At 45.5% G+C, this 243,793-nt stretch overlaps 2 protein-coding genes and 1 pseudogene across 5 annotated transcripts; all 3 read left to right on the forward strand.

Moving 5' to 3' along the window:
* The first annotated feature begins 4,119 nt into the window (after positions 1-4,119).
* Positions 4,120-4,272, forward strand: LOC309816936 (large ribosomal subunit protein eL39-like; annotated as a pseudogene). The gene has a single exon. The product of its transcript is annotated as a large ribosomal subunit protein eL39-like (transcript).
* A 71,953-nt stretch (positions 4,273-76,225) lies between these two features.
* On the forward strand, positions 76,226-93,046 carry SALL4 (spalt like transcription factor 4; the record flags this gene model as incomplete). 3 transcript variants are annotated; one of them, XM_082644586.1, is made up of 4 exons in its annotated part: positions 76,226-76,355; positions 86,613-88,949; positions 89,794-90,074; positions 92,627-93,046. In XM_082644586.1, the coding sequence occupies 4 exons, from the start codon at positions 76,226-76,228 to the stop codon at positions 93,044-93,046; spliced, it is 3,168 nt and encodes a 1,055-aa protein (XP_082500712.1). The 3 variants fall into 3 exon arrangements, with proteins under 3 accessions (XP_082500712.1, XP_082500713.1, XP_082500714.1); XM_082644587.1 differs by having other exon boundaries at positions 86,613-87,632; XM_082644588.1 differs by lacking the exon at positions 86,613-88,949.
* A 10,437-nt stretch (positions 93,047-103,483) lies between these two features.
* Positions 103,484-239,021, forward strand: ATP9A (ATPase phospholipid transporting 9A (putative)). Its single transcript, XM_082600340.1, has 28 exons — positions 103,484-103,625; positions 130,853-130,997; positions 134,379-134,492; positions 141,998-142,106; positions 153,735-153,793; positions 155,315-155,366; positions 157,423-157,517; positions 160,301-160,381; positions 161,160-161,235; positions 168,861-168,937; positions 170,458-170,618; positions 172,949-173,091; positions 174,084-174,196; positions 184,995-185,207; positions 198,252-198,413; positions 206,568-206,660; positions 207,863-207,946; positions 209,313-209,483; positions 211,013-211,111; positions 220,600-220,689; positions 220,784-220,928; positions 221,761-221,825; positions 225,078-225,233; positions 228,395-228,459; positions 229,927-230,035; positions 230,708-230,765; positions 232,870-233,073; positions 234,369-239,021. The coding sequence occupies exons 1-28, from the start codon at positions 103,558-103,560 to the stop codon at positions 234,503-234,505; spliced, it is 3,144 nt and encodes a 1,047-aa protein (XP_082456466.1). The 5' UTR covers positions 103,484-103,557; the 3' UTR covers positions 234,506-239,021.
* Positions 239,022-243,793: the final 4,772 nt, after the last annotated feature.

A 243,793-nucleotide genomic window follows, 5' to 3' on the forward strand; every position in this document is an offset into this window, starting at 1 on the left:
TGTCTGATTATATATCAATATAGGGTAGAAGAAAGGAAAATGGTCTGTGGCTTTGGGTAATTTTACTATCCACAAATTATAGCGGTACAATTTGTGAAGTTGCATCTTAAATGGAAATTTAGTTTTAAAGCCGTGTGGAAGGTAAAAAACACACAGAGTCATAAAATTGCCCTCAAAAAATCCCTTAACTTGTAAATAAACGTCATACCTTCTCTTAATAAGTCCGACATAGCCTGTCATTCCTCTGTGGCAGGAAGCACTGAATGTTTAATGGGCCAGAAGCCAGATGAAGAAAAGGCCCCACTTTGGCTATCAATTTTCCCATCCATGAAATAAGTAGGTTGAAACTCCCAGACACATTTCCAGACAAAATGGTCCATGACTCCCAAAAATGTACTGGCTAGACAATATCCCTTTAGTGACTGCCTGAAAGAAATAAACATAGCACCAGAAAAGCCAGATGTATAAAGAAAGTCAATAGTCATTCGATCCTAAAATGTTGTTAATGAATCCAGTATTATAACACAATGCTTCTCAAGCCACTCACTATTTTAGAATATTCAAATAGATTGTACATACACAGATTTCCACTTCTGGCCATGATGGAATAACAGAGACTAGATTTATCCTCAGTGCTTAAATAATTAAAAAACAGAACCACACTAAATATGTGAAGCCTACCTTTTCAGACATTGGGCAATAAGAAAATCATGACAGGTTGTCTGAGAAAAAGGAAACAAATTAGTGAAACTTTGATTGCTGGATTTCTGCCTGGAGGCACAGTCAAGAGTGCAGAACATTTCTCCAAAGAAGGCATACAGGTGGCCAACAGGCACATGAAAAGATGCTCAACATCACTAATGATTACAGAAACGCAAATCAAAACTACAATTAGGTATCACCTCACAATGGTCAGAATAGCCTTCATCAAAAATTCTACAAATAACAAATGCTGGAGAAGGTGTGGAGAAAAGGGAACCCTCCTATGCTGTTGGTGGGAATGTAAATTGGTGCAGCCACTATGGAGTTCCAGTATGGAAGTTCCTTCAAAAACTAAAAATAGTTACCGTATGATCCAGCAATCCTACTCCTGGGTATCTATGCAGAAAAGACAAAAACTCTAGTTTGAAAATATACATGCACCCCAATGTTCATGGCAGCACTGTTTACGATAGCCAAGACATGGAAGCAACCTAAGTGCACATAAATGGATAAAGATGATGTGGTATATATATATACATACATACACAATGGAGTATTACTCAGCCATAAAAAAGAATGAAATAATGCCATTTGCAGCAACGTGGATGGACTTAGAGATTATCATACTAAGTGAAGTAAGAGAAGAAAAATATCACATGATATCACTTATATGTGGAATCTTAAAAAAAATGATACAAATGAACTTATTTACAAAACAGAAACAGACTCACAGACATAGAAAATAAACTTACAATTATCAAAGGGGTAAGGAGTGGGGAGAGATAAATTAGGAGTTTGGGATTAACAGATACACACTACTATATATAAAATAGATAAACAACAAGGACTTACTGTATAACACAGGAAACTCTATTCAATATCTTGTAATAACCTATAATGGAAAAGAATCTGAAAAAGAATATATATATAGTACTGAATCATTTTGCTGTACACCTGAAATTAACACAGCATGGTAAATCAACTATACTTCAATTAAAAAAAGAAAAAATTTAATATTGTAAATATTAAATACACTTAAATATAAAACAAGAAAAATTAAATTTAAAAAAATTTTTAAGAATTAAAGTAGAACCTACACTTGTGTCCACATGTTGCCATTTATGGTGCTCATTATCATTTTGTAAATCTGTTCACCTCCAGTATTGGTGCCTTCAGAGGAGGAAGATTCCCCTTTCCTTTCATCACCAGTAGACCTGCCATTCATAACCCATCTCAACTTCTATCCATCTTAAAATATTTTGGGCTTCCCTGGTGGCGCAGTGGTTAAGAATCCGCCTGCCAGTGCAGGGTACATGGGTTTGAGCCCTGGTCTTGGAAGATCCCACATGCCATGGAGCAAATAAGCCTGTGTGCAACAACTCCTGAGCCTGCGCTCTAGAGCCCGTAAGCCACAACTACTGAGTCCACGTGCCACAACTACTGAAGCCTGCGTGCCTAGAGCCTTTGCTCTGCAGCAAGAGAAGCTGCCACAATGAGAAGCCCACGCACTACAATAAAGAGTAGTACCCATTCACCACAACTAGAGAAAGCCCATGCACAGCAACAAAGACCCAACACAACCAAAAATCAATAAATAAAATAAATAAATTTGTAAAAAAAGAAAGTAAATAAGGGAAGAGATCCCCCATCCCTTTAATTTAAAAAAAAATCTTAATTTCACTTGAATTTTTCAAACATGTTGGACAAAGTTTTTATTTTATAAAATGGTAATAAGCTGTTATAAAAACTACTAATACCCCAAATAAAACTGGATGCATGTCATAAGTAGATGATTCAAATTAAGGAGTGCCAATCATGAAAATATATTCAGCAACATGTAACCTTTTTTACAAATAAAGGAAATGTAACAGTAATGAAAAAAAAGAATGCAGAGCACAGAGGAAAATATCCTGAACAGCATGGCTGTCTCACTAAGTTAAGGAGACAGATATTGGAGTTCAGAAAGTCTGAGGTGACTGGAAGTTGTTGGACAGAATTCCAGAAAGAAAGGAACAACACAGAAAAAGAGCTCTAGTGACTTACATAAGGAATCCTTTTCAGTCTTTGCTGAATATTATGACATGTGTCCACAATATTGAGCAAAGAGTGACTGGGAAGCTTTAAGCTGAACAATTCTCAGATCTCAGGCAGAGCTGGATATTTTCAAATTCCTGCCATCCCGACTGGAGAGCTCTCATTGATCACTCAGGATATTTAGTAAAGACCACAAAAGGGCCACATCTTAATAGTGAGGCTAAACTACCCCTAGATATCCCTGGACTATTCTAGTTCTTTCCTGACAAAGGTTATAAACAAGCCTCAAAAGTATCACACTGAACTACAAGTAACTTAACTGCCTGCTAGAGCAAAGTCTAACATTCTTCAGAGGAAGGCAATGAAATACAGATATTCAACAATTTAAAATCACAATGTCCAGCATCTAATAAAAAAATTACTAGACAAGCAATAAGGAGGAAAATATGACCCATAACCAGGAAGAATATCAGTCAATAGAAACAGACCCAGAATAGAAGAGATGAGGGAATTTGCAGACAAGGGCATTGAAATAGCTATTATAACTCTGTTCAAATATTTAAAGGAAAACATGAAAAGTGGAGAGAGAAATGAAAGATAAAGAACTAAAAGGAGGGCTTCCCTGGTGGTGCAGTGGTTAAGAATCCACCTGCCAATGCTGGGGACACGGGTTCGAGCCCTGATCTGGGAAGATCCCACATGCTGCGGAACAATTAAGCCCATGCACCACAACTACTGAGCCTGTGCTCTGGAGCCCTCAAGCCACAACTACTGAAGCCCACACGCCTAGAGCCCGTACTCTGCAACAGAGAAGCCACCGCAATGAGAAGCCCATGCACCACAGTGAAGAGTAGCCCCCGCTCGCGGCAACTAGAGAAAGCCCACGTGCAGCAACAAAGACCCAACTCAGCCATAAATAAATAAATAAATAAATAAATAAATAAATTTTTTAAAAAGAAATAAAAGGAACTGCTAGTGGAAAAATTACTGTACGATATTAACAGTTTTTTAGATACTGCAGAAGAAAAGCTCAATGAATGAAGACATAGCAATAAAAACCATCCAAATTGAGAGACAGAAAAGACAAAAGATTGAAAAACATGGACAGAGTCACAGTGACCCATGGGCCAATATCAAGTAGTCTAACATATGTGTAATTGAGGTCTCAGAATAAGAGGAGGGAAGGAGGCATGCAGAAAAAATATTTGATGAAATAAAAGCCAAATATTTTCAAAATTTGGTGAGAACTATCAATTCACAGAACCAAGAAACTAAATGAACCCAAAGCAGGATAAAAATAAAACCGCAAGAAGATATATCATAATCAAATTCCTGAAGTTTTCCTCCACCATTCTGGTGTGTGCGGTCGACTCTGTTCTCACCATGTCTTCTCACAAGACTTTCAGGATCAAGTAATTCCTGGTCAAGAAAAAGCAGAATTATCCCATTCCTCAGTGGATTTGGTTGAAAACTGGTAATAAAATCAGGTACAACTCCAAAAGGAGACATTGGAGAAGAGCCAAGCTGGGTCTATAAGGAATCGCACGTGAGATGGTACACATATTTATGCTGAATCAAGGTCATTTGCGTCTTACCATCTCACCCTGAAAACCACTACTATCTGGACAACTGGATGTATTTTATTGGGAAAATGATTTTTCTCTATTTTAGTTTATCTGCACTAGTAGTTTGGCTCAGAGAATGTGAGAATCTTTTGTTGGAAACAAAAACAAAAAACAAATTCCTGAAAACCAATGACTAAGAGAAAATCTTAAGAGAAAGCAGAAAAAAAAAGTCATTGAATATACAGGAAGAAAGAGTTACATTTCTTGTCAGACATTATGCAAGTCAGACACAATGGAAGTGCTGAAACTGTCAACCTAGAATTCAATACCTAGTGAAGATATCTTTCGAAAATGAATGCAAGATAAAGATCATTTCAAACAAACAAAAATGAGAGAATTTGTCATCAGCAGAATGCACTGCAAGAAATGATAAAGAAAATTTCTCAAATGGAAGGAAAATGATACCTGATAGAAAATTGGATTACACAAAGGAATAAAAAAATGCCAAAAAAGTGATAAATATGTGGATAAACATAAAATACTTTTCCCCCCTCTATTTTTAATGTCTTTAAAAGATCATTAAAAAAAAAAGATCATTGAAGTACAACATGGATAAAGGGGAAAAGAAGAAATTTTACAAGGGAGAAACCTAACAAATACTACCTCAGATAGGCACTCAAAGTTAACATAAACAGTGTTGATAGTTCATACCCTTGATGTGATGAGAATGGCTTTACTGCCATGGTCTTCCTCCCACAAACATATGACATCAGACAAATCCCAGTTGAGGACATGCTACAAGATACCTGCGCAGTACTCCTCAAAACTGTCAGAATGAAAAAACATGAACAGTCTGAAAAACTGTGACAGCCAAGAGGAGCCTAAGAAGACATGACACTAAATATCATATGATATCCTGAATAGGGGTCCTCGCACAGAAGAAAGACATCAGATAAAAACTAAAGGAATCTCAATACAGCATGCACTTTAGTTCATAATTAAGTATCAATATTGATTCATTAATTGTAATAAATGTACCATGCTAATGTAAGATGTTAATAATGGGGGATACTGTTTTTACTGTTTAAAGTAAAATTGACTGTTTAAAGCAAAAATGTCAAAGTATTTTAACATTTATAACCAAAGTAGTAATAAAATTTATGACAAATAAAGCACAAAAGACATGTGGGGGAAATGGAAATATCTTACTACAACTATTGTATTTGATGGTGGACTGCAATGAATTAAAATACATGTGATAAACCCTAGAGCAACCACTAAAAAATAAAAAGATATAGCTAATAATCCAACAGTGAAGCTAAAATGGAATCCTAAAAAAAACTCAATTAACCCAAAAGAAGGCAGGGAAGAAGAAATACAGAGAAGATGAGACAATAGAAAACAAAGAGCAAGATTGTAGACTTAACTCCAATCATATCAAAAATTACTATAAATGTAAATGACCTAAGTATTCCAATTAAAAAGTCAGAGATTGTCAGCCTACATAAAAAGGCAAGACTCGGGCTTCCCTCATTGTGCAGTGGTTAAGAATCCGCCTGCCATTGCGGGGGACACAGGTTCGAGCCCTGGTCCGGGAAGATCCCACATGCCACAGAGCAACTAAGCCCGTGCACCACAACTAATGAGCCTGTGCTCTAGAGCCCATGAGCCACAACTACTGAGCCCATGTGCTGCAACTACTGAAGCCCACGCACCTAGAGCACGTGCTCCGCAGCAAGAGAAGCCACCGCAATGAGAAGCCCATGCACGGCAACAAAGAGTAGCCCCCGCTCACTGCAACTAGAGAAAGCCTGCGTGCAGCAACAAAGACCCAACTCAGCCAAAAATAAATAAATTTAAAAAAAAATACATCATGCTAAAAAAAAGGCAAGACTCAACTATATGCCATCTCCAAGAAACCCATTTTAAATATAAAAATATAGAGATTAGAAGTAACGAATTGAAAGAGATACACAATGCAAACACTAAGCAAAATAAAGCAGAGTGGCTATACTAATTTCATACAAAGCAAACTTCAGTACAAGAAGTATTACCAGGGATTAAATGGGACATTTCAAAATGAAAATGGGGTCAGTTCACCAAATGACATAAACCTAAATCTGTATATCCTTAATAACACAGAACTGAAAGAATAATACAGGTACATAGTATGGAACTCAAAACAAACAAAAATGTGAATTGTTTGTCACATTGGGAGTTTATCTGTGAGATAAATTTCTATCAATTGAAGTGCTGGGTCAAAGTACATATTGATTAAAAATTTGATGGATCCTGCCTAACTGCTGTCAAGGGGAGATGGTGGGGTAAAGGAACAATTGCTGTTAGCAATAACCTAATAAGAATAAGAATAATAGCTAAGGGACTTCCCTGGTGGCGCAATGGTTAAGAATCCACCTGTCAATGCAGGGAATGTGGGTTCGAGCCCTGCTCCGGGAAGATCCCACATGCTGTGGAGCAACTAAGCCCATGCACCACAACTCCTGAAGCCCGTGCACCTAGAGCCCATGCTCCACAGCAAGAAAAGCCACCGCAATGAGAAGCCCGTGCACCGCAACGAAGAGTAGCCCCCACTCGCCGCAACTAGAGAAAGCCCGCGCAGCAACAAAGACCCAACACGGCCAAAAATAAATTAATTTTTAAAAAAAGAATAATAGCTAAGATTTTTTTGAGTACCTACCATGTGCCATACTATTCTCATTTATTAACTTTTTACTCTCATGAGGGAGGCACTCTGCCTCTCTCCCATTTTATAGAAGACTTCTGGGCTAGCGGATTATAAAAGGGAGTGTGAATGCAGGGAGGGCAGATACTGCAGGTTACGCTTATCACAAATCCTGGAAATCTTCGCTTATACACATCTTTAATTTTTCCTGTGTGACTGGATAGCTAAAAATGGAGAATAGAGTAGCCAATTCATCTTCCACGACTCTCTCAGAGGATTGCTTTGCTTTGCGTTGCTTTGCATTTTAGCTCTAGAGGCTGGAAACTGCCTTCCAATACAGTTTTCTTAATGGACATTGAAATGTGAAATTCATGTAGTTTTCATGTATCATGAAATAATCTTCTTTTGATTGTTTCTCAACCATTTGGCCAGAATAAAGTGCTTCACCTCAGTTGAACACCATACCCCTCCCTTTCCAAGATTTTCACCTCAGCACCACCACCCTGCCCCCACCCAGCTTAACATGCTTCCTTCTATTGTGAAAAGAAAATTCCATGAATGCAGAAACAGAGACTCATGAATTTTCTTTTTTTTCCTCCTCAAGGTGCTTACCTAAGATGAGCTTTGTGATTGGAATGCAAAGGGGCATCAAACGGACTCCCAATCGCATTAGGGAAGATAAGCAGTTATCAGATGGTTTGACCGATTGGGTGGTTAAGTATTTTCCTGAGGAAGCCACTTTCAGTATTGCCTTCAGAGGGGCTTAACAAACTGGTTCTCGCCTCCTAAAGCTATGGTTTCTAACTTTTGCTTTTGGTGTACTAATTTTTTTTTCTGATCAGTTGCAGCCAACACGGGTTTTGATTTTACAAATTAGAAGGGCTGGAAAATTTCCCAATTATTTTGCCCACCAAGGCAATCTCCAAATCACTGAATGTGCTCGCCACTGTAATAACGGGTCATCTGTTTTCTAAAATGAGAGTATGGGACAAAATAAGTTTCTTTTAGGGCTTTCTTTCAAGATGAAATCTTCCATTTCTAAAAGGAAAATTCTAAGCTGGATTGAGAGCCACTGGCAATGCCTCCTAAAGTGAAAATTCTTGGGGACTTAAAAAAAAAAGTCTCAACTGCCCCCAAAACATACTAATCATTTTTAATCAACTTTTTCTTTTCTTTCTGACTACAGACATTCTCAGCATTTGGAAAAGCCCATTCACTGGACAAGTTGTAATATTCATTATAATCATAAAAATGACAAGGATTTTAAAAGCCAGATGCCAACCCAGTGAGAAAGAGCTTAACAGGACTTTTGGGCTGAGAAGCCCAGGGAGATTTTGAGTCTGCAGTCTTGAAGGGAAATCCTGACTCCAATTATAAAGCAAAGACAAAATCCCCTCAATCCTTTCAATACATCCAACTTCTCTGGCCAAATTGTGTTCTTTCTCCTCCCCACACCCTACCCCCTCCAGCATTTCCATAAACAATATGGCTATCGGGCCAAGCCTCTTGGTCAGCAAATAAAGGCAGAGAGCTAAGTAAATTTGCTTCCCAGCAATTATTTTTGTGAGGTCACGGAGTTAAGCATTAAAAGAATACTACTGCGGATGGGGGTATTCAGTAACTGTATGATTTGTGCTGCAAAACTGACAAAAGGAGCCAGCCACTCTTCTACTTTTATACCCACAGAAATCATTGACTATGGGGTCTTTGTTCCCTAAATTCATCTAAGAGGAATCTTTCACATGAACGCCCCTGCATTCCTGCTAATCCCCTCCTGCACTCTGCTTCCCAAAGAAAGTCCATTTGGTCATTTGGTCTGAGTCTCCACCTGCAATTTATCAGGATAATTATGACCTGAAAAGAAAAGAAAGAAAATAAAGCAAGAACAAAGAAAAAAAATAAAGAAAAATCCACCAAGATCTATAGTAACCAGAGCGGGAGTGAGCAAACTTTTTCTGTAAAGGGGCAGAGAGTGAATATTTTTAGCTTTGCGACTCATACAGTTTCTGTGGTGAGACTGCCCACCAATGTATGTGGAATAAAAACAGTCACAGACATCACTTAAGTAAATGACGGTGGCAGCTGGGTTCCAATAAAACTTTATGGACACCGAAATTGGAATTTCTGTAATTCTTATGTGTCATAAAAGTAGTATTCTTTTGATTGTTTCTTGACCATCTAAAAATGTAAAAACCATTTTTAGCTCATGGGTGGATTTGGTCCAGGGACTGTAGTTTACAGACCCTTGATCTAGAAGAATCTGGCCTTGGAAACCCCTTTTGGTCTGAATGATGTCGTTCATGTTTGATGGGTCTTGCTCTTGTCACAGGCACAACACAGCTGGACAATGATTTATGGATTTTAATATCCTATTCAAAAACGTAGTGAGGAATTCCAGGAATTTAAGCCAGGAAACTGGACTTCATGCCACATACACTGAAAAGTCCTCACCGGGCTTTTTTTATTTTTATTTTTTAATTTATTTTTGGCTGCATTGGGTCTTGGTTGCTGCGTGCAGGCTTTCTCTAGTTGCAGCGAGCGGGGGCTACTCTTCATTGCGGTACGTGGGCTTCTCATCACGGTGGCTTCTCTTGTTGCGGAGCACGGCGCGCGAGCTTCAGTAGTTGTGCCTCACGGGCTGTAGAGCGCAGGCTCAGTAGTTGTGGTGCGTGGGCTTAGTTGCTTTGCAGCATGTGGGATCTTCCTGGACCAGGACTCGAACCCGTGTCCCCAGCATTGGCAGGCAGATTCTTAACCACTGCGCCACCAGGGAAGCCCCTCACCAGGCTTTTAATTACAAATTAACCCATCCAAATCCTAGGAAACTTAGCATTCTGGTCAAACAGAGAACTGTCACCCAAGTGCCTTCCTGTAAACCATGTTTCTCAACCTCAGCACTATTGATATTTGGGGCCAGATAATGCCCTGCTGTGGGGGCCATTCTGTACACTGTAGGATGTTGGCAGCATCCCTGGCCTCTACCCACGCTAGATGCTAGTTGCATCTCCCAAGTTGTGACAACCAAAAATGTCTCCAGCTGTTGCCAAATAACCCCCAGGGGGACAAAATCCTCCCTAGTGGAGAATCACTGATCTAAATCAGCTCTGTCAGTAGGACTTTCTGTGATGATGGAATCAGTCTATATCTGGACTGCCTACTAACTATGAGACACTTGTGGGTACTGAGACGTGAAATTTGCTAGTGCACCAGAGGAGCTGCGTGTTTTAATTTATTTAACTTTAATTACTTTAAAGTTAAGTTTAAGTAGCTACGTGTGGCCAGCAGCTACTGTATTGGATGTGCTGCTCTAACTCGTGACCACCGCCCACCTGCCCAACCCCAAGGTAGGACAGGAGAGAATGCACGGCTTTGAGTTAGGAGCAGGGACTAGAGTCAGACACTGATTCTGACGTTCATTCATTTATTCCATCAACACGATTTATTGAGCACCTAAAATGTCTGGCACTGTGCTAAGGATACAAGATGAACAAGAGGAATACAGTCCCTGCCCCTATGGGGCTTTCAGTCTAGTGATGAGAAGAGAGAAAAATATAAATTTAAGTAAAGTAATTGGAAGTCATGATAGGGGCTCTCTGCAATAGAAAAAGCAGGTTGGAGGAGGTTCTCTTTTAGATCAGATGTTCTAGAGATGGCTCTCCAAGCGATATGTAAATTAAAATTGCAATGTGAATTGTTTGACACAGTACACAATGGAATAGAACAAAGGCCTAATGAATGTTAGCTGCTCTTCTTAAAAGCCAGCATTCCTTTTATGACCTTTTATGACATTTCTTCCTTGCCTGGAACGTTTCTAATCCTCACAACAGTGTTACATCTATTATCCCCATTTTACAGATGAGGAAAACTGAGGCATGTTAACTTGTTCAACAGTGCACATCTAAGATGTGATAGAGTTAGAGTTAGAACTCAAGCAGCCAAAAAGGGTATCTGTGTCTGCTATTAGATGAACTTTAGCAACTCATGTGAATTTTCCAGAGCACCCTGGGACCAAAATATACTGGTGTCAGTTTTTAAAGAGCCAGGCCTTACAAACTTATAATAATAAGATGTGCTTTTCTGTCCTGGGGAAGGACTTCTGCATTCCTCATCTCTTGATTAGAATCTCCCAGCCACTGAGAACTCTATGTAATAAATTGTAACTCGTCTTGAGTGTGTGAAATCTCTTGTTTCTGGGTGCTAGGAAAAACACTGACTTTGCTGCATAATTTCTGGTGAAATATGAGGCACTGAGTCAGCTAGGAGACTCTCAGCTGAACATAAGTGAGAAATTTCAACCCTCCAGTAATAGCCCTGAAACCTTGACCATCAGAATGAGGAGGCTGCCTCTTCTGACTGCATTCACACCAAGGTAGTCCTTGAAAGAGAGTCAATTCTCATCATTCCAGAAGTGCATATTTTAGCCTGCCAACTAAAATGTATTTGTAACCCCCAAATCAACACTCCCAGTTCTTTCTCGGTCTTTTGCAGACATGTGCAGAGCTGTCCAGACACATGCTCTGCCTTCTCGGTTCAGCTCTCATACTGTAAACGGTGTCCTTTTCTCCATCCATTTAGTGCCATATTTCTCACATCCTTGTGCTTTTTTTGTTGATTTCATTGTTCAAAATGGTCCCTAAGCGCAGGGCTGAAGTGCTGGCTACCTACCATTCCTAAGCTCAGGAGGCTGTGATGTGCCTTAGGGGGAAAACACACGTGTTAGATAAGCTTCCCCCCAAAACCAGTACTCGTCAGCAGTCACTCCCCGTCGTCCCCTCCCTCCAGCCCCTGGCAACTGCTGATCTAATTGTGTCTCTGTGGAGTTGCCTATTCTGGACACATTTCATGTAAATGGAATCATACAGAACATAGTCCTTTGTGTCTGGCTCCTTTCACTTAGCGTAACATTTTCAAGGTCCATCCATGTTGTAACACGAATCAGTACTTCATTCCTTTTTTGTTTTTATCAGTTTCTCCTTCTTTGTTTTTGTTTTGGCGTTTTTAAAATTTACCCTCTTAACAATTTTCAAGTGGACGTTATAGTATTGTTAACTATAGGCACATCCTTGTACAGCAGATGTTGAAAACTTTTTCATTTTATATTTATTTTTTATTTATTTTGGCTGCACCGGGTCTTAGTTGCAGCACGTGCGATCTTTAGTTGCGGCAAGCTAACTCTTAGTTGCACAGCGTGCATGCGGGATCTTGTTCCCTGACGAGGGATCGTACCCGGGCCTCCCGCATTGGGAGTGCAGAGTCTTACCCACTGGACAACCAGGGAAGTCCGAAAACTTTTTCATTTTGTTCGGCTGAAACTCTACACCTATTAAATAGCAACTCCCTGTTTTCCCTTCCTCCTGGTGCCTGGCGACCCTAAACCTGGCAACCACCCTTCTGCTTTTTATTTCTATGGGTTTGATTACTTTAGATACTTTATATAAATGGGATTATGTAGTAATTGTCTTGTCATTGGTTTATTTCACTTAGCATAATGTCCTCTAGGTTCCTCCATGTTGTAGCATATGACAAGATTTCCCTCTTTTTTTAAGGCTGAATAATATTCCTCGGTATGTATATACACTTTATTTATCCATTCATCCATTGGTGGACATTTAGAGTGTTACCATCTTGGCTATTGTAAATAACATAGCAATGAATATGAGTGTACAAGTGTCTCTTCAAGATCCTGTTTTCAATTCTTTAGGATATATACCCAGAAGTGAGATAGCTGGATCATATGGTAGTTCTATTTTTAATTTTTTGAGGAACCTCCATACTTTTTCCATAGTAGCTACACCATTTTATAATCACACCAACAGTGTATGAGAGTTTCAATTTCTCTACATTCTTGCCAACACTTGTTATTTTCTGGTTTTTTTTTGATAGTAGCCATCCTAACGAGTGTGAAGTATATCTCCTTCTGGTTTTGATTTGCATTTTCCTGATGATTAGTGATGTTGAGCATCTTTTCATATGCTTCTTGACCATTTATATATCTTCTTTGGAGAAATGTCTATGCAAGTCCTTTGCCCATTTTCTAATCAGGTTGTTGTCGTTGTTATTGAGTTGTAGGAGTTCTTTATATATTCTGGATATTAACCCTTTATCCAATATATGGTTTGAAAATATTTCATTGTTTGCCTTTTCACTCTGTTGATGGTTTCCTTTCCTGTGCAGAAGCTTTTAAGTTTGATGTAGTCCCATTTGTCTATGTTTTGCTTTTGTTATCTGTACCTTTGGTGTCATATACAATAAATCATTGCCCATTCCAATGTCATGAAACTTTTCCCCTATATTTTCTTCTGGGAGTTTTATAGTTTCAGGTCTCATGTTCAGATTTTTATTCTGTTTCGAGTTAACTTTTGTATATGGTGTAAGATAAGGGTTTATCTTCATTCTTTTGCATGTGAATATCTAGTTTTCCCAGCATCATTTGTTGAAAAGACTATCCTTTCCCCATTGTGTTATCTTGGCACCCTTTTTGAAGATCATTTGACCATATAACGGGTTTATTTCTGGACTCTATTCTGTTCCTTTTTTTTTTTTTTGCGGTATGTGGGCCTCTCACTGTTGTGGCCTCTCCCGTTGCGGAGCACAGGCTCCGGACGCGCAGGCTCAGCAGCCATGGCTCACGGGCCCAGCCGCTCCGGGGCACGAACCCGCGTCCCCTGTGTTGTCAGGCAGACTCTCAACCACTGCGCCACCAGGGAAGCCCTATTCTGTTCCATTTTTCATTCCTTTTTATGACTCCCTTGTATGAATGTACCACATTTTATTTATCTATTTATCAGTAAGTAGATGATTGGATTGTTTCCACTTTTTGGCTATTAGGAATAATGCTGCTATAAATATTCATGTACAAGTTTTTGCATAGGCATATGTTTTCAATTCTCTTGACAATATACCTAAAAGTAAAATTTCTTGGTCAATGGAAATTCTATGTTTACCATTTTGAGGAATTGCCAAACAGTTTTCCAAAGTGACTGTACCATTTATATTTCCATCAGCAATGTATGAGCATTCCACTTTCTCTATATCCTTGTCAACACTTGTTACTGTCCATTTTTTAAATTATAGCTACCCTAGAGGGTGAGAAATGGTATTTCATTATAATTTTGGTTTGTACTTCCCTGATGACTAATGATGTTGAGTATCTTTTTATGTGCCTACTGGCCATTTATGTATCTTCTTTGGGGAAATGTCTATTCAAACTTTTTGCCCATTTTTTATTGAGTTATTTGTCTTAAAAATAATAAAAATTTTTAAGTTGCAAGAGTTCTTTATATATTCCAGATACTCATCCCTTATCAGATATATGATTTGCAAATATTTTATGGCAAAGAGTTAATCAGGCAGTTAAATGATCAGATTAGTGTTTTACAAAGATGACTTGTAGGGCTTCCCTGGTGGCGCAGTGGTTAAGAATACGCCTGCCAATGCAGGGGACACGGGCTCAAGCCCTGGTCTGGGAAGATCCCACATGCCGCAGAGCAACTAAGCCCATGTGCCACGACTACTGAGCCTGCTCTCTAGAGCCCGTGAGCCACAACTACTGAGTCTGTGTGCTACAACTATTGAAGCCAACGCAGCCAAAAATAAATAAATAAAATTTGAAAAAAAGAAAAAAGATGACTTGTACAAGTTCATTCATCCTTAGCTGTTTACCAAGGGATAGAGTTGATAATGGTACCCCATGGATTTCTCTTTATGTTCAACTCATCAACTAGGAATGGTATGATTTTTACAAATATTAGTTGTGGCTAGAATAATGATACATTTATATGTATATAAGTCACCATGTATTAGACACTGTCTTAAGCATTTTACATGTTTTAAACTCATTTCGTCCTTCTGTAATTATTCTATTCCATTCCATTTTATAGATGCAGAAATTAAGGTATAGAGAATTTATGAACCTTGTCCAGGATCACACAGCTAGTGAATGATGGAGCTCAGATTAGAAGCCAGGTTTCTGGATCCCAAGTCTGAGTATTTAATCACAACACTGCAGTGAGACTCGGGGGCAGCTGGGGATCTTTCTTCTCATCTGAAATCTCATTCCTAGTTTGCAACCTAAGGTAGGCTCTCAGCCTCATCATTCTAAAATTGGGTTATTTAATTAGGTAATTCCCAGTGCCTTTTTCTTCTCGAAAGTCTGCGATGCCTTGGCCACATCTCTCTGAACCAGGCGTTTAGAGATGGCTTTACAGCTCTCAATCAATCTCATTTACATCATCCCAGAGAGGCAGTTGAGTGATTTGGGGCAGTTTCTGCAGTCACATGTTCTCGGGTTCAAATCCCAGCTCTGCCACTTGGAGGCTGTGTGACCGTGGGCAAGTCAGTTAACCCTTCTGAGGCCCAGGATCCTTACCTGTTACATGAGTATACTAACAACTGTCCCCCTTTTTAGGTTATTTAGGAAATTAAGTGACGTAATGCATTCACAGCACCTTGCTCATGGTTTACACCCAATTACATAATTGTAAATGAAAATAAATAATAGTAATTTAACAACCAACGGCATAGTTATAATTGGTTTCATTTTACTAATAAAAACATTTGGGGTCAGTGACAGTGAGTAACGGGACAGTCCCAAGGCCACACTGTTGCTAAGTGTCACTTCAAGACTTTCACTCTAGTCTTCCAACATCAAATCTTGTGGGGTTTTCCCCCCATAAATCTCCCCAGAGGACCTAGGAAACAAACATAGAGTTCACCTATGAATTATTTATTCAGTCAGACTCTGGAAACACCATAAAATCTTGCATGGCAAAATAAGTCACACACTTTTTCTTTATATTTCACTCAAGGGAACTATAAACATATGTTTTCAAGTTAAATATAAATGGTTTTCCATTGAAAGGAACTATGAAAATCAAATCGGGATTGTGTGAAATACTGATAGTACAATTTAATAGCAATGAAAAAATATCAATCTAAGATTCAATTATGAGATTTTTATTTTTATTTTTTTTTATTTTTTTTATATATATATTTTTTTGCGTTACGCAGGCCTCTCACTGTTGTGGCCTCTCCCGTTGCGGAGCACAGGCTCCGGACGCGCAGGCTCCGCGGCCATGGCTCACGGGCCCAGCCGCTCCGCGGCATGTGGGGTCTTCCCGGACCGGGGCACGAACCCGTGTCCCCTGCATCGGCAGGCGGACTCTCAACCACTGCGCCACCAGGGAAGCCCATGAGATTTTTAAATTGAGATATTGACATATAACATTGTGTAAATTTAAGGTGTACAACAACAACATGCTGATTTGATACATTTATAGACTGCAATATGATTACCATCAAAGCCTTGGCTAATACCTCTGTCACATCACATACTTATCTTTTTTGCGTGTGATGAGAACATTTAAGATCTAGTCTCTTAGCACTTTTGAAGTATATAAAACAGTGTTATTGACCAATTATAAGGTTTAACTGAGTAAAGTTAGGAAGGGTCAATATATATTGTGATATACAGGATTTTCTTTAAAGAAAAAAAAATTCCAAATGAGAAGGATATGAAGGATTAAATTATTTCCTTTTTCCTCAAATTATAAACTCCAAGATTAAACCTGAGGTATCTCTTCCCATTCCAGAGGCTGATTTGTTTTTTTTTTGTTTTTTGGGGTTTTTTTTTAACTAATTTATTTATTTTTGGCTGTTTTGGGTCTTCGTTGCTGCACGTGGGCTTTCTCTAGTTGCGGTGAGCAGGGATACTCTTGGTTGCGATGCGTGGGCTTCTCATTGCCGTGGCTTCTCTTGTTGCGGAGCACGGGCTCTAGGCATGCGGGCTTCAGTAGTTGTGGCACGCGGGCTCAGTAGTTGTGGCTCATGGGCTCTAGAGCGCAGGCTCAATAGTTGTGGCGCACTGGCTTAGTTGCTCCGCGGCATGTGGGATCTTCCCGGACCAGGGCTCGAACCCGTGTCCCCTGCATTGACAGGCGGATTCTTAACCACTTCCACCAGAGAAGTCCCCTGATTTGTTTTTCATCACTAATAGGTAATATATCTTTCTGCGGCGGGAGAAAAAACACCCAAACCCTCAGCCTTGAATGAAGCTTATTTCAGGAAGAATGTTGACTGATTAGGAAGGTATCACTGTATTTATTTGCCAAGGAATTCTTCTCCTTGTTGAGAAGCAAAAGGCATTGCTTTTATTTTCTTTCTAGCAGCATCACTGTTCGGTCCCTCACCAGTGAGGAAAGAAACATGAACAGTCAATCCCTAGGGTCCTTTGGTCCAAACTCAATGTAACACTGAATTCGTGCCGGGTGGACCCAGCTGAGTTTCTCTGCAGTGAGCAGCTTGCCAAGGAGAATCCTCGCAGGCATTTAATAAGGTTTAATTCAGCTTGTAGCTGAAGCAGCTTGGGCGTGTAAATTGCCGGAAGCACCCCAGAACTAAGGATGCGCCCTCGGAAGCTTTGTCAGGAAGGGGTGGTATCAAGGATCATAAATTGCCCTGTGGCTTTTCAGGATTTTATGAGCTCCCAGGCCTCTTGCACAATAGGCTGCAGGATGACTCTTAACACCTCATTAAGGTTGTTTTTTACCAAATGCTAATAATAAAAAAGAGCCCTAAAAGCCTGGCTCATTTTTATTCAGAATCCTCTCCTCTGGAATATAAAAAGATGTCATAAAATGGAAATACAATGGAGAGCCCACATCTTGGGTAGACTCATTAAAATGTTGGTGTTGACAGAAATCTGAGGAAGTCAAGGCTGGGCCCCTGGGTGGGAAAACTGTCTTGCCCTCCTGGTCAAGGGGCCTCCAGTCTCTGGAGAAATGAAAGGCCAGAGAGGCCTGTAATCCCAATATGGCTTCATCTCCAACTGAGAAATATCATTTCAAACTTTTTCTTTCTGATCACAGGACAGCTTTGCCAATGGGGCCTTTTCTTCAGCTGTCTCCAAAGTTCTTTTATTTATTGTATATTCTATGGCACCTATTAGGGCCAGAACGAATTAAAAAAAAAAAAAAAAGGTCAGTGCTACAAAGAGGGGTATATTCATAAATCCCAGGACAATGAGAAAAGTTACTGCATCTGAGCCCCAGAATTTGTTCTTATTTCTGGAGACTGTGGCGTGACACAAGGCAGTAGAATTGGAGACCCACTACGTCACTGTCCAGCTGTGTGACCCTGGCACGGGACCTCTTCTCCCTGTGCCCTGTCTCCTGCTCTGTAATCTAAGACTGGGAGTCGCAATGCCTACCTCTGAGATAGGTTCTGAGGATTGAACAAGATGATGCTGGTAATACGCTTGGTATGAAGCCTGGCAGACAGAAAGCCCTCGATGAATGGTACTTGGTATTCATTCATTCATGCATGCAACATGTATTTCCTGGGCACCTATTTCGTGCCTAGCACTGTTCCAGCATCAGATGAACACAAAATCTGTACCCTCCTAAACTGACCTTTTTTTTTTTTTCTTCTCTTCTTTCTTTCTTTCTTTCTTTCTTTCTTTCTTTCTTTATTTTGTGGTACGCGGACCTCTCACTGCTGTGGCCTCTCCCGTTGCGGAGCACAGGCTCCGGACCTGCAGGCCCAGTGGCCATGGCTCACGGGCCCAACCGCTCCACGGCATGTGGGATCTTCCCGACTGGGGCACAAACCCGTGTCACCTGCATCGGCAGGCGGACTCTCAACCACTGCACCACCAGGGAAGCCCCTAAACTGACCTTTGAGTAATTGTTCTTCGAGGTACGGGAAGCTGAGGGCAGGAGGGATCTAATAGCTACTGTGCCCCTTGCAAGGCGTGAGATTCTAGGTGAATCCCTCAAGCTCTGGGGTGACAGGATCCATCAGAAACCGTGGGCCTTTTCTTGGTTTTGACCAGAGTTTCCCAACCTCAGCACTATTGCCATGCACAGCAGAGAATTCTTAGTTGGGGAGGAAGGGGACCGTCCTGTGCATTGTAGGACATTTAGCAGCATCCCTGGCTTCTACCCACTAGATGCCAGTAGCACCTCCCCCCCAAGTTTCGACAACCACAGTTGTCTCCAGACATTGCCACGTGTCCCCTCGGGACAAAATCGATTCAGTTTCCTCATCTCTGAGCTGGAATAACAATCTTATCTATTTCACAGATAGTGAGATGTGGGAAGGGAATGAAATAAAGCCCTGCCTGGCGCATGTAAGCCTCAATAAAGGGATGCTTTCATCTCTCACCTCTGGAGGGGACTTTGGTGTAGCCAGACTTTCCCGTTGGTCACAGGTGCTCTGAACTCCAAGATATGCTGAATTTGGTGGGGAAATTTCACCTTGTCCTGTCTCGAGAGCACCCAGGCGGTGAGGTGAGCAGGAAGGGGTCTGTGCAGCCATGGCCAGGGTACATCTGTGAGTGATTTATTGACCACCTTTCCAACTTGGCCTTTGCTAGTGAAAAGGTCCAGACAGTTATAGAAAATTAGACTTGACTTTTGAACATGCAAACACAGTTCAGGTGCAAGTCTGACCCTCTGGGGCCTGCTCCTGCCCTCCTGGTTAACGAGGAAAGCATGCTTGCTTCCAAGTCCTTTTTGGTGGGAAGCTTCTGGAAACCCCAGAGATCCCCATTTGTGCAGGAGGCCAACTAAGAAACAAGAGGAAAGAGAAATAGAGCAATTCAGAGCATGGACTGTGGAGACATGGATATTGTTTTCAGTGTGACCTTGGGCAAGTCATTTCCACTTTCTGAGCCTCAGTTTCTTCATCTGTCAGATGGGAATCATAATAATAACACCACCCCCATTTGGTTGTGAGGATTAAAGGAGAAAAAGCAAGTAAAGAGCTATCTTGGCCTAACCCACAGTAGAACCCAATAAATGGTAGCTAAATATGAAAAAAAAAAAAATCTGTTGCCCTGCTGAGTCCCAGGCATTGCTTTGTCCTCAAGGCACAGAGGAAGTAGGTTGACCAAGCCACCCAGGTTTTGCCTGTGACTTTCCCAGGTTTAATGCCAGGAAATTCTTCACTACCTGGCAAACTAGGGACAGTTGGCCACCCTAAGGAATGACTTCGAAAGTGATTTTCTGGTTCAGTGTCCTGGGTAGAGAGCCCAGTAGGATACCACTGTGACTAGCTGGTGGTTTGGGAAAAGCTGTGAGCCCCTCACCACATGGGCGGCTCCAGGAGAGAAGATGCTTTGTTAGTTTCGAGGGGAGGTTTACAAGCACTCTTCTTGACGGTTTAATGGCCCCAGGTGATTTATCTTATCTGGGGAGCCATTGCTATAAGGAGAAACCTGCTTCTCCGAGCTTCTGCTTCCCTTTACCATCGAACCTTTCATCTTCTCTGAGAGTCGTCTCCATGCTCCATAAATAACCTTATTACGGCCACACAAAGGCAGGGCCCTGCCGCCTGCAAGACTGGACTTCTCCAATCGTGGTTTCATAAACCAGTGTGACCAGAACATGGGAATACTTCATAGGATCTACTGGGATATTTTAAATGCATGGAGAGATGCAGAGGGCCTAGGGTGGCACACGACCTGCTCTCAAAAGCGGGGACTTAGGGAGAAGTTATCCACTGAACTACCTTCCCCTGGATGTCTCTGGGTGCTTAAAACAAAGAATGCCTTCCCACAGTAAAAATCCTAGCAAGTGAGGTCAACAACAAGAATGTTTGTATATCGTTGTGCTTTAAACCAGTACTGTCCAATAGAACTTTCCACATTGACGGAAATGTTCTATAATCTACATCATCCAAGATGGTAGCCACTAACCAAAGTGACTCTTGGGCCCTTGAAATGGTGCTAGTGTGACTGAGGATCTAAATTTTTAATGTTATTTCATTTTAATTAATTTAATTTTAAAGAGCCACATGTAGCTGGTGGCTACCATATTGGGCAGTAAAGTTTTAAAATAATAAACAGAGATTTACAATAAAAAATATCACTGTGAAGGCTGTGCTTATAATTTCCTTTTCAGATCCCAAAAGTATGGAGGGAATTTAACAACTGTATCAGAACAGTGGTCCTATGCTTTTGTAATGTTACGTGTGCTGGTCATGTCAGAGTTACACATCAACTCAAGGTTAGGTATGAACCAGGTCACTGGAGCTTTGCTTTGCTTTTCATACCTGTGATGGTCAACAGAAAATTTGAACACTTAGAATGAATTAAACCTCAGAAAAGTTTTTGCTAAAACATTATTAAAATGTTAAATTACAGAATGAATGCATCTTGTATTAAAGATTGAAGAAAATATTCAAACAATTAAAAAGGTGTATAAAGTGAAAAGTGAACAGCAATATATACCACCTGTAAATTATTTCAGGCTTTTTTCTCCATACATTTTAAAAAGTATGTGTGTTTATGGAAAATCACTTATATATATATATAAATCACTTATATATATATTTTATATATATATAAAATATATTTTTATATATATCACATATATTTTTTTTTTACAAAATCACTGAGTGTTACCCCTCTTTTCTTTTAAGTAAATGTTTTATTTTGAAATAATTTAAATTTACAGAAAAATTGCAAATATAGTACAGAGTTCCCTTATGTCCTTCATCCAGCTTCCCCCAAAGTTAACATATTACTGTGTTATTGTGCATCTGTCAAAACTCAGAAATTAGCACTGGTAAAATAACGCTAACTAAACTACAGACTTCATTTGGATGTCACCAGTTTTTCTGTTCCAAGAGCCAACCCAGCAAACCACATTGCATATAGACTCTATTTTTTTAAATATAGATTTTCATTTACTACGTGGAGGAAAGCAATTTGAGAAGAGTCCTTCTTATCTTTTAACAAAAGTTTTAATAATCGTACATTTGGAACTATTTCAAATATTCAGAGAAATGCAAACAAATAATGGAACAGATAAACCTGTTTTTACACCATCCAGATTTAATAAACGTTAATACCTACAAGTCCATGATTCTTTACACTCACAGAATATAAAAAGCCCTGAAAACCAGTACCTGTAGCTGATGGAAGGCTATGTATAATCCTAATATTTCACCTAATTTGAAATACAGAGATTTTGTTGCAAATATAGCAATGTGTTTGATTACAGGGGATGCCCCAGGTTCCACGGGGAATATTGTGGATCTCTATCAGATTAGTTTCAAAAATCTTTTTATACAATTTTGAAAGGAAAAATAGGGCTTCCCTGGTGGCGCAGTGGTTGAGAGTCTGCCTGCCGATGCAGGGGACACGGGTTTGTGCCCCAGTCCAGGAAGATCCCACATGCCGTGGAGCGGCTAGGCCCATGAGCCATGGCTGCTGAGCCTGCGCGTCCGGAGCCTGTGCTCTGCAACGGAAGAGGCCACAACGGTGAGAGGCCCGCGTACCGCAAAAAAAAAAAAAAAAAAAAAAAAAAAAAAAAAAAAAGGAAAAATATTATAACAGATAGAGCTAACATTCCACCCATCTTTCATGAGCTCATTTCCCTCTATCCCTCCCCCAGGGAAAACCCCCAGCCTGAAGTTAGAGTTTCTCTTTCATGGATGTTTTAATGATTTTTACTTACATATACTTATGAAAAGAAAAGATACCATTTTGTATTCTTCACTACAAAAATAAGGCACACTTCATGAAGTTTCAGTTTTATCATTCATACTATGTCCTTTGATTAAAATGTCAGAAATCAATAGCAAAAGGATGACTATGGAAACCCCACACATTTGGAACATTTAAAACACATTCTGAAAAAGTCATGGCTAAAGGAAAAATCCTTATGGAATTTGGGAATTATTATAACTCAACAATAATCAAAATGCTACACAAATCTTAGGGGTTGCGACTAAAGCAGTGCCTAGAAGACTGTGAGGGAATTAAATGCTTAAGAACATAAGTCAGAAAAATAGCAGAATAATCTCAAAAAAACAGAGGAAGGAAATAATAAAAATAAAGGCAGAAATTAACAAAATAGAAAACAGAGATACAAAAGAAAGGATCAACGCAGTCAAGAATTTGTTCTTTGAAAGTCTAAGATTGACAGATATCCAGCTAAAATATCAAGGAAAAGAACAGAACAGAACAAATAAACAATATCACAAGATGGTAACTATACATACAGCAAAGTTTTAAAGCACAAGGACATGAGGAACAACTTTATGCCAATAAATTTGAAAACTTGGATGAAATGGTTTAAATCCTAGGAAAATATAACTTGTGAAAATGAGCTCAACCTGTAGAATCAGATTTTTAAAAGAATTTAACAGGCTGATTCTAATGGTTTTATGACAGAGCAAGTGGCCAAAAACAGCCAAGGAAAACAACTTGGGAGAAATGCACCTTGCCAAATATTAAAGATCATTTTCTAAATCTATAGTTAATAAGACAATATAGTATTGGTGTAGGGAGAGAAAACAAAACCAGTGGAATAGAGCAAAGAGCCCAGGAATATAGCCATGGAAAAATTTTAATTATAATAAGATTTAATCTATTATTAAGATGATAGTGTACCTCTGTGGGGAATGAAAGAGAGTCAATGAATGGTGCAAGATAATTAGTTATCCACAGGAAAAAAAATAAAATTAGATCTTGTCCTCATACCAGACATAAAAATCTATTCCAAAGGGTGAATTTTACAGTATGTGAATTATAATGTCAAAACCAAAATATATTCCAGGTGATTAAAGACTAAAATGTGAAAAGCCAATATTTAGGAGATAATATAAGGAAATATTTTTATAAGCTTGGGTTATGAAATGATTTCTTATGTAAGAACAAAAGACAATTCATAAAGAAAAAATTGGTAAATACAACTACATTAGAATCCAGTGAATTGATAAATAAAACTACATCAGGGGACATGACAAAGAAATTGAAAAGATGAGCTAGGAGAAGATTACATTTATAGTTATTAGAAGATTATCCAGAATATGTAAAGAACTTCTACAAATCAATAAGAAAAGACAAAGATTTAACTGAAAAATGGACAAAATACTTGAATGGGCACTTCTCAGAAGAAACATAAATGCCCAATAAATGGGTAAAGGATGACCAACCTCATTAATAATGAAGAGAATGTAAATTAAAATAACCAGGTTGGCAAAAACTAGTAAATTTGAGAGCATCAAATGTTGGTGAAGACATAGGACAGGGACATCCCTGGTGGCACAGTAGTTAAGAATCCACCTGCTAACTCAGGGACATGGGTTTGATCCCTGGTCCGGGAAGATCCCACATGCTGCGGAGCAACTAAGCCTGTGTACCACAACTACTGAGCTTGAGCTTTAGAGCCCTTGAGCCACAACTACTGAAGCCCATGCTCCCTAGAGCCCATGCTCATCAACAAGAGAACCCACCAAAATGAGAAGCCCGTGCACCGCAATGAAGAGTAGCCCCTGCTCGCCACCACTAGAGAAAGACCGCACACAGCAACAAAGACCAACACAGCCAAAAATAAATAAATAAATAAATTTATAAAAAATAAAAATACTCATGCCTGGGTCCCACCAAAGGAATTCCAGTTTAATTTGTTGGGGGTGAGGCTCAGGCGTAAGGATTTTTTGAAGTTTCCTGAGTGATTCTAAAGTGCAGAGGTTGAGGGAATTCCCTGGCAGTCCAGTGGTTAGGACTCTGAGCTCTCACTGCCGAGGGTCTGAATTCAATCCCTTGGTCCGGGAACTAAAATCCCACAAGCTGCACGGGGTGGCCAAAAAAAATAAGTAAATAAATAAATAAAAATAAATAAAGTGCAGAGGTTGAGAACCTCTGATGGGAACAAATAAAGGTAAAGAGGAGAAGAATTTTGAAGAGAGTCCTGGGCATGCTACACATTGCCCACAAGGTCTACTTTGTAGTCTGCTCTCCATTTGTCAGATCTCACCTGCCCCTGTATCTCCTCTTCCTGAGCTTCTCGCGTGGAGCTCGTCAATATCCATGGATGGATGAATTTACTGACTCTGAGGACACTAGAATCACTGGGCCATTGAATCTCAGAGTTTGAGGTGATGTTAAAGGTCATGTCACCTCTGTGACATCCCCACCAGGAAGTTTTCAGCCTCTGGTTACTCCTATCAGTGGGGGACTCAGTATTGCTGAGATGAAAGTGGGAAGGAGAGAAAAAGTCAGAGAAGAGCATCCCAGGTAGAGATTGGGTGGCAAGCTGGAGGCAAGAGAGACCACTTAGCACCAAGGGCATCTGTCTGGGGACAAGGCAACACTCCTTGTCTTGTCCTGAGGAGTGCTGTTCCCTGGAATGAGGACTCCTCCAGGGAATATTTATGCCATTCCTGGAGACATAATGGCCTTTCCAGGAAAAGGAACTTCTACTGTCCTTTGATTTCTTTTCTGTGATCAGATGTGGTCCTGGCTTGTAAGTATCTCACCAACCAACCCACGACCTGTTCAGAGAATCTTTCCCCACCCTGACCTGAGCCTCAGGTCCAGGCCAGTACATTCAGAGGGAGCTCACATTAATTTAAACGAATGGTATGGGACTTCCCTGGTGGTCCAGTGGTTAAGAATCTGCCTGCCAATGCAGGGGACACGGGTTTGACCCCTGGTCCGGGAAGATCCCATAAGCCCATGCGCCACAACTACTGAGCCCACGTGCTGCAGCTACTGAAGCCCGCATGCCTAGAGCCCGTGCTCTGCAACAAGAGAAGCCACCACAATGAGAAGCCCTCGTGCAGCAACTAAGAGTAGCCCCTGCTCACTGCAACTAGAGAAAGCCCGCGCACAGCTACAAAGACCCAGCACAGCCAAAAATAAATAATAAATAAATGAATGAATAAATAAATAAAAGAATACAGTATTTAAAATATTTTTGAAAAGAATCTTATGTTAGGGAATTCCGTGGCAGTCCAGTTGTTGGGACTCGGCGCTCTCACTGTGCGGGGCCAGGTTCAATCCTTGGTAGAGAAGCTAAGATCCTGCAAGCCGTGCAGTGTGGACAAAAAAAAAAAAAAAAAAAAAAGAATAGTATGTTAGTAAAGCTTAGAGAAAGACTATTATACCTTTCTCTCCACATAAAATGTTATGATTCTTGTAAGGACCCATTATACTTATGCAAATCCAGCTATATTAGCTCGACAAAAAACTAGATAGATAGATCGATAGATCAAAAGACCGGTCGATAGATGGATAACATAGATGATAGATAGATAGGTGGATGGTAACAATAATGACAAAGCGCACAATAATTTATAGGACTTTTTCCCTTTCAAATTTTACTTGGTGATGCAATTTGGCCTTCTCAACAACTCTGTGGAAATCATTTATTTTTTTACCCCCCTTCACTGAGGCTCAGAGGTTTTTCATTGCTGAGTCCAAGGTCCCAGACCCAGAATTAGTAAAGTTCAGAGACAGCCCTGGGTCTTCCCACAGTTCTCCCCAGGGACCCACCTCCTCCCCGCTGAAAAACCAGAGGGTCTGCCATTGGGGCACAACATGAAGATTCTTAATGCACCACCCCTTTTGCAGCCCTGGAGTTGTGTTCGCAACAGAAAAAGGAGCAGAAAAACGAGAAACTGAGACATCCACACAAGGGTGTGTGGGCTGCCATCAAGTCCACAGAGGGTGTGACACAGTCGGCTAGTGCTGCGTCCACTTTTTAGCAGAAATAGAGATAAGCTCCAGCCACCCTAAGTGATGCGCACACGCCCCATCCTCCCAGGCCCTTCCTTCAGGATCACGCCCTCCCTCCGCCCTCTCCCCTTCTGGAGGATGTGGAGGAGAGCCAGCTTGGACCATGGGGATGAAGGCACCACTTCAGGCATGACAGCAAGAGGGAAGGAGTGTCCCAGGCAATGGAGCTGCTAGCCCAGTCCTGAATTGCTTATATCTGGACGTTGCTACGTTTGAAAGAAACGACTAACATTGTAGTTTAAACCTTTGTTACTGTGAGTCTCTGTCAGAGCAGCTAAACCCACATCTTTTTTTTTTTTTTTTTTTTTTTTTTTTGCTGCATTGGGTCTTTGTTGCTGCACGCAGGATTTCTCTAGTTGCGGTGAGAGGGAGCTACTCTTCGTTGCAGTGCGCGGGCTTCTCATTGCGGTGGGTTCTCTTGTTGCAGAGCATGAGCTCTAGGCTCTCCAGCTTCAGTAGTTGCAGCCCGCAGTCTCAGTAGCTGCACCACGCAGGCCCTAGAGTGGGCGGGCTTCAGTAGTTGCAGCATGTGGGCTCAGTAGTTGTGGCGCACGGGCTTAGTTGCTCTGCGGCATGTGGGATCTTCCCAGGCCAGGGATCGAACCCGTGTCCCCTGCATTGGCAGGCAGATGCTTAACCACTGCACCACCAGGGAAGTCCCTAGATGCTGAGTTTTGAGTAAAAACCTGCAGGAAGTAAGGAGCAAGCCATACAGATATCTGGTAGAAAGGAACCACAAAGGTAACAGCAAGTACAAAGGTCCTGAGGCTGGAGCATGCATGGAGGCTTCAAGGAACCGCAGTGAGGCCAGTGTGATGGAATTGGAGAGAGTAAGAGTAAGACTAGCAGGAAATTACATCAGAGAGGGGATGGATCTTGCGTATCATAGTCGAGATTTTGGTTTTTATTCTGAGTGGGGTGAGAGCCAGGGAGGGTTTGGAGCAGAAGAGGGATGCAGGCTCATTTGGGTTTTAACAGGATCCCTCTGGCTGCATGAACAGACTGTGGGCTACGAGGGTAGAAGCGGGAGGTGGGTAGAGGAGGGAGGCAGTCCTACAGGGTGTTGTGAAGGTCAGATGGGTTAGTTCATGCTCAACCAGTTTTATAATGTTAAAAACCCCTGTCTGGCTTAATCTGTTTCTGTCACTTACAACCCCAAAATAAAACAGGCCCAATACCTCACATTCAGATACTTAATAACAGCTCATGGTAATTCCAAGCTTCTTTCTTCAGTCTCTCCTATAGACACTGAATCTCATAAGGACAGGGCCAGTGACCAGTGTCCAGGCCGTGTTAAGGGCCAGGATGAAAAATGGCAGCTCCTAGAGGCGGAGGCAAAAGACGGTCTGTGAAATGCTTCCCTGCCATTGAATGGTCGCCAGGAGGGAAATTTAAGAGTCAGTTTCTCTGGAGAGTTACTGCGGCCCCCAGCCCTGCTGCTCGGCCCTCAAGAGAGAAACCTGGAATTCCTTTCTAGGAGAGCTTTCCTTTACAAATCCTGTTAATCTAAGGAGTCCTGTTTTCTCTATAAATAAGGCAACAATCCCCAGGGTGGCCTGGGCAGTATCCTCTCAATGCATATGGTATTTGGTACAAAATGGAGGTGAGGGAGTTTGTGGAGAGAAGCAAGGAAGATGTGGAAGAAAGCCAGAGGAGCCTTTTACTTTTGAAGAGCGTGATAGACTGTCACCCTTGAACCCAAATTATGCTGTTTGTTTGTTTGGTGGGGGCTCTTTGACAAAAGGTGCAGCATCGCACTGTTACCGACTGTGTTGATTAAGCCATGTTCATCCACTGAGCTCTTAGCCATCCAGAGCCCTGGGAGATGAGTGGGTATCACATATCTTCCTAAACAACTGCCAGCGCAGGGACGGAAGTTAAACAGTTTCCCAGATTTTCTCTCTCTGTTCCCTTCAGGATGAAATACTCCCTACAGCCAGAGGCCTAATTCTGTCTTTTCATCTAAACTGGGATCTCCTGGGAGTCAGGGGTTATGTTTTATTTGTTTTTGTAATCTCAACGATCTGGCATAGAGCACCAGGCAAGGGAGGCATGAATGAGTGGATGATGGATGGATGGTTGGATGGAGAGATACGTGTATGGAAGGAAGGTAGGAGGAAAGAGAAAGAAGGAAGTTTGGAATGATGGGTAGAGGCAGGGAAAGGAAAAAGGAAGAAGGAAGGAGGGAGGGAGACACAGAGGGAGGGAGGATGGATACATGGATGGATAGAGGGATGGTGAGTGAGTGAATACATGGATGGATGGATGGATGACAGATAATAATAGTGAAATTATTTTTAAATTTTTATTTATTTATTTTTGGCTGCACTGGGTGTTCGTTGCTGCACACAGGCTTTCTCTAGTTGCAGCGAGCAGAGGCTACTCTTCGTTGCGGTGTGCAGGCTTCTCATTGCGGTGGCTTCTCTTGTGGTGGATGGAGCACAGGCTCTAGGGCGCGCGGGCTTCAGTAGTTGTGGCTGGTGGGCTCTAGAGCACAGGCTCAGTAGTTGTGGCGCATGGGCTTAGTTGCTCCGCGGCACGTGGGATCTTCCCGGGCCAGGGCTCGAACCCGTGTCCCCTGCATTGGCAGGCAATTCTTAGCCACTGCGCCACCAGGGAAGGTCAATAATAGTGAACATTTTTAAGCCCTTATTATGTGCCAGGAACTTTACACAGATTATTTAATTTCATCTTCCCCACCATTTTCAATATATGGAAAATAAGCTTCAAGAGAGCTAAGTCACAAACCCAAAATGACATAAAATTCTGCCTGACCCCTGAGTGAGCATGCTGAACCATTATATCCTGATGCTGAATATATGGATGGATAAATGAATGAATGATTTGTCTGCAGGCAGACTTTTCTTAAAGGATATACAAAAGCTAAACAAGAACAAAACGGATGTGTCCACTGTTACCTTTTAAAGCAACAAACAGAAAGTTTTCTTCCCATTGCTTTGCAAACCAGACAATGGAGATTGGAGCATTAAGAAGGAAAAAAAAAAATATATATATATATATATAGTGTGGGTGTTTAAGGAGATTCCAACTTATAAGTTGTTTTGGGGCCCTTGACCATAAAAGGGCTAGAAAAACTATGGATGGAGCCGTGGTCAGAGAGCCTAGGTAGAAAGTGGATTCTTCCCCTCGTTGTCCCCATGTGACCATAGAACTCACTTGGACTCTCCAGACCTCAGAATCCTATGGGTCCAGTGAGTTGCATGGACTGGATGATTGTGAAGTCCTTTTCCCAGACTGTTCAGTTTAAGATTTACACTCACCCTTGGCCAGGACAGGACAGAGTCCCCACTGTGCCAAGAGGCAGTGATGGGGAAGTGACAGCCTGCAGCCTCCGAATCAATCCGCCTGGGTGCCTGATTCTGACTCTGTGTGGCCTTAGACTACTGATTTCACCTCTGTGCCTCAGTTTCCTCCTCTGTAAAATTAGAGTAGACATTTATATCTTACAGGGTGGTTGGGAAACATTCTCACAGTGTCTGGCCACCGGTAACCTCAATTTAATGTTAGCTCTTGTTGTTTTCTTAAAATTTTTATTCCTTTGGGACATCCCTGATGGCGCAGTGGTTAAGAATCTGCCCGCCAATGCAGGGGGCACGGGTTCAAGCCCTGGTCTGGGAAGATCCCACATGTCACGGAGCAACTAAGCCCGTGTGCCACAACTACTGAGCCTGTGCTCTAGAGCCCGCGAGCCGCAACTACTGAGCCCGCGTGCCACAACTACTGAAGCCCGTGCGCCTAGAGCCTGTGCTCTGCAACAAGAGAAGTCACCGCAATGAGAAGCCCGCGCACCACAATGAAGGGTAGCCCCCACTCGCCACAAGTAGAGAAAGCCTGTGTGCAGCAACGAAGACCCAACAGAGCCAAAAATAAATACATAAGTATTAAAAAGAAATTTTTTTGGTTTCTATTATTCATTACAAAATTGAAGCTACGTAGGTAATTCATCTTTATTTTAGACTAAAGTTATTCAAATACAGAGTTAAAAATAAATCAAAGGGGGGAAGTGGCGGGGGAGCGTTGGTAGTGTGATGAGGAGATTGGGATTGACGTATATACACTAATATGTATAAAATGGATAACATAAGAACCTGCTATATAAAATAACTAAATAAAATAAAATTCAAAAACAATAAATAAATAAATAAAAGCTTACCTTTAGTGCCCCACAGGCCATTACTCTCCCCAGAAGTAACCACTTTGTATATATCCTTCTAGAATTTCTTTTTCCATGAATACAGTCATTCTGTGTAAAGGAGGGATTTCTGCAGAGTCGTCATGGATCTGCCTCACTATTTTTTTTTTTTCTTTTTTTTTTTTTTGCGGTACGCGGGCCTCTCACTGTTGTGGCCTCTCCCGTTGCGGAGCACAGGCTCCGGACGCGCAGGCCCAGCGGCCATGGCTCACGGGCCCAGCCGCTCCGCGGCATATGGGATCCTCCCAGACCGGGGCACGAACCCGTATCCCCTGCATCGGCAGGCGGACTCTCAACCACTGCGCCACCAGGGAGGCCCTGCCTCACTATTTTTAATGCTGCATTGTATTTCATGGGTGGTTTGTGTTACAGTTTATCTAGCTATTCTTCTATAGATGGACTTTCTCCTTTTCTTTAATTTTTAGGTTCATTAATAATACATGAATATATTCTCTGCAAAAAAGCTAAAATATTCCAAATAAGACTGAAGTCCCCTTTGATGGCCTGCTTGCCCATCTTCTCTTCCTCCCCTCCCCCATTAGAAACCCCAGCCATCCATTCGGAATGTAGGTTTCCAGGACTTTTCCAATGCATGTCCGTAATTATGCATTGTTTTGTGTCTTCTGTGTTTTGTCTTGCAACTTGTTCTAAGTCACTCAGTAATATATGTAGAGTTTCCCAAGTCTATATAAACCTGTCTCTTTCTCTTTAACTCCTGCAGAATATTTCTTTATTCTAGCTAGAGTTTGGATATATCCCATGGCTTAATCGTTTGGTTCCCTATTGATTGACATTTAGGTGGTTTCTAGTTTTTCTCTCTCAGCCCACTCCCGATCCACCAGTGCCAGGGACCTTCATCCATCAGTAATTTGAAAGCAGCATATGTGGTACAGAGTAACCAACCAATGAAAGCCCTGTGCTCATGGGACTTTAAACTTCGTTGCTTTTAGAATCTGGTGTATTTGTTTTCCATCAATTTAGACAATGTGACCTGGTGGGCTGCAGGACCAAATAGAGTTCATTTCATCCTAGTCTTACCACCTCCAGCAAAGTTACTTCTCCTTCAGAGTTTTCATACCCTCAGCTGCACCCCTCATAGGACTATTGTGAAGGCTGACTTAAATACTGTGCGGGTCACCTGCCCCTTGGGGGACCCTCAATAGACACGGAATGTCACTATTAAAATACAGCCCATCTCTTTCTATCTCCCAAAGGATCTGAGGCGCCTAGCTTAGACTTTTCATGCTGCTTTTTTTTTTTTTCACATCTTTATTGGAGTATAATTGCTTTACAATGTTATGTTAGTTTCTGCTCTACAACAAATTGAATCAGCTATATGGATACATATATCCCCAAATCCCCTCCCTCTGGAGCCTCCCTCCCACCCTCCCTATCCCATCCCTCTAAGTTGTCACAAAGCATTGAGTTGATCTCCCTGTGGCAACCTCTTTCTAAATTGACACTAAAATAACGAGCCAAAAAAAAATCTGAATATTTAGATTTCCTGCCAATTATAAATCAGCGTTATGTGGTGATGCATGACCCTCAAGAGAGAAGGACACTTCTAGGAAGCTAATTCTGACGATTTCGGGCTTTTCCCACTCACCCCAACCCGATAATTAATAGGAGCCAGGAAGAAGCCCCTGTATTTCTAAGTGCCGATTCCCGCTGTACTGGCACTCCAAACATCTGAAGGAAAAACAGTTTGTTAATTGCTGTCTAGACAGTTTATTGCAGCAATAAGATCAAAACCCAGAATCCTAACGTTTGTGGTATGAATCATGCAGACTAAACAATTGTTTTATTGCACTTACAGAGAAGTTGATTTATAACATCACTGGGTAATAAAATTCCTTCATGGTTTATCCAAAATTATTTTGCTTCTTTTACACCACTCTGTGATAATTCCACCTCTCTGGGCTGTTGAAATGTGTTCTCTGTCACATGTAAAGAGCTTCTTATCCGATGTCTTGTTGTCATCAAGGGCCAGGGGTCCATCCGTCCTGGTAAAGCCTTTGTGAGAACAGGCAGCCTGAATGGCGCGGTTGTCATAGCTGCATCTGCCCACGCCAAGACATCTGGCAGTCCCTGAACCTGACAACCTCTTGTTTGTTGGCAAAGGCCAATCTGATGGTTTCACCCCATTGACTAGTTCCTGGATGAAATGGACAGAACTGACCAGTTCTTTGGTGCCTCTGCAACCCTGGGCCAATGCTCCCTCTGCTTGCAGCCATGTCTGCACCCTGATAGCCTGTGGAATATGACAGAAAGAAGGAACAATCCAACCTGCATCCGTTATTTCCTCCCAAACCCCACAGCTGCCAGTGGAGCGGGGCTGCCTCCCTGAAACAGTGGCTCAGAAAGTCTAAGTGTCTCACTCAAGGTCAAATATTGGGAAGCATTTCTTCTTCAGGTTCTAAGCCCAGAGCTCTGTGACATGGGAAGCCAAGTGACTTGAGAGATTAGTATCAAATACATTGTAGTATCTTTCCTATAGGAGATATGTCCGTTTTGCTCTTCCCTTTTTTATCCCTGCCCTGAAGACAGTACAAATCCACAGTGAGGGGCAGCGAATCTCCAAACCCCTGGAATCAAATGATAATTTCAAAAATTGATGTGAAATTCATAGGACATAAAATTAACTATTTTAGGGCTTCCCTGGTGATGCAGTGGTTGAGAGTCTGCCTGCCAATGTGCCCACATGCCGTGGAGCAGCTGGGCCTGTGAGCCATGGCCACTGAGCCTGCGCATCTGGAGCCTGTGCTCCGCAATGGCAACGGGAGAGGCCACAACAGTGAGAGGCCCGCGTACCGCCAAAAAAAAAAAAAAAAAATTAACTATTTTAAAGTGAACAATCCAGGGGCATTTAGTACCTTCGCAGTATTGTGCAACCACGACCTCTACCAAATACAAAACATTTTCATCACTTGAGAAGAAAATCCCATATCCATTAAGCAATTGCTCTGTGTTTCCCCCTCCCACCCAACCCCTGTCAACCACCAATCTGCATTCTGCCTCTATGGACTTACCTATTCTGGATATCTCATATAAGGGAATCCTATAACACATGGCTTTTTATGTCTGGCTTCTTTCACTTACTGTCATGTTTTTGAGCTTCATCCACATTGTAGCATGTATCAGTACTTCATTCCTTTTTATGGCTGACTAATATTCCATTGTATTTATAGCCCTCGTTTTGTTTTGTTTGTTTGTTTGTTTTTTAATTTTTGGCTGCGTGTGGGCTTTCTCTAGTTGCGGGGAGCGGGGGCTACTCTTCGTTGCAGTGCGCAGTCTTCTCATTGCAGTGGCTTCTCTTGTTGCGGAGCATGGGCTCTAGGCATGCGGGCTTAGTATTTGTGGTGCAGGGGCTTGGTTGCTCTGCAGCATGTGGAATCTTCCTGGACCAGGGATCGAACCTGTGCCCCTGCATTGGCAGGCAGATTCTTAACGACTGTGCCACCAGGGAAGTCCCCCTCATGTTGTTTATCCATTCATTATGTGATGAGAATTTAGGTTATTTACAGCTTTTGTCTGTCGTGCACTGTGCTGCTATGCACATGCGTGTACATGTATTTGAGTGCCTGTTTTCAATTCTTTTGAGTATTGTACTTAGAAACAGAACTGCTGGATCACATAGTAATTCTATGCTTAGCTTTTTGGGGAACCACCAAACTATTTTTCAGAGTGACTGAACCACTCTACATCCCCACCAGGGGTGCATATGAGTTTTTAATTTTTCCACATCCTTGTCAACACTTATTATTTTCCATTTTTATTTTTGTGTTTTGTTTTTGTGAAGACAGCTGTCCTACTGGATATGAAGTGGTATCCCGTTGTGGTTTTGATTTCCATTTCCCTACTGACTAATGCTGTTGGGCATTTTTTCATGTGCTTTATGGCCATTTTGTATATCTTCTTTGGAAAAGTCCTTTGCCCATATTTGTCTTTTTGTTGTTGAATTGTAAGCGTTTTTCTAAAAATATATTTTAGATACTAGACCCTTACCAGAAATAGGATTTGCAATTATTTTTTCCCATTCAGTGAGTTTTCTTTTCTTTTCTTTTTTTTTCCTGTTTAACAATAGGAAAATTTATTGTATCACATTAAAAGAACGTGCCAAGGTAAGATGGCTCAAAAATGACTAATTTAGGGCTTCCCTGGTGGCACAGTGGTCGAAGGTCCACCTGCCGATGCAGGGGACATGGGTTTGTGCCCCAGTCTGGGATGATCCCACATGCCACAGAGTGGCTGGGCCCGTGAGCCGTGGCTGCTGAGCCTGCACGTGCGGAGCCTGTGCTCCACAACGGGAGAGGCCACAATGGTGAGAGGCCCGCGTACTGCAAAAAAAAAAAAAAAAAAAAAAAAAAAAGACTAATTTAGTATCTGAACAATGAATTAAAGATCCAGGTTTCTCTTCTCTTTCCATTCTGATGTAATATGTGTCTACTCTGCTCTTGGTGGCTCACCTCACGATTGCCCAGTGTTCTAGAGCCACCCTTGTTCTAGAAATCACATGCAAACATGATGATGTCTAGAAGAAATATATTTCTTCTGTGAGTCTCTAAGCAAGAATCTCTGTTACAGAAGCACCCATTCCCAGTAGAAGTCACCTCATCCCTCCTTAGGCAGGATTTCATGACATGCCCAGGCCTAAACTAGTCACAGATGAGGCCGTCAGGACTTGGAGTTGTCTTTTTCTAGATGATGTCCTTTGATGCACAAAGTTTTTTATTTTGATGATGTCCAAATTTATTCTGTCTTTTGTTGTTCATGCTTTTTGTGTCACATGTAAGAATCCATTGCCAAATCCAAGGTCATGTTTTCTCCCACAATTGTTAGGGTTTTAGCTTCTGTGTTTAGGTCACTGCGTCATTTTGAGTTAATTTTTGTATATGGTGTGAGGGAAAGGTCCATTTGTTTGGATATAGATTGCCAGATGTCCCAGGACAAATACTAAATTTTGTGGATACTCTTCAGGTGTGATTTTCAAAGGCACCTCTGAAGCTTGAAAAGGTTGAAGAACACCTCCTCCTGTACTCTACGATTCAAAATCCCATTCTCCCCCACTACAGGTTGTGACCTTTGCAGGCCACTTCACTTCTCAGAGCCTTCGTTGCCTTAGCTATGAAAGGGAATTATACTAATAGCATATTCCTCCTGGGATTTCCTGGAGCCCCCAATAAGAGTAGGTGCAAAGTGCTTGGTGTGATAACTGAGACATGTTGGACAAAGATAATTATTATTCATTCTTAGTATTAATAATTACATTATCAATAATTATATTATAATTATTATTTAATTCCTACCACTGTTATCAAGGTGATGTGTTGAAAGGACCTTTGTCCTTTGAAATTCCAAACGCTGTTGCCTGCTAGTAATATGGAGAAGAAGTCTGAACTATCTTCCTGAAGGGAACTTGCTGGTTTTTCTGGAACAATCTATTGTAATTACAAAGTACAAGGTCAAAAAGAAAGAAGAGGTGAGGAATCACTTCTTCTTAACTTCACATATGCTTCCTTGCCCTCCATGATACAAATGGAGACTTGGCCAAACCTGGTCCCCTCAAGATCCCCTGCTGCCAGCTCTGCCATTATCTTTAGATGTTCTGGAGAGCATGTTTGGGAAATAATATAAACTGTCAAACTTTCAGAAACAAACATGGGAGAAAATCTTCAGGATCTATGTGTAGGCAAAGAGTTCTTAGACTTGACACCAAAAGCACAGCCCATAAAAGGAAAAAGTGATAAATTGGACATCATTAAAAGTAAAGGCTTTTGCTTTGTAAAAGACCTTATTAAGAGGATGAAAAGACAAGTTACAGCCTGTAGAAAATATTTGCAAATCACATACCTGACAGTAGTATCCAATGTGAAGGCTCTCTGTGGTGGTAGAATATATAAGGAACTCTCAAAACTCAACACTAACATAAACATACCAGTTAGAAAATGGGCAGAAGACAGAGATTTCACCAAAGAGGATATACAGAGGACAAACATGCACATGAAAGATATTCAACATTATTAGGTATCAGGAAAATGCAAAATAAGATCACAAGTAAATATCACTGCTCACCTATGGGAATGGCCAAAAAAACAACAGCAAGGAAAAAAAAAAAAAAAAACCAAACCACATACCGAATGCCAGTGAGTATATGGAGAAACTAGTTCACCCATAAGGTGCTGGTAGGAACGTCAGAAGTTACAGCCGCTTCAGAAAATTAGTTCGGCAGTTTCTTAAAAAACTAAACATGCAACCACAATATGTCCCAGCAAGGCACTCCTGGCATTTATCCCAGAGAAATGAAAATTTATGTTCATACAAAAACCTGTACCTGAATGTTCATAGCCGCTTTATTCACTATAGGCCCAGATGTTCCTCAACAAGTAAATGGTTAAACTGGTACATCCATTCCGTGGAACAGGACCCAACACTGAAAGGAGCAAGCTCTTGATACAATCAACAACCTGGATGAACTTCCAGAGGATTATATGCATGAAAAAAGCCAATCTCAAAAGTTACATCCTATATGATTCCATTTACTTAATGTCCTTGAAATGACAAAACTGTAGCAATGTAGAACAGATCAGAGGTTGCCTGGGGTTAAGGAGGGGGTTGGGGGAGTTCCCTGGTGGTCCGGTGGTTAAGAATCCGCCTTCCAATAAAGGGGATGCGGGTTCAATCACTGATTGGGGAACAAAGGTCCCACATGCCACAGGGCAACTAAGCCCATGAGCCTCAACTACTGAACCTGCACGCTCTGGAGCCCACGAGCCACAACTAGAGAAGCCTGAGCACCACAACGAAGAGCCTGTGTGCCACAACGAAAAACAAAGATCCCACATGCCACAACGAAGATCCCACATGCTGCAGCTAAGACCCAATGCAACCAAATAAATAAATAAAAATTAAAGAAAAAAAAAAAGGAGGGGGTCAGGCGGGAGGAAAGTGGGTGTGGCTATAAAATGACAACATACAGGATCCTTGTCAGAACAGATGGAAACGTTCTGTATCTTGACTGTATCAATGTCGACATCCTGGCTGTGATAATTATACTAAAATTTTGTAAGATGTTACCATTATGGGAAGTACTTGGGTTCTCTTTGTATTAATTCTTGCAACTTTATATGAATCTACACATATCTCAAAACTGAAAGTTTGTTTAAAAAACATATAAAATATATAAATTTATATATATTTATATAAATATATTTAAAAATACATATAGTATTTAATCTTATTGAATTGTGTTTATATGTCAAAAATGATCTAATATTGGCACTTTCATATGGTTCAGCCTAATATTTTTTTTCCACTCAACTGAATTGGTAGCATCCAAAACACGGTTTGGCAGCTCACTTTTTCATTTCACTCCACCACGGATAGAATATTCCATATCAGTCCAAACACAGATGCCTCCAGCTGCAGAAATACAATGCCATGTTATAGGTGACCATAACTTATTTTGACAGTTTCCTCTAATGGACATTTTGGTTGTTTCCATTATTTAGCTTTTACATACAATGTTGTCATGTATTTCCTTGAACATATATCATTTGTCATGTGTTGAATAGAGGGTCTGTAGGATAAATTTCCAGCAGAATAATTACTAGGTCAAAGGATATGTACATCTTTTCTTTTAGTAAATGTTTCCAAATACACCCCCAAGGAGGTTGAACCAATGTTTACTCCCAGCCTCCCACCCACCAAGGCCATGTATGAGAGCCCATGGCCCCATGCTTTGCAAAGACAGTGTTATCAAACTTTCATATCTGCTAATCTGATAAGTGAAAAAAAGATATCTCATAATAATTTATATTTGCATTTTTCTTATATGCCTAGGTCAAGAATCTTCTCTTATACAGCCTACTAACCTAATCCACAGAATTCATTTGCCATCTCCTGAAGGGATTTTGTTTTATGTTTCTTTTTATCGCATAGAGTATTTGCATACAGTGGAAGATTAAGAAATACTTGAAGATTAATTGTCACACCTGGAGCCAAACTCCTACCCCCCCCCCCCCCGAGCCTCCCCCTCACCTCCTGAGGCTCCAAGGACAGAATGACAAGGAGAAATCAGAAATGTGCCTTAAGATGAATAGCAAATGGAACCGGACAGCAGGTGGGGTCAGATTCACTAGAAAGCCAAGGGTTGCTTTGCCTGAATTTTCAGGGATATTTTTATAGGCTTCTGGGGCACTAGGTTGAAGAACCCACAGAGCTTTGCACCAGCTAAAGAAAATACAGAATTCATAAAAAAATGGGTACAAAATGTATCATTATGGCAACCGGCACCTGCCACTGACCTGTACTTAGTTTTTAGGAGTCTTTCAATCCCAAGAGCAAAAGGTTCTTAACAAAATCGATAATTGCACGTTTAATTTTTGAACATTTCAAAAATTAAATGTATATATATGTGTATTATATATATATATATGTATATATATATATATAAATTTACAGGGCTGTTTATTACACCTGGTCACTTAACACAAACAATGAGACATTCATTGAAATGCTAACATTCATTGAAAAGGTATTTACATGAATTTACAAATGCCCTGGACCTCTCTTGATCCAGAAGAAAATAGCAGAAGCTTCTTATTTTGAAAAATGCGTGGAACTCAGGCTGATAAGAAACCTTTCATGCATTCATGAATGCTAACTAGGAAGATAGTTGGGAACATTCCAGATGTTTATTCCTTTCTCTCTCCCCTCCCCCCCTTGCATGCTCCTTGATAACCAGGATGGAACTTGGAAAGCTCTTTTATGAAGCTGTCCCATTGTATGCTAAGTTATGGTGGGCTCCAGACTGATCCCCTCACAAAAGTCCTTTGTTTGGGGATTCCCTCTATAAACTGGGACTCAGTGAATTATGCTCCTTCTAGGAAGCTTTCCTTGGCTGATTATATTTACCTAAGCAAGCATTATTTTCTGTCTTGTTCTCTTCTTTTTCTCAAGCATAATTCAGATCTCAGGAAAGCATGAGAAAGACAAGGCAATTGCTGGCAAAACAACGAGGTACTTCTGGCTCCTCTACCCTGAAAAGGATTGAGGTGTTTTCGTAACAAGCATGTGCCACTTTTTAAAAAATTGTATTTTTCGATAGAATTTTTTCCCTGGGTACTAGGTTTGTGGGCTACAGAGGACATGAAACGTCCTGATTTTGACATATTTTCCTTGTCTGCTGTTTCTGTTCACTTTTAGTTTTATTTAGTGTTATTCCCATAGTTGAGGGGTGGGGAAAAGAAGGATGAAAACAGCTATTTCCTATTCATCATTTTAATCCTAGAATAAGACCTTTATTGTTTTTTAAATGAGATGGGGGGATGGTTTAAGAGGAAAATTACAAAGATTTTTATTTGGGGTGCTCTCTTTAAAGAAAACTAGTGGGACCTTTAAGAAAAAAGGTTGAGTCACATAAAATGAGAGAAGCAAAGGACAAAATGGTAATAAAGGGGGCATTGGGGGATGTGCGTGTCCCGTTAGGATGGGGACCATCCCTCTTCTTCCATGCAAAGCAGCCTTCTTTTCGTGAGAAACCAAGCCCCTGGCTTATTAGGTTCACAATGAGTTCCCCAGATGTAGTTCCCAGGAGTAAGGATTCTCAGAGGAATAAAGAGAACCCTAGAGGCTTCTGTTTGTTTTGTTTTGTTCTTGTTTTAGTAAAGTTTTGGCGAGGTAATGCTTCCAAGTGGTTCAAAAATCACAGAGTATAACAAACAGTGAAAAGTCTCTCTTGACTACTGTTCTACAGTCACCTGTTTGCCTTCTCAGAGTCGACCCCTTCTAGTTTATTTTGTGCATTATAATATTCGGAGATGTGCGTGCATCAGCAAATATAAATATATATTCCTTTTCCAACTTTTCTTACGCAGTGTTAACGTATCTTATGGATTCTTTGGCACTTTCTCCCACGGACGACACATTGATCTGGGCCATTGTTTCATCTCAGTACGCAGAGAGCTCATCAATCTTTTCTGTGGCTGCATACTGTTCCACTGTAAATGTACCTTAACGTATTTAACCGTCCCCAATTGATGGGCGTTTAGGTTGCCTTTGATCTTTTGCTATTACAAACAGTGCTCCCTTGGTTGATCTTGATGGGACATCATTTCACACATGTGTGAGTAATTCTGCAGGGGCGGCCCTCCAAGTGGAAATGGTGGGTCAAAGAGTGTGTTATTAGCCCATAGGCGGAGAGGGAAGACTTGAGATGTTCGTTGTTATTTACAGGGCTAGGTTTTCCTGCCTTCTTTTTTTCACTACCTTAATATTTACATTTAGGTTACCCAAATAATACATTAACACTGTTCCCCCTGTAGCTTAAACCAATAAATAAACAATCCAGAAGGATACATGGTAAAATGTGAAAGTCCCCTTTGAATTCTCAACGCCCTACCCTTCACCTCCACATTCTCCTTCTCAAAAGCAATTCTCCGGGCATCCCTGGTGGCGCAGCGGTTGAGAGTCCGCCTGCCAATGCAGGGGACACGGGCTCGTGCCCCGGTCCGGGAAGATCCCACATGCCGCGGAGCAGCTGGGCCCGTGAGCCATGGCCGCTGGGCCTGCGCATCCGGAGCCTGTGCTCCGCACCGGGAGAGGCCACAACAGTGAGAAGCCCGCGTACTGCAAAAAAAAAAAAAAAAAAGCAATTCTCCTTCTCAAAGTTAACCACTGTGAGTTACTGCATGTAATTCCAGACCTGTCTATCCATTTACATTTCTATTCACATACATATTTCTATATAGGTCCAGATAGATAGATAGAATACACAAATAGGTGTTCATATATGTATATATAAATATAAAAGCTTACCGTAGTGCTTGTGAAACTTTTACGTGCTGAAAACTCACCTGTGGATTTTGTTAAAATGCAGAATCTGAGGGAATTCCCTGGTGGTGCAGTGGTTAGGACTCGGCGCTTTCACTGCTGGGCCGGGTTCAGTCCCTGGTCAGGGAACTAAGATCCTGCAAGCTGCATGGTGCAGCCAAAAAAGAGGGGGAAAAAAAGGCAGGATCTAATTCAGTGTGTCTGGGGTGAGATCTGAGCTTCCCCGTTCCTAACAGTCTCCTAGAGGATGCTGATACTGCTGAATTTGGGTATCTTTTTGGGTTCTATTTGTTTTGTTTTGTTTTGTTTTTCTATAAGGGAAAGCATATCTACTTATTGTTTTGGAAGTCACATTTTTTCCTGGCCAGGCCATTTGGGAAGGTAACACGGATAAGGCCTTGAGAACGTAATGAACAGTGTATGCATATTGATACTATCAACTTTTATGAAAGAAAACCCACTTTAATTGATTTTTCAACCTGGGAAGCCTCTGAGACCTTCCTAAGTTGATTCCATTGAATTCCAAGCATCAGGGGTGGTAATAGAAGCAGTTTTTATTTGCTGATGAAAGTAAGCCTCAAATGACTTGAGAATTGTTTCTGATCGGTTCAGTCTTGTATCTTGGCCCTGATAGTGTGTCTTTTGAGAATGCAACAGACACAAAGAGAAGGAAATGCTAGTTTCTCGACATCATTCATGTCACTGGCCAAAACCAGTTTCCACTGGGCATTTTAATTAACATAGAGAAAACCAAAGAGGACCACAGAGTCTTTCTTCAACGAATAGTCTCCTATGTCATTTCTCATCCATGCAAGGGAGGGGCAGATGGTTTGCATTTGGGAAGGTCACTGGAAGGTCGCTGCAGGATCTACAGTTGTTCTAGTTGCTTTAGCCGGAGGCCGGGGATCCCTCACTCACCTGCTCACCCCTGCTGCGCTCTATCGCCAAACCTCCATGCTACGTCAGGAACCCATCCGTCTGCACCTCCATTGATCCCACCACTGTCTCAGCTGTAGATTGGCAGGAACTTCCTCAATGGTCTTCCTTTTTTTTTTTTTTTTTTGGCCACACCGCACAGCATGAGGGATCTTTGTTTCCCCAACCAGGGATGGAACCCGTGCCCCCTGCACTGGAAACTTGGAGTCTTAACCACTGGAGCGCCTGGGAAGTTCCTTCCCATCCACTCTTACTTCCTCCAGTGGGTTCTCCAACTGCAGCCAGGGTGGACTTGACTGAATGCAAAATGAATGAATTCCCTATGTAAGACCCCGAAGACGTGCCCCATCAGGGCTTGTAGACTGACCTCAAGGCCTTTCCCACGTAGAACTCCCTCTTCCTCTCCAGTCTCATCACTGGACCCTCCTCCTTGCTCAGCATCGTCCAGCACCAAGGGCTTCAGTTCCTTTTACTCACCCAGCTACCTACAGACCACGCCGTTCCCTCTGCCTGGAATGCTTTTCCTGCCCTCTTCACCCAATTACCTCATCCTATAGGTTTCAACTCAAAGTTCCCTTCCTCAAAGAAGCCCCCTTGGACTAACCCACTCCCCCAGTAACACCCTGCACCTCTTCTTCATACCAGTTATGCCAGTGTGCAATGGTATCTCTCTAAATATTTGAGAGCCATTACTTGATTGAGATCGGTCTCCCTCCAATAGACTATGGGTTCCATGAGGATGGGAACCATGTCCACTTTTGTTTATTGGTGTGTCTCAGTGCTAACCACAGGACTTGGCATATAGTAGATGGTCACGTAATAATTCTGTTGTTCGAAGGAAGGGAGGAGGGAGGACTCATGGCACGTCGGCTGTTATTATTGCTGTGGACGCTGTAGCTAAAGTGATTTGGTGAAGATTCTGAGAAAGGAGGTAACGGTTTGGGGCAGATTGAGTTGAGTTGGTGGAAGGGACCAGAAAGCTCAGCTAAAACGTTTCTTTGCGGCTGGACCAATAGGAAGGATGGTGGGGAATGGTGGCATCTCAGGCTCACCTGGATTAGCACTTGACAGGGAGAAAGAACAGCCCCTGCCTGCATTTCAAGGCAATATCCTGACCTCCTGTCCACACACCAGGAAGTAAGAGTCAACCAGTCTCAACCAATCTTAAGTAACAATGTGTAGCAGGGAAGAGCACCCACCCAGGGGCTATTTGGATCCACACCAAGGTCAAATCTTGTCTTGGCCAGTCTTCTTTCACTTTGCAACCTCTCCCAGGTTACACACCAACCATGCGTGACCTCAGCCTGGAAAGATGGTGACAGTCAAGGGTCTCACTTTACGGGGTGCCACATAGATTAGAGTGGTCCACGCATCTATAGCACCAGGCATTGGTAAGCACTCAGGAAGTGGGATGTCCCATTGTCTGAGCCAGTCGTGAGCCACAAAGAACCACCTGGGGAAGCAGAGTGAAAAACCAACCAAGGCAAAACTGCGCATGAGGTCCTTTAGTACCTCCAAAGGGAAGGGTGGACAAAACTTCTGTCTCTAACAGAACCAACTGACCACCATAACATAGAGCCCTAAAATATAAAGACTTGATCATTTGTTCAGCTTTTTTTTCCTCCCTATGTATTTGTTTTGTTCTCTGCTATATCCACAGTGCCTAGAACAGTGCCTGGCATGTGTAGGGATGAGGATGGAGCAAGGGAGCCCCCTTACCTTGGATGCCCCAGGCACCCTCTTTGCCTCACCCTAGTCCCCACCCTGGCCTGGCATATGGTGGCTGCTCAGTAAATAGTTGTCAGATGAATGAATCCAGGTATGTGGAAACCACCAGATCTTTGAGCTGACCTCTTCTCCCAGGTGTTTTGACCTCAAGTTTGAGCAGCCTCAGGCTAACTGGATGAGTTTCTCTGATCCTTGCCTCCCAGGAAACAGACATGATGATCATCAAAACATCAGCGATAATATAGATATTCAGCCTTTCTGGAGCCCCCCCCCATCTCTGTCCTCTGCAGTTCTTCCCAGAACACTTGAAGGAGTTATATTTGTCTTTAAGGCACCAGGACTGTGAAGTAGGTCATGTAGGCAAGTGGGAGAAGAGACAGAGAAAACTGCTTGACCTCCCTGATGAAGATAATTTCCGTGTAGATAAGGCAGTAGGAGGGGCGACTTCATCAATGTGTTCATCCTGCTCCAACCTGCTTGCCATCTAATTTAGTTCTACAATTAACCTTTGCATCAGAAGCAAGGTTATGCTGTTATAAAATGTTGGGACATATTGCCTTTGCATTCCTGAATGCTTTCCTTCATTTCCTGTTATTTATTTAAAAAATTTTTTTTGCATCGCATTTTTAAAAATTTGATTTATTTATTTATTTATTTGGTTGTGCCGGCTCTTAGTTGCAGCAGGCGGACTCCTTAGTTGCAGCTCGTGGGCTTCTTCGTTGTGGCATGCAAACTCTTAGTGGCAGCATGCATGTGGGACCTAGTTCCCTGACCAGGGATCGAATCCTGGGCCCCCTTCATTAGGAGCGCGAGTCTTAACCACTGCGCAACCAGGGAAGTCCCTGCATCACATTTTTTAAAAACTTTAAAATTTATTATCTCCACGGAAGATTTTTTAAAATAATTCAAATTGTTGAGTAGGTAATATAGTCACATGATCCAAAACCTGAAAAGAATGGGTAAAATGGAAAGAACTCCCCACCCCCGCCCAGCTCTTGTTCCTCCTCCACCCAGGTCCCCTTCCATCATTTCTTATAGACTCTTTTTTTTTTTTTTTTTTGTGGTACGTGGGCCTCTCACTGTTGTGACCTCTCCCGTTGCGGAGCACAGGCTCTGGACGAGCAGGCTCAGCGGCCATGGCTCACGGGCCCAGCCGCTCCGCGGCATGTGGGATCCTCCCAGACCGGGGCACGAACCCATGACCCCTGCATCAGCAGGCGGACTCTCAACCATCGCGCCACCAGGGAAGCCCTAGATTTTTGCAAAATATCTCTACACAAATACAAATATGGATTCTTGTTTCCCTCTGTTTCTTTTACATATGATAGCATACTGTACACATTTTTCCCCCCCCGCAGCTTGCTTTTTTCCTCTTAATCACGTTATCTTGAAGATCATTTCATACCTCTTCCTAGGAGCTTCCTCATTCTTTGAAAGGACCACATTATAATGTACATAAATGTATACTGTATATAAGGAATATAAGGTAAAAACTCTGCATCTGTTCCCAGTCCCAGTTCTTACTGTCTGGAGTTTTTAACTCACCACTATTAATAGTTTGTAGTTCTTCTGTTTTTTTTTTTTGAAGTATAGTTGATTTACAATATTATATTAAATTGTGTACAACATAGTGATTTGATAGTTTTATAGATTATACTCCATTTCAAGCTATTATAAAATATAAGCTATATTCCCTGTGCTGTATGTGACATCCTTATATCTCATTTATTTTATACCTTGTAGTCTGTACCTCTTAATGCCCTTGCCCTATCTTGCCCTCCCCCACCCCTTTCCACACTGGTAACCACTAATTTGTTCTCGGTATCTGTGAGTCAGTTTCTATTTTGTTATATCCATTCATTTTTTTATTTTTTAGATTCCACATATAAGTGAAAATATACAATATTTGTCTTTCTCTGACTTATTTCACTAAGCATAATACCCTCTCAGTCCATCCATGTTATTGCAAATGGCAAATTTTCACTCTTTTTATGGCTGAGTAATATTCCATTGTATATATATACCACATCTTCTTCATCCATTTATCTGTTGATGGACACTTAGCTGCTTCCATATCTTGGCTATTGTAAATCTGTGGCAGTTCCTCTAGACCTTTTTGCATTCCAAATATATTCCAATAATTTGAGAATATTTTTGTAAACATTGTATTGGAAATACTAATTTTTCTGCAACTTCTTAAACATAATAATACGTTTTGGGCATTTTCCCCCTATCTTTATCTATAGTTTTAACTCTTTAACTTGGTTTTATTTTTTGATAGTGCATAGTATTCCACAGTGTGACTGAAACACACTTTCTTTAACCCTTCTTCAGTCGATCTGGCCAAAGATTTTAAATAATTTATTTCACAAGGAATAAAATTTTCAACATATTATGAAGGATAAGTACAATATGAAAAAGGAGGAATTCTCTGCAGCAGTCATGAGGAAGGAATCACACTTAGTATCATCAATAGAACTGAAAATGATAAGGATAATACCTTAACCAAGGGATGAAGGTTAACATCACAAATCCTATGACACATTGACAACACAAAGGCCTCAATAAGAAGCACTAAGAATACACTACTATGTGTAAAATAGATAACTAACGAGAACCTACTGTATAGCACAGGGAACTCTACTCAGTGCTCTGTGGTGACCTAAATGGGATGGAAATCCAAAAAGGAGGGGATATATGTATACATATAGCTGATTCACTTTGCTGTACAGCAGAAACTAACACAACATTGTAAAGCAACTATACTCCAATAAAAAAAAAAAGAAGCAGCAGCACTGAGAAAGACACATCACTTCTGTAGTATCCTTGCCAAAATTGCGTGGCATCTAATTATGAGAAAACATAAGATAATCTCAAACTAAGGAGCATTTTACAAAATAACTGACGAGAATTCTTTAAAAGTTATGAAAGACAAGGAAAGATCAAGGAACTGTCACAGCTGCCATACAGGATCCTGAAACAGAGAGAAAAAACCATCATTGGGAAAACTATTGAAATTTGAAAAAAGTCTGTAGTTTAGTTAATAGTGTTGTACCAATGTTAATAGTAATATACCAATGTTAATTTCCTAGTTTTGATCGTTGCAGAGTGGTTATATAAGATATTAACATTAACAAAAGGGAAAAGTGGTGAAAGGTATAGAGAAATCTTTGTAATATTTCGCAAAACATTATTTATATAAATTAAACATACGCAAAACAGTACTGTATATGCCTATACATACATATGTGTATATTTAAAGATATACAACATAAATAGAAGATGCAGAAAATGGATTTGAAGGACTCATTTTAAATACACAAGGGTGGCTGTACATGACAGAAAAGGAAATGGGATTGGAGATGGAGATGAAGGGGAAAATTGTAAAATAATTTGTAAAGGGCACCAATATTCTACTTCTGTATATTGGTCCTATGGCTATCCTTGCACATGTATGAAATTACATACACACATCCATATATACAAAGTTATACACACACTGCCCCACACTCACCAACCCAGAGCATTGCTTATAATCACAAAGTACTAGAAACAGCCTAAATACTTAGGTAGCAGTTAGGGCTCTGACCACCTTCATCATGGTCCATCCATATGGTGAAATACTATGCAGCCATTAAAAAGAACGTTGTAAATCTATAGGTGGGGCTACAGAATAAACTCCAAAATACACTGTTAAACAAACAGAAAAAACAAGTAAGACAGTGTGTAAACAGAAAAGCATGTGTGTGAACATATGCATGTTTGTTACCTGTGCATGAATTCTCACTCTCAAAAAAGACACAGAGAAACTGATTCCAGAGGGACCTGGGGCAGGGAGAATGGAGTGGCTGAGAGAGAGGGTAAGGGAGAGGGAGACCTTCTATCCCCACTACCGCCTTTTGAACCTTTTAAATTTGCTAACGCATTCATTCATTGATTACATAAATAATAATTTTAGGGACTTCCTCGGGTGCAGTGGTTAAGAATCCACCTGCCAATGCAGGGGACACGGGTTCAATCCCTGGTCCAGGAAGATCCCACATGCTGCGGAGCAACTAAGCCCATGCGCCACAACTACTGAAGCCCACACACCTAGAGCCCATGCTCTGCAACAAGAGAAGCCACTGCAATGAGAAGCCCGCGCGCCTCAACAAATGGTAGCCCCTGCTCACTGCAACTAAAGGAAGCCCACGTGCAGCAACAAAGACTCAACGCAGCCATAAATAAATAAATACATTTATTATTATTTTAAATAAATAATTTTAGAAGCATTTTCATGCGCAGACCAACAATGCCGAATGGAGGCATGTGATGCATTCCACTGTGTGCCCTGGATTCCTCAGAATAAATCCAAAGGCTCAGTGATAAAATGCAGACGATGATATCAGTGTGCATTTTCTTTCCTTCACTAGAGCATCCTTGGAAGAGCTCAGGCTCTGGAGCCCCCACTCCTGCTCAGTTAGCTTTGTGACCTTCAGCAAATCATCACACTTCTGTGCCCCAGTTTCCTCATCTGTGAAGTGGAGACAATGGTGTGACCTTCCAGGTAGTGGTATCGGGACGCTGAAATGAGATTGTGCACACGCACCGTTTAGACCTGGCCTGGCACAGAGCACCCTCCTAACGGCGCCACCTCTTCATGTTTCAACACAGATGACTTCAGGAATCCAAAGCACTGAGCATTAGGAGAAAGAAAAAAATATGTCTAATTCCACAGATTGTTCAAGAATCTGCTGGTGGTGGGGGGTGCCCTGGGCTCCCCCTCCTCGTCTCCGCCTGCTTTAAATAAAGAACCGAAGTCTCTGGGTTTCTGCCTGAGGCCATCGGGCCAGGGCAAATCTGGGCCATTTATTCTCCCTCTTTCAGCCTGTTCCTGTGTTTACACTACCCTGTTTAGTTTAATGCACATCCCAAGATTACCCCTAATACACATCCTCAGAAATGTTTATGGAAATTCTTTATAAGCAAACGGCTTTATTTCCCTTGAGTAGCTGCAGATACAAAGCAGCGGTCACTTTTTTTTATTGACGGGCTTAAACACCTCGCAGTGCTCCCGGCCTCCACCCCGAGTGGATCTGTCACCCCAGCCCACCCACGCTTTACCTCGTGCGATACCGCAGTTCTCAGGAGCCAATGCGTGCCCGTTCTAGGCCGGTCCCGGCTTCCCAGCCCCTAGCCATCTTTCCAAAGCAAGAATCTTGACAGCTCTTTCAGACAGCTGGTTCTTTCCTCTGCTGCTGGTTTTGTTCCGTGGGGGGGCTGAGGAGGGGGGAAGGAAGAGGGAGCAGAGAAAGGCCTATCATTTTGTACTGGTTTCCCCTCCCCCTCCCCACACAGGTTTACTCAGTGCCTATCAGGCGCCAGGCGCTGTTCTAGGCTCTGGCGATTCAGCCATGAGCAAGGGAGTTCTCAGCTATTAGATAGAGAAATTGCGTTCTGATGACAGAGGCAAACCATAAATAAACAAGTATAGACATGTGGTAACTCCTGAGGGTAAGTGCTATGAGGAAAAAACTATAAAATGATACAGTTAAGTGGAGCAAGCAGAACAGCCAACACCATCAGGAAAAGGTGGCCAAGGAAGACCTCTGTGAAGAGGTCATATTTGAGCAGAAGCCAGAATGGAGTGCGGAGAAAGCCAAAATTCTAGGAAGGGCATTCTAGGTGACAGGAATAGCATGTGCAAAGGCCCTGAAGCTGGATCTCCTTGTTGTATTAGAGGAAGAGCAAGAAGGCCCATGTGGCTGGAATGTAGTGATCAAGGGGGAGAGCTGTAGGGACTCGTGAGGGAGAGGCAGGCAGAGGCCAGCTCGTTAGGGCCTGGGAAGCCAGAGCAAGGAATGGTAGAGTTTGTCCTAATTTTAGTGGGAAATCATCGAGAGTTTTGAGAAGGAAAAGACATGATGGATCCATGTTGTTTTTTTTTTTTTTAGTTAATTTGATTGGAGTATAGTTGATTTACAGTGCTGTGTTAGTTTCTGCTGTACAGCAGAGTGAATCAGTTATACATGTACATATATCCACTCTTTAAATTATTTATTTATTTATTTTTGGCTGCGTTGGGTCTTCGTTGCTGCGCGCGGGCTTTCTCTAGTTGTGGTGAGCAGGGGCTACTCTTTGTTGCGGTGCACGGGCTTCTCATTGTCGTGGCTTCTCTTGCTGCGGAGCACGGGCTCTAGGGGCACGGGCTTCAGTAGTTGTGGTGCACGGGCTTAGTTGCTCCATGGCATGTGGGATCTTCCCAGACCAGGGCCCGAACCCATGTCCCCTGCATTGGCAGGTAGATTCTTAGCCACTGCGCCACCAGGGAAGTCCTGTCCGCTCTTTTTTAGATTCTTTTCCCATATAGGCCATTACAGAGTATTGAGTAGTGTTCCCTGTGCTGTACAATAGGTTCTTATTAGTTATCTATTTTATATACAGTAGTGGGTATGTGTCAATCCCAGTCTCCCGATTTATCCCTCCCCCCCTCCCCCCTTGGTAACCGTAGTTTGTTTTCTACATCTGTGGCTGTATTTCTGTTTTGTAAATAAGTTCATTTGTACCATTTTTTTAGATTCCACATATGAGCAACATCATATGATGTGATCCATGTTTTGAAAAGACCCCTTTGGCTCCTATATAGAGGATGAGTTATAGAAGGCAAAGCCACTGTTTTGTTGAATTTACTGTCTGAGAGAGGATGTTGATGACTTGTTTTGTGATCTAACTGGGAGAGAGGGAAGGAAGGGAATAAATTCAGAATATGCAGAGTAATAAAAGCCCACCCTTAGTCAACACTGTTCATGTGCCAGGCACTTCTGAAGCATTCTCCCACCCATTATTTCATAACATGCTTGCTGTCATCCTGCAAAGTGATTACAGCATTATCCCCATTTTTCAGATGATGAGATGGAAACACTGAATAGTTTAAATAACTTGTCCCAGGTGCTCCAGCCTGGATTTGAACTCATCTATGTTGGACTTTGTTATGGGTTGAATTGTGTCCCCTCAAAAAAGATATGTTGTCATCCTCCCCCCACCCCAGAATGTGGCCCTATTTCGACATAGGGTCTTTATAGAGGTAATCAAGTTAAAATGAGGGCATTAGAGTGGCCCTGATCCAGAATGACTCATGTCATTTGGGAGAAATTTAGACACAGAGACAGAAATGATAGAGGGAAGGTGATGTGAAGAGACACAGGGAAAAGATGCCCATCTACAAGCCAAGGAGAGACGCCCAGGACAGACCCTTACCTTGCAGCCCTCAGAAGGAACCAGCCCTGCCGACCCTTGATCTTGAACTTCCAGCTTCCATAACTGTGAGACGATACATTTCTGCTGTTTAAAGCACCTGGTTTGTTACAGCAGCCCTAGCAAACTCTAATGCCAGTGCTCTTTAACTACGAAGGCATGCTCCTCCTATTTTATGATTTCTTATTGAGTTGTCTGTCTTCTCTGCTAAAGTAGATGTTTCCTGGACAGTTGAAATCACGTAGAGCTTTCACCTCTAGTGCCTCCTATGTACAAGGCACCTGATGGATATGAAAGATTTGGGGGTTTTGGCTACAATATTGAGCTTGGCCTCTCTACAGGAAGCGTTTTCTTTCCCTTGGGACAGGAAGCCACAACAGCAAAAAAGTTCAAGCTCCTCTAAGGGTTTGATTTCTAACCTTAATCCGATTTTAATAAGTAAGCCCATTTCAGGGTCCCAACAAGAATTAGATGGCTCACTCCAACAGGCTAACAGGAGAGTTTAATGAAGGGCGTATTTACAAAGGTGCAGGCAGGTGTAGAGAAACCAGTAGGGGTAGGGAAGCACCCTGGGGCTATCAATAGCAGGGGGCTCTTGCCTCCTCTAGGCTGGAAAAGGCAACAGGAAGGTTGCCAGGTTAGAAGCACCTGGCAAAAGCTGCAGGAGAGGGCCACCCCACAGGAGCTGTGCCTTCAGTAGAGGGACACAGCCACTGCTGAACCATGGCCGGCCAAAGGGTCAACACCCCAAACTCACTACCTCCTGACCTCCCATCTCCAGCCCCTGCTCACTATTGTCTGAAGCCAACAAAAACCCAGATGTCACAGGAGCCAGGGACTACAGTCCCCGAAGGTCAGCCTCCTTGGCACAGAGCAGGAAAGAGAAAATGGAATCTTCTGTACACTTGGGATGTCTGCAGAGCTGACACTGGGAGCCAACAGACCCCATCTCTTGAAAATCGTCCTATTCCTGCTGGTTATTTATGTTGCTACCCTTTTGCAAGAACCACATAAAATATTTTACATGCTTTTAAAACTCATAAATGTAATTAAGCCAAGATGTTTCAACAAATGTTCTTGACAGACAAATCCTGCAGAAGATTCACTCTTAGCTGACGTCAGGACCAAAGGCACATCTCACGACCCACAGAGCATCTGACATGGAAGCCAATAAATTCATCCCCTGACCCACTCAGCCCCCAAGATGTCCAAGCTGTGGTTGGATCTCGAGACTGTATCTATTCCTTCATTCACTTCCTGCCGTCCATCTCTTGCAAATAATTAGTGCTCTTTGAAAAGCGGAATTCAGCCAGTTGGAGATGCATCGGTAAAGAGAGGTCCCTGCACTTTGTTCAGGCGTTGTGCCTACAACCTCCAATTCAAGCTTTCTGAGACATTAATAGAGACGCATGCTCCTGAGGCTTGGGCTGATAATCTCTAGGGGCTCAGAGTAAAACTCAGTAAGAGCGTAACGTGAAACCTGGTACATGGAAAGAGTAGCTAACTTGAGTACACACCATGTGTACGCGATTGCAGTCATCCTCGTAATGGGTGTATAATGTATGTATTATTATCCCCATTTTACAGATGAGTAAGTGAGGCCCAGAGGGAGCTGAACCAACTTGACTGGGGCCACATAGATGGCAGACAGAGCCAGGAGTCAAATCCAGGCAGTCTGATTCCACAGGACACTCTTAACCTCTATGTAATATCATCTCGATAAATGAAAGATATTCTTGGAAAAATAGGGCGGTAACGAATGTGTATGGCATGGGCTTGTGTACACGATAAATGGGTACGGATGATATATTTTGAACCTCAGTCTTCAGATATGGAACTCAGTCTGAGCCATGTTTCTGACACATGAGTATGCCCAATGACTACAGCTTAGCGTACCTGCAAGGTGTCTGGCACACTATACCAGGCACTGGAGATACAAGATTGGGTAAAATAGTTGTGGCACCTACTCAGGTGGCACCTTTACTCTAGAGGAGATAGATCTTGGTCATATAAACTCACAAAGAAGCAAAATTGTAGCTGTGATAAACGCTAGTAGAGAGGTATCCGGTTCTCCAAGGGTCATGTGTGAGGGAGCCTGAATTAGTCAGGGAGGAAGGGGAGACAGGACTGAAGACAAGATGCCTGAGCTAGGGCCCAAGTTTGAGTCATTAACAAGATCAGGGAAGGCAGAGGGTTCCAGGCAGGGAGGCGCAAAGGCCCTGTGGTAGGGAGAAGATCTGAAAAGAAGCTGGTGGAGACTTGGAGGCTGAAAGTAGGGAGGTCATGAAAATTTGATGAGAGTTATGACTTCTTTCCCTGAGAGAAGGATATGCCGGTATGCACAAAATTTGTTATACCATGGCAAAGGCTTCATGGTCCCATCCACAGACCTTGGACTTCAGCTTAAAAATTGCTGCCTTAAAGAAGAGCTTCATTTACACATGTAAAGGGCTTTGACGGAGAAACTATTATCATAATAACTGGTGATATTAAGTTACCTGATAACTTGAGCAAGAAGCTTCCACGCCTCCAGTTTAGATTTTTTTTCAGCCACACCCAACAGACCTCAAGCAAAACACTAAAGGAATTTAAAAAATAGAGAGTGGGGAGGAGACAGAAATAATTCAGAGGATATTGAAATGTAAGCATAACAAAAGAGATCTCAGAGACCTGAAATCCCAAAAAGAGATTGTTTTGTCCCACCTTAGAACACACCTAAAACCCCACCTGGGGATGCTTCCCTTTGATTTTCCAGCTCAGAAACCAGAATCATTTTAGGTAACTGGCCTGAAATCATGCCTTAAAGCCAAGGCTGAGGAGTCTGGCTATGGAATGTGGCAGATCTGGGTTCCAATGCAGACTGGGTCCCAGCTGTGGGAACCTCGGAAGGTCACTTTACATTTCAGTGCCTTTGTTTTCTCATCTGTAAAATGGGGAGAATAGTACATAGCACCCACCCTCTCCTCCTTCCTTTCTTGCTTACTCTGGGATTTTCTGGTATTTCTGCCAAACTAGTTTTCATCCTTCTGTTGCAGGAAGGGGAACCCCTTCCAGGGGCCAAGAGTGGGCTCTTGTCTAACCCTCAGAAATGAATTGTCCGTGGAGACACACGTGCTGACAAAGCAAGAGCCTTTATTGGGGAGGGGCAACTGGGTGGAGAGCGGAAGGATAAGGGACCCCAGGAGGACTGCTCTGCCATGTGGCTCGCAGTCTCAGGTTTTACGGTGATGTGATTAGTTTCCGGGTTGTCTCTGGCCAATCTTCTGACTCAGGGTCCTTTCTGGTGGTGCACGCATCACTCAGCCAAGATGGATTCCAGGGAGAAGGATTCTGGGAAGTTGGTAGGACACGTGGACTGGTGTCTCCTCTCTCCTTTTGACCTTTCCGGAATTCTTCCAGTTGGTGGTGGCTTGTTAGTTCCCTGTTCCTTACCAGGATCTCCTCTGTAAAATAACTCATGCAAGTGGTTACTGTCTTTGCCTGGGGAGGGTGGGCGGTTTCTGTCAGTGTTTCCCCTAACACTTCCTCACCTAGCTTGCAGAGACTTTCATTCCAACAACACTCTCGTCAAGACCCTTATGAATTTCCTGCCCCAAACGCTGATGCACAGCCCCAAATTAAACCAACTCTCCACTTTCTCCCTACCTAGTCTCACAAGTCCTCAAATCTCTGACTAGCTGCTCCCCAGTCCACACCCCATCACCACAAGTCACGATCTCATGCCCTTTATTGTGGGGGAAGGGGACTCCATCAGAAGGGGACACCCCCAACTTGCCCCAGCCCAGTACGTAAACCACTTATCCCTAGATCCATTCTCAGACATATCTGCCTGGCACTGTACCAGGCGGTGGGGCTACACCCCACCTTAGTAAACAGGACAAAGGCATTAAGAGGGGACAGGTAAGGAATAAATGTGAGTAAAATGCATGCTACACTGCTGGATTGTGCTGAGAAACCCGAGCAGGACAAGGGCATGATGCTTAAGATAACAAGGACCTTGATAGCAGGAGGATGCCAATACCCAAGGGGGGCAGGGGTGTGTCAGGAAAGATCTCTGAAAAAGGGACGGAACTGCAGAGACCGAAGAAGTGAAGGACTGAGCCCCATGGATCTCTGCACATGTCCCAGGTAGAGGAAGAAGCGAGACAGAGGAGCCTGGTTGGAGGACTTGGAAAAAGGCAAGGGAGCAGGTGGCAGAGTGGATGAGAGGCCGAGGAGGGAGACGGGAGATGAGCTGGAGAAGAGGCAGGGACCCACCGTGGAGGGACTTCACACCCTTGGAAGGCCTTCAGCTTCCCTCCTCCTGTTAAAGGACCTTCCAACTGAGATCAACCCCGTCTCCCAGCCCCTCCTGACATCTCAGAACCTTCCTTACTCCTTCTCCCTCTTGAAGACTCAAGCCTTTCTTTTCCTTTTTTTTTCTTAGTTCCTTGACCAGGGATCAAACCCGTGCCCCCTGAAGTGGAAGCACATACCCCTAACCACTGGACCGCCGGGGAAGTCCTTCGAGCTTTCCTTTTGAATTGTATCCTTCCCTCCAACATTTAAATCTCTCCCATCTTTAAAAAAAATAATAGGGCTTCCCTGGTGGCGCAGTGGTTGAGAGTCCGCCTGCTGATGCAGGTGACACGGGTTCGTGCCCCGGTCCGGGAAGATCCCACATGCCGCGGAGCGGCTGGGCCCGTGAGCCATGGCCGCTGAGCCTGCGCGTCCGGAGCCTGTGCTCCGCAACAGGAGAGGCCACAGCAGTGAGAGGCCCACATACAGCAAAAAATAATAATAAAAAAAAAATTTAAAAAAATACTCCCTTGCCCCCCATTCCCCTCCAGCTACTGTTCCATCTCTTTCCTCTCCGTAATATCCTCCTTATCAAAAGGCTTTTGCTACCATAGCCTCACTTCCCCTCGCTTTGGTCTCCATTATCCGTGGAAACTGTCCTTACACATGTCACCAAGGGTGCTCCCTGGCCTCCTGGCCTTTATCTCTAAATACAATAGGCATTTTCTCCAGCCCTTATCGTCATCTCTCAGCAGCATCGAGATACTCAGGAGTGTAGACAAGTCCTGCTTCCCTTCTGGAGAAGGCCCTCCGTTAACCATCACTCACCCCTCTGGGCTCCGCCTCCTTGCTGGGACCACATCGAAAGCCCCAAGGACCTTGTCACCTCTCACTGAACACTCTCTCCCCGGGGCCCATCTGCTCCTGCAGGTTCTAAACCACCTGTTCACCGGTGTCTCCCCAAGTTCTCTCTCCACCCCAGATATCCCGTTTAAGGTCCAACAGACTTCTCCAAAAAAATCCCTGCTGTGAGCCAAGCCCTGTTCTAAAGGCTGGGATTTATAAGTGAAAGAAACAGTCCAAAATCCCAGCTTCTTGCTAGTGGACGAGACAAATAAATATGCAAAGAATACAGTGTCTGGTATGAAAATTTTCTGCTATGAAAACAACAGAGCAGGGTAAATAAAGACAGCAAAGGATGGGGGTGCCATTCACTGCGGGGTTGCCCTGTGGATCTCGGGGCTTGGCACATAGCAGGTATTCAGGAAATAGCTGCTGAGCAGGTATAAAGTTGTAGTGGTACAAGGAGACTGATGAGATACAGAGTGTGTCATCTGCCCCGCACTTAAGAAGAGTTCAGTCTAAAATATTGATTGATGGGATCGATATTTTACAAATGTTTATTAAAATAGTTTCTCTTTGTGGTGACGATGACATTTATCATGATTCCTCTAGTGCCCTTAGTGCTCATAGTACACGTTTGGTGGCATGTGCAGGATCTCCTTGGATCCTTTAAAGAGTTCTTTCGGTTGGGTCAAAGTAAGCATCGTTAGTCTGAGTCAGGGGCCCTCTGGGAAGGACCGTGGTTTAGGAAGGACTGGTTGAAAGCGGGGAGGGGAACAGTGCTATAGGGCAACAGGGCCGACATGCATCAGGGCTGGCAGCTGTTGTCATATTTCATGCCTCAGTATCCCCACGAGCCATCTAGAGCAGGGGGTCTCAACTGGGGGCCATTTTTGTCCCCCTCTCCAGCAGACATGCAGCAATGTCTGTAGACATTTTTGGTTGTCATGCTGAAGGGACGGGGTGCTACTGGCGTCTAGTGAGTAGAGTCCAGGGATGCTGCTAAACATCCCAGAATGCAAAGGACAGCCCCCGGACAAAGCATTATCCACCCCCAAGTTGTCAATAGTGCGAAGCTTAAGAAACCCTGATGGAGAGTTTAGATGTAGGACAGTGGGAGGGGCACAAAGGCCCTTTGAGAATCTTAGGAGAGCTTCTCGCCAGGAAAATGCACCAGATTTGCTATACGTGGTCAGGGGGCTCAGTCATCCAGGGACCCATCTCCTGGATACAAGGCTGAGGTTATGAGCCCTTAATTTCACCAAGGTCCTCATTTCCATAAATAATGGTGTTCAAAGTCTCGGCAACTATGTGGCAATTTTTTTTTAAAAAAGCAGATATTATGTTTTCCTGACAACTGAGCAATTCATTTCAAGACGTTTATTTTTTATTATTATTATTTTTTTTGCCATGCCGCACGGCTTGTGGGATCTTAGTTCCCCGACCAGGGATCAAACCCGGGCCCTCGGCAGTGACAGAGCGGAGTCCTAACCACTGGACCACCAGGGAATTCCCAGAGCAATTCATTTCCACATGGATTATTCTTCTATAACCAGTGAGACCTCAGGGCCAAAAAACACAAAAGAAAAAGAAGAGGAGGGAAAAAATGGCATAGAAGAAATGATTACGAATAATAAAAGAAAGATCCATCCCAAAGGAGACCAGTCCCAGCCAGCTTTCAACCTTTCTTGAAACCTTGACACGAAGCTCACTCCACCTGGGGGCACTTCCTTTGACGAGACGGGAGTACCTTTTCTCCTGTTGGGTGTTGTCCAAGGAAGGCGGCCTCATTTCTGATCTTCAACTTGTCCAAGCTCATTCCCGCCTCAGGGCCCTTGCTGTTTTTAGAACATTCTTCCTTCAGCTCATCAGCTCTGGACTCAGAGTGGTCACCCATGAACTTCCTAACTCTTGGGACTCCCTGGTGGTCCAGTGGTTAAGACTTCGCCTTCCAATGGAGGGGGTATGGGTTCGATCCCTGGTCGGGGAGCTAAGATCCCACATGCCTCCCGGCCAAAAAACCAAAACATGAAACAGAAGCAATATTGTAACAAATTCAATTAAGAATTTAAAAATGGTTTTCCACATCAGAACTTCCCAACTCTTGTGGTCTCCATCTCTGGTCACTCTCTAATTATCTTACCCTTCACAGCATGTGTTTGTGTGTTGGTTACGTGCCTATTGTCTGTCTTCCCCACTGGGCTCTGAGCTCCAAGAAGCTGGCCCTTCATTGTTGAATCTTGGGGCCTAGAACCTTGCCTGCCCCGTGGGTTGCATGAAGGAGCAAATGGGTGACCGGCAGTCAGAGGAGCTGATAGAAAGCCTGGATTGGCTGCCTCCAAGTTGTGTGCCCTGAGACAGGTTACAGTTATTCCCATCCTCGGTTTCTGCATCTGCAAAATGGGAATAACAATACCTCTTTCTCAGAATTGTGAGGATAATTACATAAGGGCCCCAGCACATTGTGTTTAATTTAGTTGGAACCTGATAAATACTGGTCTTTCCTGATAAACTCTTCTCAAAGGTCCAGCCTTCCAGAATCTTCCCCCCATCTGCCCAAACACACCCAGTTCTTTTATACTCCCTATAAAAATATCCCAGAGGTATACAGGGCTTTCTGCATAGCTATGGAATTTTCTCTCAGGGGTCAGATACCGAGGAGAATGGTGGATTTGCTTAGATTCAATTAGCACTCCCTGGGTTTACGCTGACCTAATCGACTCTCATCTCCAATAAAGTTTCTGAAACTGAACTCACCACTTCTGACCCTCCCCATCTTGATATGCTCTCTGTCTTGGTGAAAGATGCTATCAATGCCCACCCCCACTTCTTGCCTCCTTCCCTCCTCCCACCCACTCATTCATTCATTCTCCCATTCATTCAATAGCTAACATTTATTTTTTAATACCTTTTGGGTGACACCACCCACAAGATAACTTACAACCAGGTTGTTTCCAGTCCTATGAATTAGGTGCCAAAGATGATGAAAATAACAACATCAGCAATAACGACTTGACATTTATTGAGCATTTCCTCTCCTGAGAGAGATTGGAATAGAAAACAGAGTTTGGCGAACATTTTCTGTAAAGGACCAGATAGAAACATTTTAGGTTTTGCGGACCAAGAGGCAAAACTAAGGATATTATGTAGATACTTACACAAGAGAGAAAACAAAATTTTAATTGATGAACTTCCAAATATAACCATACTTGATTATAATTTTTTTTTTCAATATAGGTTTGTGAGTGAGAAGAATGGAATTCTTTTGGAGAATAACATTGCTTGATTGGAGTTCAAAGTAAGTGTTTCTTATCCTCAACGAGATGGTGAAGGTTCCCTCTGTAAAGCCCATTGTTAGCTTGCAGGTCATACAAAACCATTGTCAGGCTGGATTTGGCCTTTGGGCTGTGGTTTGCTGACATGGTCCTGAGGAAGTTGCTTAGTTCTGAAAGTTGGCCCTAACCCTGTGAGACCTTGGTTGAGTCATTGACCTTTCTGTACCTCAATCTGCTCCCCTGGAAAATTAGTCTGATAGTAATAGTAATTACCCCATAGGGTACATGATTAAATACATGCAAAGTGGTTAAAACAGTGCCTGGTCCTGAATAACCAATTGCATAAACCCAGGTACTTATTCGACCCGATCTCCAGCCCCATCCTCAATACCCCCAACACTCCTCCAGGGCCTTCTGGTCCCTCGTGGCAAAGTCTCCTTTATCCTCACCCCTTTCTCTGAATGTCCCCACATCATTTTGCTCCAACTGACCCTGGGTTTTCCCCTGGGGACACAGCTTCCCCTCCGGCTCTCTCAAGGGGTGGCTTCTTCCCTATGACACCCAAGTCTACCAGCCTGGACTTGGGCTACCTGAGCTCTTTGCTTCTCTTCTCCTCAAACCATTCAGCCCTTGGAGACCCAGAATTCAGGTTTTCCTGTCCTCAGCCCTGTTCTCACTGCGTCCTCTGCAGACCTGGAGATCCTGCTCCTCAGCTTTTGAAGGTTTTGTTACCAGGCTCAGTATCTCGCTCACCTGTAATAATTCTTGACGTTTTCCATCTCTGTGAAGATAACCCCTTTGATTCCCAGCTGCTCCTTTCCTCGACGCCCCCTGCATGAGGGATCTTGTCCACACCCCGTCGCAGCGCGCACTCCTGGGCTCAGACTCTCCTCGATTCCAATAGCGGCATCACCCCCACCAGCTCAATGTCAAACACCTCTCTCTCTGACCCAGTACCTTTCTAGCTCAGTCCCTTGGGGACCCCAAGTCCACCAATTCCTTGACCTTCCTGTAACCTCCCCATTTACTGACTGTCATTGTTTCACTCTTCTACAGCCCTGTCCCATCCTATCAGGCTTGGGCTCTACGGTCCATCATGATACCCCCCTCATGTTCACCTGGGATGCCACTGCTCTTTTCCTGCTTTGTGGGCTTTCTGGGCTAAAACCCCATTCTGGGTGAAATGCAACTCTTAGCCCATTCTGCACCGGCACGGAAACAGCCGAAGAAGGTTGGGGGAAAACTCACAACCGTGAGAACTGGCTTCTCTTACCTGCATGACCCACAGTGGGGGCCGAGCTGCCCCCCACACTTCCCTCTCCCATTCATTCTCCATCTCTCCCGGAGGGCTGTTCTACCCCTCCTTTCTCTCCTCTGACACTCAGCGCTCTCTCCCCTTCTGTATACTCTTGTTGGTGGAGTACTTCCACACACACCCCCGAAGCGAAATCAGCCCACTTATCTTGGTGTGGGCCCAAGTGTTCTCCCTCTCTGCTGTTATGGATGGACTGTATGGGACCATATCATAGGCCAACACCACATCCCTCCCCACCTCCTTTAGATCACTGCTCGGTAATTGTTTCTTTTCTCTCCTGCATCATCAAGAACTCCTCTCCACTTGAATCCTTGCCCCCGTCATCCAACACCTGCTATAATACCTCCCTTAAACTCATATTTCCCCCTGAAGCCCCCCTTCCTGCCCCACTCCACCCTTCCCTCTGCCTACTTACCATGAAATATCTTCAAAAGGGTTGGTCCGGGCTTCCCTGGTGGCGCAGTGGTTGAGGGTCCGCCTGCCGATGCAGGGCACATGGGTTTGTGCCCCAGTCTGGGAAGATCCCACATGCCACGGAGCGGCTGGGCCCGTGAGCCATGGCTGCTGAGCCTGCGCTTCCGGAGCCTGTGCTCCGCAACAGGAGAGGCCACAGCAGTGAGAGGCCCGCGTACCGCAAAAACAAAACAAACAAACAAAAAACAAGGGTTGGTCCTACTCACTACCTCCTCCCATTCCTTTTCAACCCTTTCCCATCAGCTTTTGCCCCTACGGCCCCACTGGAGTCTCTCCGGATGACTAGCCATCTCTACGTTGCCCAACCTAACCACCAGTCAGGTCCACCTGCCTCGACAGAGCAGCACTGTGTTCAGACCGTGGGTCACGCCCTCCACTGTGAAGACTTTCCCCTCTCGGCCTCCTGGATGGCTCAGTCTTGGTTCTGATTAAGGAGATGACTGCCCTTCTCAGTCCCCCTTGTAGGTTCCTCCTCACCTCCCCCCCTTTAAACCCCAAGGTTCCCCAGGCCTCATCTTTGCCCTTGTTTCTTCCTTATCTCCCCTCACTCCCTAGTTGATCCCAACCAGTCCCAAGGCTTCAAATCCCACCTTACCCATGCAGATGTCTCCAGGCTCCTGGGCCTCACCCCTGAAGTCCAGACTGGTCTATCCAACTCCTGCTTTAACGTTTCCACTTGAATCTACAATTGACATCTCCAGCATAACAAGTCCCAAGTGAGTAATGAAGCCTCCACAGCCATATTGACTTCCCCCCGCCTTCCCTATTTCTGGACACGGCACTTGTTTTCTTCCAGGTGCTCAGGTTAAAAACCTAAGAATCAGCCTTGACCTCTCTTTCTCCCACCCACATCCAGTCTGTCAGCAAGTCCTATCAGCCACACAATCACAATATATTCCCGTCCAAACATTTCTCCCACCTTGAGCCAACCCTTCATCTTTGCCCTCCTGGACTATTGCTGTAGAGTCTCCACTGCCCTTTCCCCTCGAGCTGCAGTCCATCCCAGCATTCAGAGTCCTCCTTCTAAAACCTAAGGAAAGTCACATCATTCCTCTGCTCGAAACCTTCCAACGACTCTTCATCTCACTAGACAAAAAGCAATGTTCTTTTTAAAAAGGGAGGGCTATTTTACTGGGATTGTCTTAGCAGTCATATGAAGATGAAGCCCAGGGGCTTCCCTAGGGGCTTCCCTGGTGGCGCAGTGGTTGAGAGTCCGCCTGCCAATGCAGGGGACATGGGTTCATGCCCCGGTCCGGGAGGATCCCACATGCCACGGAGCGGCTGGGTCCGTGAGCCATGGCCGCTGAGCCTGCGCATCCAGAGCCTGTGCTCCGTGGCGGGAGAGGCCACAGCAGTGAGAGGCCCGCATGCCGCAAAAAAAAAAAAAAAAAAAAAAAAGATGAAGCCTATCTAAAAATTTCGACTCTTATGTGTTTTTGGTGCAGGACAATTAAGAGTTTCTTAAGCATTCTGCTAGTTACCCTTTTTGAGTTATTCTTTACAACTTTGAAATGTCCTGGCAGTTATTTGGGTATCTATTTGGTAAGGTGCCACTGTGATATGACATTTAAAATAAATGGAAGGGGGGAAAAAGAAAATAAAAAAAAAATGGTGGGAAGAAAAAAAGAGGTAATAGCAGCTTTTATTTGGGATAGATATATAATATACACAAACCTAGAAAAATATACTCAACACGCTAATCATTAGGGAAATGCAAATCAAAACCACAATGAGAAACTACCTCACCCCCATTAAATGGTGAGTATCAGAAACCAGAAAATAACAAGTGTTAGTGAGGATGCAGAGAAATTGGAACCATTGTATACTGTCAGTGGGAATATAAAGTGGTACATCTGTTGTTGAAAATAGTATGGCAGGACTTCCCTGGTGGTGCAGTGGTTAAGAATCCGCCTGCCAATGCAGGGGACATGGGTTCGAGCCCTAGTCCAGGAAGATCCCACATGCCATAGAGCAACTAAGCCCGTGCGCCACAACTACTGAGCCTGCGCTCTAGAGCCCGGGAGCCACAACTACTGAGCCCACGTGCCACAACTACTGAAGCCCGTGCACCTAGAGCCTGCGCTCTGCAACTAGAGAAGCCACCGCAACGAGAAGCCTGTGCACTGTATCAAGGAGTAGCCCCTGCTCGCGGCAACTAGAGAAAGCCCGCACGCAGCAAACAAGACCCAACACAGCCAAAAATACACAAATTAATTTTTTAAAAAAAGGAAAATAGTACGGCAGTTTCTTAAACAATTAAAAATAGAATTATACACACTACTATATATAAAATAGATAATCAACAAGGACTTACTGTATAGCACAGGGAATTCTACTCGATACTCAGTAATAACTTGTATGGGAAAAGGATCTGAAAAAGAATAGATATGTATAACTAAATCACTTTGCTGTACACCTGAAACAAAAACAACAATACTTCAATATAAAATAAAAATTAAAAAAAATTAAAAAATAAAAATAAAAATGGAATTATCATATGATCCAGCAGTTCCACTTCTGGGTATATGTATACCCCAAAGAATTAAAAGCCAGATCTTGAAGAGATATTTCTATACTCTATTCATAGCAACATTATTCACAATAGCTAAAAGGTGGAAGCAACCCAAGTGTTTACTGATGGATGAAGCTATAAGCCAAATGTGGTATATACATACAAAGGAATATTATTCCCTTAAAAATGAAAGAAATTCTGATACTTGCCACACCATGGATGAACCTGAGGATATTCTGCTAATTGAAATAAGGCAGTCACAAAAAGACAAATACTGTATGATTCCTCTTTTTATTTATTTACTTATTTATTTTTGGCTGCGTTGGGTCTTTGTTGCTGCGCGCAGGCTTTCTCTACTTGCAGCGATCAGGGGCTACTCTTCCTTGTGGTGCGCAGGCTTCTCATTGCGGTGGCTTCTCTTGTGGAGCATGGGCTCTAGGCACTTGGGCTTCAGTAGTTGTGGCACGCAGGCTCAGTAGTTGTGGCACACGGGCTTAGTTGTTCCACAGCATGTGGGATCTTCCCAGACCAGGGATCGAGCCTGTGTTCCCTTCATTGGCAAGCGGATTCTTTTTTTTTTGCGATACACGGGCCTCTCACCGTTGGGGCCTCTCCCGTTGCGGAGCACAGGCTCCAGACGCGCACGCTCAGCGGCTATGGCTCACGGGCCCAGCCACTCTGCAGCATGTGGGATCTTCCCGGACCGGGGCACGAACCCGTGTCCCCTGCATTGGCAGGCGGACTCTCAACCACTGCGCCACCAGGGAAGTCCCTGTATGCTTCCTCTTGTATGAAGTACTCAGAGTAGTCAGATTCACAGACAGAAAGTAGAGTGGTGGTTGCCAGGGCCTGGGGTGAGAGAGAAGTGGGGAGTTGCTGTTTAATGGGTACGGAGTTTCGGTTTTGCAAGATGAAAAGAGGGATGGAGATGGATGGTAGTGGTGTTTGCACAATAATGTGAATGCATTTAATACTGCTGACCTATATAATTTTAAATTATTAAGATGCTAAATTTTATGTTATATGTATTTTACCACAATTTTTTTTTTTTAATGAATTAGTTTATTTTTGGCTGTGTTGGGTCTTCGTTTCTGTGCGAGGGCTTTCTCTAGTTGCGGCGAGCGGGGGCCACTCTTCATCGTGGTGCGTGGGCCTCTCACTATCGCAGCCTCTCTCGTTGAGGAGCACAGGCTCCAGACGCGCAGGCTCAGTAGTTGTGGCGCACGGGCTTAGTTGCTCCGCGGCATGTGGGATCCTCCCAGACCAGAGCTCGAACCCGTGTCTCCTGCATCGGCAGGCGGACTCCCAACCACTGCGCCACCAGGGAAGCCCACCACAATTTTTTTTAATTGAAAAAAAAAATTAGTATCACTATCTCTAAGGCCATACATGTGCTTGCCCCCCATTACCTCTCACTCACTCCACTCCAACCCCAGTGGCCTTTTTAAAGTTCTCCAAACATGTCAAACACATTCCTGCCTCAGGGCCTTTGTACTGTCTGTTACCTCTGCCTGGAATGCCCTTCCCACAGATATCAACGTGGCTCTCATTTCCTTCATGTCTCCGCTCACATGTCTTCTTATCTTTCCTCATTACTCCACAAAAAAAGCATCCTCTGACGTTCTCTGTTGCTTTCACTGTCTTCATAGCATTCACTTCTAGCTGACACATATTAAAGGTATTTGTTTACGAAATGGCGAGTGAGGTGACCAGGGCCCCTTCTGTCATGGAGTGACTAGTTTGCAAGGCGACTTATGCCTTTCATGACTTCATCCCATCCCAGCCCCACTCTAGGCAGAGTGCATGTACCCTAGACCACCATTTTTGCATGACCCAATAGTGTTGACATTAGCTTTTTTTTGCCTTTTTTTTTTTGGCCACACCTCTTGGCTTATGGGATGTTAGTTCCCCCACCAGTGACTGAACCCGGGCCCTCGGCAGTGGAAGCACAGAGTCGTAACCACTAGACAGCCAGAGAATTCCCTTTTGCCCATTTTAGACTGTGACCACTTGAGTTTTTTCATGCTAAAATCCTCAGCACCCAGCCCAAGGCCTGGTACCTAGTGGACAAAATAATCCTTTGTTGAATGAATGAATGAATGGCCAAGTAAATAAAATAACTCTGGCCCCAAAACTATCATGTATGTTGCAGATCTACTTAATATTATGAGATAAAAACCTTAGATAAATATTCCTGCTGTAGCCTGAAAAAATGTGTATGATGATGATACATGTTTCCTGAAAACCAGTTTAAGCCAGAGGCTTTACGACAATCATTTCTAATTTTCGGGGCAATGCCACAAATAGAGATTAGTCTCCCCATTTACTGGGGAAGGAAACAAGGTCTGGAGAGACTGAGACAGGCTGGAGGGAAATTACAAAGGCAGGACCCACACCCTGGCTTGTCCACACTGCCCAGTTTAAGAAATGAACTTTCAGGGAATTCCCTGGTGGTCCAGTGGTTAGGACTCTTTCACTGCTGGGGGCCTGGGTTCGATCCCTGGTCGGGGAACTAAGATCCTGCAAACTGCATGGCAGAGCCGGAAAAAAACAAAAACACACAAACAAAAAAAACCCCAAAAAGCCCCCAAAACAAAACAAAAACAAACAAAACAACAACATTCAGATCACCTGAAAGGTGGAAAATAGATGAAAACCATTCTTGTTCTTCCCTGGGCTTAACTCTCGTTCTGCTTCTCAGGAGTTTTATTCCTTCTCTTCTGGTGTCTGTATTTCTTCCCCTACACTTTTCACCCCTTCCTCTCCCTCTCCCTCCTATTTTTCTTCTTCAACCTTTGCTTCTTTCTGCTCTCTTTGCTTTTCCCTCTTTCTCTCCATTTAGGTACCTCATCTCAGTCTCTGTAACCAGACCAGAGCCAAGTCATTTGTTTATTTGGGAGTCGGAGCTGAGAAAAGAAGTCAAAAATCTCTCCGCACATTAAAACCAAGAAAGGGACATTTTATATTCCCTTTCATGGTCAAAAGATGGTCCTTTCTTTTTTCCCCTTCACAAAATCCATTTAGGTGTTTATAGACCAGTTATCTTAACAATGACTGTCCTTTGCTTTTCTCTCTGTGACAATTAACATTCTTAATTGCCTCGCTCTCACTGGCTCACTTTTTGCGTGTTGGGCAGAGTTCTCCGAAAAGTTTATTTTCAGTTATAATTTATATTGCAATGACAGATAGATATTTATGACAGTAAACTTTCCTGTGTGCTGGGCTTTTAGCTCTTAAAGGTTTGTTATAATAAAGAATGCTCGTGGCAAATGGACCGAAGTGCCTCCTCGGTGATATTTTTTTAAAGACAAGTTCAGAATAGGTATTTTTTTGGAAGGGGGAGGCAGGATGTGTGTCTGGTAGGTAATCAAAAAAAGAAAGAAGAAAAAGCAAGAGAAAACTTTTAGGAAAGGTTGCAGGGGCCAGTACAGAAATGTTTAAAGAATGAATCACAACTGCTACAAAAGGGAATGCAGTGGAAAGCGCTTTTAGCAGAAAAATTGTTCAATCAATTGAACCTTCAACTTGTTTTTGAAAATCTATACATTTCTCCGGTCCAGTTACGAAATATGTGAATGTCCCGATAAGCATGTTTATGGTTTTACCCTTTTAGCTTGATCACTCACGTTACCCAGGCTCATGTCTTGCACAAGAGCCCACAAAGGAATAAGAGAGTATTTTCAAAAGCTCTTGAAGGGTTGTGAATTTGTAAAACACCAACATTCACTGCAGAAAGACTCATGACACGAGGTCTTAAGAAAAGAAATCCAAAATTTGGACAGAGCTGTGTGAACAGAAAGTTCATGGACTTTATTCTCTACAATAAAGACAACTCAGATATATAACAGGGATTGGTTAACTAGATTAAAGGTTCATCCACAAGTGAAAAAAATTACATGGTAAAACACATTAACAAAGATTTGTTTTTAGTGAGGTAGAAAAGGCTGATGATATCCTATTCAAGTGAAAGAAACAGAATGCCAAAGATGTATTTTCAAATGCATCTCAACTCTGTAAAAGTTATGATATTCATGGAAGAAAGATCAGAAGAAAATTCACTCAAATGTTATCTTTCTCTCATCTGCAGAAGAAGCAGAAAAATTACTCAAATCATCCCAACGAGTGAATATAAGATTGTATAATCTTTGAGAGAAAAGGCCAGAACGCAGGGCTTTGATTTAGTCGGGGGAGGTTAGGAAGGTTCCCCTGGAGAAGCCAAAAGGATTTTTTTTTAATTGAAATATAGCTGATGTACAATATTATACAAGTTACAGGTGTACAGTGTAGTGATTCACAATTTTTAAATGTTACACTCCATTTATAGTTATTATAAAATATTGACTATATTCCCTGTGTTGTACAGTATGTCCTTGTAGCTTTGTAAAAAATTTTTTATTGGAATATAGCTGATTTACAATCCTTGTAGCTATTTTATACATAATAGTTTGTACCTCTTAATGCCTACCCCTTTATTGCCCGTCCCCCCTTCCCTCTCCCCACTGGTAACCGCTAGTTGGTTCTCCATAGAAGATAAGAGGACTTTTTAAATTTATTTATTTATTTATTTATTTATTTATGGCTGCGTTGGGTCTTTGTTGCTGCGAACATGCTTTCTCTAGTTGCCGCGAGCGGGGGCTATTCTTCCTCGCGGTGCGTGGGCTTCTCATTGCAGGGGCTTCTCTTGTTGTGGAGCATGGGCTCTAGGCGCATAAGCTTCAGTAGTTGTGGCACGTGGGCTCAGTAGTCGTGGCTCGCAGGCTCTAGAGCGCAGGTTCAGTAGTGGCGCACGGGCTTAGTTGCTCCGGACATGTGGGATCTTCCCGGACCAGGGATCGAACCCGTATCCCCTGCACTGGGAGGCGGATTCTTTTTTTTAATTTATTTGTTTTATTTATTTATTTTTGGCTGCATTGGATCTTCATTGTGGTGAGCGGGCTTCTCATTGCGGTGGCTCCTCTTGTTGTGGAGCACGGGCTCTAGGCACGCGGGCTTCAGCAGTTGTGGCACACAGGCTCATTACTTGTGGCTCACAGGCTCTAGAGCTCAGGCTCAGTAGTTGTGGCACACGGGCTTAGTTGCTCCGGACATGTGGGATCTTCCCGGACCAGGGCCCAAACCCATGTCCCCTGCATTGGCAGGCAGATTCTTAACCCCTGCACCACCAGGGCAGCCCTGACAGGCAGATTCTTAACAACTGTGCCACCAGGGAAGTCCAGATAAGAGGATTTGATTGTGATTTAGTACCTAGTTTTATTAGAAAGTATTTTACTATTGGGGAAAAAAAAAGGATTAGGTATTTGCTAATATGGCCTTGAAATCGTGTTACCTATAGACCTGGTTTCTCAACTTCGGCACTACTGACATTTTGGGTCAGATAGTTCTTTGTTGTCCGGGGCTGTCCTGGGCTACTGTAGGGCATTAGCATGATCCTGGCCTCTACCTCGTATATAACTAGCACTCTTGTGTTGCCAAATGTCCCCAGTTGGGGGAGGAGGTAAAATTGCTCCCCACTGAGAACCACTGCCATGGACTTAGAGAGTCAACCTTCTCTGCAGCATGTGAGTGCTCCAGACTGACCTAAAGACCCGCATGCATGGACCACAGTGAGCCCGGCAAGGGACTGAGGGACAAAAAAACCCAGTAGCCTCAACTCTTTTATTCCTAGTCCATCTCCTCTTCAACTGAAGAAACTGCAGGAGAAATTCTCATGTCTGGAAATTCATTCCTGTTTTAATGAACTTGCTGGAATAGTTTTACTTTTTTTCTCTTTTTGAGTACACAGTTGTGGGCTTCAACATATCAGGGGTTATATTAACTGGGAAGACTAATTGGAGCTAGAAATTGTTCAGTACAAATTTTGGGAGTGATAAAATGGCAACAAGCAGAGAGATATCAAAACGAGGAGGCGGTATCATCAGTTAAGTAGTGATGATTGCAATTAGCCAGACTTTGCAATTATAAATCATCCCAGTAGAAGGGCTCTGGGCCAGGACACTCAGAAAAGTGGACGTTTGGCCCCATAAGAAAGCACTCCCAGTGAATTACAAGCATGATTTCTGAAGCAATATTAGCTCAACTTCTAAATCTCTAGATTTGAGCAGCTGTTTCCAGACATATAAAGCCTTCTCTTTGAGGCAGAAAGATATCAAATCGATGAGTCCATAGCCTCCAAGAAGTTGGTCCACGTTGAGAAAAAAGCCACTCTTTATACTTCCCGAATCCAAACTGTGTATTTCCCAAATTAAAGCAGCAGCGGTTACCACATCGGTCCACTTGACCATTTCCTGGCATGAGTAATTAGAGACCCAAAGGGGCAATACTTTTGCAGTGGCAGAACATGATTTATGGACACCAGCCTTGCCATTTCAGTTTTTTCAAGCTTAAGATGCTGGGAATCCCACATAGGAAAAAAAACCACACATGTAATTATGGCCCTTTCAATTATAGGGACAACCAAATATCTAATAGCCTTTTTTTTTTTTTTTTTCCCCCCGCATGGTTTGCGGGATCTTATGCCCCCGACCAGGGATTGAACCTGGGCCCTGGTAGTGAAAGCTGCCGAGTCCTAACCACTGGACACCAGGGAACTCCCCCAATTGCCTTCTGTTTTTTTTTTTTTTTTAACATTTTTATTGGAGTATAATTGCTTTACAATGGTGTGTTAGTTTCTGCTTTATAACAAAGTGAATCAGTTATACATATACATATATCCCCATATCTCTTCCCTCTTGCGTCTCCCTCCCTCTCACCCTCTCTATCCCACCCCTCTAGGTGGTCACAAAGCACCGAGCTGATCTTCCTGTGCTATGCGGCTGCTTCCCACTAGCTATCTACCTTAGTTTGGTAGTGTATATATGTCCATGCCACTCTCGCTTTGTCACAGCTTACCCTTCCCCCTCCCCATATCCTCAAGTCCATTATCTAGTAGGTCTGTGTCTTTATTCCTGTTTTACACCTAGGTTCTTCATGACATTTTTTCCCCTTAAATTCCATATATATGTGTTAGCATACGGTATTTGTCTTTCTCTTTTTGACTTACTTCACTCTGTATGACAGACCCTAGGTCCATCCACCTCACTACAAATAACTCAATTTCGTTTCTTTTTATGGCTGAGTAATATTCCATTGTATATATGTGCCACATCTTCTTTATCCATTCATCTGTCGATGGACACTTAGGTTGCTTCCATGTCCTGGCTATTGTAAATAGAGCTGCAATGAACATTGTGGTACATGACTCTTTGAATTATGGTTTTCTCAGGGTATATGCCCAGTAGTGGGATTGCTGGGTCGTATGGTAGTTCTATTTTTAGTTTTTTAAGGAACCTCCATACTGTTCTCCATAGTGGCTGTATCAATTTACATTCTCACCAACAGTGTATGAGGATTCCCTTTTCTCCACACCCTCTCCAGAATTTATTATTTGTAGACTTTTTGATGAAAGCTCTCCTGACCAAAAACAACTTCATTAGATATGCTGTACATATCATAAAATTCACCCATTATAAGTGTACATTTCAGTGATTTTTTAATAAACGTATATAATTAGGCAACCATCAGTTTGTAATTGCCTTTTTTCCCCAATTGTGGTAAAATACACATAACATAAAATTTTACCATTTAACCATCTTTAAGTGAACTCTTCAGTGGTATGAAGAACATTCGCATTATTGTGCAATCTCCAGAACTCCTTCCATTTTGCAAAACTGAAACTCCATACCCATTAAACAGTAACTCCCCATTTCCCCCTCCACCCAGCCCCTGGCAATCACCCCTCTAATTTCTATCTCCATGAATTTGACTTCTCTAGGTACCTCATAGAATTGGAATCACACAGTATTTGTCTTTTTTGTGACTGGCTTATTTCCCTTAGCATGATGTCTTCAAGGTTCATCCAGGCTGTAGCAAATCAGAGTTTCTTTCATTTTTTAAAAAAAATATTTATTTATTTATTTCGTTGCACCAGGTCTTAGCTGTGGCTCGCTAACTCCTTACCTGAGGCATGTGAATTCTTAGTTACAGCATGTATGTGGGATCTAGTTCCCTGACCAGGGATCGAACCCGGGCCCCCTGCACTGGGGGCATGGAGTCTTAACCACTGCATCACCAGGGAAGTCCCAGAATTTCTTTCATTTTTAAGGCTGAATAATATTCCATTGTATGTATACACCACATTTTGTTTATCCACTCATTAGTTGATGGACTCTTGGGTTATGTCCACCTTTTAGCTCTTGTGAGTAATGCTGCTATGAATTTGGGTGAACAAGTATCTCCTCATGTCCCTGCTTTCAGTTCTTTCAGATGTATATCCAGAAGTGGAAATGATGGATCCTACCGTAATTCTACGTTTAATTTTTTTAAGAAACTGCCATACTCTTTTCCACAACAGTTGCACCATTTTACATTACCACCAACAGTAGTTGCCTTTTAATACTCTATTTTATTTTATTTTAAATATTTATTTGGTTGCACTGGATCTTAGTTGCGGCTCGTGGGCTCCTTAGTTGCGGCATGCAGACATGTGAACTCTTAGTTGTGGCATGCATGTGGGATCTAGTTCCCTGACCAGGGATCGAACCCAGGCCCCCTGCATTGGGAGTGTGGAGTCTTATCCACTGAGCCACCAGGGAAGTCCCTTAATAATCTATTTTATATTCAGGTCTCCAAAGTCATTCTCCAAATTCATTTATTGTGACTTCTGTGTTCTGTTACTGTGGCTAAGTACTAAGGACATAGTGGTGAAGGTGTCTGCCCTCGTGGAGCCTGCAGTGTGGAAAACAAGTAATAAATACATAGACCATTCAATCTATAATTATAAACTTTGAACTGTGCTATAAAAGGAAAGAACCAGCTTCTAGAAGATCGACACTAATAGGTGAGACCGTTCTAATTTGGATGAGAAAAAGCTGGTTTTAGGAAGAAAAATTTGAACTGAGACTGGAGGCTTAGTGGAAGTGGGCAGGTGAAGAGGGGTAAAGAGTAGAAGGGAAGAAAGTTCCTTGCAGAACAGAGCAGAGGTGGGATTTTGTGGACAGTTGGAAGGTCTGAGTTCCACAGAGACCTATACCCTTAACTGGAAAGTTCCTGAATTCATACATTTAGCATACAACTGTTAGTACCCACGAGGCGCTGATGGGAGCTTTGAATTTGTTTTGCCATGGATGAAATGGGAATAAAAAAGGATTTTAATAAGGCTGAGATGGGATTATGTATCCCAGATACCCTTGGACACAGTAAAGCCTCAATGTTCATAAACTGCTTGAGGAAAGATATAACAAGAAGTCAATTTCCCGACAATTTCTGCCTGGGGCAAACAGTGAGAAGGACTGGATTATACATAAACCCAGTCACCTAACAAAAGGCATTACAAAGTTTAATACCATCCTTTACAATGATCTTTTTTTTCCCCCTGACTGTGATCACACCCAGGTCTTTTGATTTTAGGGAATATTAAATCATCCAAAAAATTACCGTGGATTTAGGGACTGGCCTTCTGCCCTGCCATGCTCCATTTACTCCGCCCCCCCCCCCCCCCCGCCCACATTGTTCTAGGGTCTTACTTCACCTCCGGCTTACTAGCTCCTGGCTCATCAGCTGGAAGTAGATTCAAAAAGTGTACTGTGCCTTTCTTTTCTTAATATAATATTCATGGAAGGTTTTCCTTTGGGGAAAACTTCTTTTTGACTTTCTCTGTAAAAGTTATTTCCACAGACTGTGGATTTTTCAGGACAGGCTTAACTTAACATGTTTTCTTTTACCACAATTTTTACTTGTTTAGCTATCTTGTCCATATTCAGCTACCGCTGAACGACAAGCATTGGGATGTGATAAAAGAATTTTGAAATCGGGCTTAGGGATTGAGCTCATCCACTTCCTAATTAAGTTATTTCATGTCCTTAAACCTCAGTTTCCTCATTTTCAAAATGGACAAAACAATGCCAATCTCTCTTGGAAGATAAAAGGAGAAAGTGTGCATTTAGTGCAGCCTGTGGCACATACCAGGAGCTCAATCATTATTATTATCACTTGGAGACTCAAGTGGCATAATTTTAATACCTTGTTCTAAGCAGAAACGGCATCGTGTTTTCACTATCACCAACTAAAATAAGTATAAACAACTATATCTTAAATTAAGTTTTTCTTAAACCACTAACATTTCTTGAGCTGTAAACCTAGTGCACACGCATTTAGATTGGTAAATTACATCTACCACACTGCCTTACACAGAAAAGGTGTTGGGAATATAAACAGATTAGTCAGTGAGGCAGGTGTTAATTGACTTTTTTACTCAGTATGAGAATTCTAAACAGCTTCCATGTATTATTAAACCAAATTCTTACTTTTCCAACTTGGGCTGTTGACTGTAATTCTATCTTTTTTGGTTTAGGGGACTTAAAACAATGCCAAGCATTTTCAAACAAAGACTCAAAACTTGGAGGTTAACCTTCTTTCCTTCAGTAAGTTTTATTGATGGCCATGAATATCAAAAAGATGATCAAGCTGATTTATTTTCTGCCTTGGGTTGTCCAAACACCCAGGTGAACATATTTATCAGCTTAGCATTCTATTTTGCTTGCATTCCCGATGAGCTTACAAGAAACTGTAACAAGCTGGGAAGCTGATGAATAACTAATCAAGAAAATGCAATGCACAAATGTGGAGGAAGGGTCTATAATTGCACAGTTCCTTACAAGGAAGTAAATGCTAAATACAGATGCATGCCCAGAGGCACCAGGGAAACACTAATCAAAGACTTAGAAGGCTAAAGATTTCATCATTTATTCAACATTTATTGAGCATTTACATCATGCAAGGCAGTTAATGGAATAAAATACATAGAGATTTACTGTACGGGTGTGTATACATGTAATATTATACACACATACACAATTTTAGAAAATTCCAGGCATCTCCATGTCAGGATGTTGCAATCACTTTGAACTACACATCTTTTCCATAGTAAAGTCCATATTGCAAAAAATTCCGATAATGATTAGTTTGGCAACACCCAGTTACTATGACAATGCCCATTGCTGATCCATGGGAGATGTAAGAGGATTGTCTCAGTAATAAAATGATGTTATCAGACATTTATGGCTTGTGGGGAAAAAGTGCAGTCCCTCCTTGTTTTGATATTATCTCTGACTATACTTGCTTTTAATCTACCTTTTCTATACTTAGTATCCAGTCATTTTAAATTTAAAAAAAAACAAACCCAAACCCAAACCAAAAATCAAGGTCTGCACTGTGACAGTAAACCAAACCTTTTGAGTATGAATCCTGGAGGTTATTATTTAGCATTTAAAGGAAATAAATCATGGTGAGGGGATAATCTGAAATTTGGGAAATTTGAAGGCCACCTTAAGAGTTGAAATGGGGTGGGAAGGTTGAATATACCACCATTTACCATTCTTCAGATACCTCCAGACTCAATTTAAACATTTCAGTGAAAAAGGAGATGGGAGGAGACACGGGTCAAATCTCAGTTTTTTGTTTTGTTTTGTTTTTGTTTTTTTGTTTTTTGGTAGAGGTAAACACTGAGCCAAAATATTTCACTGAAAAGACCTTCCTCCCCGGCTTGCGAGGATATCAACCTTACAAAAGTAATTTTTGGAGCACACTACCAAATACGCTCGTTCCAAAACTGTTACGGAAGCTCCAAGTTTTTAGTAAATATACAATCATTTTTCTTGTTCTCTCCGAGGATTCAGATAGCTGAAGCGAGGATGGGTCCCCCTCGGATTTCGTCCACGGTCCAGCCAATCTGAGCCCGGATGCTAATTAGTTGCTCTCCCCCGATGAACACGCCTTTGTCGCTTGTAGGGCCGGACTACAAAGCCCAGAATGCCTCGCCCCTCCCTGATCAATGAGGTCTTATTTAAATGATCTCTGAGGTCTTGGACCCAGGCCAATCAGCTGTCAGGGCTCATGATAAATCGCAATGCATTATTGATAATAATAATTACTGGGACATGCGCGTTCCGGCCGAAGGGGGGTAAATTTCCCAACTCCAGGAATTTGTGGCGGAGTGGGCAAATAACCGCGGTTCTCCAGGCGCCCCGATGCTCGCACCATGTCGAGGCGCAAGCAGGCGAAACCCCAACACATCAACTCGGAGGAGGACCAGGGCGAGCAGCAGCCGCAGCAGCCGGCCCCGGAGTTTGCAGATGCGGCCGCAGCGGCGCCGGCGGCGGGGGAGCCGGGTGAGTGGGGCTGGGGGCGCACGCCCCGGGCGGGCAGTTTCCGGGACGTTCGCGGGACCCTCGAAGGCGCGGACTTTGGGGAGCCAACGGCTTCCACCGCAGACTGTGGAACCGAGATCTGGGGGCTCAGTTAGTTCCAGAGGAGAGCGGCAGCCTCATTCCCCACCCCCACCCTCGTTAATTTTACACTTCTCCCCTTTTATCGCTTCTCCCCTCTTGTGTAAGTTTCACCCCCAGGTCTCGCTCTTATTGTAAAATTGACCCCCAGCCTCTCCTGTGTCCCTCATTCCTGAAAGGTTCCCTTCTCCTTGTCCTCTGCTTCTCGTAATTGGTTCCACTCCCCTCACTAGTAGCCTCCCCCCCACTTGTAACTTAGGCTCCCCTCCTCCCTCCCTGGCGCTGCTTTTTAAAAGAAAGACCCCGTGGGTCCCCACTCTTTCCCTCACCCGTTAGGGTCTTTGTAGGAAGCTGGGGAAGGGGCGCACCCTAGGAAGACCTCCCGGGGGAGCACGATCTGTTTGTTGCACGCGCCCCTCCCGGGCCAAGAGGGGGGAGGGGGCGCGACCTCTCCCCACCCCCAGGAGCTGGGGTGCGGGCCACCAGCGCTGCGGAGGGGATTGGAGGGCCCGAAGAGGTGGAGGAGAAGAGCACAGTATTTTCCTTTTTAAAAAAAATTTCTTTTTTGGTTTTCCTCTTTTCTCCCGGGGCTACGCCGCCTGCCGATCTTCGCCCTAACCTTTCGGGGCCTGACCTCCAGCCATCTTTGATTTCCGACTTCCTAAAAATAAACCGCGGCCGGCGGGAGGGGTGCGGGCCCCCAGGGGCGGGGGTCGCGGGCGCACAGCAGCCCCGCTGGGGTGCACCAGCCTGGCGTTTTGCGTGGCTTTTCTAGTGCGCCCGGCTTTCCAAACGCGCGCCCCGGGGGCCAGAGGGGAGAGGTCGGGCCAGGGCCGGGCGGTCGTGGCCAGGGCGAGCTCGGGGGGCTGACCCGGCCCACGCTTCCGCGCCGCGCGTCTTTAGGGTCTGGAGGAGTTCTGGACCCCCCAGCCCGGTCGGGAGCGGCCAAGCAAACTCCTCTCTTCCTAATCATGTAACCCAGGGGGCTTTAGGAGCCAGTCGATTTCCCACTATCTCCCCTCCGTCCTGGCCCGCCAAATTGTCGCCTGATAAGTTTTTCGCGTACGCGTGGGGGGAGGGGGCGTTTTTAACGTCCTCTTGGGCCTTGTTGGTGGCTTCTCTCCTCGCCGCCTGCTTTCTAATTTCCCAGCCCGTGATGGGGGTGTGCGCGGCAACCCCAGACTCTCCGAGCCACAACTCCGATGGGAAAACGGTTGCTACGTTTTGGTTACCGTACCTTTTATTTCGGGGAGGGAATGTGGTAAATTTCCTAAATTTATAATATAATGTAAATCCCTATTTCCCCCCAAATAGCATTTTTCCAGGGCAAATGAAAGAGATCGGCTTGACCGAGGGGGCGGCTGTGCGTTTTCGGGCGTCCGATGGTCAGGGCAGCGTGCACCCAAGGTCGGAGGAGGGTGGACTCTCTTTGTGCCTTGGGAGGGGGAGTGCGGGGGAGAATGGAGAGGCTTCGTTGCCTGGCCCACCTGGAACAAAAGGGTTAACCCTCTGCCCGCCCGCTTCCTCCCGAGAGGAGGGGCGAGCTCCTGGCTCTGACCCCTCCCCTGGTCCTGCGCTGACCTCCCCTTCCCCCTACCCGCTTCATTTTGGGTGGGCGCGCTCAAGTGGGGCTTTTGGTGGCGTTTGGCACCTTACGGGGAGCTTCTTAAATTAACGCTAGCTGGAGTTTGCAATCAGTTAACCCGAGCTGGTTAGGATCGCTGGCCTGGCTGTGCGCTCCCTCCACGATTTGGGAGGGGGAGTTGCTATTGATCGCTTGGGTTGGAGTGGACGGTCGAGCTGCGCGCGGGCGCCCCCTGGAGGCCCAACCTGGAACCGCGCCCTTTGCTGAGAGGCGGGTCCCTTCGCAGGTACCGGCTCACACCTGATGGGTGGGACAGGCTGGGGCAGGGGGATGGAGAACGCTGGGCTGCGCTAGGCTAGGGACTCCAGTCGGTTGCTTGAGCTATCCTTGGCTGTGCCGGGTTTTCTTTGCCAAGTCTTTGGAATTCTTGGAAAGAATTCTTCGATCCTCGAATGTGTTTGCACAGTCCCCCAGTTGCCACCATAGGACAGAAGGTAGTTTTCCCAAGCAGTACATTTTAACTGATGCATTTTGTATTTGAGCAGCCTGTATGTATCATTTTAAAAATCCAGTTTAGACTGGTCTTATTTTGCAAAGCCAATTTGAGACCCACTTATAAAGAATGTACTTTTTGAGGGAGGAAAATGAAGTCCGGCAAAAAATTAGCAGATCAGAAAATCTGCAGGTGGTCAGGGGACTCAGGCTACATACAGGAAAATTAGCATTTTCTCAAAAGAGTTTCAAATGCCCTTTGTGCTAAACTGGATTACAGCCATCAACGATTAAGATTCCCAAATTTCAAATAACTGCCTAGCCCCAGTTTCTAAACTGAAATGACCTACATTGGCGGTAAGGATTCTGAGAATAGGGCACTTGGGAGCTTATATTTTAATAGAGGGAGAGGGAAATCTTGTTGATCGAAGTGTTAGTTCATGTTGCAGGCCGACTTTCTGTGTTTTCATCTGAGTTTCTGAAAGGGGCTGCAACTTGCCCACACCGCTTTTGTTCCGTTAAAAAGAAATTGCACAAGTCAGCGCTAGTTGGTCCTTCAAGCCTCTGCTGCCTTCCTCACGGTGGGGAGTTGGGGAGCCATCTTGGGAGGGAGGGATAGAGTTAATGCTTCCTCTTTTAAAATGAAGTTAGGTTTTGGTAAGATTTTAGAGTGAGGTGTACATTCCAATCTGGTTGTATGACTTTCAGCTGTGTAACCTTGATTTCTGAGCTTTTGGGTTCTTCCTGTGTACCATGGAGATGAAGCATGCTGTTTATTTAGATAGTTGCAACTATACAAGACCCACTGTGTGCTGGAAATGTGATCAGTAATTAATTTTGTTCAAAATAACAATGTTTTATTTTTTATTGTGCCAAGATGGCACTGAACTGCCAAGTTGAGATAATTCTGCAGTTTTATCTGTAGCCTACTGTGTGCCAGACACCAGGCTGGGGACCTCAACGACATTATCTGTAATCCTCATTTTTACTCATTTTAGAGTAAACTTTAACTCCTGGTTGCAATGGCTTGCCCAGGGTTGCCTTGTCCTGTTTGAGTTGAGCCTTGCTCTAAATCCAAGAAGCTGTGTTTATCGTGGTTTTAGAAGAGTTGGTTATGGGATGGGATTTTCTATCAGATGAGGGAGGTATGGTGAGTGTTCGGCTGGTTGAGTGTTATCTCTCCTCCTCCCTTTTAATTTTTGAGATGTGCCTTTGCAGGCTTTAGAATAAGAGGTCCTGCAAGTCGAAAATAAAGCAGAGTTTGCATTTGGTGCTCTGGGCTTTACTGCCCTGGAAAAAATGATGGGAAGAGTTCAAGATACTCCCTTTTTCATCATCCTTAACCTACTGTGTTTTTGATTGTTTAAAAAAGCATCTAAAAATTTTAAAAGCTCTAATTCCATGTAAGAACTGCATCTCTGATCGATGCCATCTATTTTTTTTTCTAGATTTCAAGTCTATGTCAGGCTTTGTTCCAGGGGGATCTGGGGAAGGAGGCAGCAAAAGCTCCTGCCTTCATGGAGTTTACAAATTGCTTAAAAGATGAGCTCCAGTTGAGGCAATATGGGACGTATCTCTATAGTGTAAATAGCAGAGCTCGCACACCTTAGCACAAAGAAACTTTGATTCTTTTACTTTTTCCTTTTCAGCAGACTTGAATTTTGATCCAAGACCATGTGGAACAATTTTTTTTTTGTACCTTAATTAAATAGAAAGTTAATTACTGCTCTAATTTGCCACCTACAAATTGAGTTAAGGGCTATTCCTTAAGTGTTTCCCGGATTGCTGAATTCAGATGTAAAATTAAACTGGTAAACCAGTTTCTTTGAACTGGTTCAGTATTTAAGGACATCTCAATTTCCTTTTGTTTTTTGGTAAGCAGTTATCCTGCCGGTGGGGGTGGGGTAGAAGATGTTTATGTACTCTAGATAATCTGCTCATTGTAGTTCTTTTAATATAGGAATGGGGGGGGGGATAAGCTTGAGGCATAATGCTTTTCTCAAGATACACAGGTTTGTTTCTTAAGCATTTTCACTGGCTCCAGAATTTGATTGGCCTCTGGCAGATGAGCTTTCTTCCTATACAATAGTAAGAGTATTTTCTATCCATTTGGCAGTGATTGAATCTAAGCCCCCTGCTGGGTTTACTGCATTCTTCCAACTTATTGGATAACTAGATGCTGAGAGATAACATTCCTAAAATTCGGAGTGGGGGTGGGGTGGAAGGAAGGAAGATCTAGTTGCTGTGTAATCCCTCTGAACTTTGCTTTTTCCTTTTGGGAAGGGTTAACTTAAGCATACCCAGCAATTGTTCATAACAGAGTCCTCTTACTCTTTGGCAAATACGCTTTCAGTATTTGCCAGTGGTGGTCTGGATGTCGAAGTACTTTTTACTGCACCAGCAAACAGAGCTCCTGCTGTTTGAAGACTCAAGTGGGATGTTGCCGGTATTGCTTGGAGGCTACAGAAGAGGCAAGCCTGTGTATACAGTGCAGGCAAGCTGGTGTTCAGGTTGTAAATCACTCTTGGGAACTGTTGGATGCTTCTCGGGCAGGGAGCTTAACCTTTTTTGTGCCACATTCACCCCTTCTCAACAGAATGTATTTAAATGCATACAATAAGATACATAGAAATACCAAGGAAATAAATTGCATTGAGATAACACTTAGTAAAAATGAAAACATTTGTGATATAGTAACATGTGCTTCTTTATGAACACAATAAAGGAGATCTAGCAGTCAGTCAGGTAACCAGAATTTCCAGTAATGCGACCACGCTGACATCATAGGAAAATACCTGCTTTCTGTTGATGACATAGGCATGGGTTCTGCAAATACCGCTGAGGTATGTTCCCCATGCTCATAATTGAAAGAAATGTTAAGTTTTAATTCAGCTGAGTGAAAATAAGGTTGCCATTTTTTTTTTCGTCTAATTTCATCGGCCCCAGTTTAAAGAGTTATCTCCTTTAAAACCTGCATTGTCAGTAAGGGAATATTGTCCCCAAGGGGATGAAAATTGTTTCTTTTGGGGGGGCAAAAATGTTTATTGATGTTACAATGGTTTGTGGCCTTCCAAAGGACCATAGTGCATAAACAGATAATATAGTATATTGGTGGTATTAAAATTTGGGGAGGGGGTGATTAGGGAAAAAAAGCTTTAAAAGCCTTCCTAGAGGGGTAAAATGAAAAAAAGTTGAAGAAACTGCTCTAGAAGAAACAATTATAAATTAGGCCACTAACTTTAGTTCCCTTCTTCAATAGTATTTAAGACTATAATCCCTGCTCTTGTGTTTTACCCGTATGGCACCTTGAGGCAGTTATTTCTGAGCCTTAGTTTCCATGTTTGCAAATTGGGAACAAAGATGCTTGTTTACGTGGCTACGAAGATAAGTGAGTTAAGGTATAGGAAGGAGTCTGAAGTGAGTGCTTTGTTGCAGTTTGTGGAGGATGGTAGTAGTTTTGCTTTGGCCCTTAACAAGCATTTGTACATGAGCTTTGTTAGAGATTTCCAGAAGTAGAATGGCTGAGAAAAGGGGTGTAACATGCTAATTAAAAAGAAGCCAAAGTACAAAAGTGTATACATTTATTTATTTATTTTTTGTGGTCAGGCTGCACGACATGTGGCTCCCTGACCAGGGATCGAACCTGCGTCCCCTGCATTGGAAGTGTGGAGTCTTAACCACTGCATCGCCAGGGAAGTCCCAAAAGTGTATACATTTTAAAGTTTCTCTTCCACCCCAGGCCTGTGCTTCAAGAGGCAGGGACCAGCCACAGCATCTATTATTTCAAAAGTTTCCCACGTACATACTTATATCTTTATCCCCAAACACAAAGAGGGGGGAGCACATTATCTGTACATCCTGTTCTCTACACTTTTTTTCCTCTTGAAATCAGTCTTGGGCGGTTGTCTTACAGAGCAAGCATATATAATAAAGACCCACTTTATTTTTGAAGGCTACAAAGTAGTCATCTTTTTCGTGTACCCTGATTTATTGAATCAGAACCGTACTGACGGACCAGAGTGCATCCTTTTTTGTTTAGGCTGTTTGTTTCTATGAAACTTGTATCCTGGTATCACAGAAAGTAAACTCCTAACAAGGGAATTGCTGGGTAGAAGGAGAATTGCACTAAAATGATGATGTTGGTGGATTGTGCTCTGAAGAAGTTGTATGTATTTATAGGCACCAGCCTACTGGTGTATTTCCCTCCCAAGAGAAACTCTTTAAGTTCCACTTCTAAAGTTCTTGACACATAATTGCCAAAATTGCACTTCCAGAAAGATTGTGCCAGTTTAACAACACACCCCAGAAAACACCCATTAGAAGTCTTGGGAAAGTGTACCAATAGATACTATCTTAAGGATTCTGGGAATTGATCAATATCTTTAATTAATTAATTAATTAGTTTATTTATTTATTTATTTATTTTTGGCTGTGTTGGGTCTTTGTTGCTGCGCGTGGGCTTTCTGTAGTTGCAGTGAGCGGGGGCTACTCTTCGTTGCGGTGCGCGGGCTTGTGGCTTCTCTTGCTGTGGAGCACAGGCTCTAGGCACGCGGGCTTCAGTAGTTGTGGCACTTGGGCTCAGTAGTTGTAGCTCGCGGGCTCTAGAGCACTGTCTCAGTAGTTGTGGTGTGTGGGCTCAGTAGCTGTGGCGCACGGGCTTAGTTGCTCTGCAACATGTGGGATCTTCCCGGACCAGGGCTCGAACCCGTGTCCCCTGCATTGGCAGGCAGACTCCCAACCACTGCGCCACCAAGGAAGCCCCGACGAATATCTTTAACTTGATTCTTGGAAATATGATTGCTTTGGAGCAGTTGTGGAGCCAGAAGGAAGGAGGTACCTACCTGCTACACTCCACATGGAAGTAGCAGGCGTGTATTGTGTCCTAAGTTAACCTCCCCACACCCCCAAACCTGACCCCTCAAGCTTTCCTGTCCCTCCTGGGGTTTCTGTGAGAGGAAGGATAGTCGCCAGTCTCAACAGAAGAAACATATGCTTGGGAGGAAGTGTATCAAGGAAGAGTTCAAAGGGAGGGTCTGGGTCCTGCGTGCCTGGGTTTTAGTGTTGGCTCCGCAGTTTACCACATGCCCTACCTTGGGGAAGTTAATGTCCTCTGTGCCTCAGTTTCTCCCTCTGTTAAATATAATAGTCTCTACCTCAAGAGTTGTTAATAATATGTAAATTACACCTGGTACATAGTAAGCGCTCAAAAGTTTATCTATGACTAGATTTTTCATTGTGTTGCCTTGGGTATAAGTCACATTACCTCCAAGTCTGTTTTTCTTATCTGTAAATGGGGCTGATGTTTAATAGGGTTGGAAGAGTATAGTATGGAGCACGGGGCACCTGGAGGTTCTAGTCTGGACTACAGGAGGCTATTGGGCTGCTCATCTTTTCATCAGCCCCCTTAGCCCCTGCCTTGTACTCAGTAGGAGGCGAGAAGTATTGTTAAATGAGTGAGGCTTTAAATGACTGGTACAAGCCTTATTGTGTTCAGCAGCCCTAGTTGCCCAGGTAACCAGATAAGTCACCGAAATAGAAAAGGTGGAGAAACTGATGTTCCCTGAATACGTACAGTATCTGCACTTTCAGGTCATAGGATGGTGCCAGGCTCACAGTCAGCACTCAACAAACATTTGTTAAATTAATCACATCACTTAACACAGGCATCTAACTTACGTGGTTGTCATGATTTTACACCTTTAATAGAAATCCTGAGGGGTAAGCCCACCGTATCAAACCTGTTTTCCATGGATTGATCCTGACCTGTTTGCTTTCTCTTGGCTCACCCCCAACCCACATACACCTTGCAGAACTTCTGATGATTTAGTCTGAAATTAGGAAAAGTTAAGTCAATTTATTAAGGCCGTGCTACAGAAATGTAAAAGAACCAGTGTCTGAAAATCTGATGGAAAGCATAGATCTTTCTCAAGAGAAATACACTTTGTTGCAAGATCAGCCCCTCCCCAAATTGTTGACTGACTCCTCAGGCAAAAACCCATGCTGTTGGGAAATGTAATCACCCAAGGAATTGAGGCAAAATGGGTTAGTTGGCTTTACAAAGTGATCATTTTATTTCAAAGATAAGTGGATACTGCCTGGTCTTACCCCCATGCATTTGTACATTTCAAATAGGTTTTGTTTTAAACAAAAATGGACACACCTTACAAACTATTCTGTAACCTACTTCCACCTAACTTCTGTCTCCATGTCAGGACATACGGAAATTCTGCATCATTTTTGTACTGTGGGTAAACCAAAATTTACCTTTTTTTTTTTTCCCTTCTTTTGTGGCTCTAAACATTTCTGTGAAAAATATCCTTCTTCCTCCATGGATTTTTTTTTTTAATAAGTTTATTTATTTATTTATATTTGGCTGTGTTGGGTCTTTGTTGCTGCGCGCAGGCTTTCTCTAGTTGTGGCGAGCGGGGGCTACTCATTGTGGTGGCTTCTCTTGTTGTGGAGTGCAGCCTTCAGTAGTTGTGGCTCACGGGCTCTAGAGTGCAGGCTCAGCAGTTGTGGCGCACGGGCTTCGTTGCTCTGCGGCATGTGGGATCTTCCTGGCCCGTGTCCCCTGCGCTGGCAGGTGGATTCTTAACCACTGCTCCACCAGGGAAGTCCTCTCCACGGATCTTTGTATACGCGCGCAAACGTCTGTGGTTTGGATCTGTGCACCTGGAGTTGCTGGGTCTGAGGTGTGCCTATATGACTTCTCAGTGGTAAGGTGTACATATAATAGGTTAGGCAGGAAATGAGAAAAATAAAGTAGCTTAGAGATTCTCCACCCGCCAAGACTCAGGCATCTGGCTAAAGCACAGTCCCCTGACAGGCATTGTAACGTGCAGACTAGCAGTCACTGTGAAGGACATAGGACCCAACTGCAAAAGAAGTCCAGGGACCACTCATTTTCAGGAATAGAACTACCCAGAATAGGATGGTTTTTTGATTTTTGTGTAACAGAGTAGAAGTTGCAAATGGAAGGTGAGGAATAAAGTCCATCATTCCCATCCCTTCCTTCCTTTCTTGGGCTTCCTTCTTTGTTTAATGGCTTATTAATCCTTTAATGTCCTGTTAAGGCATTTCTATAGGTTTTTCATAATCAGGAAGGTCAGTGAAGTTTTTTTTCTTGGACATGCAATCTTTCCTTTTTTCTCAGTGTGTTTTTTCTTATATGAAAATACTCCTCGGACTATCTGCTTGATCTTCCCGTGTACGGTTCTCCATATTTTAGGTGAATTTATTACTGCTCTCATAATTTTTAGCACCTTTAAACTTTCATTGTCCCTGGTGGGAAGGTACACTTACCACATTGTCTGAATGAGTGACTTACTGCAATTTCACTTTCGATGGGCCCAGGATGGAGATAAGCGGCCATGAATTGAAGAGGTTTCCAACATCATTTTATGGTGGCATGAGATCCATTTGCCTTTCAAGCCAGCTCTCAGCTGAGGGTGAGGGCCAGAGCTCCAAGGGGATTATTTTAATGAATTGTATGCATTTCCCAGGGCTGCCTTAATAAGTTGGCACAGACTAGATGGTTTAAGACAGATTTATTCTCACAGTTCTGGAGGGTGGACAGCTGAAATTTAGGAGTTGCAGGGTTCCTTTTGGAGGCTCTGAGGGTGAGTCTGTACCAGGCCTCCTCCCTACCTTTTGTTGGCTTCCAGCCGTCCTTGGCTTATAAAAGCCACGTTAACTCCTGCCTTGGCTTCACATGGCCTTATTCTGTCTCAGGTCCCTTTCTTTTCTCCTTAAGGACACCAGATACTGGGCTTGGGACCCACCCTAATTACAATTGCAAAGATTTCCCCCCCTACCCCAAAGAAGGTCACTTGCACAGGTGCAGGGGTTAGGATTGGACATTTTGGGGGGTTATGATTTGACCCCCACTACCTAAGTGATTGGTTCACTGGAGACTCTTTGGATGCCTTGTTCCCTTACACAGTTTTGTGCGTGTTGGGACACAGATCACGAAGACCTCTGGATTGTGAGCTGTGGTTTTTCCCAAGAAATCGCCCCACATCCTTTCTTGGGTAGAGTTCTTAGCTTTTTCTCTCTTGTCGCAGGTACTCCAATGAACCCCCCAGGGAGTGGCGATGATGTGAACGTGGACGGAGCAGGGATAAAGAGGGCTCGGCGGGAGGAGACTCACATCTGTGAGAAATGCTGTGCCGAGTTCTTCAGTTTCTCGGAGTTCTTAGACCATAAGAAAAATTGCACTAAAAATCCACCTGTCCTCATCATGAACGACAGCGAGGGGCCGGTGCCTTCAGAAGACTTCTCCGGGGCTGTGCTGAGCCACCAGCCGCGCAGCCCAAGCAGGAAGGACGGTCACAGAGAGGACGGTGGCAGCTCAGGGGACACGAGGGAGAAGCCGGGGGCAGAGTCCGTCGTGTACTTAAAGACGGAGGCCGCCCTGCCACCCACACCCCAGGACATAAGCTATTTACCCAAAGGCAAAGTGGCCAACACCAACGTCACGCTTCAAGCACTACGGGGCACCAAGGTGGCTGTGAACCAGCGGGGCGCAGACGCGCCCCCAGCCCCACTGCCCGGCGCCAGCAGCATCCCCTGGGTCCTCGAGCAGATCCTGTGTCTGCAGCAGCAGCAGCTCCAGCAGATCCAGCTCACGGAGCAGATCCGCGTGCAGGTGCACCTGTGGGCCTCCCACGCCCTCCACTCCAGCGGCGTGGCCGGAGCCGACTCCCTGAAGACGCTGGGCGGCCACGTGTCCCAGCAGGTTTCGGCGGCTGTGGCTCTGCTCAGCCAGAAGGCGGGGAGCCCGGCTTTGCCCCTGGATACCTTGAAGCCAGCCAAGCTACCTCACACCAGCATCCCTTCCGCTGCCAGCTCCGTGTCCCCGGGGCTGACGCCGTTCGCCCTGAAGCCAGATGGGACCCGGGTGCTCCCCAGCGTCCTGTCGCGTCTCCCGGGGGCGTTGCTACCTCAGGCCCCAGGCTCTGTGCTCTTCCAGAGCCCCTTCTCCGCGGTGGCGTTAGACCCGTCCAAGAAAGGGAAAGGGAAGCCACCGAGTGTCTCCCCGGTAGATGTCAAACCCAAGGACGAGGTCCTCTACAGACACAAGTGTAAGTACTGTAGCAAGGTGTTTGGGACTGATAGCTCCTTGCAGATCCACCTCCGCTCCCACACCGGAGAGAGACCCTTCGTGTGCTCTGTCTGCGGCCACCGCTTCACCACCAAGGGCAACCTCAAGGTGCACTTTCATCGGCATCCCCAGGTGAAGGCAAACCCCCAGCTGTTTGCCGAGTTCCACGACAAGATGGCGGCAGGCAGTGGCCTTCCCTACGCGCTCTCTGGCCCTGTCCCCGTAGATGAATCCGGGCTCTCCTTAGACAACAAACCCGTCCTTGCGACGGGGACCCCCAATGTAGGGCTATCTCAGAATCTCTCTTCGGGGACTAACCCCAAGGACCTCATGGGTGGCCCATTGCCCAACGACCTGCAGCCTGGGCCTTCTCCGGAAAGTGTGGATGGATCCGTCCTACCTGGGGTGGGGCCCAACCATAATTCCCCGAGGGTTGGTGGCTTCCAAGGGAGTGGGACACCCGAGCCGGGGTCAGAGACCCTGAAACTGCAGCAGCTGGTGGAGAACATCGACAAGGCCACCACCGACCCCAACGAATGTCTCATATGCCACCGTGTCTTAAGCTGCCAAAGTTCCCTCAAGATGCATTACCGCACCCACACCGGGGAGAGGCCGTTCCAGTGTAAGATCTGTGGTCGAGCCTTCTCCACCAAAGGCAACCTGAAGACGCACCTCGGGGTGCACCGGACAAACACGTCCATAAAGACGCAGCATTCGTGCCCCATCTGCCAGAAGAAGTTTACCAACGCGGTCATGCTGCAGCAGCATATTCGGATGCACATGGGCGGTCAGATTCCCAACACGCCTCTGCCGGAGAATCCCTGTGACTTTACGGGTCCCGAGCCAATGATGGTCGGTGAAAATGGCAGTACAAGCGTTGTCTGTCATGATGATGTCGAAAGCATCGATGTAGATGAAGTCTGCTCCCAGGAGGCCCCTGGCAGCTCCTCGAAGGTCCCCATGCCCCTTCCCAGCATCCACTCGGCATCACCTACTCTAGGGCTGGCCTCGGTGGCTTCCCTAGATGCCCCAGGGAAGGCGGGTCTCGCTGGTCTTGTCCTGCACCGACAGAGCAGCCGAGAAAATGGTTCAGTGGAGAGTGATGGCTTGACCAACGACTCTTCCTCCTCAGTGATGGGGGACCAGGAGTATCCGAGCCGAAGTCCAGATGTCCTGGAGACCACATCCTTCCAGGCAGTCTCCCCAGCCAATAGCCAAGCGGAGAGTGTCAAGTCCAAGTCTCCTGATGCTGGTGGCAAAGTGGACAGCTCCGAGAACAGCCGCACTGAGACGGAAGGTGATAGAGCTTTGGATTTAACTTAGGTCCATTCTGGGCACAGAGTCATCCAAAAGGAACCTGGGTTGAACTTGACAAATGGAGAGTGTGGTATATGTGAAGTAGCTCCTCTGTAGGGCGATTAGCCTTTCTGTGGGTACTTCTGGATAGAGGGCAATAATAACTACCTCTGTCGTAGTAGAGACATGCTTTTATTTACGACGGTTCTTGCAAGCTGGGTGTGGACAGCGTACTTACTTTTGGTGGGTTTTTATTTTCGTGTTTGAGCCCTGTGAGGGCAACATGGGTAATCCTAAGTAAATGCTCCAGTAAAGAGTATTTGAGAAAGTGGGGCACTGCTTTTTGGCCAATGAGATAAGCCATAGTTCCTTGATTCTGAAATCCCACTCCCTTATGTAAAGTTCACAAACTAATAACTCTTGAGGGAGAGGAAAGAATCTAACCTATTTTAAAACCACCCCATATAAAAGGGGTGCCTATTGACGGCATTAATGGCAAAAATGGGGGAATAGCAACATCGTAGAATCAGAAAGATAGTGCCAGGGCCTACTTTATAAAGGTAACTGTATGCAGGAATTTGAACTTGGAATTGCATTGCCTGTGACTGTTGCCGATACCTTTAAAGCCAAAACAGTAACCTTCTCTGAAGTGTTGGAGTCATTCTCCGTGCAGATAAACAAGTAAAAGGAAAGCTGCTTCCAAGGTGTCAATTTCCTGAACGCTATTTCCAGGCTGTCAAACAGTGGGGCAGTTGTGGTCAAAGCTCCTTTTTTTTTTGGATTGAAGAACGAATGACTGTAGGGTGATAATTTGGGTTTTTTTTTTTTTTTTCTGTGCACACCAGGTCGGAGCAGTGGCGCACCGACCTTTATGCGAGCCCATCCAGCCTATGTCAAAGTTGAAGTTCCTGGTGCGTTTGTTGGTCCCGCGACCATGTCCCCAGGCATGACACCTTTGCTAGCCCTCCAGCCCCGACGACAGGCCAAGCATCACGGCTGCACAAGATGCGGGAAGAACTTCTCATCTGCCAGCGCGCTTCAGATTCACGAGCGGACTCACACCGGGGAGAAGCCTTTCGTGTGCAACATTTGTGGGCGAGCTTTTACCACCAAGGGCAACTTGAAGGTGAGTTCAAGCCTCGCAGTGCAGTCAAAAAAGAAAAAAACGAAAAAAGAAGGAAGAGACTTTCTCACATTACAACATCTCTGAAGTTGGGATGCTCATTGTAGTCAGTGCCTGCATGAAATCGTTCAAGTCTAGAAACACAGATGATGTTTGTCATGTATTGTAATGTAGTGTCGGTAAATCCTTTACGGATTTGCCTGTGCTTTCAGCCTTGATGACCATCCTGTACGTTGGTTTTTGTTTTCCTGGCCTGCTAGGTTGAAATAAATACCACGAGTTAAACATGTAGATAGTGCCACTGGAGTTAAAGGAAGAAAGCCTCCAGGTTTATTGGCCTTTCTTTGAAACTGAACAGCTGGGTTTTTCCAAGGAATACCCTGTGTCTATTGTTAGGAAAAGTTGGTTCCACCTAAGATATTACCTGGGAGACTGTCCCATGTAAGGATCGAAAGTGGCCTGTGTAAGGACACAGGATGGGAAACCTGGGTTTCCCTCATGGTCCTGCCTCTACTTTGTTCCAGGCGTGTTTCTCTGGACCTCTTTTCTCTAGCTAGCTCCCCAGTGAGTAGACTAGTTGAATTCTTTGTAGTGAGAGTAAAGGTTGAAACTTCATCTTAAAGTTGACCTAGAAGACCTCATATCATTTTAGAAATTGAAAGTACTTATTAAAAACACTATATTCTTTGAATTTTTTAGTCTAGGTGGCAGAGATGTCAGGGGAGGAACATAGAAGTAATTCAATCTGTAATCCCAACTTCCAGAAATATAAAGCTTCAGTTTGTTCAGGGGCCTTGGAATCAGTCTGGGGAAGGTTTGGAGCTGCTATTGCTGCATAAGTGGCTTTGGGCAGGTGGCTCCTGTGCCTCGGTTTCTCAGGCTTGGGGATCATGGTAATGACCTCAGGGTTGCTTGGAGATTAATTGAGTAGTATTAGTGTTTCACATGATACCAGGAACATCTTAATAATTTCTTGGAGTGATGAAGATCAAGTCACTTCTGAGCCCGCTGGGATGACTACTAACTTCTAAGCATGTCAGTGAAGTGACGTGAGAACGCTTGAAACCCAGTACCCACCACGTTCTTCAACTCTTTATAAAGAAAGGGATTTGAAAACTCAAAAGCCAGACCAGGAAAATAATCGCAGATAGGAGGCCGGCCAGGTTGAAGAAGCAGTAAGTGGTAGGGTCTCTTTCCTCTTCACAAGAGTCCTTGCCTTGTCTGCTACCACAGATGGAATAACATTCATTCCCCGTGGCCTCGTGTAACCTTCCCAACTAGGCTTATTTTTCTCTACAGCAGTGATTACTCTTCTTGAGACACTATGTATTTAGGATGTCAGCTCCATCAGGCCAGGGTCTGTTTTGTTCAAAGATTATTTTTTTAACTCAAATTTTTATTCAAGTAATTGTCGATTCATGCAGAGGGAGAAGTCATACAGAGATGCTTACCCACTTTGCTAGTTTCTCCCAGTGATAGAATTTTGCACAACTATAGAATAAATAATAACCAGGATATTGACACTGATGTAACCTACTGGTCTTACAGATTTTCCCATTTTACTTGTACTCCGTGTCTGTATGTGTTAAGTTCCGTACCATTTGGTAACTGTGTAAGTTTGTGTGTTCACAAGTTGTAACCCTAGCACTGGGAACAACACTGCTGTGTAGTAGGTGTTGACAACAACTGTACACGTGAACAGTGGTATGGGGAAAATTGGAGTGTGTCTTCCCCACCTCGGTTGCCCTTACTTGCCTCTAGGCAGGAATGTAGATCCATGGTTGCCAGATGATCTGATTCTTTTTTCCCGTAAGAGAATAGGCATCTGTATTTCTTTTTTTAAAATAAATTTATTTATTTATTTTTGGGTGCATTGGGTCTTTGTCGCTGCACCCGGGCTTTTCTTTAGTTGCGGCGAGCGCGGGCTACTCTTTGTTGCGGTGCGCAGGCTTCTCATTGCGGTGGCTTCTCTTGTTGCGGAGCACAGGCTCTAGGCGCATGGGCTTCAGTAGTTGTGGCACGTGGGCTCCAGAGCGCAGGCTCAGTAGTTGTGGCGCACGGGCTTAGTTGCTCCACGGCATGTGGGATCTTCCCGGACCAGGACTGGAACCCGTGTCTCCTGCAGTGGCAGGCGGATTCTTAACCACTGCGTCACCAGGGAAGCCCAATATCTGGATTTTTTTTTTTTTTTTTTTTCTTTTTGCGGTATGCGGGCCTCTCACTGCTGTGGCCTCTCCCGTTGCGGAGCACAGGCTCCGGACGCGCAGGCTCCGGACGCGCAGGCTCAGCGGCCATGGCTCACGGGCCCAGCCGCTCCGCGGCATATGGGATCCTCCCAGACCGGGGCACGAACCCGTATCCCCTGCATCGGCAGGCGGACTCTCAACCACTGCGCCACCAGGGAGGCCCCCAATATCTGGATTTTTTAAACATAAAATCTAATTTTAAAATATACGTTTAGATAGACCAAACCCCTAGGCAGACTTGACTTTGGTTTGCCCACATGCAGTGCCATCTCTGTTTTGGTGGAAACCTTTCTGTCCCTCTTCCCACAGGTCCATTATATGACGCATGGGGCCAACAATAGCTCAGCACGCCGTGGCAGGAAGCTGGCCATCGAGAACACCATGGCTCTATTAGGAACGGACGGAAAGAGGGTCCCCGAGATATTTCCCAAGGAAATCCTGGCCCCTTCGGTGAACGTGGACCCTGTTGTGTGGAATCAGTACACCACCATGCTCAATGGTGGTCTGGCCATGAAGACCAACGAAATCTCTGTGATCCAGAGTGGTGGCATTCCCACCCTCCCAGTGTCCCTGGGGGCCAGCTCTGTGGTGAATAACACCGCTACCTCCAAGATGGATGGCTCCCAGTCGGCCATCAGTGCCGAGGTGGAGAAGCCAGGAGCTGCCGACAGCGTCCCCAAACACCAGTTCCCTCACTTCCTGGAGGAAAACAAGATTGCCGTCAGCTAAGCTACAGGAGAACGCACGTCGAAGGAGCAGTGCAGTGATCTCTAGAACTGTCCCTTTTTTGTTTGTTTTTCTTAAAGACCCCCATCTCCTCCAGTTTTCTTCCTGATGTGCAAATAATGTTTACAGTTGTGACCACAACCTCAGGCACATCCTACAATCACAATGTTGCTATGCTGCTTTGCAAAAACAAACAAACAAGAAAAATCAAAAAAAAAAAAATAATTCATACTAAAACAAATATAGACTAGTATTTTTTTTTAATTTTGGAAAGAAGCGGGTCTTGCAAAGTAGTTTTGTTACTTGCAACAAACTATATACATAAAACCTTTGTACAACCTAGAGTAACTGTTTCCAAAGACTGTCACCGATTTCAAGTTGGAAGGTGTTGAACCACCATGGAGAAGACAACTGTTTTGCCTGGTTGGGGGTTGGGGGGAGGGGTGGGTGGGTACTGTATACTTACTTCTGCGGTGACTGTATGCGGGTAAATGGACAAGGTCTGTCGTCTGTTTAGGGACCTGTTTGGTATTCTCCCAACCCTACACCCATTTTTCTTTTCTTTTTTGAATGTACTTTTTTTTTTTAAACCAAGGTTGTAGAATTCCAAATTTTTTTTCAACCTTGGAACCTTAAGTAGAATGCCCTCAAGTGGACAGATTTTAGTCCTTAGAAAGTCGGTGTGTGTGTTGCTGCTTATTTAAATACAGTTCAGTTGGAGCCCCAAGAGTGCCAAGGTGTCCTCCCTATGCTTTCCAGATGCCCTTCTTCCTAAAACCAGGAGAGGTGAGCACCTGAGCAGGGAGTCTCAGGTGACTTAATTTAGTCCACCGGTGCCTACTCTGAAGAGCTGGGTGTCCGTTCTTGAAGAAACAAACTCACCGGAAGGGCGTGTCTTATTATATACTAATAACTTCTTATACTAATTTGTACCAGAAGTTCCTTGATTGTGACTTCTGCCAAGTAATTATGAAGATTTGTTTTTTTTTCTGAGTATTGCATGAAGGCTACCAAGTTGGAACAGGCAAGTCCTGGATGTGAAAGCTTTAATTTATCTACCTCATTCATGTGTTATTTTTGTAGCTATAGTCTCTATTTTCTTATTTGATGACCGCTGAAGTGTTCCTAGGCCCTGTCGTAAACCTAAGAGTTGATGTATTGGTGGGAGCAGCTGGATGTTCAACCTGTTGTGATTCTTTTTTTCTTAATCCCCCTTTTGTGTATGTGATATTAAGCAGACGATGAAGCGTTCGTTACTCTCGAGGATTTAACAAGGAAGGAGAAAGAAAGACCCACATTTCTGGGTGAAGTCTTTGCCCCTCTATGTGGAAAAGTGGATTGCGGCTGTTCTCAAGTCTGTCTCTCGGTAATTGCACCTGACTTTAGGATCCAAAAAAAAATTTTTTTTTTGTTTTGCCAAGTTGTGCCTTTCCTTCTGGAATTGTAAGTGAACACATAATAGTACCTGTTTACACTGTGAAGTGGATATTGTTACAGAAAATACACCAGAGGCTTTCTCACTTGTTAAGCTAATAATGCCTTGTGAATGTATGATCTACGGAGAAACCCCTGTAGTTTTTACCTGCTGATGCTGTCTGTCTGTTGGAGAATAAATTTTGGATGGTTCTTTTTTTCACCACCAGGCGTGTATGTAAGTTTTTCTGGTAGTTTCTGCTCTAAACTTGAGAATCCTGGACTTTCCTGGTGGTCCAGTGGTTAAGACTCCACGCCTTAAATGCAGGGGATGAGGGTTCGATCCCTGGTGGGGGAACTAAGATCCCACATGCTGTGCAGCGCAGCCAAAAAATTGTTTAAAAAAAAACCCCTGAGGGCCTCCCTGGTGGCGCAGTGGTTGAGAGTCCGCCTGCCGATGCAGGGGATACGGGTTCGTGCCCCGGTCTGGGAGGATCCCATATGCCGCGGAGCGGCTGGGCCCGTGAGCCATGGCCGCTGAGCCTGCGCATCCGGAGCCTGTGCTCCGCAACGGGAGAGGCCACAACAGTGAGAGGCCCGCGTACGGAAAAAAAAAAAAAAAAAAAAAAACCCTGAGAATCCTTAATTGACAATCATTTCCAGCTCCCTTGGGACCCTCTAGGTCCTGAAATTGAAGCTGCACATCTGGTTACATCTGTGCCTGACCCACTACTCAAGCACACACAACTAACTACTTGCTGGTTGGTATCTTTCTTTTTTAAGGCATTTGATTAGAGTCCTCTCCTTCTAGAGAACTTTGCTTGTGTTCGCTTGTAACTGTGGAAAATTTATCAGGCCCTAGACGATCCCACACCTCAACCCATCCATACCTGGTTACACGTCACTGGGCAGAGAGACAGGTTCTGGTTTTTTGTTTTTGTTTTTTTTGGCCATGCCACACTGCATGCGGGATCTTAGTTCCCTGACCAGAGATCGAACCTGTGCCCCCTGCAGTGGAGTGCAGAGCCCTAACCACTGGACCGCCATGGAATTCCCAGAGAGACAGTATTTTAATCATCTCATACTTACAGGCTGGCTGCTTAGAAGGGGATGGGCTGAGAATCACATAGGAGGTGGGATTTAATTCCAAGGGAAGAATGTTAGAGAGGGTGGTGGGAAAAATGCTCCTTGAGAGAGACGCAAGGGCAGGACCATGGTAATGTCCTCCTGGCACAGTACCCTCTTGTGCTGTGTTGTGTCTTTGCAAGACACAGCAGCATCAGGCTCATGATGTAATGGATGTGGGTACCGCAGCATCCTGGAAAAAGGAGTCTTTTGACATCCAGGGAAAGTCTAGGAGTTGTGTCCGTATCGCCTTTGACCTGTTGTGAGCTCTGCGTGTCAACTTCCTTTGCAGGTGGATGCCCTCCTCCCCGAGGTTTGATGTTCTTTGACCTCAACTCATCTAAATTTAGGGTAAAGCAGCCACTCTTGAGAGCAAGGTAAACCCAATCATTTAGATAATTGACATGGAAGGATCTAAACCAGGGGTCCCCATCCCTGAGCAGTGGACTGGTACCAATCCACGGCCTGTTAGGAACCGGGCCACACGGCAGGAGGTGAGTGACAGGCGAGCAAGCGAAGCTTCATCGGCCGTTGCCCGTAGCTTGCGTTGCCGCCCGACCCTTCCCCCACCCCTGTCTGTGGAAAAACTGTCTTCCCCCAAACCAGTCCCTGGTGCCAAAAAGGTTGGGGACCGCTGATCTAAACTAATATGCCCTAGTCCCAAGTATTTAGAATTTTCATCCTTTCTCACACTTGATACCACCCTACAGCTAAGTTGTATGTCTTTCTAGATTCGAATGTATGAGAATTATTTTACTTAAGTGAAAAATATGTTTCCTCTTCTCACATATTAGAGACGTCTTTCCAAGGTAAAGCACATTTCTGGCTAATCCTTTTTAAATATCTGCAATAATACAAAAATGTTTAATCAGCTATTGCTAGACAGTATTCATGTTTCCTTCAGACTTTGATTTTGATCATCTTTGTGGTCTAATTTTTCTTGCACTTGACTCCAGGGTGAATTCCTCCTTGAAGGATTGCTAGGACAAAGATGATGAATGTTTCCACGTGTGTTTGCAGTTGTTTTCATAAGCGTGTGTGTGTGTGTGTGTGTGTGTGTGTGTGGCTGTTTTCTCAGCCTTAATCTTTGAAGCCAGAAGAATAGGTTGTGAGCAGTACAGCTGCCATAGAACGTATTCTTTTAACTTGAGACCTGGCTGCGTTGTGTCTTCTATGGGTTCTGTGTATTCACAACAGTTTTTGATACTTGATGGATGATTTGAGGGAGTCCCAAAAGCCTTCTGACTTTAAGAATAAACTTCCCGTTATTTGTCAGTTATATCTCAGTAAAGCTGAAAAAAAAGAACTTCCACCTTTCCTGCTGGCCCTCCGCTTTCAGTTGGCACGCCCAGAACCTGCTTAAAGACAAGTGTTCTGGGAAAGGATTTGTTGCTTTGCATGAGGAACATGCATTTGCAGAGGGCCTGGAGAAAGCTTGGGAGAGGCCCACCTCCAGGTGGAAAACTTGCACCTTTATGGCGGCAGAACTTGCCAAGAGCCACTGAGTCAGGTGACAGTTTAGCTAAACCCTAACATCAGGGAAGGTGTTGAAAATCTGCACATTTACAGGAAGCCCTTCAATAGAGTTTCAAAAGTAACGCCTGTTGTTTACAACTCAGCAGATCCCTGAGCCCAAACAGGAAACTTACATGTCAGGATACATAGAAAGTCCAGAAGCAAAATTAGCCAGGAGTTAGATGAAACAGGTACATTTCAAATCTGGGGAAAAGGAGGGTTCATCATGAGAACACTGGCTCTTCACTTGGGCAAGAAGTCCCAGCTCAACACTCTGGCGGGGTGCCTGCCCTAAGACAAGATAACATGGAACCTTGGATATCTTGTCTGCAAAATGGGGATGATATTTGATTCATAAGACAATGGCGAGGTGATGCATTTTTATGCTCATCTAATCTGAGATATAATAATAAGTGTAAAATAGTTAGCCATCACTGTTTCCCATTTAGTTCAGAAAATCAACACTATCCTACTTAGTTGGGTATGATTTGTCCCAACTCTGGATCAGGCGGAGTCTCCTGGTTCAATCTCTTGGGACTGAGGAAGGAAGTCACGTGGGTCAGAAGCCCCCAGGCGGTGGGCAGCTCCTTTACCTTCAAGGTGATGTGGTTCTTTGCAGCTCATAACACATGGGACATGCATGAAATGACATACGTCATCATTCTCTGATTAATGAAATGTGAAAAAAAAGTAGGCTGGTGGGGTAATTTCTAAGGTGGGTTTTCTGCGTGTCTTCTTCAAATATAGATACATGAGCAATGGTATTTCAGCAGTAGTTACAATTTCATTGGTTCCTACCTGTACATTTTACCCCCTCTCCACCACCGCCTTTGACAAATTACCCCAGGACACTTGGATGCCTGTGGTTGGAAGTTACAAAATGGCAGAACCTTGCTGGTTCTAGGCCCTTTCTTGGTATTGGGAGCCTATGTTGAATCCATCAAAGAGCTATATTTGGCTAACCTTGCGACTCCGACCTTGTCTTGACTGAGACCTAAACACCACAGCAGCTAATTCATACCTTTACTTTCTTCTCTCCTTGGCACCACTGATTTTATGGATTCTGTAACCATGTAAATCATTTAAAGGGGCACTTTTTCCAGAGGAGAAAGCATATACTTCTTGTGGAGTAATTATTCTCAGGCCTAGCTATTCCCCCAGTTTTGTTTTCTTGTTTCCAAACAAAATCATTAACTACTTAAATAAGGAATGCTCATTTCTCTTCAAAGAAAATGAGTTAACTTTCAAAGTTATTAAAGTCTCGTAATGTGCTCAAAGAAGCAACTGCTTTTGGTTGAGGGGTTTATTGCTCTTGGCATCCATGGAAATTCAAGACTTTTGCCTAAAAAAACAAAACACCAAAAAACCCCAGGTCCTTCCTTATCACTTTTCTGTGACTAATTCCAACTATTTCTTTTTTTTTTTTTTTAAATCCAACTATTTCCAAATAAAAGGAAAATGGAGAATTAGCTAAGCTAGGCCAAAATGAGGATAAGTACACTTACCTCTCGAAAGTGGACGTTGCAATCGCGGTATTAAGGTAAGACCTCGCAAATGTGTTTAAAAGAAGCATCAAGCTCTGCACTTCAAAGTCTAAATATTTGAAAGTGACCTTTCTGGGAGAAGAATGAACATCCCAAATGACTTGTATTTCTTCCCCTCTCTTCCCCTCCCCTGTCATTTTGCACTCTCCAACCCTTTGTAAACAATCTATTGTTTTAAGGAAAGAAGTAAGTTGAAAGAAATGCCAGTGTTCTAAAGACAAGGTGTGGAACAAAGTATACGAAGGTTTATTTTATCCTGAAGGGATAATTGTGGGTCCTTAAATTAAAAACAGTGAAACAAATGACCTTCTCTGGTGGTAAGTGCTGTAGATATACCTGGAATAGAAGGGAATTGCTTAGGGTTGCCAACTTTTTATCAAGTAAGAATGATAAACAAAAGCACAATATCTCTTTCACATTGCCCTGTTCTGTTATCCACATGGCATTTTGCACTCTCTGAAATGTTTGCTTATTTATTTTCTGTCTATCCTGTTGAAGTATAACATTTTAGAAGGGGGAAATCAGGACTCCTACAAATGTAAAATGAACGTGTCTAAGACTGTATCAACAGTTTTACAACTGATTGAAAGGAGAATTGAAAGAACTCCCCAATTTCAGGCAGGCAGGAAAGTTGAAGTGAATTTACATAAAGAGGCAAAACATGGTCAGTATCCACAGGGCTAGAATCAACTGCATTCCATTGGACAAAATTCATTTGCATTTCTATGGAGAAGAATCATTTGTGTTGCTATTGGGTTTTCTGCAAGTTAGAGAGTTGTAAAAGAGCTCAAAGACAAGGAAAGACACAGGTGACCCGGAAGAGGGTGCCAGACAGGTCATCTGGTCATCTTGCTGAAGATGACCAGTCTTACCTCTAGTAGCCAGCAGAGCCCCCAGCCCTAGGCAGCAGGGATTGTGTGTCTCGTTAACTGTATCCCCAGGGCCTGGAATATTGTAGGTCCTTGGTGAAGATGACTTGAATGAATTGTTCAGTGGTGTTTTCCCTAAACTTCCTGTGTCTTTTTGGAGGTAAAAACAGTACCATACAAACAAAGTAATGTTATTAAATCCTAGCTAGATATAGGTGCTTGTGGAAAGCACTTACAAAGTTCTTTCCCCAAAAAGGGGGAGTGGGAAGATAAGATTAGTGTTAGAGACGCAGTTTTACTAGAGATTTAGAAATGATTTAACATCACACTCTAGCCCAGTGGGTCTCAACTCGGGACAGTTTTGCCCTCCAGGGACATTTTGCGGTGTCTGAAGACATCAGTGGAGGTCACAACCAGGGAGAAGGGGGTGAGCTGCTACTGGCATGTAGTGGATAGAGATGAGGGATGCTGCTAAACATCTTGCAATGCACAGGACAGCCTCTCACAGTAAAATATTCAGCCCTGATGTCAGTAGTGCTGAGGCTGAGAAACTGTTTTAGGGACTACCTAATGAATGCATTCATTGAGAGAGAATTCATTCAGAGAGAAGATTCTAGGCACCAAAAGAACTTCTTCCTTCCCCAGCCTGAGTTTACCCAAAACATTTTAAGTCATTGTTCCTGTTTACCCTGACTCCGTTTCACCCATTAGTGCCCTTGACTTCTTGTCTTCTTACCACCAACACTCTGTAAACAGCTGCAGCCAGCTTGGGGATCTGTGAAAATGAGGGTTCAGCGTGGGCTGGACTGAGTCTCAAGATAGATTATGGTCTGGGCCCAACATGTGTTGGTGAGGTTGGGTGACCTCTGTGGCCCTCAGTCTCTCTGATTTCTGGAAAGAAGAGGCTAGACTAGGTTGGTTCATCTGTCAAAGATCTTTCTGCTCCAGATTTCTAGGCGTCAGTGGCTTCTTGTACCCGGGGCCTCTTGGATGGAGATGGCTGTCAAACACCACAAAAGGGGCAGCTCCTCAGAAAGCAGGACCCTGAGGTGACCATTCCTAGGACCACAGGGAGAAGAAGGCAGGGCTGGGCCCGGAAGAGGGATGCTGTGCCCCTCCTCCCATCGTCATCCCATCACCGCCCCAGCTCTGCGGCTCTCCCCACAGGCTCTCCGCTATCTCACGCAAGCATCTGGATCTCTCTCAAGAACAGATAAAAGCCTTTAAGTGCCTCCTTTCCTGAGGGATTGCCTTGCTGGAAGGGAGTCTTTTAAAATGTCTTCTGTATTGATTATAAAAGTGCACTGAAAGAAATTTGGAAAATGCAAAGGCAATAAAAATGGCCTCTTTTCATATGAAAATGTTATTACCTTTGGAGACTGAGGGGGCTCTTTGGTCTTTTAAAAATGTATTTACTTAAAGAAAGACATTGTAAAAGTGATACCTGTTCACTAGAGAAAAAGCAGAAAGTATAGACAAAACATAAAGAAGGAAAATTTTAAGATCCACTTGGATGTACCACAGTAATGCGAAATGTTAATAAGGGAGACTGCTGGGTTTGGGGTGGGGGTGGATATGAGGTAAGGTAGGTATGGGATGGGATATGGAGCTCTCTGTACTAACTACTACAAAAAATAATCTAGTGACTGAATTATATTTCAAGAATCTACCTAGAATCTTTTTGTCCAGAGACCACCATTTGATAACACTGTGGTGTTCTTTCTTTAATTGGGAAAAAAATAATAATATTCATTGTAGGAGGAGGACAAGAAATTGTAATAGCTAACCTTGATGAGAATTGACCTTGTGGCATGCTCTGCACTAAGTGCTTTTCATGTTCCTATTATTGCCCTGAATTCTTCCAACAATCCTGAACTGCCCACCTTCTCCCTCTGTGTATGCACTCTTCGAATTGCTTTATGTACATGATTGGCTCATTTAACCCTTCCAACAATCCTCTGAGGCTGGTACCATCCCCATTTTACAGATGAGGAAACTGAGCCTCAGCAGTTTGTAAGTTGCCTCTGGTTCTACAGTTGGGAGATGGTGGAAGGGATACAGGATCTCAGATGAGGGAGCCACTATTATTACTGCATATTCTAGACAATGAGGGCACAGCCTGACAAGGGTGGCCACAGGTGGGCTCCACAAGGATCAGAGGGAGCTGGAAGATATTTGGAATCAGGATTAATAGGTACCTGGAAATGTCATGATAACTGAATCCATTGGTCACTGGAGGGCATTTTTCCTGCCTTCTGGATCAGGAAAGACCGGGCCTGGGAGCCCAGCTGAGTTCCTTCCTAATCACGTTGCTTCGTGCAGGCCACCCTTGAGTTTCTGTTTCCTCACCTGTGAAATGGGTGTGACCATTTAGACTCAGCTGGCAGGGCTGGGAGGATTAAATGTGGGACTCCACGTGTGTTTTAGGTGCTTGATTAAAACAAGAGCTCACATTTACTGAACACCAGCTGTGTGGGGGAACTTGGATTAAAGGGCCAGAATCTCTTCGGTCTTGTCTGTGACCTTGTGTGGTAGTGGAGTGGAGAAAGGGGTCTGAGGTGGGTGGGGTTTGAGAGGGGACCTTAAGGGAGCAGGTGGGAGGGGGTGGGGCCTCCTCTGATGTCATAATTGGTGGGTCAGCATGTTTACATTTCCTCCACTCAATGAGCCTTTACTGCGAGTTGACTGTGTATCATGCTGTGCACCTAGCACTGCCCTAGGTACAGGATGCAAAGCAGACGGAGTCAGTTAGCCAAAGAATGCTGTGTTCCCTTCAAAGGTGCCATGCAGCAACGTCTAATGACATGCTTTTCTTGAGGAACTTCATCGGAACATGAGATAAGTCACACTTCTTGGTTTGGGATCCACTTCGCCCAAGGCCCCAGACACAGACCTTGGTGGCTTTGCCCTTGTTCATCGCAAACAAAAAGCACCCGCATCCCGCATGAAATGTACTAGATGTAGCTACTTCAAGATTTCCTTTAGTTGCAGTAGGTTAGTTTACACGGTGTCACATTTTGAGGCTCTTTCATTACATACGGACTTTTAACTTCTCTCCCTCCTTCCTTCACCACTATTCATCTTCTTTCTGTTCTTAAAATTTCATCGAGTCCTTGGACAGTTAGTGGATCCCGGACACTGTAGGAGAGGCTGTAGGTGCAGACGTTGGTCTGGGTGACTGAGACGGTACGTGTGTCAGCCCCAGAGGTAGGTGAAGGAGTGTGTGTGAGAACGAGGGTGTGCAGGTGCGTAAGTGCATGCTGTGCTTGTGAATCTCAGGGGTCCAGGTGGGAGAGTGAGGGTAGGGGATGGTGAAGGATGGTGGGTGAGGGAGTCCGGAAAGCGGAGTGAGGCAGAGTGTGGGCCCCGGTGTGACTGATTCCTGGGGGCACACGTGTGTGAGGCCTGAGATCCAGGGCGGACGAAGGTGACTCATGGGCGTGAGTGTAGCAGGGTGTGTGCGTGCAGGTGTACGTGTGTGATTGTGAAGGTCGGATGCTGGTGCGGAGTAAGCAGTTGAGAGTGAGTGTGCGTGTGTGTGTGTGCGGGTCGCGTGTGAACGTGCAAGGGTGAGCACGTGAGAGGATGGAGGCCGAGGGAGCGTGGCAGTGTGTGCGCGTGAAAGTGGTGTCGGCTGGGGGCGGGGATCGGGCGCGCGCGCGCACGGCGGGGCGTGGGCGGGGGGCGCGTGGCCGGGTGGGCGCGCGTGGGGGGCGCGCGGCGCGGGCCGGGGGCGGGGACACTGCGGCGGCGGCGGCGCGGACACAGCCGGCCGCCCCCGTGGCAGGCGCGGTGCGGGGCGAGCGGGCGCGGCGCGTAGCTCGGGCCCATGGTGCGCCCGTGTCCGTCGGTCGGGCCGCGCGGGCGGCTCCGCGCGTGGCCTGGCGCTCGCGAGCTCGCCCCCTCGCTGCGGGCCCGGCCCGCCCGCTGCCGCCGCCTCCTCCCCCGGGGCGGCGCGGCGCCGGCGGGCGGTGGCGCGGAGGCCGGACCGGGCGGCGGCCCAGGCGGCGCGGGGGGCACGGCGGCCAAGGCGGGCGGCGCGAGCGACATGACGGACAACATCCCTCTGCAGCCGGTGCGCCAGAAGAAGCGGATGGACAGCAGGCCCCGCGGCGGGTGAGCGGGACCCGGGGCTGGCCGCCTTCCTTTGTCCGCGCGCGGCCGGAGCCTGGCGCTCGGGCAGGGCGGGCCGGGCCTGACAGGTTGGCCGGCGCCATGAGCCGGTGGCCGGGCCTGGGAGGCGGGCGGGCGGGGAGGAGGGAATTCGGCTCAGCTCAAGCCCCCGCCCGGGCCCCCGGCGCGATCGCGTCCCTTTTGGGCCCAAGTGCCCGGCTGCCTCGCACCGATGCCCACCTTCCTTTCGAAACCCCGAGAAGCCGGGCCTGCCCAGCGCTGTTTACACGCGCGTGGAATTGGGATCAGCCTTGCCTCTTAACCATTTTGTTTCCTGATTACTCTTTGTCGTTGTAATTCCGATTCGGTCAGTATCAAACCTTGCTCTGCGCGTGGAGTCCTCGGAAGCCCGGATATGCTCGGTTTATTTGTCGGGGGAGGCATGGCTTCCTCCGCAGACCCGCCTGGGGGGGTTCCCCATCAGTGCCTCCGGGACTCAACCCCCAGATGGCCGCCTTCCCCTCCCGGCCCCGGCTGGACCCGAACTAGTAGCCGCAGGAGGGCGAGAAGGGCTCCTGCTGGTCGACAGGAGACCCCCACCCTCCACGGTTCCCCACAGTTTGAGAGAAGGAGCCCCCTGGCAGACGTAGGGGTTGCCACCTGCTGTGCCTTCCCGCATTGGCAGGCCCCTGGGCAGCCTGGTGAGGGTTTCCCTCACTTGGGGAGAGAGGACGGGCGGATGTTTTGCGCCCTGCCGTCTTCCTATTCGGAGGATGGCAATGACCTGTTGAGGTTTTAAGGGTCTGTGGCATCGCCTGCGACAGTTAGCTGCGGGGGGAAGGTTGAGGGGAGCTGGTTAAAATGCAGATTCCCCGGCCCCGCCCAGACCCGCCGGTCAGTTCTTGGGGGTGGGACCTGGGAATGTGCATTTTCCGAGGCTGCCCAGGTGAGGCTGTTGACGGGTGAAGGCTGAGAACCGCAGCTGGGCGGGGCCGGGCCTCTCGGACCCGCCCTTCCCTTTGGCGTCCTGTTCTCTCTGGGCCTTTTCCCTGTGGCGGCCGCTCTTTGCGGCGTCAGATATTTGATGGAGGGGGTGAGGAGGGTGAACAAGTAGGCTGGCTTCCCCAGGTGTCCGTCGAATTAAGAAAAATGAAGAATGCTGCCAGCTGCCATTTTGTGAGGTCTTTGTCCCTGTCTTCTTAAAGTCTTCCTTAAATCTCCCGGTGAGGAGGCCCCATTGATAGAATACAGTGGAGGAAGCGAGCCCAGCGAGGTCGAGGACTGCTGGGAAGATGCTGCAAAATGCAGATTGCGCTCAAGCTCTCTGACCCCAGAGACCGACAGCTCTCCACCCCTTCCTTCACTGTTCGCGCGCGTTGTAACCCTGACCACTCAAGGCTAAAGAACGGTAACAATTAACTTGAGCCCTATGCCAGGCATACACCCTCAGTAAATGTTTTTTTTCTCAGTAAGTGTTTTAATGAATTAATATGATCAGTGGACTCGAAGCTCCTCTAGTTATTAATTTGTGCCAAAAACAATTATAAAATGCCTACTGTGTGTGTGTGTGGGGGGGGCTGTGTCAGGTGTCTGGGGTGCATATACGAATTAAACAAGTCCTGACCACAGGTGCGCGCCTCCTGACCCTGCATTGGAATCACCTGGGGCAGCTTAAACACTTACCATCCCTGCCCCATTTTAGACCTTTGAAATAAGAGTCTGGGAGTGGGACCTGGCTATAAGCTCCCCTGATGATTTTAATGCGCTGGCATAGTTGAGAACCTCTGACTCAGTGCATGAGAGAAAAATGCAAATAATTATTTAAAAGTGATGATTACCGTGATAGAAATATGCACCGTTGTTACAGGGGCCCAGAGGGAGTGGTGCTGACAGTTGGAAAAAAAAGATTTCTGTTTGTTATTGGCATGGAAGATCTCTCCTCCTTTAGAATTTGCCACTTTGGAACTAATTGATTTCCTAAGCAGTGACATGGATTCAAATTCAAATCATGTATCTGGAATTCCAGGTATTTGCGTATATGTTCTAGTATTTAATCTGCACTTTTAGGAGTAGCCTTGTCAAGTTGCGGATCTTGGTGTTGGGAAAACACTTTTGGAAGCACAGAGAGATGGACAGGCTTCCTGTAGTTTAAGGCGGGGGTGGGGTGGGGGGAGACAAAGGAATAAGAAATATATTTGTGACGGGTCAGACTCTTTGCTGGGCACTTGAGATGAATGGCTGTGTTTAAATCCTCATAACAACTGTGTGAATTTTTGGAGTTAGTTTCCTCATTTTATAGACAGGGAAACTAAGATTCAGTGATGCTAAATAATTTGTTGGAGGTCATAGGGATACTCAGTGTGAGGAGGTGGATCAACTCTTTTTACCTAATGGCTCAAAGCTGTAGGATGGTTGGGGGATTTTGTGGTTAAAAAACCAAAAACATAGGTGCCACAGGTCCCAGGAGACAGTATAATTAATGCTGGGGTCACTCAGCATATGTCGCCAAGACATGCAATTTATTTGCCTGAGGAATCCCGTAGACCCAGAGCTCTTTTCTCTCTTGAGAAAGTTACCACATCCTGATGTTGAGAAAACTATTACAGTGGTTTTGTTAGGACACAAGGCATTTACCTCACGTTGCTGGAAGCCATTTTTCTGACATCATGCGCTTTCCTTCTGGCTAAATGAAGTTCTCCTCTTGGTGAAACACAAGAGATTGGTTAGGAGCGTGGGCGTAGGATTGGAGAGCCTGGGTTTTGCCACTCACTAGCTTTGTGACTTGGGGAAGTTACTTTACCTTTCTGGGTCTCATTTTTTTATCTGTAAAGTGGGAGTAACAGTAATTATGTATACCTCCTAGGATTGATTTGAGACTTAATCCATGTTAAGTTTGGAACACTAAGTGCTTAGTACATCCTGGGTCTTTACTAGGATAGATAGTGATAGTTAGGTCTTTGTGTAAGGTTTGCTTTGGGGGATCTCCGGAACGCTCCTTTGAGAGGAAGGACCTTTGATGGTAGCAAGTAAAGAAATATTATTGACTTCATTGCTCCTTCCTGATCAAATCCAGGAAATGATTAACTACATAAACTATTCCATCCAGGTATGTAGACGCCCTGGTGTGATAGATATTGTCGAAAGTAGCTCTGGCAGAACTGAGACTTTGCCTTCTCTTAGTAATAATTCGGAGTTTTGTGGCCAAATTGGACAAGGATGCTTTGATTTTTGATGTATTTGGACTTGGGGCATTAGGAAGTTTTGGATGAACTGGGTTAAGAAAGAGCTATTTAGGTACAGAGTCTATTTCAGCTTTTTTTAAAATAAATAACTTTATTCAAGTATAATTTACATCACATAAAGTACATCTACTGTTAATGTACAACTCACTGATTTTTTTAAAGTAGATTTATAGAGTTTGTGCAGCCATCCCCACAATCCAGGTTTTGAACATTTCCATCAGTCCGAAAAGTTCCCTCGTGCCTGTTCTCAGTTCATCCCAGGTTGTCACTGATCTGCTTTCTGTTTTCATAGGTTTGCCCTTTCTGGAAATTTCATATAAATGGAATCATAAAATATGTTGTCTTTGTATCTGCCTTTTTTCACAGCATATTTTTTTAATTTTAATTTTTAATTTCTTTATACAATTTTTAAAGGTTACTTTCCATTTACAGTTATTACAAAATATTGGTTATATTCCCTGTGTTGTACGGTACATCCTTGAGCTCATCTCACACCCGGTAGTTTGTACCTTTTGCTCCCCAGCCCCTATTTAGCACCCCCCACCCCCCACCGGTAACAACTAGTTTTGTTCTCCATGTGTGTGAGTCTCCTTCTTTTTTGTTAGCACAATGGCTTTAAAGTTCCTTTTTATTGCTTAATAGAATTCCATTGTGTAGATATACCATATTTTGTTTATCTGTTCACCAAGATGGACATTTGGATTATTTCCAGTATTTGACTATTGTAAATAACACTGCTAAGAACATTCAAGTCTTTGTATAGACATATGCTTTTATTTCTCTTGTTTACTGTGAGCCTTTTTTTTTTTTTTTTTTTTGGCTGAGTTGGGTCTTTGTTGCTGAGCATGGGCTTTCTCTAGTCGCGACGAGCGGGGGCTACTCTTCGTTGTGGTGCGCGGGCTTCTCATTGCCGTGGCTTCTCTTGTCGCGGAGCACAGGCTGTAGAGCACAGGCTTCAGTAGTTGTGGCACATGGACTTAGGAGTTCTGGCTCGCGGGCTCTAGAGCGCAGGCTCAGTAGTTGTGGTGCACGGGCTTAGTTGCTCCGCGGCGTGTGGGATCTTCCTGGACCAGGGCTGGAACCCGTGTCCCCTGCATTGGCAGGCGGATTCTTAACCACTGCACCACCAGGGAAGTCCGGCAGGTGGATTCTTAACTACCGTGCCACTTGGGAAGTCCCAGACCACTGTCTTTTCCCTCCTGTGCCTCAGTTTCCTCTTCCGTAAAGTGGCGACATAGTAAGAGCCCATGTGGTCGGGCATAATATATGCAGAGTAGATATGAGCCCTCAGAGAACGTCAGAAATTGTTCTTTGCACAGCCTGGAAGAGGGACCAAGCCTCATGCGGACTCTTGCACTGGGTAACACGATCTCCTCTTCTTTCTAGAACTTTGTAGAGAGTCTGGTTGAGTAAGAACTCTGGCCAGAAAATGGCCACAGAGGACTTGACTCTGCCAGAAGCTCTCTCAGACCTCAAATGACTAAATCTGTAGTGGCAGGGCCGCTGCAGGCCACGTGCTCCTTTGCAGAGGTGCTCATGCCATGCCAGGACGAGGGTGCATCAGTGATGTGAATTCACTGTTGATGTGGACGAAGAACAGTGCCCGCGTAGGGAGTTCTTTATACAGATGTGTTTATTCAGTGGGAAGTTCTGAACTTTTTATTGAAGCTGTCACTTCTGATCTGTGATGTTAAAATGCCTGTCTCTCTTGACATCATGGAGGGTAGTATTAGGTATGCAATACAGTTGATTCTCATTACTTGCAATAGTTCTGTTCTGTGAAGTCCCTGCCAGCACTGAATTAGCGAACAGTGAACCACAGCTCCTAGGGGGAAATATAGGGTTAGGTTCCTGCGAGCCTCGGGTTACAACATTTCAGTTGACTCATCAATAGAGAACATTGTGTTAGGTATATTTCTGTTGAAAGAAACGGTGTTTAAATATGTTGTTGGTTCATTAACATTGAGCTCATGACCAACAGCACTGCAACTCATGCCTTGAAGGAAGCTTATATGTAACACGTGTATTTTTCTCCATGAGGCACATCACAGGCTTCTTGCTCTTAGGAATGCTGACAGTGCTGGGACCATTTTAAACAGTGAAATAGATAACAAAAAGCACAGAAATGCAGGACACATGGCACTAAACAGGCCATGAAGAGGACCCTTTTGTACAGTATGAGAGCGGAGACGAGAAGGCACACCCTCGCCCCGTTCAGCCTCAGCTGGGAATGTGTGTGGGTGACTCGGATTGTTTTTTCCACTCTGAGCATGTCTGAGTGACCACGAGAATGCCGTGAGCATTGATTTTTGAGGTTACGGATTTTAGGCAGTAGGTGAATTGGCAAAAACAAATATCACACATCAGAAGGATGGGCTGTATGTAGGGGTGTGTGTGTTTTCAGTGTCTTTCTGTTGGCACGGTGGACGTGGTATTAGGTATGCAGTCCTAATACCTAACATTAGGTATTAATGTTGGGGGGTGGGGTGTGTTGGGGGAGCATATCGGGGGATTGTGCTGGTGACTGAAATGCATGGCCCCCAGCCCGTCCCCTCTCTGTGACGAGTGGAGAGTTGCATTAACAGCTCTCTGCTCCCTTGGATGAGTACAGTCAGAGCAGGCGTTGGTAGCGGCCCATCAGGAAGTGTTCTATGCGTCCTCTGCCAGCCCAGCTGCACTTGTGCCATCCACTTCCTGTTACAGAATCCCTGCCGTGGGCCCTCGCCTGTACTGACCAAACCCGGACCAGGTGCTCCCTGCCCATGCCAGGCACAGGAAGTGACACCAGATGTGAAATTACAAACCCAGGTGGAGATGCTGAAGGGTAGAGCGTGGATACAGGCACCACTCTTGCCGGGGCTTCCCTGAGGAAGGCCAGTGAGCCACCTGGGTGCCAGTCCCTAAGGAAGCAGGGTGGCCATTTGACCTTGACCTCGGCCACCCATGCAACAAGTAGAAAGGAGGAGGCGGGGTGTCGAATGATCCGTCTTTGGACTTTGGGCTGTTATTTCTCAGAACAGAAGTTTCTTTTAATATCTCTACCCAGATGCACGTGATGAAAGTCATTAACTAGGGCTGGCCAGACTTGATGGCCACCTTTGGGAATAGACCTGAAGTGCCTGGAGCTTCCCTCCTAAAGGTGAGTGGACTTTGGTTTAATTTAGAAAAAGGCTCATTGTAACATATTTTTCGATAACTTTTACCTAAAGAGATAGAATGGTGCTGATTGTTTTTAAAGCTATGGTTTAATTTAGAAAGAAAAAGATTCATTGTAACATATTTTTCGATGACTTTTACCTAAAGAGATAGAATGGTGCTGATTGTTTTTAAAGCTATGGTTTAATTTAGAAAGAAAAAGATTCATTGTAACATATTTTTCGATGACTTTTACCTAAAGAGATAGAATGGTGCTGATTGTTTTTAAAGCTGTGGTTTAATTTAGAAAGAAAAAGATTCATTGTAACATATTTTTCGATGACTTTTACCTAAAGAGATAGAATGGTGCTGATTGTTTTTAAAGCTAGCATCTTTTATTCATGTGACTTTGAAAGATTGATTTGGGTATTCAGAGCTTGGCCTGCGGGAAGCTTCGCCAGAGATCACTTTAGGTGGCTCGTGGCCAAACACTGAAAGGTTAGCAAATATGTTGATAGTTCCTTCTGTTTGTGCCAAGTGATACTTGTTTTCTCTTTGTAGTAGTGACAGGAAGTTTTCTTTTAGAATACATTTCAGTAAAAAACACAGAGTTCATTTAAAAGTATGAAGTCAGTAATAGTTCGGTAGGTTTGTAGACGTGCCCACGTCATGCCTGACATTTAGGAGGTGGTGGCCTGTGCTAATAACATGGTGCTGTTGGTCTAAAAATATAATGTTATTGTTACAAAGGAGAAAGAAAAGGGATAAGCTGGTGGTGCTAATAGATTAAAAATTATTTTAAAAAAAATTATTGAAGTATAGTTGATTTGCAATGTTGTTAGTTTCTGCTTTATATAGCAAAGTGAGTCAGTTATGCACATATATATTCTTTTCCATTATGATTTATTACAGAATATCAATATAGTTCCCTGTGCTCTACAGTAGGACCTTGTTGTTTATCCATTCTGTATATAATAGTTTGCAGCTGCTAACCCCAAACTCCCACTCCATCCCTTGCCCATCCCACCAACCCCTGAGCAACCACAAGTCTGTCTTGTATGTCTGTGAGTCTGTTTCTGTTTCATGGATAAGTTCATTTAGGTCATGTTTTAGATTCCACATATAAGCAATGTCATATGATATTTGTCTTTCTCTGTCTAACTTATTCACTTAGTATGATAATCTCTAGGTCTGTTCATGTTATTGCAAATGGCATTATTTCATTCTTTTTTATGGCTGAATAATAACATTGTGTACACGTACCACATCTTCTTTATCCACTCATCTGTTGATGGGCATTTAGATTGCTTCCGTGTCTTGGCTATTGTAAATAGTGCTGCTATGAACATTGGGGTGTGTGCATCTTTTCGAATTATGGTTTTGTCCGGATATATGGCCCGGGAGTGGGATTGCTGGATCATATGGTAGTTCTGTTTTTAGTGTTTTGAGGAACCTCCATACCGTTTTCCATAGTGGCTGCACCAACTTACATTCCCACCAACAGCGTAGGAGGGTTCCTTTTTCTCCATACCTTCTCGGCATTTGTTATTTGTAGACTTAAAAATTCTTTTTATTTTGCTAGGTTGTCCATGAAAAACATTTTTAAACGATGGTTAGTTTACCTAGTTCATCTGGGACCTTAACATTGCTTTAATCATTGTCTAAAGTTTGAGAGGTTTGTGGGAGAGGACAGTTGGAAGGGGCCCCGTGGAAAGAAAGGCTTCTTGTGTGAATTGGAAAGCTGGGTGGGCTGGAGACTACTGCCTTCTTCCAGTTAGATCTCTGTGGCATTTGCCCAGTGCCAGGGAAGAGCCTGCTGGCTGCCCTCCCTGAGGAAGAAGAGGCCTATGGAGGGAACGGGGCCTGGTAGGCTCTCCCTCTCTTTGCTGCGCCATCTGCTGTGACACAAGATGAGGTAGGGTTTGGCCAGTTTAGACCTCAGGGATCCTCAGCCTCAGCACTGTTGATATTTTCGGTTTGACAGTTCTCTGCCTTGGGAACCTGTCCTGTGCACTGTAGGATGTTGGGCAGCATCCCTGGCCTCTGCCCCCTAGATGCCAGTGGCACCCTCCCCCCAGTTGTGACAACCAAAACTGTCTCCAGACATTGCCATGTCCCCCCGGGGGTGGGAGGAGTAGGAGTGGGCAGCTGTTAGGACCCCCTGGATGAGTGGAATGCGCACACGCTATGAAAAGCCATACCCCTTACTGTCCTTAAGGTGACTCATCCTGTCTTTAAAAAAAAAAAAAAAAAAGAAAGAATGAAAAAAGAAAAACCTGCTGGGCAAGAAATTCATGTTTGGATTATGTTCTTAACTCTGAGTTCAGCTTCTCATTTAGCCCCTAAGGAAGTCTTGAGCTGTTGGAAGAAAGCGTTTGGGAAGTGTCACGGGCTGACGTGTGTCCGTCTCCAAATGTACATGTCGAGGTCCTAACGCAGCACCTTAGAAAGTGACTGTATTTGGAGACAGGGCCTTTAAAGAGATGATTAAATTAAAACGAGGCCATTACGGTGAGCCCTTAACTAATCTGAGTGGTGTTCTAAGAAGAGGAGATTAGGACACAAAGAGAGATACCAGGCATGAGAGGAAAGCCCATGAGGACACAGGGAGAAGGTGGCCGTCTGCACGCCAAGGGAGGAGGCCTCAGAAGGTAACAGGTCTGCTGACACCTTGATCTTGGAGTTTCCAGACTCCAGAGCTATAAGGATATAAATTTCCATTGTTTAAGCCCCCTGGCCTGTGGTGTTTTCTTATGGCAGCCTGAGCAGGCTAATATAGGAAGCATCGTGTGGTTATTTTGGTAGGTGAGGAATCTCTCAGTGTTTTTGGTAAACCTTTATTTTAAACTGATGATGAGTTCTTTAGTGCTTTTCTTTAGACAGTCCGGTCTCAAGAGTTCTCCATAAGCAAAGCGTTCTCCATGTTGCACAGTCATGTCCACTAGAGCTGAATGCCACCCCCCACCCCCCTGCAACCTAAAACACATGCTCCATAAGGTGGACGTGCTGTCCCCAGATGTTTCCTTTTTTTTTTTTTTTTTTTTTTTTTTCTTTTTGCGGTATGCGGGCCTCTCACTGCCGTGGCTTCTCCTGTTGCGGAGCACAGGCTCCGGACGCGCAGGCCCAGCGGCCATGGCTCACGGGCCCAGCCGCTCCGCGGCATATGGGATCCTCCCAGACCGGGGCACGAACCCGTATCCCCTGCATCGGCAGGCGGACTCTCAACCACTGCGCCACCAGGGAGGCCCCCAGATGTTTCCTTTTGCTTAAAGAGTTTACAGGGGTCACATTTCAGGTTGTGCTTTGGATGGTTGGTTTGTTAGTTCTTGTCACTTGGATTGTGCTAGATTAATTTGATGAGAATTATAATAGTTGCTACCCCCTATTGTGTGCTGATGAGGTGTCCAGTGATCTTCTAAGAGTTTTACGTGGATCATCCCATTTCATCCTCCTGACAGCCCTACTTTACAGGTGACAAACTGAAAACGGTTTTGGTTTAGAAAACTTAAAAGCTCATTTCAGTTTTTTTAAAAGGCTCATTTTACTTTGAATTTCTGCAGCAAATTGTATTTTGCAACCTGTCTCTATGCCCTTTCTTTCCTATTTGAGTTTTTTTGTAATGGCCATTTAGAGGAAGTGATTTTTGTTGAGGGAAGAGGAATTGGGGGTTTGTGAGCCTTCAGTGATTTGGAGGTAAATATGTGTGTACTCCATTGTTCCTGGTAGAAGCAGAGAACAGAAAAGATGTGACAGAGGAAAATTCTGGAAACTTCAAATTATCCCAATCACTGTAAATCCATCAGAAGCATAATATCTGTTTTCAGAGTTAGTTTCCATATTGATCCTTTTTTTTTTTAAATTCACTCTTTCTGTAGGAGAGACATTCATGCTAATGAGGGGGGGGAGTGCAGAACATCTATTTCTAAAATGTGTGTACTCACCCTGTAAAAGGAAGTGATTTGAATCTGAATACTTTTTAGCTTTTATACAGTCAGTCCCCATGAAAGTGCAAAGAAAATTTAAAACTGGAGACCCTCCCCCGCCCCCATCCTCTCCCCTCTTTTTTCTGTTCTCCAGATTAAAGGCAATTAGAGGCTCTCATACAAGGAATGACGCAATTGTGTCCTGGTAAATCAAAGGACTAGGCAGTAAACAGATAACACCACTTGTCCCGCCTCGCAGGGTTTTTTTCCCTAAATAAGCTGCTTAAAGAACTGTGCGTATATACACATCCATACATATATATACACACACAGGAAAGTGCACAAATCATAAACGCACAGCTTGATGAATTTTCATGAAGTGAACATACTCCTGTAACTGGCAGCAGATAAACAGGCTCTGACCTCAGAAGCCTCCTCTTGCCTCCTTCCTCCCCCGTCTTGATCTATATCCTGACTTCTAACAGAGATTGGCTGGGCCTGTTTTTGACCTTTAAGTAAATGCAGTCATGTAGCAGGTACTCACTCATGCCTGTTAATTCTTGCTCCATGTTTTGTTCATAAGGGTTGACCGTGTTGCATGTTTATTGTAGTTTGTTCACTTCTGTCCACCATATGAAGTCAGAGTATGAGTAAGTCATTGATCCTTGAACAATGAGGGTGGGGGTTAGGGGTGTTGACCCCCAACCAGTCAAAAATCCAAGTACTGGTACTGCTTGCTATCTTTGCCTCAAAAACAAAGGAATTAATAAATGACTCACCCAAGAGCAGAAGCTCAAACAGTTTGAATAGAATAAGGACTCAAACCCTAGTTCTTTTGATTTTACATATTGTGATCTCTAATCAAACACAAACTTTTCCCCAAACTTAGTTAATTTAAAGATCTGTAAAATGAAAATACAGGTAATTTATTTATTGAGAAAAATCCACATATAAGTAAGTGGACTGGTGCAGTTCAGACCCATGTTGTTCCAGGGCCAGCTGTATTCCGTGACCCCTCTATCCCATCTCTCCCTGATGGACAAGTGGGACGTTTCCAGCTTGAGGTCTTATGAATGGTGCTGCTGTGGACCTCCCTGAGCTTATCTTGAGGACATGTATTATGTGGCTTTGTTGGGCCCTTGGGGATGTTTGTGTTTAGCTTTAGTAGAAATTGATAGTTTTCCAAATTGTACGAATTTATGCTTCTCCAGCCGAGAAAGTGCCAGATGCTCCACATCCTCGTCCACACTTGGTATTTGTCATTTTTCATTTTAGCCATCCTCATGGGAGCATAGTAGTATCACAAGAAATTATTTTTTAAAAATATTTATTTGAAAAAAAATTTACTTGAGAGAGGCTTCATTTTCTTGCTCTGAAGTCAAGTTTTAGACGTATAGGATAGCCACATCATGGTAACCCTGAACCTAAATGTGGCAAAATGATTGCATCACAGCGGCCTTGCCTTTCTGACCAAGTACTCTCTTTTTATTTTTACTTTGATTTTATTTTGCCTCATGATAACTTTGCACCATAGCTCACACTAGCTCAAAGATTGCAGTCTCTGTCCTAACACAAATCCTTGTTTCTACCTTGATTCCTCCCAGTATATTCTGCAGCTTGATCTTTCTTTCCTTTCCTTTTTTTTTTTTTGCATTTCTTATTTTTGATATTTTTTAATTGAGGTAACATTGGGTTGTAGCATTACGTAAGTTTCATCTGAATGACATTATATTTCTATTTCTGCATACATTACAACCAAACACCCTCTTCTTGAGTAGTTTTCATCATAAGGGAGACAGTAAAAAAGTATAAAATTTACTTTCCTTTAATTGTAAAGTGAGTGCCTGTGTATTAAAAATTGGAAAACAGAGAAAACTGTTGAATGAGTTACTGATGTAACTTTCCCTTCAAAGGCAACCACAGTTAACACAAACCTTTTAGCATATGCTGTTTTCTTCCTGTCTTGTTTCCGTGTGTACATTGTTTGATGAATTATAACCATGTAGCACATGTGTTTTTATTTCCTGCTTTTTTTTTTCATTCAGCATTTTAATGTAAGGCTTTTTTTTTGTATCATGATGTGCTCTGTAAATGACACTTTAAGTGGCAACATATTATTTCTTTGAGAAGACACCTTTAATTTACATAACCAGGGCCCTGTATTTTTACAAGTTGATTCTTATTGTCACTTGATAAATAATGTATTCATTCTGAACGCTAGCCCTGCAAAGCAGAGGCACGCCAAAGACACACAAAGGGAAAGTTGAGGGAGGCCCAGGCCTGGGTCATGGTGACCTCATATTTGCTCCTTGGCTGGAGATGCTCTCATTTCAGCCCTCTCTGCCTCCCAGCTGCTTCCTGCTGCATCACTGAGGTTTCTTGTGTTTCCAGGCTGTTGCATTAACTGGGGCTGAGCCTTTGTCGGTCACTAATATCCCCTGAACAGCACTGGGCTGTTTTGTGCCCAGTGATGGAACTAGGGGCCTGGGGGACCAGGGCTTGTTAGAGAACAGCCCCTGTACAGTCAAGCCGGAGACAGCTGCTGCGGCCCTGGAGGTACCTGACCCGCTCAGAGCCCTCCCCAGCTCTGGGGCCCCACACAGGACTTTTTTTTTTGGCTGCATTGGGTCTTCATTGCTGCACGGGGGCTTTCTCTAGTTGCAGCGCTTCATTGTGGTGCACAGGCTTCTCATTGCGGAGCACAGGCTCTAGGCGCGTGGCCTTCAGTAGTTGTGGCGCTCGCGGGCTCTAGAGCGCAGGCTCAGTAGTTGTGGCGCACCGGCTTAGGTGCTCCACGGCGTGTGGGATTTTCCCAGACCAGAGCTCGAACCCGTGTCCCCTGCATCGGCAGGTGGATTCTTAACCACTGCGCCACCAGGGAAGCACCCCACACGGGACTTTTAAACACTAGCATTTTATTTTTTCTAGTATAAAAGTAATAATTTCTGTTAAAGAAAACTAGTGATTTCTCTTAGAGAAAGGTTAAAGATGCAGTAGCCAGAATTTAAAGCCCGACTTCCTATTAACATTTAGGTATGTTTCCTTCTGATCTATCATTTTATCAGATGGCTGTTGGGTGACATTATTTTCGTTGGTTTTTGCTGTTAGAAATTAGAACTTAGGGCTTCCCTGGTGGCGCAGTGGTTGAGAGTCAGCCTGCCGATGCCGGGGACATGGGTTTGTGCCCCGGTCCGGGAAGATCCCACATGCCGCGGAGCGGCTGGGCCCGTGAGCCATGGCCGCTGAGCCTGCGCGTCCGGAGCCTGTGCTCCGCAGCGGGAGAGGCCACAACAGTGAGAGGCCCGCGTACCGCAAAAAAAAAAAAAAAAAAAAGAAATTAGAACTTAGTCTACAGAGGCTATCTTTCTTCTTTCTTTTTTTTTAGCCATGCCATGCGGCATGTGGGATCTTAGCTCCCTGACCAGGATGGAACCCGCACCCCCTGCAGTGGAAGTGCGAAGTCTCAACCACTGGACCACCAGGGAAGTCCCTAGAGGCTATCTTGATGCATAAATTTTTGCTATATCTTGGACAATTAATTTCTGGAAGGGCTCTGCCATTTTACACCCCATGAAAGCCAGTATGGCCCTTGTTCCAGGGTCAGGATAATTTTGCCTTTTGCCTAGCGCATACCCCCGAGATTGGGAAAGTTTAAAAAAAAGAGAAAGAAGTAAAAACACATGCTTTTTTTCCTTTCTTTGTCGACCACAAATCAGGCTTCCTGTTTATTAATGTGTGAGCCAGGTGGAGCTGGAGGGCAGAAGGGGCCTGTGGTCGATTGAGGACAGGCTTGCTCCGTGGTCACACTCTGTGGATGGACTGGGGGAACCGAACACCTCGCAGTGGTCTGTGTTTGGTGGCTATGCGAGAGAATGGAGTCTGCAAGCATACAGTAAATGTTTGTTGAACGAATAAAAGGCTTTCTAGATCCAGTTTCTCGTGACAAAGCTGTGTGTAGACAGCGGGGCCAAGGGCACGTCTGCTTCCCTGCAGAGGAGGGTGAGGGTTGTAGTGGGGTCGTTGGAGCCCAGGGTCACGTTCCCCTGCAGCAGCATCATTAGGAGAGGTGTGAAGTGCTCCCTGTGAGGGCCCTGCCACGCCTGAGCTGCCCTCGGGCCGGCCCCTCAGCCCCTCTACCACCTGTTTCCAGAGGTAAACTCCTCCTAAGCGACAGGTGTTGTAACTTCTGGCATCTTACAGGTGCCCTTGGAAACATCCCCCATGGCCTTCCCAGGGCTGTCTCGGTGCCAGAGCCACGCCCGGTGGGGCAGCGCCTTGGCTGGGCTGTAGCCCAGGTCTCCAGGGGAGCACGGATGGAGCTGAGTCCGATTAGGAGGCGGGTACCTCGTGGAGGGCTGGCTCCCCGCGGCCTGGCTTGGCTGCCGAAGACCTTGAGGGGCTGAGAGCCTGGATTCAAGCACGGCTGCCTCTGTCTACATTGGCCTCCTCCTCTCACTGGCTGTATGACCTTGGGCGAGAGAGTCCAGCTCTCTGAAAACGGGTGTTGGGCTTCCCTGGTGGCGCAGTGGTTGAGAGTCCGCCTGCCGATGCGGGGCATGTAGGTTCGTGCCCTGGTCCGGGAAGATCCCACATGCCGCGGAGCAGCTGGGCCCGTGAGCCATGGCCGCTGAGCCTGCGCGTCCGGAGCCTGTGCTCCGCAACGGGAGAGGCCACGACAGTGAGAGGCCCGCGTACCAAAACAACCCAAAACAAACAAACAAAAACGGGTGCAATGACAGTGCTCGGTGGGGGGTGTGAGGACTGCAGGAGCTGATGCGTGTCAGGTGCTTAGATCCCAAGCGTGTGGCCCCCGGGAATTACAGTACCAGTGATAGCCGTTGTCAAGGACGACAGTGGGGTGGAGGGAGGAGCCATGCGGGCCTGGGCGGTGGCACTGGGGACCCTCCGTGTGTCCTGCTGTGTCTCTGTCATCGGGTTCCTCCCTAGGTGGTCGTCTGAACAATTCAGAGGTGGCTCTTGGAGTCTGCTGTAGTGTGAGGTCTTCAGGCGCCGGTTAAGAGCGATCGCTCTCGGGCCCACCTGCTGGACGCACAGCTGACCCTGCCCCCCACCAGCTGCAGGACTCTCAGTGTGGGAGGGGGAGGATGAGCGCGGCCACGGAGTGGGGGTGTGGGTCAAGGGAAGTAATTCACATTGACAGCCGCCACACACTGAGCGCTTTATACATGTTCTTGCTTATTGTTCTGGTAGCTGGGGAATTGCCTTCCATGTAATCATTGAGCTCTGTTCAGTTCTCTGGCATTCTGTGGGCTGCTGCTGGGTGCTACCACACCAGCCCTCTTCTAGAACCCGTGGGCAGACGGCCTAGCGAAAGTGTCCACGTGTGAGTAGGGTCCCTGCATGCTGGGTGCCTGGGGCATGTGAAGGGATCCACGCAGAGCGACTGAGCACCTGCTGTACACCAGGCCTGGGGTGAGAGGCGAGCAGTATCTGGTCTCTGACCCACAAGCTTGTGGTTGAGATTTAAGGCTGCAGACTGAGAGCTGTGTGCTGTTTGGGCAGCAGTGTGGGGTTTGTTTTTTTTTTTTTGGTTTTGGTTTTAAATTTAAAAAGTTTAATCACAGGGTCACATAGTTCAGTGTTTTTTTTTTTTATAAATTTATTTATTTGTTTGTTTTTGGCTGCATCGGGTCTTTGTTGCTGCGCGTGGGCTTTCTCTAGTTGCGGCGAGCGGGGGCTACCCTTCATTGCCATGCGTGGGCTTCTCACTGCGGTGGCTTCTCTTGTTGCGGAGCACGGGCCCTAGGCGCGCGGGCTTGGTTGCTCCGCAGCATGTGGGATCTTCCTGGACTAGGGCTCGAACCCGTGTCCCCTGCATTGACAGGCAGATTCTTAACCACTGTGCCACCAGGGAAGTCCCAGTTCAGTGTTAAAAGGTACAGAAGTGTGTACATTACACACTCAGCCTCCCTCCCACCCGCTCGGTTCACCTACCCTGTGCCCCTCCCCAGGCAACCACTCATCAGTTTCTTCAGGGTCGTTCTGGAGAAACTAACCATCTACCAAAAAAAGTACAAGTATTTTATATCTATCTATCTAGACAAACATGCATGGATGTTTCCCTTTTTTATTCAATTGTTAGTACACCTTACACACTACAACCTATTTTTTTCACTTAACAATACACCCTGGGCTTGTTCCATATCAGGACATAAAAAGCTTCTTTATTCCTTTAAATTTTTTCTTTAAAGTGGCTTAATAGGATTCCATCGAATAGATGTACTTTAAGCAGTTTACTACAGATGAGGTTTAGGTTATTTCTAGTTTGCTGTTACTAGCAATGTTATGGTGAATGGTCTTTATCCCCATTTTGGAACATATGGAATATCTCGAAGGGGAATGGTTGGGTCAAAATGAATGTCCATTTGTAATTTTGATAGCTGTCGCCAGGTTTCCCTCCCTCAGGGTAACACTGATTTAGGCCCCTCCCAGCAGTGAAGGTGCCTGTTTGGCCATCCTGACCAAGCACAGGTGTTGTTAGGCTCTTTGATCTTTGTCATCGTGCTAAGTAAAAAAATTATCTCAGTGTGGTTTTAGTTTTGCCTAGTACTTTAAAATTGAATCAGTTGCCAACATTTAAAAACTGAGTGTTTGCATCTCACAATCTATGTTTTGTCTTTGTCTTGAAGAATTGGATGGTCTCCTGGGCTTATGTAGAATTGTATCCTGGTAGCATCTGGGGGCAGCTACTTCCTTCCCATGGGATCTGGTCTCCTCAGTGTGCCCCACCCCACTGGATCCTGTGTTTATTTTTGTTCATTTATTGTTTTCTCTTACTTGCTGGGCTTCTGTAGATTTGAGTTTGCCAGTCCTGGTCTAGAGAGAAACAGGTGAGTAAGTCTAAGGGAGAACAGAGCTGCTTCCTCTTCTCTTCGGGAATAACAGAGTTGGGTTTTGACGGATAAGTAGAAGTTGGGTGATGGGCTTGCCTGAGCAAGTCTGGTGTGGATGAGTCTTGCACAGCGGTTGCGAGTTGGAGAAAAGTAAAACAGCCAGGGAAGAACTAGAAGTGCAGAGTTCTGGAGCTCACTTGCCTTGGCTGCAATCGGTGGCTTGACTGTGAGGACCTGGGATGAAAAGGTAACGGGGTGAATTTGAGTTCATAATTATTGAATCGTGGGGTTGGATGCAATGTGAGAGGTCTCATGTGCTCTGAGCAGAAAGAGACCAATAGGGGAAGACTTAAGGCACGAGAAACAGGGAGAGGCGACAGTTTCCATCATCCGTGACTGCCCCCTACCCCAGAGAACCAGAGTTAACAGTGTGTGTGTGTGTGTGTGTGTGTGTGTGTGTTTGTTTCCTAGTATTTTTTCCCATGCGTATATCAGCATATATTATTTTTATTAAAATATAGCACAATAAATTGCTTATCTTTTGCTTGCTTTTTTCCTTCCGTTTTATCACTTGGATCTTGTCCTGCCAGTGTGTGCGTCTCTACCTTATTCTTTCCAGACTACAGTCCGCTGTACAGGGGTCTTGCCGTAATGGGCATTTGGTCATTTCCAGGGTTTTGCTCTCTCTCTGTATTGCTGCTGCCGGCCTCCTAGTGCATTTCCCGTTGGTCACCAGTACCCACTATTTGTGTCCTTCTAGGTGGACTTGCTAGGCCAGAGGATCTGAGCTTTACGGTTGAAGAAGTTGCTACATTGACTTGGCTTTTTTCATTGGTAAACAGTAGTCCCACCTTATCTGAGCTTTCGCTTTCGCTTTCTATGGTTTCAGTTACCCGTAATGAACCCGAAAATATTAAATGGAAAATTCCAGAAATAAACAATTCATCAGTTTTACATTGTCCGCTGTTCCGAGTAGCATGATGAAATCTTGTGTCTTCCTTAGTCCTGCCCTGGACATGAATCATCATGCCTCTGTCCCGCATATCCTGCCGGTCGTCACTCCTGCCGGTCGTCACTTGGATGGGTCTCCATTATCAGATCAGCTGTCCCAGTATCACAGGGCTTGTGTTCAAACAACCTGTATTTTCCTTAATAATGGCCCCGAATAGTGATGTTGGCAGTTCGGACATGTCAAAGGGAAGCTGTGAAGTGCTTCTTTTAAGTGAAAAGGTGAAAGTTCTCGACTTAAAGGAAAGAAAAAAAATCGTATGCTGAGGTTGCTAAGATCCACGGTAAGAATGGATCTTCTATCAGTGAAATTACAAAGAGGGAAAAAGAAATCCGTGCTAGTTTTCGTGCACCTCAAACTGCAAAACTTATGGCCACAGTGTGTGATAAGTACTTCAGTTAAGATGAAAAAGGCATTAAATTTGTACAGTAAGGTATTTGAGAGAGACCACGTCCATATAACTTTTATTACAGTATATTGTTATAATTGTTATGTTTTATTATTGGTTATTGTTGTTAATCTCTTACTGTGCCTGATTCATAAATGAAACTTTATCACAGGTGTTTGTGTATAGGAAAAACACCGTACCGATGGAGTTCGGTGCTATCCTCAGTTTCAGGCATCCCCTGGGGGGGGGGTCTTGGACCGTATCCCCTGGATAAGGGGGACAACTATAGTCTTGTTTCTTCTCCAGACAGTAGCATTCCTGTGGCCGGAGATACTTCAGACTTCAGTGAACTACTTCCTTCTTTGCATTCTTTCAGATCCTAGATTTTATATTCTCCCGGTTTTTTAAAAAAAAAAATCTAGCCACTTCCCTGTTTCTAGAACAAAGAGCAGAAGTTTCCCTTCATACCTTCCCTTCCATTCCTTCCAGTCCCCCCCACCTGCCCCCAGGCATCTGTACTTAACAGTTTGGGTCACGTCCTTCTAGACCTGCTGTCCAATGTGGTAGCCACTAGCCACATGTGGCTGTTTTCATTCATTAAATTAATGAACTAAAATTTAAAATGTATGTTTCCAGCGCTCAACAACCATGTGTGGCTAATGGCTGGTGTGTGCGATGGTGCAGCTAGAGAACATCTCCCTCTGCACAGAAATGTCGGGGACAGTCCCGCTCTGGAGCAGCGTTCTCAGACTCGGGACGGTTGGCATTTGGGGCCAGATAATCCTCTGTGTGGGGCTGTCTTGTGCGCTGTAGGATGTTTAGCAGCATCCTTGGCTTCTACCCACTAAATGCCAGTAGCCCTTCCCTTCCCTGGAACTGCAGTCATGACAGCCAAACATCTCTCTAGACGTTGCCAAGTGTCCCCAGGGGCAAATTCACCCCCTACCCCCGTTGAGAGCTACTGCTGCAGACTATTTTCTCTATATTGCTTTTTTAAAAATTGGGGTATACTTGATGTACACTATGATATAAGTTTCAAATGTACAACCTAGTGATTCACAACTTTTAAAGGTTGTGCTCCATCTGTAGTTATTATATAATACTGGCTATATTCCCTGTGCTGTACAATAATACATCCTTGTAGCTTACTTATTTTATACATAGTAGTTGGCACCTCTTAATCTCCTTCCCCGTCTCTCCCCTCCTCACTGGCACCCTCTAGTTTGTTCTCTGTATCTGTGAGTTCTCTATGTTGCTTTTAATTTTCCTTTACTTTCTTCCTGGATCTTCCCGCCGTCAACACTGAGACTCTAGCTTCCTGGACTCCGGCTTCAGGGAAGGTGGCTACGTCATGCAGGCAATTTAGCAAATATTTACTGAGTGCCTGCTGAGTGGCACCAGGGTGGAGACGATCATTTCTTTGGATGCCAGCTCCTTGTCGCAGTAGTTACGTTCTCCAGAAACATTGTTCCCTTGGCGTGTCCCTCTCTAATATTTGCTTTTCCTTTCATTTGGCCAGATCGTGTGAAAACACTGCACATCTGGTTGGCAGGCTATTGGCTATCAAAACCTTTGTTTATTTTAGAGTCAAGTCATAAGGAAGTCCATTTTGGTTTCCTTTTGTTTAAATTGTCTAAGCTGGAAGCAGTGTAGACTAGATTATTTCTAGCCTTACATCTTAACCTAGTTGAATAGCTGTTGCTATTCAGGTGAGAAAATTTTCATGTTTTCTTTTTTCAATCTGGAAAAATAACTGAAGAGAAATAATATCTACTTTTAATTGAATGCCTGTTATGTGCTAGGCATTATCTTACACCCTTTATATATAAAATCCTTAGTCTTGGTAGTAATTCAGCAAGGCGGGTCTTGCTGTCATTTTACAGATAGGGAAAGTGGGAATCACAGAAGATGAATTGTCCAGGGGCACACAGCTGGTGTGGAGCGGGGCTGGGATTTGCGCACAGGCCCATCTGGTTTAAAAGCTGGTGTTTATTCCTCTAGCCCACGTGGTCCTGCTGTTCTGAAACTGTGACTCTTGCTTGTTACTTCTTTTTCAGCCTCTACATTAATTTCTCGCACTCGGGGGCTCTATCTGGTAGCCCATCTCCCCAGCCTGTCTAGAATGTGGGATAGGAGTTAATTTGTCTGGGAAAGTGACAGCTCAGTTTGGTGTTGAGAAGCAACAGCAGGGTGACAGCTGCCACCCCACAGCTCCAGGCAGCTCCCCCCCTTGGACCTCCGGGGTGCTGACGTCCACCCCTGGACAGACGGGGTGTGGCGGCAGCTGATAGAAGAAAAAAGAGTCGTGGGTATAAATCCAGATGTCACGGGGGAGCCTGGCTGCCGCCTCTTCTGCTTTAACTGACCTGGGGGCCGGGGCAGGACTTCGTCATTTGTAAATTTGCCACCAAGCCCAAGGCTTCTACTGCAGGACAGTAGTTCCCCAAATAGCAGGTGACGGCTCCAGGTGCTACAGTGATCCTAAGTAATTCATGGACAGAAACTAAATCACATTGAGATGTATAGCGAGACACTTCCTTTTTCAGTTTTCCTTTTAACCCTGTCAGGGCCCACTTTTGAATAGCAGAAGAAACTGGCAAGCAGGCAGCAGGCTGGGGGCTGGGAGCCGCTGTATCTGGAATTTAGTAACATTTGCTTCTCATTGTGTTGATTTTGATGTTTACCTTCTATTTATGGCAAGTGATACTGGCCATAAATGATATTTTCCATTTATGATAGTGGTTACCTTTTAAGACACATTTACGTACTGATAAATAAAATCCAAGTCAGGAGTCCTCAACCAGGGCACAATGGCACTTGAGGCTGCATCGTTCTTTGTGGTGGGTGCTGTCCTGGGCTTTGTAGGATGTTTAGCAGAATCTTGGCCTCCTCTACCTACTAGATACCAGTAACTAACCCCCTTCTCCCTGTTGAGAATCGCTGATTTAAGGTATGCAAATTGAGGCAACCTTATGAAGTTAGAAAGTAGAATTAGTTGGATATGGTAGAAATCCCGTGTGTGTGAAAAGGGCTGAAGTTTGGGAAACTCTTTGGGCAAATTGCCTTCAGTTGTGGGGTCCACTTGCTGATGTTCCTGTGGCATTGAGGTTTGTTCAAGAGCGAGATGCCTTTCAAGGAGATGACTTGAAAGAGCTGCTCTAAAGCAGCACCGTCTAGTAGAACCTCTGCCATGCTGGAATGTTCTGCATCAGCACCATCCAGTCCATAGCCACTGACCACCTGTGGCCATGGAGCACTCAGAATGTGGCTGCTGAGAATGAGGAATTTAACTCTTTTATTTAAGTAACTTAAATGTAAAGCTACCATGTTGGACATCACAGGTCTAAAGAAATCAGTGTGCAGACGTCAGGATGACAGACTGCAGGCTTTAAAAGCTTAGAAGTAAAGACACACAAACCAAGAGGAATGCATCTTTAAGGACGGTCCAGCCACGTGGCAGACAGGACTATCAGACAGGTTAACTGCACCCACTTAACATGGGCTTTAGCAAAGTAAAATAAAAACCAGTGTACTAGTGCCTAAGACTTGAGAAGCCCAGGGAACCGACAGACCTACACTCGCCCCCGAGGTGGGCAGGAGCCTCCTGTGGTTTCTGCATCTTCCTTGTGACTCCATTTTCAGGCAGACTCTCCTAAACAGGAGCAAGGTGGCTTCTTGCAACTCCAGGCTTGTTTTCTGCCACCTTAACAACCCCAGGGTGAAGAGCATGTCTTTTCTGGAATTTCTAGCAAAAATCCCAGCCAGGCCTCTCATTGGCCCTTTCTCTGAGCCCATCACCATGCCGAGGGCTCTGCTTGGCCAAGCCTGGATCCTGGGCTTGTCATGCCTGGAGCTCAGAGGTGGGGTTGGCCTCAGGTGGAAAGATGGAGGGAAATGGACTTATTAAATTATGATACAAGAGTAACTGTAGGCTATAGAAGAAAACTGTATGGTAGCCTAGGCTAAGGGACTGAATCTGAGGTGGGACACACTTGGACGGGGGCCCCTCCCCTAAGGCTGGGGTGCAGACCTGGTTGGAGACAGTATAGTTCAGGCCACTGGATGGCAGGACCAGAGCTGGTCTGCAGGTGGGACAAGCCAGAAAGCAATCTCAGGGGTACCGATGGGGTGGCAGGCACAGCTGGTGGTTGACACATTGGGTGTACAATGGGAGTGAGGGCACCGGAGCTCACAGTGTCCCTGGTGGGACACTAAGGGCCACAGTGACAGGAGGACCTTGGGAGACAAACCTGGGGGTGAGGAAATCAAGGCACTGGTGTGGAGGAGGCCTGGGGCATGGGATGTCCATATCGAGAGGGCCCTGGGAAGGTGACCCCTGGGCCACAGTGGGGCTTGAAAGCCTTGAGGGACAGCATGTGCTGGGCGCCTGGCTGGCCAGAGCACCATTCGATGGCCTCACTCAACGCACTGCTGAGCCGCCCACTGTGCCACAGCCTGGAAACCACAGGTGAGCTTTTTCCTCCGGTGGTGTCCCTCCAGCGCCCTCTACTGAGAAGGCTTAGCATTTCACTGACTGTAAAGGAGAGGCAGAAAGGAGTCTGTCCACCTCCCAGAGCGGGCATGGAAGGGTGACTGGGGAGCTGGGAGCCAACGCATTGATGTGAAGATTAATGAATGAGTGTGGGGGGCAGGGCAGCTGCTGTGCATGCAGAAGAGCTCCAGTTTGAGCAGCCTGAGAGCCCTCATTCTCTATGGCCCCTAAGGATAATTTTATGTCATGAAGAGAGACTAGGAAAAAAAAAACCAGAGCTGTGAAATAATTGTGCCGATGGGGCTGTTGTTAATGGCTGTGCAGGGTACTCTCAGGCTCTTAGCTCAGGATCTGGATCAGACAGACCTGGGCTTAAAGTCGGCTTCCACCACTCGGTAGTAGCTGGAGCTGATGTAGCAGTAGATCTTGAGCAGGTAATGGAGTCCTCTCTGGGCCTCAGTTTATCCATCATGAAAATGGGGATGATGCTAGTACATACCATGTAGGATTGTTGTGAACATTAAGTGAAGTAAGACATTATTTTTTAAAGAGAATACACTTCTGCATCCATAACATTTTGAGAATCTGTATCTTTCTCATCACCCCTCACGGCCACCACCCTAGTCTTTGCTTGCCTGGATAACGGCAACAGCTTTCTAAATGATCCTTCTGTTTCCAATTTTTTTGGTTAATGTACAGCTTGATTAAGATATAGTTCACATACCCTGCAGTTCACCTCTTTAAAGTATATAATTTCAGCAATTTTTAGTATATTCATTGAGTTGTGCAGCCATCACCACAATGTTAGAACACTTCACCATCTGCCAAAGAAGCCTCACACCTGTTACCTGTTTCTCCTTGTGCCCACGGCAGTGTCTTCTCTGCTCAGAAGCCAGAAGGACCTTTAAAAAAATGTAACTCGGGAATTCCCTGGCCGTCCAGTGGTTAGGACTCTGTGCTTCCATTGCAGGGGCATGGGTTTGATCCCTGGTTGGGGAACTAAGATCCTGCAAACCGTGAGGCATGGCCAAAAAAAATTAAATCAGATCATGCCACCCTGTGCTTGTAACCCTTCAGTGATCCCCACTGTGGATGGAGTAAAATCCAGACTCCTTGCCCTGGTGACAAGGCCCTGTGTCGTCTGCCCTCTCCTTCTCTTCCGACCTCATCTTTTTCTTGCGGTACGTGGGCCTCTCACTGTTGTGGCCTCTCCCGTTGCGGAGCACAGGCTCCGGACGCGCAGGCTCAGCGGCCATGGCTCACGGGCCCAGCTGCTCCGTGGCATGTGGGATCTTCCCGGACCGGGGCACGAACCCGTGTCCCCCGCATCGGCAGGCGGACTCTCAACCACTGCGCTACCAGGGAAGCCCCGACCTCATCTTTTACCTTCTCCCCCGTGTTCGGTGCATTCCAGCCACACTGGTCTTCTTTCCCTGCAGATGTGTGTCAGGCTGCTTCCTACCTCTGGATCTTTGCCCTTGCGGTTCTGATCTGCCTAGATGGCACTTCCTTGCCTGGTTGCATGGATGTTTCTTCTTGTCACTCAGCTCAGCTGTCACCCCAGCCTTCCTGACCACCCAGTCTCCCTGAGCCACACCCCTTCCCCCACTGCTTCTCTTATCCCATGCCTTATTTTATTTTGGATAGCTGTTCACTGTCTCTCTTCCTCCCCATGGGAGGAGGACCTTGTCTGTCTTGCTCACTGTTGAATGCCCTAGGTGAGGACCTGCATCCTGTGAGTGCACAGGACATTCTAGGTGAATGAATGTGTGACAAAAAGGGAGCAATGATCACTTGTCTTATTACTGTTATTATTAGATACTCAGTAAATACTATTGACCTAAAAGTCGTTGAAAGTGTGCAGCTTATATCCAGTGCAGGTAGAAAGTGAATAAACAAGGTGACAATCAAGGTGATTAAATGAGATGGGCTTGGGGCTAGTGACACTGGGCTCAGGTGACACAAAGTCCTTATTTTACCCTGTGCCAAATGCTTATTACCCTTTGTTGCAATGAGATTGTGAGGAAGTAGAAGAGAAGGATCCTGTTCCTGTTCCAAAGTTAGGTCCCCACAGGAGCTGGAGTCGTAGTTGGACCAGACGAGCACTTAATAAATGCTTACTGTTGTGGATTTAGCTAAAAAAAAAAAAAAAAAAAGAAATGCACATTTAGTCCCGTAGGTAAGATACGTACAGTGTGACGGAAGAATAAGGAGGAAAGGGCGCTCCTTCTGCCTCCTTCCCAAAGGAAACCGCTGGTGTCAGCTGTCAGGGAGGTTTTCTGCATTGGCGAGCATAATCTGCACGTTATCCTCTTGATTTCATGCAAAGAATGGCATCCTGGACACACCTTTCAGCTCCTTTCTGATTTAGCATATCTTGCAAATGGGGCTGTTTAGCGCATACAGCTCTATCTCCTTCTTCAAAGACTGTTGAGCATTCCATTGTATGGATGTTCCCTGCTTATTTGACCAGCCGCCCTCTGATGACCGGTTAGGTGGGGTTCCAGTCTTTGCTACCACGTGCGGGCTGCCCTGAATGACCTGCCCCTGTGTACGTGCACGCCTGCCGGTTCAGTCACGGAGAGTTTAACTTGGTAGCTGGCTGTGTGGAACCTTCTGCCAGGACAAAACAGACAAAACTCATAAACAGCCTGACGGTATGTCACTCTCTTAAATTCATTCGTCAGCTTTCATTAGAAACACTCAGCTCTGGGAGTCGTCATTACAGGATTATCATAGGATGGGGAGAGACTGGCTGGTTCACAGAAAAGTCAGTGACCATGGGTAGGTATCTGCAGATTGAAGGGTGTGCTTCTGTCAAATGCATCCTACCTCCCTCATTCAGTGCTTTGCGTCCACGGATGGCCAGCTTGGGTGACGCACACCCAGGAGCAGGGATGGGGCTGGACATCTCAAGGTTTCTGTGTGTGTCTCTCGCCAACAGGAATGAGTTATTAGAAGTGAAACCCATTCTCGGGAGAGCTACCGCCATCCTCCCCACCCCAGCCCTAGCACTGGTTTACCGGAACCAGGATGCTATTTTTAAGAAAGAGCATCGTGTTTCATCCTGGAAATTTTGAGCATCTGAGCAGGCAACTTGCTGGCTTGCTAATCTTTAGAGTCCCGATGCCCAGGGCCTGTGTGTGCTCAGCTCTGCACCCCAGTACCTGGGCAGGGCCTGCCTGGCCCTTAGGAGGAGGGGGAGATGGTGGGTCCGCAGGTGACAAGTGATTATGTAAGTCGTCATGGCCATGTCTGGATGGGTTGCCTTCAGCTGGCAGCATCTGAAGGGGCTGGTAGGGCGGGGGTTCCTTCCTCCCAGCCTGTGGGAGGGGGCGGGGAGGTGAACAGTTCAGCCTGGGGTCTTTCCACGAAAGACCCTTAACGAATGCTCGTAATTCTCAAAATGCCTGTTTAGAGCCGCTCCTGAAGGATGGGCTGCCTTTTTTTGTCACGAGTGAGGATGGGCGTGTGTGTCTCAGAGCAGCTGAGTTTTGCCAGAGCCGGGCAGGTGTCCCTGGCTTCACACAGGCGACCTGAGGGCAGGCGTGCCTGGTGAGCTGCCCTCCGGGGGCGGCCCTGGGAGTCAGTTTGCCTACAGCTGGCACGCTGGCCTGTCTCCAGGTTATGCGGGGCGCCGAGTCACCATCTTCCTGGCGTGTTCCTCCAGCATGTTGCTAAAACGGGGAGCCGAGTATGGAAGGAGATTCTTTCCCTTCTCTTTTTGTATAGTAATCTTGGTGTGACCAGCACCCTTGATAGCATGTGGGGTGGGAAGACACTGGGTTTCAGAATAAGATGGACCTGGTTCAAGGCCAGACTCAGCGGTTTCTCACATCTAGGCAAACTCGGGTGCTTTATTCAGCTGTCCTGAGCTTTCCTCTCTCACCTGCAGAATGGCAAAGTGATAACAGTACTTGCTGCTCTGTATTTACTTTTTTAACTTAAATCTTATTTCACAAACGAATCCTACGTTTTGAAATAATTTGGGCTTGGGGACGAAGCATCTTTGATTTGGACCACAGCGTCTTAGGCGCCTCAGCTGTGTTTTCCCCTCTCATTGAAGGATGAAGCCCCAGATGGGGCTGTGGTTCTGACCCAGTGAAGATGCTTTAGAGAAAGACGTTCTGGGAAGAGTGGATGGGTGTGGGCGTGGCCTTGACGGTGTGGGTGTGTCTTTCCCACAGGTGCTGCGAGTGGCTGAGATGCTGTGGTGCAGGGGAGCCCAGGCCCCGCACGGTCTGGTTGGGGCACCCCGAGAAGAGGGACCAGAGATACCCTCGAAATGTCATCAACAATCAGAAGTACAACTTCTTCACCTTTTTGCCTGGGGTATGTACGGGCAGGGGCAACATCGTTTTCTTCTTCCTACACCAAATGTATGCAGTGGTACCAGTCTTAGAAGACTGAAGTCCCTGTGGCAGATTTTGTGAACGCTCCGTCTTTTCCATGTCACCTCAGCCACTGGCCATTCATCTTCCCTGGTCCTGAGCACCTGGAAGGGGGCTGCCTTCTGTCTGCAAGGCTGTGAGACTCCACTTGATTGGTTAGAATAACTTCACATTTATTTGGTGTGTTGGACCTAAGAGTGAAAAAGATATTTTGAGGACGTAGCTTTGTTCCAAAAAAAACGAAAGTCAGGAGAGGACTTCCCTGGTGGCGCAGTGGTTAAGAATCCGCCTGCCGATGCAGGGGATACGGGTTCGTGCACCGGTCCGGGAGGATCCCATATGCCGCGGAGCGGCTGGGCCCGTGAGCCACGGCCGTTGAGCCTGCGCGTCCGGAGCCTGTGCTCCGCAACGGGAGAGGCCACAACAGTGAGAGGCCCGCGTACCGCAAAAAAAAAAAAAAAAAAAGAATCTGCCTGCCAATGCAGGGGACACGGGTTCGAGCCCTGGTCCAGGAAGATCCCACATGCCGTGGAGCAGCTAAGCCCGTGCGCCACAACTACTGAGCCTGCGCTCTAGAGCCCGTGAGCCACAACTACTGAAGCCCGTGCTCCACAAGAGAAGCCACCACAATGAGAAGCCCGCACACTGCAACGAAGAGTAGCCCCTACTCGCCACAAGTAGAGAAAGCCTGTGCACAGCAACAAAGACCCAATGCAGCCAAAAATAAATAAATTTATTTAAAAAAAATCAGTGCTTACATTCCCCCCCACCCCTCATTATCATGAAACACATATTTGGAACAGGAAAGTTGGGAGATAAAAGTGTAGAGATTTTTTTTTTAAGGTAAATTTTAACACTATCATCCAGAGAGACTTTCTATTAACATGTTTGCTAATTTTTTTTTCAATTGAAGTCACTTCTTTTTTTTAAATTTATTTTTCCTGCATTGGATCTTTATTGCTGCACGCGGGCTTTCTCTAGTTGCGGCAAGCGGAGGCTACTCTTCCTTGTGGTGCACGGGCTTCTCACTGCAGTGACTTCTTTTGTTGCAGAGCACGGGCTCTAGGCGCGCGGGCTTCAGTAGTTGTGGCACGTGGGCTTCAGTAGTTGTGGCTTGCAGGCTCTAGAGCGCAGGCTCAGTAGTTGGGGTACACGGGCTTAGTTGCTCCGCGGCATGTGGGATCTTCCCGGACCAGGGCTCGAACCCGTGTCCCCTGCAATGGCAGGCGGACTCTCAACCACTGCGCCACCAGGGAAGCCCGTTTGCTAATGTTTTGCATAGTATTTTACTCTGCAGTCATCCCTTTTGTTCGTTAACTAACACAAATCCATGGACAAGTACTCTGAAAACCTCGCCCCTAAAACACCCTTAAGTTAAACATCTATTTTTATCTACTGTGGCCTCCAAAATACGCTGACTGACTTCAGAAGCAGCAGCAGCAATCGGTTCCAAAGCTGGAAGAAAAAAAAAAAATCACTGTTTGATTTATTGAGGGAGAACATGGAAATGCAAATACCTTACACTGTAGCTTAAGGTCAACCTGAATGTTTCTTTTTTTTATTTTGGGCGGTACGCCGGTCTCTCACTGCTGTGGCCTCTCTCGTTGTGGAGCACAGGCTCCGGACACGCAGGCTCAGCGGCCATGGCTCACGGGCCCAGCCGCTCTGCGGCATGTGATCCTCCCGGACCGGGGCACGAACCCGTGTCCCCTGCATCGGCAGGCGGACTCTCAACCACTGCGCCACCAGGGAAGCCCACCCTGAATGTTTCTTTAAGGGTGATTTTGAGTACATTTATTGCTGCCTGGCTTACCCCCCTCTCCCAGCCCCTTAAAGCTCAGTATCTTTTTTTTTTTTTAATTAATTAATTAATTAATTAATTTTTGGCTGCGTTGGATCTTTGTTGCTGCGCGTGGGCTTTCTCTAGTTGTGGCGAGTAGGGGCTGCTCTTCGTTGTGGTGCGTGGGCTTCTCATTGCGGTGGCTTCTCTCTTTGCGGAGCACGGGCTCTAGGTGTGTGGGCTTCAGTAGTTGTGGTATGTGGGCTCAGTAGTTGTGGCACACGGGCTTAGTTGCTCTGAGGCATGTGGGATCTTTCCAGACCAGGGGTCGAACCCGTGTCTGCTGCATTGGTAGGCGGATTCTTAACCACTGCGCCACCAGGGAAGTCACAAGCTCAGTATCTTAAGTCAAGTGAAAGTTTATTTCTCGTTCATGGAAATTCTGAGGCAGATCAGGCCATTCTCCTCCATCTCACAGCTACACCATCTGGAATACGTGGGCACCCACGTCTCCATAGCAGGGCAAGAGCGAGGGGCCGGACAGTGCTCCGAAGGGACACGTCATTTCTGTTCATTGCCCAATGGCCAAACGAGCCAGGGGGATCAGTGTCACTTCCAGGGCATGTGGGGGCAGTTGAAACTCTGCCAGAACCCTCCTGCCACGTGGGATGAACATCTGCTGTAGTTATTGTATGGCGTTGAGATCATACAGTGGGGGTATCCGTTTATCTCACTCGTTTGATTCAGTCTTAAGCATAAGCATTTCCCACTAAAACCTCTTCAACAACATTTTGAGTGCCCTTTCCTGTACTTACAAAATAGTTTAAGAAGGGACTTCCCTGGCGGTCCACCGGTTAAGACGTTGCACTTCCACTGCAGGGGGCGTGGGTTTGATCCCTGGGTGGGGAGCTGAGATCCCACGTGCTGCTCTGCGTGGCCAAAAACTAGGGAAAAAAAAGTTTCCGACTTTCCTGGTGGCGCAGTGGTTAAGAATCCGCCTGCCAGTGAAGGGGGCACGGGTTCCGTCCCTGGTCCAGGAAGATCTCACATGCCGCGGAGCAACTAAGCCCGTGTGCCACAACTACTGAGCCTGCGCTCTAGAGCCCGTGCTCCGCAACAAGAGAACCCACGGCAACAAGAAGCCCGTGCACCGCAACTAGAGAAAGCCCGTGCACAGCAACGAAGACCCAACGCAGCCATAAATTAAAAAAAAAAAAAAAAAAGTTTAAGAAATAAAATCTCACAACTATAGCCGAAGCCTCCAGCATACCCTCCCTGCCCGGAGGTCCCCACTGTCTTGAATCTGGTGTTTATAATTCCCACGTGTATTATTTGCTTCTTTACTTTGACAAATCATGTTTTCATCGCCCAGGTGTATTTTCCTATACAACATGTAGAGGTGTGTAAACTGTATGTACCGGTACCATGGGAGTTTTGTTCTTCCGGGGGAGTGTTTTGAAATGTCACTCATCTCCCTCTAAGCCCGCCCATCTGCATCAGACCAGCCTCAAGTGTCTTCTCTCTCCTCTCTCTCCATTCCAGGTGCTGTTTAACCAGTTCAAATACTTCTTCAACCTCTACTTCCTACTTCTCGCCTGCTCCCAGTTCGTCCCTGAAATGCGACTGGGAGCACTGTACACCTACTGGGTTCCCCTGGTGAGTCAGTCGGGTCGTCTGTTCAGTAACAGCAGAGGTTGGGCGGCAGAGGTTCTTTGTCCTCCAAGCACCTGGAATGGGACTCGGCCTCTCAAGGGAGAGGACACCCTCAGGCCAACACGCTGGGAACCCCTGAGGTCTTCATGGTGAAGCTCCGTTTCTCCCACTTCCAGGGTCAACCGTAGTGATGCCTGTGCTACTCGTTCCTTCTGTCTGTCAGCTGTTCAGTCTTTTCTTGTTTCAGCAAATAGTTCTGCATGCTTATCATGAATCACTTGGTTCCAGGCTCTGGCACACAGCGGTCATGAGAAAGGCAAATCCTCCGACTCTGTGCATTGTGCTCTTTGAATTGTTTTCTGTTTATTATGTAGACTATTTCAGCGTGCAGGGTTGACACAGGAACAGATTCTATGCTTCAGTGTATATGGAGGGTGACAGGCCCGACGCCCCTCCATCCTTCTTGTGCCGCCTTTTCTTTCTTCCTGCCTTTTTGGAAATGGTTATTGAGCACCTGCTGTGTGCCAGCCACGGTGCTGGGCACTGGGGATGCAGCAGTGACTGAAACGTAGAAAAATTCCTGCCCTCGCCGAGTTGACTTTCAGTGGGGACAGACAGTAAACAGTTGAGCGTAATTGTTTCAAGTTGTGAAACTGCTGTGAAGGTAGTAGAAGGTCGTAGGGCAAATGGGGCATCCCAGGCACAGTTAGTATTTGTTGAGTGGATGCAGGTGGGAGATGTGGAGGGGCAGTCTTAGCCAGGGTGGCCGGGAAAGGCCTCTTGAGGAGGTGATGGGAAGAAAAGGAGGAGGGTGGGAGGATCCCAGGTTCAAGGAGCAGCAGTGCAAAGGCCCTGCGTTCATCACATGCTTAGAGTATTTGAAGAACAGAAAGAAGCCCAGCACATCTGGGGCACAGAGAGGGTGAAACTGACATTTCCTTTCCTCCAGAGACATTATGAAATATAATTATTTTTCATTACGCAGGGCTCGGAAGGAGCACTCGGATTCTCTGTTCACAAATCTCGTTAAATTTTTCATTGGGAGAAGATTGTTAAAGTAGAAAAGATGTTTCCTCCTTAAGGAAACAAAAACACACATTCTTTTGGATGTTAAGGATTTGGTGCACAGGCACTTAGGGAGCAGAGGAAGTGGATGCCAAGGGCCCCGGGAGCGGGGGTCCACACGCCATCGGTGCTACGTTAATCAGACAGGGTTAATCAGACAGGTCGTGTCAGCAGTTCCAGCCCTGGGAAGGAGGGTGGTTCATTTCTTCCACACAGGCAGCGGAGGTGCTTTTGGGATGCGGGAATTGTTCTTTTCTGCTCTGAGTCATTTGTGGGTGAGGTAGGATGTTGGGATAACAGACATTCCTGTCTGCATCAGGGTGTGTGCTTTTACACAGTGAGTGTCGCTAACTCAGAGGCCAGGCTGATAGAAGCGGGGGGCTCTTGTCCCATCTCAAAGCGGAAGATGCTGCTTTGTTCCATCAGCTGCAAATAGAGTTGCCAGGCCCAAGAGGTAGAAACTTCGGAGTTTTACTGGAAATACCCTAATTTTATTTAGTTTTTTAGTTCCACAGGGGTTTGCTACATACCTATATAAAGTCAAACTGTAAGTCAGTTATTTAAGAAAAGTTAGTCTGCAATGTGTATAAAATATCATCTATCACCCTGCCTTTTACTGATTACCTTTTTAAAGTATAGTTATTTGAAAGGTAATACAGTCACATGATTCAGGAAACGTGTAAAAGGGTACCTCATGAAAAATCTCCCTTTTATCCAGTTCCACCCCCAGAACACTGTCATTCATTTCTTTTTCCTTCTTCCAAAGTTTACAAACAATGAATAAATTTTTTTCTGGACTGGCTTCTGCCATTTACCATAATTTTTGAAAATTGAAGTATAATTGACATACAACATTAAATTTAAAAATCTTGTCTTTTCCCTGCTCCCTAACGCTCCTTTTTAGAAAAAAGGTTACAAGATATACACAGTGCTGAATCTTTTTTTTTCTAATTTCCAGCATCTCTTTCCCTTGATTTTCAAATGTTGCTAACTCATTTACAAAATGTTAAAGCACTGTGTGGAGTGAGCACACCCCTTCTCTTGGTGGTCTGTCTGCAGGCTGCCGGTTTGCAGTCTCTGCTCTGCTTGAGGCTATACGGGTTTCCTTGGTACCTCATATTGGTGCCTTCTGGGCTCAGGAACCCTCGACTGGGAGTGTGGGATGACCAGATCCCACCTCTCAAATCTTGTCTGTTGGGTTCTCCCCAAACCCCAGATCGTGCTGCTTTACTGCCTGCAAAACGCCCTCTGTTCATTTTTCTTTTCCTTTATCAACTACGAAGGGACTCTACAAAGGGACTTATCCTTTTTTTAAAAAAATATTTATTTATTTGGCTGCATCGGGTCTTAGTTGCAGCATGCAGGATCTTCATTGCGGCACGCGGGCTTCTCTAGTTGCGGCGCGTGGGCTTCCCTCTAGTTGTGGCGCAGGCTGCAGAGTGCACGGGCTCAGTAGTTGCAGCACGAGGGCTTAGTTGCCCCGCGGCATGCGGGATCTTAGTTCCCCAACCAGGGATCGAATCCATGTCCCCTGCATTGGAAGGGCGGATTCTTAACCACTGGACCACCAGGGAAGTCACCCGGGACTCATTATTTTTGGAGAAAAATTTGAAGGAGAAGCAGCACAGCAAAAATCCCTACCTGTGCAGCCACCTCCTGAGATGGCCCAGCTGTGTTTCTGGCCTGTTTCCTTTCAGTCTCTTCTTACACGTGCCTGTTTTACATACACTCTAACTTAACACGATAGTAAAGTATGTATTATGTAAGTGCAGTTGGACCCTAAGGTGTTCGAGAAGGCAGCTGTGTGTCTCCCCCTCTCCCTGCCTTTACCGTCTCAAGCATGATATCTGGTCTGTGCTCTCTCCCCTCAAGGTATTTATCTGCCCAGCCTGTCATATAAACCCATCGTCCGGACGATTTTTGGGGTGCACCCCTACAACCTTGTTCGCGTTGGCGTTGGCACGTGTGTTGGGGAGGGAACTTTGGCCATCTTGGGCATAAATTTTTCATTCTGTTAACCAAGAGTCATGTGCATGACTCAGAGAAGACGGAATTATGCAGGAGAAATAGTGGGGTTGGAAATGAGATCAGCTCTATCGAAATTTTCCACAGTGGTTACTGGAGATTCCCATGGACTGGAGGCAAAACAGACGGGTAGAGAAAAAAGATTCTTCACTCGAGAAAGAAGAACATGGGGCAAAGGAGCATAAGGAGCCTGCTTGAGATCATGCTAGGGTGTGGAGAGGATGTGAAGCCCCACAGAGACGGACACCCGTTTTCTTTTTCTAAGGACTGGGCTTTGGAATATCCGAAAAGGCTTTGGGATGTGTGTGGGGTGTGTGTACGAGGATATTCTGTGCAGCATGGTGTATGTTACTCAGACGCTGGAAGCAAGCAAATGTCCATCGGTGGTTACCTGAACGCTGGTCCAGCAAAACTGTGGAATGCTGCCCCGGAGTCAGGAAGGATGCAGTCACTCCAGTGATGCTGACACGACACGGTGTGACTCATCTTTTTCTTTGCGTGAAAAAAGTAAGTTTCAGGATAACATGGACAGCATACTCCCATTTTTATCACCCTCTCCCCAACAAGAAGTGTTTTTGCACACTTGTGCAGGTAAATACATGGAGGTCTGGAAGGTTCTTCACCGAAGCTAGTGTTTATCTTTGGAGCTGGGGGTTGCCTTTTATTCTTTTAAGTGTTTTTTATCTTTATGTGCAGAGACCTCTGTCTTAAGTCACCTCAGTGTGCCTCTATGGAAGTTGGAAAGGTATAGGAAGCTACATAGATCAGACGTGCATTCAGGGTGTTTGAAACCATTCAGAACAGAGTTGCTCCCTCCACAGGGGGAGGCCACATTGGTTCTTGGGGCTGGTGACCGAGGATCAAAACGTTGAACGCAACTTGATGGTAGGTACTATTCCCTTTTCTGTCCCTAGTGTGTATTCTGTACATTAGCACCGGTGATGCCGACTCCAGGGTCTCAGGAAATGCAATGGGGTGAACCATGGGGGCCGGGATGACCTGGAGGGCTGCCACCCTTCTAAAAGAGGGCCCGACCCCAGTCCTAGCCCACGTCTCCTCTCTGAAATGATGCTCAGAATTTCCAGGAGAAGCCAGAAGGCCTGACTTCCAATGTAAGCAGCTGAATCACCTGGTTTCCCTGGGACTCTGGCTGTAGAGAGAAGACAGGTGGGTTACCAGCAGCCTCTGGCAGTCTTGAGGTTATTTATTTATTTAGTTAGTTAGTTGTGCTAGGTGTTAGTTGTGGCAGGCAGTCTCCTTAGTTGCAGCTTGCTGGCCTCTAAGTTGCAGCACATGGGATCCTTAGTTGTGGCATGTGAACTCTTAGTATGGCACGCGTGTGGGATCTAGTTCCCTGACCGGGGATTGAACCTGGGCCCCCGGCATTGGGAGCACCGAGTCTTAACCACTGCGCCACCAGGGACATCCCAGTCCTGAGGTTTCTCACTAGCTTGTGACCCCTTTTATAGCCGAAGTTTCCTGTGATGGTTCAGAGACAGGAGGGGATACTTGTCTTGTACAAGTTCTTCCTCTCTTTCCAGGGGCTGCCGAGAAGGGAGTTTGGGGTCAGACAAATTAGGTAGCATCTGTTTCTAGGAGACTGTAGCTGATTTCCCCTAAATCCCCTAGATTTTTATGTAGAGAATCAATTTCCTGTTCTTGGCTAAAGTACATTTTGAAATGTCTCCAGCCACCCTCAGAGTCCTCTCATTTCAAACCCAGCCGTGAACTCAGTGGTTCAAAATGAGGGCGGTGTGGCCAGATGGTTGAGCTCTTGCTGCAACTTCTCTGAGAAGCTGTGTAATTGGAACAAGCTTGTCTGAGCCTCAGTTTCCTCACCTATAAAATAGGGGCGATCACGTCTACTCCCTCGGCTTGTTGGGAGGTTCAGTGAAGTACAGCAAGTAAAATGCTTCAAACAGCTCCTGACGCATAGAACATTCTCGGGAAGTGTTCTCATTTTAATTAAAAAATTCTGGGGCTTCCCTGGTGGCGCAGTGGTTGAGAGTCCACCTGCCAATGCAGGGGACACGGGTTCGTGCCCCGGTCTGGGAAGATCCCACATGCCGCGGAGCGGCTGGGCCCGTGAGCCATGGCCGCTGAGCCTGCGCGTTTGGAGCCTGTGCTCCACAACAGGAGAGGCCACAACAGTGAGAGGCCCGCGTACCACAAAAAAAAATAAATAAATAAAATTCTGGTACTAGTGCCATTGTTGTGTGGATTACGTTTTAGCTTTTGGTAACTTTTTTCTTGATAGTAATATGTTAGAGGGAGAAATTCCTCAGGTGACTGCTGAAATAATCCATAAAATTGTATGAAGACCAAATAACCTAGTTTTTTGGTTGTTATTAAGATGGCGATCTACAGGCCATAAAATGCACAGATACTAAGTTTTCAGTTCACTGTGTGTTGACATCGGTCAGCACCCATGTCAACACCACCTTGGTCAAGACCATCCCACCACCCCGGAAAGTTCCCTCTTGCCCCTCTCCAGTCAGCCCCCTCCCCAACCAGAGGGAACGGCTTTTCTGATTTCTCTCATAATTTTGCTTCAGTAAATCTATTTTTGACATACAACTTTATAGAAGAGTCTTAGCCCCTTCAGAATTTCAAGTCTGTTCACCGTCACCACCTCTGATTTCCTTACAAGCTCAGAACCCCCCCCCCCCCTCCCATTCAAGCCTCTTTCTCAGTACCTGTGGCTCTTAAGGACCTCCAAGTTGGACGGGTGGAATTTATTTCTGGACTACATTTGCGGCTCTTTGTAAAGCAGTTTCTAGCTTAAGACGTGGCACGTCCCCTGGGATTGATGAGGACCGCGCGCGCGCGCGTGTGTGTGTGTGTTTGGGGGTCATAGATACGGTGACTTAGGAGCGGGTATTTATTTGTAGCTGGGAGGTTAGCGCCTCCTGTCTTTGTGATGAGCACACACTTTCCATTAACATCAATGGGATTTAGCCAGGCCCATGCAGAGAGAAATAGAAACTGGAACATTTGAAAAAACAAACAACAAAAAACGTGGGTTATGGCCCAGAACAAAACAGCAGCCTGGGGGAGGGGCTGGGGATTCTGCAAACTGGCCGTGCTTTTCCAGAATGGGTTTTCTCTCACCTCTGTATGTGGTCTGGTTATGCGTTTTTTTTCTGAAATGTACCAGTTTTGCTTTGGCTTCAGTGTGTACTTTACATCTGAGTGGAAACAGGAGCAATCCTTTGATTGTAAAGATGTGTGGGCCTTTGGAGGAGTTTCACAGAGCAGCACATCTCTGGCTAAATTTACATAAGAGATTTGAAGTCCTTTGAATCTAACTTAATATATTGCATGGGATAAACAGTATGAAGATGAAAGCCTCAAAGAATTCACTACTGCTAACCTTGGGGCGATTGTGCTCTCTGCATTAAAAAAAAAAAAAGACTTTAAAAGGAGGGGTGACAAGTGTATTTTGTAAGAAAAAATGAATAACGGTTCTTGCCTTTATTGATACAAGAGGAAAAATCCAGATGAAAAGAGATTCTAGATATGGGTGACTCACATACCTGTGAGTATAACCTCTGTACCAGGTTTTATGAGTTGGGGTATCTGACTTGGGAAGATAAGGCAGTTTAAAATTTTCTTTTTATGAGTGTGTACATACGCAATTAATACTTTAAGATGTTTTCTTTATAGAAGTTTAAAACATTACAGGAAAGACTGAAGTCCCCATCCCATCTTAGCCCCTTACCTTGCAGAGGAATCTAACCAATAGTTGAGGATGGTGGAAAATCTTTAGCAGTATAGGAGAATCTTTGTTGGTGTTTATTTGAACAGTGTTACATTGTTATGTTCCGGAAAGTTAATTTCCCTACTGACAGGTCAATACAAACAGGGATGCATTTCACTTTGGGTCCTGGTGGCCCATCTTACTGGTTCCACCTACCCAGGTTTCTCCAGAGGCAGAACATTGTGGCAGTTAAGACTCTGGATCTAGATCCCCTGCATTATCACTTAGGAGCAAGCTTATTCAACCTGTGTGTCTCAGTTTCTTCACGGGTGGTGTGGTGATCTCAGCCACGAACTGCACTAAGGGGTGGAAAGCACTTTGAACGGCACCTGGCACGTGGCGAGTGAGCTGCAGACGTCAGAGGTCACCATCACTCAGCCCTCACCTGTGGACGGACAGTTCTGGGGTTTCTGTGTTTTTCACTCTTAGGAACCCTGTGGTGGTGGTGACTGGGGACGTCCCTGTACACGTGTGTGTCAGTGAGAGTTTTTCCGGCGCGTGAGATTCAGAGAAGTGGGCTTGCTGGGGCTTCTGCACTTGGAATAATTAGCAGGTCCTGCCCTGATGCCCTCAAGTGGCCTCTGGCCTTTTCTGTCCCCGGCCCCAGGAGAGGAAGGTGGCTTCCACCAGGGCTCACCCTCTCTCTGTCTCTGTGCAGGGCTTTGTGCTGGCCGTCACCATCATCCGGGAGGCAGTGGAGGAGATCCGATGCTACGTCCGAGACAAGGAAGTCAACTCGCAGGTCTACAGCCGGCTCACAGCGAGAGGTCAGCCTCCTGGCCCCAGTGGGTCCACTTCCTGCAGCAGGGCCCCCGGTGTGTGGGGGGGTGGCCCACAGGGTTGCAACTCAATCATGGGCCGCTGACAGGGAGCAGAGTTCAAGGCCCGGGGCCGGCGGGTGTGTGGGTGCCCCGTGGCAGGGCAGTCACTCGTTGCCGGCACAAGGGAGGCCAGCGTCTGCCCTAGGGCCTGGGGTTACTCCAGCCCCATCCCTGGGCTGCCACTGCCCTCTTAGAGCCAGTCCTGTCATCTGACTTGTGCCTCATCAACCTGGAGTTTAATTCTGTGGGCTTGACATCCTCCCACACAGGTTTCCAAGGCAGTGCAGCTTTAAAAGATACTCTTTCAACATTACAAAACTAATGTTACAGCTTTGCAATGTGAGTTTTTAAGAAGGCACCAGACTTAATATAATAAAAGCTGCATCTGTGAAGGTTTCTTTGAAGGCATCTTATAAATCCTCAAAACGGAAGAGTGACTAATTCTGACCCAAAGAGAAATTACTAGGTAACCTTTAAGTTGAATTTTTGAAATGGTGGAATTTTTAAAATCTGCTCAAACACACGGTTGAGAACCCACAAAACAACCCAGCCAATGTCGACTTCTGTTTCCAACTACAAATTCTACCTAGATTTCCTGTAAGGTTGTATTCAGACTTGAGAGAATGTTACCTAAAGTTCCCGAAGATTCCTGATCCAATTCAGGGATTAATAATGTTTTAGGAGTGGCCGAGGGGAATAAAAACTGTGGTTTGCCTTCAGGAAATTGAGAATTCGGAAGGAGATAAGATAGATGCCCAAGGGACCTTGCAGCCAGCCAGGTTGTGAACTGCTTTACGTTAAGTGCGTTAGTCTTCTGAGGAAGCAGTCCGTCCGTGGTTTCAGGGGTTTGAGTAGAATTTTCCTTCTCGGAGAAATGTTGGAGAAATTTATTTAAGGCTCCCAATTTTTTTAAAAAAGTATAATCCTGTGAGGGCATGAACGTGTCTTGTTTTAATGCATTGAAATAGATTTTCATGGTTGGTGGTCTTAAAAAGTTGCAAGTCTCTGGGAGGAGAGGGGATTTAGAGTTGGTATAGAAATGCTTTCTTATTGCTAAACTACTGTATTTAGGACGTTTTGCTACCTAAAGAAAGAAAACCCAGCGTAGTCTTTGCAGAGGCAGGTGGCTTGGGCCTTCCATGTGGGTAATCAGAAGCCCCCTCCGGAGTCTGTTTTTTTGTGGTTTGTGTATATTAAATACTCCCTTAATAACATGTTCTGACGATAACATGTAAAATGCTTGGCAACCAACAAAAGCCCCATCGAGAGGGTGCGGTGGGTCTATTTAGAGCTCAGGAGGAGGGGCCCTGGGATCCCATTCATTCAGCCATCCAGGCTCCAGGCCTTCTTTGGTTCTTTTCATATTGCAATTGCTTTTCCTGTGAGTGATTTTTCTGGCCTCCCCTGCAGACCCGACCCCCTTCTCAGCCCCTGCTTTAGCTTCCCTCCGTTTTTGAAAAGATCCTGAGGAGAACTGGCAGATGGCTGTAGCATTAAAAACTTGTCTTCCTTTGTGGGTCTCCTTCTGTGGCCCGTGGTTTCCATTGTCATGCCAATCCAACAGTAGGGGAAGACCTAGCCGAGTTCTGAATATTAACCCAGACCCTGGCTCGGCCATTTGTTTTGAAAGCCCCAAAAAGGCACCGAAGAAAACGGTCAGCCTGGAAAGTGAAGGAGGGGAGGTTAGTTATCTGATACACTGTGGGGGGAAGGGCACAAGTAAGAAGCCCAAACTGGAGGATTTCAGAGAGGGGAAGAGAAAGAAGCCTTTTTTTTTTTTTTTTTTACCTTACCATTCGATGATTTAATAATATTTTCTTGAGTGAGGCTTTTCACCAAGATCTTCATTTAGTAAGTTCAAAAGCAAAGGGAAACAGATACATGTATGTATATCCACGCAGGACTGTTTTCTCTTTTTACCCCATGGCACCTTAAAATGTACTTTTCAACACTGTTTTTGGAGTTCAAAAAAGTTTGGAAACCAAAATATCGAGTCCTTGATCAAGAGATTATAAGCCATTATACTTATCTGCATTCTGCATCATTTCCTGTTTAATGATAGCAGTACGTGTACTAATATAGTTAAATATTTGGGGGAGTGGGTGATAACTTCTAACTAGCAAAATAGTTGCAGAAATCATGTGGAAAACTCCTATTCGCCTTCACCCGGATTCATCAGTTGTTAAGCTTTTGCCTTTTTCATCCTTTCCCCTCACTCTCTCTAAGCCCTTGGAGAATTAAGTTGCCTACACGATTCCCTTTTAACCTGTAGATACATCAGCGTTGAATTCCTAGTAGGATGTTCTCCTTACATAACACAGTATAATTACAAAATCAGGAGATTTATCATTACATTACTATTAATCTCATCTATACTTCTTACCCAGAATTCGCCATTTGTTCCTAAAATTTTTTTTATAGCTTTTTTCTTTTTCTTGTCCAGGAGCCAGGACAGGTTTGCCTTTTGCATTTAGTTGTCCTTTCTCCCTAATCTCCTCTAACTTGGCGGAGTTCTCCGGATTTCTTTGTTATGACCTTGACATTTTTGAAAAGGACAGGCCAGTTTTAGGTCAGTTACTTTGTAGCTTGTCCGTCAATGCGTGTTTGCTCGAGGTCTCAAAATGAGATTCACAACAATGCAGGAATTTATGTCGTTTTAAGAATGCCAGTGGCACAGATCCTGGGATGTTACCCAAGTTGTAGAGGCATTATGTTAATCGAATTGAACAAGTTTCGAACTTGGAGGAAAAAAATTGATTTTAAACAAGTGAATTAAAAACTCTGGAAATAAGAAATTCACCATTGGGAGAAAAAAATGGATGATCTTTTTTTTTTTTAATTGCTGCTTCCCGTGGTTTAGATCATCTTATATCATTCAAGGTGTGCCTAAAACAACACATCAGTGGATTAGTTTTTAATGTAATTGTCATAGTTTAATAAGAAGTATTTGAATATTGATAATAAAATTAGCCTACATGTAGAAATGACCTTTTATTCATTCTTCAAGGATGTTTGAAACTCCATCACTTTCCAAAGTCTGTGATAGGTTTCTGTATTACAGAGATAAACTTGAGGGGCTGGGACTTCGGGAAATTAATAGTCCAGCAAGGTATCCAGGCACGTAAAGGGGATGATTACAAAATGTAACTAGTAGTTACACTTTAGTGGCATGAGTGTTGTGGTCCTTATAAAGAATATCCCCTTTCGTGACCACCACGTTCCTGGTTCTGAGCACAGTGCCTGGTGGTTGAGGAGAGTAGTGGTTCTGCGTCTGTGCTCTGCCTGGATTCAAGAGTCCTGCTTCTGCCTGCCCCCCTGCTGTGGGGACAGATCCCTTAATCTGTCAGTAAATTGGGGATAATAGTGCCTACCTCAGAGAGTTGCCGTAAATATCACTCTTGCATGAGAAAAACTTAGCACTGTGCTGGGATTCGGTCTGTGCCCAAGAAAGGCATTGCTGGTGGTATCGTAGCAGGGGTTCATTAAATATTGGTGGGTGAGTTAATGGAGGTATGAGCCAGAGGTTATGGGAGGTTACGGGAGCCCATCAGAGAGGAGCTGATGATGTCTTCCCGGAAGAGGTGAGTCTTCCAGGTTGGAAGAAAACAGCACTGGCTTTATGATTGGTGGTGCTGAATGCAAAATGAACACCTGGGGCCCCTGTTCAAAAATTATTCAAGATGGCGGCAGCAGAGCATGAAACCAAGTAATGGCCCCTTCTGAGTGCAGGGCCCTGTGCCTTTACTGGAATCACATGCCCATGAAGTGTTCCTGGTAAAGAGTTCTCCAAAGGTCACAGGCTGGGATGGCTAGAAGTGTGGGGTACAGAACCCCAGGTTCTGGCTCCATCTTGTTCTTCCCAGTTCCGCCTTGTTTCCAGAGCCTCTCCTTCCTGGGAAAATAGAAGAAAAAACCATATTGGCCAGTGAAGACCTGAGACTCTGGGAAAGTTTATTCTGTGATCCAGGAATCTGTAATCAAGGCATGCTACAGGGAGGAGGTGGCATTGGAACTGTTTGAAAAACGCTGTCCAGAATGGGAAGCAGGAGAGAAAAAAAGAAAGATTTACCTACTATAAGCCAGCCAGGTGCTGGACAAGGTCTGGTCTGTAATTATTTTAAACAGCCTTATGGAGGTAGCTTTTACCTATGGGGAACTGAGGCTCGTAGAGGTTAAGTATTGTGTCTGAGATGATGTAGCTAGTTAAGGGGTAGAGCTTGATGTGAACCCCGGCTTGTCTGAATGTAAAACCTTAGCCTATAAGTCTAGGCTCCACCCTGTGCCTGGAGCTGAGGCTCACACCTTCCCACAGAATATCTCAATGATTGCCATGGCGTTCAGGCTTAATACATATGCTACAGAAAGGCTTCTAGATTTAAGTCCATTTTAAAACACTTCTTTTTTAATTGAAGTGTAGTAGATTTACAATGTTGTGTTAGTTTCTGGTGTATAGCAAAATGATTCAGTTATACATATATATGCATTTTTTTCATATTCTTTTCCATTCTGGTTTATTACAGGATATTGAACATAGTTCCTTTTGCTGTACAGTAGGACAAAACACATTTCTGAGTCCAAAGAAATCAATCCAGCCCCCTCATTCTGAGATGAACAAACTGTTGAAAGCCAAGTAGGAATGATGCTTTTAGATGAATAAGCATCCCCTCTCCTCCTACTTGGAATCCACATTTAAACCTGATCAGAGACTTGAGAGGTTCTTACTGGACTTTTATGCGTTCTGTGACTTTAATTGTAGAGCTGTCTTTCCAAATTAATAGCATTCAGTGGTACTGCAAACGCCAAAGCCGAAGAAGAGAGGGTCTTGAAGTAGTAACAGACCCAGCAAAACTTTGTTTTGTTACTTGAAAGATTTGGGTTGGGTCAGGAAAGAGTCATTAGTCAAGGAATTATTTTTCTTTATCCTTGTCCTTACCAAACCAAAACTTTACTTCTGGAGGGGGAATCTGCCTTGCTTATCACAGGTAGTAAGGGCAGTTGGATTTGCATTTTTACCAGATGAATTCCAGGGGTCTTCATACCAGGAATGTTTTCTCAGACTAACTTGTGATCAAGGGCTAAATGAAGCAAGTGGATAATTAGCCTTGAAGGAAAGTGCAAACAGAAGCATAATTAACACAATTGCTGATGCTTCTTTCCTGCTGGGGACATCTGGGCACATGGTGAACCGTAAGTTGTAAGCCAAAGGTCTGTGCAAAGTGGAGAGACTCCCTCTTATTTTCAGCTTTTTAGTACATATGTGGTGTAAAAAACGGAATGGATATCTTTCCTCTTCTCTAGTTCTTTTCGGATTATTCTCCGCACTGCTCTGTTCACCCTTTCCCAGTTACAGAATAACCTCAAGGATCTCACTTCCATTTGAGAGTGATATCTTTTTTTCAATTTAGTTCAGAATCCACTTTGCACCATTATTTAGGATTGCAATTAATATGACTAAAATTTGAGGTCTAAGGACACACATGTTTTTCTTTTAGGGCGTTGTATTCCGTTGGAGTTCATCAGGAGAAGGTAGGATAGTGCAGGGAACATGTGTTCATTAATGGGGAGTTGTTTAGCTAATAATTAGCTAAAGGAAAACGCTGTATTCTTAAACACAAGTACCGTTTGTTTTCAAAGTATGAACTCTCTTCAGACTTAGGATAACACTAAAACTGCTTTATACTTTTTTAAAAGATGAGGGTTACAGTGATGGTCTTTAAAAATTTTTTTATTTTAGTGAAGTATAGTTGATTTACAATGTTGTGTTAGTTTCTGGTGTACAGCAAAGTGATTCAGTTGCATGTATCTACTCTTTTTCATGTTCTTTTCCACTGTGGTTTCTTACAGGGTATTGAATCTGGTTCCCTGTGCTATACAACAGGACCTTGTTGCTTATCCATTCTATGTATAATAGTTTGCATCTGCTCAGTGATGGTCTTTTTGATATTACTGCCGCAGAAGTACTGCAAAGGTCTTTACTGAGGATCTCAAATACAGCTCAGTAAGCAAAGCATTCTCCTTCCCAGGCTTTCCTCATTAAGATTCAGAGCATTAGCTTTTACAAGTCTTAAAATAGGTCTTGCCAAACACTTTCCCATAATTCTCTGACAGATGTGAAGTTTGTTATTTCAGACCCATAAGGTTCCTTTTATTCTTTCAAACTACTCAATTTGACTTTATTACAAATTTCTGGTGAACTGATCTATTGTTTAATTAAAAAAAAAAAAAAACCCTGAAAAAAAAATCTCACATGCAAATTGCACTGTTATCTTTCCCAAAAGGTATTTCCCCCCCCTGCCGGGGGTGTTGGCCTATTTCATCATTATTGGGCACCAGAAGCAGGGAAGGGCCATTTATGTATTTATTTTAAAAGCCTCTGTTGGGTATACACTTGTTACATTTAGACTTCAGCCTTTCTTTTTAAAGTTCCCGCTAATTTAAACAAAAGCCCCAGGAAGTGGCCCGTGGAATTTATAATAATACTCTTCCACCCTTTGCCTGTTTTCAAATAACAGTCTTTTCTTAGGCTTTGGGGAATGCAGACAACCTGAATGGAATATGAAAATTTCAACTTTAAACCTATGAACTCTGCCGGGTCTGCAAAGGCGTTTTCGTGTCAAGCCCAGGAAATGTACACATGCTGTAGAATTTACAACTCATCACTGTCACAGTCAGATTAGAGTTCGAGTTAAAGAGTTATACATTAACCAGGGTTAGTGCATGGAGCTTGCTGCTAAAGACCTGCAAAGGCAATCAATGTCCTGCAGGCACAATGAAAAATAGAAGTATAGCTGGAGGTGTTCAGAGGTCAAAAAATTGGCCCACACGTACTAGTGCTCCGGAATTTACTTCTTTTTTTTGGGGGGGGGGGGCTGTTCTGCAGTGTGACTGAATTGTCATTTGCTTGTTTCGACTCAAGGGAAACATCTGGTTTCTCTCTGCAGTATAGACAAACTGCCCTTATTCTGAAGCTCTCATCCATGAAAAGCATGGTTTGGGCTCAGTGGGTTTGCTTATGAAAGGCTCGGGGGTCCATCTCTGCAGAAATAAACAGCTCTAGTAATTGGAAGTTTGTTCCCCGTTATAAACTCTAGCGCAGAGGTGACCTGGGTGAAGTGGCGGAGCTGAACGGGATGCATTTATTTTATAGAAGGCGTTTTATGATTTAGGATGTGTCCGGCAGAGAATCTGCCACTTAAACCTGTGAAAAATCTCTTACCCAGCTTCTGTAGAGTTTCTGCAAAGATATGTAAGAATCCCAGAGCCGGGAGATTGGGTGTGACAGGGTCCAAAAGAAAAAAGAGGTCTGGGGGGCAAAGTGAGGAGTTCTGTGGCTTCAGATCTTAGACCACGGCCGGATCTTCCTGTGCACTTTATAAAGAAGATAACGCGAATGGGCATTATTACTCCTGTTCAGGACCAGCTATGTAATTTGTGGGACTCAGTGCAAAATGAAAATACGGGGTCGCTTGTTTAAAAGTTATTAAGAATTTGAAGATGAAAACAGTAGGTCATTCACCCAAGGGTGAGGGGATCTATGTGAATACACAGGTCACATGCCCATGGGTTGGACTCTGCTTCTAGAAGTTTTAGGAATCTCTAGGGTAGATCACACACACACACACACAAAGTAGGGGTGCTTGGGAAGTATGTCTGCTAACTTCTCAGTGGGGTGTTGGGAGAGAATTTTCTTCTAACCAGATAATGGACTGCAGGGAGACCTCCTCTCGCTTGAGGTAGGTAATACTCACTGTCCGTGTGTTATTTTTCACGTCTCGTACTCTTCTGCTAGGAAGACGGGAGCTCTGCCACCGTGCAAATGTTTCTTGTTCTCTTTTTTGCGAGAATCTTGGTAGAAAACTCAGAACAGTGGTTCACGTAAGGTTAGAAATTATGTGTTTTGGGCCCTTTCCACAATCTTCAGAGTCTTGTCGTTCTGGAAGTTAATCCCAGCCACTGCGTGCTCAGCTCTTCTGACTCTGGTCCTCTTTCTCTCCTGCCCCAGCGGTGCCTTCCCTGCCTCCTCGTGGGCTTCTTAGAGAGGGGCGTTTCATTTGGACGTCGGCAGCCAAAACCCCAGTAAATGTTGGAATCGAAATACTGGTCTCTGCTTCCCCTTCTCTTTCTTTCCTGCCGCTTTTCCTCCTTTCATTCTTATGGTTTTAATTTGTCTTTTCTTGTTCAGAACACACAGGTGCACAGACACATGCTACATGTGTGTTCTGTGTGCAGGCCTGAGCTACACATTTTTGATCACCCAAAAACGGTCGTGCGGCCCGAAAAGTCCAAATGTATGGTCCGGACCGTGCATTGGCTCGATAGAGCGAGTGAATCTGAGGGTCTCCCTGTGTGGAACCTGCAAAGCTGAGGCTCATCCCCGCCAAACACTAAAATGCTAATGAGGGGGCCGGGGCTGAGAAACCCCAGTGACCTCAGGGTGGTGTGGCCCCCGCTGCCCTCCTCCTGAGATGGAGCCGGTTACAGTAGGAGGGCTTGTCGGAGGGATCGGCCTGCTGGGTTTAGTCAGGAACTGCTCTGCAAACACAGCGGATTAAAGGGTTTTTGTTGAGCTAGAGCAGATGGACAGAGAGGTAGAGTTCAACTTAACCGATCGTGAATCAGGACCCCGCCGTGGGAGGGAAAAATCTGGGCCTGGTCACTTAAAAGTTTGAGCTAATTTAATTTATTATATCTTTTTCTTATTGGAAGAGCACCTCATGTTTATTATAAGAAAATTGTCGTGAAGAATTTAGAAAGCATTGTTGCCAAAGAAAGGGATAAATCTCCTCTGTCCCTAGAAGGAATCACCCTTAACCCTTTTAGTGTAATCCTCCTGATTGTGTCCTTTGTCTCGCTAACACACACATATATCCATATGCAGCTGTTATTTAATAAGAGGTATAACAGTGCTCTTCCTAGGGTTAGATATTAAGAGCACACTTGTGAGTAGGTCTTGAAGATCAGAGCACAAGCTCAGGGACGGTTTGGGTCAGGCCACCAGCATAAATTTCAGTAACAAAACCAAAGACAACGTGTAAATTTATGTTCGGGAAAGTTGGGGCGAGCTCGGGCGAAGGAAAAGCTCACAGGCTCGGGGTGGGGGGGCACGATGAATTCACGATCTTCCCTCGAGGAAGGCTTTGATAAGCTGTCCAGAGAGGGCAGTGTATCTGTGTGCATTATTCCTGGTGCCCCCTCATTGGGCAAGAAGAATTGTTCAGGTTGGAAGGGAATTCGCGTGGAGCCCGCTCTTCATTCAGCCATTTCTAATGAGCTGACTCTTAGGACTCGCTGATGTTCTCCATTCCCTCTGCCAATATATCGACACAACGAACGCTTGAGGCTAGTGGGTTCCGAGGATGCCCAGGCTCAGGCCATTGGGTTGAATTCGTGCTTTATGAAAGCAAGGCCCCATCAGATGCTCCCTTCCTAGGCGGAGAGAGTCTAGCCGTCCTCAGAGCCACCTGCCACGTGTCTTCTAGAAGTCGTCCGTGTTCAAGAGCTTCCCTTTTAGCACCAGGTCTTCTCACTGTTACCATGACAAAATTTAAATAAGTACAAACATTAGTTAAAAGTCAAACCCTGTGGAACTCCTTAGAAAGAGTTGTTTCAGTTGAAGTCATTGGAATGCTTTGAAACATCTCATTTAGTGGTGAACTACTAAAAAGACCCATGGCATTAAATGATGTGAAAAGTGTACGATAAGATAACTTGCGTTGGGCACCAGTTCCTAGTGGGTGAGTGGTGGGTGTTTGTTGGAGGAGTGAGTCCACGGTGGGGGACAGCAGATTCAGAACTCCCAGGTCACCTTTGCTCTGGGGCATATACTTTGTTGAGGAGGACTGAGAATCATCATTATTTTCTCTCTTGGCTGAACATTTGTAAGTTAAACGGGCTTATTATGAGACGCCAAAAACATGGAGATTTTTATGGGGTTGATCCCTTGTGTGGGAATTTGATCTGTCACCAGAATAAAGACCCATGTCCTCCACAGGCTTATTTATGGGGCGCTGGACCACCTGGCCCCCCAAGCCCTTCATTTTCTGTTCTGTGTGATGCTTTCTGCCTTGTTAAAGGAATTTCAGCCTGTGGCCACACAGATGCATGTGCTACGCATGTACATCACTGTCTCCCATCTCATGCCTTCCTTTTTCCTGATGCTGGTAACCAGTATCCTTCACCTGGTTAATTCTGACCTCAGCTCTCCTGTAAAGCATTTGTTGATACCTCCCCGTACCCCAGCCCGTTCGTTCATTATTTGTCTCTTGCCTCCTTCCTGCCACTGGAGTGGGAGTCCCATGCATCCCACCCTTAGAACACCTGGCCTCCAGCAGACATTCAGTTAAGGGGGCTTGAATGCGGAGTGAGTAGTCACGAGCCTTCTGGGTGCCGGGCACTGTTCTTGGTCCTCCTTCAGTGGGGGAGGTCTCCTTTTCTGCTCCCTTTGCATACTGGACTTACTCCCATCCTTTCACACACTATTTTGCACTAACAGCATTTGTCTTGCTGTCTTTCTCACCAGCTCATGGGTTTGCAGGCTACAGTCAGTGGGCCAAATTCAGCCCACCATCTTGGCCCAGGAGCCAAGAACATTTTTACATTTTAAAATATAAATATACAAAGATTCTTTGCCTTTGGGGAGAAGAGTTGTTGGGAGAGTTGAGATTGTCCATTGGCTGCAAAACCTAAACTGTCTACCCTCTTGCTCTGTATAGGACACGTTTGTTGACGCCCGCATGAGACTATGAGCTTTTCTTTAGGACAAGGGGACTGTCTTTGATCTTCGAATTCCTAGAACATGGCACTTGAGTAAATGTTTTTTGAGTTGAACCGAAGTCCCTCTTTTTTATTCCATCCTCTGGAGTCAGATGAGGGTTTGAATCTTGGTGCTGACCTGGTTTAACTGTGAGACTAGGGGAAGGTGGGGCCTCTCTGAGCCTACTTTCTTTGTCTGAAAACTGGAGATAATATATTTTTCTGGTGGCCTTTGAGAGGAGCAGGTGAAGCCATCAGGATGTCATATCTATACAGCGCTTAGCACGGTGTTAGTGTTAGCTGTTATTGTTTATCCAGATAAACATCCAGCCAAAGTTATGTGATCTGATCATAATCATATAAACTGCACTATAGAGCAATCGCAGATTTAAGAAGCGTCAGTCCTTTTGGGTTATCCGCTTTCTCTTTGATGGTGTTGGAATTAAGTGTTGACCTTCTGTCCATGGATCTGACTCTGAATTTTCTTCCCCATTTCTCTGTGTGTGTGTGTGTGTGGGTGTGGGTGTGTGTGTGGGTGTGTGTGAGGTTGAATCTTTTATGGTGCTGATTTAGAATAGCTTCTAAGGTGCCGTTAAGACAGAAGATCTTACTTGAGTGAGTCATTCCAGTGCTCCGCAAAACAGGGATTCATTTTTGGAGCGGCCTCTGTGGTAGGCGAACCTTGTCTTGGAGAGACAGGAGATGCCGCTGCCGGGCTCAGGGGCACGTGCGTCTGGGTCCGCAGGCTCGCGGACGCCCTGCAGAGGTACTCAGACTTGGAAGGACTTCAGATGTGATGTATCTGGGCCTGTTTCTTTGCAGGGACGGTGAAAGTGAAGAGCTCCAGCATCCAAGTTGGAGATCTTATCATCGTGGAGAAGGTGAGGGGGTCTCGCGGCTCCTGACGGCTGCCGCGTGGGCGCGTGGGAGAGGGACGTCATTGCCCCCACTTCACGAATCCCGATGCGACGTGTGATTCGTGTATCTGGTGGCCGAACTGGACGTTTGCTTTCTGGGATTCTACCCAGAAGCTTTGCCTGGGGGAGAAACATCTCTTTCCCATGAGACACACACACACAGAATATCTTTTTCATGGTTTCTGTGTGCTTCTTAGCCAGAAATCCAAGTTACAAACACAATTCCAAGGTTTGATTTCCTATTTGATGTGCTTGTTGTTTTGGAGTCTTCTTTTTTTTTTTTTTTTTTTTTTTGGCGGTACGCGGGCCTCGCACTGTTGTGGCCTCTCCCGTTGCGGAGCACAGGCTCTGGACGCGCAGGTCCAGCGGCCGTGGCCCACGGGCCCAGCTGCTCCGCGACATGTGGGATCCTCCCCGGACCGGGGCACGAACCCGCATCCCCCGCACCGGCAGGCGGACTCTCAACCACTGTGCCACCAGGGAAGCCCTGGAGTCTTCTTTTAAACCCATCATAATAAAGTTTTTCCTAGAAGTCTGCTGGCTGCATAAGCACATAAAAATATTTGTCATTTACCTCTTGAACAATTTTGGCTCACATTTTTTGACTTAAATAACATTGTGCTTCTCTGTCATTTTATGGGGAGTAGGGGTTAAGTGAACCATGAGAACAGTAGAAAGGCCCCAAATGCATTTTTAAAGATAGCGCAGTCGATATGTTTGTTACTCCAGCACTCATACCTTTTCTTACTGTGTATGTTTGGGAGGTGTTGGATTTGGGGGGTGGCCCTAGAGAGTCTTGGAATCATTTGATTAGAAAAGGATTGCATCTTAACTTGTTTCTTCAGGAAGTGAACTATGCTCTTTTAAAAGGATTAAATCCAAGAGCTCACAGTTGATTTGGGGTAAAGTGAAGCTCTCCTGGGTGGCAACTCAGAAGGACCCACACAAACTGCTTTGTGTTATGACATACCTGCCTGTTCACAATTACATGAGGCCCGCTGTTGGCTTCCCTCTTTTTTTGAGAATGGCTTTTGTTGCTTCTTGCTACTTGACTTCCTTATTAAAATCCCACTCGAAGCCAAACATCAAGCCGGAAAATTGGTTGAAGCAGAAAGCGTGAGCCAAGTGTATGTATGTCTGTAGTTTCAGCAGACAGCCTGGAAGAACGCCAGCTAGGGGAGCAGGCTTTGGGCTCCCGGGTCCTCTGGCTGCAATTTCAGGAGATAATGGTTGGATTCGCCAGAAAACTAGAAGCTCTCTTTCCGAGATAAGATTTCAATAGGAGATTAGTAACGTAACGGTAGTGTGCAGGAGTTCTCAGATTCAAAACGGAATACATCCCCAGATCTGTCTTTGACAAAGGCAGACACTTAAAAGAGGCTGTGGGTTTGGGTTGCTCCCCGCCCCACCGAGGGGGCGGGGGCCTGGGGATGGAAACCTCACACAGGGGCATTCACGGTAACAGTCTTTCTGTTCATAACGCAGAACCAGCGGGTCCCTGCTGACATGATCTTCCTGAGGACATCAGAAAAAAACGGTAAACATCTGGGATCAATTTTGAAAATAACCATTAACCTTTCAGTGGTAATTTGGCAAAATAATCATTTGAAAATGTAACAGAAGTAGATGATCATTTTGGAGCCATGGAGGCAAATCAAGAACGTTTCTTTTCATAGAGCAGTCCTTAAAAAAAAAAAAAAAAGGTTTTTGGTGCGTGCAGGTCAACAGATTTTGATCATAGCAAAGATAGTCGGACCCGTGCTGAATCCCAGCTGGGAAAGTCACACACAGTGGCTGTGCTTTTCCCCGCTGGGCTGCATTAAGCTCAACCGCAGGAGTTGGCAGGACTGGGAAGCGTGTCGAACAAACAGAAGCAAACAGAAACTCCTCTGAGAAAATACTGGGAGAGCGTCATGAGACGGGGCGGTAGAGAAGCTGGGGGGAGAGGTAGGGGTAGGTGGCCTTTCCCCGCCTTGGCTCACGAGTGGTGGGGCCGTAGTCACCCCTGCCCATCGATTTATTTGTCGTTACAGCCTATTTGCCTGAGTGAACCTCTCAAGTCTCTTGCAAGATCCCATTCCTCGCGATTACAGTTGTTTCTTGGTGTCCGAGGGGGATTGGTTCCAGGACCTCCGTGGGTACCCAAATCTACGGATGCTCAAGTCCCTTATATAAAATGACATAGGACACTCGGCTGTCTGCACCCGCAGGTCCTGCATCCGCAGGGCAGGCTCGGGGGGCCCGGCTGCGTTTCCCACTGTGGCCGCCCCCGCCGCCTCCTGCCCTCCCCGCCGGTTGACTCAAATCTCCTCTCTTTTTATTTGTTGTTATTTAAGCTGTTTGGAGGAAACAAGGCTGTGTTTCTCTCGCCCATCAGGCATAATCAGAGATCTTCAAACGCTGGAAAAGTCCGTATTTGTATCCCTTGGAGGTTGCTGCAAACCTCTTTTATGATGAACTGGATAAAAGTGCGGATGACGTGATACACTAATAATATGTTATATCATCCAGAGAGGGGGTGGAAGGCACTCCATTAAAACAGTCTTCTTTTAATTAATTAATTAATTAATTAATTTACTTTTGGCTGTGCTGCGCGGCTTGTGGGATCTTAGTTCTCCAACCAGGGATTGAACCCGGGCCCTCGGCAGTGAAAGCATGGAGCCTTAACCACTGGACTGCCAGGGAAGGCCCTAAAACAGTTTTCTTTTAAACACTGCAGCTGTGTCCTCAAATTGGTTCTTGTGTCCTCGTCAGTGAAAATGGAGTGTTATGGATTGGGGGTGCCAGATGTGTTCTCCCTTTGTTCCCCCCCCACAAAAAAAAATTAGAAGGGATCTCCTGAAAGTCCTCAGAAGTCTTACGTGCGGTGTCAGGGAGTTCAGTACATTCTCCGTCTGATGAAATACAGAGCTGACTGATTGCTCAGACTTGTACAGGTCAGATTGAAATATGTATCCACCAAATTTGCAGGTTGATAGTCACGGCAGGCAGTTAACGTGGTCCTTGTGGTCCTTTCCCTGTTCTGAGCAGTTTGCATGGATCAGCTCTTTAGGCTTCGCAGCATGAGGTTGGTGCTGTGATATCCTCATTTGTGCACTGGAGGAAACTGAGGCTCAGAGGGGAGAAGTAACTCCCTCAGGGCACAGCTAGGGAGTCGTGGAGGCTGAACCTGAACCCAGGAGGTCTGGTTCCTGAGAAGGTGCTCGTAACCCCTGCCCCAAATGGGCTCGACTGCTGGTTACCCCGTGCCAGCCACCGTGCTGGGGGTAAGATCACCCCACTGAATCCTTTACAGCAGGCTTGTGAGATCTGTGTTTCTCCCCATTTTACAGACAGGACACGCTGAGGCTTAGCAAGGTCCAGAAACTAGCCCAGGCTCCCACTGTGAGTGGTGGAGCGAGGATTTGAACCCAAATCTTTCTGACCCCAGAGCTTATGGAAGAAATGGGAAATCGGGTATTTATATTTCCCTCTTGGTCGTTGGCCATTGATTGGCTGTTTTTACAAGTACTAGAGCCGGAGCTGCTCGGAGCTGCCACGGGAAGGATTCTTGAATTGCAGGTGAACGGACGGTGCCTCACTTCCCTCCACAGGGTCTTGCTTCCTGCGGACGGATCAGCTGGATGGGGAGACGGACTGGAAACTTCGGCTCCCCGTGGCCTGCACTCAGAGGCTGCCCACCGCTGCTGTGAGTAACCGTCCCTGCAGAAGCCCCACTGGCGACTGTGTCACCTCAGGGCTCTCAAACTCGGGCCCCTCAGGGGCCAGACATGGGCCGTCAGGTGTGAGGTGGGGCTCCTGGGGGGTGTGGGGTTCTCGAGAGCCTCGAGTGCTTGCTGGCTCCAGGCCGTGTGGCCTTGTGAACGCAGACCTGGCCTGTTGGGATGGGTGCTCTTTTGAGGGAAGCTCCAGCTCTAAGAAACCTTGACTAGATACCCGGCATAAAAGTAAAACCCAACGCAGAGCACGTTATTCCTCTGCTCAGAATCTCCACAGGCATCTCAGCTTCCTGAGACTTGATCCTGCGGTCCTTGTCTCTCTGCTAAGGGCCTGACCTCAGCTTCTGGCTCTCTCCCCTCTGCCCGCCAGCTCCAGCCATACAGGCCTCTCCATCAGGCATCTTCTGCCCCCCGACATTTGCCCTTGCAGTTTCTCCACCAGGAACAATCAGACTCCCTCTTGGTTTTTGTGTACGAGTCGCCTTATTGGAGAGGTGTTTCCTGATCACCTTCTCCTTGCGTTCCCACTCCACTCACTTCAAGGCAGAGTCTTCGAGAGCAGGTTTCTGTCGGTGTGTTCACGCCGTGCGCCCAGTGCATGGAACAGTGTGTCGAACGGTGCCTGGAGCAGCATGCAGGCCCTGTCTGAGGGGGCGGCCACAGTAATTGGAGCCAACAGGCCCTCCGAGCTCCCCGGGGCCTCACACTTCCCCACCAGCTCCCTGTCGCTCATGCCTTAAACTGTAGAGTGAGGTAGGGAGGGAGCCAAAGAAGAAGTTTAAACGCAGGCCACCTGGGCTGGATGAGGCCTGGGGAGTAGGTTACCAAATCACAAAATGTAATTTAAATGCCCAGAGACCGACATGCCCTGTGGGTGGTCTGAAAGGATTAAGCAGAGCGCAGAAGCTTTTCCTGGGCTTGTGGCCACGTTGATTAATGCCAGTCCTTACTGCGTCCCGTGAGGAAGGGAGACGGCAGGAGACAGTTCTGTGTCTCCGTGGAGCGAACGTAACAGTAAACGTGCCCGCGGAACTGATGATTTTTCATGGCCAATAAGACAGGAAATAGCACCATCCTTATTATTATTTGTTTAGACCAGGAATTCTAGTGAGTTTTCAGCTGTGGCCAGGAGCCCTGGGGAATCCTTGAGATGGGGCTAACCAGCGAGCGTCACTCCCATGATTTTGAGGGACTCTGTTCAGGAGACAGTCCAGAAGAGTCTAGAATCGTGAAGGTGCCCGCCGGTTCCTCGGCTCTGAGTTCCTTTCTCGACGTGCACTTTGGAAACTTCACCCAGTTTCATAAACATTCGTCTTCTCCAGGCCTGGGTTGGCGTCCAGAGAGAGATAAGGTACCACTGTCTGTACCTTCAGCCTCAGTGGGCTGAAGGGGCCTAGTTGGGTAACAGCGTTTTGACAAAGTCATAGATGAAAAAAAAAGAATTGTATGGAAAGATTTACCTGAGTAATACGCGAGTATATTCTATTTAAAAAGAAACTCAAATTGGAGGAACAAGTGCAAAGTGTTGCTCACAGCCTCCTCCCCAGATCTTACCTCCCTCTCCCAGGGGCTCTTGTGAAGTCAGTAGTGATTTTTCCAGGTCCTTTTTAGTGCAGTTTCTCACAAATATACAACTGCACACTTGCTGGTGGAGTGCGGTTTCTCATAAATGGGATTGTGCTGTAATTATGATTCTGAAACGTTTCTCCCTTCACTTTCTGTCTGTGGGCCTTTTTTATTTATCATCACATAGGTGCCACATTGCCCACACGTATGCATACGGGCCTCCTGGATGGTTTGCAGGGAGCTCAGGGCCTGCTGAGGGCGTGGCCAGTAGCCTCTGCTCCACTCCAGGCCCTTGTGGCTAAGGGGCATTGTGGCCTGAATTTGCCTGACCACTTGATTTGGTTCCCCCCGCCCCCGTCTTTTTTATTGTGGCAGAATATACATAAAATTGACCATCTTACCATTTTTAAGCGGACACTTCAGTGGTGTTAAGGACATTCACAGTGCTGTGCAGCCATCACCACCATCCATCTCCAGGCTTCCATCATGGAAACCTGCAGCTCTGGACCCACTAAATACTGCTTCTGGTTCCCCCTCTTCCCCCAGCCCCTGGCAACACCCTCCTACTTCTTTCTCTATGAGTGTGACTACTGTGGGTGCCTCAGATAAGTGGAATCCTATGGTATTTGTCTTTTTGTGACTGGCTTATTTCACTTAGCATGGCATCTTCACAATTCATCCATGCTGGAGCAAGTGTCAGAATTTCTTTCCTTTTATTTAAAAAAATTTTTTAACATCTTTATTGGAGTATAATTGCTTTACAACGGTGTGTTAGTTTCTGCTTTATAACAAAGTGAATCAGCTATACGTATATCCCCATATCCCCTCCCTCTTGCGTCTCCCTCCTACCCTCCATAATGAATGTTTTGATCGGTATGAACAACTCTTGTAAACCAGAGTGTCGCAGAGGGGCATCTGCACTATCACTTAGTTTTGGAAATGCTGGGTAAACACAGAGAAACACAGAATCTTCCCTTTAGGGTCTCAGTGTGTCTTGGGATATTGCAGGTAGTGACTCCTAAACTTACTTGCTGGAAGGTTTCCCTCTTTTTTTCCACCTGCCCCGTGGTTTTGAGAGCTGTTTGGAAAATACACTTGCTTTGGAAAAACAGTGGATGCTTCCTGAAATCCCTTTAATCATACACTGACTTCATTTTGTCTGCAAAATGTCACCCCCGTTGAACAGGACCTTCTTCAGATTCGATCGTACGTGTACGCAGAGGAGCCAAACATCGACATTCACAACTTCGTGGGGACTTTCACCAGAGTAAGTAAGCCTCGTGGGACGCGGAATCCGGCCTGGCGGGGCGCACGTCTGGGGTGAGGACCTGCTGCGCAGTGCTGACAGGTGTTTGTCAGGGAGTTGCTCTGTGCCAGGTGGGGTGACGATCCCTTCAGAAGGCCCCACCTTGAAAGCTGACATATTGCTTCTCAGTAAAATCAACACCGCTGGGATTTTCTTCCAGCCTCTGAACAGCTTGAGTCACCTGACAGCTTGGAGCCAGTGTGACTGTAACGAACGTGAACTCTGGTCTGAAAGCAGTTACTCTTTGTGTCTCTTTCACGTGAGCCCCTATCCTCTTTGATTCCTCCAAGTCCTGTCTGCCAGGGTTATAATTTTTAAGCCACGTCCCAGCCTTTCAGAGTAGAAATTAAATTTGGATTTGAATCATTTTAGGCCTGTGGGGTAATAGGTTTATAGAACCCAAATTGAATTGTTCCTGCTCTTGTTCTGGAAACCCGAAGACTGACCAGCAAAGGGCTGTTTCTGTTCGATTTGCCTCTACATTTCAGTTCTTACCTTGTAAAACGTTTCTTTGGTGCTAGAAGCCTGCATTTCTTAAATCGTGAACCATTGTTTTTCACCGGGGCGGAAACGCCAAGGATAAGAGTTTATGAGTTTGGCCCGCCTCTCCCGGCTGGGCTGCTGGCTTCCAAACGGGGGTCATCCTCTCCTCCCTTCTTGTGAAGAGCAGGCTGGAGACAGCCAGCGGGTCCTGCCCAGGCCTTGGTGGGTCAGCGTGTGTCCACTTGTGCTTTTGCAGGAGGACAGCGACGCCCCGATCAGCGAGAGCCTGAGCATAGAGAACGCGCTCTGGGCGGGCACGGTCACCGCGTCAGGTACGGTGCGATTGCGGAGGAATGTGTTAACAATTTGAAAAGGAAAGAAAATCCTGTTGTGTAATGAGAATAATCATCTGTCAGTTGGGAAAATGAGCTGTCGGTCAAATGGTGTTTTCCACTCGCTCCTGCACCGCCGGGGAATTAAACGGCCATCTAATTGCCCCTCGGACGATCGGAGACGTCTGGAGGAGAAGCCGCCCTGGCCTGTGGACTCGGCCACAGCGTCCGCTCTGGGAATAGCCCTTAATTGCCACTTGAGATTGACGTCCTAATCTGTACCAGAAATTGGGTCAGCCTGGGTGTTCGGGCTGGACGTTGTGTCCGTGAGGGCTGCCCAGCCGGTCCTGCCCTGGTGCACACGCCAGGGCCACGGGCCTGATGGAGCCTCAGTGTTTAAAACTCCAAGATGACACAGAAATTCTCTGGACCTCTGGACTCCAAAACAGAGTTTGCAAGATGACCTGTTGAGGTGCAGGAGGAAAAGATTTGAACACTGGTATGAAGCTGAGCAGAAGGGGCTCCAGGGGCTGAGCACGGCCTGCAGCAGCTGGGGTGATAGCAGTGGGGCCGCCAATCTGTCAGGCACTGGGCTGGGCCCTTCCTGTGTGTTTACGTGGTTCACTTAATCCTCCCAACAGTACCATGCGGGCAGGTGCTAGTATTGTCCCCATTCTGCAGATGAGGAAACCGAGGCTCAGTGAGGTTAAGTAACTTGCCCAAGGTCACACAGCACATGAAAGGCAAAGTTGAGGCTTGAACCCAGGCACTTTGTCCCAGAAGCAGAACTCAGTGTGCAGCTGTTATTATTATATTATATATGTTATATAATAATATATGCTATTAATTAACGTAATTAATTAACGTAATTCCACTACTGGCAGCTTTCTGTCTTTACCATGGGATGAATCCATGTTTTTCCCCCTCTCTCTCCTACCAACCCATTTTCCTCTGCTTGATGCTATTTTGTGGTTCTTTAGTACAACATGCTCAGTCAGGATGCTCTATGACAAGGAGGGGAATGAGCAGCACAGACTCTACACAGGCTGCCATCCACAGACTCACTTAAAGCCAGTGGACAGAGATGAACTCTCCCTTTTCGTTTTTTGCCGTGTTGTTTTTCCACTTTCAGCCTATATTTGCAGCACAATCTAGATTGTCTCTCAATTCCCCTGGTGACTAAAGATGTAAGAAATTGGTCCTTAGTACTCTGCACTGCCCACTGCCCGGCCACACCAAGGCCATGGCCATGGCCACCCAGGGCAGGCAGGCAGCAGCCCTTTCACCTGTGCCTCTTCCTGGCCACTTGTCCACCCGAGTCTCTCTGAACTTGTTACTCCTCCTCACCAGCTTTTCTCCACTTTGAAGTCATTTGCTAACAAGTAATTAGTTATTCTTTTTAATCTTTAATAATTTGACTGAAAAAGAATTTGTTTCAATTTGCATTTCCTAGGTTATCGGGAAGGTTGGCCATCTTTGCATATATCTGTTTTGTTTCTTCCTTTGTCAGTTACTTTGTGCGTCCTTTAGTCATTTTTTTGTTATGGTTCTTATCTTTTTCTTAATCATTTGTAAGAGTTTCTCATTTCTGATGCTTAAACCTCCTATCCTTTTCCCCCATCCAATTTATTATTTGTTTTTTTTTTCTTTTTCAAAATTTCTTCTTTTTTCAGTTGAGGTAAGTTGATGTACAGTATTATATAAGTTTCAGGTGTACAATATAGTGAGTCACAGTTAGGTTATGTTTCATTTACAGTAATTATAAAATATTGGCTCTATTCCTTGTTGAACAATATATCCTTGTTGCTTATTTACTTTATACATGGTAGTTTGTACCTCTTAATCCTCTACCCGTCTTGCCCCTCCCTCTCCCTCCTCCCCACTGGTAACCCCTGGTTCTCTATACCTGTGAGTCTGTTTCTTTTTTGTTATATTCACCAGGTAGTTTTATTTTTTAGATTCCATAAATATGTCATGTGGCTTTTAAAAAATTTTGTGGTGTATTTAATATGCAGGAGTTAAAAGTTACTATTTTCATTTGTCTCTAGTCTGTTAGGTGATAAATGATATTTTGTTGTTGTTTTAATTTTTATTTCTTTGTGAGTATGGTTGAACATCTTTTCACATGTAAGACCTTTCTTAGTATTTTGGTCTATCTACTTTCCTTCTAGGTTCTTTTTTTTTTTTTTTTTTTTTGCGGTACGCGGGCCTCTCACTCTTGTGGCCTCTCCCGTTGCGGAGCACAGGCTCCGGACGCGCAGGCTCAGCGGCCATGGCGCACGGACCCAGCCGCTCCGCGGCATGTGGGATCTTCCCAGACCGGAGAACGAACCCGTGTCCCCTGCATCGGCAGGCGGACTCTCAACCACTGCGCCACCAGGGAAGCCCTAGGTTCTTTTTTTTATTGACTTGTAAGAATACTTTATAGAAGAAAGGGTATCGAATTGTCATCTCTCATCAGTCACATTTTCTCACAGTTTATTGTTTGTCTTTTGTTTTTGTCTGTGATATGCTTTGTTTGGTTGGTTTTTCCATATAGAATTTCTCAATGTTGCTGTCGTCACCATTTTCATAGAAATGGGATTACTAAGTGAAAGGGTGTATACATTGTACATTTTGATTCACAGGGCAAACTTCCCTCTTCTGATAATCTTATAAATGTACCTTAACCAGCACCATGTTCTGTTTGACTTTAAAATTTTTGCCCACCTATAGACATTGAATAAATATCTAACATACTGATTTCCCTTTTAAAAATAATTTGTAAAGTTTAACAACTTTCTTCATGCTTGTGGTTTGTTTGCATTTCTCAAAATATATGTACGAACTGCCAGTTTATGCCCTGTGCCCATTTTTCTGTTGAGGGGTTCATTTGAAAAAATGATTTCTAAGAACTCTTTATAAGGACAATAAGGATATTGTCCTTCTGTTTGTTACCTTAATTGCAATTACTATTTCCCAGTTGATCTCATTCGTATTTTGGCACAAAAGTTTAAAATTTTTATATAGGCAGACCTATTGATGTTTTTTCCTTATGGTTTCTGGTTTTTGTGACATGCTGAGAAAAATCTTCCCTGCTCTAACAATTTAATAGTACACCAGTGTTTGCTTGGAGTGTTGATATGGTTTTATATTAAAATGTTTGCTCCATCTGGGATTCATCTTGGTTTAAGGAGTAATGTTAGGACAACTAGCCAGCAAAGGGATCTTACCTCAGCTCAAACCCCAGCTCCGGACACTTGTGCCAGGTTGTGTTTGTGGCCCTGTGTAAAGAGACAGTGTGATGGGAAACAGAGACGTCACATGATAAAGCATGCATGTTGGGAGGGGGACACCCTGTGTCAAACGCCCATCTCTTCAGGTGGAGCAGAGAGAGGTGTTAAGGGAAATCAGAACAGACTGGGTTTGTTTTTTTAAAAAATTAATTAAGTTTCGGCTGCATTGGGTCTTCGTTGCTGCACGCAGGCTTTCTCTAGTTGCAGCGAGCGGGGGCTACTCTTTTGTTGCAGTGCATGGGCTCATTGTGGTGGCTTCTCTTGTTGCAGAGCACGGGCTCTAGGTTCGCGGGCTTCAATAGTTGTGGCCCTCGGGCTCAGTAGTTGTGGCTCGCGGGCTCTAGAGCGCAGGCTCAGTAGTTGTGGTGCACGGGCTTAGTTGCTGTGTGGCATGTGGGATCTTCCCAGACCAGGGCTCGAACCCGTGTCCCCTGCATTGGCAGGTGGATTCTTAACCACTGCACCACCAGCGAAGCCCCAGAGTGGGTTTAAGCTGTGTGTCATGTTGCACCTGGCAGAGGCAGGACTGAAATTCAAGGATGCCTGTGACATACCCGCCTCCTTCCCAGGCAGTAATGTGAACAGTGCACACTTCATTTCTTGCACTCAGGGTAGTGGTTACTTCTGGGTGGGTGGGGTAGGGGTGACTGGCGGTTTGGTTGGTTAGGCACTGGTTTTGATAATTTTCGATAAGAAATACATGTTTACATGTCTGGTGTTCATTCTGGGAATTTTCTTCTTTCCTTCCTTCCTGCTTTCCTTCTTTCCATGCAGCAAACCTTTATTGAGCACTTATTTATAATAATGCCAAGCTCCATTGCTAGGTCCTAGTGCTGTGCTATACCAGAAGACCCTTGTCTCCACCTTCATGGATTTATAGCTTACTCTAAACTTAATATAAATTGCAGAGGAGATGGGAGGAAGTGGGAGTGAGCTCTCTGGATTTCCTCTGAAACCAGTGAGAAGGAAAGTGATTTAGTGAAAACGTGGGGAATTCGGAGGGTGGAGGGAATGAGTGAAGAGGCTTCTCAGCCTCAATTCCAGAGATTAACAGTTAATAAGTCTTATTTATCAGACACTTTTTATTTTCCAAGTGTTTCGCTTCTGTTCTCTTGTTTTGGTCTCACAACATTAAATGAGGACATTTAATGGAATGAAGAATTGAGTCTCAGAGAGGTCAAGTGACTTGCCTAAGGCCACACAGCCTTGGAGAGATCATCTCCTGGGAGGAGGAGAATGGAAGGCAAATTGGGATCTTGAAGATGGAAAAAAGATTTCAAACAGTTCATCAGAAATGTAGTGTGAAGTTGAAATATGCATTTTCCCACTTGTCTGAATTCTTCTCTTTGTGTTTGGTGATGTGGGAAGAGAGAGAGAGTGGTGATTCCTGATCCAGTGCGCTGCTTGCGACGCCCTTCAGTGAACATATATTTTAGAGTGAGTCTGAGGAGCTGGGCAGTTACCATTTCCTTAGCTGGCCTCAGTTTCCCCTGCTTCTCACCAAGTAGGTGTCTGACTGCACTCTGCTTCTAATGTAAACTCGGCATTATATGCAAGCCATTTCCCCCTGGGGCTCAACTCCAGGAGCAGCCATCAAGAGTAATCTTAATTATATGAGATTTCACTTCTCTGTTCCCTTTAGAATCTAACTCCTGTGTCTTGGTCACTCAGCTGTTATCAGTTGGAAGTTTAAAGAATAAAAAAGCTTGCCAGGCAATGCTAAGGGTCCAGCTGCATTGGCTGGCATCAGTCTGTAGAGGATGCAGTTGCCATGGTAACCCCACACTGTGCTGCTAAGCTGAGGAGTCACTGGAGCGAAGATAGGGAAGGGGATGGGGGAGGCCGGCGGGGGGGTGTTGGCAGAGAAAGAGCCTGGATATTATGGATCCCAGTTCTTCTCAGACTCTCTGTGGAGGGGGACAAGTTTCTTGTCCCCCTGACCCCACCCGTAATCTGTAGCATATGGATCTGTGACCCTGCTGTGTGTGATCAGCATGCAGGTCACGCCACGTGGGTCTGATAATGCCCAGCTGGTCTGTACCCTGTTCCTTGGGGCTTGTCCCGGGATTGCAGGCTCGAACGTCAGAACAGCGTGTAGTTGCTGTAAATGTGTCGAACACTCTTTCTCTGGGGTTCATGGTTTATCTTGTTGTGGATGGGGTCAGAGGAGTCACAGTGTAGGTCTGACCCCAGCACCACCCTCTTCTGGAGGGTTCCAAAGGACTTGGTGAAATACCTGACCTCAGCAGCCTGGCCGGTGGGCGATCCCAGCCAGCAGGATGGAGAGGATCGCCATGGTGGGCAGGCGGCAGCGGGTGAGAGTGAGGATGAGAGTGGTGAGGGTGAGGGGGGACTGCAGGGGGCACAGCCTAGAAAGAGGGGTCAGAGGTCTCGGGGGGTCTTCAAGGGCTACGTGGGGACCGTGATGAGCAGAGAGCAGGAGCCCGGCTAAAGGGAGTGGCCAAGCTCAACATCTGCTGGTGACCCAGTGAGGACCGAGCAGTCAGTGGCAGCAGGTCTTCCGATTTTCTAGAAGAAGCCGGAAATCCCTATGCTTTATATGAAAGTTTCTGCATTTAAAAGTTGGCACCTAATTCAAAACCTTAAGAGCACTGAGCAGACCAAAGCAGCGCAGCTCTGTGCTGCTGGTGTGCCCCCTCGGGGTGGCTGAGGCCAGCGTTCGCATCTCCTGGAGACAGTTTTGCTTTTGGGCACAGAGGGTGTTGCAGGGAAGGGCATTTCCAGTAGCCTTTGAAGGCGTGGAGATTGCCCGGTGCCAAGTGGGGGACACTGCCCTTGGGGGCCCCTGCTATTAGGACCCTCTCAAACCCTGGATGTTGGGAATTGAGACCAACCCACGTCTGCCCCGGGATGAGTGCCAGGGCCGTGTGGCTGTCCCTACTCGGCCCAGGCTCGGCTCGCACCGTCCGACCATCTGCTGGGGGGATGGGCCTGCGCTCGCGGGAGCTGCCAGCCGCCCAGGAGCGGGCAGGCGCCCTCCCCGGCTCGCCATCTGCTGAGTGCGTCTCTGGAAGGGAATTGCACTGTGCAGAACGCTGTGTGCGTCAAGTCGGGGGGGGGGGACCTCAGTGTCTCCCCCCAGGAGACACAGCCCCAGTGCTTCGTTGGGCTCTTTTACCAACTCTGTTTAAACCTCTTTGGTGTTCCAAGAGTGAGGGGCCAGCAGAGACCAGATTGTCTGTATTCCTGGGGTCTTTCCTGAGCTCTTGGCAGGGCCGCCCCTTCTCATGTTTCAAGTCTCCGCTCGGATGTCCTCAGCTCAGAGACAGCGTCCCTGGCCGCGCAGCACACGCCGGCAGCCTCCCCGGTCCACTCCTGTCTGTTCTCTGCTCATTTCATCGTGGCACCCACCTCTCTCCATGGTTACCGGTGTCCTGCTTTCCTTCTTGACTGTCCGTCTTCCCCACTGTGTGGAGTGTTTTCCTGGCACACACTGGAAAGGGGAGACAAATGTAAATTTTTGATAGATATTGCCAATTTTCCTTCCCAAATAGGCTATTCCAGTTGACACCTCAGCCAACAGCGTACATGACAGAGTCCATTCCCCCACCTCTTGGCTAACACTGAATGTTCTCAATCTTTTGAATTTTTATTAATAGGATGGGAGTAAAAATGATTTATTTGGCATTTCTTTGGTTTTTCACTAGATGAAGCATCTTTTCTGATGTTAATTGGTCATTTGTGTTTCTTCTATAAATTGTTTACAAGAATTGATATCTTTTAGTTTAAATTATGCTGGGGGGATGGAACAGAGGGGGTGGGGAAGTTCTCAGGAAAGAATTGTCATCTGGACAGACATCCCCCAGATGTTCTAGTTACACACCGAATCTGAAAGGAATCAGACTGCCTGGGAAGAACGTGCTCTAATAAGAGGGGTGTGTTCATAAGTTTCCGTAATTGTTTATGAAGTTCTAGGCAACTCTGGAAGTCTATAGCACCTTTCCTGCTATCGGAGGCTGCCGGACCCCACAAGCCAGTGCTGTCCAGTGGAACTTTTAGCAGTAGTGGGAATGTCCTGTATCTTCACTGCCCTGTATGGCCGCCACTGGCCTTATATGGCTGTTGAACCTGAAATGTGGCTAGTGAAAATGGGGGACTGTATTTTATTTAATTTTAATTGTATTTAAATGTGAATGGCCACATGCGTCTAGGGGCTTTCCTACCCTCAGTGCGGACATAGGTCTTGGTTGGCCCCGATGTAAACTTTGCAGCATCTCACGGTGTGGATACTGGTTTGAGAAAACATCCTCCTCAAGCGGGTAGGACTCTTCTGTCTGTAAGCGTGCCTGTCTGTACTCACATTTCTTTGGGTTGTTTTTCTCACCTTAGGTACTATTGTGGGTGTTGTTCTTTACACGGGGAGAGAACTCCGGAGCGTCATGAATACCTCAAATCCTCGAAGTAAGGTGTGTACAGAGTCACAGGATGTGCTTCCTTGCCAGAACTTTCTGACCTGATGTAGTTTGATGATTGGTGTTGGTGGGGTGAGAAGCTAGATTTAAAAACAGGAACCCCTGACAGTGTGACTTCATTTATACAAACTATCTTTTCACGTACGTGTATGTGCATAGGTATGTGTGTATATATAGATACACACGCACAGTACATAAATATGTATTCGTATGTACAGGCAGCCTTTGGAGAGGTGATGGTTCTATTCCAGACCACCATGGAAAGTGCGTATCACAACAAAGCAAGTGACTCGAATTTTTCGGTTTCCCAGTACGTTTAAAAGTTATGTTTACACTATCCTGTAGTCTGTTAAGTGTGCAGTAAAAGCATTATGTCAAAAAAACCAATGTACGTACCTTAATTTAAAAATGCTTTATTGCTAAAAAATACTAACTTATCGTCTGGCAACACAGGGTTGCCACACACCTTCAATTTGTAAAAAACCTCAGTATCTGCGAAGCTCACGGCAGTTAAACAAGGACTGCTTGTAAATGAATACATAACGTTTTAAAAGCTTTTAAAATGAACTGATGAACTGATGCCACGTCTTGTGCGGCATCCTTCACGTGCACCTCATTTAATCCTTACGCCAGCCTGTGAGCACAGGTGCTTCTGCAGCCTCATCTTATAGAGGAGAAATGGCCTGGAGAAGGAGCACGCCCTGGCCAAGCTGTGTAGACCTGGCTTCAAAGCCACGCTGAGCTGCTGTGGCAGGGCAAGCGGGGTCAGCTCTGCGGTCTGCCTGATTGGGCCTGTTACTGCTCCCTTCTCACTAGCACCCTCCCTCCCAGCTCCACCCCTCCCCCAGTTTCTTAGAGTCAGAGTATTGCAGAGTGGTTTTCTTTGTCAATACTGTGAACAGATGCCAGTCCTTTCACCCTGCCGTTACAACCCCATGACGACCATCGTTATTACAACTGTAAATGTCACCTGTTTGATGTTTTAGCTGTATCCGGGGCCATGTTTCTGCAAAGTGATGGGTTTCATGTGCTGGTTCCATTGTTAAAGAATATGCATTAAAATAAATATGTAGTCATTAAAATACTAACGTTCATGAATGCAGCACCTAAAAATCAGGGGCCACCAGTGGTGAGTGCCCTGAATTTCCAGGCAATAGGGAATTAGTGCGTGGTGCGCTGCGCAGAGTTGTAGGACTGAGTCATTTTTCAGGCCGCTGTGGAGGATGGTAGAGGCCACGCAGCGCGCGGCATCGCTGAAGGCAGCAGTAACCCACTTAGGTGATTCCAAGGCTAAGTCTAAATTCATTAAGCAAAAATCGAAATCGGATTCATTGAAGTCCCTTGGATGTCTGTTAGCCTGTGGAGCCCAGTGTTCTCACCCAAAGATGTGGGGATCCATGGAGCCCACTGTCTTGCCCGAGGTGGAGGTGTTCGTGGGGGAAGGACCAGTTCTCCGGGCAGGCTGTGGGTTGCACCAGCTAATCACAAGCTTCGCTCTGTGCGTTGTCCCACAGATTGGCCTGTTTGACCTGGAAGTGAACTGCCTAACAAAGATCCTCTTTGGAGCTTTGGTGGTGGTGTCTCTGGTCATGGTCGCCCTCCAGCACTTCGCCGGACGTTGGTACCTACAAATCATCCGCTTCCTCCTTTTGTTTTCCAACATCATTCCCATCAGGTAAGCAGAGAACAAGCTTGTGTTTAAGTGCTGCGACATTTGCTTCTCTCTTTTCATTCAAAGGTCATGGTTTTGCGGTTTTGAGAAGGAGCTGGGCCCTTTGTAGAGTGATGACCAAGGACAGGCAGGGTCAGCAGTGTAGGCGGCGCTCTGGCTGGAGCACTGGACGGGCACATTCCTCCCTGAACCATCCTTTCTGGAATTACTCTCTGCTCAGAAGATCTGGCCTTGCCCAGTCTCAGTGTACACTGGACATGCCGTTTAGATTTCATCTTATTTACCAGCCCCAGGAGGTTGGTGGTGACTGGTGGGAGTGCTGTGTTGGGAAGGATTCTGAGCCTGAGTCTGGACTCATGGTGCTTGATTAGCAGTGGAAGCTTGGTGGCACATGCCAGACAATTGTTCACCTACCTCATTTGAAGGCTGAATAAATGGTTAAAAAAAAAAAAAAATATATATATATATATATATAATAAAGTAGTAGATGGTCATAGTAGAAAAAAAATTCACAGTAGCCAAAGAATAAAATAAAAATCATCTCTAATCTCACAACTAAGTGATAATTGCTGTTAATATTTTGGGATATATGTTTTCTAGACAGCTTTCTTTTTAGAAAAAGGAGAATTTGCTCTACATAAAAATCCACTCCCACCCGCCACTTTTTTTTTCTAACAAAGGATGTGTTGCAAATAACTTTTCACATCAAATATACTTGCACACCGTCATTTAATAGAACTGCTGTAGTATGCATTCTATGCCTGATCATTTATTTAGACCCATATTGTTGGATGCTTGTTTCTACTTTTTCCCCATAATAAATGATCAGTAAATAAAGAAGCCATATCTTTTTCCCTCAGACTTCCAGTGCTTATAATCTCTCTCTTACACTTGATCTATTGCCCTGTATTTTGTCTTGCTCTTTTGTGTATTTACATCATCCCAGCTAGACCTTGTCTTTTCCCGAAGACAGAGATTGTGGTTTTGGTACAACAACATGACTAGAAGAAGGAGATTGAACCCCAAGCTAGTGTGCTCTGGATGATGGTTTCAAAGGATAAATAAGTCTAATTTACTGCTAACAAAAGAGTGTTTGTGCCGTAATGTTGTGTATAATTGTAGTCTTTAAAGTTCTGTCTACAACATGACTGAAAATCGGTGCATTGAATCTGCATATGGGCCAGGGCTAGCCAGTGAAATAGTTAGCAATTTAATCAGTTTATAGGATTATGAATGAATTTGAAGATTTCTTTTTATTGTTTGCAATGAAATATTTAAAAATGAGTATAACACAGGGACTTCCCTGGTGGCGCAGTGGTTAAGAATCCGCCTGCCAATGCAAGGGACACAGGTTCGAGCCCTAGTCTGGGAAGATTCCACATGCCATGGAGCAACTAAGCCCATGTGCCGCAACTACTGAGCCTGCATGCCACAACTACTGAAGCCCGCATGCCTAGAGCCTGTGCTCTGCAACAAGAGAAGCCACCGCAATGAGAAGCGAGTGGGTCACAACTAAGAATAGCACCTGCTCACCACGACTAGAGAAAGCCCGTGCACAGCAATGAAGACCCAACACAGCCAAAAATAAATAAATTAATTTAAAAAAATGAGTATAAGACATAAAAAGGAATATTATTCAGCCTTAAAAAGGAAGGAAAAAAAAAAAGAAGGGAATTCTGACACATGCTGCAACATGGATGAACCCTGAAAACATTATGCTAAGTGAAATAAGCCAGACACAAAAGAACAGATCATGTGTGATTCCACAGTACGAGACCCCTAGAGCAGTCAAATTCATAGAGAGAGAGAGTAGAATGGTGCTTGCTGGGGGCTGGAGAAGGGGAAATGGGGAACTACTGTTTAATGAGTATAAAATTTCAGTGTAGGAAGATGAAAAAGTCCTGGAGATGGATGGTGATTATGGTCCCATAACAATGTGAATGTACTTGATATCATTGAACTGTACAATTAAGATGCTTTAAATGGTAAATGTTATGTATATTTTACCACAATGTAAAAAATGAATAAGGTATCAAAAATACATCAGCTCAGAGGACTACTATTTTTTCTTTTTTTAAGTAAGGCTAAAACAACTACCTTTTCAATATTTTAAAAGTATCTTAAATTTTTATATTTTATTTTGGTCCATAACAGAATCGCTTCATGGAAATTTGATAGTGGTGTTGAATGTGTGGATTCAGCCCCAGCAGTGTGCTTCTACAGGGGGTGATTCCAGATGTTATGGCACAAACGATGTGCATTTAGAGTCCTTGCTGAGATACAGGCAGTCGTATGTTTATCCCGTTAACCTGTGTGCTCTGGTTTTCTGACAGTCTGCGTGTGAACCTGGACATGGGCAAGATCGTGTACAGCTGGGTGATTCGCAGGGATTCGAAAATCCCCGGGACCGTGGTTCGCTCCAGCACGATTCCCGAGCAGCTGGGGAGGATTTCCTACCTGCTCACAGATAAGACCGGTGAGTTTCCTGGGGCCCTCGCAGGATTCAAGGTCGAAGAAGGTGCTTGGAATCTCTTTCTGGAGGTGTTAGAGATGCATGTTGCTGCTCTTTTATTTTCTTCATCTTTTGATGATGACAGACTATTTGATGATGATGATGATGATGATGATGATAGCAGCAAAGCCTTACTTCATGCTAATTATGTACAAAAGCACTGTTCTGGGTATTTATAGTCACTTACTTAATCCTTCCCCGGTGTTGTGAGTTTGGGGGTATTAAGTGACTTGGTGGTTAAGTGACTTGTCAGGAGCACATAGTGGCAGAAGCAGGCTTTGAACTCAGACAGTCTGGCTTCAAGTCCTGACCTTGAAACCACACCTCAAAATACTGCTCCACAGTTTAACATCTGTCAAGTTACGAGGTTGTCGTAGTAGTTGAGAGCAAGTGTGGAGTGGGGAGACCTGGGTTTTATCTTCCTCTCTGCCATTCAGTGATAATGGGATAAAAGGGAATCTGTTGCAAAGATTCGGAAAATCAGCAAAATTAGGTTTCAGGAAGGAGAAGAACCAGGAACGTTTCGGCTGTGTCAGCATCAGGACCCCTGGGATGGTCTCCTGTCTTGTCTCGACTCATCCTCTGTCGATATGCCTGTCTGCTGAAGGTTTAGATTCCTTCAAGATAGAATCTGATTGGCCTCATGTATGTCACGTGCTGCCCTCTTGGCCAATGGAATGAGTCAGGCACCCTGATTGACGCTCCCTCTGGACCATCCCAGGGAATGGGGTGATAATTCCCCCTGGAAACCTGGGGTTCTATTTTCAGAAGAAATTCTGGGATTCCGGGCTGACAGAATGTCACAGGTGTCTCATCCAGCAGGAGCAGTGCTGAAACCAGTCTGTGACATACAGTAAACTCTCAAAAAAAAAAAAAAAGCCAAATAGCTATCATTACTGTTAATAATAATAAGAGCTCCGGGATGTAGGCAGTTACTGATTTGTCTTGTGTTTCAGGAACTCTTACCCAGAATGAGATGGTTTTCAAACGGCTCCATCTAGGCACCGTGGCCTATGGCCTCGACTCAATGGATGAAGTACAAAGCCACATTTTTAGTATTTACACCCAGGTAAAGCCTTCTGTTTTGATACCCAAACAATTGGTTTACATTTATTAACACCTATATTGAGAAGAATTCATAATACCATATGATTCACTCATTAAAAGTGTACAGTTCGGTGTTTTTTTTGTATACTCAGAGTTGTGTAACCATCACCACAGTCAATTTCATCTTCATCACCCCAAAAGGAAGCCCTGTACCCATGGACAGTCTGTTACTCCTCACTTCCCCCAACCCCACCTTTCCTTCCAAACACCTGGCAACCACTAATCCTTCACATTTTGAATAGAGCTGCATTTGAGGTTTTTTTCCCCATCTTCCTCATCCCCAGGGTTAATCTACTGAAATGCTAATGGATACTGGGGAAAACATAAGAAAAAATTATTTGCAAGTAACTGGTGCTAGAAAGAACTTTGAGAACCTAATGGTTGGTCTTCCTTCAAGTTTACAAACATGCTTACTTTTTCCTTTTCCCCTGTTACGAGCCAAAGCAGCATAATTAATGGGCTGCTTGTGACATAATCACGGTATAACCAATCAGCTTTAGTTCCTCATCTCTTTTCAACTCAGCAGTCTCATGGAAGAAATTATCAGAGATGATGGTCAACTTATCTGCTCCTGATTCCCGCCCCCTACAAGGTTTTTCAAAACCGGTCATTTTTTTTTTTAGAGAAAGGTATTACTTGTAAGTGTCCTAAAAAATTAGACCAGCGGGTCCCCCACCTTGGCTGCTCATCAGAATTACTGGTAATGTTTTAAAAACAGAGTAAAAACAAAAGACATTTACTTGGGTCTGGTACCCTAGAGATTCTGACTCATTAAGATGACAGGAGAGTCTGGGCTCCTGTGTTTTAAAAGAAAGATGACAAAACAAACAAATCCCTTGGTTAATTCTGAGACACCCAGGGCTAAGATGGCCTGCATTAGACCAGCTACGTGTTATGACACTTGTTTGGGGGCAATAGAATAAAAAGGCCATGTTTTGCTTAAATTTGTTCAAATAGATAATGATTCCATAGTCAGAAGGCCAATTAAAAATGTATTTTTGTGTAAGAGTTAGAGGTGGACTCTCTAAGTGCTTTGTGATACAATTATAGCCGACATTTAATTTTCCGGAATGTTCGCTAGCCTGCACACCTGGATTTCCGGGGTATCTCTTGAAAATGGCAGGGCAGGGGATAGTGTGGAAGTGGGGGTGGATTTTAAGTGGAGAATAGTTTGTTTGATCCATGTCACGTCATCACCTATTACCAGCCACGAAGCCCTTGTCATTCGTCTAGGCTCCCTGTGTGGGCATCGTGGCTTGTCCCCAAATGGTCCATTGTCCTTCTTCAAAGGTGGATTTGAAGACTATTTAAAAATCACAAGGACTTGCTTGGACCGAGAGGAAAAGCCACAGTCAGCCCCTGGTTCCTTTCTCTCTCTCTGACCCGTCTTCCTCTGGGAGGTGATGTGGTATCTGTGCTGGGCTCTCTGTGTCACACTCTAGGGGGTTCCGCTCTTATCCAGCTTCTGTCACCCTATTGAAGCTGATGGCTCCCATGTCTGTGTCGGCCCGACCAGGAGCTTTAGCCTGAAATACACCTGCATACTTGGCATCACTGCATCACTGCTTGTGGCATCATGAAGACGGTGCACCCACCATCCCGACATTTTTCCTGTATCCCGTACACTTGCTTCTCTAAGCTGTTCTTGTTTTAGTAAGAGCCACTCCCATTTACCCTGTTAGCTCCGTCCAGGGATTTGGGAAGTGCCCCCGCTTCCTGCCCCGTGACCACCTGCCTTCAGTCGTGGCCCTGCTGCCCCCAGATCACCTGTTTGGCCTTTTGTCTTCATCCCCTCTCGCTCACTAGGCAGGAACTACACTCTCCCTTGCCTGGCTGTCTGCAGTGACCCCCCTGCAGGCTTTCCCTGTTTCCCTCCCGGGAGCACAGGATCGCCCTCGTACTGGCAGGTCCCTCGCAGGGTCTGAGGCTTCCACGTGGTCCAGCAAGGCCTGCATCCCCTGCTTCCACCTCTCCCGCTGTTCACTCTCCCCTCCCGCTCACCCCGTTACGCCACTGCCTGCAGCATTCAGGGCAAGGTGAGCAGCCTCGTTTCTGTGTCTTGGAATATTCTTCCCTCTGAACCATCGGTCCCAATGCCTCCCGGGCCCCTCTTGAGGGGCCACTGTGTGGATAGTTGTGCTTCTCAGCACCTGGCCGAGCCCCGCCTGCCTCTCAGCCCTGTCTCAGCGGTGCCGGCTGCCGACGGTCCTGTTAGACAGCTTCGTAGACCTTGGGGTGCACCCTGGCGGGAGGCACACCTCTGCCCATGCTGGTGTTTTTTTTTGTTTGTTTGTTTTTTTGCGGTACGCGGGCCTCTCACTGTTGTGGCCTCTCCCGTTGCGGAGCACAGGCTTCGGATGTGCAGGCTCAGCGGCCATGGCTCACGGGCCTAGCCACTCCGCGGCATGTGGGATCCTCCCGGACCGGGGCACGAACCCGTGTACCCTGCATCGGCCACAGGTGTTCTTTTTTTTTTTTTTTTTTTTTTTGCGATACACGGGCCTCTCACTGTCGTGGCCTCTCCCGTTGCGGAGCACAGGCTCCGGACACGCAGGCTCAGCGGCCATGGCTCACGGGCCCAGCCGCTCTGCGGCATGTGGGATCTTCCCGGACCAGGGCACGAACCTGTGTCCCCTGCATCGGCAGGCGGACTCTCAACCACTGCACCGCCAGGGAAGCCCACTGCTGGTGGTATTTTTAAGAGCTTGTGGTATTGACAGAAGCCATCCTTTCTCAGGATATTTGTGTAGTTCAGCTTTTGTAGCCCATTTTTGGTTTAGCACAGATAACACTGTGTAAAGTCTTAAAAGTTCTTACCGTGAACTCCTTTTTTAAAAAAAATTTTATTTATTAATTTTTGGCTGCACTGGGTCTTTGTTGCTGCGCACGGGCTTTCTCTAGTTGTGGCGAGCCGGGGCTGCTCTTCGTTGTGGTGCGTGGGCTTCTCATTGCGGTGGCTTCTCTTGCTGCAGAGCACGGGCTCTAGGCTTGCGGGGTTGAGTAGTTGTGGCACGTGGGCTCAGTAGTTGTGCCTCTTGGGCTGTAGAGCGCAGGCTCAGTAGTTGTGGCGCACGGGCTTAGTTGCTCCGCGGCATGTGGGATCTTCCCTGACCAGGGATCAAACCTGTGTCCCCTGCATCGGCAGGCAGATTCTTAACCACTGCGCCACTAAGGAAATCCTTACCATGGACTCTTAACTCATCACCCTTCCTCAGCGGAAGCTCATAAATTGATTTGCCCGTCCCGGTCTTGGGTTTAAAGTAGCTGAGTGTGATGGGGAAAGACCGAGGCTGGTGTGCACACTCCACCCCCTGGGGCCACGTGCATCCTTCTCTCGGGACATCGAAAAGCCCTGCGGTAAACACATGACTACTTTTGTGATGACAAGTACGAAGGCTTTCCTTTGGTTTTATTGAGGTATAACATACATAAAATTCAGCCATGTTAACTGTAGTATTCAATGATTTTTTTAGGTAAATTTACAAAGTTGTGGAACCATCCCCACAATCCAGTATTAGACCACCACCCCAGATGATTCTCCCGAGCCCATTACAGCCATTCATCTGACTTTTAGAGTTTAATAATAGGATGTTATAACAGTGTCTCCTAAGGTAGAGTATTTGGAACTCCTGGCTCAGATCTCTAGGGACAGAGTCAGAATCTCTAGGAGTGGTGCGTGGACCTACAGTTTTAACAGGTGAACCAGGTGATTCCAAAGTAAAACAGAGTTTGAGAATAGCTACCGCACATCTGAGGTGTGTCCTTATTTTTCAGAATGTCAGTGTCTAAATATGTGGACTTCAAAACAGAGTTTGCAAGGAGACCCATTGAGGTGCAAGAGGAAAAGATTAGAATGTCTATTCACATTTCATTTTCATCTTCAAAATTAAAGCAAAATTTAAACTTTACTAATAGCTTTAAGATTGACCCTGGGACCCCCACTCCACATATCAGATGAACTTTTATCAGGCACAGTCCTTGAGGTGTCCTGTGAAAGGAGTTGGAATTCTACGATTGTTTATTTTCAGAACATTGAAATTCAGATTGTGTTTCATGAGTGTCCAGGTGACTGGTTTTAGGGACGTTATTTAACTAAAGTAATCTCATGAAGAGGAAAGAGGGCAGGTGGCTTTACAAGATTCCTGCAGGGAAACTCCAGATGATCAATACAAGCCCAAGTAAACCACAAGGAAATGGCCAACACATTATGAGATGAACCCGTGACAGGCTAAGGAGGTGTGATGATTTTTCCTCTGGCTTATTCATTCACTTATTGGCACCTTTAAAAAACTGAGAGAGAATTCACAAACCATAACATTTACCCATTAAGTGTACAGGTCAGCGTTTTTTAGTATATTCTCAACAGTGTGCGGTCGTCACTGCCATCTCATTTCAGAAGGTTTTCACCAACCCCAAGAGGGACCCCCTATCTCTTAGACGCCCACCCCTCCCCCAGCCCCTGGCAACCACCCATCTACTTTTTGTCTCTGTGGTTTGCCTGTTCTGGACATTTCAGATGAAGGGAATCAATCAGTACCTTTTGCACCTGGCTTATTTCACTTGGCATGGCATCCCCAAGGTTGCAGCACATGCCAGCGCTTCATGCCCCTTATAACAGATATGACAGTTTGAATCTATAATTTTAAATAATTTACATAATTATCATTTAAAATTTATAATTCTCAGTGCCCCTTACCCTGAGTATATGTTATTTTGAGGTATTAGCTAATTCTGTGAAAAATGCTCTTTTCATTTTTATCATATCATTTTAGAATTTTTGTTGTTGTTTCATAATGCACAATACAATATTTATACAATTTAAATATACATGTATAGAAGGTACTTAAATTTCTTCTCAACACGTTCAAAGTATTTTGAGATGACTATTCTTTATTACCTGGAATATGTAGTCATCTATTTTATTTTACTCCCTCAGCAAGTGGAAATATCTTTAACTTTTATTAATATATGTATCTGAAAAAAAATGGATGACTGTGGGAAGTGGGGGGCTCGTGGTGTCCTGTGTCAGAGAAGACCAAGACCAAGAGCGCTCTTCTAGGCTGTTTTGTACATGTGAATTCTTATTTTTCAAAAAAACATAGTTAACATTATTTCACGTATTTTGATCTGTGAACTGTGATTTTTCACTTAACGTTTTGTCTCTGATATTGTTTTAGTATTTGTTAGAGTTGGAATTTACTGAGCATTTTTTTCCTTTTCTTTTTAATGAGTATGTTGGTGAATGTGTGAGTTTGTGGCTTACTTTCCTGCACAAGATATATACACACAGGATGCATTCGGTTGTCAGTGCTTGTTGTGTCCCAGATAGTGTACCTCTTGCTTTCTGCATCCATAGGAAACAGAGAAGGTTATGTTTTCTCGAGGAAGAATTTTTCGTCTGTGTGTTTTTCTCTGGGACACAGAGCTTACTTTGTTTTTTACTGATTTAAAAAATTCCTAATACTTTCTTAGGATACATTTTTTTTTCTGCAGAAAAAATAAACAACATGTATAAGTACAAATAAAAAACACTGAAATCACCTGTATTCACATCACTCAGTGATAGCCAGTGTTAACACCTGGGTGTATAAAATGCCAAGCTTTTTCTCTGCCTTTGTGTGTCTGTGGAGATGTGTACTTTCTCTCTCTCTCTGTTCCTTTTGTTCTTTTCAACAAGAAGGCATCATATTTTTGTAATTCTTTTAAACTAGAGTTGAGCATCAAAACTGTGAAGTTTAGGGCTTCCCTGGTGGCGCAGTGGTTGGGAGTCCGCCTGCCGATGCAGGGGACACGGGTTCGTGCCCTGGTCCGGGAGGATCCCACATGCCGCGGAGCGGCTGGGCCCGTGAGCCATGGCCGCTGGGCCTATGCGTCTGGAGCCTGTGCTCCGCAACGGGAGAGGCCACAACAGTGAGAGCCCCATGTACCGCAAAAAAAAACCAAAAAAACTGTGAAGTTTAAAAATATGTATATATGCCTGGGCCCTACTCTATTCTTTAAGTGTCAGGGGCCCAAGCATGTATATATACTTCTTAAAATCTTTACTGGTTATTCAGAGAGTCATTTCTAGTTAAGAACCACTATTGGAATAACACTGTCCAGCTTCTTTCTCTTCACATATGTCATGATTATGATCCTTTTTAATGGTTTTATAATAGGGCCAGGACTAGGTAGGGTTAAGGAGAGTGAGGCATGCACCCAGGGAGCAAAATTTATTGACATGGCAAGAAAACGCCGTCATCAAGACAAATCACACTGTAATGCAGTACTTAAAAAACTCAAAATTAATGCGAAAAATCCAAATCTTAAATTGACAGTATCCAATTCAGCATTCACATAGTTTGGCCTCACCATCCTAACCCCAGTTTTACGGTGGCAGTGGCTTCATGTCTGGTTCTCAGCCTTGGCATATTGACATCTGGGCTGGATAATTTTTTTGCTGTGGGGACCACCCTGTGCACTGTAGGGTGTTTAGCAGCATCCTTGCCCTCTACCATCTCCATGCCTGTAGCACACTCCTCCTGCACCTGCTTTGTCACACCCTCAAGTATCTCCAGACACTGCCCAGTGGGGGGCAAACTCTCCCAAGTTGAGAACCCCTGTGTAATATGTGGTTCAGTTTCAACGAATTGAAATTTGTTGCCTCTGTCATGCGGAAAGATGTGTACTGTTAAGCAGTAAACGTCGTGTTTATGCAGTCACTTAGCGTGTAAGGCAGTTGATTCACTTGGAAGTGGTAGCTCTAAGCCTGTCTCTGTGGAGGTGGACCTTTGAGGTTAATGAGTTACCAGCTCTGAGCTCAATTTGGAGAGTGAAGGGGGCCTATTGAAACAGGAATTCCTTCTCTTCAATAGTGTATTTTTACCAGTTGCAACCCATCCATCGTATCTGGTAATATTATGAATGTTCATAAGTGGTGATGTTTTCATTGCATTTGGAAAGAAAATTGATATTCATGGTGGCTCGGCATTTAATTTCTGTATTACTGTTTCCTGAAATACAGGCTGGAGTTCTCACTGGCAAATGTTCCTGCCATGGATTATTAATGAGAAATGGAGGCCTGTTTTTTTCATTGAATCTCCGTGTCTCATTTGTTGGCTGGGCTGCCCTAGAATGACCAAAACATCACAAGGTGTGAGATACCCACCGAAGGGCCCAAGTCAGAGGCCTTTGTGTACGGAGATCTTGATTCCTCACCCAACTTCTGACCTCACGTGAGGCTATTTTGCCCTCCTTCCTTAAGAGGGCCAGTGGTTCCCCCCCAGGGCAAAAAGAGTTGTAACCTGTCTCTGTGGTTACCACATCTGTTTTTATTTTCCCCTGGTATTTTTTAAGTAAGAAGAAATGTGTGTAGGTTAAAGGGCCTATGGGGAGGAGGCTAGAGATAAACACTGTACAATGTGAAACTCTTCCATATGGGGAATGTGAGGATGTTTGAGGACTGGGCCTCAATACGAATACTAGCTGAGCTCCTGGTAATTACCGGTGCCTTCATGATATATGTGGATTGCCATTTGGTGTGTGGATGAGCCTTTTATTTGCAAATTAATAGAGAATTTCAGAATCAGTGGTTATGACCCCTCTTCTCTGAAACAGTAGGAAAGTGGGATAAGTATCAGTTTAAGAGAGAGAGAAATGAACGTGGAGATAGTAAACCAGTGTCTGCCTGTGATGTTGGTCCAGTTCAATCACCGTCATTTTCTAGTTTGTTGTCAAATGGTTCCCTGATCTGAGAGTGAGGTCTTTGCAAAAATCTGGGCTGTGTTTCTCTTTTTTGCCTTGCCCTAGTGTGGTTTCACCTGGAATGCAAAACCCCAAAGCTCTGTGTTATCCCACATTTGAAATACGACTGGAAATATTTGACTTCTGTAGACAGAATCAGATTGCTTATAAAATCCGAAGGTTTGTGGAAGATGCCCTGAACTCAGCCTTTCATTCAAATCCACTGTTACTAAAACTTGCCAGCCAGAGCAATTACTTTGTCAAAGGTCTTGTTATTGCTCCTAATGTTAAGTAATAATTTGGTCCAGGTGCTGGGGAATGTGGGCAAAAAAATGAAGACATGCGTCCATGGCTAGAACATAAATTATAGAGTTTAGAAAAAATGTTCTTGATTTAGTCTCTCCCGGACAGGGAACCTTTCTGTAAATCTTCAGTCCTCGTTATAATTTTAAAGTTAAATTCTTTATGATTAAAAGCACTTGGCAAATAATGATTCATTTAAACTGTAGTTCTGATATATTACTATAATTATTGTTACCATGCCGTGCCCTTTGGCCTGGAAGTGAAACTCGTGTCCTCTTGACACCAAAGGTTAACAGAGCAGGAAGCCAGAGCAGTGTGTATGCCTGCATGACCAGAATAATTTAGTAATTGTCTAATTACCTGAGGAGTATAACGCCACTGCTAAAAATAGTATTAAAAGATTAAATGAAAGTCATTTTCTTGTTGCTCATAACCCATCTGTTCTCTATTTTGGGCAACCATGTGTTCATGGGTATCAAACGTGATTCATTCTAAAAGATCGGAAGGCTTCTGCTCTGTTGGATAAAATATGTTTTTAATGGAACACAGCATTCAGTAACTTCACAAACATCTCCAGCTTCCGAGACTCAGTTGTAGAGGCAGGAAGACTATTGTAGGTCTTTTGTCCTAAACTGTGACTTAAAATCTGGAACTGATGTTCGTCAATTTGATATTTATTTCTTTTTAGAGATGGAAAAAAAGTTCATGACAAATGAGGACTTCTAACCAGTATCTTAGGAATATTAAGTTGTTCATTTGTTCAACAAATATCTGTTGCTAGTTACTACTGCCCTTGGCACTAGAATTCAGTAGACAAGCTCTCTGTTCTCATGGTCTAATGGGAGAATTATCAGGTAAAGAATCCAGTTTTAGCCATTGGAGACAATAACACGCATGGTAATGTAGAAGCGTGGCTCCCAGTGGGGTGGGCACAGGGGGCAGCGTGGATTAGGGGGCTCAAGGGAGGTGTCTTTGAGGAGGAAACATTGAATGGAGACCTGAATGATGAGGTGGAGTGAGCTAGCTCTGCAGGGATGTGGGAAACAGTGTTCTAGGAAGTGGGTCCCGTACGTGCAAAGGCCCTGAGGCAGGAAGGAGGTTGGAGAGAGAGGCTAATCAGGTGGGTCATGGCAGGGCACCTGAGTGTTTTTTATTGAACACTAACTCATAGACTGTTGACAAGTGGTCTCTTTGTAGTAGTCTTAATTTTTTATTGTATTTTAAGGCAGTAGAACCCCTTTATTCAAAGCTAGGCCTTCATGGTACCCAGTGTATAACACAGATGGGTATGGGGTTGCTTGTCCTCCACATTTGATGGTGCTGAGTGGGTTTCTCAGGATTTCTCTACTCGGCTCGTGGGGTGAAAACCACCCCCTAGCCCACTCCTCTCATTTGCAGGAAACCGAGGCCCAGAGGGCAGATGGCATTTGCTCAAAGTCACACAGCTGTTCACACCCACCCAAGAATCAGGCTCAGATTTCTCAGCCTTCAGTACTCTTTTTACCATGTTGCTCAAAACCTTTTCCCCAACTTAACCCATTAGGAGGCCAAGCCGTGTGTTGAAAGCTATGAATGAAGGAACGGATGAGGGCTGTGTAAGTAACAGAACCGCTTCTTAGACAAGAGTTAGGGTCCGTGGCCAGTGTGGAAGGCAAAGCTTGAGCACATTTAAGTTTACTCTTGAAAATCTACCCTAAGTGGACTTCTAGGTACCATTTTGCAGTGTGTTCAGCCAGCCAGGCTTCTTTCTGGCTGTTACTGATATTCTCCCCGGACCTGCCCTTGGTTGCTTGTTACCCCCTAGAGCCCCCATCCATACTGTTGTCTTCATTTTAAAAAAAAAGTTTATTTTTGGCTGTGTTGGGTCTTCATTGCTGCATGTGGGCTTTTCTCTCTAGTTGCAGCGGGCGGGGGCTACTCTTCGTTGTGGTGCGTGAGCTTCTCCTTGCGGTGGCTTCTCTTGTTGCGGATTACGGGCTCTAGGCGCGTGGGCTTTAGTAGCTGTGGCACATGGGCTTGGTTGCTCTGCGGCATGTGGGATCTTCCTGGACCTGAGATCGAACCCGTGTCCCCTGCATTGGCAGGCGGATTCTTAACCACTGCGCCACCAGGGAAGTCCCCTGTCTTCAATTTTAAACTGAGAGGAATGTACATTTAAAACAGCAGTTCTAAACCGGGCATGATTTTGGTCTCCATGGGCAATTGGCAACATCTGAAGACAGTTTTGTTCTCCTGTTGCACCTGGGGGGTGCGTCTGGCATCTGGTAGATGGAGGCCAGAGAAGCTGCTAGCCATCCCACTATGCACAGGACTCTCCCCCTGCCTCCAGCCCCAACGGAGAATTATCTCCCTCAAATGTCAGCAGTGCCGAGGTCCGGAAGCCCTGGTCTGAAGCAGCAGCGTCACTTGAAGTATAATGGGGCCCCCACTCGGTCAGAGGCCCCCAGCACCACCCAAAGGAAGGCACGTTCCCAGGTTCCCAGGTAGCATCACCCACATTCACTAAACTGTCATTTTTTTCCTCTGTTTATTTTGCATTTTTGTTTTTGCCTGAGCGCCCGTGACCGGATCCCTGACCCGCACGCCCTCGTGGCAGTGTTACTGGAGGCACCCCCAGAGTGACGTGTGTTAGAGCAGCTGAAAGAGAAGCAGCGACTCCGCAGGTCGTTCTTCTTCCCTCTCGAGGTCCTTCCGTGTCTCTGGTCATCTTCCTCGTTGGTTTCCTCTTCTCATAGCAATCCCAGGACCCGCCCGCTCAGAAGGGCCCCGCGCTCACCACCAAAGTGCGGCGGACCATGAGCAGCCGCGTGCACGAAGCCGTCAAGGCCATCGCGCTGTGCCACAATGTCACCCCCGTATACGAGTCCAACGGTGTCACCGACCAGGCCGAGGCGGAGAAGCAGTACGAGGACTCCTGTCGCGTGTACCAGGCGTCCAGCCCGGACGAGGTAAGCCCCGGGCATGCGGGATGCCCTGCCCATTCCCCACCCGCTCCAGGTGGGGCCACCTGTCAGGGCAGCAGGATCCGGGACGACGCTGGGCCGCTAGGGAAACAGCCTGGCAAATGCCTGCAGCCCTTGATCTTCCTCTAGAAGGAGTAGCCTTGGACTTGAGATACATCCTGAGTTAGGAAGCAGCGAGAGATCTTGTTTGTGGTTCAGACGGCCAGCGCATAAGGGGCACAGGTCCCATAAAACCACATTCCTTTTTTAAAAAACAGCTTAATTAGGATATAATCCACATACCATACAATCGCCTGTGTGACAGACACATACAGGTCAGTGGTTTTTTTAAATAGTATATTCACGGAGTTATGCAACCATTACCACAGTCGATTTTAGAATCGATTTTTGTGACACTTTTGTCGACCCAAAAGGAAGCACTCCGTGCCTGTATTCCCACAGACTCCCAGCCTCCCTCCCTCCAGCCCCTGGCAACCACTGACCTACTTTCTATCTCTGTAGATTTGCTTATTCTGGGCATTTCATACAAATGGAAACATACACACACATTTTGTGTCTCACTTCTTTTACTTAGCATGTATTTTCAAGATTCATCCATGTAGTAGCATGTATCAATACTTCATGCCTTTTTACAGATGAACAATATTCCATTGAATGGATAATACTGTGTTTTGTTTATCCAGTCTTTGGTTGATGAACGTTTGGACTGTTTATATATTTTCTATGTATATAATATATATATATGTGTGTATTTTCTTTGGTGGGGGCTATTGTGCTATGAACATGTGTCCAGGTTTTTGCACAGACATATGTGTTCATTTCTCTTGGTGTACGTATAGGAGAGGGATTGCTGGGTCATGTTAAATTTACGTTTAGCCTTTTGAGAAACTGCCACACTGTTTTCTAAAGTGGCTGCACCGTTTTAAATTCCCACCTGCAAGGTATGAGGGCTCCAGTTTCTCTGCATCTTAGCCGACACTTGTCATCGTCCCTTATTTTGATTCTTGCCGATCTAGTGAGTGTGAAGTGAAATCTCGTTGTGGTTTTGATTTGTGTTTCTGATACCAAAGGTTAATAACATTGAGCATCTTTTTATGTGCTTATTGGCCCCTTTATGTATCTTCCTTGGAGAAATGTCTATCCAGGTCCTCTGCCCACTTTTAATTGTGTTATGTGTCTTTTTGTTACTGAGTTGTAAGAGTTCTTTATGTATTTGAGATAAAAGCCTCCTATCAGATATATGATTTCCAAATATTTTCTCCTATTATATCTTTTATGTTCTTGATGGTGTCCTTTGAAACGTGGAAGTTTTAAATTTTGATGAAGTCTAGTAAGCCACATATTTTTGTATCTAAGCATCAACTCTTGCTAAAGCTGAAAGGATTCCTTTAATTCTGTGTTCAAGAGCATAGGACCTGGTAATACAGTTGCCTGTGTAGTGTTTTCTGTAAGAAGCCCCTAACTGCTTTTTCTCTTAGGGTGCCATATGATAGGAACGCCTTTTGTGTAGGTGTAGGCAGAGAACTCCCTCGCCCAGCATGAAAATGGTATCATATCCTTTGCCCCCTGACTTGAATGTAGTTAAGACACAGTCCGTGTTTTACTAGTCTGTTAACATTTTGGTTTTTTTTCCTTTCCAGTCTTCCTTCCTTTCTTTTTTCTTTCCTTAAAAAAAACTTTTATTCTGATTATGGAAGCAATTTTTTGTAGTGTGGAAAATTTGGAAATTTCAGAAGAATATAAAGAGGGAAATGGGTTATTTGCAACTTCACTCATAAAAGATAACAATAGGTAACTTCCCTTGAGTATTTGGTACACATCAGGTCCCATTTGACGTACTGTGTATTATTCATTAAATCTTCCCAGCAACTAAGAGGTACTATGATTATCCCCATTTTCAGAAGAGAAAAGTCAAGGACAGAGAGATTAAATATTTAGCCTGAAGTTCCTAGTTTTTTTTTTTTTTTAAGAGTTCAAAGTATAGTGGCTTTTCTTTTCTCTTATTATTTTTAAATTGAAGTATAGTTGATTTACAATATTATATTAGTTTCAGGAGTACAACAGAGTGATTTGATATTTTTAGAGATTATACTCCATATAAAGTTATTATAAAATATTGGCTATATTCCCTGTGCTGTACATTGCATTTTTATATCTTCCCTGGATTTTTTTTTAGACTTTTTAATTTTGAAATACTTTCAGATTTTTGGAAAAGTTGTAAAATTAATACAAAGAAGTCCCCTTTACCAAAACTTAGATTCTTCAGATGTGAACACTTTTCTGCTTTTGCTTTATCTTTACCTTTGAAGAGTAAGCTTCAGGCATGATCCCCTTTTGTTATTCCTAAATATTTCCTAAAAATACTTTCCTAAATATCTCCCTACAAAACAAGATCATTTATCAGAATCAGGAAATTAACGTTGATACAGTACTGTTATCTAACTTGCAGATCTTAGTAAAAGTGCATCAACTGTCCCACTCACTTTTTTTTTTACAAAAAAAGAAAAAAATATTTTCCCCAGATCAGTAACCAATCCAGGAGTACACACCACATTCAGTTGTACCGCCTCTGGTGTCTCTTTTATATTTATTTTTTAAATTTATTTTTTCTTTTTGGCCAAGCCGTGCAGCATGTGGGATCTTAGTTCCCCAACCAGGGGTCGAGCCTACGTCCCCCTGCAGTGGAAGCTCGGAGTCATAACCACTGGACCATCTGGCGTTTCTATTAACCTGGAACAGTTCCTCAGCTTTCCTTGACCGTCACAGCCTTGACTCTGTTGAAGAATACGGGTTATCTGTTTTGTAGAATGTCCCTCAGTTTGTATTTGTCTGACATTTTCTTATGATGTTGACTCAGGTTATGCATTTCTGGCACTGTCCTCGGTGCAGGGTATCCGGAGACGCATGATGTTGGCGTGTGTAGGTCTCGGAGATGCTAACTTAGGTTTCTTGGCTAAGGTGGTGTCTCCCAGGTTTCCTCCTGCTAAAGTTGCCGTTTTCTGTGGCTGACTTAACGTTACAGCACCAGTCCCCTAAGTGACAGGGTCAGGGCTTTAACCCAGGGAGTTTGTTTTCAGAGCCCAAACTCTTAATCCTTTTACTAAACCATTTTTCAGAAACAACTAAATATTAATTTTTATTAATTTGATATATAGTCCCTCCACTAGGTTTTCATGTATTTTTTTGGTAAAAAAATGAGCATTTTAATATAGTTATGGGTTTTGCCTATATTTGTTCTTTTTTCACTAATATTTTATCATACCTGTTTCTCAATTTTCTTGAACGTTATTAAAACACAGTTTTTCAGACTCACTGCCTACGGTATGGACCCTAATATCTTCAACTGTTCTCATATTATTGGAATTTAGGTTATTTCTATTTTTGAGCAACAGTATTTATAAACATTTGCAGTGAGTATCCTTACACTTGCTGTTTCTAGAAATGGTGTGACGGGGTTCATTAATTCACCAGGTACTTGTGAGTGCCTCCCATGGGCCAGGCACTATGGAGTCTACGTTAAACAAGGCAGCAGCTCACACCCCTTGGGGCGGCAGGAGTGAGACAGTTACCTGAGCGGGTTCCTTATCCTCACTGTGTGTCTGTGACAGGGGACCCACAGGAGGGTGTTGTGAGGCCCTTAGTATGTGGTCAGTAAATCCTGTGGGTCAAACTGAATGAGTATGTTTAAGGCTCATGACGTAAATTACCAGAGTGCTTCCTGGGATTTTTTTTTTTTTTTTTTTTTTCTTTTTGCGGTATGCGGGCCTCTCACTGTTGTGGCCTTTCCCGTTGCGGAGCACAGGCTCCGGATGCGCAGGCCCAGCGGCCATGGCTCACGGGCCCAGCCGCTCCGCGGCATATGGGATCCTCCCAGACCGGGGCACGAACCCGTATCCCCTGCATCGGCAGGCGGACTCTCAACCACTGCGCCACCAGGGAGGCCCGATTTTTTTTTTTTTAACCATTTTACTCTTCCACCAATGTTGCAAGGACTCCCGGTTATGATGATGGTGATGATGATGATGATGATTTTTGTTCACTTTAAGAAGGAGGGAGGGGCTTCTTTGGTACGTGAAGTGTTTTGGAGGTCTGGACTCATCTGAGAATATCCCTGAACCAGTGGTTGATGTGATCGTGCGGGCGGGGGGAGGGTGGCACAATAAGAATCTTTTCCAAAGATCAGAGATGGCAGGACACTTGGGTGTGCCTTTCCCTGCCCAGTGTCTTCTTCCTCCTTTTCTGGGGCAATGGAATGTGTCCCCTGGGAGACGACTCCTTCTCACCTGCTTGGTGTTTGTGGAAGAGCTTAAGCTGTGAAGCCCAGTTCATCTGTTGACCATTGATATTTGAACCAGGCTTTTTAGGGGTGAAAAATATGGTAACCCTTGGCCAAATTCTGAGATGGGAATTGCGTGCAGAGAGAAGGGGGAGGTGGGGGATAGGTATGGAGGAGCCTACTGAGACTTGTGCCCTGGAACCAGAAGCTTGTCATATTTGTCACCGTGTCTTAACCAGGGTTAGTCTGCTTGATCTTGCCTTTCCGTTTCGGAATGGGAGGATGATACCATTGAATGGTCCATGTGAGAAAGGACCAGATTCTTGGTAGTTACGGACTGGGGACCAGTAGCTTGTGGGTATTTCATAGAATTTAAATTAAATGTTGGTGAGCCGATCAGCACTTGTGCCTCTGGGCTCCGATTGGCTGTTGACATGCATATGTGACGGTCTTTAATGCCTGTCCCACACCCCTGGTTCCCACTGAACTTTGATATATTTGTTTTAGGGCTGTGCAAAGATTTTTCCATGAAGGTAAATCTTCCATGGAATGCTTTGTGCTTTTCAGCTCCTCTATTAAAGAGAAGAGCCCTTTATCTCTGCTGTCCATTAATTGCCTTTGGATTCAGATTTGTTTTGTTTTTCTAAGATTCTGAATAGCAGTTTGCTTTTTTTTTAAAAAAAGGTATTTTCTTTTGGTCTTTGGTGTCTTCACAGAGGTCGGTGTTACTTTCTTGGTTTCCTTTTCTCCACAGCTTTATTTTTTTTATTACACAGTCATTTTGTGTTTATGATAGAATATATGGAAATGTAGAGAAGAAAAAGAAGTAAACCATAATCCTACTAACCGAAGGTGTAACCACTGTTAATATTTTACTCACCAGCCTTTTAAACTACTTCAAAAGATACGTACCTCAAAATATAAATCTGTTTATGGAAATATACCGTCTGACAGAAAATAGGTTAAATCTAGTTCCAGTGAAATCTTTCAGAAAGCTGTACTGTTTCCAGATCCCTGTGGGATTCCACGTAGGAGTGGCTGGGTCTAGAATCCTACCTTTGAAATTCTATATCAATAAAACCTGGCTGGTGTGGGCAAGGTCAGTTGATGGAATACATACAGAAGCCAGTATCCTCTTTACTTTGGAGCTCCTGGAGTAATTTCTACCAGTTGGCCTAGGATTCATTTCCTGTAACAGAAAGCAGGATTTCCTAAATTTGTTTCCTGTGCACATTCCGCCTGGGAAGCCTTGAAGTGTCTTTATTCAGCTATTGATTACAGCGTGGGGGGCACTGCCCCCACCCCCCGACCCCCCGCCTGTACAGTAAACTCCCAGGGGAAATGAGACAGATGTAATCTGGCCAGAGAGAAGTGGTCCTAAGATGCTCGGGTGAGCAGGCTTCAGCCCTGACAGCATCCCATCGTTTGCAGGAGATTTGACAGTGTTGGAGGGGGGGTGCAGTGGAGGAGGGGTCACTGTGATACAACTTTCAATGCGTCCTTCTTGGCGTGAGTGGTCAAGGAAGTGCTCTCCTCGGAGCAGATAGAATCCACCCTGGGACTCGTTCGTTTGTCTAAAGAAGTTGATAAACATAACCTGTAATTCTCACTAGGTAGTGATAACCACTGTTTATGTTCGGGTGTAGAGTTACCCAGATTTTTCCTAAATGTGGGCATATATGTAGAATTACAGTTGTATGTTTCTCTGGTACAGAATGACACGATAGTACAAGGAAGAAAGGAGGGTGAAGTGGGTTAAGTCACATCCTTGAGAAAGCCAGATGGTTTTCATGGTCCTGTAGGGTTTATGTGTGCGTGTGCATGTGGGCACGTGTACATATGTGCACGAGTGTGGGTGTGAACACGTGCACGTGATGTGTGCACGGCTGCTGTTTGAGCGTATGTGGCGTGTGGACGTGCATGGATGTGTGTGCGTGTGTGTGAGTGTGAATGAAAGTGGCCTGCTGTATGTAGCTGTGCCTTGAGTAACTCAGTGATTTCAGAGCCCTTAGTTACAAGTTCTGGGTAATGTGTAGAATGTTCTGTGTGGCCACCCCTGCTCAGGGCGCAGAGCGAGAAGTCTATCTCCGTCTTCCCCTCAGGCACCCCGCCCCCTCCTTTCTCACCGTCTCTACACAGGGCCCCTCCCTTGACCTCTGCCTCGGAGCCGCCCACTGTTCTCAATTTCTGAGTACCTTTGCAGAGGTAATTCTTTGCATACGTTAGAATTTTCCTCACCCTTTAATTATTAACCTATTTGAAAAATTTAAGAGCACAACTGTAAATTATAGGTAAAGTTTTGCACCTTGCTTTGCATTACTCGTCCTTCTAAAGCATGTCCGTGTGTGTGGTGTTGCTGTGTGGGACGTCAGCTGAGTTTTGCTAAACTGTTGGGCTGCTGTGTATTCTGTCTTCTCGCAATGGCATTTCAAGACCTTCGTTTCCACTAATTTTTCTGAAAGATGGGGGCATCGCACTACCCCTCCTTACCCCGCGGTGCCGCTGCGGGTCGTGGGTCACTGCCAGGGCGGACTTGACAAGCAGTGTGATTTTAAGCTGCACTCAGCCTCCTCGTAGGTAAAGAGGGGCTGATACATCACACGGAGCTCATAGCCCTTAGAGAAGAGACGGAGCAGTGAGGGTAGCGGTGATGCTGCCAGTGGTTAGGAGGGGTCACCTGCTCTGTGCCAGCCACCGCGTCAGGGGCGTCCCTTACCACCCAGAATTACTGTCAACGTGCCGTTTGCAAATGAGGTATAGATGGGCTAAGGAATATTCCCAAGGTCACACGGCTGGCGAGATTAAAACCGGCAGCCCATGTCCAGGGGTGGGGCTCGTAACCCCACAGGACCACGTCCCTACCCATGGCATGATGGCTTGAAAGTGCTTTGTCAACTCACAAGTGTTGCAGAGAGTGAAAGCCCTTGCGTTTGGGGAGCTCAGGGCGGATACTGGGTGAAGTTCCAGAGTGTCCAATTATTTTTACCTACTCCGGTCCCCTTGGGACACCTGCACTGAGCCAGTGTTGTGTCTGGGAGCTCCAAAACTCAGTGGCACCTTCCGTGTGTGTCCCTTCCCTCTTTTCTCATCTTATAAGCTTCCAAGCTTGGTGATAATAACCACCTTCTGGCACAGCCCCCGGAAGCCTACCTTCTGAGTGTCTTGCCTTCACCGACCATCTCTTCAGATCCGGCCCTTAGAAGGGAAAACCAAAAAGGATGTGTTTCTCCTCTAGTCCACAGTACCCTTGAAATGGCCCGCTCGCAAGGGGCTGTGAGAGATGGGCGAAGAGGGAGTGGGTCTCTCCTCCAGACATCAGAGTCTGTAGATGGAGAGCATTCCTGCATCCATTAGAGTGTCAGAAGCTGGGAGTAATGCAGACAGGGGTGATATAAGAAAAAGGGGTATACGGTGAAGGTACAGCTAATCTAGAAGCAGATTTTATTTTTAGTCCCCCCCCCCGCACTAATTATAAGAGTGACATTAGCTTGTTATAGAAAAAGAAAAAAAATTCCAGGAAAAAAAAGCCAAAAATGTTTTGGTGTTTTTCCTACCTCTTTCTCTTCTGTATATATACAATATATGTTCTATGAACTTGATTTGTTCCCTTGCATTATCCCTTTCCGGTAACTATCTATAGTAAGAATATTCTTAGTGGCTGCTCTATTCTGCTGCTTAGATACACCACAGATTATTTCCTCTGTCTCCCAAGTGTAACGTTTAGGTGGTCCCCCACTTGTGGCTGTCATAAATAATGTCATGATGGAGAGCCTCGCTCATTCAGTCTCTCTGTACATCTCTCAGCATGCATGGAAGGTCCCAGTTGTCTCATTTTGCATTTTCTTAACCCTGTTGCAAAGAGTGAGGATAAAAACCATTGGGGAAAGGTAAGCCCGTGGCCTTGCGCGGGAGCCGGCAATCTCCCGTCCCTTTGCAGCCTTGGGGTTTCTTTTTCCTCCATAACCACATCCCTGTCGGTCCCCTGAATGCCTCCTCGTGTCTGAGCCTCAGCTCCAGGCCTCGGACAATGCCAGCATTCAGATGTGTGCACGATGGAGTGTGGAGTGTTGACCCAGAGAGACTTAGGAGGCTGGTGGGGCTCCACCATCACGTTGCCAGGCCCTTGGACCTGAGGGTGAGGTCAAAGAACAGCGGTTGGGAACTTAAGGAAGAAATCCACCATCAATGTTATGTATTAACCACTGGGGTAGAATTTTGAAATAAGATTTTGGTTGCTCAGAAGATAGGGGTCCTGTGTCAGGCAGAACTATGGGATTTGGGGGGCACTGTAGAAAACTGTCAAATGAGCCTTCCTTGGTATTAGCTCATCCGCGGCCATACATGCAAAAGTCCTGTCCCATATCACATTAGTATTGGTCCAGAATAGACTTAAGTAAATAGTCGTTTGTAAGTGGCTAATTTTTTATAGAGATGATGCCATTCTTCCTTTTCAAATACTTGTTTTTATCAGAGTTAAGAGGCTGAATTTCAAGTATAGGATCAGGAAATTTGGATCAGGGAGTGGCCTTTTATTCTACCACCTTGTCCACTGATTCTTAAAAGTAGCAGGCTGTGTTTTGTTTGCCCCATGCTGTGTTTAAAAGAAAAGCAGCAATATTTAAAAATCACTCAGTGTTCTACAAAAATCAGCTTCTCCTGAGAAAGATCAATCAGATCTGGAAAGACTGGGCCCAGTTTCGACCTGGCAGCAGTTACCCCCTCCCCCAAACCCTGTCCCTAGGTGGCCGGCCCTGCCCCTGTCTGCTGCCTGCCCTGCTCCTGTTGTCATTCAAACCTGCAACCACCATGTGGCACATTTTGGAACCTATTTCTTAATAAAATAAAGAATACCTAGGTCTGTGGATATTTATAAGCTTGAAAGGCTGGCTTCGGGCAGACTGGCCATTCTTTGTAAGCCTGGGTGTTTATCTGATTGAATGCCCCCAAAGAACCGTTTTAATCAGATAGCAGATTCATGCATGTTCTTGTATTTCATATGCATCCTGCTTTTGACAGGAATTCAAGGCTCTTTAGCCTGTCTGGCGTAATTCCCAAGCACACATTCCCAGGTACAAAGGGAAGATTATTAAAGCTTGTCACAGGTGGTTCATTGCTGACCAACAAATGATGAAAAAGCCCTTTCATGGATAGCTCTGACAAGAATTCTTCAGATAGGCTTTTTTTTTTTTTTTTGGAGGCAGAAGGGTGGAGTAGGAGGCTCTGTTTTTTAATTTCCTGACCCAAACCAGACACACAGCTGACTCGTGGAGCCCAGATCCCCCGCTCTGGCCCTTTCTTGGTTTCCAGCATTTGCTTTTGCCTCTCATTTACTTGTTCATTCATTTACCTTACGAGGTTTCTTTTTCTGCTGCTCTCTGACCTCCGGATAGTCTGACCCGAGGCCCCCTGAGACCCCAGCTCCGGCTGTTAAGGACAGTGAGACTCAAGACCCTGAGATTGGGACTTCCCTGGCGGTCCAGTGGTTAAGACTCCATGCTTCCACTACAGGGGGGTGCGGGTTTGATCCCTGGTCAGGGAACTAAGATCCCACGTGCGGCGTAGAAAAGAAAAAAAAAAAGACCCTGAAATCCTTTCTGATTTGGCAATACAGGATGATTCTTTTGAATTGAAGCTCAGACCCTCTAGCAGAAGTAGCGTCCTTTACATCATCTTGTTTTAGGAAGGGATGGAGTCGTCCCACCTGACTGCTGAAATGTTCGTCCCCGCTGCTGTTGAGAAGGGTTAGTGAGCTCCCCAGTTCTAAACTGCTCTCTTCTCAGTAGGACCCGGGGGATTTTATATGTTCTGGTAGAAAGCAGCTTTAAATTAAAGCTGACTTAATGTTCAAGTCGGAATAAGGGAGTGGGATTGTAAGGTGAGAAAGAAAGGCCCCCCTGCAGGGCTCATATCCTGTTGGAATCAGCCCCCAAGGGGACTTGTGAGGTTTTGATTAGGACCTTGGACCCAAGGGGTGGGAGATGGGAGGCGGGGCAACCAGCACAGTCAGAGTAGGTTCCTTAACTCCCTCGAGGGGTTTGCTGTAGAAGAAAGCATGGTTAGAAGATGTTTCTATTAGCTGTAATTCATGCTTCTCCGGGAACACTTGTCACTGTTGATCATTTCAGATTCATGGTTCAACTTTCCCTCCAGCACAGTCCTGTGGGGTCCGCGGCAGGGGGACCCAGGCTGGCCAAGGCCAGAACTGCCTCTACGGCCCTGAAAGCCACTTCCCCTTCTGGAGTTTCAGATCCTTTTCTTGATTGAAGTTAAGAACAGACTTTGGGGGAATTCGTGTATCTCCTTGAAGCCCAGTATCACAGACTCTTCACATCTTTTCAGAGCAATTAAATATGTTTTTAAGGGGTGAAGCAACGGCTGTTTAAAAGCAAGGATGAAAAAAGCTTTTCCCTAGCAGTCGTGTTGGAAAGCATCCGAAGAAGAATTTCCTTTTTCTTTGTTACTAAACTGTTATGTAAAGGAGGATGTAAATGTAGTCAAGCACGTATTTGTAATAATCTCGTATTGTGTTGGGATATTTATTTACTTAATTAAAATTAAAAATATTAAAAATTAAAGAAGTACGTGTACACACTAAACTATTTCAGTAGTATTTAGAGAGAAGAGTGAAGTGATTTCTCTTCATGTGTATCATCCTATAAGCATTTTAGTGCATGTACCCAAGGTTTGTTTTTTTTGTTTGGTTGGTTTTTTTTGCGGTACATGGGCCTCTCACTGCTGCGGCCTCTCCCGTTGCGGAGCACAGGCTCCGGACGCGCAGGCTCAGCGGCCATGGCTCACGGGCCCAGCCGCTCTGCGGCATGTGGGATCTTCCCGGACCTGGGCACGAACCTGTGTCCCCTGCATCGGCAGGGGGACTCTCAACCACTGCGCCACCAGGGAAGCCCCCAAGGTTTTTAGTATTTATATGGATGGGATTTTTAAATTTATATCAGTGTTTACTGATTTGTTCATTTTAAACTTGGGAAGAAGATGGTTAGCAGATAGGACAGGCCATATTGAAATTCAGAGTGATTAGGTGAAACAACTCTATGAATGAGTTTCCAAAGACTTATGCAGGTTGATAGCAAAACAAACAAACAAACAAAACCAAACTTGATTAGCTCTTTCTTTTGGAGGTGGAGGTCAGTGGGAATTAGGAGGTGGGCACCTTTGGGGGCTGTTACTATGCCTACCACGCCCCCCATCAACTCTCTAACGGTGACAGTGAGTCAGGGGTGACTGGGCACACCCACTAAGGATGCACTGATGTGTGTGCACCCGTGTTTAGAGAACAGGCATTTGGATGGCCCGGGATTGGCACTTTCCCTTGGGCTACTTGGGTCAGCTAGACACAGGATTCGATCTCCTCTCAGCCCATGGCAGCTGCCTGCCGAGAGCAGCTCACCTGGCCTCTCTGACTCTGTTTCTTCGTCCCTCGGGTAGAGCTGCTTGGCACTTCCTGCCTCCATGGGCTGTGCTGACAGGTAAACACGATGACCTTGTGGTCCGTACGCCGTAGGCTCTTCGTACTTACCCCTGTCTCCCCCGCAACCCATGGCGCGGCCCCCTTCCTGTGGCAGTGGCGGTGAGGTCTTGGTGGTCTCCCCTCCCCAGCTCCCCCCTTTGTCCCCGCCTTTTCCACTCCTATTTCCTTCCTTCCCTGAAGACCCCAGACCAGATTCATCTGTAGACGTGTTTTATTTTCTTCATGGGCCTTTAGAACATGCAGCTTAGTGGCTTACATTGAAAAGTGAGAGATCTCAGGGACAAGGTCAGATTTCTGGTTTTTCTTGAGAAACTGGAAGCTCTGGCCACCCTGGGTCCACATTCCCGCGGGGCAGCCTCCTTCAGAGGGGGCACTGGCTCCTGCCCGCCGCAGTTCCCACTGGTCTGGCCCCTGTCTTGGAATTTGCATCCTCCATGCCTTTGACTGGAAGTGAAGCAAGGCTTGCTCGGGCTGTGAGACGATTCCAGCTGGTGGCCCTAGGAAGTGTAGCGGGTGGTGGAGGGCTTGGCTGTGCACCAGGTAGATCCAGGTTCCTGCCTAGCCGGCCGTTGCCCCGGAGCATCACCTCAGGCAACTTAATGAGCTTCCGCAAGCCTCAGTTTCCTCATCTGTGCAGACCAGCGTCCTCCCCCTGTCAGTACCGCCTGCCATGTGGGGTGGGGTGATTCTCTGTCATGGGGGCTGTCCTGTGTGTTGTAGGATGTTTAGCAGAATCCCTGGCCTCCACCCACGAGATGCCAGTAGAAAATATCCACCCCCTCCTCAGTTGTGACAACCAAAACTGTTCCCAGACGTTGCCATGTGCCCCTTGGGGGGCAGAGCTGCCCAGTCGAGAACTGCTGTAGATCCCCTCCCGGTTGAGCGTGTGTGAGTTTCACAGGGAGCCTGGAGGTGAGTCGCGCCACCCCGGTGTCGTGCTCCTGGCTTCCCCGTGTTTGTGGTTTGCCTGGTGCAGCTCCTTCCAGACGTCATCTCTGGTTGTGCTGATCCTGAAGCCTGTGCGGTTCTCTCTGCCACAGCTCTGGCGCGTGGCCTGCTTTAGGGCCCAGAAGAGACGACAGCTGTGAGCGCAGAGCCCCGGCAGGCATAGAGGGGCGGGTGTGGCCAGCAAGACCTCCCCCAGGGATGCAGGCCCTGCTCAGCCTCACCTGTCTCTGCTCCCCCGTCCACCTTTACGTTCATTTGCTTGACCTGTGAACCAGGATCCTCGGCTGTGTATCTGACCTTCGACCCTTGTCACATTTAGGTGGCCCTGGTGCAGTGGACCGAAAGTGTGGGCTTAACACTGGTGGGCCGTGACCAGTCTTCCATGCAGCTGAGGACCCCTGGTGACCAGATCCTGAACTTCACCATCTTGCAGATCTTCCCTTTCACCTACGAAAGCAAACGCATGGGCATCATCGTGAGGGTGAGTTGTCTTTTATTTATGATTTAAAATGGTTAAAAAAAAAAAAAACCTGCCTAAGTCTGCTGTGTATGTCCCTGTGGCTGGACATTCTTTCTTACCCCTTTCTTTATTGTATTATTGCCTGTCGTTCAGACTAACAAGAGGATATAATTCCCTCAGAAGAAAGAATTAGGTCATCAGTTGGACAGATCTCAGATAGCTGCTCAGCTTTTGGTTAACTCACTTCCAGAGTGAAAGGTCTAATGAGTGTAGATTGAGCATTTCTTGGTAATAGTACATTTCTCATTGTATACTCTTTCGTTTAATTAAATGTTATTTTCTATTGAGGTGGCATTCACGTGACATAAATCAATCATTTAAATGTGTAATTCATTGGCATTTGGTACATTCACAGTGTCTTGCATCCACCACTTTCCTCAAGTTTTGAAACACTGGCATCACTGCAAAAGGGAACCTTGTATCCATTAAGCGGTCACTCTCCATACCTTCTTCCCCGTAGTCCCTGGAAACCTCCAGTCTCTCTTCTAGGATTTATCTATTCTGGATATTTCATATAAATGGAACCACACAATATGTGACCTTCTGTACCTGGCTCCTTTCACTTAGCATAATGTTTTAGAGATTCATCCATGTTGTAGCATATATACATACTTCATTCCTTTTTATGACTGAGTAATATTTCGTGTTGATGATCCATTCATCCATCAGTGGACATTTGGGTTGTTTCCACCTTTTGGCTGTTGTGAATAGTGTTGCTATGAAGGTTCGTGTATAAGGATTTGAGTATCTGTTTTCAGTTCTTTTGAGTAAATACCTAGGAGTGGAATTGCTGGGTCTGTTTCCCAATTGCTGGATAATTCTATCTTTTAACTTTATGAGGAGTTGCCAGACTTTTCTATAAAATGCTGCACCATTTATAGGGTTGGCTAAAAAGTTCGTTCAGGTCTTTCTGTAAGATGTTACAGAAAGACCTGAACAAACTTCTTGGCCAGCCCAATACATTCTACCAGCAGTGTATGAAGTTTCTGGTTTCTCCATATCCTCATCAGTGCTTGTTATTTCCCTTTTTTTTTTTCATTGTAGCCATCCTAGTTGCTGTGAAGTGGTATTTCATTATGGTTTTGATTTGCATTTTCCTAATAGCTAATGATGTTGAGCATCTTTTCTTATACTTATTGACCACTTGTATTCTTCCTTGGAGACATGTATGTTCAAGTCATTTGCCCACTTTTGAAATGGGTAGTCTTTTATTGTTGTGTTGTAAGAGTTCTTTATGTAGTCTGGATACTAGACCCTTATCAGAGATATGATATACAAATACTTTCTTTCATTCTGTAGCTTGTCTTTTTGCTTTCTTGATAAAATTCTTTTGATGCACAGAAGTTACTAATTTTGATGAAGTCCAATTTATTTTTTTCCTCTGTTGCTCTTGACTTTGGTGTCATATCTGAGAGTCCATTGCTAAACCTGAGGTCATGAAAATTTACCCCTATATTTTCTTTTAAATGTTTTTGTAGTTTTATCTCTTTAGATCATTGATCCATTTTGAGTTATTTTCATATATGGTGTGAGTTAGGGGTTTTAACTTCATTCTTTTGTGTGTGGATATAGAGTTGTCCCAGCACCGTTTGCTGCAGAGACTATTGTTTTCCCATTGAATAGTCTTGATACCCTTGTAATTAGATATTTTCGATGGTTTTTCGTTCATACAGTCACAAAAGTTATTGGAAAAAAGTGTCGTGATCACTCAACATTGTCATTTTGGCATTAATATTTCAGATTTTCTTTTTATATTTTTTGAAGCTTTTATTGAAGTACAGCATACAAAGAGAAAAGTGCAAACTTCATGAGTGTACAGCTCAAGTGTTTACAAAGTTAACACAGTGTAACTCACATCCCGGGCAAGGAACAGAATCCCTCCCACCATCACCCCAGCAGCTCCCTCGTACCCCTTTCTGGTTACTGCATCCTTCCTTCCCACAAGGATATAACCACTGTCCCATTTCTACCACTGACTGATTTTTGAACTTTATATAAAGGAAACTGTACAGTAGATACCCTTTTGTGTTTGAGTTCGTTTGCTCAAATTTATATTTATGTATTGATCCACACTTCTGCATGTATTATAGTTAAAAATTTTTTTTAAACAAAGAAAACATTGTGCATTCAATTGAAATCCCATCTGCCCTTTCTAGATGTGCTTCCTCTCCAGTCCTACCCCAGGTTTATCACTCCTATGAATTTTAAAATACTATTATCAGACACATTGGGTATAAATAATATGTATTATGGTTTTCACGTTTTTATTCTCTCTATAAAGTGTCATTGTAGTATATATATTATTATTCCACATCCTAATTTTTGTTTAACATTTTACAAAAAGCTTTATTTATGTTGATGCACATAATCCCACTTTATTTCTCTTAGCTGACTTGTGTTGCATTGTGCAAATATACCTCAGTTCCTTCCATCTATTACCGTTCCCTCCTGATACACATTTAGGTCATTGCCACTTTTTTTGCCGATAGAAAGACCGCTGCCATGTGTAGCCTTGTCTGCTGCAGTCTCCACTGTACATATGTCCGTGTTTTTCTGTGGACCACACCCAGAGGTGGACTTGCTGGGTGGTAGAATATATACATCTTTAACTTTACCAGGTATTTTCAACTTTTTCTCCAAAGTGTTTATACTAATCTCAGTCCCACTGTTTTCTGCATCCTCACCAACGCTTGATAGTGTCGGACTTTTAAAGTCTTGCCAATCTGAATTAATACCTTGTTTTCCTATTTGCTCTTTTACTCACACTTTCCATTCTGGGAAGCCTGGAAGCCCTGTGTTCATAAGCCACTCGGCTCAGTAGTTCTTAAACCTGGCCGATAGGGACTTCCCTGGTGGCACAGTGGATAAGAATCCGCCTGCCGATGCAGGAGACATGGGTTCGAGCCCTGGTCCGGGAAGATCCCACATGCCGCAGAGCAACTAAGCCCGTGTGCCACAACTACTGAGCCCGTGTGCCACAACTACTGAAGCCAGCGTGCCTAGAGCCCGTGCTCCGCAACAAGAGAAGCCAACACAATGAGAAGCCTGCGCATGCACGGCAGCGAAGAGCAGCGCCCGCTCGCCGCAACTAGAGAAAGCCTGAGCGCAGCAACGAAGACCCAGCTCAGCCAAAAATAAGTCAAATGAGATCTAAACAAACAAATAAGCAAACAAACAAAACCTGGCTGGTCATCAGAATTAACCATAGGAGCTTTAAAAGTTGCAGACTACTTTAGTCCCAGTCCTATTTTGGTATTGAGATGGTTCTCTGGTGTTCTTAAAGGTTCTTCACATTGTTTGGCTTGGCTGGAGAAAATGCTGCCCCATATCATGAGAATCTTTGGAATAAGACTCTCTCATTGTTTAAACAAATGAGGATCCCCTCCGCCCTATCTACACAAGTGTTTCATGCCTTAGGGGTCAGAGTTGTAGATTCTATTGTAGTAAATTAGTAATAATAGAATTAGTAATAGGAATAATTAGTAATAGTATTAGGAGCACTAGTCATAGGAACAGAGTTAGGAACAATAATCATAACAGAGGTAACATTTAAATGGTGCTTACTGGGTGCTAGTCACTGTTGTAAATGATTTGATAAAACAACTCATGTAATTCTCATGATGCCATTGCAGTTGGCACTTAACAGAGGAGAAAACTGAGGTATAGAGAGAAGAAGAAACCTCCCCAAGTTCATATAGTTAGAAAAGGTGGAGCTGGGCCTCTACCCCAGGCTGTCTGGCTCCCAGGTCATGCTGTTTCTCGCCAGGCCCTGGGAGTTTGGGTGTGATGAGAGGGATGTGGAAAAGCTCACAGAGCACCCGCGGTAATGTTGAGGTCGTGTGTTAATTACATATGGCGTTGTGACAGGTCATCCCGCATGTGATGGCTTAAAACAACAGGAAGTGCTGTCTGACAATTTCTGGGCCCCAAGGAGTCCGGGGGCAGCCTCGCCGGGCCCTGTGCCTCGGGATCTCTCATAGGCTGCAGTCATCCAAGGTTCAGCTGGGGCAGGATTCACTGCCAGGTAAAATCAGTGCTGTCAGCAAGAGTCAGTTCCTCGCAGTTGTTGGGCTGAGGACCTTAGTTCTATACCAGCTGATGTCCAGAGGCCACCCTCATCCACTGCCCCACAGGCCTCTCCATACACCAGCTCCCACATCAGCTGGCTTCATCCAAGTGAGTCTGTGAGAGTGTGAACAAGACAGAAGGCACGTCATCTCAGAACCGACCTCCCTTCACTTTCGCCTTATTCTGTTATTAGAATCAGGTCCCTGGGTCCAGTCCACCACTTGGTGGGCCTGGATCACCCAGGGGTGTGAACACACCAGGAGGTGGGGAAAGTGGGAGTCACTGAAGAGGCTGTTTCTCCAGGTAAAAGTTAGAAACAGCTCCATGAGCTGCAGTACTGATGGTCCAGTGACACACAGTACGAATGTGCCTTGAAAATTACACATTTTAAGGGATTTTTATGTCCCTGATGCCAGTAGTCTTCAGACTCTATCAGACATATATCCTTGGCAGTTTTTGAGTGGGATGGGGGCTTTTCCTCCCATGCAGCTGCTGCTTTTCCCACTAATCTGTGCCTAGCCTGCCCCGTGGCTTTTAAACTGTATCTTGAGTGCATGTCTGATGTCAAGAACATCCATGGCCTGGAAGCAGCCACATGAATCCTGTGGGTGGGTGTTTCCTGGGGAATTAGAGTCATTATCTACGATGGAATTAACTTTCATTTTGTTCCAGCCTTTATTTTTCCAAGTTCTAGGGCCATGGACTATGCTGGAGTCATTTGAGGGTTGAATCATCATCAAATAGTCCCGATATCAGCCGTTCTAGAATAAGTGGGCTGAGTGCGTCACCCTTCCTTTAGTTGCAAAGGGCTATCATTCCCAGACATGCATCATATTTTATGAGATGTGACCCCTGTATCTTCCCACAGCAAGAACAGGATCTGTGTCTGGGAGTATGGGATCCTGTTGGGTGTGCAAATCTATCATTGCTTTACAATAGCACTCCACCCTTCCCAGGTTATATTTTTAAGAAATCAGCATTCGGAACAGATAAGTATGTATAGAAGGGGGTCAGAACCGTTCGTCTGTATTTCCATCACCCAGAGACAGCCCCTCTTGCCTTTTCAGGGAATTTCCCTTCAGTTTTTCCTCTAAGCATAAATGAGTGTAAATAGCCACACACAATTTTATAAAACTGGCTTCCAACTCCACCTAAAGCTTTCTAAAACTCCCACCCCCTCCATTGAACAATAGGTATAGTGAAAATGTTCTCATATCATCAAAACACGATTTTTATGATTTTAATGTGGGCATGGTGTTTTGCTGAAAAAATGTAGCATTATTTAATCAAATATTCCTTTCTTGGATACTTAGGTTGTTTTCCATCTCTCACTACTAACAATGAATCTGTGCACATCCATCTTTGTTAGGCTGTCTTTAATGTGATGCATATTATTTTGCTAATAATTTTGTTTTCTGACCTGTCTTCCTCTCTGTCTTCGGTGTTGCAGGGTGCAAATCCATGCCCAGGGCTGTGGAGCTAGCTCTCTACTTAGCACGAATCTCACTGTTCTCCTTTCACGAAGTGATTCTCATCCTGGGGCCATCTTGCCCCCAGGGGACATGGGGACACATCTGGGGACATTTTTGGTTGTTACAGCTCAGAGGGTGGTGCCCCTGGCATCTAGTGGATAGAGGTCAGGACAGCCTCATACCAAAGAATGTTCCAGCCCCAAATGTATGGCCATCTTTTCTGTCTGTTGTTTGAAAGTAACTGCCCAGTTACCTGATGTGAGGAAGTCTTCCCTCAGTTATAAAATGGTTCTCAACCTGGTTTAATGACGGTTGACAGTTACAGTTTTGTTCTCACCTGGCTCATCAGCCCTCTTAAACATGTGTGAGCTCGTGGACGGTTCTGTGCAGCATCTCCTTACCCCTCACCAAGCAAGGTCTGGTCTTTGTGTGAATCTCTCTTCTGAGAAGGTCAGTGAGGTTAGAGAAGCCGGTTTCGTTGGGGCTTGTGTGTTTGTCTCTGTGTCGCCAGCTTTGTTTTTGTTGTGTTACAAGATGTTCCCCTGCCCTCCCCTCACCCTTCCCCCTTGGCGTGCTGCAGTCGGATCACTGGTATAGATCATACCCTTGTCACTGTCTGAATAAAAGAGGCCTTTGAACAGGTGCCAGAGTCAGACCACAGTGGAAAAAGATGAGGCCCCCAAACAATGCAGCACAACCGGCAGATCTCTGTAAATTTATAGCGTAATGTTGCCATAATATGGGAACGAAGTAACCTTGTGATGAACTTGGTGGGAGGAAATGACTAACGGGAGGAGACAGTCGGTACAGTATTTATATTGGACAAGATATCCGAGTTCTCTTGAGCCCCTTCTGGAGCAGAGGAAGCTGGGGAGGGGGACGTTATTTCCCACAGCAGCATTTGGGTGAAGGCGAAAGGAAAAAGAAACCTCGGATGCTTTCATGTTCAGACCCCACGGCTATCTTTGGCCCGAGTCACAAGCAGGCATAGATGTAATCCATCAAAGAAGCAGCCTGCAGTTCTAATGCTTTTAAAGTGCAGGTGCCTGTTCGTGGCCTGTGGGTGCTTTTATGAGTAAGCATGTTGTTCTAAAAGATTGTCCGTGATCAGAGGCGTTCAGAAGTTACTTTAGTAGATGAAACTATACCACTGATTTGGCCTTGGGTATTTATTTCCTATTGGATGAAGAGCTTACAGGCATGCATTCTGGGCCTCCTGGGGTAGCAGAATTTAGGCCCAAGGTGGTGATGGCCATGCTCAGTTAGCCTTGCCCATCTCCATTGCCTCCAGCCTCCCTGTGATGCAGGTCTGTGAGGAAAGAGTCATGGGATAAGAATTGACGATTTCACCATCATTCCTTAAAGCCAGGGTTTCTCAGCCTCAGCACCATCGACATTTGGGGCGGGATGATTCCTTGTTGCGGGGACTGCCCTGTGCATTGTAGGATGGTTAGCGGCATCCTTGGTCTCCACCCACTAGATGCCAGTAGCACCTCCCAGTTGAGACAATCAAATATGTGTCCAGACATTGTCGGAAGTCCCCTGGGGGCAAAACCACCCCCATTCAGACCCCCAGCTTAAACCTTGTTTTCTACAAACAGTGCAACTGAGGGTCTTGAGGAGTGACTGTCACCCCAACAGGAATAATAACACTGGGTGAGCATTTTCTGTGGATGTTGGCCCTTTGCTACCTGCTCTATGTAGATGATCTCGTTTAAGCCCCAGCAAGCTATACGGTAAGAGTTGTTAGGATCCCGATTTTACAGAGGAGGAAACTGAGGTCTAGAGAAAAGAAGTAGCTTGTCCAGGTGCACACAGCTGGCAGCTGGTGCCGGGTCTAAGCATCTGATGTCTGTGCTGTGATGTTACCCTCTCCCCAGAAAATCTGGTCAGTGTGAACAGAAAATCTGGGTACTTTGCTCTCTAGCTAAGTCCTCAGGTAGACGTAAGGGTCCCACGTTGTCTAGAGCAGTAGCTGTCAACTGAGGCAATGTGTCCCCCAGGGGACATTTGTTAACGTCTGGAGACATTTTGGTTGTCACCATGGGGATTGCTGCTGGCATCTAGTGGGCTAGGGATGCCTCAGGAGATGGTGCAATGCAGAGTCCAGCCCCGTCATGGGAAAGAATTCTCCAGCCCCAAATATTAACAGTGCCAAGGCTGAGCAACCCTGATCTCGAGAATTATCTTACTTCCCAACTCTTTCCGGTAGACCACGTTTTGGCAACACTGGCAGCCCCGTGTATAAATTTAAAATTATCTTACAGTGTGAGGGTCAGTCCTCACACTGTAAGATATTCCCCTTAGAATAGCAATAACTGTAAAAACAGAGTTCTTCAATCCTTTTGATCTTGCTTTCATCATTTAATGATTTTCCAAATGCTTTGAGTTTTCTTGTTGTCTGTGGCCTTTGCCCCAAAGTGAGGCTCCCCTCTCACTTTTAATCTTCGGCCAAGTGAGAAAACACTGGCGTCCACTGAGTACACTTTGTGCAGCATCTCTCGTGGGAAGCGGCCACTGGAGTGGAACACAAGTGTTCCTCTTGGGTGTTCATTCCTCCCGGCGCCCCCTCTAGGATGAATCGACTGGGGAGATTACGTTTTACATGAAGGGAGCGGATGTCGTCATGGCTGGCATCGTGCAGTACAACGACTGGCTGGAGGAAGAGGTAAGCATGACGTGGGGTGTGGAAACGGGGCCTCGGATGCATGTTCTGGAGTCGGTCCCTTGCATGGAATAGTGAGATGGGTCCCTGCATGCGTTTTCTGGGGCTATATAACAAATCACCCCCAAATTTAGCAGCTTAGGAGGACGCGTGTTATTTCTTACAGTTTCTGCGAATCAGCAATCCAGGCACAGCTTAGCTGGGTCCTCAGCTCAGGGTCTCTTAGGCTTTGGTCAAGGAGTCACCTGAGGCTGGGGTCTCATCTGAAGGCTCAGCTGGGGCAGGACCCACTTCCCAGCCCACTTAGTGGTCATGGGCAGGATTCAGCTCCTCAGTGCCTCTAGGCTGGAGGCAGCCACATCCCTTGCCATGTGGGTCTCTCCATAAGGCAGCGTACAGGTGGTCCTGGCTTCATCCAAGACAGCAAGCATGGGAACAGAGATGAAACAGAGAGAAGTGACCTTCTTGGAAATGACCTCCCTTTACTTTGCCACATTCTGTCTGTTAGGAACAAGGCACTGGGTCCAGTGCACACTCAGGGCAGGTGAACATACAAGGGTGTGGGTACCAGGAGGCGGGCATCGTGGGGCCCCGTCACAGGCTGCCTTGTCCCAGTTTGTGACGTGGGAATTGGCTGCAGCAGGGAGGGAAGGAACTCTCCAGTCTGTCAGGCCATTTCTGTTTCACCTCCCATCTCCAGGTGCAGAATTCACATTTTATGTTCAGTAATATCATATTTCCAGTTAGTGAGTAACAAACCCAAATGCCGACAGGGGCCAGGCAGGTAACTCAGGTGAATGAAACGGGCCGGGACGTGTTTCCTGACAGCGTCACACTTTGTGCTTTGAACGTGTTGGAATATTCTTCACTTGACAGCTATGTTTCGTGGGACCGTGTGGAAACAGCCGCCTTTCAGTATCACTGGCTGTGGTCATTTGGGAAAGTGCTCTCGTCAAAGGTTCGGTTTTTCCAACGAGCCAGAAACCCAGATTAGTCTCTGAGATCTTACTGCATTGACTTAAATTTTGAGACCCCTTTGGAAGGTTTGCTGAGAGAGACTGCTTTAGGGGAAAGCAGCGATCTGATTTGCCGTTGCACTGTCCCCTTGGGAGGGGCATCCACTTGAGCCTCCAGCCCTCCCCAGAGAGAGTCCGGGATACAGAGCCCTTAGTGCGGCTCTCCGCTGACCGGGGTTTGCTTTTCAGTGTGGAAACATGGCCCGGGAAGGGCTGCGGGTGCTTGTGGTGGCGAAGAAATCTCTGGCAGAGGAGCAGTATCAAGACTTTGAGGTCAGTGGTTCTGTGACTTTTCTTTTACTTTTTAGCCCCACTCACCTCTCCATCTTCCCCTCCCTCATTCTGCTCTGGCCAGACTGACGTCGTTTCTGAGCACACCAGGTTCTTCTCTCTGCCTGGTCCTCTCCTCCCTCACAGAGCTCCAAGGCCCCCCTCCCTCACTTCCTTTGGGTCTCAGCTCAAATGCCGCCTCCTCTGAGAAGTCTTCCTGGATTCCCCCATCTAAAGCAGCCCCACCTCATCACGCCCCATCGTCACCCTGTTGAACTTTCTTCATTGCATTTATCACCAGCTGTAATGACTTTGTTTATGTATGTATTTTCACATTCTTTTTGATAGCTTCTTTCTGGAATAAAATCTCTTTGAGAGCAGAGACTTTATCAGTTTGGTTTGCCCTTGTACCCCAACACTTAGGATAGTCATTGTAAACCTTCTGAAAAATTTGAAGTGAAACCTTCAAATTTGAAATTGTAAACCTTCTTGGAGCCCTAATTTTTTTAAGCTGTAAAAAATGTTGGATTTGAACTCAATCATTGACTTTCACTACCAAGGCTTCCAGTATAAATATGTCTTGTTAATTGTCATCTCGTCCCATGGGTTGTGTGTTCCTTGAGGGGAGGGTCCTTGTTGTACCCCCAGTCCTGGCACAAAGCTGAATGAATGTATTTACACATGACTGAAGGGGAAAGAGACCAGGTTCGGGGAAAGGCTTCTGCGGCCCTTGTCCTGCTCCACCCAGAGAAACCGTGCTTGGGTCTGTCTCTTTTATGTGCTTGAGTTCTTTGTAAAGTTTTATTTAACGAGAGTTCTAGCCCTGATAAAATTCTACCTTTCTTTCCATTTTAAAGGCATATGCTTTGTGACAGCTGTATCTTTGTTAACACCGTAAAGAGGGGATAAACAGAAGGGTTGGGTCGATGGTCTTTGGAAGTAAGACTTTGTCTTTAGACAACCTGGTGGTCAAGAGTTCTTGGTTACAGAGCATATGCTGTGTGGGGAGAACCTACTGTCTTTTGAGATCTTGAGTTGTACTAATCCTTGTAAAAACCCAGTGAGGTTGAGGCTGTTATTTCCTCTTCGGGGAGGAAAACAACTGAGGCTCAGAGAAGTTAAGTGACCTGCTAGAAGTTGCACAGCAGGTGAGTGTAGAGCAAAGGGTGGAGCTCCGGTCTGTCCAGCTCCAGCGTCTGGACTGATGAACTGGGAAGGAGGCTGGAGGTCTCAGTTTCACCCCTTTGAGGTTCACCCAGGTGCTGGGGTCCCTGCCCTGTGTGGGGGGGATGAGACGCTCCCACTGCCAGTTGGTCCGCCTTGCACCTCCCCATCCTAAGCGGTGACAGTGTCCCCTGGTGTGTCCCAGGCCCGTTATGTCCAGGCCAAGCTGAGTGTGCACGACCGTTCCCTCAAAGTGGCCACAGTGATCGAGAGCCTGGAGATGGAGATGGAGCTGCTGTGCCTGACAGGGGTGGAGGACCAGCTCCAGGCGGACGTGAGGCCCACCCTGGAGACCCTGAGGAACGCTGGCATCAAGGTAGGGTGAGCCTGCCTGGACCCACTGCTGAAATAGGTTGCCGCATGGCAGTGAATTCCAGACTTAGACCAGTGATCCCGTCAGTGGAGGGTGAAAATTAGAGATGGGGGGAGGCGGGGCCGAGGATGGAAGTAGTGACAGGGAACCGGGCTCGGACAGTGACCTGTAGCCCTCCCATCCTTGACAGCTGTGGAAGACGTCTTGTGTGTCTGCTTTTGCTGCCGGCTTCCCCTCTGCATGCCAGGCTCCATGGAGACAGGACTGAGAGCATCTCCTTAGCTCTCAGGACCAGCTGTGTCCCGCGCATTTGCAGTGTTTGTTATATTCTTGTTGAGTGTCCGGCCAGCCAACCGTCTGTCTTTTGGTCTGGGTAACTGAATGAGCACCCAACAGAGTGACCATCTGCCCCAACAAACTGCCATATTTACATTTTTGTTTGGGGCCAAAAAATACATATCTAGTAGTTTAATCCAGAGACGCCAGTAGAGGGCGTCTGGGGAGCGGGCTGCATCTCAGCAGACCCAAGCAAGGGATTAGCAAACTCATCAGCTAGAAGCTCCTGAAAATATGTAGGTTAAGCTGCCTGCCTCTGCCCAGAGCAGCTCTAGGCTGCGTCCTTGGGCCCGCATCTGGCAGGAGTGCCCGTGAGCGGGGCGATGTCAGCAGGACGGATGAGGCCTGGGCCTCCGTTTCCCACCTCATAAAGTTACTGTGAAGGAACGATGCACAGCACTTAACAGGTGCCCCGCACGGTAAACACTCGGGGAACCTTTGTGGTTATTTTCTTTCCTGCACTTGCCCTGCTGCCAAGATTTCCTTTGTCCGATGACTCTAAGGCCCCCACCCCACTTCCCCACTGGGAGCAGAGAGAACAGAGGGTTAATGGGTGAATCAGCAGGGTAGGAAGCACATCCGTTTAGACTCTGAAGACCTGGGTTCTGGGCCTGGTTGGGACAGGAACTAGCTCTGTGGCTTTGGGCAAGTCACCTACCCTCTCTGAGCCTGCAACAGTGAGATGCACAGTGCTCAGTTATGAGGCAAGGAAGAACCTGGCACGTTAACTGTCGGCGTTTTAGTTAGGGTTCAGCCCCCTGAGATTGCTCGGGGGCATCCGGCTGCGTAGAAAGACCCTATGGGACGTGACAAACCAGTATTTCCTGTGGGACATGGAAGTGACCCCCTCGTCCATACAGCCTTCCCCTTCTTTGAGATTATTTATTGCTTTAAGAACAATTTCCAGAACGGGGATTAGGAGGGCAGAGGTTGAGTTTTACGATGTCTACTGCAGCATGCGGCCGGTTTTTCAGAAGTGCCACACCAGCTTTTGCTGCCACCAGCGGCGGACGCCCAAGGTCTTGAAACCCTTGAACTGGGCCCTTTCCTGTGGTTCGTTGGGGACATTGTAGGCCTCAAGGAGGTAAATGGAACGTATCAAGTTCAGCTCGATGTGTTTGGAAACTCGGCTGACACAGGCGACAGGCTAGCCTCAAACACTAACCAAGGGGACCCCTTCCATGCGGTAATTTCAGGTTTGGATGCTGACGGGCGACAAGCTGGAGACAGCTACATGCACAGCAAAGAATGCACATCTGGTGACCAGAAACCAAGACATCCACGTTTTTCGGCTGGTAAAGCGTTCTCTGCTCTGGGGCCCTGTGGGCTGGTGCTGCCGTGTGCCCTGTAACCTCATAGCCTCGCGTGGACCCCGGGGTGGGGGGTGGCGGGAGCCCACGTCGTTGGTTTGGGTGCATCACTGAATGACCCGGGCAAGGCTCAACGATTCCTGCCGGTGGTGGTGCAGGAGCACCTGGTTAGCGCCCCGTGTTAACCTGTGTTCCTAACCCGGTGCTGGCTGTGGTCCCTTTGAGGAGCTGACGGGAGTTAGGCATGATCAGCGTGAAGGATGCAGATGAGCTCATACACGTGAAATTGTTCGTACAAGTCTGGGATTTCCCTGAACCCTTCAACGCCAAGTCCTTGGGTAGGAAATCAGTTCCAGATCGCAGGTGCCGGCCTGTCTGCCCTCCTGAAGGAAGCCCTTGAGGAACCTTTAGAAGGAGGCGTGTTGGGTGGCAAATGAATTCCCTGCCCTGGTGGCCAGCGCTTGGCCCAAACAGTGCAGGCACAAGGAGCTGCTGCAGGGCTCGAAGCCAAGGGCTGTGACTGGCCTTATTGAGTTGGGAGTTGGGAGGGGCACTAGGTCTCCTCTGGGGCCAGATGTGGTGGTCCTGCTTATCTGTCATCAGAGCTACCAAGCCAAACAACTGGATCTAGATGTTTTTTTTTTTTTTTTTTTTTTTTTGCTGTATGCGGGCCTCTCACTGTTGTGGCCTCTCCCATTGAGGAGCACGGGCTCTGGACACGCAGGCCCAGCGGCCATGGCTCACGGGCCCGGCCGCTCCACAGCATGTGGGATCCTCCCGGACCGGGGCACGAACCCGTGTCCCCTGCATCGGCAGGCGGACCCTCAACCACTGCGCCACCAGGGAAGCCCTGGATCTAGATGTTTTGGGGGTCTCCCCCCATACCCCTGCCTTTGGTCTATAGCCCGTTGAAGCTTTATGAAATCCGGCAGTTTCGGGACTAGCACAACCCGCATCGTGTGGAGACAGATACCGTGGATCCTCATTGTTCACGGATGCTGTATTTGCAAATTCACCCGCTCACTAAAACTTGTCTGTAACCCGAAAATCAATACTCGAGGTGCTTTCAGAGCCCTATATGGCGGCACGCACAGCAGTGGAAAGTCTGAGTCATCTGACGAGTGAGTTCCCAGCTGAGGTGCAGAGGGGCGGTGCTCTGCCTTTTTAAAAAGAAGTTATTGATTTATTTTTGGCTGCGTTGCTGCGCACAGTCTTTCTCTAGTTGCGGCGAGCGGGGGCTACTCTTCGTTGCGGTGCACGGGCTTCTCATTGCGGTGGCTTTTCTTGTTGCAGAGCACGGGCTCTAGGCGCGTGGGCTTCAGTAGTTGTGGCACGTGGGCTCAGTAGTTGTGGCTCGTGGGCTCTAGAGCGCAGGCTCAGTAGTTGTGGCGCACGGGCTTAGTTGCCCCACGGCATGTGGGATCTTCCCGGACCAGGGCTCGAACCCGTGTCCCCTGCATTGGCAGGCGGATTCTTAACCACTGTGCCACCAGGGAAGCCTGCTCTACCTTCTTGTCTCAGCTCTCAGGCGGATGCAAGGGTCCTTTTCAGTCTACTCAGTGCCACGTTTTTTGCATTTTGGGGGGTTTTTTGTTAGCAATTTCACTGTTTAACATGGCCCCCAGCACAGAGCTGGGTACTGACCATATCCCTGAGTGCAGGAAGGCTGTGATGAGTCTCCCGGAGATAAGCTTCCTCCAGGCATGAGTTATGGTCCTGTTGGCCATGAGTCTAGTGTTAATTAATCAATAATAAATATATTTTTTTAATTAAAAATTTTTTTTATTGAAGTGTAGTTGATGTACAATATTATATGTTTCAGGTGTGCAACACACTGATTCACAGTTTTAAAAACTTATATTCCATTTATAGTTATAAAATACTGTCTATATTCCCTGTGCTGTACAATATATCTTTGTGGCTTATTTATTTTATTTTATTTTTAAATTTTTTAATAGATCTTTATTGGAGTATAATTGCTTCACAAAACTGTGTTAGTTTCTGTTGTACAACAAAGTGAATCAGATGTATGCATACATATATCCCCATATCCCCTCCCTCTTGAGCCTCCCTCCCACCCTCCCTATCCCACCCCTCTAGGTGGTCACAAAGCACTGAGCTGATCTCCCTGTGCTATGTGGCTGCTGTCTGTTTTACATTTGGTAGTGTATATATGTCCATGCCACTCTCTCACTTTGCCCCAGATTCCCCCTCCACCCCCGTGTCCTCAAGTCCATTCTCTATGTCTACGTCTTTATTCCTGCCCTGCCATTAGGTTTATCAGCACCATTTTTTTTTTTAGATTCCATATATATGTGTTAGCATACAGTATTTGTTTTTCTCTTTCTGACTTCACTCTGTATGATAGACTCTAGGTCCGTCCACCTCACTAAAAAGAATTTTGGGTTTTTTTATGGCTGAATAATATTTCATTGTATATATGTGCCACATCTTCTTTACCCATTCATCTGTCGATGGACATTTAGGTTGGTTCCATGTCCTGGCTATTGTAAATAGAGCTGCAATGAACATTGTGGTACATGACTCTTTTTGAATTATGGTTTTCTCAGGGTATATGCCCAATAGTGGGATTGCTGGGTCATATGGTAGTTCTGTTTTTAGTTTCTTAAGGAACTTCCATACTGTTCTCCATAGTGGTTGTATGAATTTATATTCCCACCAACAGTGCAGGAGGGTTCCCTTTTCACCACACCGTTTCCAGCATTTATTGATTCTAGATTTTTTGATAATGGCCATTCTGACCAGTGTGAGGTGATACCTCGTAATTTTGATTTGCATTTCTCTAATAATTAGTGATGTTGAGCACCTTTTTATGTGCCTCTTGACCATCTGTATGTCTTATTTGGTGAAATGTCTATTTAGGTGTTCTGCCCATTTTTTAATTGGATTGTTTGGTTTTTTTGATATTGAGCTCCATGAGCTGTTTGGATATTTTGGAGATTAATCTTTTTTTTTTTTTTCTGCGGTACGTGGGCCTCTCACTGTTGTGGCCTCTCCCGCTGCGGAGCACAGGCTCTGGAGGCACAGGCTCAGCGGCCATGGCTCATAGGCCCAGCCGCTCCGTGGCATGTGGGATTCTCCCGGACCGGGGCACGAACCCGTGTCCCCTGCATCGGCAGGCGGACTCTCAGCCACTGCGCCACCAGGGAAGCCCAGGAGATTAATCCTTTGTCCATTGGTTTCATTTGCAAATATTTTCTCCCATTCTGAGGGTTGTCTTTTCATCTTGTTTATGGTTTCTTTCGCTGTGCAAAAGCTTTGAAGTTTAATTTGGTCCAATTTATTTAGTTTTGTTTTTATTTTCATTACTCTAGGAGTTGGGTCAAAAGAGATCTTGCTGTGATTTATGTCAAAGAGTGTTCTTCCTGTGTTTTCCTCTGAGAGTTTTATAGTGTCTGGTCTTACATTTAGGTCTTTAATCCATTTGGAGTTTATTTTTGTGTATGGTGTTGGGGAGTGTTCTAATTTCATTCTTTTACATGTAGCTGTCCAGTTTTCCCAGCACCACTTATTGAAGAACCACCATTGTATGTTCTTGCCTCCTTTGTCATAAATTAGGTGACCATATGTGCATGGGTTTATCTCTGGGCTTTCTATCCTGTACCATTGATCTATGTTTCTGTTTTTGTGCCAGTACCATACTGTCTTGATTACTTTAGCTTTGTAGTATAGTTTGAAGTCAGAGAGCCTGATTCCTCCAGCTCTGTTTTTCTTTCTCAAGATTGCTTTGGCTATTCAGGGTCTTTTGTGTTTCCATACGAATTGTAAAATTTTTTTGTTCTAATTCTGTGAAGAATGCCGTTGGTAGTTTGATAGGGATTGCATTGAATCTGTAGATTGCTTTGGGTAGTACAGTCATTTTCACAATATTGATTCTTCCAATCCAAGAACATGGTATATTTCTCCGTCTGTTTGTGTCATCTTTGATTTCTTTCATCAGTGTCTTATAGTTTTCTGACAAGTCTTTTGCCTCCTTAGGTCGGTTTATCCTAGGTATTTTATTCTTTTTGTTGTGATGGTAAATGGGATTGTTTCCTTAATTTCTCTTTCTGATTTTTCGTTGTTAGTGTATAGGATTGCAGGAGATTTCTGTGCATTAATTTTGTATCCTGCAACCTTACCAAATTCATTGATTAGTTCTAGTAGTTTTCTGATGGCATCTAGGATTTTCTATGTATAGTATCATGTCATCTGCAAACAGTGACAGTTTTACTTCTTCTTTTCCAATTTGTATGCCTTTTCTTTTTCTTCTCTGATTTCCGTGGCTAGGACTTCCAAAACTGTGTTGAATAAGAGTGGCGAGAGTGGACATCCTTATCTTGTTCCTGATCTTAGAGGAAATGCTTTCAGTTTTTCACCATTGATTATGATGCTTTCTGTGGGTTTGTCATATATGGCCTTTATTATGTTGAGGTAGGTTCCCTCTGTGCCCATTTTCTGGAGAGTTTTTATTATAAATGGGTGTTGAATTTTGTCAAAAGCTTTTACTGCATCTGTTGAGATGATCATGTGGTTTTTATTCTTCAATTTGTTAATATAGCGTATCACATTGATTGATTTGTGTATATTGAAGAATCCTCGCATCCCTGGGATAAATCCTACTTGATCATGGTGTATGATCCTTTTAATGTGTTGTTGGACTCTGTTTGCTAGTATTTTGTTCAGGATTTTTGCATCTATGTTCATCAGTGATAGTGGTCTATAATTTTCTTTTTTTGTGATATCTTTTTCTGGTTTTGGTATCAGGGTGGTGGCTTTGTAGAATGAATTTGCGAGTGTTCCTCCCTCTGGAGTTTTTTGGAAGAGTTTGAGAAGGATCTGTGTTAGCTCTTCTCTAAATGTTTGATAGAATTCGCCTTTGAAGCCATCTGGTCCTGGACTTTTGTTTATTGGAAGATTTTTAATTAGTTTCAATTTCATTACTTGTGATAGGTCTGTTTATATTTTCTAATTCTTCCTGATTGAGTCTTGGAAAATTGTACCTTTCCAAGAATTTGTCCATTTCTTCGTGGTTGTCCATTTTATTGGTATATAGTTGTTTGCAGTAGTCTCTCATAATCCTTTGTATTTCTGCAATGTCAGTTGTGATTTCTCCTTTTTCATTTCTAATTTTATTGATTTGCATCCTCTCCCTTTTTTTCCTGATGAGTCTGGCTAAGGGTTTATCAATTTTGTTTATCTTCGCAAAGAACCAGCTTTTCATTTTATTGACCTTTGCTATTGTTTTCTTCATTTCTATTTCATCTATTTCTGCTCTGATCTTTATGATTTCTTTCCTTCTACTGACTTTGGGTTTTCTTTGTTCTTCTTTCTCTAGTTGCTTTAGGTGTAGGGTTAGATGGTTTATTTGAGATTTTTCTTGTTTCTTGAGGTGAGATTGAATTGCTATAAACTTCCCTCTTAGAACTGCTTTTGCTACATGCCATAGGTTTTGGGTCGTTGTGTTTTTGTTGTCATTTGTTTCTATGTTTTTTTAAAATTTCTTCTTTGATTTCTTCAGTGATCTCTTGGTTATTTAGTAGTGCACTGTTTAGCCTCCATGTATTTATGTTTTTTTACAGTTTTTTTCCCCTGTAATTGATTTCCAATTTCATCATGTTGTGGTCAGAAAAGATGCTTGATACGATTTCAGTTTTCTTAAATTTTCCGAGGCTTGATTTGTGACCCAAGATGTGATCTATCCTGGAGAATGTTCTGTGTGCACTTGAGAAGAAAGTGTATTCTGCCACTTTCATGTGGAATGTTCTATAAATGTCAATGAAATGTATCTGACCTATTGTGTCATTTAAAGCTTGTGTTTCCTTATTTATTTTCTGTTTGGATGATCTGTCCATTGGTGTAAGTGGGGCGTTAAAGTCCCCTGCTATTTTAGTGTTACTGTCAATTTCCACTTTCATGGTTGTTAGCATTTGCCTTATGTATTGAGGTGTTCCTATTTTGGGTGCATAAACATTTATAATTGTTTTAGCTTTTTCTTGGATTGATCCCTTGATCATTATGTAGTGTCCTTCCTTATCTCTTCTAACAGTCTTTATTTTAAAGTCTATTTTATCTGATACAAGTATTGCTACTCCAGCTTTCTTTTGATTTCCATTTGTATGGAATATCTTTTCCCATCCCTTCACTTTCAGTGTGTATGTGTCCCTAGGTCTGAAGTGGGTCTCTTGTAGACAGCATATATATGGGTCCTGTTTTTGTATCCATTCAGCTAGTCTGTGTCTTTTGGTTGGGGCATTTAATCCATTTACATTCAAGGTTATTATCGATATGTATGTTCCTATTACCGTTTTCTTAATTGTTTTGGGTTTGTTTTTGTGGGTCTGCTCCTTCTCTTGTGTATCCTGCCTAGAGAAGTTTCCTTAGCATTTGTTGTAAAGCTCGCTTGGTGGTGCTGAATTCTCTTAGCTTTTGCTCATCTGAAAGCTTTTGATTTCTCTGTTGAATCTGAATGAGATCCTTGCTGGGTAGAGTAATCTTGGTTATAGGTTTTTCTCTTTCACCACTTTAAGTATATCCTGCCACTCCCTTCTGGCATGCAGAGTTTCTGCTGAAAAATCAGCTGATAACCTTATGGGGATTCCTTTGTATGTTATTTTTTGCTTTACCCTTGCTGCTTTTAATATTTTTTCTTTGAATTTAATTTTTGTTAGTCTGTTTAATATGTGTCTTGGTGTGTTTCTCCTAGGGTTTATCCTGTATGGGACTCTCTGTGCTTCCTGGACTTGGGTGACTAATTCCTTTCCCATGTTAGGGAAGTTTTCTACTATAATCTCTTCAGATATTTTCCCAGACCCTTTCTTTTTCTCTTCTTCTTCTGGGACCCTATAATTTGAATGTTGGCGCATTTATTGTTATCCCAAAGGTCTCTGAGATGGTCTTCAGTTCTTTTCATTCTTTATTCTGCTCCTCAGCAGTTATTTCCACCGTTTTGTCTTCCAGCTCACTTATTCATTCTTCTGCCTCAGTTATTCTGTTATTGATTCCTTCTAGTGTATTTTTCATTCCAGTTACTGTGTCGTTCAACTCTGTTTGTGCTTTAGTTCTTCTAGATCTTTGTTAAACATTTCTTTTGTTTTCTCAGTCTGTGCCTCCATTCTGTTTCCGAGATTCAGGATCATCTTTACTGTCTGAATTCTTTTTCAGGTAGATGGCCTGTTTCCTCTTCATTTATTTGGTCTTATAGGTTTTTACCTTGCTCCTTCATCTCTGACATATTTTTTTTGCCATCTCTCTTTTTTTTTTTTTTTTTGATGAGTGGGATTGTGTTCCTGTTTTACTTGTTGTTTGGCCTGAGGCTTCCAGCACTGGAGTTTGTAGGCTGTTGGGTAGATCTGGGTCTTGGTGCCAACATGAGGACCTTCGGGAGACCTCATTCCGATGAATATTCCCTGGGGTCTGGGGTTCTCTGTTAGTCCAGTGGTTCAGACTTGGAGCTCCCACCACAGGAGCTTCGGCCCAACCCCTGGCTCATGAACCAAGATCCTGTAAGCCGTGTGGGGCGGCCAAAAAAAAAAAAAAAGGAAAACAATAACAAAGTAAAAAATAAAATTAGACTAGGAAACTAACAGATATGTTAGAAAGAATATAAAAATAAAAATATAGATGAAACAACAACCGAAAGGTAAAACAGAACCACAATAGTAAAAAAGAGGAGGAGAAGGAAAAAGAAAAAGGTGGAAAAGGGCTTGGTTGTGGAGGGCGGGGCCTAAGCAGGGGTGGGGTTTGGGTGGTGGGCAGGGCCTATGCTTAGGAGCCCCAGGGCTGGAAAAGGCCCTGGGGGTGTAGGGGGTGGGGCTTAGGCTCAACAGAACAGAAGGGGCCCAGGTGTGCCTCCTGCCTGTGGTCTCAGAGGGTGGGGGACCCCACTTGGGAGCCCAGCAGGGCTCGAGTGGGTGGGGCAAACACCCTCTGCTGCTCTCCTCCAGTCCCCAAGGGCCTCTCCCGCCTGCCTCTCCTGTTCTCCCCCAGCCTCCTTCCTACACCCCCAGGACCAACGGGGCCTAGAGGGGGCCTCTGAGGGCGTAGGACCCGGCCTGAGAGCAAGGCAGACTTCCCTGGCCGATTGGGCAGGGGAAACGCTTGGTGCACTCCACCCACATCCGAGCTCCTGAGGGTCCCTCCAGGCGTGGGAACCCCTCCCCCCTCTCAGCCACCCCTCAGGGGTGCTGGTCCTGTCTGGCCTCCACTTCTCCTCCCCACTCAGTCCCCCACATCTTACCGGTTCACTTGAGCATTCCTCCTGTCTCTCGGGGTGTTGAGATCCCCCACCAGCGTCCAGCAGGTTCCCTAGTTGTGGGGAGACGCAAACTCTGTGTCTTCCCACACCGCCATCTTGACTCTGCCAGCCCCTTATTTTATACATAGTAGTTTGTACCTCTTAATCCCCTACCCCTATCTTGCCCCTCCCTGCTTCCCTCTCCCACTTGGTAACCACTAGTTTGTTCTCTATATCTGTGGGTCTGTTTCTTTTTTGTCACATTCACTAGTTTGTTTTATTTTTTAGATTCCACATATAAGTGATATCATGCAGTACTTGTCTTTCTCTGACTTATTTCAACAATACATATTTTCAAAGATGTCTTTAAACAGAGGCACATAGAAAATGAGGTTATGTATTGACTGATGGACAAAAATATTGGGACCAGAGGCTCCTAGGAGCCTAGCCAGCCCTGTACCTCCCCCAGGAGCAGTGGTTTAAAAATCACTACTTCAGTATTCACAGCAACTTTCCCGGACATAACTATTGCACATAGTGAGAACACACTGTATGCTCTAGAATTCAGGGGTTGCAAACTATAACCCGTGTGCCGGCCACCTGTTTTTGTAAATAAAGTTTTATTTAAACACAAGATCTACCCATCTGTTTACATATTGTCTGTGGCTGCTTTGGCACTGTAGCGGCAAAGTTGGGTAGTTGTGACAGACTGTATGGTCCACAAAGTGTGTCATATTTAACACCTGGTCCTTCTTAGAAAAGCCCCTGCCTGATGCCTGGCTTCCAAGGCCTGCTCTGCAGTGGATGGGCTGTGACATGGTAGCCAGGCTAACAAATATTGCCCTGTGTCAGTTTCCTTAGATGTAAAGTAGAACTATTATCATCATGCACCTCGAAGAGTCCTTGTGAGAAACAAATGGGGTGAAAATGCTTGAAAAGTGCTTATTTGCACAGTGCCTGGCACAGAATGAAAGCACAGTGGCTTTGTGCTCTTATTTTTATTATGTGGGTCACAGCCATCCTGGGGGAAGTGCGAGGGGATGGTTGGCGTACAGGCCCTCCGGATTCCCACAGAGTCACAGCAAACAGGATCTAATTTGGCTCTGGCTCTGGGGGCAGGGGAGGGGTGGGGTCCCGGGCCGGCGGCCATGGTCTTCACGAGCCTGCAGGAAGCCGCTGTTTGTTGTTCCACCAGCTCCGGAGAGCAAGGCCTCCTTCCCCGTTTCTTTCCTTCCAGGTGACCAACCGCGGCGAGGCCCACCTCGAGCTGAACGCCTTCCGCAGGAAGCACGACTGTGCCCTGGTCATCTCCGGAGACTCCCTGGAGGTGGGCACGGGCAACCCCGCCAGCAGGCTCCTCCCGGGAGCTGCCGTGTGGGAGGGGCCTTGGCCGACGCACCACCTCTCCCTGACCCCGCCAGGTTTGCCTCAAGTACTACGAGTACGAGTTCATGGAGCTGGCCTGCCAGTGCCCGGCCGTGGTCTGCTGCCGCTGCGCGCCCACCCAGAAGGCCCAGATTGTTCGCCTGCTCCAGGAGCGCACGGGCAAGCTCACGTGTGCAGTAGGTAGGGGCTGCCGCGCCTGCGCACCGCGCCTGCGCAGAGCGACCTTCCCAAGGGGTGAATGGGTTCTGCTGCCCTGGTGGTCAGGTTCCCAGGCCACTTTATTCAGGCCGTGACATTGACACCCCCTCCCCCTTTGACCCTATTTTTGTTACTATTATTGTTTTTTTAAAGTATTTTGCTTTGAGAAAGAGTCGAGAAGCATGCAGAGGGCGTTCCTCCTTAGCCTGCGCTTCCTTTGCCAGTGACATGGGACACAGCAATGCCTGGGGGCTAAGACCACACTGCGGAGAGGAATCTGGGTCCAAATTGCTGGTTTTTCCTAGCTGAGGGTCCCGGAGGGCTTCCTTCCCCCAGCTGAGCCTGTCTGCTCATTGGTAGAAGGGGAGAGTAACAGTGGTTCTCTCAGATGGTGCTTATGAGGATTCCGAGGGGCGGTAGCTTTTAAGAAGTGCTTGCTGCCCTCACAGTAAGCGTGCCCTACGTGCAACGTCTGTCATTGCTGATAATGACGAGACACCGACGCCTTGGAGGCAGGGCATGCGATGTTGTAAGTGCCCACGTGGCATGGACACAGTTCCCTTGCTCAGTGACTCAATGGCTAGGACCCTCAGCCAGTCACCTGGTTCCTCTGACTCTCAGCTCCTCCGCCTGTAAAATAAGAACCTGTTGCTGCAGGTTGCTGGAGCGATTACGGAGCAGAACAGAAAAGCCACGTAGCGTGAGTGAAAGGCAGCACGTGTGTGATTATTCAAAGTAACGGTGGAAAGCAAGCTTATGTTTCTTGCCTCTCCCTAATTTCCTGGCTCTTCTCTCTGGTCTGGGTGACCCGCAGGTGATGGAGGCAACGACGTCAGTATGATCCAAGAATCGGACTGTGGTGTGGGTGTCGAGGGAAAGGTGAGCCCGTGGGGTGGGGGGCGTGTGTGCTGATTTCTGCCCAGTGGTTGTCGTGAGGATGTGAAGTGGTTGTGTCATTAGCTGGGAGTTGCTCCACCAGCTGGAGTTTCATTTTCCCTCCAAGACACAGCTTTTAATGCTTCTGGAAATTCTAGATTACAATTACAGAGCATAAGGAATCATGTATCATAATTACCTAGTATTACTATCTGCAAGTCACAGATCCCTATCACTGTTTTCTTACAGACAAATGCTGAGTCTTTGCTTGCCAAAACCGAATTTTTTAAAGTGTTTTGCTACATTCTTAGGGTGCAGCGAATGTACTTCCATCGCTTTCCTGGGAGTGTTGTCAGTAAAAGCATTAGTTATCATACTGTGGGGTGATCTCTTGGGATTATGGAAGAATGTGGCGTGGTTTGCCCCTCATTAAATTTATTATTTTTTTAAATTTATTTATTTTTGGCTGTGTTGGCTCTTCCTTGCTGCGCGTGGGCCCTCTGCAGCTGCGGTGAGCAGGGGCTACTCTTCGTTGCGGTGCATGGGCTTCCCACCACGGCGGACTTTCCTGTTGCGGAGCACGGGCTCTAGGCACACGGGCCTCAGTAGCTGTAGCACGCGGGCTCAGCAGTTGTGGCTTGCGGACTCTAGCACGCAGGCTCGGTAGCTGCGGCGCACGGGCTTTGTTGCTCCGTGGCATGTGGGATCCTCCCAGACCAGAGATTGAACCCACGTCCCCTGCATTGGCAGGCGGACTCCCAACCACTGTGCCACCAGGGAAGTCCTGCCCATCATTAAAAGGCTAAGTTTGTGTGTTACAGTATAGTAGTTTTCCTCTTTCCTTCCCTGTCAACTGTGTGCCAGCTGTGTATAGTTTACCCTGCCCTCTCTCGTTTGTGATCTTGCGGTGACTGTAGGCAAGGAGGCTGGTCACCACGTTTGTTAGCACAGTGTGTAGAGTAAGAGTACAGAGGCCGTGAGTGAGGGCTGGAGATGCTCCCTTATGTGTTTCATTCCATACATTGCTGCATTTGGAATTTCCAAAAATGTTTTTTCTTTTCCACCCCCTTTTTTTTTTTCCTGGTTTTCTGGTTCTCATCCAGTTGACAGTTACTTGAAATTGCAGAGTTAAGTGATCCTTGAAGGAGTTGTTATGTCTGAAATCTGTATGGATTCCTTTAATGCAGGTTTTAAGAAGCACACTTGAGTTTAATAGATGGAATTCTTCACACGATGCTGATAGTACTAAAACATTTTCCCTTCTGTTCAGAATTATATTCTGATTCCTTTGGTTTTTGGAGTCTAAAAGTAAAAAGTGCTCACTGTAAAAAAAAAAAACCTGAGGGCCTCCCTGGTGGCGCAGTGGTTGAGAGTCCGCCTGCCGATGCAGGGGATACGGGTTCGTGCCCCGGTCTGGGAGGATCCCATATGCCGCGGAGCGGCTGGGCCCGTGAGCCATGGCCGCTGGGCCTGCGCATCCGGAGCCTGTGCTCCGCAACGGGAGAGGCCACAACAGTGAGAGGCCCGCATACCGCAAAAAGAAAAAAACAAAAACAAACAAAAAAAAAACCTGAAACAATTTAGAAATGGATAAAGTGCATCCTTTCTTTTAGATGGAGGTATAAAACTAGTAACATTGGTTATTCTTCCAGAATTTTTGTCTATTTCTATACTAGTAGTTATGGGTATATATATATATAATATCATATATATACACACATAAATACATATATGTATGCATACACACATCTTACACATGTGTATACATTATTTCCACATAGAATGTAAAATTTAAAACGTTATACTATGCTTTTTTAAAAATGCAGCTTGCCTAAATCTGTTCTATCTTAGATTTCTTTATACATCAGAACATGTAGATCCACCATTTTGTACGTTGCCTCGACCTTTTGTATTTTGAAAAATGTAACTCCTTCAGAAAAGTTGAAATAGAACAGTGAGCACCTGTCTACTCTTTGCTGTAATTTACCAGTTGTAAACAGTTGCAGGATTCTCCCTCTGCTCTTCCTCCCCCTCACTCTCCCTGCTTCCTCAGAATCAGCTGAAAGTAAGTTGCGGATATGTTACCCCTAAATACTTCAGCTTGGATCTCTTTTAAGAACAGGTGTATTCTTCTGCATAAGCAAAATAACAGCATCACCCCAAGCGTAACATTGATATGATAATATTATGTACTATTCATGGTCTCATTTCCCTAGTTGTCCTCAAGGTGTTTAAAAAGAAATCTCCGTGAAGCAGTGAAGGATCGCGGCACTGCATTTATTCCCGAGTCTTCATGTCTCTTCCCTCTTCTTTAATGGAGAACACTTCTCTCCACCTCTTTTGTGGGGGGAGGCGGTGTGTCTCACGACTTTGATGTTTTGGAGGCGTTTGGGGCAGCTGTGGAACATCCCAGGACGTCTGCGGGTCGGATGGATCTGACTCAGGTTCTGCGTTTTTGGTGTGCGGAGCACATAAGGGGAGTTTTTGTCTTCCTGTCACGTCACACCAGGAGGCTGTGATGTCCATGTGTCCCATCAGAGGCATCCGTCATGTACCTTTTAAAATTAGAGAATCCCAGGGCTTCCCTGGTGGCGCAGTGGTTGACAGTCCGCCTGCTGATGCAGGGGACGCGGGTTCGTGCCCCGGTCTGGGAAGATCCCACATGCCGCAGAGCGGCTGGGCCCGTGAGCCATGGCCGCTGAGCCTGCACGTCCGGAGCCTGTGCTCCGTAACAGGAGAGGGCACAACAGCGAGAGGCCCGCGTACTGCAAAAAAAAAAAAAAAAAGGAGAATCCCATAATATGGCTGCACTATAAATTATTTCCAGTTCTATGAACATGCAGAGCTGTACGTTCGGGAATGTTCAGTTTAGTATTGTTGGTAGCATGAGCTGTGCCCCCTCCCCCATATGTTTAACTCTGAACGGAGCTGAGTGCTAAATGTCTATCTTAGAATGATTCTTTGCTTCTGATACACATTATGGGTTGGGCCTAACCCCCAAGGCTTAATACTAGATCCGTTTGACCTCCCAATTATGAGTATCTGTGCTTATGAATGTTTTTTATTTAAATAAATTCCTCTTTTAAAATGAAATTTAGACTCAGACCACCAACCGTGTATAGCTGGAAACCAAAGAACCTCTATATTGAAGTTCTTCAAAAATCTCCTTACAGTTTCTTGCTTTTTCAATTAAAAAAAAAAAAAGTGTCTTGACCTCTTGTGCTCCTGACTGTGCCCAATGTTGTCGGATTTTAGGAAGGAAAACAGGCTTCGCTGGCTGCGGACTTCTCCATCACCCAGTTCAAGCACCTTGGCCGGTTACTCATGGTGCATGGCCGGAATAGCTACAAGCGCTCGGCCGCCCTCAGCCAGTTTGTGATCCACAGGAGCCTCTGCATCAGCACCATGCAGGTGGGTGGGCAGGTGCGCATGGCTGTGTGGTTGCCATGGACCTGAGAATTAGTCTCCACCTTGGAGCTGTTGCCCCGGCCTGGCTGGTTTAATGCCCCTCCCCCAACCCCCCCAGACCCCCCCCCCGCCACATTCTGGGCGATAGAGCTTGGAGTGGCCGCCCCGAAGCCTTCCTGTGTTGGGGGCGAAGGCTGTGCTTGCTGTGTGGAGCCGATGTGAGCATTAGCAGTGGTGCCTTGCCAGGGCTTGGCACGAAGTGGGCGGTAGTGTAAATGGCCCGGGTGCTCATATTGGGGTGAGTTGTTATCCTTAGTTGGCCAGAGGCAAAGATGCAGAGTTAAATGCCGAGTGAATACTCTGGCCCTGAGTTTTCCACACGCAGAAGCAAGGACCTACAGAGAGCAGCCACAAAAGAAGAATGACTTGCTTTTCTTGAGTGCCTCCTGTACCCTGGGCGTCAGGCTAAGTGTTCACAATGCGGGCTCACCTGCAGTCCTCACTGTAGCCTGTGCCCATTCTGCAGATGGGGAGGCTGAGGGTCAGTGTGGGCGAGAAATCGGTGCAGTGTCTCTCAGGGATTTAGTCTACCCAGGCAGGGGATTCCGGTACCTGTGCTCTTAATGCAGGTGTGCCCCTCAGCCCCCCATCCACAGGGCCAGCTGCTGCTTCCACATGCAGGGGGGCGCTTAGCGAGGGCGGCGCAGCCCAGGGCATCTCGCTTCTGCCTCCAGTGCAGCCTGGCTGGGAGTCCAGTGTAGTTATCCCAATTGTCAGTCCTCTCAGGGAGTTACATCTTGCTTTTTCACAAAAGGATTCTAGACTGTGTAAGGTATTTTCCCATCTTCTCTCTCCCCAGCTCCTTCAAAGTCTGTCATCAGGCTGTGGCAATGAAGTTGTATTAGGAAGGAGGCCAAAGGGAGGGAAAGGAAGCATTTTGGGTGTTGAAAAACTATTGGCTGACTTTCCTCCTTGGGCGTTTAGGTGAAAAATACCCGCAGTTAAGTGGTGAGAACCATAGGAATGGGACATCTTGGAACCCATATCATCAGGTATCTCTGAGACCTTGAGCAAGTCACGTTACCACTCTGGGCTTTAGTCTTTCCACCTGTAAAGTGGGCATCAGACTTCTCCATCACTCCATCCAAGCATCTTGGCCCTTGCCCCTCAGACAGGGCTACTTTGAAAAGCAGAGAGTTTTATAAGGCATCAAGTGCTGAAGGCGTCCTTACCATTATTAATCAAAACAAAACAGGCTAATGTATAAACCTAAGGTGATGTTTTAATTTGTGGGAAAGGTGTTTAACCATACATGAAAGACACCCTGCCTTAAAGGGTCGAGTGGTGCTTCCTGGTGTACATGAGAATTCACCCTCCACTGGCTCATCCGTGCCTTTGGTGGGGTGGGCGGTTTATGTTTTCAGGATCTATTGCATTTATGAGTGAAGGAGCCTTACAGTGATTTTCATCAACACAGTCTAAACGCTAACAGCTGCTACGGTTCGTCGGACCACATCTGTACTTTTATTTTATGTTAGCTCATCAACTGACCTGGATAATGTCATGGTTTTAATCACTGGGAGATTAATCAGCTTGTCCCTGGGCAAACACACAAAAGCTGGCCTGGGTGAGCTGACTTCTGTAATGCCTGTATGTTACCATGAACATCGATTCAGAAAAAAAATTCTAGCAGGAGGAATTGTTCTTTGTGCTGTAGGAAAAAAAAAAAAAAAAGCCAAAAAAACGCCCTTAACCCTGTCCACTGTGCTGAAAGTGACTGGCTGAGAGCAAGTCCCGTTCGAATTGCACCTTGAGGGTAGTGGGCTCTTAGGTAGATGAAGGCATAGCACACAGTGCTCTTTCCGGGGTGAAGGCTTTATGGTCAGTCTGGCCCTTTTAGAGAAGGAGGCTCCTGGTGTTGCTCTGTAAAACTGAACACCAGATTCTTGACGTCTTTATAACCATCCTTCCTGTGCAGTGGCCCAGCCTGGGTGAGAAGTCATTTGAAAAACAGATTGCACCTTTCAGTTCTGAAATCACGACCGGGTGTGGCCGGGGCTGCCCGTGACCATGGCTCTAGGTGCCACCTGTGTTCTGAGCTCTGTGCCAAGCGAACACCCACAGCGGGTGATGAGGGGAAGGGGTCTCTGTCCCACGCTCTTTTTAACCACTAGCCTGGCCCAGCCTTTTCCTCCACGTTCGGTTTTTAAAAAGCCTTTAGGCAACAGTTATCCCTGGCCTCCCGTACGTTTTATACTGATAGAAATTAGCTTTGAGGTCACTTTGCTTCTGTTGGCCCGTAGATGTTCAGAGAAGGAAGTCACAGAGGATCAAGCCTGATTTTATCTCCCTAGCCTACTTCTCACTGCCAGTAGCTAATATTTTCCAAATCCGGAAGCAGACATTTCAGTAGGCGTTCGTAAATATCTTTATTGCTTTTGTCTAATTGCAAAAGTAGCAGGTTGTGGGCTCTTTGTAAAAATTTCCAAGAAGAGTGAAACATGTAATCTGAGAAGTGAAGCCTTCTCTGCGGTCCTACCCTTCAGGGTAACTAACTGGTGCATATCCTCACAGTGGAGGCCATTTTTCCCTACCTGTTTCCAATACGTACACCAACTCGTTTAGCGATTGTACACCCAGAGAGGTGGTAATTCTGAGCCGTCAGGAGTGTGGGCTCTGGAGACAGAACTGGGCTTGAGTCCCGCAGGGCCATTTAGGTGCTCAGTTTCCCCTTCTGTAAAATGTAGGGGGTATTAGGACTTGATCTCATGCGTTCTTCTGGAGATTCACTGAGATCAGATACAAAGTATTTCCGGGTCCAGCTTGTGTAACTTAATAAATGTTCACAGCAGAGCTGAGAGTGGACCCTGGAGCTAAACTCTCCGGTGTGACTCCTGGCTCTGTCCCTTATGAGCTGTGCTATCTTGGGCAAGTCACTTAACCTCTCTGTGCCTTACTTCCCTCATCTGTAAAATGGGGATGATGATAACAGTACCTCCTTCAGAGGGTTGCTATAGTAGTTAAATGAGCTAATATACTTAACGCACCGTAACCGTGTGGGTGTAAAATAAGTGCTCTGTAAGCGTTGGCTGTTATTTTTCTGATACAAACACGAGGGCTTTGGTCATGGTTTTTGGTAACATCCTCCTTTTTCCTCGGCACAGGCTGTCTTTTCCTCCGTGTTTTACTTTGCCTCCGTTCCTCTCTATCAAGGATTCCTCATCATTGGGTAAGGAAGTCCAGGCAAGGTATTAATTTTTAATGAAACCTCCCTAACATGCCACAGAAGAAGGAGGAAGCATCATGTGAAGACCCTTCAGTCCCCAGGTCAAGGCAGGTCTGGCAGTCTGGTGTAGAACCTTCTTGAATGAATACGTTTTTGAACTGGTAAGCCCTTAGCCAAATTGCGCATGCAGAGTCCGATCTGTTTGTGGTCCACACCTACCTGATGGTTGAAGAATGCTCGCCCACGAGAGCCTGAGGTTGTTAGCTGATTGATACACCAGGCAAGAGTGAAGCTTCACAGACAGTGATTTCTTAGGAAATCACTGAGGGGTCTTAGAAAGAGTGGAAGGGGCATCTGGAAAGTACCCTCTCTGCCATGGCTGCCCATAGTGGACCATCCTGCTGGTGGGTCTCTAAGGCGGCCAGAGCCATGCTCTCTCCAGGTTACCCCTGATAGAGCTTGGCCACTGCGTGCCACTGACCTGTGAGGCATGCTGTCCCTTGGATGTTTGCTACATTTGCTATCAAACCCACCCCCCGTTCCTGACCTGGAATTTAGGACGTTCCTTTTGACCTTTTGAGAGGATGTGCTCAGTCTCTGAATTCCCCAGGTAGGTGGAGTTTGGTTACCACATGCCCTAGATAGAGATGCTGGCAGGGCGCTCCCCTGGTTACCAAGGTGGGAAGCACAGAGAGGCCGACTGGTCCCAGTGGAGTCTTAAAAAGTATGCCTTCCATCTTCTTATGTTCAGCCTGAAAGTAGGCACTGGAATTCTGCCTGCTTCTAATTGGAAAAATGGCCTATCCTTTGTCAGGTCCTGGAAGAGAGGCAGAACATGCCTGAATAGAACCAGGGGTTCCCTGAACTGTGCTCTATGTGCCCGCCCCCCCCATGATCTGGTCCCCTTTTCCCTCTTGGTTCTCATCTCTTCGCTTTCCCCCTCACCCGCTCAGCTCCACCCAGACTGGCAGCCTCGCTGTTCTTCAAACAGGACAGACACGCCTCCACCTCAGGGCCTTTGCACTTGCTGTTCTCTCTGCCTGGAATGCTCTTCCCTCGGATATTGGCATGGCCTCCCTCCCACCTCTTGCGGGTGTTGCGGGTGTTTTCTCAAATGCCCCGTCTCCTGTCCACCCTCTCTAAAATTGCACCACCCCACCCCATGCCTCATTCCCTCTTCCCCGTTGTATTTCCCTCCTCAGCACTTTACCTCCAGCACACAGCACACGGTATAGTTTACTGAATTTGTTTTTTGACTCACTGACCAGCACGGAAACTCTCCGAAGGCAGGTGTTGTGGTCTGCTTTTCATCTTGAATCTCCAAGTGCTCGAACTGGCTTTGGCACATACCAGGTGCTCAGTACGTAGTAGTTGAATGAAGGAATGGAAATTGGGCTCCAGAGGCTGGGGCAGCACATGGCTCGTACTCCACTGGCTGGATATTACCTGTGGTGATTTTTTTTCTCCAAGGTACTCCACCATCTATACCATGTTTCCTGTGTTTTCTCTGGTCCTGGACAAAGATGTCAAGTCAGAAGTTGCTATGCTGTACCCTGAGCTCTACAAGGATCTCCTCAAGGTTCACTGAGCCCCTTCCTCCTTCCTTCCTTCCTTCCTCCTTATCCATTGTTTCTTCCTTCTTCCCTCCCTCCCTCCCTCCCTCTTTTAACATATTTCACACAGACCCTCCATGTCTGATGTGAACGCACTTGAACTGGTGGCTTTCTTTTGAGAGGAAGGCGTGGGAGTATATGTCTTTTCTCAAAGTACGATATGCACATGTAAAGAATATTAAACTGTACAGTGATCTGTCAACTTTTAAAACAAACCTTCTAATGCCTTTTTAAAAAGCCCCTGACAGTTCCATTTTGTAGCTGCAACTTGTGTCTGTTCCTGGAAATGCTTTTGTGTACACTCCTGAAAAATGTGTGTGTGTAATTGCATTTGTTGGTCCTCGGGATTTTTGATAAAGAGCAGATTTATTGGGTTGGGCCAAAAGTTCATTCAGGTTATTCTGTAACATCTTACGGAAAAACCCGAACGAACTTTTGGGACAACCCAATATTTCCATCTAATATCAATTCTCTTTTAAAAACGTCATTTCTTTAATGTATTTTGATGTGTGTGAGCCACTGTTTTGATGAAAACAGGCAGGTTGCCTTGTCTGGTTGGTGGAGGGTAGCCTGACGGTGCCTCGGCCCTGGATGAGCCCCGCACGCTAGCCCTCTCTGTCTTCCTCTCTCTCATTCAGGGGCGGCCGTTGTCCTACAAGACATTCTTGATATGGGTTTTGATCAGCATCTATCAAGGTAAGGACGGGTGAAACCACCTGTTGTCTTATGCTCTGGCCTTGGCCCCAGGGTCAACTTCACCATTCTATTGTCTGTAGCACACAAAGAGAAGCAGCTGGAATCCTGAGATTGCAGTAAGGAGTGTGGCGCTGTGTCTGAGGGGGCCCCCCTCCTCGGGTTCTCAGGCCTTGCCCATCAGGCACAGAGTCACACATGTGAGGTGGTGCCGTCCGCTTAACTGAGACAAAGTCAGAGAAAAGTACAACTAATACTAATCAAACCCTGCTGGGGTGTTCAAGACATTGTAACAAAAAGTGGTCGCTTTCTGGAATGTTCTGATACTTTTTCTGAAGTCAAGTTGTAGTTCTTGAACAACATATTTACTTCTGTGGCCTCCAGAGAGGGTCCCTCAGACTGTACAGGCTTTGTAAGATGATTTACTGGAATATGAAAAGGAAATGTCAGAACCTCTCTTCGTATTCGTTTTTTCCTCTTTTTAGAACTTCTCTTGTCATGTATGTTTTATAATGTACCTGATACATTGGCACAGTGGTCCTGCTACTTCTCTGTGTCTGTCTGCAGAGGCACACATGGATAATTTACAAATCCACATCGTCCATTAGGGATTCATTCTTAGTGTTTTTTTCTGATGGGATGTGTGGTCAAAAAGTGTAGACCGTTGAATTTGTTAGGAGGCTAAATTATCATTGAAACAATTTGAGGGTTTTTTTTGTTTGTTTGAGAAGTATAGCGAAGTGACATGTATGTCATGTTACTCCCACACATATTTGGGCCGGCGCCCCAGGTGCCCCTCCCTACCCCCCCCCACCAAGTTCCCCCTGCATCCCCAGTACTGTTGTAACAGTACAGTCATTTGAGGAGTTTGGGGGTTTAGGGTCTCCTGGCCCTGCTCTTGAGCAGGAATCTCATGTAGCTAGTGTTTTTGATCAACGTGAGCCATTCCCCATTGAGTTCCTGCGATTCTGGATGAAAATGCACTTACCTGGACCCTCCCCCACTTCCCTTTCTCTCCTCAGTTGCAGGTGCGTAATTCCTTGAGGGTCTCTCTTGGTTGCCCCTGTCATTTTTTGTATTCGGGGGCAGGGAGGGGGGTAAAGGAGACAAAGCATAACATTTACCATCTAACTCTTCTTAAATGCGCAGTTCAGTAGTGTCCCGTATGTTCACGTTGTTGTGAAACAGATCCCCAGAACTTTTTCATCTTGCAAAACTGAAACTCTGTATCCATTCAACAACAAACGCCTCTTTCCTTCCTCCCTACATTTCCTGGTAATCACCATTCTACTTTGTCTCTATGAATGTGACTACTTAGATCCCTCGTATACATGGGATTGTACAGTATTTGTTCTTCTGTGGCTGGCTGCATCTGTCATTTAAAATAATACACAAAAACGTCTATTTCTTGTTCCACCCAATCCAGATAGTTGCTCTCTCTGCCTCTTTTCCTTGTTTTCCTCTCTATCTCTTCCTCTTCCTCTCTATCCAGTTATAAACTCTCTATTAATAAAGACACAGACATAGAGAATGGACTTGAGGACACGGGGAGGGGGAAGGGTAAGCTGGGACGAAGTGAGAGAGTGACATGGACATATATACATTACCAAGTGTAAAATAGATAGCTAGTGAGAAGCAGCCGCATAGCACAGGGAGATCAGCTCGGTGCTTTGTGACCACCTAGAGGGGTGGGATAGGGAGGGTGGGAGGGAGACACAAGAGGGAGGGGATAAGGGGACATATGTATATGTATAACTGATTCACTTTGTTATACAGCAGAAACTAACACACCATTGTAAAGCAATTATACTCCAATAAAGATGTTAAAAAAATAAAAATAAAAATAAACTCTCTTATATACAGCCAAAAGGGAACATAGGAAAACTAGGATGTGATGCCTCTTTCAAACCTCCATAAAGTACCACTCATTAACCTCCTTTAACAAATGGTACCTTTCATGTCTGAATGGGGAAAACAAAAGGACAAGATGAGAGTGAGCAGGGTGAGCCTTCAGTGGGGAAGGAGGGGGAAGCATCGGCTCCCAGCAGGGAGGGCTGCGTGGCCAGCAGAAGCCCCTCCCCACCCAGACTTCCCTCCGCCTTTGCAGGGAGCACCATCATGTACGGGGCGCTGCTGCTGTTTGAGTCGGAATTCGTGCACATTGTGGCGATTTCCTTCACGTCGCTGATCCTCACGGAGCTGCTAATGGTGGCCCTGACCATCCAGACCTGGCACTGGCTTATGACGGTGGCCGAGCTGCTCAGCCTGGCCTGCTACATCGCCTCCCTGGTCTTCCTCCACGAATTTATCGGTAAGACCCCCCCTGCACTTAGGGTCCGCCCATCAGGTCCAGGGGTCTCACCAGCAGGCCTTTGTACTCAGCTGCCCGCCCTTTTCTCACTGGCGTCCCTTGGGACAAGTGGCAGTTGAGAATCAGCCTCTTGGAACTGAGGCTCGCGGGCATGATCTTAATGTAGAGTGTTTTCTTTAAAACCACGCCGTGCCTGCTGGCTTAGAAGCAGATTCGTTCAGTCCTGTAAGGACCTAGTGGGCTTCTCCAGGGAGCTGGTCACTGTGCTGGGCTCCGTGGAGCTATGGAGATGGTGAGAATCCAGAGAGTAAATGACAGTCTAGCAGGACTTAGCAGTGTTATTAGCTTGAGAAACTCTGCCTTGTCATGAAAGCATCTTCTATCACGCCTCTTCTGTATCAGTAAACGCTCTTTAAGAAGGTTTTGATAAAGGAAAAAGGAGCATTCCCGTGAAAAGTGAAGTCTTAGAACAGTTTCACACTTGTTTGAAAAGTCTCTCTGAATAGGTTTTGTGAGCACCTACTGTGCGCTCAGTGGCTTGAGGCCAGGGAGTCACAGAGGCTTAGAAGATGCAAGCTCTGCCCTCAAGAAGCTTTGGTCGTCACCTTAGATGTGGACCAGTCAGGACTGGGCCCATGGTTGGGGCCCTGGGCTTGGCACTTAGTAGGTGCTTACTCAGTGCCCGCTGCATTTCCCCCAGCCTGTGCTCAAGAGGCAGGGAAGGCGGCTGCCCGGCATCCACTCCCGGTACTGTTGAAAGTCATTAGCTGTCGCTCCTCTGTTGCAAAACCCTCGGAACTGCAGGCCTGACTGTGTGGCGGCAGGAAAGGGAGTTCCCCGCCCCTCCAGGTCACACTCTTCCTGACGAGGGGTCTCCGCCCCCCTTTGCACCACCCTCAGACCCGGCTCTGGCTTCTGTGACCATTGCTGAGGCGAAGGGGGGAAACGTTGCTGGGAAGAACTGTGTGTTTGAGCGTCACTTTCTGCTGGGTTTAGAAAGAAAAGCTCCAGCTGTCAGATTCCAAATCAAAAACACTTGGAAGGGGCATTTTTTTGCCCATAGTTTTCTTTTCCGAGTTGTTGAAAACAGCATTTCACGGAAGGTCCGGGAGCTCCAGAAGCGGGTCAGGAGAGGAGGAGAGAGACAGGGAAGGGAAGTCAGGCTGGCAGCCTGGGTGCCATCAGCACATCCCCTGCGGGAGAGAAGCCCGCGTCCCCTCCGATGGCCCTGCCGCCCCGCCGGCTCTGGGCGGCACGTTCCCGCCCGCTCACCGCTGTCTTCTGTTTGCTTGCAGACGTGTACTTCATTGCCACATTGTCCTTCTTGTGGAAAGTGTCTGTCATCACTCTGGTGAGCTGTCTGCCCCTCTATGTCCTCAAGTACCTGCGAAGGCGGTTCTCCCCTCCCAGCTACTCGAAGCTCACGTCCTAGGCCGTGCGCTCGGGAGAGGACCCCGGTCTCTGCACTCTCCTGGCGGACAGAGATCAAGTTGCATTTCTATTAACCACCACCCGTGGATTGTGCAGTGGTGGCTCCCACGTGCGGTTCTGATATGAAGAGGCTCTGCGCTTCCACGGAGCCCGACACCGAATAAACTGGAGGGAGGCGCCTAAGAGGGCCCCATGCGGGCCTGTCTGAGCCCCTGGTGATTCACAGTCGAGTGAATGTGACTGTGTGAAAACCGGTGACTCAGCCGAGAGATTTATTTGTGGGTCACTGTGCAGGCTTCCTTATGAGTTGAATTTTGTTGTCATGTGATAAAAGTTTCTGTCTGGTCGAAGACTGTAGAGGGCTTTTTGGTTGTTGTTTTAAACAATCCTAGTGTGTGTGCACTTTTACGTCGTTCTGCTCTTAAACTGGTTTCAGAGAAAGATAAAGCTCTCAGTATAGGTTTTGGGGAAAAGACGGTGACATTTGGTAAAAAGTTAACCAGACAATAATCTCAATTTGGAAATGCTAAATATCCTCTCTAAGGCAGCCCTGCTTATCGAAGCGGCACTGGATTCCTAGGATTACAGAAAACCACATGAGAAGCGAGCAGAAGAGAGAGAGAGAACCGTAAATCCGGTCCGTTATCCTTCCTGCAATTCAGCATCTGTGGCCTGGAGTTAACATCACCTGTCACCTTGTAAAAGAATTTCAAAGGTGTTATCTTGCTTTGTTCGGATCTGGTAACAATTACAAAGCCTGTGGCTGGCTATCTGAGGACACCCTGAGACATTTTCAGCAGAGTTGTTTTAGCAGGAAACGTGCCACCAAACGGCCCCTAAATGTGTCGACAGTGTGACAGGAGACTCAGCTAATTCTTTAGGCACCGTAGCACATGTGACTCAGACCCTCTGAGTCTAAAGTGGAAAGGTCAGGGACTGGGGCTCTTTACGTCCACAGAAATCTGTTTCCTGTTAGGAGGAATTACTGAGGACACAGTGACAAAGGCAGAGGCGTCTTAGCCCGCTGCCATCCATGGGTGGCAGCCTTGAGCGAGGAGCCCCAGTGGAAGGAGGCCCGGGTTGCAGCTCTGGGGTCTGGGCTCCGTTGCGCTGCCTACAGATTTCAAGGGGAACTCGCTGGAAGGCAGCCAGGAGTAGAGATTCCTCTCCCCACCAGGGTGGGGCCCACGCATGTGTGTTTCCTATAAAGCTGTGGCTTCTTGTTTCAGGGGAAGAAGAGAATTTTCAAGTGCTGGATGTGGCCCGGCAAAGCTTTCTTGGGTTTTCAAGTCTCTCCTGGCAGAAGCCACATGTGTGTGCCAGAGGATTAGGTTGGTGGGTCTGCAAGAGCTGATCGTGCTCGAGATCTTAGATCTGTGATGAATTCTTTATGAGTCCAGACCCTCCAGTCCTTCAGCCGGGTTCTTCTTCATGTGCTTCAGAGATGTAAGTTACGGCTGCCACCCCAGGGTCGGCCTGCTCTTGGACAGCTGGGGACACGAGGCCCTTGACTTTGGAGCACTTGATACGCTCGCGTATTTCTGTTGCCCTTTTAAAACTTTATAGAAGGACAGTTAAGTTGCAGGCACTGCGAAATTGGCTATGACATCACTTCTATTTTAGTTTTAAGATTCTGCAGTTTCGCAGGATTTTCCCCATTCTGTCCCGGCCATTTCTGCCCCACAGAAAACATTTACAGGACGTAAATGTTGTATTGAATGGATGGTTATTCAGGAAGAGGATCCTTGTCCAAAACTTTGAGAAGGGGCGAGTAGGTCTGACATCTTTGCTGGGTGATTTTATGTGATTTCAGAGGCGGAGCGAGAGGACGTTGTGCTCAGCGTTTTGGTACCTGTCTGTCTTCTTGGAAGTCAGCCTGTATAACCGGAAGTCTAAAGGTATTTCTACTCCCAGTTCTCAAACCCTGAACTTGACCTTGTTCACAGACAGGTGATGGCTCCTCCAGGTAGGTCTCATGGCAATTTTTAGGTGTTTCCAGCAGTGACAGGGAATGAAGATAGGCTCTTTGGTCTTTTCCTTAATTCCCAGTTTTGATCGAGGTGCTTGGGTTGACTTTGAAAGTCAACACCTAAACTCTTGCTTGGCATCTGGGAGGGAGAAAGCGTCCCAGAGGGGCAGAAGAAGCTGCGCCTGGAGGTTGCAGGTGCGTTTGTGCCATCAACAGACCCCCTCGTTCTGCCTTTCGACCGTACCCTGGTGGAGGCGGCCAAGGGTGAGAGGGACTAAAATGCAAATGGGGACCGTGACCGTGTTGTAGAGCCACCCTGCCAGGGGGCAGCCTGCTCCCACCACCTTCCGGGGTCCGGAGTATCTAGGAAAACACACGTGTGCTTCTCAAACTCTAGAGACCCACGTGGCGGGAGCCACAAGTCAGCTGAGTGTACACGATCCTGACGTGCACACATCAGCCCATAATCCTGACAGAGGATCTGCGTACACAGGCACTTCCCATGTTAGCTTAGCTGTGGGGAGAAGACAAAGACACAGACAAGAAATCCAAGCCATTTTAAGGAAACTGCTGAATTCACAAAAAGCATAAGGATTCCGTTCACCAGTCTGGAAGGAACTTAGGAAACACCGTTGACACCTTGGAGGTCCCCTCGCCTTGGAATTCAGTGGCCCCAAGACTCCGACAGCCAGAGGCCCCTGGCCCACAATCGGCACTGTTTAAATACTTTCCTCAAAGTAAAAATTACACCTCCCCCTTCCCTTTGACAACATTAGGTGTTTCTGTCAGAGTAACTTAATTTTATTATTTGATGATTCTTTTTATTATATTTTTTGGTAATGGTGTGTGTGTGGGAAAGCGAGGAACGTGTTTGGTGTCTCTTTTTCCCTCCCTTTCTCTAGGAAAATGACGAGACAAGTGTCTCCATCTTGAGTGATTTCTTGTATCTGCCCGTTTCAATGCTAATTTGAGAGTGTGCACGTGCATGTGTGTGTTGCTTATGGTGCTCCATGAGACTGGCTGCACTTATTTGGGTTGCTTGGGGCGGAGAACTTCACTCTAAAGCGCTGAAGGTCATCCCAAGGAGCATCTTGAGATCGGAGCAAACCATCTGTTTACAGCCACCTGGAGCTGGGAGGCCCAGAGCTGGGATTCCTCCCACTTTTAGCTTTATTATAGCCAGATCCCAGACTCGCTTCCCTTAAGTGAAACCCTTTTTCGTAGCAGTGATCTTAAATACCAACATCTGCTTACCCTTTCCTCCGTATGTTTTCCACTGAAAATTTAGGTTATGCTGACAGTACTTTTGAATGTATTTTGGGCTTTTGTGCTCATTGGAAATGGACACGATCATGCCTATTTTTCTTTCTCTAGACTTTTGCTTTTACTCTTTGTTTTGTTTTTCCCGGGGTGGGGGTGGGAATGCCCTTGCGCCTTCGTGGGGCAGCATTTTAAACCTGCGCCAAAATTGCAGATGGGACCTGCATCTTCTTCTGCTCCATCGTACTTAAGGCCAACACCTATCAGCCATTTTTTTTTTTTTTGCTGTACGTGGCCCTCTCACTGTTGTGGCCTCTCCCGTTGCGGAGCACAGGCTCCGGACGCGCAGGCTCAGCGGCCATGGCTCACGGGCCCAGCAGGTCCACGGCATGTGGGATCTTCCGGGATCGGGGCACGAACCCGAGTCCCCTGCATCGGCAGGCGGACTCTCAACCACTGCGCCACCAGGGAAGCCCTATCAGCCATTTTTATTTGGATCCTTTTGGTGTGTTTGCAATGTGTGTATGTGTGAGTATATGATGTCACCTCAAGTGTTTTGAAGACATACTTGGTTTTCACTGCGTTAAAATCCTATCACTCACGGTTTTGTTTTTCATTGAGAAATATACCAGGAGCTTTGCAAAGACAACAGACTTTATTTCTCCCCCCTTCTTTTAACATAAAGCTTTTTATTTGGTCATTTATACATATATCTTAGGAAATATTTCCATTAATTAAGTCCATTGTGTCTTGGAAAAATATATATATTATATATTATGCTCTTGGATGGAACCGATAAGCATGTGAGCAGCACTGCAGTACTTGGAGATGCTCAGCATCTTCTCACACCAGCGCGGCGTTCCCGGGAATCTGTCTTCTCCGTCACAGTATGGTTGGAGACACGGTCTGTTGGTGTCGCTGGGCGATGTCAGTGAATAGTGTGTTTGCTGGGGGGCAGGTGGGGAGGGGGGCGTGGTATTTGCAAAAAACAAAAATTGTGGCTCATTATTTTGTTGCAATGGGGCTGACTGTGAATTCCTCTGGGACTCCTTGACTTCCTCATTAGTAGATTATCTGTAATCCTCATGGCAAATACTCACCAGGACAGCGTTTTTTGATTAGAGGGAAGTGATAGTACAGAGCTTTAATTTAGCAGGAGCTCCCAGATGATTTAAATTCTTGATCCTGTGATGACACACATGTGATCCTGCGAGACTCTGAGCGGTTCTATTTTCATTGTCTGCCAGCGTGGCCCGTTGCTGTTGCCCAATAAAGCTTGTGTACTTTATGCCTTTGGGGATCATTTTAATTTGTGCAGGGACATGAAACTCTGGTGTCAAAATGAGAGCTTGTTATTATAATGCTATGTTGTATGTATCTCATGGTACATAAAATGTAAATAGCTTTTTCTCCAGGTAAAGAATATTTTAATTTCAGCAAAAAAAAAAAACCCCAAACCCATGCATAATTTATTATTCTGTACTGTTGTCTATTCCAGGTATGTTAGAATTTCAAAAAGTGATCTATATAAAAACGAACATTTTTATGATTCATATTGTATTTATACACCCAGTCTTTGATTGCTTTGTATAGATTTTTTTTTTATAATCAAGTGATAGAAGATTTAGGAACCCCGTCACTTAAGTTTTAGGGAAAAGAGGTTTTTAATCTATTGTATAGGATACAGAGGACATGGTATTTTATTCATCTAATCCGGTGATTCTCAGCCAGAGGTGACTGTGGCCTGCAGGGGACCTGGGGCAATGTCTGAAGTCACTTCTGGTTCTCACAACTTGGAGGGGTGGTGCTCTGCTGGCACCTAGTGAAGACTGCACAGGGCAGTCCCGCAGCAGGGGACCATTCAAACCGACGTCAAAAGTGTTGAGGTTGAGAAACCCACGTACAATCTGCAACCGTCAGTTTTGCCATTTGTAAGAGTCTGTCTTCATTTCCAAAGGAGCCCAGCAGCTGTAAACTCCTGTCTCAAGAAGCTGATTATACATCCAACTGGCCAAATGTTTTAATTTGCAGCTCTTCGCAGCGTGGGCTACTGGCTTCCTCTCCCCGGCTCTCCGCTGAAAGGGCCGTTCTCAGTTTATGGAGTCGAGAGGAGATTGTACATTAGCTGTGCCTCAGTCAAGAGCGGCTCCCCGGGCACGTGGAGGACGCATGCGCTTAAGAGCAGAGGGCAGTACTTTTCCTTAGCCGCGTGCCATCGATGTAAAGTCTTCAGACCGCTTTTACCTGCTGTGAAATTCCATGAATGTGCAGACACTCCTCCATCCGAGCCACTAGGGGGAACTTGAGGATCAAAAGACATTTCTGTTTCCTGTTTTCTCCAGCCCGGCGGGCCCAGCATACCTAACTGTTATGTTTCAAGATGCTGCTTTCATAGCTTCAGAATTTATTTCATGGCCAACGGCTCCGTTAAAAACAGACATTTCTTTTTATGTTGTTGACCAGACTATTTTGCTGGACTTAGCTTGGGGAAAAAAAAAAGAAAAAAGAAAAAAAGATGGGGGCGGGGGTGAGATGAATATTTATTTGATCTCAGATATTTGCATTTTTGAATAATTGGCAACTGGGAATCCTTGCCCTCCTCACTCTTCAGGCTCATAAGGTTTAGAGACGAAATGTCCCAACACCTCAAGTACTTTAACTGTTTTTGTTACGAAACTTTTTAGGGTGACATGAAACCCTGCAGTATTTGTGAGCTGATCTGTAAATGATGGATTTGCTCACCTCAAAATAGAACTGTAGTCGCTCCAAACTTTCCACAAGTTGGAGCACAGTAACAGAATTCATTCAGGACTTGCTAATTTCCTACTTTAAATGGGTTACATAACAGAGCAGTCCCTCCTTTGCGCCTCTCAAAACTACCCATGAAGTGATGGTGAAATGTATCGTTAAAAGCTAGAAATAGCTGTGCTAAACTCTGGGAAAATGATGAGTTTTTTTTTTCTTCTTCTTCTGATATCCCCCCCCCCTTTTTCATCCAAACATTGCATAATGTTAAAAAAAAAAAAAAAGTCAAATCTTTCCGTGGGATTTAATTTCGTTCTCCATGTGGCTGTGGTTGGAGGGATAACTTAAGTACTTTGGGGGCTGGCAGATTTTTGGAGGATCACGCACTCCCGGATCGGTTTTCATCTGAAGCCTTAGCAGAGAAGTATGCCCGATCCTGGGGTTTCTCCCCTTCCCCCCTGCTCCCCCTTTTGTGGATGAGTTATCTACAACGTAGCATCTTTTCAGAAGGCCTGCCTTCTCGTAAGAATGCCAAAGCAAAGCCACCCTCCACTTTCCATATTGAGGTTTTGATTTTGAAATGGATTCCCCTTAAAATTTGGGGGTAACTGAATCATATGTGAAGTCACCAGCCCCACACCCTATGCTCGGTGACCAGCCAGGTCTCATTTCTTAGAACTCAGCCTGCAGGTTCTGTTTGCTTACACTGAGAACTTCGTGTTCCTAAGCCTCTGCTGTTCATTTTCAAGAGATTTAAGAGAAGAACATTTTTTCTTTTATTGGGTCCAGATAAGCCCAGGAATATTTTTTTTTTTTCTTCATGGAAGATTACAGAATCCAGAAAGAGGGATGGGAGTTGTGTGGAATATGCTGATGTATTCATTCATTCATTCATTCACTAAATATTTACTGAGCACCTACTATGTGTTGGGTACTGTTCTTTGGGCAAGAAGCAACAATGGAGAGCAAGAGGGACAGTTCCTGCCCTCATAGTGATTATCTTCTTGTGTGTGGGAGAGACAGTGGGCATACAGATACAGACGCCAATGTCCTCTGACGAAAGCAGGGAGAGGGAGAAGAGAGTGATTATATGGTTAAAGTATGGACAGAGGAAGTGATGGAGGTCAGAGAAGGGCCCTTTGGGATGGACCACTGGAGCAGAAGCCTGAAGGATGAGAGGAAGGGAACTGTGGGAAGCTCTGGGGGAAATGGTGTTTGGGCAGCAGGGTATGCAAAGGCCCTGGGGTTGGAAAGGCTGAGGCATGTTGGAGGAGCAGAAAGGCGGGCACATCACCGGAGTGCTGAGACCAAGAGGGAGGTTGGAGGAGATGAGGGTGGGGCGGGGAGGCAGGTAGGGCCCAGGGTCCATGGCATTCAGACTGAGTGCTGTATGAGAACCAAGCGAGCATTATTAAAGTTGGCCCGCGAACTGTGTCAGAACCTGAACTCTGTCCAAGGGGCCCCAGTTTACTCTCTCCCTGCTACTCACTGACCCATCCCTTCCTGTCTTTGTTTCCACCTCTGTGTTCCAAGGGGGTTGAGGCGAGACCCCTCCCATTGGAATCAACTCACTGCCATGCCCAGTATTTCTGCGTGACTTTATTGGCATAAACGACACTAACTATTATATAAAGAGGAGAAGAAGGCGGTCCTTGGATGAAGTTTCTTCTTGCTTTTCCAGCAAATACTACAAAGGGTCTCTGTTCAGCCCTGCCTGGGGTGCAGTGGGCAGAGGTGATTGTTCTTGGGCGAGCCCTGGAAAGCCGGCCACCTCCGACTTAGAAGGTGAGTCTGGAGGGAGAACCAGTAGAGAAGAATGAACTGGGTCACGTTCTTCGAAGCTGCCACATTTCCAGAATATGCCCCCTTGGGTCGGATTTCGAAGAGGAAGCGCTTTGCAGTCATGAACTGCGTGCGGGAACCCAGGCTGTGTTCAAATTCCTCCTGAAGAGAGAAATAATAACGAGAACAGGCTGTGGAAAAGAATGTAGTTAGTGTCTTAAAGATGGGCAAATACTCATTCTCATTTGTCCTTTTATGTGAAACAGATTTTTTAGAAGGCAATTGGAGTAGCTAACGACATCCAGAGCCCTGCTGATTCGAGTGGGGCCAGGGCCGGGGGCTCCAGTTTGCCCAAACTACTAATCAGACCCAAGGAAAGAGGTGAGTTGATTACCCTGGAAATTGTACAGGAATTCTTCAAAGATGTGGCCAGTAATTAGCGTGTAAGATGCTACTCGCTATGCACAAAACTTAGCATAATTTTATTAGGCAGCTCATCACCACCAGAATTAGAGAAAATCAGGCCAGAAAAAATCCCGCTAGCCAGGCTGCCTGATGCAGACGTGGAGACTTTTGCTCTAAAATGGCTTCATACTTAAGGGAGACGCCAAGAGAATGCACTACCTTTCTTCTGGGCCTAATGGTGGGCGGGAGTAGAAATGAATGCAATGACATTTTAGGAGACAGGCTGGAATTTGGCGGGGGGTAGGGGGAGGCAGCAAAGGGCACCATGCCATGGCCCCAGCTGGAATCGAGACAGGCTTGGTTTGAATACCCAGTCCCACACCTACTGAGTGATATGGGGCCGATTCCTTAGAGTCTGTGAGCTTCAGTTCCCTGCCTGTTTTTAGGACTAGGAACACCACCTGTGAGAGCCAGCACCGAGGTTCATGGCACAGCTGTTGTCATCACTTGAGACCTCTGAGGGGGGGCGGGCTGCAGATGGAGGGAGGCCGTCTCCCCGACGCTCGAAGTCCTTCATAGAGATGGGTTCACGGGCATGTTTTTTCCGAACACTGAGGTCACCCGTCTGGATAGAGTCCTTAAAAGAGTGCAAAGTTGGGGCACAGAGGCAATACCCCACCTTGACTCTTTCTGCTCCCCTCTCCTTGGCTTTGCAGGTGCCTTCCCTTTAAATTGCTCTGCCCTGAATGGCTCCTCTTCCCCGCGTGGGACACGAACCTGCCCACCGTATGCTGGGCTGGCCTGGGCATCCCTACCTGGGGCTTACACCCCTTCAGGGCTGGGGGTGGATGTAGCCAAAGGAGAAAGAGGACGTCCCTCAAACTCCACTGACTCCGCAATTTGGGATGGAGAATGAGAGGCAGGCAGTCATTGAATTGGCAAATCATTTAACACATTTTTTTCACATGAAAACAAATTCATGAATAGAGCAGAAGGCAAAATCTGCTTGAGTTTGAAAAAATAAACCGAGAGGCTTGAGAGAAGTGAAGGGGGAGGGGGTGACTGGAGCCCACGTGGGTGGTGCTTCCTCCTTGGCTTTGCTTTTAGGGGGTGTAGAGAGGTGGCTTG

This window comes from Mesoplodon mirus (genome assembly GCF_964341445.2).
Source record: "Mesoplodon mirus genome assembly, chromosome: 15".
Classification (NCBI taxonomy): domain Eukaryota; kingdom Metazoa; phylum Chordata; class Mammalia; order Artiodactyla; family Ziphiidae; genus Mesoplodon; species Mesoplodon mirus.

Bases quoted from the DNA above. Each gene is read 5' to 3' on its own strand.
- ATP9A (XM_082600340.1), top strand. From the start codon at position 103,558: ATGACGGACAACATCCCTCTGCAGCCGGTGCGCCAGAAGAAGCGGATG. The intron at 142,107-153,734 runs GTCAGCCTCCTG...GTTTCTTTGCAG, and splicing joins CAGCCGGCTCACAGCGAGAG to GGACGGTGAAAGTGAAGAGC. The intron at 221,826-225,077 runs GTGAGCCCGTGG...GTCGGATTTTAG, and splicing joins GTGTGGGTGTCGAGGGAAAG to GAAGGAAAACAGGCTTCGCT.